The 288,358-nt window shown below is 41.8% G+C and overlaps 7 protein-coding genes and 1 long non-coding RNA gene across 16 annotated transcripts; 5 read left to right on the top strand and 3 right to left on the bottom strand.

The window, feature by feature from the left end:
* Positions 1-90,873: 90,873 nt before the first annotated feature.
* Positions 90,874-202,680, top strand: LOC124006447 (galactosylgalactosylxylosylprotein 3-beta-glucuronosyltransferase 1). 6 transcript variants are annotated; one of them, XR_006833780.1, is made up of 8 exons: positions 90,874-91,368; positions 157,818-158,054; positions 188,086-188,249; positions 193,755-193,897; positions 195,373-195,884; positions 198,735-199,031; positions 201,568-201,758; positions 201,931-202,680. XR_006833780.1 is itself a non-coding variant. In XM_046316464.1 (8 exons), the coding sequence occupies exons 4-7, from the start codon at positions 193,786-193,788 to the stop codon at positions 201,652-201,654; spliced, it is 1,008 nt and encodes a 335-aa protein (XP_046172420.1). In that variant the 5' UTR covers positions 90,874-91,368; positions 157,818-158,054; positions 188,086-188,249; positions 193,755-193,785; the 3' UTR covers positions 201,655-201,674; positions 201,931-202,680. The 6 variants fall into 6 exon arrangements, 5 of the variants coding, with proteins under 5 accessions (XP_046172420.1, XP_046172421.1, XP_046172425.1 ...); XM_046316464.1 differs by having other exon boundaries at positions 201,568-201,674; XM_046316465.1 differs by having other exon boundaries at positions 188,061-188,249; positions 201,568-201,674.
* LOC124006450 lies at positions 189,563-193,373 on the bottom strand. 2 transcript variants are annotated; one of them, XR_006833783.1, is made up of 5 exons: positions 192,763-193,373; positions 191,955-192,096; positions 191,780-191,848; positions 191,448-191,628; positions 189,563-191,086 (listed from the first exon to the last, which is right to left on the bottom strand). It is a non-coding gene; the product is annotated as an uncharacterized LOC124006450 (long non-coding RNA). The 2 variants fall into 2 exon arrangements; XR_006833782.1 differs by having other exon boundaries at positions 191,780-192,096.
* LOC124006446 (piggyBac transposable element-derived protein 4-like) lies at positions 189,750-192,332 on the top strand. The gene is made up of 2 exons (XM_046316463.1): positions 189,750-191,282; positions 191,431-192,332. Exons 1-2 carry the CDS (start codon positions 190,409-190,411, stop codon positions 191,598-191,600), a joined length of 1,044 nt encoding a protein of 347 aa, XP_046172419.1. The 5' UTR covers positions 189,750-190,408; the 3' UTR covers positions 191,601-192,332.
* An 18,089-nt stretch (positions 202,681-220,769) lies between the features above and the next one.
* LOC124006448 (beta-galactosidase-1-like protein 2) lies at positions 220,770-225,587 on the bottom strand. The gene is made up of 7 exons (XM_046316470.1): positions 225,409-225,587; positions 225,269-225,313; positions 225,086-225,181; positions 224,403-224,508; positions 224,080-224,172; positions 223,714-223,795; positions 220,770-222,608 (listed from the first exon to the last, which is right to left on the bottom strand). The coding sequence occupies exons 1-7, from the start codon at positions 225,438-225,440 to the stop codon at positions 222,562-222,564; spliced, it is 501 nt and encodes a 166-aa protein (XP_046172426.1). The 5' UTR covers positions 225,441-225,587; the 3' UTR covers positions 220,770-222,561.
* A 7,067-nt stretch (positions 225,588-232,654) lies between these two features.
* glb1l2 (galactosidase beta 1 like 2) lies at positions 232,655-243,620 on the top strand. Its single transcript, XM_046314568.1, has 19 exons — positions 232,655-232,700; positions 233,779-233,964; positions 234,059-234,127; positions 234,206-234,301; positions 236,518-236,626; positions 236,742-236,834; positions 236,943-237,024; positions 237,181-237,245; positions 237,345-237,429; positions 237,738-237,878; positions 237,962-238,042; positions 238,157-238,263; positions 238,395-238,541; positions 238,646-238,717; positions 239,111-239,189; positions 239,433-239,520; positions 241,342-241,456; positions 241,689-241,805; positions 242,035-243,620. Exons 2-19 carry the CDS (start codon positions 233,801-233,803, stop codon positions 242,143-242,145), a joined length of 1,821 nt encoding a protein of 606 aa, XP_046170524.1. The 5' UTR covers positions 232,655-232,700; positions 233,779-233,800; the 3' UTR covers positions 242,146-243,620.
* Positions 243,621-245,556: 1,936 nt separating this feature from the next.
* ilvbl (ilvB (bacterial acetolactate synthase)-like) lies at positions 245,557-251,051 on the top strand. 2 transcript variants are annotated; one of them, XM_046315394.1, is made up of 15 exons: positions 245,560-245,718; positions 245,980-246,122; positions 246,596-246,797; positions 246,957-247,084; positions 247,300-247,550; positions 247,641-247,740; positions 247,914-248,011; positions 248,100-248,236; positions 248,321-248,455; positions 248,574-248,688; positions 248,854-249,023; positions 249,205-249,275; positions 249,407-249,478; positions 249,571-249,676; positions 249,827-251,051. In XM_046315394.1, exons 2-15 carry the CDS (start codon positions 246,021-246,023, stop codon positions 250,003-250,005), a joined length of 1,866 nt encoding a protein of 621 aa, XP_046171350.1. In that variant the 5' UTR covers positions 245,560-245,718; positions 245,980-246,020; the 3' UTR covers positions 250,006-251,051. The 2 variants fall into 2 exon arrangements, with proteins under 2 accessions (XP_046171351.1, XP_046171350.1); XM_046315395.1 differs by having other exon boundaries at positions 245,557-246,122.
* Positions 251,052-258,982: 7,931 nt separating this feature from the next.
* On the top strand, positions 258,983-271,356 carry LOC124005085 (protein FAM118B-like). Of its 2 annotated transcripts, none has more exons than XM_046314016.1 (8): positions 258,983-259,433; positions 260,634-260,738; positions 260,993-261,245; positions 266,181-266,408; positions 269,617-269,745; positions 269,884-270,181; positions 270,483-270,548; positions 270,654-271,356. In XM_046314016.1, the coding sequence occupies exons 1-8, from the start codon at positions 259,312-259,314 to the stop codon at positions 270,665-270,667; spliced, it is 1,215 nt and encodes a 404-aa protein (XP_046169972.1). In that variant the 5' UTR covers positions 258,983-259,311; the 3' UTR covers positions 270,668-271,356. The 2 variants fall into 2 exon arrangements, with proteins under 2 accessions (XP_046169972.1, XP_046169971.1); XM_046314015.1 differs by having other exon boundaries at positions 258,989-259,433; positions 260,942-261,245.
* Positions 271,357-271,433: 77 nt separating this feature from the next.
* Positions 271,434-286,390, bottom strand: srpra (SRP receptor subunit alpha). Its single transcript, XM_046314014.1, has 14 exons — positions 285,636-286,390; positions 284,264-284,347; positions 283,962-284,125; positions 283,582-283,742; positions 283,084-283,246; positions 282,825-282,981; positions 282,444-282,574; positions 282,199-282,317; positions 281,100-281,186; positions 280,748-280,920; positions 280,284-280,497; positions 279,906-280,069; positions 272,780-272,878; positions 271,434-272,428 (listed from the first exon to the last, which is right to left on the bottom strand). The coding sequence occupies exons 1-14, from the start codon at positions 285,756-285,758 to the stop codon at positions 272,300-272,302; spliced, it is 1,968 nt and encodes a 655-aa protein (XP_046169970.1). The 5' UTR covers positions 285,759-286,390; the 3' UTR covers positions 271,434-272,299.
* Positions 286,391-288,358: the final 1,968 nt, after the last annotated feature.

Below are 288,358 nucleotides of genomic sequence, written 5' to 3'. Positions count from 1 at the left end.
ATTTACAATGACAGCCTCAGAACAGTGGGTTAACTGCCATGTTCAGTGGCAGAACAACAGAACAATACCTTGTCAGCTTGGAGATTTGATCTAGCAACCTTCCAGTTACTAGTCCAAAACCCTAACCACTAGGCTCCAATTATTGGGAGTCCCAGAGGGCGGTGCACAATTGGTCCGGGTTTGGCCGGTGTTGGCCGTCATTGTAAATAACAATTTGTTCTTAATTAACTGACTAGTTAAATAAAAGTCAAATATATTTTTAAAAAAATGGGCATGATGACTGAATTATGCATTTACAAATAGCAAACTAATCAAGACTTCGGAGTGGGCTGAGATTATTCAATATAAAAGCAATAAACCTCTCTCTTAAAGCTTCACTTATACAAAAGTTTTACATGAACCAAAAATGGTTCTCAAGTAGATTAAGAAAAGCTCATCCCTTGTTTAAAAATGGCCTTTTTGCCTTTGTGCAGATTGCTTTGTCTCATTTTGGATTAATTGAAACTGAAACCTTGTTCAAAGTATCTGTCTTTGTCAAACAAGCATTACAGAGAGAGTAACAATTTCATCCCCCTGAAAAGATAGAACAAATATTATGGTTGAACTCAAATGTGCTGGTTGATAACAAAGTATCTGTCTTTGTCAAACAAGCATTACAGAGAGAGTAACAATTTCATCCCCCTGAAAAGATAGAACAAATATTATGGTTGAACTCAAATGTGCTGGTTGATAAAATATCTGTATTTAAAAATATGTTAAATGGTATTTTGTTTTTAAATGATGTTGTAAATTGAAATGGTAATGTCTTTATGGAGCTATCAGAATTGTATGGGAAGGTCTGTTCAATCCAATAGTACAACCAACTGATTACAGCATTACCCCAAAAATAGAGGAAGCAGGTGGCAGAAGGAGGGAGGGAGGGAACTGGTCTGTCTGCCCAATTTAAAGGATCAAAACTGGCAGAGGAACAGAATAGCATAAATAGGAAACTATACCAGTTTCATTTGAGGACCAGGATGTTGACAGCTGTGCCATACAGGTTGCAAAACAGCTGGGAAGAGATTTGTGATGTACCGATTCCATGGCACATGGTGTATGACTTGATATATAAAATGATGCAAGATTCAAGACTGTGCTTTTGAATATTTGAGGCATACAATCATCGCAGCTCTGCAGATTTTGTAGCGAGGTTACAGGATAAATAGACCATTTGATCTGGTATTGTTTCTGGTCTCAGCTTCGGGAATGGCTAAAAAAGCATATAATTAATCTAAAATGTACCCTGGAATTAGCAGTGTTAGGAGACTTGGAGAGACCCGGTCAGTCAATTACTAATATACTAATACTCTTAGTAAAGTATTTATCCTCAAGTCACAATCTGTGGATTCTATTCGATTAGATTCAAATTGTATGTTCATTTAAACATCATAGTTGAAAGATATATGGTGCATAGAAATCCGTAAAGCTTGTCCAGCAAAGATAGGTGGGATGGGCTGAGGGAAACTGAAGTTTGGGATGTGGAACTGGAGACAAGTGGGAGGGGGGGGGGGGAGTTGTTGGGCGGTCATGAATGACGGTCAAAAAGAAAGTCATAATAAACAAAAGTATGTTTGAATGACACTGAGGGGGAACGCTGTTACATCCCATGCCTGTTTGCCTTAGACTGATGCCACGGACATGCATACACACACTCGCACACATGTGCACACACACGGACACACACACAGACGTACAGTATGCACATGTAAATAGTCCCATACATGCACTCAAATGTATACAGTTGGCCTTGCTGTTTTGATTTCTGTTTTTTTTTTTTTGCATTGTTCATTTTGTTGGTTGTTGGTGCTTTGGGTGGGTTGTTTTGGTTGGGTAGGAGGGGGACAGTGGCTTGGGGGCGGGCAGATGGTTGAGGGGCAACTCTTGGGTAACTGTGGGGGGATCGTAGATGGTTGGGAGCTTGGGCCGGTGGCCGATAGGTCGCTGGTTCGGGTCCCCGATTTGACATAGTGGGAGATCTGTCGACGTGCCCTTGGGCTGGGAGCTTGCCCTGGTTGCTCGTGTGGGTGGCTCTGGATGGGAGTGTCTGCTAGATGACTGAATCTAATGTAAATGTTGAGTGACAATCTACCTGCAGTGATGCATGTATTAAAATTCAATCAAATAAAAAAATACTTTGTAACAACGTTTTTCGATACCTGGTTTGCATACCCATTGTTGCTTCAGTTAGAATGTACTGTTAGATATGATAAGGTGAAAAGTCTTTCTTACCTACCCTACCAGCCACCGATGCCATTGTTCTGTGAGCTGATCCATGCCAAAACCAGTTGAGAGCTGTGCGCTCTTGCTGCCTGCAGATGATATTAGACTATGTGAAAATACTCTATATATACAAAGTGGAAAACACTTCACATTTGTGGATTTGACTATTTCGCCACACCCATTGCTGACAAGTGTATAAAATCGAGCACACAGCCATGCAATCTCCATAGACAAACATTGGCAGTAGAATGGCCTTACTGAAGAGTTCATTGACTTTCAATGTGCCACCATCATAGGATGCCACCTTTCCAACAAGTCAGTTCATAAAATTTGATGGATAAGGAATAGCGTTCTGGGGCTGTTTTTTAATGGTTTGTTCCAGTGAAGGAAAATCTTAAAGCTGCAGCATACAAGGGCATTCTAGATGATTCTGTGCTTCCAACTTTGTTGCAACAGCTTGGGGAAGGTCCTTTGCTGTTTCAGCATGAGAATGCCCCCGTGCACAAAGCGAGGTCCATATAGAAATAGTTTTGTCGAGATTGCTGTGGAAGAACTTGACTGGCCTGCACAGAGCCCTGGCCTCAACCTCATCGAATACCTTTGGGATAAATTGGAACGCCCACTGCGAGTCAGGCATAATCGCCCAACATCAGTGCCCGACCTCAGTAATACTCTTGTGGCTGAATGGAAGTCCCCCAGCAGTGTTCCAACATCTAGTTGAAAGCCTTCCCAGAAGAGTGGAGGCTGTTATAACAGCAAAGGGGGGACCAACTCCATGTTAATGCCCATGATATTGGAATGAGATGTTAGAGAAGCAGATGTCCAAATACTTTTGATCATTTAGTGAATTTCGTAGGGTACTTTGTGTACTCGATTGTACTATATAATTTATAAGTTGTATACCTCCGCTAGACTACTTTGATATGCATCAGTGGTGATTAACCTTTCTCTCAACAACATACCGCTGAAAAGGCAGCGTGCAAAATTCAAATATTTTTTTGAAATATGTAACTTTCACAAGTCCAATACAGCAAATGAAAGATAAACATCTGGTTAATCTACCCATCGTGTCCAATTTCAAAAATGCTTTACAGCAAAAGCACCAGATATGATTATGTTAGTCGAAAAAACACAGCCATTTTTCCAGCCAAAAAGTCACAAAAAGTCACAAAAAGCCGAAATATAGATCAAATGAATCACTAACCTTTGATCTTCATCAGATGACACTCATAGGACATCATGTTACACAATACATGTTTTGTTCGATAATGTGCATATTTATATCCTAACCTCTCAGTTTACATTGGCGCGTTACATGCAGAAATGTTTTGTTTCCAAAATATCCGGTGATTTTGCAGAATAAACATTGATAAAAGATAACAGTGTTATTCACAGATTTAAAGAGACTTCTCCTTAAAGCCTCCGCTGTGTCAGATTTTTTTTAAACTTTACGGAAAAAGCATAATCTGTGAACGGCGCTCAGAACCCAAAACAGACAGAGAAATATCCGCCATTTTGGAGTCATAAAAGTTAGAAACAACACCATTAAATATTCACTTACCTTTGATCTTCATCAGCAGGCACTCCCAGGAATCCCATGACGACGACAAATTACTGATTTGTTCCATAAAGTTCCATAAAGTCCGTCATTTATGTCCAAATAGCCACTTGTTGTTAGCGTGTTCAGCCCAGTAATCCATCTTCATGAGGCGCAGGCACTTCATCCAGACAAACTAAAAAAATCCATTACAGTCCTTTAGAAACATGTCAAACCATGTATGGAATCAATCTTTAGGATGTTTTTAACATAAACAATTCCTTTGTCTTCAGAAAAGCACTGGAACGAGAGGTAACTCTGTCGGGAGCATGCGTCATGAGACCAAGGCACTCTGCCAGACCACTGACTCAGAGGTCTCATTCATGAGCCCTTCCTTTATAGTAGAATACCCATTCAAGTTTCTAAAGACGGTTGACATCTAGTGGAAGCTGTAGGAAGTGCAACTTTATCCACATCTCAATGTGAATTCGGTAGGCCAAGCTTTGAAAAACTACAAACCTCAGATGTCCCACCTCCTGGTTGGATTTTTCTCAACGCATATGAGTTCTGTTATACTCGCAGACATCATTCAAACAGTTTTAGAAAGGTCAGTGTTTTCTATCCAATACGAATTATAATATACATATATCAGCATCTGGGACAGAGTAGGAGGCAGTTCACTCTGGGCACGCTATTCATCCAAAAGTGAAAATGCTGCCCCCTATCGCAAAAAGGTTTAAGAAGTGAGTATAAGCAATGCCCATTAAAAAAGTGGGTATATGACATGCGTAAGCTGTGTCACAGGTCAGGTTTTCTTCCTTGAGTGTACTACCTGAGGTTGCCACTGGAGCGCACCCTTTGCTTGGCGAGGTCGAGGAAAACTGCATGGAGGTCCCTTTTCTCCACCTTGGCCATTTGGATCTGGTGCCAGATCATGCTGGAATGTTCCAAGCAGCCAGAGAACCCTGATATTCCTGCCTTCTGTACAGATGTATCGACGTACGCATTCCTTTGCAGGTACTCGGCCATCCTCTGGGCAATGACCCTAAAGAAGATTTTACCCTCGACATTCAGTAAGGAAATTGGGCGGAATTGGCTGATGTTCACTGCATCCTTCTCCTTAGGGATCAGGACCCCGCCTGCCCTACGCCACACTTTGGGTATTATCTTCTTCTGCCAAGCTGTTCTCATAAGCCTCCAGAGGAACCTCAGGATGTCTGGTGCATTCTTATACACTTTGTACGGGACTCCATTTGGCCCCGGGGCTGATTCTGTTCTTGCCCGTCGAACTGTGTTTTCCACCTCTTTCCATGTCGGAGGGCTGGTCTCAATATGATGTTCCGGGGGTTCAATAGGTGGGATATCTGATGGGATAGCCAGATGTTCATGTCGCTTTGAGTCAAAGTTTGTTGTTCTCAGGTGCTCCTCTAGGTCTTTCTTTGTTGTTTTTAGAGCTCCACTTTTTTCCTTTGTGAAGAGACTTAAGGAACTTGAAGGGATCTTTATAGAATCGAGTTCTAGTTTGTTCTTTCTTCCTTCTGCGTTTCCGTAGGTTCTCTGCTCTACGGAGGGATGCCAACCGGGTTTTGATGTCAGCCTGAAGTGCCTCTATGCCCTCCTTTTCCACTTCCGAGGCCTTCTTCCACTGTTTCTTAAGCTGTCGCCTTTCTTGAACGAGGCGCTTGATTTCTTGTTGCCTCCTGGAAACTGGTGGGGTAGGAACCTTTCTCCCGCCTTTTGCCTCTTCCACTCCAAATCTTTCTGTCCCGTACTCATAGATGATGTCCCCCATCCTCTCCAACTTCTTCTCCACTGTGCCTCGAAGTTTCTCGAGGGTCAAGGTAAGGTCAGTATTCACTGTTTCCCACAACTTCTTGTCACTGGCGCCAGGCCACTTCACATACGGTCTGTGCCCTGGTAGTCTCCTCTCGACTGCAGGTCTGGGAGGCTGGGTGAGTTCCACTCCTGTTGTTGGTTCCACCTCAGTTGCTACTCCGGTGCTTGAGTTTACGTCCTCCATGACAGTGGTACTGATGCACTGCAAACTATGGTTTGCGTCCAGTTGCTGTGCTTCATTCGACTGATTTGATCGCTTTCGAAGAAAGTAATCAATGCAAGTTCTCTGTCTCTCTTTACCCAAACACCCCTTCTTCCCCTGGTGGATCTTCAACCCATGGTGTGATGTAACGTTCCTCCAACCACAGACACATACCTGCATCTGTTTGTGGCCCACTGTTGCAGCAGAACTTTTGACAGTTGCTGTGGTGTTCTCTTGTGCTGTGCTCTCATTACTCGTAGTCGTTTCCAGTCCAGTCGTTACCATGTTGTCAGCCGATGAGTCATCTTCCGCCCCCGCTCTCGCAGACTCTAGGGGTATTCTCGTATGTTGACTTTCTGTAGCTAAAGCGGGTGTTTCCAACATACTGCGAAGCATGGGAAACTACAGAAATGGGAAGCTACCCCATGACTGTCCCAGTGGGGTCTATTCCCTCCTGTCAGCCGTCTCTCCGTGCCGCCACAAGGACATTCCCCTGTTGTCAGCTGATCTTTCTCAGCAGTCACTGGACAAGTCCAGATATTCAGATTCCAAGAACACAGGATGAGATGTTACTATCCTTTGTGCAAGCACTTCCAAGAGTTAATGAACAGTGAGCGTGGTGAAATTTGGGGAGCGCATCGTCAGTAGTGCACCAAAATACACCATTTATACGGTACCAGTCAAAAGTTTAGACACATATTCACTTGATTTTTACTACATTTTCTAAATTGTAGAATAATAGTGAAGACATCAACACTCTGAAATAACACATATGCAATCATGTAGTAACCAAAAAAGTGTTTAAAAAATCCACATATTTTATATTTGTGATTCTTCAAAATAGCCATCCTTTGCCTTGATGACAGCTTTGCACACTCGTGCAATTGTGCATTCCCCTGCTGTTTTTTCTGTGGTCTGAATGGGGGCTTCATAGTGATCTCTCTCACTCTCTCACACACACACCATTTGTAGCACCACTCTAGGAAACCTTTCATCCCTTGCATACAATGACTCAATTACAGTCAGACTGGGTAAGTCCACGGCTTTCAACTTAATGAACACGAGCGCCATAGATGTATTTATAGAAAGAAGCTTGTATCTCCTTCAGACTCTTACGGCATTAGCCTGCTCCCACATTGACCATCAGAAATAGCCACACCATATACAAATAAATATGGATTAATTTCATCACTGTCTGAACAGGAGGATACAGAAATAGACTGTTTCTGAGTATTGTATTTATATGCCCATGAACAGACACAACAAATGAAAATAGAGCGCTTTGGGGTGTATTTCTGCCTTACATCGTAAATCTAGGTGGTAAGGCACTGCGTTGTATCATCGTGGTGTATTGACTGTATGATTAATGCAGACTAGTGTTCATTCTGAACAGCACCATTCTACAGCACCATACTACCTCTCAATATGTGTATGCAAATGATCTTCCTTAGCCTCAATCCAAGTCACCCTCCTCCATTTTCAGTGACTTTCAAAGGTCATTCTGCAGTCCTTGGATCTCTGGCTAATCATACATTTATGCTAATGCTGACCCAATGCTCCTACTACTTGTGTGTATGTATTGGCAGGTTTGTGTAACTGATAGACGCGCACACTACATGTTAATGTTTTTAAATGTTTGTAAATTGTACAGTCTTATCTGTAATGTATTTTTCGTTATGTGTCCAACCCCAGTAAGACTAGCTGTCATCATAGACGCCGGCTAATGGGGATCCTAATAAAACATAGAAAAATCATGAAGCTAGCTCTCTTATGAAGGGAATAATTATAGTCTGCTCCCTCAGCTTTAACCGACTGCTGCCAATCAAGGTAAATTGCCAGCGATCTGCCCCTGCAAGTAATTGAACAGTTTTGATTGAATATGCCCATCCCAATTACACTCTACCTCTCAGGCATCTGATCTCTCATTACTTTCTCTTTGCCTCAGAATGTGTTCCTTCATCAGGGGAAGAGAGACATACATGGTGCCTGGATGAAACCCTGGAATTTAATTTTGGAAGTTGTTATTCTCTACTCTTATTTCTTTCAGGATGGTGTGTATGTTTTTCCAACTCAAAACCAAGGCTTTAGGGCCAATCACTTTCATTCCAATTGTGTTGTTTTGTTCTTATGTTGCCGTAATGAGTGCAGCTAGCTACTGAAAATATTTAGACGGGTAATCTCCATGCAGTGTGACTGTCAGTTGTCAGTTGTGAGTGTTAGCATAACTCTGATTTGTTTTTCTCACGTTCCTGTTGTGAAATAATTCAATAAATCAATGATTTTTATGTTAAGATGTAACACTGAGACCAGTGTTAGATCCTGCTTTCTCAGACAGTTTCTTTCTCTCGGTGACTACACACAGCTCACACAGTCTTGCTCCAAAGATGTCACCAAAAAGCACCTCAACAAGGTTGCAGGGGCATTACTTTCTGTAATAGACCCATAGTGAGCAAAGTTAGAGGTTGTCTAGTGGCTTGATAGAGATAGATGGTAGTTCATTATGTGCCTCTTCTCACTAATTACAGGTAGCAGGTTATTCAGATACCCACCACAGATTTCATTCAAATATGATTGATGGCAGTGGATGACACTGTCCCAGTTTTTCGGTTACTACATGATTCCATATGTGTTATTTCATAGTTTTGATGTCTTCACTATTATTCTACAATGTAGAAAATAATTAAAAATAAAGAAAAATCCTGGAATGAGTAGGTGTGTCAACTATTTTCTGGTACTGTATATCCGTTCTCCATTGTTTGTACATGCTGGCTGACTATTAACTGTCACGCCCTGATCTGTTTCACCTGTCCTTGTGCTTGTCTCCACCCCACGCCAGGTGTCGCCCATCTTCCCCATTATCCCCTGTGTATTTAAACCTGCGTTTTCTGTCTGTCTGTTGCCAGTTCATCTAGTTTGTTCAAGCTTACCAGCGTTTTGTCTCAGCTCCTGGTTTTTCCTAGTCTCCCTTTGCCTGTCCTGACCCTGTACGCGCCCACCTGTCTGAGTCTGCCTGCCGTCTTGTAGCTTTGCTTCACCTCTAGATTACCGACCTCTGCCTGACTTGACCCTGAGCCCGCCGCCGTCCTGTACCCTGGCCTCTGCTGCACTTGGGTCTTTCCTTGATTCCTGATAGTAAAAAGCTGTTGAAAAGCTTTGTAGAGACTGACTGTTTTGTAGTTGTTTCCAAAGGTCATGTCAAGCAAATGATGTAACCACAGTTGCAGCATGCAGGGAGATGGCCTGTTGTCTCGGATTTGACTAAAACCATACACTTCATGGAATACAGAACCATCTCACACTGCAGAGTGAATACACATTAGGATTCTCATCCATAACATCGAGCTAAGGGGCAAAGGAAAACTTTGTACTGTGGTGAGTAGTTATCAATCCCTCTACAGATGTAGGATCTTAATTTGATCACTCTGTTGCAGGAGAACTGGACATGTAAAACCTGTAATGTATTTGTGGTCTAAAAAGGCTTCTGAAGTTTAATTTTCACTATGAAATTTCAGATGTGATTTTCCCTTACCACAACTTTATCAACCTCTACAAAAATGTCCATTAATTATAATCCACCTAATTTACCTTTCCTGTTTCAAGATTATTTTCCTGCTGTAGCAAACTGGCTCAAATTAAGATTCTACATCTCTACATTCCTATAGGGTGGTGAGCACAGTGCATTCACTACATGGGTTTAACTCTGCATTAATGCAAAGCTAACTGATTACCTCATGGTAATTCCCATTAATGCACACAAATTGGTGAAAGGACAGCATCACCAGTTTAATTACGCATCGTGTGTAGACAGGAGAGTCCTTCAATATTGATGATAGGCTTAATGGACTGGAACAGGTAAATGGAGAACTTATCTCCTTTCTACCGGACAGGGAATCAAACCTCTGTGGAACTTATTAACTTTTACACATGTACCACTATTAGAGTTGACATGGGCAGTCTATGAATAAAACACACTAACACTATTTATATTGAATGTATCCTGAAACTCTTGGTGTAGGTAAGAGGCAATACTGCCAAAGGCAGAACTGAATCAAATCTACTTTGACATCTGCTGTACACGTTGTTGTTACAATATATCCACCAATAGTACATGTTACAATTTGTATTCATATTGAACAATATTCTAGGTTAATAATGGCCATTTCAATAACAACAAAAAATAGCAAAGAGTTAGACCATGTGAATAAGCCCAGATGCTACCTGTCTGGTGAGAAGTCCAACCTAACCGCTGATGCTAAAAGAGTTAAAAACACGTGAATATGCCCAGATGCTACCTGTCTGGTGAGAAGTCCAACCTAAGCGCTGATGCTAAAAGAGTTAAAAACACGTGAATATGCCCAGATGCTACCTGTCTGGTGAGAAGTCCAACCTAAGCACTGATGCTAAAAGAGTTAAAAACACGTGAATATGCCCAGATGCTACCTGTCTGGTGAGAAGTCCAACCTAACCGCTGATGCTAAAAGAGTTAAAAACACGTGAATATGCCCAGATGCTACCTGTCTGGTGAGAAGTCCAACCTAAGCACTGATGCTAAAAGAGTTAAAAACACGTGAATATGCCCAGATGCTACCTGTCTGGTGAGAAGTCCAACCTAACCGCTGATGCTAAAAGAGTTAAAAACACGTGAATATGCCCAGATGCTACCTGTCTGGTGAGAAGTCCAACCTAAGCACTGATGCTAAAAGAGTAAAAACACGTGAATATGCCCAGATGCTACCTGTCTGGTGAGAAGTCCAACCTAAGCGCTGATGCTAAAAGAGTTAAAAACACGTGAATATGCCCAGATGCTACCTGTCTGGTGAGAAGTCCAACCTAAGCGCTGATGCTAAAAGAGTTAAAAACACGTGAATATGCCCAGATGCTACCTGTCTGGTGAGAAGTCCAACCTAAGCGCTGATGCTAAAAGAGTTAAAAACACGTGAATATGCCCAGATGCTACCTGTCTGGCGAGAAGTCCAACCTATTCTGAAAGCATTTAAACTAGTTTTCGGGCCCTTTGACTTGTGTATGGGGCACCCTGGTGTGGTAGCCAAAAATTCTAAAAAGAAAATACAACTTTCTTTCATAACTACATATTTATGTTTGAGTGTATTTTACATGACACAAATGTCACCTTGGACACTTCTACAGGACAACAAGTAGCCTACAAAATGACAACACATATTGAGTAGAGGCAAAATGTTTCATGACAAAACACCATTAAAACAAAATGCTGGTAAATATATAGATTGTTACATTTGTGTGATCGCAACGGCTCCGTCTGTGCTGTAACACCTGAGCTTTAGATTATTCAGATATCAGAGAATCTGTCAAAGTGGTAATTGGCTAGCTTCTCTGGGGTTGCCATGTTCAGTTCTTTTATCTCACGGTTAATTCAAGGGAGTGATTAAACATTACACAGGAACAAGATATCAGAGTTATTAACCTTATCAAAGCTTGTCAGATTACGTTAGTGAACACAAACACATCTAATTTATACCTTATGAATTAAACACAAGGATCTGAATGCTTTAAGATGATAAATGTACCTGAATCAGGAAGCAACATTTTAAAGATAGTCTTAAAATGTAAAAATGGACTTTACTGGAATAAAAACTAGAGACACATTTCCACAACTTAATGAGATGACCTTGCTCTTAGAAGGTTTGGAGAGTCACAATCACCAACATACTGTTGCTCGCTGCTGCTAATTAAAAATTCCTACCATTTAGCACCACTGTAAGCTCTGTAGATCTTTAGCCTATATAATTAACCCATACAAGTCTAAGGCCTGTCTAAGCCGGGGGCTTGACATGGGGAGTCTATGAATAAAACACACTAACACTATTTATATTGAATGTATCCTGAAACTCTTGGTGTAGGTAAGAGGCAATACTGCCAAAGGCAGAACTGATTCAAATCTACTTTGACAACTGCTGCACACACTGTTATTACAATATATCCACCAATAGTATATTTTACAATTTGTAATCATATTGAACAATATTCTAGGTTAATAATGGCAGTTTCTAAAAAACATACATAAAAGGGTTAGACCTTGTGAATAAACCCAGACGCTACCTGTCAGGTGAGAACTCCAAACTGACGGGTGCCTCACCGAGACCCAACAGTATGATACATTAGCATTGTGTTGCTCCTTAAGTGTTCATTAAACACTGCCTAGAGGCATACGTTAGTACTCATCATTGAGATGACAATAATATTCCTTGATTAAAAAAGGTGATGCAGATTAGTGTGATTCATTAGCAACCTGGGGATATGTCTTTCAGCTCTCATGATAAATTGCCACAGTACAGTAGGAGAGTACACATACACAGAGGATCACTGTGGGGTTGACTGACCCTTATGACAACAAATATCAACCGTGTCAAATTTATCCAAAACTTGTCAGATTACGTTAGTGAACACAAACACATCTAATTAATACCTTCTGAATTAAACACAAGGATTTGAATGCTTTGAAATGAGAAACGTACCTGTATCAGGAAGAAACATTTTAAAGATTGTCTCACGATCTGAAATGTAAAAATGTACTTTACTAGAAACAAACAAACAAATGAGATACACATTTACACACCTGAATGAGATTAGCATTCTCTTAGGTTGAGAGCCACATCACCAACATACAGTACTGTAGCTAACAGCTGCTCATTTAAAATGCCTACCATATAGCGCCACTGTAAGCTCTATAGATCTACAGCCTATATTATTAATAGATAGCTGAACCACCAATGACACACCAGTGGGTCCCATTATGGCAACTGTATCTACTGTGCCAGCTGAGGACACTGACAGAGCCTAATCTCAAATATCTTATTGATTGGAATAAGGTGCCATGGATTTGATTTATGAAGCATTTCAAGCCGCAGTGCCAGAACGTCCGTTGTAGAGGGGAAGTCTGTAATGGCTATGTAAGGTTGAATAACATCATTCAGGGGCGGACTGCCCATCTGGCATTTCGGGCAAATTCCAGATGGGCTGGTCCATTTTCAGCCTAGTGGGCCTGTATAACTTGATCTTTATTTTGTAGCGCAAAATGCTAAATATCTGGCTTTGTTAGTTCAGCACTTTTTTCTACTGTTTTAATCACCAGGTAGGGATCAATACATTAATCACTAATAGTTATTTTTTATTAGTATTGTTTTTGTATGTCCCACGGGGCGGCAGGTAGCCTAGCGGTTAAGAGTGTTAGGCCAGTAACTGAAAGGTTGACTAGGTGAAAAATCGGTCAATGTGCCCTTGAGCAAGGCACTTAACCCTAATTGCTTCTGTAAATCGCTCTGGATAAGAGTGTCTGCTAAATGACTCAAATGTAAATGTAGGTAACCACATACTTAGATTACTTTCTAATTAATACTTGACCGTACAGTACTCAAGATATATCAAACCAATATCTTCCTATGTACACTACCGTTCAAAAGTTTTGGGTCACATAGAAATGTCCTTGTTTTTGAAAGAAAAGCACGTCACTGGAGTGATGATTTCTGATAATGGGCCTCTGTATGCCTATGTAGGTATTCCATTAAAAATCAGCCGTTTCCAGCTACAATAGTCAATTACAACATTAACAATGTCTACACTGTATTTCTGATCAATTTGACATTATTAAAATGGACAAAACATTTGCTTTTCTATCAAAAACAAGAACATTTCTAAGTGACTCTTTTGAACAGTAGTGTACATCTATATATAAACATGGTTAGTACAGAAGCTACATTCACAAAAAAATATCTAAGGTCATAAAGTAGACAGAAACAATCAGTGAGCATTTGGGAGTAAATCTTCCTTGCAAATCACAGGAAGTGACACAGTAATTCAGGAGATTAATGGTTTTAGTAAATGAAGGAGCCATTACTGAAATAACGGATGCCATTTGGCATGGGAAGGACAAACATCTTTAAGTTGAAAGATAATGCTGAGAGGTACTGCCAGCTTTTACTGACATGGTCCTGATGAAGAGCTTTCCAAAAGCTATATATGTTTCACTGCAGGTGCTCCGCGGTTGAGGCACTTAAATTGACAGCTAATCTTTTACACAGTGCTATCTAATAAAGAGACTGTCATAACTGTGGTCATTATTGGTTTCATTGTCAATGATGATAAATTAGCTGAGGCAATTAATGCTGAATTTCAAATGTGTGATAGCCAAGGAAATAATAACTTAACTTTTCTTCCATTCATGGACCACCTTATCAGCTCTGAAATACTCCACAGCTGACCACACTCTTATATTTATCACATCAATCACTTATTTTAAGTATGTGTTTGTGGTGCACAGTGGGAGGAATGTGAATTTACTCAGAGTTAACAATCTGCTTTCCAGGCAGCCACGGGTTGGGAAATGCATGTGTAATACAGATATTTGAAATGTAATTCACATTTTGAAAGATAATGGTTTAGTATAGCCAAATTTATGAGTGATTTACAACACCTTTAGGACAACACCAATTAATGTAAAGTCTTACCAACACTCTGTTCTAAAGTGTTGCATGATGACAGTCCCTGAATTAGGTCCCAGAGTAAATCCATGGGTGTCATATATAGGACTACAACTTAATTTGGTTTGAGGCGAAGGTCAAGACATGGGTCTTAAGAAACATTTCCCGCCAAACTATGCTTCTTAAACTGAGCTAACGTGATTAGCATGAAGTTGTAAGCAACAGTAACATTTCCCAGGACATAGACATATCTGATATTGGCAGAAAGCTTAAATTCTTGTTAATCTAACTGCACTGTCCAATTTACAGTAGCTATTACAGTGAAATAATACCATGCTATTGTTTGAGAAGAGCGCTCAGTTCTGAACTTGAAACTGTATTAATAAACTAATTAGGCACATTTAGGCAGTCTTGATACAACATTTTGAACAGAAATGCAATGGTTCATTGGATCAGTCTAAAATTTTGCACATTCACTGCTGCCATCTACTGGCCAAAATATAAATTGTGCCTAACCTGGAATAATACATTATGGCCTTTCTCTTGCATTATCAAAGCTGATGAAAATAAATGTTTTTTTATTTGTATTATCTTTTACCAGATCTAATGTGTTATATTATTCTTTATTATTTACAACTTTCCACAAACTTCAAAGTGTTTCCTTTCAAATGGTATTAAGAATATGCATATCCTTGCTTCAGGTCCTTATCTGGGGTAAGGGTATGTCAATTTAGGCGAAAATTGAAAAAAAGGTCTGATCCTTAAGAGTTAAGAGTTTTTAAAACTCGCCCGCTTAATCCAGAAGCCAGCTGTAGCAATGTGTCAGAGGAAACATTGTTCAACTGAAGACCCAAGTCATCCTGCAGGCACCCGGCCCGCCACAAGGAGTCGCTAGAGCGCGATGAGTCAAGTAAAGTCCCCTGGATCGAACCTGGCGATGCAGTGCCTAAGAAGGCTGCGCCACTCGGGTGGCCCGACAAACTATTTCTGTATGGACCTTGCTTTGTGTCATAATGAAACAGGAAAGGGCCTTCCCCAAACTGTTGCCACAAAGTTGGAAGCATAGAATCACCTAGAATGTAATTTTATGCTGTAGCGTTAAGATTTCACTGGAACAAGGGGGCCTAGCCTGAACCATGAACAAAAATCTCCAGACCATTATTCCATTTGGGCAGGTAGCGTTCTCCTGACATCTGCCAAACCCAGATTCTTCCATCGGGACTGCCAAATGTTGAAGTGTGATTATCATTCCAGAGAACGCATTTCCACTGTTCCAGAGTACAATGGCGGCGAGCTTTACACCACTCCAGCCGACACTTGGCATTGTACATGGTGATCTTAGGCTTGTGTGCAGCTACTTGTCCATTGAATTCCATTTCATGAAGCTCCCGAAGAAGTTCCCCGTTGCCTCCAGAGGCCGTTTGGAACTCAATAGTGAATGTTGCAACCAAGGGCAGATGCGTTATGTGCTTCATCACTTGCCATTCCCGTTCTGTGAGCACTTACAGTTGACCGAGGCAGTTCTAGCAGGAGAGATATTTTCAGATTTCGTTGCCTTTACAACCTGGAATTAAAATAGATTTGTATCATTTGATTTACACAACATGCCTACCACTTTGAAGATGCAAAGTATTTTTTATTATGAAACAAACAAGAAATAAGACAAACAAACCATATAACTCTTCAACCCCCCAAAGTCAATACTTTGTAGAGCCACCTTTTGCAGCTGCAAGACTCTTGGGGTATGTCTCTATAAGCTTGGCACATCTAGCCACTGGGATTTTTGCCCATTCTTCAAAGCTAAACTGCTCCAGCTCCTTCAAGTTGGATGGGTTCTGCTAGTGTACAGCAATCTTTAAGTCATACCACAGATTCTCAATTGGATTGAGGTCTGGGCTTTGACTAGGCCATTCCAAGATATTTAAATGTTTCCCCCTAAAACACTAAAGTGTTGCTTTACCAGTATGCTAGGGTCATTGCCCTTCTGGATGGTGAACCTCCCTCTGTTGGCAGGTTTGTTGTGGTGCCATATTCTTTCAAGTTTTTAATAATGGATTTAATGGTGCCCTGTGGGATGTTCAATGTTTTGGATATTTTTTTATAATCCAACCCTGATCTGTACTTCTCCACAATTTTGTCCCTGACCTGTTTGGAGAGCTCCTTGGTTTTCATGGTGCCACTTTCTTAGTGGTGTTGTAGACTCTGTGGCCTTTCAGAACAGGTGTATACTGAGATCATGTGACAGATCATGTGACACTTAGATTGCACACAAGTGGACTTTATTTAACTAATTATGTGACTTCTGAAGTTAATTGGTTCACCAGATCTTATTTAGGGGTTTCACGGCAAAGGGGGTGAATACATACAAGTGCGCACCACTTTTTTATTTTATTTTTTAAACAAGTAATTTTTTTCATTTCACTTAACCAATTTTGGCTATTTTGTGTATGTCCATTCGTTGAAAGGATCGGACCAAGGCGTGGTATGCATACATTCTCTTTATTAAAATAATGAACATGGAACCAAATAACAAACTAAACGTGAAGCTATACAATATAGTGCTGACAGGCAACTAACTACACATAGTCAAGATCCCACACCAGAAAGTTGGGGGAAAAAGCACTGCCTAAATATGATCCCCAATCAGTGACAACGATAAACAGCTGTCTCTGATTGGGAACCATATCAGGCCAACATAGACATACAAAACCCTAGACCTACAAAAACCTAGAGTACCCACCCTAGTCACACCCTGACCTAACCAAAATATATAGAAAACAGAGATATCTAAGGTCAGGGTGTGACACCATTACATGAAATCCAAATAAAAATATATTTAAATTACAGGTTGTAATGCAACAACATATGAAAAAATGCCAAGGGGGTTTAATACTTTTGCAAGGCACTGTATAGTGTCTATAAAAGTATATTAAATAATGTAAAAAGTCTATTAAAGGGTACATGCTCATTAAAGCTACAGCTAAAAGGACACTTTTACCATTAACATGTTCAGATAAATACACATCACACCATGAAATATTGCTCTGGGCTGTTAGGGGGCTATTGAGAAGCACTAGACCAATTAAGTCCTGCTTTATGAAAGCTAAATGCTTCAAACCAGCCCAATTATTCCCATTAATAATGCTTTTTACACCTCAAATACAAACTTCTACATACAAACAACAACTTATAGACGCACACAATGACTTCATCTCCTCTGCCCAGACCCGCATGCTCACGCCCCCATCCCTAGTGCCTGCTCACGCCCCCATCCCTAGTGCCTGCTCACGCCCCCATCCCTAGTGCATGCTCACGCCCCATCCCTAGTGCCTGCTCACGCCCCCATCCCTAGTGCATGCTCACGCCCCATCCCTAGTGCCTGGTCACACCCCCATCCCTAGTGCATGCTCACGCCCCCATCCCTAGTGCCTGGTCACGCCCCCATCCCTAGTGCCTGGTCACGCCCCCATCCCTAGTGCCTGGTCACGCCCCCATCCCTAGTGCCTGGTCACGCCCCCATCCCTAGTGCCTGGTCACGCCCCCATCCCTAGTGCCTGGTCACGCCCCCATCCCTAGTGCCTGGTCACGCCCCCCATCACGCCCCCCTAGTGCCTGGTCACGCCCCATCCCTAGTGCCTGGTCACGCCCCCATCCCTAGTGCCTGGTCACGCCCCCATCCCTAGTGCCTGGTCACGCCCCCATCCCTAGTGCCTGGTCACGCCCCCATCCCTAGTGCCTGGTCACGCCCCCATCCCTAGTGCCTGGTCACGCCCCCATCCCTAGTGCCTGTATTATTGTTTGCCACTTTTTCTCCGTCGTCAATATTACAATAATAAATCATAACATTTTTCCATTGTGTAAATAATGGTGGAAAGATTGACTTCCATGTTTTTAGTGTACGTTTTTTCAAGATGTGAAGAAAACCATCCAGCCCATTTGGTATCTCAATACACCCCCATATGCAATGTCTTGAAATATGCAGACAGACGGATTAAAAGCAAGGTTATATTGTAATACTTCTGACAGCCAACTTTCTAGTTCCGCCCATAACTTCCGGACTTCATAGCATTCCCAGAAAGCATGGATTGTTGAGTCATTATCAGTTTTACACTTAAGACATGACTCTACCGTTGTGGCGTAGAACTTGTGAATTTTGTCTCTTGTATAATAAATTCTGTACATTAGTTTATACTGGATTAAGCACACATTTTCGTTAACTGTAATTTCGTTAGTTATGATAGAACTTTCCTTCCAATATTGTCATTTATGATACACACTATATTCAAAGTCTCAATTACGTCTTCTCTATTGTATGTACAGCTATACCATAATAATGGTGTTTACTATTGGAAGACTGAGCTATTGTATGTTTGATATGTCCATATTTTGTCTGATGAAACTACCAAAGGTATAACAAGCTTGTATTTGAAGTTGAAGGAGAGTGAAATGTACATGCTAAAGGCAGGTTCCCTTCTCAGGTGTTAAGAAATAGGACATTGGGCAGACCTGAACAGAATTTATATTCCATTGTGAAGATGTACTATCTCCCATTCAATGTTCTAAAGAATGGGAAACTTTCATTTTAGAAATGTTCTTTATTAGATCATGAATAAGAAAATGTAGCATGAAACAAGGAGTTGGGTGGAGCGACGTGAAAGCATGTGAAGACCGTACACGAGGGTCACATTGTCACGAGGGTCACATTGTCACACGGGACTAGGTGGGTGAGGAAGGAATCAGGCGCAGAGAGTTCCACTGGGAAAAAAAGTGCTCTTTAATGTGGCACAAAATTAGACAAGCCCAACAACACAGGGCGCAGACAGTAAAATAAGACTACCCAAAACACAGGGTGCCAAGTCTAGAAAATACACACCTCTACCTAAACGCACACACGTAACAAAAGACAATCCTGCACAAAACAAGGGCGGGTACATGTACTTTAAATAAGGAAGCTCATTAAGCCATACAACAAGACACAGGTGAAACTAATAAGACGAAACAAACAGACAAACGAAAAAGGGAACGGTGGCGGCTAGTAGGCCGGTGACAACGACCGCCGAGCACCGCCTGAACAGGCAGGGGAGCCACCTTCTAGTAGGCCGGTGACAACGACCGCCGAGCACCGCCTGAACAGGCAGGGGATCCAACTTCAGCGGAAGTCGTGACATAGATATGAAAAATTAGTTGAGATACTACATCCACTGTGTTCTGTTTTATGGAGAGTTCACCTTGAGAGAGAGCCTCTCAGAAATATGAGGGGAGGTTGTAAACTCTGCTTAGACCATTGTTGTGTCTTAATAAATTAAAGGGATCTTGTTGAAGGAGAAGAACACTTCAGACAGTGCAGCGTTATTCTGAATATTTCATCAAGGTCTCTCTGTGCAATAACATGCTATCCTTTTGACAAACTACGTTTCTCATAAAAAAGGAAACACAGAGTTTCCGGGATCTCCGCCCTTTCAGAAGACCCAGGGAATAATGAAAGAGCATTGTTATAGAACCACAGTGTACTCTCCAACTCCACGAGGAGCTCAATCTAGGGCCAATGTAGGTTGCATTGACAGTGAGCATAAATGTTTGTAAAAAAATAAAGTCTCTCCCTAAATTGAATATTGTGTTTGCTGTAGAGAAAATGACCGTAGTTCACTGCTTTGTATCTCCGTCACAACAGAGAGCTTGCCAAAATATAACCTCTAACATTCAAATGATGTAAAATGTGATTCATTGGGCCACAATAAGTTGAAAACGTGCAAAAGTGCAGTATGATCCAAACATACAGTATTATGCCAAATTATTAATAAAGATATACTGGACAAAATAGCAACCATCTGTTAAGATTCCAAGTCGAGGGCATATTCAATTCTTTGAGCCCTGCCACTGCCACTTAGGCCAGTCGTACATGACTCCATCTGCCTCCTGGGACCCACCATTCCCTTCCTCTTGGCCGTGAGTCCTTCACCTTTCCAAACCTCTCCCAGCCCCTCTGTGTCCTTCTGTTCCTCTTTCCCCACCAGAGGCCTCTGCTTCAGTAATGAGATGCATGCCTCAGCCTCGCCCCAAAGCGCTCGCCTTTCATCTCCAACCCCGGAGTCAGGGTTCTGCTCTCCTCCACCAATCATGTGAGGCCAGCGCGGTGCCGTGTCTGAATGTCATGACCTTACTCCCACACACCGTGGAATTGAAACGGAAAAGTCCAGTAGTCTGGTGACCATGAACAGCATTTCCATTTTGTGTTGCAGAGATTAGGATCATTGATGACGCCTGCAAGAAATAAAAAAACAAAGTCACCCCTCACCCAACTTAGCATATAAATGAAAATTATATTGAATCTCCCCACAACTACAGACTTCAATTGAAGTCTGACAGCCCCTGCCACCCAGCATGGCCAGAAATAAACAATGGTCTGTTGTGACAGAATATGATAAATTATCAATCTTTAGACTCAGAATTTCATGCTTGAGAAATATTTGGCCTAATGATCTCCAGAAAGCAACAAACAAACATAATCTGTCCCCTGTAAGCAGGGAACTCCACCCCAAATATAATATTTGGTATTTGTTTCATTTGTCCATTGTTGATATACATAGTATTAAAATGTGTGCATGTCAGCGATCAAGTTTTCAAGTATATAACATTCAAAATACATTTCGGGAGTATATCAACAATGGACTAATGAAACAAATACCACATTTTTGGGTGGACGTTTCCTTTAACATTCCCTGTATTCACCTCTATTTGCAACACTGGCATTATAATGCAGTGCTGATCCCAATCTGGCCTGAGAAGGCCAGAGAATAGAAAAGGGAGTGATCAGTTGCACAGTTACAGAAAGAGAGGATGTCACTTAAAGTGTGTGGAGGAAACTCATCAAAACCTTTCAGTAATGACTCAACAAATGATTATTCTTGTGTTCCAGTGGAATCACTATACCCTGATCCCTCACCCCATGTCAGCCCTATGAAAACATTGTAAGTTACTTCATCCACCACCTGTGGGCACGGATCAGTGGGAAATGTATTGGTGCTTGAATTAAAGTGTTGTAGAGGTCAGCATGGGCCAACTCTTAGACGTGCAGATATTTCACCTGCTCCGGCGTTTATTGCAGAGGGACTGTAGCTAGCTGTACAGGGTACAGGGCCATGCAGCTCGCCTCTGCCACCGAAGGCTATGCCTCAAAAACACTGTCTCCATGGTAACAACACCCAGTTCCACGACAGGCATGAAGGGCATATTAAGAGATTGTGGTTTTGTGTAAAGAAAGAACTCTCACCCTCGGAGAGTGTGTGTGTGTGTCTGTTCGTGCATGTCTGTGTGTGCGTGTGTGTCTGCGTGTGCGTAGATGTGTGTGAGCGTGCGTGCATGTCTGTGTGTGTGCGTGCCTGTGTGTGCGTGCCTGCGTGTGTGCGTGTGTGTGTATGTGTGTGTGGGTGTGTGTTTGTCTGTGTGTGTGTGTGTGTGTGTGTGTGTGTGTGTGTGTGTGTGTGTGTGTGTGTGTGTGTGTGTGTGTGTGTGTGTGTGTGTGTGTGTGTGTGTGTGTGTGTGTGTGTGTGTGTGTGTGTGTGTGTGTGTGTGTGTGTGTGTGTGTGTGTGTGTGTGTGTGTGTGTGTGTCTGTGTGTGCATGCGTGTGTCTGTGTGTGCGAGTGCACATGACTACCTGGGATGTGTGTATGATAAAGGACTAGTCATGACAAAGGCATTCTTGCCGTGCCAAGGCATGAATAGTGATTGACAGTAAAATGTAACCAATCTCTGTAAACCTTTCTTCACACTATTAAAGTGCCATTAACCTAATGATCCCTTCCCTTGAAAGAACTGTGTTTAATGTGTTTCCTTTTTAGAGCAAATGAGTCCAGAATCAGATTATCAATGCATCTTGACAAGGGCTGGATAATTATTCATTTTGATTATGGTGCGGACTCAAATATTTCATTTGCATTTCAGATCGCCTCTCATCAGACTTACAGTAGCTGATTACATTTTCATAGAGGCTCCATCTGCCTAACAGAGCTGCCTGGTGCCTGCATTCATATTGTGGTCATAATCTGGTTGGAAATATTCAAAGCGCTTCCCTTATTTCCTGCCTGCCCCTGGAAAGTGTCAACAACCTGTCTCTGTTGATGGATTTAGGTGCAATGAGACATATTGAATGTATCCCATAATTCAAGAAAACCATGAGTCATGCATCCCTTTCTTGTAACTTTGAGTAAGGAAAACAGACATTTTTCCATTCTTAGTTGAGTTTTAGATCTGAGACTTGTCTTTGTAATACTCTCACACTAAGCATATGATACAAATCTGAAAACGATGGGATTTTAGTTGTTTTGGACAGGTGAGCACATTGGAGGCTGCTGAGGAGAGGACGGCTCATAATAATGGTTGGAATGGAGTGAATGGAATGGTAACAAACACCTGAAAACCATGTTTTTGATACCATTCCATTTACTTCATTCCAGCCATTATTATGAGCCGTCCTCCCCTCGGCAGCCTCCACTGGATGAGCATGTTCAAACAGGTGCGAGAGAGGTCCACTGAAAATGTGAAATAGAGCTATCTTTGTTTTTTGTTTGCTGGGTAGGTTTTAGTGTGAGAAATAAGGTTGGGTATGTGAACCATGTATGTGAACACATGGCTGTTTATTTTCAAATTAGTCATGTCATTCCATAGAGATGTCTCTCTCATCAGTAAAGCTGCTAAATCATGAACCATACCACAAACGTCCTCTCCGGAGGTAACTGTGATATAACACACTCCATTCTCTCTCTGTCATTCTCTCTCTCTCTCTCTCTCTCTCTCTTGCATGCATGCACAGCCTTGTGCACGTCCACGTCCACGCACACGCACACACACTATAACCAGCAGCTGAGCTTGTGAATTTCACATTCTGACAAGACCACGAGAGAAACCAAGAATAGGAATGAATTGCTGAGAGACTTTTCTCCCCTCAGAGGGTTAATTCAGGGCATTAAAAAATAAATTCATTGACTATTGCTGCCCTGGTTAAGACATACATCAAACACAATATGTTAAAAGAGGGGTCTTCTGTAGACAGACACACACTGTCAGTGTCAAAGTTGACTAAAAGGAGGTTGATCTGGAGCTGTAATTACTTCACACTGCTCAGAGACCTCTGGATGCTGGAGACATGAAACACTTAGGGCTTCTCACTCCTCAGGCCTTTCTGTCAATTAAGGATTGCAACAAAGCAATGATTGTTTGAGCTAAATGAGGGGAGAAAAAACTACAAATATACAGTTATCTTGATTTCCTGGAGAACTATTATCATCTATTCAACCTAATAGCTGAGATGTATCACTGAGACACTAGGCAGATAATCATCTGTATCGTTCATATTGTCCCCGTGGCTTATTGTGTCATCCTGATGAACAGCCACAGCTGGGCTATGACTGCCTGTATCAATATCACAAGGTCTAAATAATCAATCATACTTTACACTACTGAGATGGGGTTGGTTCACGGAGCTTTGCTGCAATAACACAACAGTGATGAATCAAATCAAAATCAAATCAAATTGTATTTGTCACGTGCTTTGTAAACAACAGGTAACAGTGAAATGCTGACTTTCCCAACAATGCAGAGAGAAAAATATAGAAAAAATAATAACACAAGGAATATATATTTGCAATGAGTAAAGATAGCTTGGCTATATACAGGGAGTACCAGTATCAAGTCGATGTGCAGGGGTATGTAGGGATACACATTTTGGGGAATATTCAGAGGTGGAAACTTTCCGTGGGAATTAATGAGAACATATGGGAATTAATGGGAATATGTGGGAATTAAAGGACATATATGTAGATGTTTTTGCATTTGAATATATTTACCATATCATATAGAGAAACAAACAAACATTTGATCTCATAAGTAGACATAATTGCAAATGATTAAATCCTTCTAATAGAAATTTAAGAAAATACAGTATTTAGTTATGAATTTAACTTCAATTAAATGAGTTGGCTCTTCACATGGGATGTCACTGAACTACAAAATAAAGGGACTTTTAAATGATTCCCAATGATCCATTGCATCTCCCAAATATGTTTTCAACATGCATCAGTAAAATGATATTCTAGAAACCTAACCTTTGGCTGTCTTCCTCTCAGCTTTCCATGTCTTCTCCCTGGACCTACTCAATATCCTCCACTTAAACATCAGACTCTGAGGCCTCATCTTCACTGTCACTTTCCAATCTTGTTGAGGATGGCTCATTGTCAGGCTCAAATAGCCTCAAATTTGCCCAGATGGCAACCAATTTTCCAACCCTTGTATTGGTCAGCCTGTTACGTGCTTTGGTGTGTGCTCCCAAACAAGGCCAGTTGCGTTCTGAGGTGGCTGATGTTGGTGGGATTTGGAAGATGACGGAGGCAACAGGAGAAGGAGTCTCAGATCCACAATGTCCCTTCCACCAGGTGGTTGATGAGAAATGTTGGCATGACTGCCATATTGCATCTCCATCCCAAAGCCCTTGCTTGGAAGTTTACTTTGCCAGACTGCCAAGAACCTTTCCCTCATCCAGGCCAAGGTGGTGAGACACAGTAGTGATCACACCATAGGCCTTGTTGATCTCTGCACCAGACAGGATAATAATATAATATATGCCATTTAGCAGACGCTTTTATCCAAAGCGACTTACAGTCATGTGTGCATACATTCTACATATGGCTCTTGCAAGCATGCTTGGTGTCCAACATGTATGCTGCAGCGTGTATGAGATTCAGGCAGAAGTCTTCACGCTTTTTTATGTATTTCAGAACTGCAGTATCCTCTGCTTGGAGCAACAGTGAAGTGGGCAGGGCAGTACAGATTTATTCTCTTACATCTGCAAGCAGATTCTGAACATCAGACAAGATGGCATTGTCTCCCTCAATCCGTGCAATGGCTACTGATATAGGTTTCAGGAGTTTCAGGCTGCTTACCACTCTCTCCCAAAATACATCATCCAGGAGGATCCTCTTGATGTGGCTGTCCAAAGTGGCAGACTGTGGTATGGCCATTTCTTGGAGCGACTCCTTCCCATCCAGGAGACTGTCAAACATGATGACAACACCACCCCAATGGGTGTTGCTGGGCAGCTTCAATGTGGCGCTCTTATTCTTCTCACTTTGCTTGGTGAGGTAGATTGCTGCTATAACTTGATGACCTTTCACATATCTAACCATTTCCTTGGCTCTCTTGTAGAGTGTGTCCATTGTTTTCAGTCCCATAATTTTCAGTCCCAGATTCAATGCATGACAGCACAGCCAATGGGTTGATGTGAGGGTAAGACCAAGCAGCCTTCATGTTCGCAGCATTGCACCACCAGTGCAAATACCTTCTGTGATCCAAGGTCATTGACTGCCTTCAGCTTATCTGCAATGTAGAGACTGGTGTGTCTGTTGTCCCTTGTGTCTGTGGTCTTTTAGAATACTGGCTGAGGGGTGGAGATTATGTAGTTAATTTTCCTTGCCCACGAATATTCGACCACACATCTTAGATGATTGCAATACAGTCTGCGTTCTCGATGATTTGCTTGACCTTCACTTGAACTCTGTTGAACTCTGCATCCAGTAAATTATGTCATGTCTGGTTGGAGGGGTGTATGCTGGGCGTAGAACATTCATAAATCTCTTCCAATACACATTGCCTGTGAGCATCAGAGGTGAACCAGTGTCACCCACGGGGTAAGATCTTGCGTGGCGCCCCAGATCGAGGCAGATTATCAGTGGTCTTGTATGTCTTCCATTTCCTAATAATTGCTCCCACAGTTGATTTCTTCAAACCAAGCTGCTTACCTATTGCAGATGCAATCTTCCCAGCCTGGTGCAGGTCTACAATTTCTGGTGTCCTTTGACAGCTCTTTGGTCTTGGCCATAGTGGAGTTTGGAGTGTGACTGTTTGAGGTTGTGGACAGGTGTCTTTTATACTGATAACAAGTTCAAACAGGTGCCATTAATACAGGTAACGAGTGGATGACAGAGGAGCCTATTAAAGAAGAAGTCAGGTCTGTGAGAGCCAGAAATCTTGCTTGTTTGTAGGTGACCAAATACTTATTTTCCACCATAATCTGCAAATAAATTAATAAAAAATCCTACAATGTGATTTTCTGTATTTTTCTTCTCATTTTGTCGGTCATAGTTGAAGTGTACCTATGATGAAAATTACAGGCCTCTCTCATCTTTTTAAGTGGGAGAACTTGCACAATTGGTGGCTGACTAAATACTTTTTTGCTCACTGTATAGCAGTGGAAGCTCATAATTGTTTTTATTGTAAAACATTGATAAAGTTATCCTTTTTATATAAAACTACACTAAATATAATTACGTCACCAAATAACAGATTAAAACAGACTCTTTTGCAAAGAAGGTCTACAGTAGCCTCAACAGCACTCTGTAGTGTATCACCATGGTGTAGCCGGAGGACAGCTAGCTTCCGTCCTCCTCTGGGTACTTTGACTTCCATACAAAACCTAGGAGGATCATGGGTTTCTTCCATAGACTTACAAAGTAATTATGATAACATCCGGAGAATGTCCTCCAGCCTATCAGAGCTCTTGCAGCATTAACTGACATGTTGTCCACCCAATCAAAGGATCAGATAATTAATCTACTACTGAAAGCAGAAGCTACAGCCAGCTAGCACTACGGCGTATAAAATGTGGTGAGTAGTTGACTCAAAGAGAGAAAAAGACAATAGTTGAACAGTTTTGAACAAATACATTTTTTCCAAAATGAAGGAAAATCAAGTGAGAAATAAAGAGAAAGATGAAACACCCTGCTCAAACAGAGGGATGCTATGCTAGCTAGCTGGCTTTGACTTTCCAACACAACACTGGAACTTTTCCAAGTCAAGGTACTTTTTTGGTGTTACTCATTTATTTCCAATTTATTGTAACTGCTTACTGACCTTTACTAACATGCTAGTTCTATTAGCTATGCAGACTATGGCGTTACTTCAGCTAATATAGTGACAACGATGTAAGTTGTTTATAGAGGTTTGGCTTGGAAAGGTTTGGCTTGGAAATTTTTTCACCTACAGCTGATTTGTTGCGCATTGAAGTCCACAAGCGAAGGGAAGAGAAGGAATACAACGTGGCAGTAATGAGAGTGAACTCTGTTTACGTGTGATCAGGCGTGTATTCATTTAGCCGATTCTGTTTAAAAACGTTTCTTAAATGGAAGCAAATGGAACAAAATGGGCATAAACATATCTGAATTTGTCCAATAGAAACTCTTGTTTGCAACTGTTGGACTAATGACTACACCCTATATCACCTAGATGTAGGCAAGAGTGTGCAAGGCAGAATTGATAGTTTGTAGCAACCTCATGATGGGTATAGGGTAAATTTGAGTATCATGTAGTAACCTAAACCTATCGCTGTTACATTGGACTGGGTGAATGGAATATGAATGAGAGTCATCCAATATGCTGTAATAGAAATAAGGCCATGCTCATAAAAAAAATCCTCCTCCCTCATCTGACCACCACTGACATATAGGTAGCGGTAAAGTGACTATGCTACAGGACAGATAATGAACAGCAGCAGCAGCATATGTGATGAGTCCAAAGAGTTGGTGAAAAAAGGTAAACTATTTAGTAGTCTTATGGCTTTGGGATAGAAGCTGTTCAAGGTCCTGTTGGTTCCAGATTTGTTGCATCGGTTCTGCTTGCCATGCGGTAGCAGAGAGAACAGAGTGACTTGGGTGGCTGGAGTCTTTGACAATTTTTAGGGCCTTCCTCTGACACCGTCTGGTATAGATGTCCTGGATGGCAGGGAGCTCAGCCTCAGTGATGTACTAGGCCGTACGCACTACTCTCTATAGCGCCTTGTGGTCGGACGCTAAGCAGTTGCCATACCAAGCGGGGATGCCGCCAGTCAATATGGTTGTAATTCCGATAGTGTCCATAAGATGGCAGCAGTGAATGTGCAAAGTTTCAGACAGATAACATGAACTATGAGTGAACTACAATACTTTTAGTGTGAGGTCCACAGTTACATTTGGGCAAATCTTCAAACATTCGCATTCATTTACATTTTTCTGCAAGAATATCGTCAAATCTGTATACTTGGACTTTGATTTAGCTTTCCAAGTATTAGTAGCTATATTATAAGTTCAACATTTGCAAAACAACCAGTTTTCATAACTTCATAACTCTGAATATTCTTACAATTCTTATCTAAAATGAAAAGACATGCTGTCGTACAAGACTAATAGCTACATTTTATGACATATACATGGTTTACTCCCATAAATCCCAACTGTTTTGGCTATCTAGCTAGCTTTGTTTGACCCCGATTAGTGCTTATTTGACAAAGATACAGTCGTTCAAGGTCATCGGTGTGCCATGAAGGTGTCGCTCTCTGACCAAATATGGTGTCCTATAGGATGCTATATGGACCTTTTTAGGATTTGAAAATTGATTTTATTTAACAAAATGACCTTCATGTTATCTATGGGACCCTAAGGATGATAAGTCAGAGCAAGATTTCCGAAATTAAGTACACATTTCACCTTCAGAGGTGAATTTATCAAACCTATCGTGGTGAAAAAATAATTTTTAGGAGCTCTCCTCAAACAATAGCATGGCATTTCTTCACAGTAACAGCTACTGTAAATTGGACAGTGCAGTTATATTAACAATAATTTAAGCTTTCAGCCGATATAAGACACTTATATGTACCAACATTTGTTGTTTCTCTAAAATCTGCAATCATGACATAAAAGGCACTGCATGATTTACAACTGTCCCGTCGACGGGATGCTGAACCTTAATTAAGGTTATCTGGTAGGTTCGCGTCACTGGGCAGCTCGCAGCTGGGTTTCCCTTTGTAATCTGTGACAGTTTGCAAGCCCTGCCATATCCGACGAGCATCAGAACAGGTGTTGTAGGATTCGATCTTGTTCCTGTATTGATGCTTTGCCTGTTTGACAGCTTGTCGGAGGTCGTAGCGTCCAGATTAGTGTCTTGCTCCTTGAACGCGGCAGATACTGTTCAGCTATCTCAACAGTGGATGTGTGTGAGAGAGAAGACTTGATGTGGACAACCAAGTCTGGAACTGTCCAGCGACGATCTAGCATAGAATCATGATCATGGTCCCAAGAGGAAATGGAATTCATAGGAGGGTGGGGGTAGCACTTTGTTTCCCCCCATGTTTACGTTTGTGAACACTGTGACCCCCAGACCAGTCCTCTGGTGAATAGGCAACTAATGCAGTCTCCCAGCCAGTGATGTGAATATGGACAGAATGAACCAGAGCTGAACACCACGTCCTGTCCTCCATCCATTACACATGAAAGGCGAGAGCCCCATGAGTCTACCAACCAATGTGCTCATGTTCTATTCCCTTTAGAACACCTCACATTGTGCATCTGCAATAGGCCCCGATGATGCTCTATTTCTGAAATACCCTTCATCATATGCAGCCTGGGAATGAAATTAAATTCAAATACTAGAGCAGAATAAGCTCAAGCATAACTTTGGTGGCCGAGACAAGATAAGCAAGGGAATGGTATTAGCTATGCTAGAGTGGTGGATTTAGCTAGACCCAAGATGTATATTACTGTATCTGTTCAGTCTTGGTTTTGCAATTTATGACTGAAGTAAAATACTTTATTGTAAATTCAAATAGTCTGGTAAAACAACAACAACATTTTCCCTTTCGGAAGACATCCCGTGTACCACTCTAGGAAGATCTCAAGACCCCTACAAAGTTACCAACAGATCAATAAGAACTAGAGTAAACACTAAGACAGAGCAGGCTGTGAGAGCTAGAGAACTCCAGAGGGATTATGTGGGACAAGGCATAGGGACAGGCAGGGAGGCTATAGTGCTAGGATAGAGGATAGGTCAAACACCATGGGCTGGTTTACAAGAAAGTGTCTGTTATGGGGGACGTCTTAACTGACCTAAATCTGTGGATTTTGTCATTATCAATCACACACCATTGCCTCACAGCTTCAAGTCATGCTCACCCACCAAAGATAGCTTGCTAAAATAATTGACAACATCTGTCCATCAGTGGCAGTGATCTATGTTGACCTTCAGATGGCCCCACCTCCTAATATTCTCCAGGGTTGATGAGATTTAGACTGTGCTGTCATCAATTATCTCTTATGTTATATATAGAGTATTAGCTGTGCAGGGGCTGTGTATAGTAAGCTTTTGTTTGCAGCAGTGGCATAGAGTACGTAACTTGAAACATATTGTTTATAGGATGTGACATCTAATGTGGCATCTGTCTGTCACGGCTTTGCTGAGAAAGATGATGGATAATGTGGCAGAATTGTGTTAATTAAGTTCACTCAAGCAGAGTGGAGTGCAGACTGGTGGGCGGGGGACGTCTGGGTATTAGCATGCAGTGGGGCAGTGCTACAGACCAGACACTTGCCTGGACTCCAGGATGATACAGCCATTTTGGATAGATACTGACCGGCTCTCTCCTTGACTGAAGCATAAAAAGAGTCTGGTAGTCAAAACTGACTTTGAGTGCTCTGACATTCATGATAGAGAGCCTACATTTTTAATTTTCGGAAAAGATGTACTGTATTTGAAACATAATTTACCAGCTGCTATGTGTTTGGGTTAATGTATCATATTTCCCTTCATGAGTAACGAGTGAGTAAAATAAATATCCTTCGAAATATCCTTCTTTTCTGTCAACATTTCCTGTTTTTGAAAATAATACACTCTAAAAATATATTTCAATGCAAGTTGAGTCAAACGTAATTTGATTCATAATGTCCTTTCAAAATTAAAGTAGCAATTCAGCCCACAACTTCAATCACTTGATGAGGGTCTCTTTTAAAGTGAGTTATTAGAGAGATGGTAAATGGAAACTGCCTGCTCTCTATAACAACTTAGAATGACTCCATTGTTGAAAGGACACCCACAGTCACTCCAATTCATTGTGCTTTCCCTTGAACTGGTCAGGGTTACAATACAGACTGTGTTCATGATTGATCAAAGCATTTCATGTAAGGACAAGAGGTTTCCTCTAGTTGTGTACACTGTATCAGAGCATGCTTTTTTAAATGGCTTTGGATTATCCTTTACCAGTATGTACTGTAGCTATTAGGAAAATAACACACCTAGTGATGTGCATAGTGTGTGTGGATCAGAGTCTATATTAAATAAATACAAACAACATTTGACCGCTATGAAAACTAGTCTCCAATCCAGCTGAAAATGAAAATCTCTTGACAAAACATAACGACATGTTTTGGAAGAAGAGAGGAAAGAGCAGGGTGAAACAGGATAGTGTTGTCACTGGCCCAGCATTGATTTAACATACCCCTCCTGCTGTGTCTCAGAGCTAAGAGCTATTCTCATTTTTTCCTTCTCCTTTCTCTCTTCTTCACCTTTCCTTTGAGATGTTGCCTTTCAGCCTGCCTGCCTGTCAGATTCATCTAGCTCCACAGCACCACACCCGGCTCCTAGGGTATTACACTCCTGCACTACACAGGCCCTGTCAGACACGGATGCTATCCCATCACCACCAAATACCACCCTTTTAACACAATAACAAAATTATATAGGAAGTAGTTTATTCTGCTGTCAGCAACTGAGCTTCAATAGTATGAATGACTTATAAAACCAACAGTTAGTGAAAAAAAAATAAGACATAAATAGCCCAGTATTGCCTGAGTGCCCAATTGTCTTTCCTACTTTTTCTGGTATCAAGAGTCATTATCTTGGCTGGAGAATAACCTGCTATTAAGTAAATATCTTAATTCTTTACCTTTCAGGGACAAAACATATAACAGACACAGAAAAATGATCCAGAATTAAAGGGATGTTGTCAATAACACACATAGCACAATGATCCAGAATTAAAGCAATGTCGTCAATAATACACACCCAGCACCATGATCCAGAATTAAAGGGATGTCGTCAATGACACACACGCAGCCCAATGATCCAGAATTAAAGCGATGTAGTCAATAACACACAGGCAGCACAATGGTCCAGAATTAAGGGGATGTCATCAGTCGTGGGGGTGATGACTAGCAAAATCAATTTCAATGATAGAGCTATAAATGTCATATCCTGCCACACAAACATATCTTCTCTATAACTCATCTCAGGCTCTGGGATTGGCCTGTTTCTGTACATGGCTCTACATGACTTTCACTGCTGTCATGTATGTATCAGAGGAGGCTGGTGGGGGGAGCTATAGGAGGACAGGCTTATTGTAAAGGCTGGAATGGATATAATGGAGAAGTATCAAACTCATTAAACATATGGAAACAACATTTATTCCATTCCAGCCATTCCATTGAGCCCGTCCTCATATAGTTCCTCCCACCAGCCTCCACTGGTATACCTCAGTATAGCACACTCATTTATGCCATATATCATGGACGTGAGTCTCCTTTGTGCCTCTGTATAGCTGTTAAATATCAATGTACAGAATGTAGATGTTTTCACACTGATGAACTTCCATTCCAAGTTCAACAATCTCCTAACTGTTCCTATGAATCAATGACAGCTGGAAATAAATGTCAACATGTCTGCTGAATTGCTGGTTTGAACATATTTCTGCCAAGTTGTGCATGTATGAAAGTTTATAAGGGGATGTTTGTCCCTTCATGTTTGGTATTACTTAGGCTTGCTTGTTTAAAATCTGTACATAAATCTACATTTAGTATAGGTCTGTTAGCATAAGGGTGGTCCTGTGTGGTTCAGTTGGTAGAGCATGGCACTTGCAATGCCAGGTTTTTGGGTTCGATTCCCACGGGGGACAAGTACGAGAAAATATATGATCTCACTACTGTATGTCGATCCGGGTAAGAGCATCTACTAAAATGTATAGACCTAGTTTTAATGAAGGGCGGTGACCTTGGGCTGTAATCTCATCCGGAAACAATCATTGGTAACATAAGTCTGGGGACTGTGAAGGGATATGTGTAGGTAGATCTGACCACACAAACATAGGGAGGGTGGTGCCAAGGAAATGGCCTCAGAAAAAAGCTGAAATCGAATCTGTCCCCCTAATGCACTTCAAGCCACAGTATTAAAAGCATTTAGATGCAATTCAAACTCCATTACCCTACAACTTGTCCTTCCTCCACCTTCTTCACATGCGGAGATAATAAGCATTCAAAAAGCAATGAAATGCTACAAGAACATTTAAATCAGGTGAATGGGCTTGTTTTTCAGTCTATGGTTACTAATATGTATTATTTCTTTCCTTCTGATATAAAAAGGCTTTCGCCAGAGATGTCTGTCTTTTAAACTTCAAAATGCCCATAAGTTGAAATCAAACAAGTACTGCCATGTTCAGGCAAGGGAAGCCTTGTGTGAAATCTAAACCTGGGCTGTACTGTATGTTTGTTTTACACAAAGAGAATGTCACACTGTCACACTGTTCCCAGGCCGTCATTGAAAATAAGAATATGTTCTTAACTGACTTGCCTGGTTAAATAAAGGTTAAAAAAAAAAAAAAAAAAAAAAAACAGTGTAACACCCACTTGAAAACATTGCAGACCTCTTTGCCCTCCGTACCCCCCAGATGTTGAGCCATATGTGCACTATCACCAGAGCATGGATAAAACGTCAGGATTTTACAGCATTAAATGTGTTTTATCTCAGCTTTGCTGTGTTTTCTCTTGCAGTGGGAGATTACCGCTCACATAAGAAACCAACCATCTGTCGGCCGGCCAATAGAATGGGGATGTTTCTCTGTGTCTTTATGGAAAACACAAATACAGTCTGCTCTGTGGGTGACTCACATAAATGCTTAGAAGGACATACTGTATTGATAGCTATTCTAGGAATTCACATCACCAGGACTAGCTGGCTTTGTGCTTCTCGTTGACTATTGAAAGAACATTTTCACCTCATATATCAGTGACTCAACCAATTATATGTTGTGTTGGTAAAATGCTATTTATATAAGTGGAGACTGCTGAGGGGAGGACGGCTCATAATAATGGCTGGAATGGAGTAAATGGAATGGTATCAAACACATGCTCTTCATCTGTTTGATACCATTCCATTCATTCCATTCCAGCCATTATACTCCATTCCAGCCATTATTATGAGCCGTCCTCCCCTCAGCAGCCTCCACTGATGCATATGCTCTTTCATTGAATCACTCGCCACTGCTGTACCATAGGTTGGTATTTTGCAGAGATATAAGTATTGCCTCTAGAAGCCAAATAATTTCAGCAATCCTCAGTCCTCTGCTCATATAAGGACCAAGCTAACACATTTGGTTCTTTGGAAGTTATGGGAATGTACATTTTTGGTTTCCCATTGGTTCTGGGATCGAAGCCATATGTTTTCTGACAGGTAAAGCAGAACACTTTTTGAACATTCTGAGAACAGAAGTGAACTTTCTGCCTGTTCTGGGAACATTCATTTTTAGGTTGCATGGAGGTTCAGAGAAAATGTTACTCTGGTTGCTTAAAAGTGGGGAAAACAAACTACAGTCAATAACACAATAGGGAAAAAACACAATAGAAACATCTATATACAGTGTGTGCAAATGTAATAAGATTAGGATACCTAGACAATAAACAGGCCATAGTGGCAAAATATTTACAATTTAGCATTAACACTGGAGTGATAGATGTGCAGATGATGATGTGCAAGTAGAGATACTGGTGTGCAAAAAGAGTAAAAATAAATAACAATTTGGGGAAAGAGGTAGCTGGGTGGGCCATTTACAGATGGGCTGTGTACAGGTGCAATAATCGGTAAACTGCTCCGACAGTTGATGCTTAAAGTTAGTGTGGGAGATATAAGTTTCCAGCTTCAGTGATTTTTGCAATTCGTTCCAGTCATTGGCCGCAAAGAACTGGAAGGAAAGGCGGCCAAATGAGCAGTTGGCTTTGGGGATGACCTGTGAAATATACTTACTGGAGCGCGTGCTACGGGGGGGGGGGGTGTTGCTATGTTGACCAGTGAGCTGAGATAAGGCAGGGCTTTACCAAGCAGAGACTTGTAAATCACCTGGAGCCAGTGTGTTTGGTGATAAATATGAAGCGAGGGCCAGGCAAAGAGAGCATACAAGTCGCAGTGGTGGATAGTATATGGGGCTTGGTGACAAATCGGATGGCACTGTGATAGATTACATCTAATTTGCTGAGTAGATAGATGGAGGCTATTTTGTAAATTACATTGCCAAAGTCAAGGATCGGTAGGATGGTCAGTTTTACAAGGTTTGTTTAGCAGTATGAGTGAAGGAGGCTTTGTTGCAAAATAGGAAGATAATTCTAGATTAAATTTTGGATTGGAGATCTTAATGTGAGAAGGAGAGTTTAGAGTCTAACCAGACACCTAGGTATTTGTAGTTGTCCACATATTCTAAGAGTAGTGATGCTAGTCGGGCGGGTTTAGTTTTACTAGCATTTAAGAGCAGTTGGAGGCCACGGAAAGAGTGTTGCATGGCATTGAAGCTCGTCCGGAGGTTTGTTAACACAGTGTCCAAAGAAGGGCCAGAAGTATACAGAATGGTGTTGTCTGCGTAGAGGTGGATCAGAGAATCACTAGCAGCAAGAGCGTCATTGTTGATATATACAGAGAAGAGTCAGCCCGAGAATTGAACCCTGTGGGACCCCCATAGAGACCGCCAGAGGTACAAACAACAGGCCCTCCGATTTGACACAATGAACTCTATCTGAGAAGTAGTTGGTGAACCAGGCGAGGCAGTCATTTGAGAAACCAAGGCTGTTGAGTCTGCCGATAAGAATGTGGTGATTGACAGAGTTGAAAGACCTGGCCAGGTCGATGAAGATGACTGCACAGTACTGTCTTTTATCGATGGCAGTTATGATACAGTTTAGGACCTTGAGCGCGGCTGAGGTGCACCAATGACCAGTTCGGAATCCAGATAGCATAGCGGAGAAGGTACGGTGGGATTCGAAATGGTCAGTGATCTGTTTGTTCACTTGGCTTTCGAAGATCTATAACAGTTTGGGTCTAGAGTGTCTCCCCCTTTGAAGAGGGGGATGACCGCGGCAGCTTTCCAATCTTTAGGGATCTCAGATCATACGAAAGAGAGGTTGAACAGGCTAGTAATAGGTGTTGCAACAATTGCTGCAGATCATTTTAGAAAGAGAGGGTATAGATTGTCTAGCCCAGCTGATTTGTAGGGTCCAGATTTTGCAGCTCTTTCAAAATATCAGCTATCTGGATTTGAGTGAATGAGAAGCGAGGGGAGCTTGGGCAAGTTGATGCATGGGGTGCAGAGCTGTTCGCCAGGGTAGGGGTAGCCAGGTGGAAAGCAAGGCCAGCCGTAGAAAAATGCTTCTTGAAATTCTCGATTATCGTGGATTTATCGGTGGTGACGGTGTTTCCTAGTCTCAGTGCAGTGGGCAGCTGAGAGGAGGTTCTTTTATTCTCCATGGACTTTAGAGTGTCCCAAAACTTTTGGGAATTTGTGCTACATGATGCAAATTTCTGTTTCAAAAAGCTAGCCTTTGCTTGCCTAAGTGTCTGCGTTTATTGGTTCCTAACTTCCCTGAAAAATTGCATATTGTGGGGGCTATTCAATGCTAATGCAGTACACCACAGGATGTTTTTGTGCTGGTCGAGGACAGTCAAGTCTGGAGTGAACCAAGGGCTATATCTGTTCTTAGTTTTACACTCTTTGAATGGGGCATGCTTATTTCAGATGGTGAGAAAAGCACTTTTAAAGAACAACCAGGCATCCTCTACTGACGGGATGAGGTCAATATCGTTCCAGCATACCCGGGCCAGATTGATTAAAAAGGCCTGCTCGCTGAAGTGTTTTAGGGAGCGTTTGACAATGATGAGGGGTGGTCGTTTGACCGCGGACCCATTACGGATGCAGGCAATGAGACAGTGATCGCTGAGATCCTGGTTGAAGACAGCAGAGGTGGATTTAGAGGGCAGATTGGTGAGGATGATATCTATGAGGGTGCCCTTGTTTACGGATTCGGGGTTGTACCTGGTAGGTTCCTTGGTAATTTGTGTGAGATTGAGGGCATCTAGCTTAGATTGTAGGACAGACGGGGTGTTAAGCATATCCCAGTTTATGTCACCTAACATTACGAACTCTGAAGATAGATAAGGGCACAACTGGGGGCTGAGGGGATTTTATACCAAGCGGCAATAGTGAAAGACTTAATTTTGGAAAGGTGGGTTTTTAGAAGTAGAAGCTTGAACTGTTTGGGCACAGACCTGGATAGCATGACAGAACTCTGCAGACTATTTCTGCAGTAGATTGCGACACCGCCCCCTTTGGCAGTTCTATCTTGTTGGAAAATGTTGTAGTTGGGGTTAGACATTTCTGAATTTTGGTGGCCTTCCTAAGCCAGGATTCAGACACAGCTAGGACATCAGTGTTGATGGAGTGTGCTAAAGCATTTGAATAAAACAAACTTAGGGAGGAGGATATCGGATGTTAACATACAGTACATAAGGCTTTTACGGTTACAGAAGTCAACAAATGATAGCGCCTTGGGAATAGGTGTGGTACTGGAGTCTACAGGGCCTGGGTTAACATCTCCATCACAAGAGGAACAGAAGAGGAGTAGGATAAGGGTATGGCTAAAGGCTATAAGAACTGGTTGTCTAGAGTGTTGGGAACAGAGAATAAAATGAGCAGATTTCTGGGCATGGTAGAATAGATTCAGAGCATAATGTACAGACTAGGGTATGGTAGGATATGAGTACAGTGGAGATAAACCTAGACGTTGAGTGACGATGAGAGAGGTCTCATGTCTGGTGGGACCAGTTAAGCCAGGTGAGGTCTCCATGTGTGGGGGGGGGGGCGATGACGACAAAAGAGCTATTTAAGGCAAGGTGAGCGGGTCTGAAGGCTCTACAGTGAAATAAAATAATGAGAACTAGCCGAGACAGCAGTAGACAAGGCATTTTGAAATTAGATAGAGGCATAAAGCAGTCACAGATGTTGATCGGGAGAGCTAAGACAACAACGGGTAAATGGCGATGAATGGGCAGAGCGGGTCAGTTATGTACATACTGGACCTGAGTTCGAGGCTGGGGCCGACAGATAAACAAAATGAGCTACCGTGTTATTGAAACAGTCCAAGGGGCATCAGCTGTGTAGCCGAGTGATCATAGGGTCCAAAGAACAGCAATAGGTGAGTCAGGGAGCCGTTCATTGGTCAGTACTACGCTAGGTGAGTGGGAGACACGGCGCTTAGATAGCTATTTGGGCCTAGCTCGTGCCTAGCTCAAGGCTAACTAGTGCTTACTTAACGCTCTGAGAACAGAAATTCTAGCTTATTTTGAGTTTTTTTTAATTACTTTTTCTGAATGTTTCAATTATCATTTTTGTAAAATGCTAGCATATTTTAGGTAACTTTTTTAAAACTCAAGCACAGATAGTACACATGAAAATAAATTTCCTTAGGCATTAATCATGCAATTTCTTTATTTTTTTATGAGACATGGCATCATTGAGATTCAAACCTATAACCTTCTTTTTTCTATCCATGGAATTTGTCCACTGCACCACCAGGATTGAGCTAGCATGTGATGTTTCTTTACACATACAAAGCCGTACATTTGTGTCTATTCAAACAGACCCCATTTCAAAGGAAACAAACACTCGTTAAGATCAGTGGCCGGATTCACAAAATACTCCTTACAAGAAAACGTAAGACGTTTCTTAAGGAAAACAATAAGAAATTCATAAGATTGTTCATAAGTGCAATTCCTCAAAATGTTCTGAGGAATTCAGTTTTCTTCGGAACTGTCTTTCCTAAGCTCTTCTCATGTGTCATTGAAATTAGTGACGTGCTTGAAACCAATAAATAAGACTATGTGACAGGGATGATAGAATTTGGCTCACTATGTTAATGTTTTGATATTTCCATTTTACTGCATGTATTTATCTTTTTTATTTCCCAAGAATAGTTTTTTGTTGTTGGCTCGCGAACCCTTAATGCGCAAAAACAAATGTTATTTTTCACACATTATAACCATCAGACAAGCTATATCAAAAACAAAAAAGGATAACCAAGGAACGCCCAATAAAAACTTCAGCAAACAAGAGCTTGAAGTGCTGTTGGAGGAAATAGCAGCCAGGAAAAGGTTGCTGTGTGTTGGGGAGACTCGATAACTGCGGGGTCACTGCAGAGACCAAAAGGGGAGGATGGACGAGAGTAGCCGAGTCTGTATATACCGTCAGGGGTATGGCAAGAGACAGTGATACTGCCGTAAAAATAGTGGTCTGACATCAAGTCGGCTGCTAAGAAGAAGGGAGCTGAGAGACCACTAATTTGGACTAGCTGGAGGAGAAGGTGTTGTCCATGATAGGAGAGATGGTGGTAGAGGGACTGCACAACCGGTAAGTTAGATAGCTAGCTAACGCGTAACAAAATTATAGCCAACATAGCTAACAACATTAACATTAGCTAAGTTAGCCAAGTTCTTCTTTGAAAATTGACGAGCTAATGCTAGCAATTTAACACTTCTAGAATATTGTAATATATTGTTAATTACTAGCTAGCTAGATAATGCATGTTTAATTTGTTATCTTGCTGTATTCAAATGTCCGGTAGACAAATGTGTCTGTGGCAATGGTGCAAGAAAACGTTTATGTTTACAAAAGTATCCATTCGTCACAAGACAAGGGTTTATCTGTCCTAAAGTTAAAGAAGGCTTTGTAAATCTGTTACCAGGTATGTCCAATTAGTGGGCGTGGCCAACACACCTGAACACACTTAAAGCTGCAATATGCAACTTTTTTGTCGACCAAATCATATAGAAATGTATGTTATAGATTCTAAGTCTAAGAAGCAGTATACATGTTCTATGTGAGCTATTTCTATGCTACCTGTTCATTAGTTTCATTTTGTGTTTGTTTTTTTGTTGAGTGTTCCAACTCCTTTAGTTTTTATTGACCCTTTTTCTCCCCAATTTCTTGGTACTTACATTCTTGTCCCATCGCTGCAAGTCCCGAACGGACTCGGGAGAGGCGAAGGTCAAGAGCCATGCGTCCTCCGAAACACAACCCAGCCAGGCCGCATTGCTTCTTGACACAATGCCCGCTTAACCCAGAAGTCAGCCCGTTCCAATGTGTCGGAGGAAACACTGTGCACCTGGCGACCGTGTCAGCGTATATTGCGCCCATCTCGCCACATGAGTCGCTAGTGCGCGATGGGAAAAGAACAGCCAAACCCTTCCCTAACGCTGGGCCGATTGTACCAGGAACCAGGATCTCTTGTGGCACAGCTACTTAGACCACTGCACCACTCGGGGGACCCGCTCCAACTCCTTTTTACCTTGAATTCAGTGGAGTTTGCTTAGGGGACGACGGCTTATAATAATGTCTGGGATGGAGTAAGTTAAATGGCATCAAACACGTGGAAACCATGTATTTGATTTATTTGATACCGGTCAACATTTCCACTCCAGCCATTACCACAAGCTTGTTCTCCCCAACTAAGGTGCCATCAACCTCCTGTGCTCAAATGAGTCCTTTTGGAAGTTTTCCTTGGTAAGCAACTCTTGTGATTTTTGGCATTGTTGTTGAGCACCCCTCCTTTCCTTTATTTGCTGAAGCGCAAAGGTCCACCTGAACTCTTTCACTTTTGTTTCTTTTACTTTTGGTTTTGTACACCAGCTTCAAACAGCTGAAAATACAATATCTTTGGTTATGGAAAATATATTTCACAGTGGTTGAGATGGTACAATGATTCTCTACACTACACCTGCTTGTTTTGCCACAAACTGAAATTAGGCGACCTATTAGAAATGTAGCAACCAGGAAATGGCAGAGTGATTTCTGCATGGTGCATCCATAACAAGATCGATGCTAGAGTTTTGTTGATGGTGAGAACGGAATGTATATGTGTTTAAATAACATTCTTGGAATATTCTCTGAATGTTACAAAAGTTTATTTTTTATTTTTATGGTAAGTTTTCTTAACATGACTTTAAATAGAACTAGTACTGAATAGAAATAGTACTGAAGTTCCCACAGAACAACGTTGCTTCTTAATGCTCTTGGAAACATTTGAGAACATTCCCAATGTCAAACCAGTTGGGGAACGTTCCTAGAACATTCCCTAAATTAAATGTAACCATGTTTGAACTTTTAGGAAACATTCTGTTAAAGTAATGAAATACCAAGAAATTAACATATTTTTGTCAATTTCCTTAAAAACCTCTCTGGGATATGTGGGATGGTAGCGTCCCACCTCGCCTACAGCCAGTGAAATTGCATGGCGCCAAATTCATAGAAGTAGCTAAAAACAATGCTACGGTGCAGGTCTTTCATTGTAGCTATTTCTTGTCACGCTTCAGCCTCGGTTAATATTTGTTTGTAAGTTTGATTCAAGCATTTTAGCTAATGATGATAATCTTGTTATTGATGGAGTTGCTTACATATCAATGTTCTTTGGATGCATTTACTCACACAAATTGCAATGCCTTTCATGTATGCCGTTAGCTGTATTACTTTGCTTGTGCGTCATGCAAACGAATTGTAAGACATACAATACTGTAGTTTTGTTACTGTTTCTAGTGTAATATGCTTGTTATTCTACATACATGGTTGTACATTATTAGAGTAATGAAAGGAGTTAGCCTATTACCATATGAGTAACAATTAGCAATATGGTTTGGCATCATATGCCAGATGCATGGTACCTTAGCATGTGCTTTGTATTTATGCAACTTCAAATATATAATGTACAGCTACAGTATGTCGGTGTGGATTGAATACTAAAGCATATTCTTTTCTCTATTTTGCAGTTTCACAACAAACGTTTTCAATATATTAATTCAAGAAAAGTCACACCTTGGGAGTTTTATTGAAGACTTAGTTGTTAGCTATCTGTCTAGTTTTGCATGGGAATACAACTCAAGGGCAGAATAGTGAAAAAAACATCATCAATGCGGGCTCAAGCACAAGGATAACTGCACACGGTAGTTATGTTTCTATGTTTATCAGCCAACAAAGCCTCTTATCCTAGGGAAGACCAGCAGTCTACGATGCAACAACCAGGGCCAGGTGTTTAACAGAGAGAGAGATGGAGGAGCCTCTTCAGCACATTGGGACCAAGTCTCAGTCTACAAAATCAAGGTCATCAAAACAGTCAAGCAGATCCTCAACGGCGAGTTCTGCAGACATCAAAGCACGCGCCAAGGCAGTCTCCTATGCTGAGAAGGAAGCTTCTGTGATGAAGCAAAAAGCCGACCTCGAAGCAAGTTTATACGTTCTCCAATTTGAGAGAACAGCTGCTGCTGCGTTGGCTGAAGCTACAGCCCTTGATGAAGCTGTATGATCAGAACGCAGAGAGCTTCGCAAAGAACTAGACACAGGGATACAGCCCTCAAGTCCAGTCCAGCGTACTTGAGTATGTGCAACAACGTGCTAGGCCCTACTTTGCTGATCTTCCATTTGAAGTAGAGAAACAAGAGCTTAGTGTTAACCCAGCTATATGCCACAATCCAGAAAGTGGAAAACAACAGAGCATGAGCAGAGACTCTCCGTTCAAAAGAAATGAACAGCGGCATGGTGGAAATGGAAAACAAGCCCACTTCCAGTCACACACACAAAGCTTCTCTGAGTCACAAGTGTCACCAGACCTCATCAAGTACCTCCTACGCCGTGAGATGGTGAGTTCCGGACGCCTGAAGTTTGATGATCGCCCTGAAAATTATTGGGCATGGAAAGCATCCTTTCTCAATGCGATGAGAGACTTGTGGCTAGGGGCAGAGTCGTCTGAGCAAGCAAAGAGAATTAGATCTGTCCATATTTTCAACGCAACAGCAGGGCTTAACATGGTCTGGCAACGACTTGAAGAGTGCTATGGTACACCCGAAGTGATCGAAAATGCACTATTGAAGTAAATTGATGATTTTCCAAAACTGTCTAACAAAGACAAACACAAACTAAGAGAACTAGGTGACATTCTTCCCGAACCGGAGTGTGCTAAAGTAGAAGGGTACCTTCCAGGACTCGCTTATCTGGACACATCTTGTGGGGTAACCCCTATAGTAGAGAAACTTCCATTCAGTTTCAAGAAAAATGGATAGCACAGGGATCCAAATACAAGGACTATCAGGTAGCATTCCCACCATTCTCGTTCTTCTCGAGATTCAACAGGAACCAGGCGAAAACTAGAAACGACCCCAGTTTCACCCTCTACCCCTCAACTAACCAGGTGTCTATGAAAAGTGAGAAACATGCCAGGTACAGCAGCAAGACACCTGTGACTGTATACAAAACAGATGTGTCATCTGAGCCCTCAGACCACCAAACCCAGTAAGACAAAGGTTGAAAGCCCTGACCATCACTGCCAATACATAACAAGCCTCATCCTCTTAAAAAGTGTTGTGGGTTTAGATAAAAACTAGATGAGCGCAAATCACATCTCAAAAATAATGGCATTTGTTTCCGATGTTGTGGGTCAACTCAGCACAGAGCTAAAGAATGTAGGGGGTCAATCAATATGCCTCGTCAAAGCTTATCCGGCTGGGAAAAGAGAGAAAGCCGTCAAAATGTATGTAGTGCTTGATGATCAGAGTAACAAATCTCTGGCAAAGACAGAGTTTTAAAAATCTGAACAAATTCAACATCAATGACAACTCTGTTCCATACACCATGTGTAACGGCGTTCGTCTGTTGGAAGAGAGTCGGACCAAAATGCGGCGTGGTGGTTACTCATGTTCTTTAATTAAATATTTACGATACATGAAATAACAAATATATACAAAACAACAAACGAAACGTGAAAAACTATACAGCCTATCTTGTGACTACAAACACAGAGACAGGAACAATCACCCACAAAACACACAGTGAAACCTAGGCTACCTAAATATGGTTCCCAATCAGAGACAACGAGAATCACCTGACTCTGATTGAGAACCAGCCTCAGGCAGCCAAGCCTATGCTAGACACCCCTACTCAGCCGCAATCCCAATGCCTACAAAACCCCAATACGAAACACAATAAAATAAACCCATGTCACACCCTGGCCTGACCAAATATATAACGAAAACACAAAATACTAAGACCAAGGCGTGACACCATGAAGACCTGTTCTGGGGTAACAGAGACTTCAGGCAGGAGAGCCATCAACTTCATGGTGGAGTCTATAGATGGACACATGCAGCTCACTCTCCCTACTCTGATAGAGTGTGATATGATGCCAGACGATGGAGATTCTCTCCCCCGACATTGCGTATCATCATCCCCATCTGCAACCAGTTATGGACAAAATTCCAGCTGTGGACCCCATCCTCCTGTTTTTAGGACGAGACATCTTAAGGGTACACAATGTACGAGAGCAAATCAATGGGCCCCACGACACTCCTTATGCACAGCGACTCGACCTCGGGTGGGTCATCGTGGGTGAGGTCTGTCTGGCAACGGTTCACCGACCAGCCAATGTTAACGTGTTCAGGACAAACATACTTCAAAATGGTAGCACATCCTATCTGAGCCCTTGCCCTGACATCATCCAGGTAAAAGAGCGCTACAACAGCGTAGCTCAGAAACACATCTCTCCCTCTACAGTGCACTAGAGAGATCCAAGCACAACTGTGAACACAGACAGCCTGGGATGTTCCGTGTTCGACAAAACACAAGACGATGATAAACCAGCACCATCAGTGGAGGACAAAGCCTTCTTGGACTCCAGTGCTAAGTGTCAATGCGTGTCACTTAATGATGTTCTGCTCAGTGGTCCAGACTTAAACAACCCAGATAGAAACATAACTGAGTACAGGATGAAAGTCCATGTATTTGGGAACAGCACTTCACCAGCCGTAGCCATCTACTGCATGTCTCATGCAGTAGATGGCTACGGCTGGTGAAGTGCAGCGCTACAGGGTGAGAAGGAACATGGGTCAGAACTCAAGCAATATGTAGTGAGGAACTTCTACGTTGATGATGGGCTGACATCAGTAGCTACTACAGAAGAAGCTATCAACATTCTAAGAAAAACACAAGCAATGTTGGCGGAGTCCAACATGAAACTACACAAGATTGCATCCAATAGCAAAACAGTTATGGAAGCCTTCCCTATAGAGGACCGTGCAAAAGACTTAAAAGATCTGGACCTAGGAGTGGATCCTCTCCCCTTTCAACAGAGTCTGGGACTTTCCTGGAACCTGGAAACAGACAGCTTCTCATTCCAGGTGTCCCACAATGAGAAGTATTTTACACGGAGAGGCATCCTGTCCACAGTGAAAAGTCTTTATGACCCCATTGGGTTTGTGGCTCCAATAACAATGCAAGGTAAAGCCTTAATCAGAGAACAGTCTTCTGATCAGAGTGAGTGGGATGCCCCTCTACCCACAGAAAAATAAGAGAAGTGTAAAATGTGGAAGGAATCTTTGATGGAGTGCGAACATATATATATTCAGCGGACCTACATCCCAGTCTCCTCGTCTACCACTCAAAGAGAACGACACATCTTCTCGGATGCCTCTACAGTAGCCATAGGAGCGGTAGCCTACCTGAGAGTTATTGACTCGGAAGGTCAATGCCATGTTGGATTTGTCATGGGGAAATCAAAATTGGCCCCTCCGGCCTACACTATCCCACGCCTAGAACTGTGTGTGGCTTTGCTTAGCTGTTGATATGTATGAACTGATCAGAGACGAAATTGACAAAATTGATGACACTGATGTAAATGCAGCCAAGTTCTACACAGACAGTAAGATAGTTCTCAGTTACATCCACAATGTCACCAAAAGATTCTATGTTGCCAATAGGGTAACTCACATCAGGAAGTCTACCCATCCAGATCAGTGGTGTTATGTAAACAATTACAGCAATCCAGCAGACCATGCAACCAGGCCTATACTTGCTGCACTCCTAACTTCTTGGATATAGGGGGTGCTCTTTTAATTTATGGATAAAAAAAACGTTCCCGTTTCAAACCAGATATTTTGTCATGAAAAGATGCTCGACTATGCATATAATTGACAGCTTTGGAAAGAAAACACTCTGACGTTTCCAAATCTTCAAAATATTATCTGTGAGTGCCACAGGCGAAACCAAGATGAAATTTCAAACAGGAAATGCCCCAGATTTTGAATGGGCTTTGTTCCAATGTCTCCTTATATGGCTGTGAATGCGCAAGGAATGAGCCTACACTTTCTGTTGTTTCCCCAAGGTGTCTGCAGCATTGTGACGTATTTGTAGGCATATCATTGGAAGATTGACCATAAGAGACTACATTTACCAGGTGCTCCGGTTGGTGTCCTCCGTTGCAATTATTGCGTAATCTCCAGCTGCATCTATTTTACCATTTGCGTCAGAGGAGAAACCAAACTGCCACGAATGACTTATCATCGAATAGATATGTGAAAAACACCTTGAGGATTGATTCTAAACAACGTTTGCCATGTTTCTGTCGATATTATAGAGTTAATTTGGAAAAAAGTTTGGCGTTGTAATGACTGAATTTTTGGGGTTTTTTCTTAGCCAAACGTGATGAACAAAACAAAGCGATTTCTCCTACACAAATAATATTTTTGGAAAAACTGAACATTTGCTATCTAACTGAGAGTCTCCTCATTGAAAACATCAGAAGTTCTTCAAAGGTAAATGATTTTATTTTAATGCTTTTCTTGCTTTTGGGAAAATGTTGCCTGCTGAATGCTAGGCTTAATGCTATGCTAGCTATCAATACTCTTACACAAATGCTTGTGTAGCTATGGTTGAAAAGCATATTTTGAAAATCTGAGATGACAGCGTTGTTAACAAAAGGCTAAGCTTGTGAGCCAATATATTTATTTCATTGAATTTGACATTTTCATGAATAGTTAACATTGCGTTATGGTAATGAGCTTGAGGCATAATTACGCTCCCGGATACGGGATTGCTCGACGCAACAGGTTAAAGTAAAGTGGTTAAAGTGGTTCTCAGGTCCACCTTTCCTGACCCAAACAAACTCAAGTGAGCCTGAGAACATACATTTTGACCTTGTAGAGCCTCACGCAGATGCAGAGATTCAACCTGCCTTCGCCACTACGGTTTCTGGAGCTCAACTCGGCTCTCATCACTTTGAGAGGTTCTCAAGCTGGAAAACTCTCAATCGAGCCAAAGCATGACTCATTCATGTTGCCAGATCCTTCCATGAAGGTGCGGACAACACCAGCTGCATAAGTAGGCATGACTGTAATAAACCATGGGGTACAAGTGAGTTGTAACAAGCAAAAATAGAAATCCTTCACTGTGTACAACATGAAGTCTTCAGAGAGGAATTCAAATTCCTTGAAAAAGGAAAAGGGTTCCCAAAATAAAGTACACTCAAAAAGCTAAACCCAGTGATTGATGAAGATGGGTTGCTGAGGGTGGGAGGCCGCTTATCCTCCGCCGACATGTCACAAGACAAAAAACATCCTCTCATCATCCCACGGACACATGTCGCCACTCTGCTGGTTAGACATTATCACGAGCAAGTGGCTCACCAGGGCCGTCATTTTTCAGATGGAGCTATTCGAGCAGCAGGCTTCTGGATTATTGGGATCAAACGTCTGGTCTCTGGTATCAATCACAAGTGTGTCACCTGCCGCAAGGTTAGAGGGAGGTTAGTTGACCAAAAGATGTCTGACTTGCCTGCAGACAGACTCACATCTGAACCACCATTCACCAGCATTGGACTTGATGTTTTTGGACCATGGAATGTCATAACTCGTCACACTAGAGGTGGTAGTGCAGACTCCAAGCACTGGGCGGTGCTCTACTAGAGCAGTCCAGACTCCAGGTGCTGGGCGGTGCTCTTTACATGTCTGTCTACTAGAGCAGTCCATAGAGCTCATCGAATCCATGTCCACATCCAGCTTCATCAACGCGCTGAGGCCGTTTTTTCTCTATCCGTGTTCCAGCTACACTCTGATCGAGTTACAAACTTTATAGGTGCCTGAAGGGAACTGTGTATGGACACAAATTACTCAGAAATGACTAATTACCTCTCAGATAAGGGATGCACTTGGATATTTAATCCTCCACACTCATCTCATATGGGTGGTTCTTGGGAGAGACTCATTGGGGTTGCCAGACGTATCCTTGATGCTATGCTGTTTCAGACGGGCTCCACTTGTCTCACACATGAGGTCTTGAGCACTCTTATGTCTGAAGTTATGGCAATAATCAATGCGAGACCCCTAGTGTCGGTGTCAACCGACCCTGACATGCCTGCCATTCTCACACCCTCAATGTCACTGACACAAAAGACCGGCGCTTCAGCCCCTTCTGGATACTTCAGCATGAACGATCTTCATGGAAAACAGTGGAAGCAAGTCCAGTGTCTCGCTGACACCTTTTGGAAAAGGTAGAGACAGGAGTATCTGACAACAACCATAACTACAATTATTCAAACATACAAGTATTTTACACCATTTTAAAGATAAACTTCTTGTAAATCCAGCCACAGTGTCCGATTTCAAATAGTCTTTACGGCGAAAGCACACCAAATGATTATGTTAGGTCAGCTCCCCGTCACAGAAAGCCATACAGCCATTTTCCAGCCAAGGAGAGGGCTCACAAAAATCAGAAATAGCGATTAAATTAATCACTAACCTTTGAGGATCTTCATCAGATGGCACTCATAGGACTTCATGTTAAACATTAAAATCGATAAAGTTAATCTCTAGGTCCAAAAACCTCATTTGAAATTGGTGTGTAATGATCAGAAATGCATTGTCTCAAACAAACATCCGGTGACAGTGCAGAGAGCCACATCAAATTACAGAAATACTCATAATAAACATTGATAAACATTGATAAAAGATACAAGTGTTATGCAGTTCTCCTTATTGCAATGGCTGTGTCAGTTTTCAAAAAGACTTGACAACGAAAGCACACCTTGTGATTATGTTAGGTCAGCGCTAGTCACAGAAAAACATCCAGCCATTTCCAAAGAAAGAGAGGTGTCAGAAAAGTCAGAAACAGCGTTATAAATATTCACTTACCTTTGGTGATCTTGATCGGAATGCACTCCCAGGAATCATAGTTCCACAATAAATGTTTGTTGTGTGCGATAAAGTCCATAATTTATGTCCAAATACCTCCTTTTTGTTTGCGCGTTTAGCCGAGTAATCCAAATGAATCACTTGTTCAGACTAAATGTTTAAAAAGTTATATTACAGTTCATAGAAACATGTCAAACGATGTATAGAATCAATCTTTAGGATGTTTTTATCATAAATCTTCAATAATGTTCTAACCGGAGAATTCCTTTGTCTTTAGAAATGCAATGGAATGCAGCTACCTCTCACGGGCGTACGTGTGATCAACTCATGGCCTTCTGCCAGACCTCTGGTTGAAACAGCTCTCAATCTCTCCTCCTTCACAGTAGAAGCCTCAAACAAGGTTCTAAAGATTGTTGACATCTAGTGGAAGCCCTGGGAAGTGCAATATGACTTAAATGACTTAAAAAACTACAAACCTCAGATTTCCCACTTCCTAGTTGGATTTTTTCTTGGGTTTTTGCCTGCCATATGAGTTCTGTTATATTCACAGACATCATTCACACAGTTTTAGAAACTTCAGAGTGTTTTCTATCCAAATATACTATTTATATGCATATTATAGCTTTTGTGCCTGAGTAGCAGGCAGTTTACTCTGGGCACCTTTTATCCAAGCTACTCAATACTGCCCCCCAGTCCCAAATAAGTTAAATGTGATGAGAATGTTTCAAAGACAAGCCACTTTCCTGCACACTTCACAGAATGTTGTGGGAAGGTAACCATAGGGCAAAATAACCATAGGACACCACACGCTCTCCAAGCTCTAAGAAATAAACCGTATGGTTCTCAGAACGTTATGTGCTAGCTGGGTACATTGGAGCACAGAAATCACAGCTAAGTGTCAAAGCCAGCTTTTCATCCAATGACGGGTAATGCAATTGTAAGTATAATAATCACCTTACATTACATTCTATGCAGCGCTGCAGCTTCGGATTATTAGGCAGACATGCAGAGATTTTCAACATGCTTTTGAAACCTTGGCTCATGTTTTGCACAGTATTTAGCCTGAGTGACTGAGATTCATATGTTCTGCATGTTGACTTCAATCCTCTCACAGATTCAGTGCACGACTGGATGATCTCACAATAAACGTTCTTTAGAACGTTGTCATCATTGAATGTGCTGGTATCATTGACCTGTCTCAGAAGGAAAATCCTAAGGACTCAGAGTATTTTTTAGACACATGGACCTAACAGTTACCTTCCTCATCCTGACACACAAGAGAACACACCACACTATGCTGTATGTGAACAGATGACCAGCACACTTCATCTCCTCAATGTTAAAATTTCATTCTGCGTTGTCTGCAATCTGCAACTTCTTTCTCAAAGTGGAAAAGTCGATGCCAGTAAGGTAATGTTGATTAAATATTTATCCATTCTGTTAGATCCACTGTCTGGCTCGCCTCCAAAATAAGCAATGCTTGTTAATACAAAAAGGCCCTTGAAATGTCCTCCAATGCAATACACTCAGAGGCATGACATGTCATTCATTTAGTATGCTTGTCAGTTTACTTGGCATGCATTTTATAACTCATGTACTTGTCCCTTTGGAAACATTATTATTTCTGTTCTTTCACAGAGCTATTGTCATAAATCTCATAAGTCTCCTTGGCACAGGACAAGCTTGAACGGAAGTATAAGACGTGGTGAATGCCAGAATGTCAATGTGACTCTAATTTTTTTGTTTCCTCCATTTTGCTGCTTTGAAATTGTGCAAGTATAACATATTATTTGACTGGACATAAATCGACACATGTAGACAAATACTTTCATACTTGTTTTCCCCCCCTAGTCTACTTGTTGATCTTGTCACGGCCGACGTTGTCAACATTAATTGGCGTTACTGGCAACGTTACTGGCCAAGACATTTATTTATTCCCTTTCCACATTCCCTTTGTAGATGAACTTTAAAGTGATGTGTCAGTGCTATTTCTTTGTCCCACATTTTGAGAAATGCATTGTATGTTGGTAGTTTTAAGGATTATACAAATCCTTATAATGTAGGGATTAAACCAATCCAGTTTGAAGCACATTGTTTAATGTCATATGGTAGTGTATTGGGTGGAGCACAGCATATGAATGCTTTTGAAGATTCTCTCAATGATTTTATAAATTCCATCAGGGCCATTCCATATGATCCATGGAAAGAAAGAGAGACAGTATTATAATGTACACAACCCACCATTGTGATATGCATTGGTGAAATAATATAATATAAATTGTATTCATAAGACTAGGTGACAGTCCAGCCCTTTAAGCTCCAACAAAGTGCCATCCTTGGTTTATCAGAAAGGATTGGCTGGGAAAAGTCCTATGGTTCTTTTGCTTTTATGGTAAATCCAAATCTGAAATGAGAGCAGAAAAAATGAGGACACATGTATGGCCAGTGTAACAATTAAGGCGATGACAGATATACACTACTGTTCAAAAATTTGGGGTCACTTAGAAATGTCCTTGTTTTTGAAAGAAATTCATATTTTTTGTCCATTAAAATAACATAAAATTGATCAGAAATACAGTGTAGACATCGTTGATGTTGTAAATGACTATTGTAGGTGGAAACGGCAGATTTTTATTAGATAGGCGTACAGAGGCCCATTATCAGCAACCATCACTCCTGTGTTCCAATGGCACGTTGTGTTAGCTAATCCATGTTGATCATTTTAAAAGGCTAATTGATCATTAGAAAACCCTTTGCAATTGTGTTAACACAGCTGAAAACTGTTCATGCTGATTAAAGAAGCAATAAAACTGGCCTTTAGACTAGTTTAGTATCTGGAGCATCAGCATTTGTGGGTTCGATTACAGGTTCAAAATGTCAAGAAATAAGGCACTTTCTTCTTAAACTCATCAGTCTATCCCAGTTCTGAGAAATGAAGGCTGTTCCATGCGAGAAATTGCCAAGAAAATGAAGATGTCGTACAACACTGTGTACTACTCCCTTCACAGAACAGTGCAAACTAGCCCTAACCAGAATAGAAAGAGGAGTGGGAGGCCCCGGTGCACAACTGAGCAAGAGGACATGTATATTAGAGTGTCTAGTTTGAGAAACAGACGCGTCACAAGTCCTCAACTGGCAGCTTCATGAAATAGTTCCCGCAAAACACCAGTCTCAACGTCAACAGTGAAGAGACGACTCCAGGATACTGGCCTTCCAGGCAGAGTTGCAAAGAAAAAGCCATATCTCAGACTGGCCCATAAAAATAAAAGATTAAGGTGGGCAAAAGAACACAGACACCGGACAGATGAACTCTGCCTAGAAGGCCAGCTTTCCGGAGTCGCTTCTTCACTGTTGAAGTTGAGAGGCTTAATGTTTTATAATGATCAATTAGCCTTTTAAAATGATAAACTTGGATTAGCTAACACAACATGCCAATGTACCAGTGATGGTTGCTGATAATGGGCCTCTGTACGCCTACAGTATATAGATATTCCATTAAAAATCAGTCGTTTCCAGCTACAATGTTAATTTACAACATTAACAATGTCTACACTGTATTTCTGATCAATTCTATGTTATTTTAATGGACAAAAAATCATCTTTTCTTTCAAAAACAAGGACATTTCTAATTGAGCCCAAACTTTTGAACGTTAGTGTACATTATAGAGTGTTTTATTAGATTTACTGTATATTTGTCTGCATATGGTCTGACCAATCAGAATCCACAATTCAAGATTGTTTTGATCACGCGGACTGGGACATAGCCTCAGAATAATATTGACGTATATGCTGATTCGGTAAGTGAGTTTCTATGGAAATTACATTTACATTACATTTACACATTTAAGTCATTTAGCAGACGTTCTTATCCAGAGTGACTTACAAATTGGTGCATTCACCTTATGACATCCAGTGGAACAGTCACTTTACAATAGTGCATCTAAATCTTAAAGGGGGGTGAGAGGGAATACTTATCCTATCCTAGGTATTCCTTAAAGAGGTGGGGTTTCAGGTGTCTCCGGAAGGTGGTGATTGACTCCGCTGTCCTGGCGTCGTGAGGGAGTTTGTTCCACCATTGGGGGCCAGAGCAGCGAACAGTTTTGACTGGGCTGAGCGGGATCTGTACTTCCTCAGTGGTAGGGAGGCGAGCAGGCCAGAGGTGGATGAACGCAGTGCCCTTGTTTGGGTGTAGGGCCTGATCAGAGCCTGGAGGTATTGAGGTGCCGTTCCCCTCACAGCTCCGTAGGCGAGCACCATGGTCTTGTAGCGGATGCGAGCTTCAACTGGAAGCCAGTGGAGAGAACGGAGGAGCGGGGTGACGTGAGAGAACTTGGGAAGGTTGAACACCAGACGGGCTGCGGCGTTCTGGATGAGTTGAAGGGGTTTAATGGCACAGGCAGGGAGCCCAGCCAACAGCGAGTTGCAGTAATCCAGACGGGAGATGACAAGTGCCTGGATTAGGACCTGCGCCGCTTCCTGTGTGAGGCAGGGTCGTACTCTGCGGATGTTGTAGAGCATGAACCTACAGGAACGGGCCACCGCCTTGATGTTGGTTGAGAACGACAGGGTGTTGTCCAGGATCACACCAAGGTTCTTAGCGCTCTGGGAGGAGGACACAATGGAGTTGTCAACCGTGATGGCGAGATCATGGAACGGGCAGTCCTTCCCCGGGAGGAAGAGCAGCTCCGTCTTGCCGAGGTTCAGCTTGAGGTGGTGATCCGTCATCCACACTGATATGTCTGCCAGACATGCAGAGATGCGATTCACCACCTGGTCATCAGAAGGGGGAAAGGAGAAGATTAGTTGTGTGTCTTCTGCATAGCAATGATAGGAGAGACCATGTGAGGTTATGACAGAGCCAAGTGACTTGGTGTATAGCGAGAATAGGAGAGGGCCTAGAACAGAGCCCTGGGGGACACCAGTGGTGAGAGCGCGTGGTGAGGAGACAGATTCTCGCCACGCCACCTGGTAGGAGCGACCTGTCAGGTAGGACGCAATCCAAGCGTGGGCCGCGCCGGAGATGCCCAACTCGGAGAGGGTGGAGAGGAGGATCTGATGGTTCACAGTATCGAAGGCAGCCAATAGATCTAGAAGGATGAGAGCAGAGGAGAGAGAGTTAGCTTTAGCAGTGCGGAGCGCCTCCGTGATACAGAGGAGAGCAGTCTCAGTTGAATGACTAGTCTTGAAACCTGACTGATTTGGATCAAGAAGGTCATTCAGAGAGAGATAGCGGGAGAGCTGGCCAAGGACGGCACGTTCAAGAGTTTTGGAGAGAAAAGAAAGAAGGGATACTGGTCTGTAATTGTTGACATCGGAGGGATCGAGTGTAGGTTTTTTCAGAAGGGGTGCAACTCTCGCTCTCTTGAAGACGGAAGGGACGTAGCCAGCGGTCAGGGAACAGTGCAAACTAGCCCTAACCAGAATAGAAAGAGGAGTGGGAGGCCCCGGTGCACAACTGAGCAAGAGGACATGTATATTAGAGTGTCTAGTTTGAGAAACAGACGCGTCACAAGTCCTCAACTGGCAGCTTCATGAAATAGTTCCCGCAAAACACCAGTCTCAACGTCAACAGTGAAGAGACGACTCCAGGATACTGGCCTTCCAGGCAGAGTTGCAAAGAAAAAGCCATATCTCAGACTGGCCCATAAAAATAAAAGATTAAGGTGGGCAAAAGAACACAGACACCGGACAGATGAACTCTGCCTAGAAGGCCAGCTTTCCGGAGTCGCTTCTTCACTGTTGAAGTTGAGAGGCTTAATGTTTTATAATGATCAATTAGCCTTTTAAAATGATACACTTTGATTAGCTACCACAACATGCCAATGTACCAGTGATGGTTGCTGATAATGGGCCTCTGTACGCCTACAGTATATAGATATTCCATTAAAAATCAGTCGTTTCCAGCTACAATGTTAATTTACAACATTAACAATGTCTACACTGTATTTCTGATCAATACTATGTTATTTTAATGGACAAAAAATCATCTTTTCTTTCAAAAACAAGGACATTTCTAATTGAGCCCAAACTTTTGAACGTTAGTGTACATTATAGAGTGTTTTATTAGATTTACTGTATATTTGTCTGCATATGGTCTGACCAATCAGAATCCACAATTCAAGATTGTTTTGATCACGCGGACTGGGACATAGCCTCAGAATAATATTGACGTATACGCTGATTCGGTAAGTGAGTTTCTATGGAAATTACATTTACATTACATTTACACATTTAAGTCATTTAGCAGACGTTCTTATCCAGAGTGACTTACAAATTGGTGCATTCACCTTATGACATCCAGTGGAACAGTCACTTTACAATAGTGCATCTAAATCTTAAAGGGGGGGTGAGAGGGAATACTTATCCTATCCTAGGTATTCCTTAAAGAGGTGGGGTTTCAGGTGTCTCCGGAAGGTGGTGATTGACTCCGCTGTCCTGGCGTCGTGAGGGAGTTTGTTCCACCATTGGGGGCCAGAGCAGCGAACAGTTTTGACTGGGCTGAGCGGGATCTGTACTTCCTCAGTGGTAGGGAGGCGAGCAGGCCAGAGGTGGATGAACGCAGTGCCCTTGTTTGGGTGTAGGGCCTGATCAGAGCCTGGAGGTATTGAGGTGCCGTTCCCCTCACAGCTCCGTAGGCGAGCACCATGGTCTTGTAGCGGATGCGAGCTTCAACTGGAAGCCAGTGGAGAGAACGGAGGAGCGGGGTGACGTGAGAGAACTTGGGAAGGTTGAACACCAGACGGGCTGCGGCGTTCTGGATGAGTTGAAGGGGTTTAATGGCACAGGCAGGGAGCCCAGCCAACAGCGAGTTGCAGTAATCCAGACGGGAGATGACAAGTGCCTGGATTAGGACCTGCGCCGCTTCCTGTGTGAGGCAGGGTCGTACTCTGCGGATGTTGTAGAGCATGAACCTACAGGAACGGGCACCGCCTTGATGTTGGTTGAGAACGACAGGGTGTTGTCCAGGATCACACCAAGGTTCTTAGCGCTCTGGGAGGAGGACACAATGGAGTTGTCAACCGTGATGGCGAGATCATGGAACGGGCAGTCCTTCCCCGGGAGGAAGAGCAGCTCCGTCTTGCCGAGGTTCAGCTTGAGGTGGTGATCCGTCATCCACACTGATATGTCTGCCAGACATGCAGAGATGCGATTCACCACCTGGTCATCAGAAGGGGGAAAGGAGAAGATTAGTTGTGTGTCGTCTGCATAGCAATGATAGGAGAGACCATGTGAGGTTATGACAGAGCCAAGTGACTTGGTGTATAGCGAGAATAGGAGAGGGCCTAGAACAGAGCCCTGGGGGACACCAGTGGTGAGAGCGCGTGGTGAGGAGACAGATTCTCGCCACGCCACCTGGTAGGAGCGACCTGTCAGGTAGGACGCAATCCAAGCGTGGGCCGCGCCGGAGATGCCCAACTCGGAGAGGGTGGAGAGGAGGATCTGATGGTTCACAGTATCGAAGGCAGCCAATAGATCTAGAAGGATGAGAGCAGAGGAGAGAGAGTTAGCTTTAGCAGTGCGGAGCGCCTCCGTGATACAGAGGAGAGCAGTCTCAGTTGAATGACTAGTCTTGAAACCTGACTGATTTGGATCAAGAAGGTCATTCAGAGAGAGATAGCGGGAGAGCTGGCCAAGGACGGCACGTTCAAGAGTTTTGGAGAGAAAAGAAAGAAGGGATACTGGTCTGTAATTGTTGACATCGGAGGGATCGAGTGTAGGTTTTTTCAGAAGGGGTGCAACTCTCGCTCTCTTGAAGACGGAAGGGACGTAGCCAGCGGTCAGGGAACAGTGCAAACTAGCCCTAACCAGAATAGAAAGAGGAGTGGGAGGCCCCGGTGCACAACTGAGCAAGAGGACATGTATATTAGAGTGTCTAGTTTGAGAAACAGACGCGTCACAAGTCCTCAACTGGCAGCTTCATGAAATAGTTCCCGCAAAACACCAGTCTCAACGTCAACAGTGAAGAGACGACTCCAGGATACTGGCCTTCCAGGCAGAGTTGCAAAGAAAAAGCCATATCTCAGACTGGCCCATAAAAATAAAAGATTAAGGTGGGCAAAAGAACACAGACACCGGACAGATGAACTCTGCCTAGAAGGCCAGCTTTCCGGAGTCGCTTCTTCACTGTTGAAGTTGAGAGGCTTAATGTTTTATAATGATCAATTAGCCTTTTAAAATGATAAACTTGGATTAGCTAACACAACATGCCAATGTACCAGTGATGGTTGCTGATAATGGGCCTCTGTACGCCTACAGTATATAGATATTCCATTAAAAATCAGTCGTTTCCAGCTACAATGTTAATTTACAACATTAACAATGTCTACACTGTATTTCTGATCAATTCTATGTTATTTTAATGGACAAAAAATCATCTTTTCTTTCAAAAACAAGGACATTTCTAATTGAGCCCAAACTTTTGAACGTTAGTGTACATTATAGAGTGTTTTATTAGATTTACTGTATATTTGTCTGCATATGGTCTGACCAATCAGAATCCACAATTCAAGATTGTTTTGATCACGCGGACTGGGACATAGCCTCAGAATAATATTGACGTATACGCTGATTCGGTAAGTGAGTTTCTATGGAAATTACATTTACATTACATTTACACATTTAAGTCATTTAGCAGACGTTCTTATCCAGAGTGACTTACAAATTGGTGCATTCACCTTATGACATCCAGTGGAACAGTCACTTTACAATAGTGCATCTAAATCTTAAAGGGGGGTGAGAGGGAATACTTATCCTATCCTAGGTATTCCTTAAAGAGGTGGGGTTTCAGGTGTCTCCGGAAGGTGGTGATTGACTCCGCTGTCCTGGCGTCGTGAGGGAGTTTGTTCCACCATTGGGGGGCCAGAGCAGCGAACAGTTTTGACTGGGCTGAGCGGGATCTGTACTTCCTCAGTGGTAGGGAGGCGAGCAGGCCAGAGGTGGATGAACGCAGTGCCCTTGTTTGGGTGTAGGGCCTGATCAGAGCCTGGAGGTATTGAGGTGCCGTTCCCCTCACAGCTCCGTAGGCGAGCACCATGGTCTTGTAGCGGATGCGAGCTTCAACTGGAAGCCAGTGGAGAGAACGGAGGAGCGGGGTGACGTGAGAGAACTTGGGAAGGTTGAACACCAGACGGGCTGCGGCGTTCTGGATGAGTTGAAGGGGTTTAATGGCACAGGCAGGGAGCCCAGCCAACAGCGAGTTGCAGTAATCCAGACGGGAGATGACAAGTGCCTGGATTAGGACCTGCGCCGCTTCCTGTGTGAGGCAGGGTCGTACTCTGCGGATGTTGTAGAGCATGAACCTACAGGAACGGGCCACCGCCTTGATGTTGGTTGAGAACGACAGGGTGTTGTCCAGGATCACACCAAGGTTCTTAGCGCTCTGGGAGGAGGACACAATGGAGTTGTCAACCGTGATGGCGAGATCATGGAACGGGCAGTCCTTCCCCGGGAGGAAGAGCAGCTCCGTCTTGCCGAGGTTCAGCTTGAGGTGGTGATCCGTCATCCACACTGATATGTCTGCCAGACATGCAGAGATGCGATTCACCACCTGGTCATCAGAAGGGGGAAAGGAGAAGATTAGTTGTGTGTCGTCTGCATAGCAATGATAGGAGAGACCATGTGAGGTTATGACAGAGCCAAGTGACTTGGTGTATAGCGAGAATAGGAGAGGGCCTAGAACAGAGCCCTGGGGGACACCAGTGGTGAGAGCGCGTGGTGAGGAGACAGATTCTCGCCACGCCACCTGGTAGGAGCGACCTGTCAGGTAGGACGCAATCCAAGCGTGGGCCGCGCCGGAGATGCCCAACTCGGAGAGGGTGGAGAGGAGGATCTGATGGTTCACAGTATCGAAGGCAGCCAATAGATCTAGAAGGATGAGAGCAGAGGAGAGAGAGTTAGCTTTAGCAGTGCGGAGCGCCTCCGTGATACAGAGGAGAGCAGTCTCAGTTGAATGACTAGTCTTGAAACCTGACTGATTTGGATCAAGAAGGTCATTCAGAGAGAGATAGCGGGAGAGCTGGCCAAGGACGGCACGTTCAAGAGTTTTGGAGAGAAAAGAAAGAAGGGATACTGGTCTGTAATTGTTGACATCGGAGGGATCGAGTGTAGGTTTTTTCAGAAGGGGTGCAACTCTCGCTCTCTTGAAGACGGAAGGGACGTAGCCAGCGGTCAGGGATGAGTTGATGAGCGAGGTGAGGTAAGGGAGAAGGTCTCCGGAAATGGTCTGGAGAAGAGGGGAGGGGATAGGGTCAAGCGGGCAGGTTGTTGGGCGGCCGGCCGTCACAAGACGCGAGATTTCATCTGGAGAGAGAGGGGAGAAAGAGGTCAGAGCACAGGGTAGGGCAGTGTGAGCAGAACCAGCGGTGTCGTTTGACTTAGCAAACGAGGATCGGATGTCGTCGACCTTCTTTTCAAAATGGTTGACGAAGTCGTCTGCAGAGAGGGAGGAGGGGGAGGGGGAGGAGGATTCAGGAGGGAGGAGAAGGTGGCAAAGAGCTTCCTAGGGTTAGAGGCAGATGCTTGGAATATAGCGTGGTAGAAAGTGGCTTTAGCAGCAGAGACAGAGGAGGAAAATGTAGAGAGGAGGGAGTGAAAGGATGCCAGGTCCGCAGGGAGGCGAGTTTTCCTCCATTTCCGCTCGGCTGCCCGGAGCCCTGTTCTGTGAGCTCGCAATGAGTCATCGAGCCACGGAGCGGGAGGGGAGGACCGAGCCGGCCTGGAGGATAGGGGACATAGAGAGTCAAAGGATGCAGAGAGGGTGGAGAGGAGGGTTGAGGAGGCAGAATCAGGAGATAGGTTGGAGAAGGTTTGAGCGGAGGGAAGAGATGATAGGATGGAAGAGGAGAGAGTAGCGGGGGAGAGAGAGCGAAGGTTGGGACGGCGTGATACCATCCGAGTAGGGGCAGTGTGGGAGGTGTTGGATGAGAGCGAGAGGGAAAAGGATACAAGGTAGTGGTCGGAGACTTGGAGGGGAGTTGCAATGAGGTTAGTGGAAGTACAGCATCTAGTAAAGATGAGGTCGAGCGTATTGCCTGCCTTGTGAGTAGGGGGGGAGGTGAGAGGGTGAGGTCAAAAGAGGAGAGGAGTGGAAAGAAGGAGGCAGAGAGGAATGAGTCAAAGGTAGACGTGGGGAGGTTAAAGTCGCCCAGAACTGTGAGAGGTGAGCCGTCCTCAGGAAAGGAGCTTATCAAGGCATCAAGCTCATTGATGAACTCTCCGAGGGAACCTGGAGGGCGATAAATGATAAGGATGTTAAGCTTGAAAGGGCTGGTAACTGTGACAGCATGGAATTCAAAGGAGGCGATAGACAGATGGGTAAGGGGAGAAAGAGAGAATGACCACTTGGGAGAGATGAGGATCCCGGTGCCACCACCCCGCTGACCAGAAGCTCTCGGGGTGTGCGAGAACACGTGGGCGGACGAAGAGAGAGCAGTAGGAGTAGCAGTGTTGTCTGTGGTGATCCATGTTTCCGTTAGTGCCAAGAAGTCGAGGGACTGGAGGGAGGCATAGGCTGAGATGAACTCTGCCTTGTTGACCGCAGATCGGCAGTTCCAGAGGCTACCGGAGACCTGGAACTCCACGTGGGTCGTGCACGCTGGGACCACCAGATTAGGGTGGCCGCGGCCACGCGGTGTGGAGCGTTTGTATGGTCTGTGCAGAGAGGAGAGAACAGGGATAAACAGACACATAGTTGACAGGCTACAGAAGAGGCTACGCTAATGCAAAGGAGATTGGAATGACAAGTGGACTACTCGTCTCGAATGTTCAGAAAGTTAAGCTACGTAGCAAGAATCTTATTGACTAAAATGATTAAAATGATACAGTACTGCTGAAGTAGGCTAGCTGGCAGTGGGTGCGTTGTTGACACTACACTAATCAAGTCGTTCCGTTGAGTGTAATAGTTTCTGCAGTGCTGCTATTCGGGGGCTAGCTGGCTAGCTAGTAGTGTTGTTTACGTTACGTTGCGTTAAAAGAACGACAATAGCTGGCGAGCTAACCTAGAAAATCGCTCTAGACTACACAATTATCTTTGATACAAAGACGGCTATGTAGCTAGCTATGTAGCTAGCTACGATCAAACAAATCAAACCGTTGTACTGTAATGAAATTAAATGAAAATGTGATACTACCTGTGAATGCGACCGGGTTGTTGAGTTCTATTCAGTAGACGTTGGCTAGCGTTGGCTAGCTGTTGGCTAGCTAGCAGAGTCTCCTACGTTAAGGACGACAAATAGCTGGCTAGCTAATCTCGGTAAATTAAGATAATCACTCTAAGACTACACACTCTAAACCTAAACAACACAATTATCTTGGAACGAAGATACGAAGACAGCAAAGACAGCTATGTAGCTAGCTAACACTACACTAATCAAGTCGTTCAGTTGAGTGTAATAGTTTTTCCAGTGCAGCTAATCAGTGGACGTTAGCTAGCTGGCTAGTGAAGACTACGTTAGGACGGCGAAATATGATAATTACGCAATTATCTTTGATACAAAGACGGCTATGTAGCTAGCTGAGAAGAAATTGCTAAGATTAGACAAATCAAACCGTTGTGCTATAATGAAATATAATGAAATGTAATGAAATGTAATGAAACAGTTATACTACCTGCGGGAGCGAAGTGCGATGCGACCACTCGCTCCAAACCGGAAGCAGAAAAATGTATGGAAATGTATGGGAGATGTACCTACTGTGACTATTAAAACCTATCCTGACCAGAAACCGTGGATACATGGCGGCATTCGTGAAAAACTGAAAGCACAAACCACTGCATTCAACTATGGAAAGGTGACTGGGAATATGGCCAAATACAAACAGTGTAGATATTCCCTCCACAAGGCAATCAAACAAGTGAAATGTCAGTATAGAGACAAAGTGGAGTTGCAACTCAACGGCTCAGACACGAGATGCATGTGTCAGGGTCTACAGCCAATCACAGACTATAAAAGGAAAACCAGCCATGTCACGGACACCGTCATCTTGCTTCAAGACAAACTTAACACCTTCTTTGCCCGCTTTGAGGATAATACAGTGCCACCTACGCAGCAGATTACCAAGGACTGTGGGCTCTCCTTCGCTGTGCACAGACAGCATCCCTAGCAGCGTCCTCAGAACATCCGCAGACCAGCTGGCTGGTGTGTGTACGGACATATTCAATCTTTCCCTATCCCAGTCTGCTGTCCCCACATGCTTCAACATGGCCACCATTGTTCCTGTACCCAAGAAGGCAAAGATAACTGAACTAAGTGACTATAGACACGTAGCATTCACTTCTGTCATCATGAAGTGATTTGAGAGACTAGTCAAGGATTATATCACCTTCATCTTACCTGTCACCCTAGACCCACTTCAATTTGCTTACCGCCACAACAGGTCCACAGACGATGCAATCGCCATTTCACTGCTCTATCCCATATGGACAAGAGGAATACCTATGTAAGAACGCTGTTCAATGACTATAGCTCAACATTCAACACCATAGCACTTTCCAAGCTCATCATTAAGCTTGAGGCCCTTGGTCTCAACCCCGCCCTGTGCAATCCGGTCCTGGATTTCCTGACGGGCCATCCCCAGGTGGTGGAGGTAGGAAACAACACTTCCACTTCGCTGATCAATGGGGCCCCACAAGGTCTGCATGCTCAGCCCCCTCCTGTACTCCCTGTTAACCCATGACTGTTTGGTCATGCACGCCTCCAACTCAATCATGGAGTTTGCAGACGACACAACAGTAGTGGGCTTGATTACCAACAATGACGAGACAGCCTACAGGGAGGAGGTGAGGGCACTTGGAGTGTGGATTCAGGAAAACAACCTCTCACTCAGCATCAACAAATCAAAATAGATGATCGTGGACTTCAGGAAACAGCAGAGGGAGCACCCCCCTATCCACATCGACGGGACAGCAGTGGAGAAGGTGGAACGTTTTTGTTCCTCGACGTACACAGACAAACTGAAATGGTCCACCCACACAGATAGTGTGGCGCCTCTTCAACCTCAGGAGGCTGAAGAAATTTGGCTTGTCACCTAAAACCTTCACAAACTTTTACAGATGCACAATGGAGAGCATCCTGTCGGGCTGTATCATTGCCTAGTACGCCAACTGTTCCACCCACAACCGCAAGGTTCTCCAGAGGGTGGTGCTGTCTGCACAACGCATCACCGGGGGCAAACTACCTGCCATCCAGGACACCTACAGCACCCGATGTCACAGGAAGGACAGAAATATCATAAAGGACAACAACCACCTGAGCCACTGCCTCTTCACCCCATCAAAACTGGGACCGAGTTTCTATCTCAAGGCCATCAGACTGATCAACAGCCATCTCTAACACAGTGAGGCTGTTGCCTACATACAGACTTGAAATCATTGGCCACTTTAATAAATGGATCACTAGTCACTTTCATAATGCCACTCGAATAATGTTTACATATCTTTCATCACTCATCTCATATGTACAGTATATATTTGTAACGAAGTTCGTCTGTTGTTTGAAGAGAGTCAGACCGAAATGCAGCATGTAGGTTACTCATGACTTTTAATGGAGATAATGCGGTACATGAAATAACTGAAAATACAAAAACAACAAACGAGTGAAACTAATTACAGCCTATCTGGCGACTAACACAGAGACAGGTACAATCACCCACGAAATACAACGTGCACTCAGGCTACCTAAATACGGTTCCCAATCCGAGACAACGAGAATCAGCTGACTCCAATTAGGAATCGCCTCAGGCAGCCAAGCCTAACTAGACACAACCCTAATAATACACACTCCCAATTAATACAAACCCCAATACGAAATACAACATATAAACCCATGTCACACCCTGGCCTACCCAAACATATAACAAAAACACAAGATACAATGACCAAGGCGTGACAATATTGTTTTTTATACCATCTATTGCATCTTGCCTATTCTGCTCTGTCATTGCTCATCCATATATTCATATGTATATATATATGTATATATTCTTATTCCATTCCTTTACTTAGATTTGTGTGTTGGGTAGTTGTGGAATTGTTCGATTACATGTTAGATATTGCTGCACTGTCAGAAATAGAAGCAGAAGCATTTCGCTACACTTGCATTAATATCTGCTAACCATGTGTATGTGACTGTCACGTTCGTCGATGGAAGGAGTAGACCAAGGCACAGTGTATATAGAGTTCCACATGTTTATTCAAATTTAACTCACCAACAAAAACTATAAACGAGACGTAACGACTGGAGTGCTCACAGGCACTACATGAAAACAAGATCCCACAAACTGAAGGTGGAAAAGAATCTGCCTAAGTATGATCCCCAATCAGAGACAACAATAGACAGCTGCCTCTGATTGGGAACCATACCTGGCCAACAAAGAAATAGAAAAACTAGAATTCCCACCCAAATCACACCCCGACCTAACCAAATAGAGAAATAAAAAGGCTCTCTAAGGTCAAGGCATAACAGTGACCAATAAGAGTTTATTTGATTTGAACAATCACTCTCTTAAAATCTGGTAATACTTCTGCGTCTGCTTCTACAAGTGTAACAGTGTTGGTACTTGTTTTTTTATTTAACCTTTATTTCACTTGGCAAGGCAGTTAAAATAACATATTCTTATTGACAATGACGGCCTACCAAAAGGCAAAAGGCCTCCTGTGGGGACGGGGCCTGGGATTTAAAAAATAAATACAATACAAATATATGACAAAACACACATCAATGCAAGAGAGACACAACACTACATAAAGAGAGACCTAAGACAACAACATAACAAGTCAGCAATACATGACAACACAGCATGGTAGCAACACAACATGGTAGCAGCACAAAAACATGGTACAAACATTATTGGGCAAAGTCAACAGCACAAAGGTCAAGAAGGTAGAGACTACATTTACATTACATTTAAGTCATTTAGCAGACGCTCTTATCCAGAGCGACTTACAAATTGGTGCATTCACCTTATGACATCCACAACACATCATTGTTAGTTGACTGCATGCAGTAAGTATCTGGACTTGCTGACTCTTTTGATATTAAGTTCTCTGAATTTACTGAGCAACTTTATAGATCCAGCTTATAAAGTAGGACAAAATTAAAGTAGGTGGTGCTGCGTAACTGATGCAGTCTCTTTGGAAGCTCTGCCTGCCTTTCTATGGTGCTAGGTCCTAGATGCATTGGTTCTACTGTATAGGTAAAGTCCATTTCCTCAATCAGTCTTGAGTGATGAATCCCTTTTTTCAGTTCTATCCTCAAACCACTGATGGAAAGGATAGGGTGAGATCCTTTAGCAATTTAGATGCTGACAGAGGTGTTTCCAAAGTGTATTAGCACTGGAAATGGCCATTCTCCATGGATACAGGATGGGGCAGAGGCAGCTGAGCAGAAAATGAGATGTTTTTTTCCCCAGCAGATGAAGGCCCCTTCACTCATCGCTTTACCCATTACCCAGCCAGAGCAAGGAAGTCAGGGACAGGGCGAAGTGGGCCAGGGTGATCTGCGTCATTCATTTTGAAGAGTGTTTTCTGCCAATGTTAATGGTCAACATGTATAATGTATAACCCGTTGTATACATAGCTGGGTAAATATATACAGTACACTCTTGTAAAAAAGGGTTCCAAAAGGGTTCTTCGACTGTTCCCATAGGAGAAATCTTTATGGTTCCAGGTAGAACCCATTGTGAAACCTTTTTTTAAGAGAGCACATAAATGTTACCATGGTTTTGGAATAGGAAATATATTTTTAAATCAGAAATACGCAATGTGCATCTAACTATAAAATATAACTAGATTGTAACCCGACTCTTTATAATTCGAACTCCCTGGTACTTCGGAGAAGGTGATAATTAGGTGAAAGTCAAATAATTAGGGTTACACACACAAACCTCTTACTGTATGTAAGACTAAATAAGATGATAGCTGATTTTGAATAGCATTGTATTCTCTCCAACAACAATCATGCTGGCTTGTAGGCTCCCATGATCCAGCATCTTGGTCCTGAGAGGACACTCCCAGATCAGGGCCTGTATCTACTGTACAAAGCATCCCAGAGTAGGGATGCTGATCTACGATATGTCAATGTAGTCTTATTCGAAGGCAAAACTGATACTAGATCAGCACTCCTACTGTGAAATGTTTTGTGGATATGGGCCCTGATCTTAGGGGGAACTACATCCTTCAGAACAGACAGGTCTTAGAGAACCTTGTCCTGTGCCCACTCCCCTCTCTGATTTGTCATTTTCTCTCAACAAATCATTTGACCATAGCAACATCAAACCAAAATACAAATAAGAAATGATCTGGTAAAAAACACAGTGATGAAGAAAGGAAGGAACAGGATGTGCTTAGGTGTACAGTTTCATCACTTTGTCTTCTATTGACTGCACCCCAGCCAGACGGATGTTGTGGTAAATAGGCTTATTTTGAAAACCCTATCCCTGTCTTCTCTCTGCCATCATTAGAGCTATACAGTTTTTGGGAGGGATGAAGAGGAGAGAGGAAGCAGCTCCTTTTGAATAATAATAGAGAGATAACAGTGTCTCATTCTGGATTCCCTTTGAGCCATGCTCCTACTGATCTCACTGGCTCTTTGTCTTGCTCATCGTGACTCGGGTGCACACTGTGCTCTGGAGGCTGCAGCAGATCTCACTTTGATTTGCTGTTGAAAAATGTTAGAGGCTCCTTGAGCGATGAAAAAGTCACGTGTTTTTCTGGACTGATAAGAGCCTCGACTGCTTTTCATTCAGATTTCATTATTTGGCGCTGCAGCCTTTGTTTGGTCATCGGTGTTCACGCCAGGGCCTTTATCGTCAGAGGAGGTGTAGCATTACGCAGCATCAGCAAGACAACGCTAACTTAGCTCAATTAGCACTATCTAGATGTGCTTTTGAGATTTCTGAATCTCATTTGCACAGCTGGTTAGATTTTGTGGGGTGCAGAGACACAATGTCTTGAACTTGACTTTTGAAATGTGAATATTTGGAGCCGTTTGAGGAAGAGGGATAGTCGAAATTACATCATCACATGCTTCTCTGCCTGCCATTTCAGATGGATGTATTGAAGTGCTGAATGAAAGAGCTAACGCCTCTGATACATGAGGTCACCGTGTTTCAAAAAATCTGATAAACAACCACCTCTATTGAAAAAGGCCCCCAGAATGCAATTTCAGCAGGAAATTACAGAAGTAATGAGGAGGAGATAGGTTTGTGTTAAAAATGGAAATCAAGTCCGATGGTGCTTCATACTCACAATCTGCTCTCTTTTGGTGTCTTTGAAAAATGCACTCATTATGGCACCAGGTCCTATGGTGCAATTAAAAGACTGTTTTACATTTTAATTAGCTAAATAATCTGCCCCAGATACAATCGGTAGGGCCTGGAGAGAAAAGGCGAGATACTTTGCAGACAGCGTGTCTCCGAGGGCGGTCCACGAACATAAAGTCCCAACAGAGGCGGCCCACAATCTCGCTCTTCTGGAGATGAAGTGGGAAGCACACTGATTGGCTCCCTGATGTATAACACTGTCTACCGAAAACAACCACAACCTCACAAAAAATACCATCCAAAAACCAGGGTGGTCACAATGACCTTTTTCCATGATGGTGTTTCCTGCATGACTACATAATATCTTCACCTGAAGGTGGAGACCTCATCGTGAGGGTGTAAATCTGATTTTGCTCCTGGACCATCAATTGAGACAGAGTTTCAAATCACATTAGAGGAAGGGGAACTGAAGGTAGAATCCCACTGGCCAAAAACTGGTTGAATAACATTGTTTCAACGTTATTTCAACAACAAAAAACATGGAAAACTGATTGGATTTGCAAAAAGTCATCAACATAAGTGCATTTTGTATTTTCTTCACCCAACTTTGAACCTAAATCCATTGATATAGTGACCTTTTTTGTTGATTTCAAATTGCATTCACGTTAGTTGAAAATTCAACCAAATGTAAATCAAAACTAGACTGTGCCCAGTGGGATGTGACTGCACGTCAGTCTAGCTGACATTGACTATCTAGATGGCAGCAGAGAGAACTCATTACACTAATGAAGGAGGGCACGGGTGGAAAGGGGGAGAGAGGTCAGGTCTGACTGAGCTATTTTCAGATCGGGGGAAAGTAAGATATGAGGCCTAGGTTAGCCATATCTGCACATCTGAAAAATGTATGCCTCTTGTCAGTATAGGAAGCAATGCATATAGGAAGCAATGGAAAATATGGCATGTTGTAGGGTTTCCAGAGTGGGTGAAAACACACTTTGGTGATGAAATTTAACTTCCTTATGTTATAAAATACAATTTTTCATGCTCTGAATTGTTCAGAGGGGTCTTTCTCAAAAACAGTGTTTAACAGTATATCCAAAAGGATTTCGGAACCTAATACATGTGATATTGAGCACCCAGCGTTCTCGTCACAACTTTGGAGGATTTTACATGTTGTGGTAGTCGTCTTCAAAGTTGTTCCCGTAGGTCGCAAAAAGCTCAATTATTATGACATGAGCTGAGTAAAATGTAAAAGGCATTGAAAATAAAAAGCTTGCTCCATTGACATTTCACAAAGATACGCTTGTTTTTGTGGGAAATAAATGTGAAAATCTATCATGTTTTAGTTAAGACCCAGATGTAGACAGTGTTGAAGTAACAAAAGTTTATTACTATAACCGGGGCAGGCAAAACGAAAGGTCAAAGGCAGGCAGAGGTCAATAATCCAGATAGGGTGCAAAAGGTCCAGAACGGCAGGCAGTGTCGGGATTAGAGCAGGCAGGGGTCAATAATCCAGTGTGATGTGGCAATGGTCCAGAACGGCAGGCAGTGTCGGGATCAGAGCAGGCAGGGGTCAATAATCCAGTGTGATGTGGCAATGGTCCAGAACGGCAGGCAGGATCAAGGCAGGCAGAATGGTCAAAAACAGGAACAACTAGAATAGACAGGATTGGTTGGTTTCACGAAACAAAACGAACTGGCAACAGACAAACAGGTATATATTTTTAACCTTTATTTAACTAGGCAAGTCAGTTAAGAACAAATTCTTATTTACGATGATGGCCTAGGAACAGTGAGTTAACTGCCTTGTTCGGGGCAGAACAACATATTTTTACCTTGTCAGCTCAGGGATTCAATCTAGCAAGCTTTTGGTTACTGGCCCAACGCTTTAACCACTAGGCTACATGCCACCCCAAAATACACTGGGGATAATGGGAAAAATTGGAGAAACCTGGAGGGGGCTGGAGACAAGCACAAAGACAGGTGAAACAGATCAGGGTGTGACAAAGGTATATACTAAAATGTGAAAAAACTACATGTCAAAATCGATATCTATCTCAACTCTATATTGTTTTTCTGTCCGGCAGATTCAAGAAGAAACATGACGAGTTCAGCGGGAAAGTAATCCAGTCCAGAAGCCTTCATTCTCGCACATCATCCAGCCGAGCTGACGCGATGCAGTGCAATTTTCCTTATTTTTGAACACTTTTTTTTCTCTGCCCTCAATTGATTTAGTCACCCTAATTTTGGCCAACCCAGAAGGGTAAAAACTGCAATAACAGTTGAACGGATTATGATAGAGACATGAGGTTTGGACCATTGGTTTTCTTAGAGGATAATCTGCACCACCCATTGGTCAACATATGCGTTTTTGATTGGACATCCTACTTATTAGTTATTGAAAAGTAGACCCATTCTAGGTACCTATTGCATGTTAGGCCTATTGAAAACAAATATTTGTAGATGTTCAAACAAGTGGAAATTTGGAAACACATTGCTGTTGCATGGGAACTCACTGCAGTTGGTTTTAGATCGGTACCTAATGCATGTAGGAAGCTATTGAAAATCATAATTATTAAAATATATGTTGTAAGATTAGTTAATAATAGACAATCAGCCTAAACCTAGAATAAAGGAAATTATTGGCAGTGGGGGATTTATTGTTGTGAATTGACATATTGATTTGAAGACAAGAATACACAATCATAATTTCATCATAGCCTATAGCAAATATATAATTAATGAGAACTATGTTCTCCGGTGCATAAAAATGTAACCAGCTTAATTGTTTATGGTCACTGCACTCTATACTCCTCTGTTAACTGGTCATCTCTGTATATCCGTCGCAAGACCCACTGGTTGATGCTTATTTATAAAACCCTCTTAGGCCTCACTCCCCCCCTATCTGAGATATCTACTGCAGCCCTCATCCTCCTCATACAACAGCCGTTTTGCCAGTCACATTCTGTTAAAGGTCCCCAAAGCACACATATCCCTGGGTTGCTAATCTTTTCAGTTTGCTTCAGGTAGCGACTGGAACGAGCTGCAACAAACAATAAACACTCAAACTGGACAGTTTTAACTCAATCTCTTCATTCAAAGACTCAGCCATGAACACTCTTACTGACAGTTGTGGCTGCTTTGTGTGATGTATTGTTGCCTCTAACGTCTTGCCCTTTGTGCTGTTGTCTGTGCAAAATAATGGTTGTACCATGTATTGCGCTGCAACCATGTTGTGTTGCTCCCATGCTCTGTTGTCATGTGTTGCTGCCTTGCTATGTTGTTGTCTTAGGTCTATTTTTATGTAGTGTTGTCTCTCTTGTCGTGATATGTGTTGTCACGAAAGCTAGGAGTCGTGGGTATGGAGTCGGACGCAGACAGCAAAGACATATTTATTCAGCTGGGTCTAGCCAACATACAGGCACAATGCCCAATAAACAGTTCATTCCCCCAAAACCAGGGAAAATAACTAACAGCAAAAATATGTATAAGCAAAACAAAAATCTACCACTGACAAAGAGGAATAAGCCCGCACAAAAGCAGGCAGGCCCTTGGAAGTTTAAATAGCCCCGAATTAACAACAAATAAGGTACAGGTGAAAACAATCAAGACAAAACCAACAGAAAAGAAAAAAGGAATCGGTGGCAGCTAGTAGACGGGAGACGACGACCGCCGAGCGCCGCACGAACAGGGAGAGGAGCCACCTTCGGTGGAAGTAGTAACATGTGTTTTGTCCTATATTTATACTTGATTTATTTTTTATTTTTAATCCCCTTCCCCCGCAGAAGGCATTTTGCCTTTTGGTAGGCCGTCATTATAAATAATAATTTGTTCTTAACTGACTTGCCTAGTTAAATATAGGTTAAATAAAATATAAATGGTTGCCTAACTTAGCAACACAAAGGTTCATGACAAACTCAAATGGCCTTCTTTTTGAATTGCTAAGGTAGACTGTGGCAATATGTCTGCACTGTATAGTGAGTTCTGAGACACACTCACAATCACACACACACACACTCATTTGATGCCTTGAACAAAGATAAAGGCTGAGGCCCTGTGGGGTTTAACTGCCAGCACTGGCAAAGGGCTGGGAAATTGCTCACTCGGGGGGAAAATGCCGGTGAGTTTCTTGCTGTCAAGGCGCCCGCTGCTGAGAGAGTTGAGGGAGAGGGGAGGCGGAGGCGGGGGCAGTGAAAACACCCCCTGGGCTGAGAGGGAGGGGATTGGCTAATGGCAATGGTAGGGGACTTGTGATGGGACACTGTCATCTGAGGGACCCCACCACGGGGTGTAGAGACCGTACAGACAGAGAAACCACAGGAACAGGCATAACTACAGGAGACAAGACTGGTCATTATTTTCAAGAATGGACTGCTCTCTGATCCAGAGGACATTCAATGATAATCTCCCTCTATTACCTTGATCAGGCAGAGCTATGTTGTAGTGGACACTGGTGTCATGACTCTCCTGGCTGAGGATACAAGGCCTCAGATCAGCTTGGCAAATGGCTGACGATGACCAGACGCCTCTCAACCCAGAGAAAAGGAAGAGGAAGTGGGGGGGGGGCAGTTTTATGATACCTCACGTCAATTGTAAATGTTATGCAGCAGAGGACCCTCTCTTGCTTTTTGGTATCAAGATTGGAATGCTCTTTGTTACAGAGACATTTTTCCCCAAAAAAACTCTAATGTCCAAAGAGTAAACTTTGGAACAATATTTCTAACATCCGAATGTGGGAAATGGTCGGTGGGGACCAAAATTATAACAATGCCATGTTGCTTTTCACTTTGTGCTGTTATTAAAAACTGTATGAACTGAATACTGTAATTTAGGAAAGAAACCCCCTCTAGCTGTTAAGTTTCCATCCAGTATGTTGTCTATGTGATATGAATGGAACCGTCCTTTTCGACCAGAGTGCTTAAAAGGACTGACTAAGAATTAACATATCATACCAGAAGACCTGAGACTGTGGTCCAAACGTTGAAATGGTTGGAAACTCTGAAACTCTCAACCATAACACTAGATGAGAAGACAACCTCACCTACCAGACCAAAAAGCATGGAGCATTAGCTACATGTGGGAAATGGTTGAAATGTTGAACCAAGAAGATAACCTCACCTACCAGACCAGGATACCGCCAGTCTGCAGCTGAGCGTGTAAAGTGCTTCAAAGTCTGACTAAAGACACGATGTGGGAAGGAGAAAATCCCATCTTAGACAATCATTGGTACGTCTAAGTAGCTGCTCTGATGAAACAGCCCATTGAAGCCAGGACAATTAAGAAGAAGGACATTGTAACCTCTGGTGGACAACCAGAGCCTTACACCAATCGAACCCTTCCCATAGAAGGATTGATTGATTTCAACAGAGATAGACGATGGACAAAGACATCCATATGTAAATACATTCATTACTTCTTATTCCAAAACTGCCGGTAGTTCGTGTGCAAAGTAAATGGTTACTGTGAGCGTAGTTTCCAAATGTACGAAGTGCCTCTTTCCCTTTGTCTCTCTCTCTCATTTTCCCCATTCCCATCTATGATGTAACAAGCTGTAATATCTTGTCAGTCCACTAGGGACTTTTGTCTCATGTAAGTGTGTATGTGTATTATGTGTTGTTATTTACAGTGGCAAGAAAAAGCATGTGAACCCTTTGGAAATACCTGAATTTCTGCATAAATGTATCATGAAATGTAATCTTCATCTAGGTCACAACAATAGACAAACATAGTCTGCTTAAACTAAATTACACAAACAATTATACATTTTCATGTCTTTATTGAACAAACTGTTTCAACATTCACAATGCAGGATGGGAAAAGTATGTGAACCATTGGATTTAATAACTGGTTGACTATCCTTTGGCAGCAATAACCTGAACCAAACGTTTTCTGAAGTTGCGGATCAGACCTGCACAACAGTCAGGAGGAATTGTGTACCATTCCTCTTTACAAATCAATATTCTTGGGATGTCTGGTGTAAACTGCTCTCTTGAGGTCATGCCACAGCATCTCAAATGGGTTGAGGTCAGGACTCTGACTGAGCATATTTTCTTCTGTTGAAGCCATTCTGTTGTTGATTTACTTCTGTGTTTTGGGTCGTTGTCCTGTTGCATCACCCAACTTCTGTTGAGCTTCAATTGGCAGACAGGTAGCCTAACATTCTCCTGAAAAATGTCTTGATAAACTTGGGAATTCATTTTTCCATCAATGATAGCAAGCTGTCCAGGCATTGAGGCAGCAAAGCAGCCCCAAACCATGATGCTCCCTCCACCATACTTTACAGTTGGGAAGAGGTTTTTATGTTGGTGTGCTGTGCATTTTTTCTCCACACATAGTGTTGTGTGTTCCTTCCAAACAACTCAACTGCAGTTTCATCTGTCCACAGAATATTTCCAGGTGTTCTTTTGCAAACTTTGGATAGCCTTCTTCCGTGGTGTCCTCCCATGAACACCATTCTTGTTTAGTGTTTTACGAATCATAGATTCGTCAACAGAGACGTTAGCATGTTCCATAGATTTCTGTAAGTCTTTAGCTGACACTCTAGGTATCTGTGCTCTGGCAGTCATCTTTGCAGGACGGCCACTCTTGGGGAGAGTAGCAACAGTGCTGAACTTTCTCCATTTATAGACAATTTGTCTTACCGTGGACTGATAAACATCAAGGCCTTTAGAGATACTTTTGTAACCCTTCACAGCTTTATACAAGTAAACAATTCTTAATCTTAGGTCTTCGGAGATCTCTTTTGTTCGAGGCATGGTTCACATCAGGCAATGCTTCTTGTGAATAGCAAACTCAAATTTTGTGAGTGATTTTTATAGGGCAAGGCAGCTCTAACCAACATCTCCAGTCTCGTCTCATTGATTGGACTCCAGTTTAGCTGACTTCTGACTCCAATTAGCTTTTGGAGAAGTCATTAGCCTAGGGGTTCACATACTTTTTCCAACCTACACTGTTAATGTTTAAATTTTGTTTTCAATATAGACAACAAAAATACAATAATTGATGTGTTATTAGTTTAAGTTTTTGTCTGTTGTTGTGACTTAGATGAAGATTAGATCAAATTTGATTACCAATTTATGCAGAAATCCAGGTAATTCCAAAGGATTCACATTTTTCTTGCCAATGTAGTTAGTTAGAAAATGAATAATTAAACCAATTTGTGTAGTACTGAATAATCAGCAAAGGTTGGGATTCTTGCAAATCCAGGAAGCTTACAACTGTTCATAATGAGAACTGATATGGTATGAGGTGATTGTTATCGATATACTGTTATAAATTATATCTTATAGAGTTTAATTCGGGAGTTGGTAACTTGTTAAACTTCTTATGGCTGCAGGGGCAGTATTGAGTAGCTTGGATGAGAGGTGCCCAGAGTAAACGGCCTGCTCCTCAGTCCCAGTTGCTAATATATGCATATTATTAGTAGTAGTATTGGATAGAAAACACTCTGAAGTTTCTAAAACTGTTTGAATGATGTCTGTGAGTATAACAGAACACATATGGCATGCAAAAACCTGAGAAGAAATCCAAACAGGAAGTGGGAAATCTGAGGTTGATCGATTTTCCATCCAGCCACTATTGAATACACAGTGGGACATTGGTAATGTTGCACTTTCTAAGGCTTCCACTAGATGTCAACCGTCTTTAGAAACTTGAATGAGGCTTCTACTGTGTTGTGGAGCCGGATGGCAGCTGTTTGACTCAGTGTTCTGGCAGAGACAAAGGTCCTGGTCATGCGCATTTCACATGATAGCGACCTGCGTTCCATTGCTTCTCTGCAGACATAGGAATTCTCCGTTTGGAACGTTATTGAAGATTTACGATAACAACATCCTAAAGATTCATTCTATACTTAGTTTGACAAGTTTCTTCGACCTGTAATATAACTTTTTGAAGTTTTCGTCCGACGTTCAGCTGGACCTGCACGAGCGTTTGGATTTGTGTACTAAACGTGCTAACAAAAGTAGCTACTTGGACATAAATAATGGACATTATCAAACAAATCAAGCATTTATTGTGGAACCAGAATTCCTGGGAGTGCATTCTGATGAAGATCGTCAAAGGTAAGGTAATATTTTCATGTAATTTCTGTTGACTCCAACATGGTGTATACATTTGTTTTCTGAGCGCCGTCTCAGATTATTGCGTGGTTTGCTTTTTCCGAAAAGTTTTTTTGAAATCTGACACAGCGGTTTCATTAACAAGTCCAATAGGGCAAATTAAATATAAACATCTTGTTAATCTACCCATCGTGTTCGATTTCAAAAATGCTTTACAGCTAAAGTACAACATATGCTTCTGTTAGATCACCGCCAAGTCGAAAAAACAGCCATTTTTCCAGCCAAAGATAGGAGTCACAAAAAGCAGAAATATAGATCAAATTAATCACTAACCTTTGATGATCTTCATCAGATGACATTTCATAGGACATCATGTTACACAATACATTTATGTTTTGTGCGATAATATGCATATTTATATCCAAAAATCTCAGTTTACATTGGCACATTACGTGCAGTAATGTTTTGATTCCAAAACATCCAGGGATTTTGGAGAAATACTCATAATAAACATTGATAAAAGATACAAGTGTTATTCACAGAATTAAAGATATATTTCTCCTTAATTCAACCACTGTGTCAGATTTCAAAAAAACTTTTTCGGAAAAAACATAAACTGGGAACGGGCGCTCAGATCCCAGAACAGCCAGAGGAATGTCCGCCATTTTGGAGTCAACAAACTTAGAAACAACACCATAAATATTAACTTACCTTTGATGATCTTCATCAGAAGGCACTCCCAGGATTCCCAGTTCAACAATAAATGACTGATTTGTTCCATAAAGTCAAATCATTCATGTCCAAATAGCCACTTGTTGTTAGCGTGTTCAGCCCAGTAATCCATCTTCATGAGACACAGGCACTTGATCCAGACAAAAACTTGAAAAGTTCCGTTAAAGTCCTTTAGAAACATGTCAAACGATCAATCAATCGTTAGGATGTTTTTAACATAAAACATCAATAATTTTCCAACCGGAGAATTCCTTTGTCTTCAGAAAAAAAGCACTGAAACGCAAGGTAACTCTGTTGGGAGCGTGCGTCATGAGACCAAGTCTCTCTGCCAGACCACTGACTCAAAGAGGTCTCATGAGCACCTCCTTTATAGTAGAATCCTCATTCAAGTTTCTAAAGACGGTTGACATCTAGTGGTAGCCGTAGGAAGTGCAACCTCATCCATATCTCAATGTGTATTCGGTAGGCCAAGCTTTGAAAAACTACAAACCTCAGATGTCCCACTTCCTGGTTGGATTTTTCTCAGGTTTTCGCCAGCCATATGAGTTCTGTTATACTCACACACATCATTCAAACAGTTTTAGAAACTGCAGAGTGTTTTCTATCCAATAATACTAATAATATGCATATATTAGCATCTGGGACAGAGTAGGAGGCAGTTCACTCTGGGCACGCTATTCCTACAAAGTGAAAATGCTGCCCCCTATCCCAAAAAGGATAATTATTAAACAGCTTGGAAAATAGAGAGAGAAGAGAAGAGAGAAGAGAAAAAGAGAGAGTGAGAGAAGAGAGTGAGATCAGGTGTGTGTGTATGTATAAGTCCGTATATGTAAGCGAGCATGTAATTGAGTATGTGTGTGTTCATATACACTTCATAATGTTCAGATATTTTTACAGTTCCCATAATTTATTTTTTCGTTATCTGAAGTCCCTGTAGAATTTAGTACAGCCATGGTGTTATGGGGCTGTCTCAGAATAGTTGTCCATCTATAGTTTGTCCATAATGAGAATGACACGCTTACCCTTCTCCATCTGTTGCCTTTGTACCGGATACAGTCTCTTACGACATTAGTTTATCTCCCTTGTAAATTGGTCATTGAGACCACTTCCCCTGCTTTTGATCAGCTCCTTTTGTTGGTAGTGTTCAAATTTTGCAATGATCGGTCGGAGACCCTTGGTCTTGTCGCTCCGAGCTCCAATTCTGTGTACTCGGTGGAAAGCCACCTTGTTTACAGTCTCTATAGGAAGTTTCAAGGCAGATTGTATGAATTCTCTGATCGAGCCCTCTAGGTTATTGGATTTGTCCTCAGGAATCCCAGAAAAAACATGCTACGACTTTGTATGTCTAGTAGCGACTACTTCAACACCCTGTTTTCCCTGAGTAGACAATCCATGTTGGAATCATGGATTTTTACCTTAGCTGTGAATGCCTTGTTCTCTGCTTGGAGCATGAGATTTTCACTGTGGCTAATCTCCAAACTCCCCCTCAGCCCTGCTATCTCCTCACACAACCTTTCCAGTGTTGCATGTATTCCAGCCAGAGCACTAGCCTCTACTTCAATGGTAAGGAAATCGTTCATGTCTAGATTAATCTGTTTTTCTTTTTTTGTCAGGTTAAAGTTTTTTTGTGAGGTAGTCGGTTCTTTCCATGACGGAGTATGTTGTTCCTCCATAGCATAAAGCTTTTGGTACTCGTCGATTTTTCCCTCAGGATCTCCTAAGTATCCAGGTTGGCTCTTTACTGCACCCAGTTGTTTCAGGAAAAGATAACAATGAGTCTTTCCCACGACAACGACAGGTATCTGTAGTACAGCTTTGGCCTGGTTACCTCTCTCAAAGAGTGCAGTGTATAGTCAGAACATCTGTTGTTTCAGCCACTGCCTGTGAGTACCCCAAGACTCGATCCTAGACCCAACGCTCTTCTCAATTTACATCAACAACATAGCGCAGGCAGTAGGAAGCTCTCTCATCCATTTATAAGTAGATGATACAGTCTTTTACTCAGCTGGCCCCTCCCCGGATTTTGTGTTGAACGCTCTACAACAAAGCTTTCTTAGTGTCCATCAAGCTTTCTCTGCCCTTAACCTTGTTCTGAACACTTATAAAACAAAGGTCATGTGGTTGGGTAAGAAGAATGTCCCTTTGCCCACAGGTGTGATTACTACCTCTGATGGTTTAGAGTTGTGGTAGTCACCTCATACAAGTACTTGCGAGTATTCTCTCAGCTCATATCAAAACTGCAGGCTAGTTAAATCTAGACTTGGTTTCCTCTATCGTAATCGTTCCTCTTTCACCCCAGCTGCCAAACTAACCCTGATGCAAATGACCATCCTACCCATGCTAGATTACGGAGACATACTTTATAGATTGGCAGGTAAGGGTGATCTCGAGCGGCTAGATGTTCTTTACCATTCGGCCATCAGGTTTGCCACCAATGCTCCTTATAGGACACATCACTGCACCCTGTACTTCTCTGTAAACTGGTAATCTCTGTATACCCACTGGTTGATGCTTATTAATTAAACCCTCCTAGGCCTCAAACCCCCCCCCCTATCTGAGCTATCTACTGCAGCCCTCATCCTCCACATACAACACCCATTCTGCCAGTCACATTCTGTTAAAGGTCCCCAAAGCTCGCACATTCCTGGGTCGCTCCTTATTTCAGTTTGCTGCAGCTATCGACTGGAACGAGGTTCAATAAACACTCAAACTGGAAAGTTTTATCTCAATCTCTTCATTTAAAGACTCAATCATGGACACTCTTACTGACATTTGTGGCTGCTTTGTGGGATGTATTGTTGTCTCTACCTTCTTGCCCTTTGTGCTGTTGTTTGTGCCCAATAATGTGTATACCATGTTTTGTGCTGCTACCATGTTGTGCTGTTGTCATTGTTATGTTGCTACCATGTTGTTGTCATGTTGTGTTGATAAGTGTTGCTTCCATAATATATTGTTGTCTTAGGTCTCTCTTTATGTTGTGGTGTGTTATCTCTCTTGTTGTGATGTGTGTTTTGTCCTATGTTTTATTCGATTTTTAAATCCCAGCCCCTGTCCCCGCAGGAGGCCTTTTGGTAGGCCGTCATTGTAAATAAGAATTTGTTCTTAACTGACTTGCCTAGTTAAATAAAGGTTAAATACATTTAAAAAATAAAAATGCATCCAGGAATAAATAACATTTATCAAATTTTTGCTGCATTCTCTTATCACTGATATCTTAGCTGATATTGTTACAAAATGCCACTTCACACACAGACCAAGTACATCTGCTTCTGTTGAAGACATTAACTTTCCAGCGGAAAAGTTGTTTTGTTCAACACCTACAGTATGGTACTGTAAAGCTAAGAGATTCTCAGATGTAACAGAAAATAGTCCCATGATATTTTGCCATGATGCTATGGAAAACTCAAGAAAATAAATGGCACTTCAAACCACCCCCTGAGGCGTCGCTACAACCTGACAATCTGAGCTTTTTTTTATCTTTTCCTGTCAACAAAACCTGATAATAATCATCTGTAGATATCTTGGCAAAGTCAATGCCTCCAAATGAAGAAAAAAATAATGAATGTATTCAAACGGAAGGGAAATAGTCACAGTGATGAGAATGGTTTTCAAATACCTCACTTGGATGTGTATAACAGCCTTTCTTTTCAAAGGAGACAGTACTGTTCATAAAATGAATCTCTGATCGTTTGAGAGGACTAAGGAGACAATCAGTGATTTTACGTCACCTATTTTCTGCATGTCTGAAACCCAGCTTGATCACAGCGAAGAGTCACAAACATCAGACATAGTATACATCAAGCCCTAGCTTTGCAGACAAACTAGTCCTCTGGGGAAGCTAAAATATAGTCATTGAGATGTATATACAGTATCTAATGATGATACTCATTATATGGTTCTAAATTAGGGGTAGAGGGATGATTTAGGCTATCTTGGGAATGCACTGGAACTCATAATACCTTGACAATCAGCTGTACTCACACTAATGTGCAGTCCTTGAATCAACTGCCCTAACCTTTCAGTAATACATATAACTGCTTTTCTCATTACATTTGAGAGATATTATATTATTTCATTTACATTAATCAGAATAATTTTATTGATGGTACAGTAGTGAAAATATATTTAAGTTCTATCTTAAATTATCTTTAGTGCCCAGAGTAAACTGCCTGCTACTCAGGCCCAGAAGCTAATATATGCATATTATTAGTAGATTTGATGAGAACACTCAGAATTTTCTAAAACTGTTTGAATGATGTCTGTGAGTATAACAGAACTCATATGGCAGGCGAAAACCTGAGAAAAAATCCAACCAGGAAGTGGGAAATCTGAGGTTTGTAGTTTTTCAAGTCATTGCCTTTCGAATATACAGTGTAAATGGGGTCATATTGCACTTCCTAAGGCTTCCACTAGATGTCAACAATCTTTAAAACCTTGTTTCAGGCTTCTACTGTGAAGGTGGGGCGAGTAAGAGCTGTTTGAATCAGGTGTCTGGCAGAATGCCTTGAGCTAAGTCATGCGCATGGCCGTGAGAGCGAGCTGCGTTCCTTTTAATTTCTAAAGACAAAGGAATTGTCCGGTTGGAATATTATTGAAGATTTATGATAAAAACATCCTAAAGATTGATTCTATACATTGTTTGACATGTTTATACAAACTGTAATAGAACTGTTTTGAGTTTCCATCTGGACTTTCGTCTGGACTCGCCCGCGCCTTGAATTTTGATCGGTAAACTAAATGCGCTAACAAAAAGGAGGTATTTGGACATAAAGATTAACTTTATCGAACAAAATAAACATTTATTGTGGAACTGGGATTCCTGGGAGTGCATTTTGTTGAAGATCAAAGGTAAGTGACTATTTATAGCGCTATTTCTGACTTTTACTGACTCCACAACGGGTATCTGTATGGCTTGTTTTTGTGGCTTAGCGCTGTACTCCGATTATTGCATGGTGTTCTTTTTCCATAAAGCTTTTTTGAAATCTGACACAGCGGTTGCATTAAGGAGAAGTATACCTTTAATTCCATGCATAACATTATCTTTTATCAAAGTGTATGATGAGTATTTCTGTAAATTGAAGTGGTTCTCTGCAAATTTGCTGGATGTTTTTGAGGCACAACATTACTGAACATAAAGCTCCAATGTAAACTGAGATTTTTGGATATAAGTATGAACTTTTTTTTATTGACCAAAACATACATGTATTGTGTAACATGACGTCCTATGAGTGCCATCTGATGAAGATCATCAAAGGTTAATGATTAATTTTATCTAGATTATTGCTTTTTGTGACTCCTCTCTTTGGCTGGAAAATGGCTGTATGTTTTTCTGTAACTAGGTGTTGACCTAGCATAGTCGTATGGTGTGCTTTTGCTGTAAAGCCTTTTTTGAAATCGGACACGATGGCTAGATTAACAAGAAGTTACGCTTTAATTTGGTGAATTGCACTTGTGAATGTATGAAAGTTAAATATTTAAAAAATATATTTTTGAATTTCGCGCTCTGCCATTTCAGCGGATGTTGTCTAGCCTTAAAGAGGAAGATTGACTGTTATTACAGAAATAATCTTTGATCAAACTCTATACATTCATCAGATTAATAGCGTCATTATCCTCCATGACACTTCCTATAGCAGTTTCTTTTCCATTTCCACACTGCTACATAAAATCAGCCTTAATTTCCCATGGGATATAAGACTCAGTCACTGTAGTCAAACCACCCTAACCATTTCCTAATGGTCAAGCTACCACAAGTACAATGTGCCCCAAACGGGTGACTATGAGCTGTATAATACTGTATGACATAACTGTACTCAAGGTGAAGGCTATCGTAACTTTAATTTCCAGTCTTCCCATAACATTGTTATCAAATGAGGTGAACCCCCCCTCCACACTCTTCTGTCTAATTTAGCCTGCATAAGGCCACTCATTTATTTTATTGAAATGGGCTATTATATCTTCCCCCTTATCAGTCACCTGTAGTACTTGTGGAGGTCACCTGGAAATACATTCACTTTTTCTAATGATAGTGCCCAAGGCCAGGTGGCCAGGAACACGGGAAGGCCAACACTTGGTCAATGTATATGTCATATAGGAGTGTAATTGTATTTAGGACAGCTGTTTTTTAGTCAAGACTAACGTAGTATGTAATTGTTGTACTGTATGTGTGTCTATAGTTTTTTTTAGTGATGTGTTAGTGTATGTAAGTTGTTTTGTCTGAAACGTTGTTCCCCCGGCTGCTATTGGACCAGGTCTCTCTTGGAAAAGAGATGCTGTCTCAATAGGAAAAACCTGTATAAATAAAGGTTAAATAAAAAATAACAACAAAACAATTTAAAGTATTAAAATCGTCACATATAATATTAATAATTAGAATAATTAGAATAATAGATGCATTTTATATAGCACTTTTTGTTACAAATAGAATCTCAAAGTCATTTAAAAACTATTTAACAAAATAAATGTAGGGATCTGGCAGTTCGGGGGCGATGGTCTTCCACTTCAACTTTATTTGATAGGCAGTTCAGAAGGGTAGTATCTTGAGCGGAGGGAGCATTGATGGTGCTGCCAGGCAGGCAGGTAGAAAACATCTGACAGACAGGCCCGGAGCTCTTCCTCGGGACATCATAATCTTTGACTTTCACAGCTCCTCCTTCGTAGGTAGGCTGGCTCGTCCACTACACAGAAGTGTAGCACCCATATAGCCTCATTCATCCCAATACATGTGAGGGTTACAGACATGTTCTCTAGACCAGACCATCAGTTATCGGTTGGACTTCCTCTGGAATACTGTGAATAGTGCTGTATGTACCCCAGCTCCTTTTAGCCCAATCTTAAGCGCTGTGTCCTTTATAGAGCTCAGCCGTATAGTTTTTAAACTATGCAATGACTGGTGTATAGCATACTGGACACAACCCTCCACATTCTCTCTGCATTTGACAAACGCTGATACCATTTTATTAAAATGTCCCTTTGCTTTTCTATTCGCAATAATATACATTATGTTCATCAGCCTGGTCTCATAGACTAGATATCACATAGTAACATAAAAGTTTGGTATGGTTAGATAAATAAGTCAAAAAACGAAAACTGGTTGGTTGGTCAGGTTGGAAGGATAGGCATATAACTGGAATGTCTAGCAACCCAAAGGTTACGTGTTTGAATGTCATCACGGACAACTTTAACATTTCAACTAATTAGCAACTTTGCTACGACTTACAACTTTTTAGCTACTTTACAATTGCTTAGCATGATAGCTAACCCTTCCTCTAAACCCAACCTTAACATTAACCGCTAACTCTTAGCTAACATTGGCCACAAAACAAATTTACATTTGTAACACATCATACATTTAGCAAATTCATAACATATTGTATGAATTGCAATTTGTAACAAATCATCCAAAATTGCAATTAATACATACCATATGAAACATATGATACTAAATGGAGTGTACTGGATTTATCTTTATTATGTTATGTCTACCCCTGAGTCCAGGCTGTGCTCATACACTACCTTAACATTTGAAGACTAACGATTGTGTTAAATAGTAGAACATTTCTGTATTGTCTGAACTCTGACACATTTGACACAACAGCTCAAATCAAATGTTATTGGTCGCATACACATATTTAGCAGATGTTATTGCGGGTGTAGTGAAATGCTTGTGTTCATAGCTCCAGCAGTGCAGTAACATGTAACAATTCACAACAACACACACTGACCTAAAAGTAAAATACATTTTAGGAAGAGCAATGTCAGTCTGAAGTATAAATAAATATAGTCTGAATTATAAATGTATAGACATTATAGACAATATGGATAGTATGGGAATATAATATTTAGTATATCTGTAAAATATGTAGAAAAGAACAGTATACATAAGGCAATAGTTGAATAGGATGGCATTGACTAGAATACAGTATTTACTGTATATATGGAATTAGCAAAACAACATGTAAACATTATTAAAGTGACTAATGTTCCATTATTAAAGTGACCGGTGATTCCATGTCTATATAGATAGGGCAGCAGCCTCTAAGGTGCAGGGTTGAGTAACCGAGTATTAGCCATCTAGTGACAGTGACTAAGTTCAGGGCAGGGTATTGGGTGGAGGCCAGCTAATGATGGCTATTTAAAACTTATTGATACTACCCATTCCGCATGCGGGAGCGTAACGTAGCCTCAAACGAATTAGCATAATGCAGTGGAAATAAATCTTCATAGAAAAAGTTCCTATTCATGAAAATCACAAATGAAATATATTGAGACACAGCTTAGTCTTTTGTTAATCACACTGTCATCTCAGATTTTTTAAATATGCTTTACAGCCAACGCTAGACAAGCATTTGTGTAAGTTTATCATGGCATAATGCTATGGCTAGGCTCTGCTGGAAGCAGGCAACATTTTCACGAAAATAAGAAAAGCAATCAAATTAAATCATTTACCTTTGAAGAACTTCAAATATTTTCACCCAGGAGACTCCCAGTTAGATAGCAAATGTTCCTTTTTTCCAAAAATATTATTTTTGTAGGCTAAATAGCTTCTGTTTGTTCGTCAGGTTTGGCTGAGAAATCGACCGGAAAATGCAGTCACTACAACACCAAACTTTTTTCCAAATTAGCTCCAATAATATCGACAGAAACATGGCAAACGTTGTTTAGGATCAATCCTCAAGGTGTTTTTAACATATATATTCGATAATATATCCGTCGAGACAATTGGTTTCTCATAAGAAGCGATTGGAAAAATGGCTACCTCAGTATTTTACGCAAGACTTTCTGCGGGAGACACCATGTGACCACTTGCTAAATGTGGTCCCTTACGGCTATTCTTCAACAGAAATTAGGAAAAAGACGTCACAATGCTGTAGACACCTTGGGGAATTATATGCATAGTCGAGCATCTTTTCGTGACAAAATATTTTGTTTTAAACGGGAACGTGTTTTATCCAAAAATGAAAATACTGCCCCCTAGTTAGAAATTAACAGTCTGATGGCCTTGAAATAGAGGCTCTTTTTCAGTCTCTCGGGCCCAGCTTTGATGCACCTGTACTCACCTTGCCTTCTGAATGATAGCGAGGTGAACAGGCCGTGGCTCAAGTGGTTGATCTCCTTGATGATCTTTTCGGCCTTCCTGTGGCATCGGGTACTGTAGGTGTCCTGGAGGGAAGGCAGTGTGCCTCAGGTAATGCATTGGGCAGACCTCACCACTCTCTAGAGAGCCCTGCGCTTGAGGGCGGTGCATTTTCCATACCAGGCAGTGATACAGCCCGAGAGGATGCTCTCAATGGTGCATCTGTCAAAGTTTGTGAGGGTCGTAGGGGCCAAGTCTAATTTCTTCTGCTGAAGGCTGTTGCGTATCTGTTGGACATCTTGAACCAAGTGGGGACAGCAGACTGGGATACAGAGAGATTGAATATATCCGTAAACACTCCAGCCAGCTGGTCTGCGCATGATCTGAAGACACGGCTAGGGATGCTGTCTGGACCGTCAGCCTTGCGAGGGTTAACACGCTTAAATGTCTTAATCAGAATGAGAGCCCACAGTCATTGGGAGTGGCCCACTTCATTTGCACTGTGTTATCCTCAAAGTGGGTTGAAGAAGGTGGTTGGCTTGTCCAGGAGCAAGACGTCGATGCTGCGACGTGGCTTGTTAACCCTTTGTAATCCGTGATTATCTGTAGACCCTGCCATATACATCTCGTGTCTGAGCCGTTGAATTGTGACTCCACTTTGTCTCTGTACTGCCGTTTTGCCTGTTTGATTGCCTTACGGCATGCATAACTGCACTGTTTGTATTTGACCATACTCCCAGTCACCTTGCCATGGTTAAATGAGGTGGTATGTGCTTTTAGTTTCAGGAGAGTTCTTTATTCCTGTCTGCGCGATGTACAATCCAGTTGGCTAAATGAATGGGGACAGTCTATCCGGAAAAGGCCATGATTCTATGAAACAGAGTATGATACAATCCCTGATCTCTCTCTGGAAGAAGATCCTCGTCCTGAGCTCGTCTACTTTATTGCCCAGGGACAGAACTATAGCAAGTAATATACTCAGAAGCGGTGGATGGTGTGCACGCCTCCTGGTCGGACTACAAGTCCCCTCCGAATACCTCTTCTCTGAGGGTGCCGTCTTGAAGCAGCATCTGGGATAAGTTCAATTGCCTTGGGGGGTACGAACAAAGGATTCAATTTGACAAGTCGTAATTCTAGTTGGAATGCTGGTGAGTTTCCGCCACTCTGGTATCCAAAAGTTACTTCGGGTGTATGTAATAACACAAAAAGGTTTCTGAGCTAATTATTAATATTATTATTATTAACCTTTATTTAACTAGGCAAGTCAGTTAAGAACAAATTCTTATTTACAACAACGGCTTACCCGGACAAACCCGGATGACGCTGAGCTAATTGTGCGCCACCCTATGGGACTCCCAATCACGGCCGGATGTGATGCAGCCTGGATTCGAACGAGGTACTGCAGTGGTGTCTCTTGCACTGAGATGCAGTGTCTTAGACTACTGCGCCACTCAGGAAATAAAAGGAAATAGGAAATAAAAAATATACTGCAAAGTTGCTTAGGAGCTAGAAGCAGAGATGCCATGTCTGTCCGCACCATCTTACTAGTGGCTCTTTGTGTAGTGAACAAAAATTACTTGGCTATTGTTGTTTGTCACAATGAAGGAAATTATAGTTCCACATTTCATTAAAGAGTGAAACAAACGGTGGTTCAATCGGCGGTTGGAACCGGTTCAGGGAACAGAACCTATAACCGGAAAATAACAACAAGGAATAGAAACGGAATCAGGAACGAAAGTGATCCATACTGTTCCGGAACAGAACTATTATTTTAAAAGCATGCGAACCAGTAAATAACGTTATTTTACATTCCAGGCATTTTTTTGTCCCACAAAAACATGCGACAAAGCACTTATTCTGCCACTCAGAAACTTATTCCAACATCTGCCTGCAAGCTGAAAATATTTGCCAGTGTGTGCGTGTTTAGGCTACCTGCACCTCCCCCTTCGAAGCATAGGCTACTGTACTGACGTTACAAGCTTGATTCAGAAGATAGGGAGAGAGATTTTTAATTAGTTAGGGATGAAGGGATTCACTTTTTCAATGCTAGTTAATGACACTATAGGCTGAGCTATCTCATTTCATGTTGGAGTTATTAACTACAAAAAGGTAAGATGTATTTTTAATTCTGGTGCCTCTACACACACAAGCTTGTTAGCTAGCTAGCTCAAAGGACATTCACAGTTCCTCCATAGAAGTCTCTCCTCCTAGGTATAATTCTGTAGACCTAATTCAGATAATGCATGTCATAACAAGATGCCCAGAGCTTCAAGCCTCCTCCTCAACCCTCTCTGGCTCTCTCCCCACCCGCAACATTTCAGTCACATCTTGCAGCATAGGCTAGTCTGTCCATCACGCATGTAAACAACTAGCTTGCCTGGTCTATCCTCACTGATTGGTGAAGTAATTTAATGAGCTAAATGTAAAAAAGAAACCTGTTGATTTCACAGGTTAAAAAAGGAACTGAAAGGAAAGATATGAACCGGTAAAAACAATTGGGTTTGAACTGGTTCAGAACCTTGTTTTGCTGGTCAGAACAGTGGAACAGAACATTATTTTTTTTATTATTATTGTTTTTTGTGGGGGGGTCTGTTCCGTACTAAACATTTTCTATCTCAGGCAATGAATTCAAAATTAATCTTGTGTATTTAAACCATACACTAAAAATAAAAATTTAATAATCAAAACATATAATCCCTGTAACGATTAAGGTTGCTGGACATTTTGTTAATTCATGCTGCCCAGTCCCTCAGAGCTCGGCGCTCCCGCTCTCTCTTCTGAGGACTCATCGTTCGTAAAATAATTCCAACCCCTGATTTCAATAGATCACCTTTGTAGCCTATTGTAAAGACACATTTTTGTATAGAGGTGTTTGGTATAGTTTTTATAAGACTAAGATAGATGAAGAATAAAACTGATTAAAGTACTACAAAGCATGCCTTCTACGGTAGTTCATTATTTGAGTGCTTATTCTTCAAAGGAAAAAATGTCAGAGCATTAAAAATCAATGGGTCAAAGACGCCGGGACCACTTTCAGAATGTATGTGACACCATATCAGAGCCTTCTCCATCTGTTGCTCCTGCCCTCCTCATGTGAACACCACCCGTATTGCCTGTGGTGCTCCAATGTCTTCATGTCCCTCTCACATTAGGCCAAAAAAACACAACAGATGGCTTGTGGGAACTCACACTCCTCCAAAAAGTGGAAAGCCACCCCCAAAGCAATAATGGGCGCTGAAAGATTTAAGACCCCCGATGAAAAGTCCAGTGAAAAATCCAACAAGTTACCACTCTGCAGAGATGCCTCCAGGGCAAGATTCATTACAATAAATGCCAACCTGCGGATCAGACTCAGATGGAAGTACTAATATATTTACCTCGCACATGACCTTCATATCTACCGAAGCTCAGAGGCACCATGTGTGTAGACATGCCCTGTGAATAAACAACAAGTAGGATCACTGATCCTTTGAATGTTTAAGACAGACAAATCTGGTGTGGAATAATATATGTGATAGTTCAAAAAACAGAGTATGTAGCCATCTCAATTTGAGTCTGATTGGAAACTGCTTCAGATTTTCACATAATACATCAATCTAAATATCTGGGTTTATGTATGTGGCCCCATTATTTCAGTTGGGATAAGAGAGGATAAAAGCTGCTCCAAAGGATCCTCTATTACCTCTCAAACAACAACTGCTTTAAAATGTTGACTGAAAATGAGTCTCTCACATAAAACAGCCCCTTTTTGTTTCATATAATACTTTCCCATTCCTGTGACATCAGTAGATCCCCAAAGCATGCATCTATCAAATACATGTTTCTCCCCCACCATGTGAAACATGGAGTGACTCAAGTCCAAAGCTCTGATGAGATCAAGCCGGAAATACTGCTTGACGCTTCTCGGTGAAATGTATCACACAATCGTTAGTTTATCTGAGCGCTTTCTCTGCTGCTCCTTGGAGCTTACAATCTCTCCAATATCATTGCATTAATGGCGCTTTTTGTGAGGTTATGTTTGCTTCATCCAGGTTGAAATCCCTGTTGTTCTCTCAACCTTGACCATTTTCTATCTCAGGCAATGAATTCAAAATTAATCTTGTGTATTTAAACCATACACTAAAAATAAAAATTTAATAATCAAAACATATAATCCCTGTAACGAATATATCTTCTAGTGACCACCCTTTCAGTAATATTGTGATTGTTGGCTTACCTAAAATAATGTCAGTGACACCTTGGCCCAGACTTTGTTTGATGAGGAGTTACTGTAATCTTAATCTGTAATCACATTCTCTATGATATCCTTCATCCCAGAGCGTCCATTTTCCTGTGCACTATGAGAGCTCTCAAGGATCTGTAGATCTGTGTGAACTGAAGGGTCCTTAGAGGAGGGTTTTAGGGGATACCTGGGGCCATTGTTAGCTCTTGCCGCTATAGGCTGCGTCTCTATGGTCCTGCCCCTACAGGTGCTGACATGTTAGTCTGAGACCCAAACTAACCATGGGCAGGGGCCTCCCTGTGTTGCTCTGGCCTGACAGCAGTATCCTCTCCTGGGCTGGGTGACCTAGTTGAGCTCCTCAGAGAGCCAGGCTGCTCACACTGTTCTGAGGAGGGAGGCCGAGCTGAGGTGGTGGTGCTGGGTTTTAAATCTTCACAACAGACGCTGTCTCAACTCTGAAGCAGACACACACTTCCCTTCTTTTTGGGTCTCTCTGTAAACAAACTGCTTGACATGTTCATGGAAAAATTGTTATGAATGATGACGACAAGGATAATCCTTGACAATTATTGCTATTACCTTAGCTATTTAAATCTGATTTTAGCGTGTACGTACTGACAGCTTGTCATAACGTTTGAGATGAGAGTCTTACAATACACTGCATCCACAATATTTTTCCATCCAATGGTGCCCATGTGCATAGTCGGGTGCTGGCGCCCGTATGTTTGTGTGTGCGCACACGTGTTTGATTGTGCAGTCAGTCGTGTGTATGTATGCTTTATTTGCGACACAATTACAGTTCTTCCAGAAATAATACATAGATTTATGCCAAAATATTGGGTTTGTCAAACATACGCTCTGTTATGCAATAATTCAGAGCATTTCCCTGAAAAAATCTACAGATTTATTGGGGATGGGGAATTCTGAAAGTGAAGTCATACATGTAGCAGGGTGAAAATGGGGTTGGAGGCTTTGTGATAAAACAGCCTCGGTAGTGGTAGGGGGATTTACATACAGTATGGTTAACTGGCTGGATCATTGACAGGGAAACAGTGTGCATAATAAGGATACTCTCATGTAAAAGGTAAAAATAAATTAGAGGAAAAGGAGAAAGCTTCCAGAAAGGAGTGAGGTGAGAATAGATGAGGAATACGCTCAGCTCACCATGTTTCCTTCCTTTCTCTGCCTGCCTCTCACTATCCCCCCTCCCTGTTCCCTCTCTCTCTCTGCTGCAGCCCACCCTGCTCTGAGCCTTAATGGTACATGCCATTAGCGAGACCATCTCTACTAAGGAGGGGGGGGGGTCTCTGCCTCGGCTAAGAGGCTACTTTTGTCCCACATAAACACATTCACAGATGTCTCTACACGCGAAGAGCCATCTCCCCCGTTACGACCGCACAGCACAGTCTGCCTCTAAGACAACCGCTGAGTCGCTGCAACAGAGACAGGGATAGACAGAGTGAGAGGAAGAAAGAGGGAGGGACAGATAGAGAGGGGAGAAGGACGACCACGGAGCAAAACACATCACCGTCTCTCTCTGACATCCCCCCTTGCTTGCGTGTATCTGTGTGTGATCCTGAGCTGAGGAGAGGACAGAAAATTAAGCCGGGGAAATTCTCCCTCTCTCTTTTATTTTCCCTCTTTTCTCCATCCATCATCCAAGGATTGAATACCGGTGTCATCTGCCACAGAGGGATCAAATAAAGGGATGCTTTGAATGTTGTCTCTGTATATGACAAGTCACACAGCGAAGGAGAAAGAGGCAAAACAAGCAGGGACAAAACCAGGATTTTGATAATGAACGGGAGTCCTTCCACAGCATGTGTTAGGAATAGCAGTCCATCACTGAAGCCCACGGTAAATCATATTTATGTCTCTCTCTCTCTCTCTCTCTCTCTCTCTCCATGCTTGATTACACCCTTCAATAGAAATTCAAAGAGGTGCTTGCAGCAGGAGCACAAACAGAGACATAATAATGAAAGATTAAAAATGTTTCATGCTGATAAAGATCCTAACATGAAGGAAGATTGCCATCTTTGTCCTGAGTCCCTCCCTGTATGCATGTAGCTGTAGCAGCATTGTGGAAGTGTTGGAGATTTAAGCCATCCATATTGTATGCAGTAGACTACAGAGCCATGAGGGTCATCTGAAGGAGCAGGGAACCTGATGGTGGCCTGACTGAGTGACTGACTGACATGAGGAATCACTGATAATCATCATGTTCCTTCCTGCTCAAATAACAGGAGACAGCAAGAGCACATGGAGAGCTTTCATCGGCTACCGTCAATCAAACTGACAATTTGACTAAAAAGCTTTGTTTGTTGCTGAGGGTCTTGTTATAGTGTGTCTTTGAATTGGTGATCTAGCATGTCCAATATGAAGTATTATTTTTTTGTTACATGTATTTCCCATTGAGGACTGTGTGCAGTATCACAGTACAGAATGCAATGACACAGTGAGTGTACAAACACATTAAGAGTAAGAATGCACTGCTTGTTTTCTGTACCCTCGACCATCAGGAAACACAGTTTCCCTGGCGACTCAGGGGAACCCTTCACCACCTCTAACAAGAAATAACAAGTGTGTCCAACGAAACCAAAAGGGCTTAGAAAAACAAGGCAAACTTATTGGTTATTTCTGGAGAGAGGGTTGTATTTTGTCATTTTCGATAGGTACGCTACCTTTGCAACTCCTTGGGCTTTGATGCAGTTTCTGTGTTTGTTTCCTTGTCAGACACAGGTGTCGGTGTACTAACACTGTACTACCAGTCGCTTATATACTAACACAGTTGATTATGTACTAACACAGTGGATGTGTAGGGGAGACCAGGGCACAATGTAACACATTTAGGCTTTTTCTTATTTTGAAAATATTATTTGAGGTACTTTAGTTTCATAATATTTTTATCCAAACAACACACATATCTTAGCTACCATAACACACAGAACACAGTCTTCATTGGTAAAAAATAAGGGGTAATTGAAAACTCTCTGATTTAAAACTGATATTTGGATCAAAAATACACTATACAGTATGGACAAAACATATTTTCATTTTATCTGCTAGGGATGTACAGTACCAGTCAAAAGTTTGGATCCACCTTCTCATTCAATTTTTTTTCTTTATTTCACAATTTTATACATTGTAGAATTATAGACATCAAACTATGAAATAACACATATGGAATCATTTAGTAAACAAAAAAGCATAAAACAAATCAAAATATATTTTATATTTGAGATTCTACCCTTTGTCTTGATTTGTCTCTTGGCATTCTCTCAACCAGCTTCATAAGGTTGTCACCTGGTATTCATTTTAATTAACAGGAGTGCCTTGTTAAAAAGTGAATTTGTGGTATTTCTTTCCTTAATGCATTTGAGCCAATCAGTTTTGTTGTGACAAGGTAGGGGTAGTATTCAGAAGATAGTCAATCCGGAAAATGTAAAAAACTTTTATAGTTTCTTCACGTGCAGTCCCAAAAACCATCAACCGCTATGATGAAGCTCTCATGAGGACCCAGAGTAACCTCCGCTGCAGAGGATAAGATCATTAGAGTTACCAGCCTCAGAAATTGCTCCCCAAATAAATTATTCTAAATTATTATAAATTATAGAGTTCAAGTAACAGACACATCTCAACATCAACTGTTCAGAGGAGTATGCATGAATCAGGCCTTTGTGGTCGAATTGCTGTAAAGAAACCACTGCTAAAGGACATCAATAATAAGAAGGTACTTGCTTGGACCAAGAAACACAAGCAATGGACATTAGACTGGTGTAAATCTGTCCTTTGTGAGAGTTTTCTTTTTCAACCGTGTCTTTGTGAGACGCGGAGTAGGTGAACAGATGATTTTTGCCTGTGTGGTTCCCACCATGAAGCATGAAGGAGGAGGTGTGATGGTGTGGGGGTGCTTTTGTTGGTGATTTATTTAGAATTCAAGGCACACTTAACCAGCATGTTTACCATAGTATTCTGCAGCGATACGCCTTCCCATCTGGTTTGTGCTTAGTGGAACTATCATTGGTTTTTCAACAGAACAATTACCCAACACACCTCCAGGCTATGTACAGGCAATTTGACCAAGAAGGAGAGTGATGGAGTGCTGCATCAGATGACCTGTCCTCCACAATCACACAACCTCAACCCAATTGAGATGGTTTGGGTTGGACCGCAGAGTGAAGGCAAAGCAGCCAACAAGTGCTCAGCATGTGTGGGAACTCCTTCAAGGCTGTTGGAAAAGCATTCCAGGTGAAACTGGTTGAGAGAATGCAAAGAGTGTGCAAAGCTGTCATCAAGGCAAAGGATGGCTACTTTGAAGAATCTCAAATATAAAATACATTTGATTTGTTGAACACTTTTGGGGTTACTAAATTATTCCATGTGTGTTATTTCATAGTTTTGAAGTCTTCACTATTATTCTACAATGTATAACATAGTAAAAATAAGAAAACCCCTTGAATGAGAAGGTGTGTTCAAACTTTTGACTGGTGCTGTATATATATTGACCTAAAACAGAGTAGTCAAATTAATATATTTTACGTAAGATACTTTTAGCATTTAAAAGCATGAATATTACTTTTTTTTAAATCTAAGGTAGTATCTTAGTAGTACTGGTAAAATGTATGTAAAGAAGTGACATTTTATATCATTATGTGAATGTGCCTAAATATCATATAAAATATCATAGAATTTAGGTAATGAGTTCATTTTAACAAATGTTACAATGTACAGCCATTACAAGTCTGAGTCTAATCTGATTCTTGTGAGAAAATACAATAATTATTGTCAACGACAATGCCAATCAAAAGACAATTTCTTACTGATAAAAAATGATATATGATTAGATGCATAGGGAATGTTCCACGGGTCAATCATTCTTTTTAAAAGAGAGGCGGCAAGAAAATGTAGAATTCGGCCGGAATGAAACATTTTTGTCAATAAAACAAAAAATGATTGACTCAAAGCTTCCTAGGCAAGTAGATACACTAATCAAGCATTAGCACATTGTGGTTTCTAATTTGAGTTATTTAGTTACTTTGTGCGCCGGTTTCCCCTACAACACATCCAGCACCTCCCAGATCTGTAAAGAGAAAACCATTGTCTAATGTTCTTTCCTACATTCCAGACATAATCAGGACAACGGGCAGCATGTTGAGCCTGTTATACTAATAAGATGATGTTGCCGAAGTTAATGAGATGGACTCGAACTCCTCCCCATTTTCTTTACACTGGCAGCACTAGGATGGTCGGGATCGTCTGGACAGAAGACAAGCAGTAATAATCTTGCTGGGTGCAATAGCTAATTGTATAAATCATTCATTTAGAGTGACAATTGTGCCACAAGGTAGTGTTCTAAAGGTAATAACAAGGCTCCCAGTTCTTTCATAGAAAATACAGCTCGATGTGGCTGCAATTACCCCAGTCAGGGACACTGTCCCAAGTCCATACACGTGTCAAGCTGGATCAGCCAAGTTTCCTTGGAAGCTCTGACTCGTCCTGTCCAAATATGTTGACACCCATCATGAAATCATGCACGCTGGACAAACATGTTTTTGTAGCTCTCATGTTGGCATAAACAAGCCACTGTAAAATTGTATTTTGTCAGTGTTCTTACTCCATACTTGGACATATTATTTACATTTAATCCAAACTACACTACATGACACATTATTTGGTGTCAGCACCTTGCATATCCATGTTGTTTACTGGTATATTCATGTTGTTTCTTGGCATATCCATGTTGTTTACTGGTATATCCATGTTGTTTCCTGGTATATCCATGTTGTTTCCTGGCATATCCATGTTGTTTACTGGTATATTCATGTTGTTTACTGGCATATCCATGTTGTTTACTGGTATATTCATGTTGTTTCTTGGCATATCCATGTTGTTTCCTGGCATATCCATGTTGTTTACTGGTATATCCATGTTGTTTCCTGGTATATCCATGTTGTTTCCTGGCATATCCATGTTGTTTCCTGGCATATGCATGTTGTTTCCTGGCATATCCATGTTATTTCCTGGCATATCCATGTTGTTTCCTGGCATATCCATGTTGTTTACTGGCATATCCATGTTGTTTCCTGGCATATCCATGTTGTTTACTGGCATACCCATGTTATTTCCTGGCATATCCATGTTGTTTCCTGGCATATCCATGTTTTTTACTGGCATATCCATGTTGTTTCCTGGCATATCCATGTTATTTCCTGGCATATCCATGTTGTTTCCTGGTATATTTGTGTTGTTTCCTTGCATATAATGTTGTTTCCTGGTATATCCATGTTGTTTCCTGGCATATCAATGTGTTTTCTGGCATATCATGTTGTTTCCTGGTATATCATGTTGTTTCCTGGCATATCATGCTGTTTCCTGGCATATCCATGTTATTTCCTGGCATATCCATGTTGTTTCCTGGTATATCCATGTTGTTTCCTGGCATATCCATGTTGTTTCCTGGCATATCCATGTTGTTTCCTGGCATATCCATGTTATTTCCTGGCATATCCATGTTGTTTCCTGGCATATCCATGTTGTTTCCTGGCATATCCATGTTGTTTCCTGGCATATCCATGTTATTTCCTGGTATATCCATGTTGTTTCCTGGCATATGCATGTTGTTTACTGGTATATCCATGTTGTTTCCTGGCATATCCATGTTATTTCCTGGCATATCCATGTTGTTTAATGGTATATCCATGTTGTTTTCTGGCAAATCCATGTTGTTTCCTGGCATATCCATGTTGTTTCCTGGCGTATCCATGTTGTTTCCTGGCATATCCATGTTGTTTCTTGGCATATCCATGTTGTTTCCTGGCATACCCATATTGTTTCCAGTCATATCCATGTTGTTTACTGGTATATTCATGTTGTTTCCTGGCATATCCATGTTGTTTCCTGGCATATCCATGTTGTTTACTGGTATATCCATGTTGTTTACTGGCATATCCATGTTGTTTCCTGGCATATCCATGTTGTTTCCTGGCATATCCATGTTGTTTCCTGGCATATTCATGTTGTTTACAGGTATATTCATGTTATTTCCTGGCATATCCATGTTGTTTCCTGGCATATCCATGTTGTTTCCTGGCATATCCATGTTGTTTACTGGCATATCCATGTTGTTTCCTGGCATATCCATGTTGTTTACTGGTATATTCATGTTATTTCCTGGCATATCCATGTTGTTTACTGGCATATCCATGTTGTTTACTCGTATATCCATGTTGTTTCCTGGCATATCCATGTTGTTTCCTGGCGTATCATGTTGTTTCCTGGCATATCCATGTTGTTTCCTGGCATATCCATGTTGTTTACTGGTATATTCATGTTATTTCCTGGCATATCCATGTTATTTCCTGGCATATCCATGTTGTTTACTGGTATATTCATGTTGTTTCCTGGCATATCATGTTGTTTCCTGGCATATCCATGTTGTTTCCTGGCATATCCATGTTGTTTCCTGGCATATCCATGTTGTTTCCTGGCATATCCATGTTATTTCCTGGCATATTCATGTTGTTTCCTGGTATATTTGTGTTGTTTTCTTGCATATAATGTTGTTTCCTGGTATATCCATGTTGTTTCCTGGCATATCAATGTGTTTTCTGGCATATCATGTTGTTTCCTGGTATATCATGTTGTTTCCTGGCATATCATGCTGTTTCCTGGCATATCCATGTTATTTCCTGGCATATCCATGTTGTTTCCTGGTATATCCATGTTGTTTCCTGGCATATCCATGTTGTTTCCTGGCATATCCATGTTGTTTCCTGGCATATCCATGTTGTTTCCTGGCATATCCATGTTGTTTCCTGGCATATCCATGTTATTTCCTGGTATATCCATGTTGTTTCCTGGCATATGCATGTTGTTTACTGGTATATCCATGTTGTTTCCTGGCATATCCATGTTGTTTCCTGGCATATCCATGTTGTTTACTGGCATATCCATGTTGTTTCCTGGCATATCCATGTTATTTCCTGGCATATCCATGTTGTTTAATGGTATATCCATGTTGTTTTCTGGCAAATCCATGTTGTTTCCTGGCATATCCATGTTGTTTACTGGCATATCCATGTTGTTTTCTGGCATATCCATGTTGTTTCTTGGCATATCCATGTTGTTTCCTGGCATACCCATATTGTTTCCAGTCATATCCATGTTGTTTCCTGGCATATCATGTTGTTTAAAAACTTCTTATGGCTAGGGGTTCCGCTAGCGGCACTGCTTAAATGTAGGCCTATAAGCCGAAAGCGTCGAACTCTCGAGGCAAACAGGGTTCTCCAGAAGTGTTTCTGTGGCACCCCTTGACAACATTCCGCTGACAAGGCAGTGTGCGAAATTCAAAAATATTTTTTAGAAATATGTAACTTTCATACATTAACAAGTGCAATACACCAAATGAAAGAAACTTCTTGTTAATCTATCCATCGTTTCCGATTTCAAAAAGGCTTTACAGCGAGTGCACAACATATGATTATGTTAGGTCAGAGCCAAGTCACAAAAACACACACAGCCATTTTCCAGCCAAACAGAGGAGTCATAAAAAGCAGAAATCTAGATAAAATCGATCCCTAACCTTGGATGATCTTTATCAGATGACACTCATACGACTTCATGTTACACAACACGTGTGTTTGTTCGATAAAGTGCATATTTATATCCAAAAATCTCAGTTTACATTGGCGCGTTACGTTCAGTAATGTTTTGCTTCCAAAACATTCGGTGATTTTGCAGAGAGCCACATCAATTTACAAAAATACTCATAATAAACATTGATAAATGATACAAGTGTTCTTCCCAGAATTAAAGATATACTTTTTAAAAAAACTTTATGGAAAAAGCAAACTATGCAATAATCTGAGTACGGCGCTCAGACAACAAATCAAGCCAAACAGAAATAGCATTATAAATATTCACTTACCTTTGATGATCTTCATCAGAATGCACCCAGGAACCCCAGTTCCACAATAAATGTTTGATTTGTTCGATAAAGTTCATCTTTATGTCCAAATACCTCCTTTTTGTTAGTGCATTTAGTAAACTAATCCAAACTCACGATGCGCGAGCAGTCAAAGTCAAAAAGTTCCATTATAGTCCGTCGAAACATGTCAAACGAAGTAACTGGCCGGGACCGGGAGGTCCGTGGGGCGACGCACAATTGTCCTAGCGTCATCCAGGTTAGGGAGGGGTTGGCCGGTAGGGATATCCTTGTCTCATTGCGCACCAGCGACTCCTGTGGCGGGCCGGGCGCAGTGCGCACTAACCAAGGTTGCCAGGTGCACGGTGTTTCCTCCGACACATTGGTGCGGCTGGCTTCCAGGTTGGATGCGTGCTGTGTTAAGAAGCAGTGCGTCTCTGTTTGGTTGTGTATCGGAGGACGCATGACATTCAACCTTTGTCTCTCCCGAGCCCGTACGGGAGTTGTAGCGATAAAACAAGATAGTAGCTACCAAAACAATTGGATACCAAGAAATTGGGGAGAAAACGGGGTAAAAATATATATATATAAAAATAAAAAACATAAATCTTCAATTATGTTCCCACCAAAGAATTATTTTGTCGTCAGAAATGCAATGGAACTCAATTTAACTCTCACGTGAACGCCCGTCACCAGCTCGTGGCACCCTGCCAGACCACTGACTAAAAGAGCCCTCGTTCCCCCCTCCTTCAGAGTAGAAGCATCAAACAAGGTTATAAAGACTGTTGACATCTAGTGGAGGCCTTAGGAAGTACAAGATGACCCCATAGACACTGTGTATTCGATAGACCAAGAGTTGAAAAACTACAATCCTCAGATTTCCCACTTCTAGGTTGGATTTTTCTCAGGTTTTCGCCTGCCATATGAGTTATGTTATACACACAGATATCATTCAAACAGTTTTAGAAAATTCAGAGTGAATTCTATCCAAATATACTAATAATATGCATATATTAGCAACTGGGACTGAGTAGCAGGCAGTTCACTCTGGGCACGCTTTTCATCCAAACGTGAAAATACTGCCCCCTATCCCTAACAGGTTTTAAGGAGTGACCCTGACCTAAATCCTATAGAACATTTGTTGGCATGAACTGAAAAAGCGTGTGTTATCAAGAAGGCATACAATCCTGACTCAGTTACACCAGCTCTGTCAGGAGGAATGGGCCAAACATTACCCAACTTATTGTGGGAATCTTGTGGAAGGCTACCCGAAACGTTTGACCCAAGTTAAGCCATGTTACCACAACTTTGGAAGTATGCTTGGGGTCATTGTCCATTTGGAAGACACATTTGTGACCAAGCTTCAACTTCTGATATTCTGATATATTGAGATTATGCTTCAATATAGCCACATACTTTTCCTGCCTCATGATTCCATCTGTTTTGTGAAGTGCACCAGTCCCTCCTGCAGCAAAGCACCCCCACAACATGATGCTGCCACCGCTGTGCTTCATGGTTGGGATGTTGTTCTTCGGCTTGCAAGCCTACCCCTTTTTCCTCCAAACATAATGATGGTCATTATGGCCAAACAGTTCTATTTGTATTTTATCAGACCAGAGGACATTTCTTCAAAAAGTACGATCTTTGTCCTCATGTGCAGTTGCAAACCGTAGTATTTTTTATGGTGGTTTTGGAGCAGTGGCTTCTTCCTTGCTGACCAGCCTTTCAGGTTATGTCGATATAAGACTCATTTTACTGTGGATATAAATTATTTTGTACCTGTTTCTGCCAGCATCTTCACAAGGTCCTTTGCTGTTGTTCTGGGATTGATTTGCACTTTCGTACCAAAGTATGGTCAGCTCTAGGAGATAGAACGCGTATCCTTCCTGAGCGGTATGACGGCTGCGTGGTCCCATGGTGTTTATACTTTCATACTGTTGTTTGTACCGATGAATGTGGTACCTTCAGGCGATGAACCAGATTTGTGGAGGTCTACAAAAAAAAATCTAGGTCTTGGCTAATTTCTTTTGATTTGCCCATGTCAAGCAAAGAGGCACTGAGTTTGAAGGTAGGCCTTGAAATACATCTACAGGTAAACCTCCAATTGACTCAAATGATGTCAATTAGCCTATCAAAAGCTTCTAAATCCATTACATAATTTTCTGGAATTTTCCAAGCTGTTTAAAGGCTCAGTCACCTTAGTGTATGTAAACTTCTGACCCACTGAAATTGTGATACTGTGAATTATAAGTGAAATAATATGTCTGTAAACAATTGTTGGAAAAATTACTTGTGTCATGCACAAAGTAGATGTCCTAACCAACTTGCCAAAACTATAATTTGTTAACAAGAAACTAGTGGTTGAAATATGAGTTTTAATGACTCCAACCTAAGTGTATGTAAACCTCCGACTTCAACTGTATATATGTCGTTTCCTGGGGTATTCTGTTGTCTCTCACCTGTGTAACAGTGTGCTTATACCATTCTCTCTCCCTCTCTGACTATCTCTGTGTCTGTTTGCTTGTCTGTGTGAGCCTGGACATATTTAGCCCCTGCTTCAGTCCAACTATGTCAGCAAATGGCATCGAGATCTAATTTATTGAGCAGAGCCTGTCATTGGATTATGTGTCATACAGTACCCTTTGGGACCAACAGTACATAGTGTAGAATGCTGATGGTAAGAAATACCCATAAAACGGTCAGCCCTAACTCATGGGTTAACATGTATATCACCGCCAGGCCAGAGTTAGGAGAAAAGACTTCGCCACTGTAGCCAAAACGTTGCAAGATAGTTTTAAAAAGAGATTGTCAGAGTTCTAGAGCTACCGAAAAGTAAGACCAGCATGTGGCTGCTTGTAAAGACCATCTACTTTCAATCTGACTGCACTGATATGAGTCTTCAACCTTGTTCCACTGGGTGCAGTTCACAACTCTTTTGATGCCAGCTCAAAACATGTTGTTTTGCTGTTTGAACGCAGTAGTGGTTTCCGCAGATTCAGGGAACTTTACCATCGTAAGACAAGGTGTGGAAAGGGTACAGGAGCAAGCATAATGTTGCACTCTTCACACACACCTGCACCATTTCTAAGAGAGAAACTCTCCCCTCAGTCTGCATTCATCCTCTTCCAGTCTGGGCAACAATAAAACCAGGGCAGACTTGCCACCAGTGGTATGGCGTCTGCCACCTTCCCATTCAGATTACAGAGCTAGAGGAATTTTGCTGTACAGAAGCCGAGTGTAAAGTGATTCACAGGGGCTCTCCCTTTACCCTGCAAATCTCCATGCAATGAATATTAACCACAGCGATTGTTCCCAGAGTGACGTCAGCGTGGCCAGACCCCTTTGTGCTACATTATTCATTCACTCAGAGCTGCCACCACCAGTTAAATGCCGACCTCAGGGACGGATGGAGCAAGGCACGGAGAGAGGAAGGGAAGGAGGGATTACTTTACTTTACTCTCCACTTCTTATCTGGCCACCACTCTCCACTGGCCTTTTAATAAACAGCTGAAAAGCAAACTTAGAATAAAATGTACTCTGCAAAACAAGCTGTCAGGCCTAGAGCTAGAGGAGGATGTTGTGGCTCCATGGGGCATTGTGCTTGCTGCTTGTGTTTGTCTGCTGGCTGCCCACCAAGAGAAGAGAATCTGTACTCTGCTCTATCGTACCCTTCTATCTCCTCCTCCCCTCTCTCTCCCTCTCTCCCTCTCCCTCTCCCTCTCCCTTTCCCCTTCTCCTACTCCCCTCTCACCCTCTCTCTCTTTCCCCTTCTCTCCCTTCCTATCTCCCTTCTCTCCCTCCCCTCTCTACCTCTCCCCCTCCAGAAAGCCCTTTAACTCCATAGACAGCAGCTGTGCCCCTGCTGTTACTGCTGTTGTTATTGCTCTTGTTATTTCTGCTGTTATTGCTGTTGTTATTGCTGTTGTTACTGCTGTTGTTATTGCTGTTGTTATTGCTGTTGTTACTGCTGTTGTTATTGCTGTTGTTATTGCTGCTGTTATTGCTGTTGTTATTGCTGTTGTTATTGCTGTTGTTACTGCTGCTGTTACTGCTGTTGTTACTGCTGTTGTTATTGCTGTTGTTATTGCTGCTGTTATTGCTGCTGTTATTGCTGCTGTTACTGCTGTTGTTATTGCTGTTGTTATTGCTGTTGTTATTGCTGCTGTTATTGCTGCTGTTATTGCTGTTGTTATTGCTATTGTTATTGCTGCTGTTACTGCTGCTGTTATTGCTGCTGTTATTGCTGCTGTTATTGCTGTTGTTACTGCTGTTGTTATTGCTGCTGTTATTGTTGCTGTTACTGCTGTTGTTATTGCTGTTGTTATTGCTATTGTTATTGCTGTTGTTATTGCTATTGTTATTGCTGTTGTTACTGCTGCTGTTATTGCTGCTGTTATTACTGTTGTTACTGCTGTTGTTATTGCTGCTGTTATTACAGTTGTTACTGCTGTTGTTATTACTGTTGTTATTGCTGCTGTTATTGCTGTTGTAATTGCTGTTGTTATTGCTATTGTTATTGCTGTTGTTATTGCTATTGTTATTGCTGTTGTTATTGCTGCTGTTATTGCTGCTGTTACTGCTGCTGTTATTGCTGTTATTATTGATATTGTTATTGCTGCTGTTACTGCTGCTGTTATTGCTGCTGTTATTACTGTTGTTACTGCTGTTGTTATTGCTGCTGTTATTGCTGCTGTTTTTGCTGCTGTTATTGCTGTTGTTATTGCTATTGTTATTGCTGTTGTTATTGCTATTGTTATTGCTGTTGTTACTGCTGCTGTTATTGCTGTTGTTATTGCTTCTGTTATTGCTGTTGTTATTGCTATTGTTATTGCTGTTACTGATGTTGTTATTGCTGTTTTTATTGCTGCTGTTACTGCTGTTGTTATTGCTGTTGTTATTGCTGTTGTTATTGCTGCTGTTACTGCTTTTCTTACTGCTGTTGTTTTTGCTGCTGTTACTGCTTTTCTTACTGCTGTTGTTATTGCTGCTGTTACTGCTTTTCTTACTGCTGTTGTTATTGCTGTTGTTATTGCTGCTGTTATTGCTGTTGTTATTGCTATTGTTATTGCTGTTGTTACTGCTGTTGTTATTGCTGTTGTTATTGCTGCTGTTATTGCTGCTGTTACTGCTGTTGTTATTGCTGTTGTTATTGCTGTTGTTATTGCTGTTGTTACTGCTGCTGTTATTGCTGTTGTTATTGCTGCTGTTATTGCTGTTGTTATTGCTGTTGTTATTGCTGTTGTGATTGCTGTTGTTATTGCTGCTGTTATTGCTGCTGGGGGGCAGACCAGAGCATTTTCAGCTTGAGTTCCAAATTTGACCCCTCCATGTAGGGCCTGTGTACTGTATCGCATGATCACTCACGCTTCTGTCTCAGGTGTGATTCACCCCCCACTAACGCTGGCCAAGCTCGCTGGATATTGTTTACCACTGCAGCCAATGAGGCTGATCCATTCATACATGTCTCACCTTTTTCTTAATGGATTTTGGCAGCCAGGTATTTTATGCATAAATCTCATTATGCTGATTTTGTGTTCGCACTTGGATCTCCCCTTGGGGCTGTGTTAGCAGAGGAGAGGACGGATAGGGGGTATTAGAGACAGCTGGCAATGTAGTATCAGTCATGTTCACATCTATCAGGCCTGTCTGCATGTCTGTTGGAGATTAGCAGCAGCTCCACATGAGAGGCACATGCAGACACACACAATCACTGACACACGTGTCACACACACACACACACACACACAGAACATTGAGTCAGAGGCATATCACCATCACAAACACATGAGTAATAGCTGAGTAGCTATGGGCAGAGTAATAAAGTGCAGCCCCTGACCCCTGACTCCAGCACCTGCCCCACTGCACCCCTGTCTGTTGCTGTCACACTGTATTCTGCCTACATGGGAGAGGAGAGGATGGCACAGTAGCATGGCTGTGTTTTCTCCTCTATCCACAGCAGTCTACTGCCTAAGTGTTTCTCCAACACTGACATAACAGAAGTGTTTATGTTGCACCCATCTTTCCTTCTTACAGAATGACCTCAACCTATAATTTAGTTTCACAGCTTGTTTCGCAGGCTGTAGAGTGCTCCTCTCAACGGGGAGCTTAGAGAAGAATATAGGCTGCAACGTGCAGGACTAGACTGCTGACAGGGTGACAGTATGGTACAGTAGGTTAGTGTGGAGGCTAGCTGCGAGGATCCCTTAATGTATCGACAAAGACAGCATGTTCTGTTCTATGGTCTTGATGTCGTTGTCCAACATGGGCAGCTTACATTGTCTCTGTCCCATGCCATTGTACAGAAAGCTTTGCATTCTGCGCCGAATTCTAATACGTTTTACAGGCAGATATTGTGTAAAGAAGGAGCACTATGAGTGCCTAGGAGGCTTGTAAGATCATTGACACACATCATGTCATTTTAAAACATCCTTGCTGTGATAACTCAGATTAAACCGTAATAATGTCAACAGCGGACCACAATAAGCCCTGGAATACACACACATCCCTTAATAACACTGGGGACAAAAGCCAAGGGCCATGCTATAAATCCATCAGATTTGACAAAGAATTAGGCGCCATTTTCTGACTAAATGGATGGAGGGAGAAAAAGCCAATGACCTTTCAAGACAATAAAGAGGGAAAACAAATCACACTCTATAATGGCCTCATGCAGAAACCTCCACCCCTATAGAGAGAGAGCCAGAGCCACACAGAAATGCCCCAGTGACAGGATACATACAGACAGTGGTGAACCATGGCTATTGGACCTCTAGACCTTCAATGGGGGAGGGGGGGGGGTCTTTGAACACATTGCACCTAACTAAAATATCAAGAAAGAAAAATAACAGAAACATAGCATCACTAAATGCGCCCAACTGAATCAAACAGGCCTGAGGCTGAGCAACGGTTTGGGCTGCCACTCTCACAGAGCAGCACCCGCACGGATAATGCTACCAGCAACAACAACCACACTCCTTACACAATACCATCATTATCACCAAAAGCAACAACATTTGACACAAATTATGTGAATGTTACAGGCTCCTTAATGCTGAAAGGACAGCGATCGTAGTATGAGAGCTCGATTTTGGAAAACACATAGGGCTGACAAAAAGACAGCAGTCACACACAGCATGATGTTAATGATAAGCAGTCCATTCACTCAGAAATAATAAACCAGTAGGTCCCAGTCATACGGATACAAAAACACAACCATTAGGCTAAGCATTTCCTAATCGAAATGTACAACTATTACTTCCCGTTGCAAACATCTTTTTCCCTTTCAGCAATCAGCACACAAAGTAACCGGTGACCTAAAGTTTAAATGCAACAAGGATTCACACACAAGTTATTTTCAAAGCGATAGCTAATAATAGCAAGTGAGCTGCAATAGAAAACACAGTTCCACTCCAATCAAATAAAATCAAATGTATTTATGTAGCCCTTCGTACATCAGCTGATATCTCAAAGTGTTGTACAGAAACCCAGCCTAAAACCCCAAACAGCAAGCAATGCAGGTGTAGAAGCACGGTGGCTAGGAAAAACTCCAAAGAAAGGCCAAAACCTAGGAAGAAACCAAGAGAGGAACCAGGCTATGTGGGGTGGCCAGTCCTCTTCTGGCTGTGCCGGGTGGAGATTATAACAGAACTGTAATGAACTTCGTCTGTCATTTGAAGAGAGTCAGACCGAAATGCAGCGTGTAGGTTACTCATGACTTTTAATGAAGATAAAGCGGTACATGAAATAACTGAAAATACGAAAACAACAAACGAGTGAAACTAATTACAGCCTATCTGGTGACTAACACAGAGACAGGTACAATCGCCCACGAAATACAACGCGCACTCAGGCTGCCTAAATACGGTTCCCAATCCGAGACAACGAGAATCAGCTGACTCCAATTAGGAATCGCCTCAGGCAGCCAAGCCTAACTAGACACACCCCTACTAATACACACTCCTAATTAATGCAAACCCCAATACGAAATACAACATATAAACCCATGTCACACCCTGGCCTACCCAAACATATAACAAAAACACAAGATACAATGACCAAGGCGTGACAAGAACATAGCCAAGATGTTCAAATGTTCATAAATGACCAGCATGATCCAATAATAATAAGGCAGAACAGTTGAAACTGGAGCAGCAGCACGACCAGGTGGACTGGGGACAGCAAGGAGTCATCATGTCAGGTAGTCCTGAGGCATGGTCCTAGTGCTCAGGTCCTCCGAGCGAGAGAGAGAAAGAAAGAGAGAAAGAGAGAATTATAGAGAGCACACTTAAATTCACACAGGACACTGAATAGGACAGGAGAAGTACTCAAGATATAACAAACTGACCCTAGCCCCCGACACATAAACTACTGCAGCATAAATACTGGAGGCTGAGACAGGAGGGGTCAGGAGACACTATGGCCCCATCCGAGGACACCCCCGGACAGGGCCAAACAGGAAGGATATAACTTTGCCAAAGCACAGCCCCCACACCACTAGAGGGTTATCTTCAACCACCAACTTACCATCCTGAGACAAGGCCGATCTGAGACAAGGCCGACCGGCCACTCAACAGATGATGACAATTTTAAACTTAAAATGAATCTTGAAATGGGTGAAGCTAACAAATTGGAAACAACATCCTCGCTAGCTAGACCGCGGGAAAACTACTGCTCACATTAGTTTTTGTCAAAACGGTCCCACCCATTACAAGTCAAAATGTAATTGGTTGATTCCACTGTCACTCCAAAATTCTGTCTCAATAGATGAGTTAGCTGACAACGCCACATAAACGATGTGCACGCGTCGATGGGGAAGAAGTCCGTGTGCTGATTCTGGATGGTCAGATAGCTCTCAACAATGGCAAGAAGCTGTAATGTGGGAAATACTTGGTGGTTCGTTTCAGCTTCTTGTATCTTGTTATTGATGCCATGTCTTGTTTTGTAGTGTTTTGACTCTTGTCACATCTGTACTAATATGGCTAAAATTCACTAACCAACAACTGTAATGATGTATTTGAGAGACAACAAGTGCTCATTGTGCAAATGTACTTATGTTTTTCAGTAAAGATTTGGGGAGGAAATATAGTTTACATGTTGTCAACAATCATTTAATTCTAAGGCAACCCCTACCTGTTTTTCTACATGATTTGGCACAAATCGGTTTTGTTGCTAAACAACCCACCCGTCTATACAGTTGATGGCAGATGACTTCTATCTACAGTGGCTTCAGAAGGTATTTGACTATTTTCACGTTTTGTTGTTACAGCCTGAATTTAAAATACCAAATTAACCCTTTAAATCAGAATAATAAAATAATAATATGATTAGAATATCATTTAAATATAATTTAAAATATGAAATATTAATTAAAAGGAAATTTATATTTTAAAACTACAGAAATTATTTTGTTAATCCTTAGGCTTTCTCTGAAGGCGTAGAAGGCCCTCATTAGAAGGTCCTCACAGTTGGTTCCCCACTGCATACAGATACCATTGCACTCTCACTTCCACCTGTGTTGCTCAATCCACAGTTTACAGGGTCTCTCCCTGTAAAAAGCTGACAAGGCAGCAGCAGTAATAAACAGGGTTAGTCCATTTCGACATCCATTGACAATTTTTTTTTAGATCTGAGACCAATCAGATTTACTAATCCCCCACAAACACATTACTAAGACCATGACCATTTTCGCCACGGGCCCTGAATGCTAACTCATTTTCTGCTTCAGCGGCTCAATCATCCATGTTACACAGTATGAAACAGGATTGGCACAGGATGCAATCTGACTTTCGCATTTTGCTGGAGTTACTTGAGGTTAATGTAGACAACATCTTTTGCGTTGTTGAATAGCAGTGATACACATGCTGTATTTACAGCAGAGATATATAGTCCATTTGAATTATTGATAAGATAGTGTTTTCTCTCAGTGCAGCGCTGGACTCACAAAGCCAGTATTTGCCATGGCACCACAAAAACCAAACCCACGCATTGATACAGTTGAAGTCAGAAGTTTACATACACTTAGGTTGGGGTCATTAAAACTCGTTTTTCAACCACTCCACACATTTCTTGTTAACAAACTATAGTTTTGGCAATTCGGTTAGGACATATACTTTGTGCATGACACAAGCAAAATTGTATACAGACAGATTATTTAATTTATAATTCACTTTATCACAATTCCAGTAGGTTGGAAGTTTACGTACATTAACTGTTTACATACATTGACTGTTTACATACATTGACTGTGACTTTAAATAGCTTGGAAAATTCCAGAAAATTATGTCATGGCTTTAGAAGCTTCTTATAGGATAATGTACATAATTAGACTCAATTGGAGGTTTACCTGTAGATGTATTTCAAGGCCTACCTTCAAACTGTGCCTCTTTGCTTGACATCATGGGAAAATCAAAAGAAATCAGTCAGACCTCAGAAAAATATTTGTAGACCTCAACAAGTCTGATTCATCCTTGGGAGCAATTTCCAAATGCCTGACGGTACCACGTTCATCTGTACAAACAATAGTACGCAAGTATAAACAACATGGGACCACGCAACCGTCATACCACTCAGGAAGGAGACGCGCTCTGTCTCCTAGAGTTGAACGTACTTTGGTGCGAAAAGTGCAACACGATCCTAGAACAACAGCAAACGACCTTGTGAAGATGCTGGAGGAAACAGGTACAAAGTATCTATATCCACAGTAAAACGAGTCCTATATCGACATAACCTGAAAGGCCACTCAGCAAGGAAGAAGCCACTGCACCAAAACCGCCATAAAAAAACAGAATTTGGATTGCAACTGCACATGGGGAGAAAGACCGTACTTTTTGGAGAAATGTCCTCTGGTCTAATGAAACAAAAATAGAACTGTTTGGCCATAATGACCATCGTTATGTTTGGTGGAAAAAGGGAGAGGCTTGCAAGCTGAAGAACGCCATCCCAACCGTGAAGCACGGGGGTGGAAGCATCATGTTGTGGGGCACTTCACAAAATAAATGGCATCATGAGGCATGACAATTATGTGGATATATTTAAGCATTGAAGCAACATCTCAAGACGTCCATCAGGAAATTAAAGCTCGGTCGCAAATGGGTCTTCCAAATGGACAATAACCCCAAGCATACTTCCAAAGTTGTGGCAAAATGGCTTAAGGACAACAAAGTCAAGGTATTGGAGTGGCCATCACAAAGCCCTGACCTCAATCCTGTACAACATTTTCTGGGCAGAACTGAAAAAGCATGTGCGAGCAAGGAGGCCTACAAACCTGATTCAGTCACACCAGCTCTGTCAGGAGGAATGGGCCAAAATTTACCCAACATATTTTGGAAGTTTGTGGAAGGACACCCGAAACATTTGACCCAAGTTAAAGGCAATGCTACCAAATGCTAATTGAGTGTATGTAAACTTCTGGCCCACTGGGAATGTGATGAAAGAAATAAAAGCTGAAATAAATAATTCTCTCAACTATTATTCTGACATTTCACATTCTTATAATAAAGTGGTGATCCTAACTGACCCAAAACAGGGAATTTTTACTAGGATTAAAAGACAGGAATTGTGAAAAACTCAGTTTAAATGTATTTGGCTAAGGTGTATGCAAACTTCAAACTTCAACTGTACATTGCATAATGTCAATACATGCACTCCCTCGCCTCATAGCAGGAGCTCTGTTTAATCAATCCTAAACTTCCACCTCTCGCTACGCCTGGTTATTGATTCAATTATAGTTTGACGTTTAGTCGCTGTGAAAAGAAAATAATGCTTCTGCGTAAACTCTCCAATTGGTGACACAAAATGTGATTTGGTGTGGAAGAGCAGAGAGGCTTGTGCATCAGCATCAGACCCGGTTCAACCCTGTCAAACAGTGTCATGAGCAGAGAGTGAGAAATGACAGGTCAGAGAACAGCTCTGTTGATGTTGTTGTTCAGATGCATTTTAAGTAGGCCCCAATTACTTTCAACGCTGTGCTGTGCCGGGTCTGATGGCTCACACTGGCTCGTCTCACACCAGCACAGAAACTGAGGACTAAGGCCCCTTCTCCTCACGCAGACCTGTTCGACTAATGCACCATTAAATCTTCAAACCCAACCGGCCTTGTCACTCCAGCTTTGACAAGACCCTATTTAACCAGGCAGGCATTGCTAAATCACCCGCTTGACCTCTCCCAAGCCCAGATCAAAGAGAATCTGGTCATACTGTGGGCGTGATCAAGTCTGTCTGGCTGATGAGGAAACTCCAAAATATTTGTTACATTGAATACATTTCAAAAGTTTCAAGTTTTATTGTCACATGCCAAGTACAGTAAAATGTCTTTCTTGTGAGCGCTTTCCCAACGATGCAGTAATCAATATCACTAGTAAAGATATTAAAAATAATAAAAATAAAATTAGAAATACATTAGAACAAAAGCACACAATAAATAGAAATAAGAAGAAGATGGGAAAGTAAGTAAGTTATATACAGGGTCAGATCCAGGGTCAGTGCCAATACCATACAATGTGCAGGGATACTGGAGTGATAGGGTTAGATAAAGTTTTTAAAAGCATAGAGTCAGACCTGTTGGCGTCCACTGTGCCTTCAGTGTCTCCTCCTCCAGCCTATAATTAACAGCTCTATAGGAGAATTGTGCAGCTAACCTGAACCCACTGGTCCCAGAATCAAATCACTAAGCTCTTCCACTTTTAGGATGTGAGAGAGAATTATCATTTGTAAAACAGTCTAATGTTCACAGTTAAATATGTTCAGAATGAATAATATGTCACACAAATTCCCTGTAATGTGGTATTGTACCATGCCATAATTCTCTTGTGGACTCCCAACAGTTCCAAATCATGTGCTCATGTATGAAACAAAAATGAAAAATAAACTCATTAGCTTGACGTTTCCACTTGGGAGACTATCACTTTGATTACATTGCAACAGGCAATGTAACAGGCAATGTAAATCAAGCACAGCTCAAGAATTTGACATATGTATGGTATTTGATCCAGGCCTGAAAATCACCCCTTTTCACCCTCCCTCTTACAGCTAATCATGAGCTTAAGTTTTCAGTATATATGTCTTCAGTCTAGATGGATACACTGCTACACAGTTTGTCCTGTAGTTGTTTATGCTCTATTTCTCAATGCCCTCACCCTGCCGATGTGTTGCCAGCTCATTATTTTAAGGCCAGTGTGAATATAGTGGAATAATTGGGCCAGAAGGTTAGCATTGACTTGTGCATTCATTGGAGAGGCCCTGGATAGATGTCTGCAGTCCATAGTCATCAATTGGACATCAGGTCCTCCTCTGCCTTGCTAAATCCATTAGGCTGATCTGGAGAAATGGCCTTAAGGACAACTTCACACTGTCCACTGGAAGAGGAAAGGGGGATACCTAGTCAGTTCCAACTGAATGCATTCAATTGAAATGTGTCTTCCGCATTTAACCCAACCCCTCTGAATCAGAGAGGTGCGGGGGGCTGCCTGAATCGGCATCCACGTATTTGGCACCCGGGGAACAATGGGTTAACTGCCTTGCTCAAGGACAGAACACCAGATTTTTATCTTGTCAACTCTGGGATTCGATCGAGCAACCTTTCGGTTACTGGCCCAACGCTCTAACCACTAGGGGGTTTCATTATGGTAAGCGAGTAGCTACATCTGCTGTCGCATTGGCAACACGGGTACTCTGTTCTTCTTTTTGGCTGTTATTTTCAGAAGAAAATACAGGTTGGTTCAGTTGTCTCGTTTGAAAGTATTGTCGAGCATAATGTGAACAGTTTAGCGATGCTTACAGATGTTTACAAGTCATTGATTTACAAGATTTCGCTTGGTCTCATCTCAAACTTGTTCCTCCATGCTTAACGTATCCCACAATGTAATTAGGGAACCATTGCGCTTCCTCCCAAAGGTGCATAAGGAAGAGAGGGATGATTGAAAAAGATTATAGTCATTTTGTACCCAGTAGATGAGGCAGAAAATAACTTCCACTGCTCGGTGTGGTACTTTCTCATTCAGAATGACAGAAACAAAACTGGGTTTCAGAAATGCTCATTGCAAATTACAACCCACAAGCCTTTTGTCCAATATGCTAAAATAACCAAGTGGCATTTACATCCACTACCAACTGAGAGAATATAGGCAGAATTGCAAAGAAAAAGACATATCTCAGAATGACCAATAAAAATTGAAGATTAAGATGGGCAAAAGAACACAGACACTGGACAGAGGAACTGTGCCTAGAAGGCCAGCATTCCAGAGTCACCTCTTCAGTGTTGACGTTGAGACTGGTGTTTTGTGGGTACTATTTAATGAAGCTGCCAGTTGAGGACTTGTGAGGTGTCTGTTTCTCTAACTAGACACTCTAATGTACTTGTCCTCTTGCTCAGTTGGGCACCAGGGGCCACCCACTCCACTTTCTAATCTGGTTAGTGCCAGTTTGCGCTGTTCTGTGAAGGGAGTAGTACACAGCGTTGTATGATCAATTTCTCACATGGAATAGCCTTAATTTCTCATAACAAGAATAGACTGATGAGTTTCAGAAGAAAGTATTTTGTTTCTGGCCATTTTGAGGCTGTAATCAAACCCACAAATGTTGATGCTCCAGATACTCAACTAATCTGAAGGACAGTTTTATTGCTTCTTTAATCAGGACAACAGTTTTCAGCTGTGCTAACATAATTGCAAAAGGGTTATCTAATGATCAATTAGCCTTTTAAAATGATAAACTTAGATTAGCTAACACAATGTGCCATTGGGACACAGGAGTGATGGTTGCTGATAATGGTCCTTTGTACGCCTATGTAGACATTCCACAAAGAAAATCAACCGTTTCCAGCTACAATAGTTATTTACAACTTTATCAATGTCTACACTGTATTTCTGATCAATTTGATGTTATTTTAATGGACCAAAAAAATTGCTTTTCTTTCAAAAACAAGGACATTTCTAAGTGACCCCAAACTTTTGAACAGTAGTGTATCCAATAGCAGCATCGAAACACATAGCTATAAAAGTTGAGTCACTTTCATCATGTAAGTGTTTGATTCAAATCAAGTAATGTCAAATGTGACGGTACTGTATGCATGACTGCACTGGCAAGTGGTTTTTAAACCTTGTTTCTCAAACAGCCTATCCTGCTGACAACTGAGTATTTGTGAGAATATATTGAGTTCAGTCATGAGTAAAATATTCTGACTGTGGTAATTATGAAGGAATAGAAGGCACTAACTATCATTCTGAGGACAGGGTTCACAGTGGAGAATAACTTACAAGGAGGCGATGTATTAACAACATGGCATTAGCTGAAGGAATAAATAGCAAATCTATATTACTGTGTGAGTGAGTGAGCAATGCAAATTTCAAAGTTGGCAGCACTTTTCTTGATTAAATAAATGTGTAGGTGTGTGTTTTAATCTGTTGTGAGTGTCCTTGAAATGAAATTGACTCCCACTCACTCTCAGTCAATGTAAATAATGTCACAAATTAAACTGTCATATTTCAGTCCCCAATCTGAGTCAGATCTGTTTCCTGTGTTTATGAGAAAGACAGAGTAATAGATTGGTTATAACGGATCTATCTGTGAGGTATTTACAATCTAGAATTTCTATTTTTTATTTTATTTTTTATATATAAAGAAAAACATACATAGACAAAAACAATAAACAACTTAAACATTTCCACACATACATTTCCCCAAACATTAATGACATTTCACTTGCTCAGACCCACTTGTTTCCACCATATTCACACCCAATGTTGTTTCTTATACTTGTAAGACTCAACCCCATATGATTTCAAATAGTTGTATGTTTTTTCTGTCTGTAGCCAGATTATTTTCAATGGTTAAGTAATAAAACATGAGCTTTTTCTGTTCTCTTAATGTTGGAGTATCATTTTACTTCCAGTATTTAAGTAATAGCTTCTATAAGTGACAAAAAATATTGTCCAGTCCATTGGGTATCTCACGACACCCCATACGCCATGTCTTTGAATATGCAGATAGACAGATTAAAAGTACATTTACATTGTAAAATCAATGATGCGAGAAATTGAGGTAGAAACGCCTTTATGCACAAATATTGATATTCTAACCATCATAAGTAATGATATGTTGTGTGGTCCTCCCACTACGACTTGGGAAAGCATAGAATTGATTAGGCTACAGGTTAAATAAATGATGAGGGACTTCACAAGGTGGTGAAAGTGCAAGGTGATGAGCTTGAGGCTCCTTTCCAATAAATATAGAGGGTCTTATTCTGGTGATATGATGATTGATTCTTGGCTGCTTGATGAATACAAATAATGTCGCTTTTATCCATAATAATGTAATAATGTAGGTAGCCTACCTGCACTGTACATGCGAGCTGTTGATTAAAGTGCGTGTGCCAGGGCCAGAGTGGACACATTTGCTATATAAAGCAACAGTGTTTGTGACAAAACCATCAGTAGGGTTGAAAATGCAATGGAAACCCATTTAACTTGTATTTTTCATTTGGTACATGGGAATTTAAGGGCAAAAGTTATTTTTATGTGCACTATGTCATCACGCACAGACGTTCTAATATTCGCATGAAAATCTGTCACAAATTGGATGGAAACTTAGCTATTATTAGTTTTATACTTAATACATGCCACTGTGCTGTAGAACTTTCTAATTTTGTCACTTGTATAATCAATTTTGTACATTACTTTATACTGGATTAAGTATACATTTTCATTAACTGTAATGTCATTCATTATGTTCCAAAACTCCCTCCATCTTGTGCCAATATCAGTTATTTTAAAGTCTTGGTTCCATTAGTTTATATTTTGTCAGTTGAATAGGCCTTCTGCAAGGTTTGCCTATCATAAAAATATGTTTTTCTGACTCAAATAGGATTCCCTCAACATTGCTCTTATGTCCAAAAGCTTTCAGTTGAATATGGTGTGATATAAAACCTGCAGGTTGCATATATTTGAAAATGTCTAGATTGGTCAGTCACAATATTACTCTACAAAGTGGCAATATTTCAAGAATAAAGTGCCGATATCTCGCGAATAGAGTCGATTTTGTGAATAAAGTGGCAATATTTTGAAAATAAACTGGCAATATTTAGAGAATAAAGACAACGGAGACTATGCCCCTGTTTTGGGATAACCTACAGTATGCATCCTTCATTCTTCCCATCCTTGAAGACATAGATGGATTATGAAAGTTTATATTATGCTAGGCTACCAACCAAGTCATGTCAGATCATTGATTATTTCTATACAGTGATTATTTATTTATAGCCTATCATCATTTGTCAAATAGGCCTATATTAAGAAAGTGATTATTTCAAGACACTCGTAAAACCCCTGCTTCATTGTTCATTCCTCCCACTGTCGTTGGATAGGCCTATCATTTACTTCCACTTGCCCACTGTTCTGTAACGTACAATTAGCCTACAGGTTAGGGTACTCAATCTAGTGGGCTGCAAAATAACGGTGTTGTAGTGAATTTGGAGAGCAGCTTGACATGGGACACATACACACGCATAGCCCCCGGTCTCCACGATCCCAAGATCATTTGTTTTATTGGGTGTGCTCACGTAACCTACTAGCCTATAGTCGTTAGAAGGATAGTTGCCATAAGGGAGAAATACTACTGTTAGTAAATAGTTGCCATGGTGTTGGCCTTGGCTACGCAGCAGAACGTTGTAGCGAATTCGGAGGGCAGACTGACAGGGACTCAAAACCAGTTCTCTTCGCATTCAGTGACTGTATCAATAACGTTTTTAGTTTTTGCTCTTAATGCACCATTGTGTTTAGAAGAGTGTATGCCTACAGTCTGAAATTGCCAGGGGAAACTTGATGTGTGTGTTCCTGTGCATGCGTGTGCGAGTTATTAGCTCATGAGATTGATCATTTTGACTGCGCAGTGACTCCTGTTTGAACGAGTGTATTAGATTGATGGCCATTTGTTTGTTTGGCCCCCATTTTTTAGCGCCCACACACACACACCTGCATACACACACAGCCAACCCGTCTCTACCTAGTATGTAACCACGGTTCCTCCTCCTGAAATGAATGTGTCACAACCTTTTCCTACTTCTAAAGTATATTTTCACCAGTCATTTCAATGGTGGAGCACAGAGAAACATGGAACCAATGAGACACGCACTTAACCAAAACCCCTACATTAATCTATCTCCAAATAGATATATACCCCCGGACAGGGCCAAACAGGAAGGATATAACCCCACCCACTTTGCCAAATTAATAGCGTTGTTCTTTCTAATTAAATCATTTGCATCCTTATCTTTTAAAATTATAACTGGTTTGGTGTGAATTCGTTTTGTGGGGGCAGTGAGGTGTTTACCAGGTTTATTTGCCATTAAATAGTGTGCTTTGAGTTTAACCTGTAATTTTTGTCTCTCTTCAAGTGTAAAAGATCATATTCCGATACAATCTCATATTTATGACAATCAAACCAAATACTCAAAAGCTGGTGATTTTTTTAACAGTGGACCGATTATTTCTATACAACTATCTGAAACTTCCGAAATGATCCAGTATGTTTGCAGAGGCAGAACATGCACGATGCCTAAGGGGCGAGTATCTCTCATGCTATCCCCAATTTTGCTCTTGCCTTGCACACCCATACATGCACATGATAGAGCTAACTGCACCTCCCAAATCCACATTCATCCACATTCATGGGCAGTAGTGGTTAGGCTTACTGTGACTGTGCTTGATGTCCAACACAAACCCACACACTCTAACCACTCACCTGACCTCTGAACAACCCAGTTGTACTGTAGTTACCCTCCTCTCCTTAGGGCTCCAGCTCACATGAGAAACACATGCTATTTATACTCAGGCAAGACTCTACACTTAGGCATTGATTGGTGTGACACAATATCAACACCTCAGTAATACTTCTTCACGTTTGATTTGTCCGCGAGAGCTTTAGTATGACTTTGCGGCTAGCTGACTGCAGACAGCTGATTGTAGGTTGCCAGAGAGAGGGGAACTGGTCCTGTTGAGGCTTTTCCACTAGTAATGAATAGTGGAAAAGAACACATTAAGAGCCATCAGTAATGCAAATGATGTTTACAAGAGCCGTGAAAAGCTGGCTTTAATTTCTCTCCAGAGAGGTGATTTCTAAACCCTTCGTCATAAAGATGACCATATTAGTCGGCCATGACTCTGTGTGTTCCCTCCATCCCAGTACAAACACAACATCACTTACCATTATTGAAACAGGATCATTCGAATGGAAGCCAAGTTACAGTTAGTAATGTTAGCTGAGGCCATACTTAGGGTAAGTTGGATGAAAGGGATGGTTTGTGGCATTATGCTGCATTTGGTAGGAGAGCTATGTCAGATGACCTTGTGTAATTGATTACATGCTTCCAACTAATGAGATAAACAGAGAGCCAATCAATACTGTAGGCAAGAAAACATGCCAGAGGGGAAGCAGTGGTGTGCGTTGGGGGTATCGACATATCATATTCCAAGGCCAATAAACAAGCTGTGCTTTTTTGGCTAAGTGCAGTGTCCTGCTCTATCACATTGTTGCTTCACCCTTCACTGCAGTCCGGGTCAATAGTGACTCAACACAAGCTATGGGAACTGACATATTGACTGTTGATTAGTTGACTAACCACAGTTAATAGAACACTGCTGATTTGACAGCAACAGTGTGAATACTTTGCGGCAAAAGGCTCACTGTGTAGATGCTGCAGAAGGAGGAGTGCCTTGCCTCTGCTGATGGGTTCAGAAAAGAGTGATAGAGATCATTTCTGCACCTTCCACTGTTGTGCGTTAACTGACAAACTAAATTAGAGCCGTGGTTGTCCCCTGGCCCAGTGGTTATTGAGAGTCGTACTGATGCACCAGCGCTCTGCTTGACCATTTAGAGCTTCCATGCTTCAGTGGGATAACTTTAAGAGGATATGCAGGCCTGGACGCCATGCGTGAGGCCAAGCCCGTCTAAGCTTTTGACTCACTAGTGTTATCGTATGCAGAGAGAGCAAGAGCTGAACCGGGGAGGCTGAGGTATCTGCCACTTTCTCATCCTTACTTACCTGAAAGCAGCAGATATGAAAAAGTAAATTGCCCGGTGCTGGTTGAGAACTGAACTGCAGTCTTCTTCTCCTACTAGAAATGTTTTAAAAGCTCAGTGATAAAAACATCCAGCTCCTCAGATTCAAGCAATGTCCTTTAACTTTCCTTTAAAAAAAAAGTGTTCCTAAAAAAGCTTAAATCTTAAAGTGTGACTTCTTTGGAATTTGGGGCCATTGTAATCAGTGATGACGCTTTCTGGACACTTTAGATAAGACATATGGAAGCAAATAGCAACGGGACTGGGAGACAATTGGAAAGATATTCAAAGAGGCAGTTAGCTTGGGCCGGTGGCCGATAGGTTTCTGGTCCGGCTCCCCGATTTGAATTGGTCGGAGATCTGTTCGACGTGCTCTTGGGGGGGGTGCTTGACTCTGGTTGTTTCTGTGGGTCGCTCTGGATGCGAGTGTCTGCTAGATGACTGAATGTAATCTAAATGTTGAGCGGCTTCACTGCAGGTAAATGGAATATTTTAATTGATTGCTTTATGATTGTGTCACTCAGGCCTTTTATGTGCAGCTAAGGACACAGAGGGTGAGGCATCAGTCGAGAGAGAGAGAGAGAAAATTGGGGAAATACTGTCGTTAAGCTGTAAATTACATGCTAGCTCCTGGATGAATAAGGGGGTTGCAGATATTCTTCTCCAAAGGCCAACAGTATATTTGATTTGTCTCCAATCACTTAAGATGTATCTCTTCCAATGTCAGATCATCAAATTGAGGTTGTTTTCATTTATCCACATAATGAGCACTTCACAGGAAGAGGCCTGTTTTTGTTTCCAGCCTACTTCCTGCATCATCCTGTGAGGCTGACATTTACACGGACTATTTCAGCCTGTTTGTTTCGACTGTCACAACAATTGGCAATTACAATGTATGTGTGTGTGTGTGTATATAAAGCATTCACATGTTCTTAGTACCCATCATTACGGCAGAGACTGGCAAGGTTCAAAAACAAAGCCGGTGATAGAAAGGTATTGGGTTCAAATGGAAAAGGAAAACAAAATGGTAATAGATGAACATGGCCTGTTGCCCATATGCACCAACCACACTGATGTGTTCCAAAGGCTGGCTAATGAATTCATACAGATGTGGAGGAAAACAAGCTTTTCACTCCTCACACAAAAGGGAGAGAAAAAGGAAGAAATCAATACAGTTCCAGCCATTCCAGTATGGCAAATGAAACACATACTGGCTACGATAACGGGTATGAATTTCTGAATGTGCATGTTTTATTCCCAAGGTTTGAATATACTGCAGAAGGGTGATTGATGAGCTAAGGGGAGGGTAAGTGCATTTTCTGCACATTAGGGCTGCCATGCCAGGGTGTTTATTCAACAGTGGAGGGGTGAGAAAAACTGCCCTTGCTTGGGTTTATATTTGGTTGTGATATAGCACCACGGGGTTGTTGACTTAATACAGAAAGATGTCATCTTTGTTTAAAGCATGTACTTTTTGTATACACTAAGTACCGAATCTGTCAATTATACTGAGAGTATATAGTGCTTTCTTGGACACAGCATGCTTTATCAAACCTTCTATGGCTCGCTAGTGGATGTCTTACATTAATTGTTTTCCATGTTGATTCAAAACACAAGAATTCAAAGAAAATACTTTCACTATTTAATTCACGGTCTCCTGCAATTACACTTGTCTGCATGCCTGGTGGTACCTCAGGTTGTATGAGGCTGGCCACTGCAGCAGCTGCTGTTGCATGCCTAGCAGCTATCTGGGGCCTTAGGTGAAGACAGTACAGAGAGAGAGTAGAGAGAGAATGTAGACTGCTGTTTAAAAATTGTGACACTCTCTCTGAATGGCAAACAGACTGCACTAAACAAAGAGAAAGGAACAACATTACAATATTTACTGCAGTGAGGGAGAGGGAGATGGAGAATAGAACAAACCATGATACATTTCACATCATTCCTCATCTGTAAGGCATCTTGGGTGCATCTGGCTGGGAGGAGCGATGGTACGGGATGGTCGTCTGGGAGGAGCGATGGTACGGGGGCAGTATGTGTGTATGGGGGCATGCGAATGCTACTTCACATGGGAGTGAGTCAGTTGTGAGTGGCATTGCCTGTGAATGCAGACTGTGCAGATCATGCATGACTAAGTCTAGGCAGAGGGAGGAACTGAATGGTCGGTGGTGTTGGGGCCGAGCAGAATCTTGGCCGTGGCAAGGCATTGCCGTCTGGCCGTAGATCTCTTCATCCTGTGTCCAGGGTGACCGTCTCTGGGTGGTTGTGTTGTTGTGGGAGAGTAGCAGCACAGGAAAATATAGTTGGGAAACAACATGTTAGCGGTTGATTTTAAACATTGTTTTCCCCAGTATGACTATACAGTACATGACTACAGATATGTATCTATCTATGTATGTCAGGAGACGAGACCGTGTGAAATTGAGGATCCATCACAATATACACTATCACTAGGTTGTTTGCATGGTTTCAGCATGGTATAGGAAACATGCATCTCAATATGCAAATCTGTAGAAGAGAGTTGGTTTAGCAGCCAGATGTCATTTGTTCTGCATCTCCTAGACCACCACGATGCTTTACATGGCAGCAGGTGGTTGTGTCAGTTGGAGAGCTAGTGATTCAGAAACAATAAATGCTGAGGGGGATGCAAACCAGGGTTTGGCTCAATAATAATTAAAGGCAGTCAATTCAGGAAGTGATTTCAATTTTTTTTAAATCTGAAATTTTAAAAGTTGACTTCCCGAATTGACTGCCTTCAATTCGAATTGAGCCCAACCCTGATGTAAACTGGATTATTTCTACCAACCTGATCTTACAGGATACCATACATTTGTCATTGTAAAAATATGATTTGTATTGTTAATCTTATAAATGCACAAAGTGCTCTAGGTACAACAGAACACTGTGAGGCTAAATCCCTTTTCAGACGGGATACATTTTACTGGGGGAGCTCAGGTAGTTGAATTGTGTGCACGAGCACAAATCACCACATCTATCATTTTAGACCCATCCGAATCTGCCATGTCAGCAACATTTACTTGGCAGGAAGGTTATTATCCGAGCCCAAAAATCGTCTTTCTTTTTAACAACGCAGTTAAGCCAAAATCACGGCCCGTTATTCAGAGCGGTGTTCTAGTACGCTCCCATTGGCTAGCTAGCGGTTGTCTCACTCACAGGCAATCAGTGCAGAGACAGTGACCTTCCAAGGTAAGGATGGAATGTCTAATTTAACAATTAGCTGCCTACTGTAATGCAAGCCTATTATTATCATGTTAGGCAACATTTGCCTATGTATTTATTTTCAGAGTTTCAATGAGTTGTAAAAATGTCTCAGCGGACTATGCTGAATTCCCTCAATTGACAGTAACCTAAGTTAAGACTAGACTACTTAATGTTACTAGCTCGGTATTTGAAGTTATTATATTATCATTAGTAATCTGTTAACAGGTAAAAGCATATGCTTATTATTCATAATTTATTAGCTAATCATTCAGTCGTATACTCTAAGCTACAACAATTAATCTGTCTTTGAGCGTTAAGGGATGTTAATGGCTAGTTCGGTCCACGACATTATGCTATTATATTTTTCAATCTGGAAATACAAGGGCAAATGTTATTAGTCAGTGACTGAAATTTTAAGCTACGTGATATTCACTTCCGGACTTGGATACTTGGAGAGTGCTCAAAGCATTGTAGAACACCCCTCTGAATAACGGGGCGTGGTTTTGGCTTAACTGCGTTGGGAAAAAGAAAGATGCACCCAAAAACTTACTGTTTTTTTACCAAACTCCCAGATCTTCTGATAATACGCCAAATCCCCAGGTCCTTTGTCCCATCCCCCACACATGCGGAGACCGCACCTAGCTTAACCGGCGCCTCCAGAGATGCAACCTCTCTCATCATCACTCAATGCCTAGGTTTACCTCCACTGTATCCTTATCCTTGTCTGTACATTATGCCTCTGTACATTATGCTCTGTTCCCAACGCACTAGATGACCAGTTCTTATAGTCTTTAGCCGTACCCTCATCCTACTCCTCCTCTGTTCCTCTGTTGATGCAGAGGTTAACCCAGGCTCTGTGTGTCCCCAGGTGCTCTCATTTGTTGACTTCTGTAACCGTAAAAGCCTTGGGTCCATGCATGTTAACATCAGAAGCCTCCTCCATAAGTTTGCTTTATTCACTGCTTTAGCACACTCTGCCAACCCTGATGTCCTAGCCGTGTTTAAATCCTGGCTTAGGAAGGCCACCAAAAATTCTGAAATTTCCATCCCCAATTACAACATTCACCGTAAAGATAGAACTGCTAAAGGGGGCAGAGTTGCAATCTACTGTAGATATAGCCTGCAGAGTTCTGTCATAGTATCCAGGTCTATGCCCAAACAGTTTGAACAGTTCGAATCCATCTCTCCAGAAGTAAGTCCCTCACTGTTGCCGATTGCTATATACCCCCCTCAGCTCAGGTGTGCGCTGGACACCATATGTGAGTTGATTGCCCCCCATCTATCGTCAGAGTTCATACTGTTGAGTGATATAAGCATATCCCAGTTTAAAACCCCGGCCATCCTACAATCTAAGCTAGATGCCCTCAATCTCACACAAATCATCAAGGAACCTACCAGGTACAACCCTAAATCCGTAAACATGGGCACCCTCATAGATATCATCGTGACCAACTTGCCCTCTAAATACACCTCTGCTGTTTTCAACCAGGATCTCAGCGATCTCTGCCTCATTGCCGAAATCCGTTATGGGTCCACAGTCAAACGACCACCCCTCATCACTGTCAAACGCTCCCTAAAACACTTCAGCGAGCAGGACTTTCTAATCGACCTGACCCGGGTATCCTGCAAGGATATTGACCTCATCCCATCAGTAGAGGATGCCTGGTTGTTCTTTAAAAGGGCCATCCTCACCATCTGAAATAAGCATGCCCCTTTAAATAAATGTAGAACTAAGAACAGATATAGCCCTTGGTTCACTCCAGACATGACTGCCCTTGACCAGCACAAAAACATCCTGTGGCGTACTGCACTAGCATCGAATAGTCCCAGCGATATGCAACTTTTCAGGGAAGTCAGGAACCAATATACACAGTCAGTTAGGAAAGCAAAGGCTAGCTTTTTCAAACATAAATTTGCATCCTGCAGCACTAATTCCAAAAGGTTTTGGGACACTATAAAGTCCATGGAGAATAAGAGCACCTACTCCCAGCTGCCCACTGCAATGAGGCTAGGACGCACTGTCACCACCAATAAATCCACGATAATCGAGAATTTCTTTGAGCATTTCTCTATGGCTGGCCGTATTTTTCACCTGGCTACCCCAACCCCTGCCAACAGCTCTGCACCCCCCGCAGCAACTGGCCCAAGCCCCCCACTTCTCCTTCACCCAAATCCAGACAGCTGATGTTTTGATAGAGCTGCAACATCTGGATCCCTACAAATCAACTGGGCTAGACAATCTGGACCCTCTCTTCCTAAAATGATCTGCCGCCATTGTTGCAACCCCTATTTACTAGTCTGTTCAACCTCTCTTTCATATCGTCTGAGATTCCCAAAGATTGGAAAGCTGCCGCGGTCATCCCCCTCTTCAAAGGGGGAGACACTCTAAACTCAAACTGTTGCAGACCTATATCCTTCCTGGCCTGCCTTTTTAAAGTCTTCAAAGCCAAGTTAACAAACAGATCACCGACCATTTCGAATCCCACCGCACCTTCTCCGCTATGCAATCTGGTTTCCGAGCTGGTCATGGGTGCACCTCAGCCAGGCTCAAGGTCCTAAATGATATCATAAAAGACAGTACTGTGCAGCCGTCTTCATCGACCTGACCAAGGCTTTTGACTCTGTCAATCATTGTATTCTTATCGGCAGACTCAACAGCCATGGTTTATCTAATGACTTATCTAATGGCCTGTTGTCTGGACCTCTGGCAGTCTCTGGGGGTGCCACAGGGTTCAATTCTCAGGCCGACTCTTCTCTGTATACATCAATGATGTCGCTCTTGCTGCTGGCGATTCTTTGATCCATCTGTCACCATTCTGTATACATCTGGCCCTTCTTTGGACACTATGTTAACAAATCTCCAAACGAGCTTCAATGCCATACAACACTCCTTCCGTGGTCTCCCAAGTGCTCTTTAATGCAAGTAAAACGAGACTCATGCTCTTCAACCGATCGCTGCCCGCACCTGCCCGCCCGACTAGCATCACTACTCTGGACAGTTCTCACTTAGAATATGTGGACAACTACAAATACCTAGGTGTCTGGCTAGACTGTAAACTCTCCTTCCAGACTCATAATAAGCATCTCCAATCCAAAATTAAATCTTGATTCAGCTTCCTATTCCACAGCCAAGCCAGCAAATTGCCAAGAAACTGAAGATCTCGTACAATGCTGTGTACTACTCCCTTCACAGAACAGCTCAAACTGGCTAAAACCAGAATAGAAAGAGGAGTGGGAGACCCTGGTGCACAATTCAGCAAGAGGACAAGTACATTAGTGTCTAGTTTGAGAAACCTTATTTTTACCTTATTAAAGTTTCCAAAATAATCCATCGTTGAAACCAAACGATAGTCTCTTGGCTGGAGTCAGGTTTTCCAGACTATGTGAGGCTTGGTGTCAGAAGCACCAATCTGCTTCCTTCAGTCTGGACTGGAAGAAGAAAGGCCTGTTGTGGGTGTTGCTTACAGCCCAGGATAAATTGCTTCTGTAGACCAGTCCTTTCTCCGACACTGCAGTCTGATTTAAGAGTTACATTCCGGATACTCTACTGCCTTGAGGGATGTCTGAAACTTTAACTTTAAAATTACAAAAGAAGAAGGAGCTTCATATTTTTTCAAGCTGAATTTCATGCACAATTCTTTTGAAATTCATACCTTTCACAGAGTGGTTCCACTTCCATAGCTAAAAACTTAACCACTTCATGTGTGTATGAGCGTGTCACTCTCTCTTTGTAGTGCTGGTTGAAATTGCTATATCCATCTCCTTGCTGTGAGGTAGTATTCGTAGACATGTTGTCTCTACGCACATCCAACCTCCCTTTGCGATTGGTCACAGGTGTATGAGAGGCGTTGCTAGGTGGTAAAGGATTAAAGGGGGGAATAGAAGTCAGGATCACCTTTTCTCCCATACAAAGGGTCATGTCACCTTTACACATTTACTCCTAACAGTCAAGCTTTCATGGACTGCCTGTGCCCAGTCTCTCCTGTGGTCCATAAAACACGAGTTGGATCTCAGAGCGTGGAACTGAGTAGAGTGGTAGCATCCCCATCCCAACACACAATGTCTGGCCTCTGATGATTTTATCCCTCTTATGTTGTGGCAAGCAAACATTATCTGCACTTACAGTATAAGCAGATTTGGGACCTAGCAGGATGGACATGAGTATGTACTGTAATGTCAGAAATACAACCACCCACCCAGGGACTTTGGGTGGCTTTACTGCGTTCTGCCTCTTTGTTTGCGTGTCCTTTTAAAATGTGGTGTAATGCGAAATGTTAGAGATACTGCATCCTGCCAGAGTGAATGGGCTAAGGCTAAGCAGTTTAAAGCCATTTAAATATAGAGGAAATAGTTGGCTACCTTTAAAGTGGGGCTTGCACTAAGCTTCACATAAATCTGATAAGTGTTTTGCGCTGAAATAGTAGAAACCAGCCCCAGCATTTGGCAATTACCATGCAATAAGCTTGGCATGAAGTACTCTCATTTGAAATATTCCCAATGCGAGAAGGGAGACAATGTTACATTAGCTGTTTTTGTAACACACTTAACATTAAGTTGCTCTTGTACCTGTGTAACTGAGTGGCACAAGGAGGGTGTTATTAGCAAAGGTTCTGAAACGGATATTCAAATTTGCAAGAAATAATACATTATTAATAATTAGAGCGATAAACACTTGCAGTCAGTAAATATAGCCAACATTCATAATGGCAGTTAATTTGGTACATTCATCCTGAAAAGGAGACCCATGTTTAATTGCATCATTGATCTTATTAGGGAGGGGTTGTTTTTCTATTCCAAACAGATGACTCTTTAGAGTCTGTATACAGACTCATCAGAGTGTTTCTTATACTTTACAGAGCCAACCAGCTTTCATCATTCATCAAGTGTCTTAAAGGTACGATGAGTCACACTGATGTCACTGATGAGTCATTGCTTTACATTTGCCCATCCCAATCTGATTGTTTCTGTCACTCACACTTTACAGGTTACTGTGGATTTCAAAATATGTGAAGCCTCCTAATTTGAGGACCATGTATTTCATTGATCCCTGCAAGCGTGTTGTACATTAGTTGTTAATTATAAACCACAAGAAATATGCAGTGACATGGCCACGTGCAACATAAACAACAAAACCATCAACAGTGTAATTTACCTAGCCAACTAAAGCTAAGACCAGACTGCTACTAGCCGGCTACCACTGTTACTAACCGGCTACCACCCGGTACACCTTAGAGACTGCTGCCCTATGTACATAGTCATGTAACACTGGTCACTTTAATAATGTTTAAATACTGTTTCACCCACTTTGAATGTATATGCATTATTCTAGTCATGGCTCATCCTACAGTATATAACTGCTGCTGTACACACTTGTTCTATTCATATACTGCCAATACACACCATTATACAGTATATAGAATGAGTGTACAAAACATTAGGAACACCTTCCTAATATTGAGTTGACCCCCTTTTTGCCCTCAGAACAGCCTCAATTCATGGAAAGAAAATTAAGAACACATGCTCTTTCCATGACATGGACTGACCAGGTGAATACAGGAATCTATGATCTTTCATTGATATCACTTGTTTAATCCACTTCAATCAGTGTAGATGAAGGGGGGAGACAGGTTAAAGAAGGGATTTTAAGTCTTCAGACAATTGAGACATAGATTGTGTATGTGTGCCATTCAGATGGTGAATAGGCAAGACAAAATATTTAAGTGCCTTTGAACAGTGTGGGTTTTCACGCGGAACAGTTTCCTGTGTGTATCAAGAATGGTCCACCACTCAAAGGACATTTGACATAATATCAAATCAAATTGTATTTGTCATATACCCCGAATACAACAGGTGTAGTAGACCTTACCGTGAAATGCTTACTTACAAGCCCTTAACCAACAATGCAGTTTAAAAAATTAGTTGGGGACAAAATTACTAAATTAACAAGTAAAAATAGTAAAATAAATTAATTTGGACTTGCCATATCAAAAGGTTTTGTATACTTATTGACACTTCAGCTTTTCATCTGTAATTCATTTGTAAACGTTTCCTAAAACATCATTCCACTTTGATATTTCGGGGTATTGTGTGTAGAACAGTAACACAAAATGTAAATGTATTGCATTTTAAATTCAGGCTGTAATACAACAAAATGTGAAAAAAGTCAAGGGGTCTGAATACTTTCTGGACCCTGGAAATTGCTTGTTCTTTTTTTATTATTCCTGTGCTGTTAGAGCTAGAAACACAAGCATTTGAGATAACATCTGCAAATCTAATACACAACCAATAAACCTTTATTTGATTTGACAGACTTGTCAGCAGATCCAGGATAAGGCATGAATTAACCCTGACAATACAAAATAGAAACAAAGATTAAAGCTATTTTTCTCCTCAGATTAACATACATATAGAGGGACCATAGAGGTTTGTGTGTGTGTGTTTTAAATAGCATAAATTACTTTAAAAAGGTATGGTAAGTCCTCATGGTGTCTCCTGAGACTAGCTTTGTGAACCTAAACAAAGCTAACTGAAGCAACCTCTCAAGGATGAGAAAAGCAGCACATGATGTGTGTCCTATAAAACATGAGATCTGCCTGCAGCTCCTCATCCACTGGGTACCAGCCTACATCTTCACCCAGCCTTGCCATATGCAGCCGTAACCATGATCCTGACCTACAACTCTGCTCTCTTTCTGCCTTAAAGGATCAGACCCTTTTTTTCAATTTACACCTAAAATAACATACCCAAATCTAACTGCCTGTAGCTCAGGACCTGAAGCAAGGATATGCGTATTCTTGATACCATTTGAAAGAAAACACTTACATTTGTGGAAATGTGAAATGAATGTAGGAGAATATAACACATTCGACCTGGTAAAAGTTAATACAAAGAAAAAGACATGCATTTTGTTTTTGTACCTTCGTCTTTGAAATGCAATAGAGGCCATAATGTATTATTCCAGTCCAGGCATAATTTAGATGTTTGCCACTAGGTGGCAGCAGTGTATTTGCAACATTTCAGACTGATCCAATGAACCATTGAATTTCTGTTCAAAATTGTTTCAAGACTGCCCAATGAGTTTAATAATTTTTCAAGTTCATAACTGTGCACTCTCCTCAAACAATACCATGGTATTATTTTACTGTAATAGCTACTGTAAATTGGACAGTGCAGTTAGATTAACAAGAATTTAAGTTTTCTGCCAGTATCAGATATGTCTATGTCCTGGGAAATGTTTTGTTACTTACAACCTCATGCTAATCGCATTAGCCTACATTAGCTCAACCATCCTGTGGGGGACCCACCGATCCTGTAGAGGTTTTAAAGCCCAAGGTGAATCGACAGATACAATCTGTCAGCTATAATGCTTCAACTTGCCTACTGGTTCATAGTGATAAAGAGATTCATACACAGGACGGCATGATGTAATTCATATGACCTTGTGTTTAGGGTGGACTATGACCAGCGTTCATCTGTCAGGATGAGTAGAGAGGAGAGAGAGGATACATGTACTTTCTATCACACCTAATTGAACTGCTAGAAAGGCCTGAATAAATAGGAGACAGGAGAGTTCCTGATACTTATGGTCAGCTGTGATGAGGATGGAGAGGCGGACAAATGCACCTTTTGTCTAGGCTCCTCTGAGATTGACCTTTCTCTGCAGGCCAGTGAAAGTTGGTTCCATGTCAAGGCTGACAGACAGGCCCTATTCCACTGTATCATTTGGAAGATGGATGGAGATGCTGTCTCAATTGAGGGGGAAAGGAAATATAATGATCGGTTTAAGGTGTAGCTAAAGTGAGGGTGCATTGACTCCCTGGGAGTTCGGCTTTAATGATATAAAAAAAAGGCTCTCCATTTCTATCCTTTATTTGACAAGTTTGCGTGTGTCTCAAGAAGAACGACGAGCTGGAATAAATTAATGATCCTTTCAATTTTTTCTATGGGATTTTCCTGCTTTGTGTTGATTGCTAAGGATGAATCCAAATCACATTTACAGCTTGTGCAGTAATTCCCTGAATTCCCTGGTGAGACACAGGCACAATTTGAGCTGAGACCGCTGTATGTAGCTCCATCACTCAGGGAGTAAAGCAGAGTTTACACATTTGTCTCCCATGAGGACACAGTATTCTGCTCCGGCTGCATTAGGCTTGCTCAAATGGCTCTGCAGTACAGACAGTGTTCTCCATTTTTAACATGCTTGTGTCTACCACCATCCAGGGAGGGCTTACATGAGAGCAGGTGGTCAGTTCTCATTGTGTCTCCTGAGACTCCAAGACAAAGTCTGTTGTCCCGAATGTCATTGTAGGGTTCAGTACTGTACACCTATCAGCCCTGATGGATCACAGAGTGAAGAGGGAGGCCCCTCTTACATTCATCAAAGCCAGACAAACTGTTCAGGCCTAGTGGCCTCAGTGAAAAATGAGGACCAAGACCGGCTGGAGGATAGCGAATGGGGGAATCCCAGTGTGGCTGAAATGGGCAAACCTTAACACTTGAGCCCCAAACACTCCCTCCCAGTCCCATATTGCTCAGTTCATAAAATGTCCAATATTACCTCTAAATATTTGTCTAGGGAAATTAAATGAATGACAAATTGCTCTGTGCTTTTAGCAGAGTTCAATAAGGTCCAAATTGCCACTTAAATGCCTCGTGAGAGCGAGGCAGATGCATATGCAAGCTGTGGAGATGCGTGTCAACGCAAATTGCGTTACACATTGCAAACCGCAAGGAGGAAGGGAGCAGGGAGAACTGATTTCATTCTAAGCTCCATATAAAGTGGAGATTTCAATAGATGGAAAACATGATTGTTAGAATGTGAATAGATGGTCCCAGAGGGGATGAAAAGACACATTAGACCAGAAGCATCTACAGTGCCTTGCGAAAGTATTCGGCCCCCTTGAACTTTGCGACCTTTTGCCACATTTCAGGCTTCAAACATAAAGATATAAAGCTGTATTTTTTTGTGAAGAATCAACAACAAGTGGGACACAATCATGAAGTGGAATGACATTTATTGGATATTTCAAACTTTAACAAATCAAAAACTGGAAAATTGGGCGTGCAAAATTATTCAGCCCCTTTACTTTCAGTGCAGCAAACTCTCCAGAAGTTCAGTGAGGATCTCTGAATGATCCAATGTTGACCTAAATGACTAATGATAAATACAATCCACCTGTGTGTAATCCAGTCTCCGTATAAATGCACCTGCACTGTGATAGTCTCAGAGGTCCGTTAAAAGCGCAGAGAGCATCATGAAGAACAAGGAACACACCAGGCAGGTCCGAGATACTGTTGTGAAGACGTTTAAAGCCGGATTTGGATACAAAAAGATTTCCCAAGCTTTAAACATCCCAAGGAGCACTGTGCAAGCGATAATATTGAAATGGAAGGAGTATCAGACCACTGAAAATCTACCAAGACCTGGCCGTCCCTCTAAACTTTCAGCTCATACAAGGAGAAGACTGATCAGAGATGCAGCCAAGAGGCCCATGATCACTCTGGATGAACTGCAGAGATCTACAGCTGAGGTGGGAGACTCTGTCCATAGGACAACAATCAGTCGTATATTGCACAAATCTGGCCTTTATGGAAGAGTGGCAAGAAGAAAGCCATTTCTTAAAGATATCCATAAAAAGTGTTGTTTAAAGTTTGCCACGAGCCACCTGGGAAACACACCAAACATGTGGAAGAAGGTGCTCTGGTCAGATGAAACCAAAATTGAACTTTTTGGCAACAATGCAAAACGTTATGTTTGGTAAAAGCAACACAGCTCATAACCCTGAACACACCATCCCCACTGTCAAACATGGTGGTGGCAGCATCATGGTTTGGGCCTGCTTTTCTTCAGCAGGGACAGGGAAGATGGTTAAAATTGATGGGAAGATGGATGGAGCCAAATACAGGACCATTCTGGAAGAAAACCTGAGTCTGCAAAAGACCTGAGACTGGGATGGAGACCAACAAGAAAATGATCCAAAACAAAGCAAAATCTACAATGGAATGGTTCAAAAATAAACATATCCAGGTGTTAGAATGGCCAAGTCAAAGTCCAGACCTGAATCCAATCGAATCTGTGGAAAGATCTGAAAATATCCAATAAACGTCATTCCACTTCATGATTATGTCCCACTTGTTGATTCTTCACAAAAAAAAACAGTTTTATATCTATGTTTGAAGCCTGAAATGTGGCAAAAGGTCGCAAAGTTCAAGGGGGCCGAATACTGCAAGGCACTGTACATCATTTATGTTGGTAAGAAATGAGACATAATCTGAGCCTGCTTTTAGAACCAATGTTTAACCTTCAAGCATTTGTAAAGAATGCTAAATGTATCAACTCAAAGGTATACAGGTAATTCAAATACAGGGGTGGCCTGCCCAGGTCTTACCTAGTGTCCATAGATTCAATACTACGGGTTGTTTGCCCGCAGGCCTCTTCCCTAAACACACCCAAGGAGCGTTCCTCTTCCCACCCTTGGAACAAATTAAACAGAATAATTCTCCAATACTTAGTGAACAGTTTCTATAAATCAAAAACACTAAGTCCTATGGCATACACATACCTCTGCAGGAGCAGCTACAAAATACATTCAACAACTTACACAGGACATACAAAGAAGCTCTCTCCTGACAAAGGAACACTGGCTTTTATCAAGCTGGAGAAGGAGTCTGTACTTGATAAGCCAGCTGTTTCCCCTGACGAGAGGGCGGGCCTGAGATCCAATCAGTGATGTGCCGACCAATCCGCTGCTTGGAATCCAGGAAGCCATCCTGAAATACACACACATACATACAAACCCACAACAACACAGAAACTGGGGAACGTAACAGAGTCCATTCTCAACACTTACTATATGTAACTACCTTATGGAAGGAGCCAGGGAAAAAGAAACAACGAACCCGTTATCATGCATGGCCTCCCTCTCTCCCTTCAGCCATATACTACAAAGGCCCAGGGCCTGGAGACAGAGGTGTAGCACGAGTACACAGCGTAACCAGGACAGCTGGAATGCACCACATCCCTGGAGCTCTTTCCACCACATTACCAGTGAACAGTGTGAATGGACGTTAGGCTCTTTGTCTCACAAGCTAAAAGAGAGAGGCTCTTTCCCACTCAAAGCTCAGCCTGCCTGCCCATGTCTATCCTGAAGCGCCCTTAAACACTGCAGCTACAGTTGAAGTCGGAAGTTTACATACACATTAGCCAAATACATTTAAACTCATTTTTTCACAATTCCTGACATTTAATCCGAATAAAAATGCTCTGTCTTAGGTCAGGTAGGATCACCACTTTATTTTAAGAATGTGAAATGTCAGAATAAAAGTAGAATTATTTATTTCAACTTTTATTTCTTTCATCACATTCCCAGTGGGTCAGAAGTTTACATACACTCAATTAATATTTGTTAGCATTGCCTTTAAATTGTTTAATTTGGGTCAAACATGTTGGGTAGCCTTCCACAAGTTTCCCATAACAAGTTGGGTGGATTTAGATCCATTCCTCCTGACAGAACTGGTGTAACTGAGTCAGGTTTGTTGGCCTCCTTGCTCGCACACGCTTTTTCAATTCTGCCCACAAATGTTCTATAGGATTGAGGTCAGGGCTTTGTGTTGGCCACTCCAATACCTTGACTTTGTGGTCCTTAAGCCATTTTACCACAACTTTGGAAGTATGCTTGGGGTCATTATCCATTTGGAAGACCCATTTGCGACCAAGCTTTAACTTCCTGACTGATGTCTTAAGATGTTGCTTCAATTTCTCTATTTTACTACCTCATGATGCCATCTATTTTGTGAAGTGCACCAGGCCCTCCTGCAGCAAAGCACCCCCACAACATGATTCTGCAACCCCTGTGCTTCATGGTTGGGATGATGTTCTTCGGCTTCCAAGCCTCCCCCTGTCACGCCTTGGTCTTAGTATTTTGTGTTTTCTTTATCTATTTGGTCAGGCCAGGGTGTGACATGGGTTTATTTTGTTGTGTTTCATATTGGGGTTTTATAGGCATTGGGATTGCGGCTGAGTAGGGGTGTCTCGCATAGGCTTGGCTGCCTGAGACGGTTCTCAATCAGAGTCAGGTGATTCTCGTTGTCTCTGATTGGGAACCATATTTAGGTAGCCACGGTTTCACTGTGTGTTTTGTGGGTGATTGTTCCTGTCTCTGTGTTTGTTTTCACTAGATAGGCTGTATAGGTTTTCGCGGTCCGTTTGTTGTTTTGTTAATTAGTTATTTCATGTATTGTTCTATTTTATTAAAGAACATGAGAAAACACCATGCTGCATTTTGGTCTGACTCTCTTTCAACAGACGAACGCCGTTACACCCCCTTTTTCCTCCAAACATAACGATGGCCATTATGGTGAAAACAGTTCTATTTTTGTTTCATCAGATCAGAGGACATTTCTCCAAAAAATACAATATTTTTCCCCATGTGCATTTGCAAATCGTAGTCTGGCTTTTTTTACGGTGGTTTTGGAGCAATGGCTTCTTCCTTGCTGAGTGGCCTTTCCGGTTATGTCGATCTAGGAATTGTTTTACTGTGGATATAGATACTTTTGTACCTGTTTCCTCCAGCATCTTCACAAGGTCCTTTGCTGTTGTTCTGGGATTTATTTGCACGTTTCACAACAAAGTACGTTCAACTCTAGGAGACAGAACATGTCTCCTTCCTGAGTAGTATGATGGCTGCGTGGTCCCATGGTGTTTATACCTGCATTTATATTGCTTGTACCGATGAGCGTGGTACCTTCAGGTGTTTGGAAATTTCTCCCAAGGATGAACCTGACTTTTCTGAGGTCTTGGCTGATTTTATTTAGATTTTCCCATGATATCAAGCGAAGACGCACTGAGTGTAAAGGTAGGCCTTGAAATACATCCACAGGTACACCTCCAATTGACTCAAACAATGTTAATTAGCCTATCAGAAGCTTTTAAAACCATGACATAATTTTCTTGAATTTTACAAGCTGTTTAAAGGCACAGTCAATTTATTGTGTGTAAACTTCTGACCCGATGGAATTGTGATTGTGATCAGTCAAATAATGTCTGTAAATAATTGTTGAAAAAATTATTTGTTTCATGCACAAATTAGATGTCCTAACCGACTTGCCAAACTATAGTTTGTTAACAAGAAATTAGTGGAGTGGTTGAAAAACTAGTTTTAATGTCGCCAACCTTAGTTTATGTAAACTTCCGACTTCAACTGTACATCTGTTGCCCTGTTAAACCAGCCCTTTTTCCCATCTCTTTGGGCATTCAGCTGGATTTACCCCTGTCTCTTTTCACCTTACTTTAAAGATAAGAAAATAAACTGTTTATGTGCAGCCACAGAGGAAGAGGGCTTAGAATAATATGTTTTTTGCCTCAACAAAAATGTGACTGGGCAGATGGCTAAATTCAAACATGACAGGGACATTGCCCTCTTTCTCTTGCCCTCTCTCTCTTTCTCTGTTACAAAATATGGTGAAAGTGAGGCCCTCAGTTGTACTGTGGTTGTGTAAACTGTATTTATCCTGTCACTCCTGGTGTTTGGTATTCCTCCCCATCCTTTCCATTGCTGACAGCACTGGACTCTCTAGTGCTATTTGACAGCTAATTTTCACACCTTATAAATAACTAAATCCATTATATTTTCCTTCTAATCAAGCCCCCAGTGTTCTGTTAACTCATGGTAGGAAGGAAGGAGTTACATGGATGACTGAGGTCAAGTGCTCCCAGTAAAAGATGGATTCTCATGATTTTATTCTCAGTTTTAAAAGGCCAAGGAAGTGTGAAACGTTAATGTTTCTAACTGCCACAGCAATCCTGGGCCGGACCAAATGAGTCCTTCACACATGAAGAGAAACCCCACACACACACACACACACCATGTTAGCTAAATGATTCATTTCTGACTTTCATTCGGTAGCTTAAACCGCCCATGCCGAAATGAAACAGAATCTGTAAAAAAAAAAAATCCCGGACTAATACTTATCACACAAGTGAGTTTCTCTGTTTGGTTTAGCTCTGCGTTTGTTTTATGGAGTCCGATTTGCAAATCTTGTTTGGTTGGATGTTTGCATATGTTATTGATTTTTCCTGAGTCCTCGGGGTAGTGAGGAGAAAATAAATAATCACAGTCGATTTATTGCCTGCAATGCAAGTTCAGCTTTGTTTAGAGAGAAAGCTCACACACACCTTTTAATTACATTTTGTGGCACCCACTCACAGCAAAGCCATCCGATTATGGATTTTATTGGATTTGACTTCAGATCAGCGTAATGCTTAAATTGCTTTGACTTTGGCTTTTAGTTTGACGACACGTTGGACTTTGACATATCAATACAAATAATTCATCTATCACAGTATTGTTTATGAAAAGCATATTTTACCTGAGTGCATTACTGTATGCAAAAGAACCTTCCTGTAATATTTGTTTTATTTTATGAAACCTTACTAACAGAAGACGTCCTCTCCCCGCCTCTCAGGAAACAAATGGCAGAAGTGAATAATAAACTCATTGTAGATCAAGCAGACAAACACATTTGAAAATCAAGCAGACAACCATTGAAATCAAGCAGACAAATACATTGTAAATCAAGCAGACAAACATTGAAATCAAGCAGACAAATACATTCTAAATCAAGCAGACAAACACATTCTACATTGGTTTTACAAGGTATTGTTCATCCTGATAAGACAAGTTTTTTTACATGGACGATACATTGGAGTTAATATATGACAACTACTATAAATAATAGAACATCATGGAACATTTTAGAATCCAGGCCTGGTATTTATAGCGGATTTTGAAAAAGCATTTGATAAAGTAAGACTGGATTTTATTTAGAAATGCCTGGATTTTTTCAATTTGGTGATTCTCTTATAAAATTGGTATAAGTCATCTATAGCAACCCCAGGTGTAAAAGAGTAAATAACGGCTACTTCTCCGAGTTTTGAGTTTTGTCAAGAGGAGTTAAACAAGGGTGTCTGCTGTCACCATATCTATTCGATATGGCCATTGAAATGCTAGCTATTAAAATCAGATCAAAGGTTTCAAAACAAAGGTGTCCATGTATTCCGTTGACTCAAGTTTTATATTAAGTCCACAAGCTAGATCCCTGCAATGTCTCATTGAAGATCTAAATAACTTTTCTACACCTGTGTACAATATTACGTATTGGGATCTTTAAAAAATACAACTTTTACATTACCCTGCAGTTTACTTATAAAATGGGCTGACAGTGAAGTAGACATACTGGTATTCATATCATAAAAGATCTAAATGAGCTCTCCACAGTGAATTTCAATAGAAAACGTATAAAAAATAGACAAGATCCTGCAACCATAATTATTGAAATATTACCCTGATTTCAAAGTATCTCTCTTCCTTAGTCGTATCTCAGTTTACTCACTTACTTATGGCGCTGCCTACTCCTGATGATTCGTTTTTCAAATCATATGAGCTTTATCTGGGACACTAAACCAGACCAGATAAGGTGTGCCTATCTATATAATGAATATGAATTGGGTGGGTAGAGATTATTAAATATAAAAGTCCTAAACCTTTCTCTAAAAGCTTCACATATTCAAAAGTTTTACTCTAAAGTAAATTTCTATGAAAAGCTCATTTATTGTTTAAGAATGTCCTTTTTGCCTTTGTGCAGATCATTTTTTATTAATTTAAAACAATACTTTTTCAAATTATCTCTTTTTTTAACTTGTTGTAACTCCCATCCCGTGAACGGGATCATTGTCATCATCTGACACTAATTAGCATAACGCAACGGACATAAATATTACTAGAAAATATTCCTATTCATGAAAATCACAAGTGAAATATATTGAAACACAGCCTTTTGTTAATCACCCTGTCATCTCAGATTTTGCTTTACAGCCAAAGCAAGACAAGCATTTGTGTACGTTTATCGATAGCCTAGCATAGCATTATGTCCAGCTAGCAGCAGGTAACTTGGTCACGAAAATCAGAAAAGCATTCAAATTAAATCGTTTACCTTTGATGAGCTTCGGATGTTTTCACTCACGAGACTCCCAGTTAGATAGCAAATGTTCCTTTTTTCCAAAAATATTATTTTTGTAGGCGAAATAGCTCCGTTTGTTCTTCACGTCTGGTTGAGAAATCGACCGGAAATTGCGGTCACGACAACGAAAAATATTCCAAATTAGCTCCATAATATCGACAGAAACGTGGCAAACGTTGTTTATAATCAACCCTCAATGTGTTTTTCAAATATCTATTCTATAATATATCCACCGGCACAATTGGTTTTTCAGTAGGAGCGAGAGGAAAAATGGCTACCTCTGTATTTTACGCAAGAATCACTCTGAGAGCCATCAGGTGACCACTTGCACAATGTAGCCACTTACGGGTATTCTTCAACATAAAGGCGTGAAACTACATCACAATGCTGTAGACACCTTGGGGAATACATAGAAAAAGGAATCTGGTTGATAGCCCATTCACTGCTCAATAGGGACGCATCGGAACGCAGGGCATTCAAAACATGAGTCACTTCCGGATTGGATTTTTCTCAGGCTTTCGCCTGCAATATCAGTTCTGTTATACTCACAGAACATATTTGTACAGTTTTGGAAACTTTAGAGTGTTTTCTATCCTAAACTGTCAATTCTATGCATATTCTAGCATCTTGTCCTGACAAAATATCCCGTTTACTTTGGGAATGTTGTTTTTCCAAAAATGAAAACACTGCCCCCTAGTCACAACAGGTTTTAAAGAAGCATTGCAGAGCTGGCTACAGTTTCAATTTCATCCCCAGAAAAGATAGAACAAATATTACAACAGATATTATGGCTGAATTCAAATTTGCTGGTTAATAAAATACCTGTGTTGATGGGAAAGATGTTTGAAAAGAGTATTTTGTTTTTAAATGATATTGTAAATCGCAATGGTAAGTTATGTCTTTCATTGAGTTCAGAATTGTACGGGAAGGTCTGCTCAGTCAAATATTACAACCAATTGATTACAGCATTACCCCAAAAATTGGAAGAAGCAATTGGCAGCAGGAGGAGGTAGGGAACTGGTTTGTCTGCCCAATATAAAGGATCAAAACTGGCAGAGTAATAAAAATACCATAAATAGGAAAGTATACCAGTTTCATTTGAGGACCAGGATGTTGACAGCTGTGCCATACAGATTGTAACATAGTTGGGAAGAGATTTTTGATGTACAGATTCTGTGGTACAGGGTGTATGAGTTGATATATAAAATGATGCAAGATTCAAGACTTTGTGCTTTTTCAGCTAAAATTATTATATATAATTCTTGCCACCAACAAAATGTTGAGTATTTGGGGCATACATTTATCAAAGCTCTGCAGATTTTGTTGTGAGAATGCAGAATCAATAGACCATTCATTTTGGTATTGCCCTCAGGTAGAATGTTTCTGGTCTCAGGTTCAGGAATGGATGGAAATGCATAACATTGAACTAAAATTGACCCTGGAAATCATACTTTTGGGAGATCTGGAGAGACCGGGTCAGTCAATTACTAATATTCTTAGTAAATGTATTAATCTTCAACTTGTAATCTGTGGATTCTGTTCGATTAGATAGATTGAAATTGTGTGTTAAACATCACAGCATAGTTAAAAGATACATAGTATGATGCATAGAAATCTAAAGAGGGTGGCCAGCAGAGATAGGTGGGATGGGCTGAGGGAAGCTGAGGGTTGAGATGTGGAATTGGAGACAAGTGGGAGTGGAGTTGCTTAGCGGAGGATAGAATGACGGTCAAAGATAAAAGTTTAAAAAATAAAAAATAACAAAAAGTATGTTTGAATGACACTGAGGGGCAATGTTGTTACAGCTAATGCCGGTTTGCCTGAGGCTTATTCAGTGCAGTTGTTTGTACATATACACACACTCGCATTCAAATGCACACATGTGCACATACAGTGGTTCATCCTGTAACAGTTGTGTCATATTGCGGCACACCTTGCGGGCTGCCACAGAATTCTATGGCAACTTATTTAATTGTCAGCCAATGTTGCCATTAATGCTAGTTGGTGCTAGTTTGACCACCAGAGGGCATCTTTGTGAAGCATTTGACAGTCTTCAATATTGTCTGTACTAGAGAATTTAAAACCTTTTTTTGTAAGAACATAGTATATGGGATTGATTTTAACAAATGTTGCTTAATTCATTTGATTAATATTATGGTGTTTCTATTCCAAGAAAAAAAATGCAGGGTTTCCGCTGTACAACATGTGCTAAGATTATAACATTTCCACACACTAATTATAGTCTAACCAATACCCAAACGGAAATTCAGTGAAAAAATATCTCATTGATTTATCAAGAACAGTCCCCATGCTTGTGTCAGAGCAGCGCGAAACGGTGCTGAAATAGATGATCACATGCGGGTAGGCTTTTGCTTCAAATACTATTGCTTCCAACTTCGATATGCTTTAAATGTCACAAATAATTGAACACACACAATTCTAATAACTCGAATGCTTTAATATTTAATAATTTAATAAAATTCATATTCATTATATAAATAGGCCCATACACACCTTGATATTGGGGGTGAGCCATGCAGGCGTGTCAAATGGGGAAAGGGGGTGTGCCATGTGGCTGTGCATATTGGGGAAAGGAGGAGCGCCATGCGGCCGTGCCTAATGGCTTAAGCGGGTGCGGCAATCAACCCTGTACACCCTCTCTCCATTATATAACAATATTTTAATAATAAAAATATTGACAATATTGATTTAAATAATTCATTGTTTATTTAGACGAACCACCAATGTGAATGAATATTTACAAAACAATTTACCAAACAAAACACATTACAAAATTGTAACATGTATAATAATTTAACCTTTATTTAACTAGGCAAGTCAGTAAAGATCAGCCCCTTTTTGTCACCTAAAATGACATACCCAAATCTAACTGCCTTTAGCTCAGGCATTGAAGCAAGTATATGCATATTATTTATACCATTTGAAAGGAAACTGATGTAGGAAAATATAACACATTAGATCTGGTAAAAGAAAATACAAAGAAAAAGACAACCATTTATTTTGTACGATCATCTTTGAAATGCAAGAGAAAAGACAAACATTCAGCTAGGAAGCTGGAGGTAATTTAGATGGTGTCCACAAGAGGGCAACAGTGTATGTGCAAAGTTTTACTGAAAACTTCAAGAATGAGCAAGCTTCAAGACATTTAGTATGAAGTCACCCAGGTATCCTTCATGATTTGCCCAAATGTACCCAAGTGGCCTCCAAGTGGCCAAATAGGTAAATTGATACATTTTCAAGAACATAACTATAGAAAACACACAAAATATAACAAATACAAATTTACACACTCCCAGGAATGTCATATTAAGGTGTACATTATTAAAGTGATTATGCATACATGATGAATAGAGAGTAGCAGTAGCATCAATGGAGGGGTTGGCGGGAGGTGGGACACAATGCATATAGCCCAGTTAGCCAATGTGCGGGAGCACTGGTTGGTCGGGCCCATTGAGATAGTATGTACATGGTTAAAGTGATTATGCATATAAGATAAACAGAAAGTAGCAGCAGCGTAAAAGAGGGGTTAGGGGGAGGTACACAATGTAAATAGTGTAGGTAACAATTGGTTACCTGTTCAGAAGTCTTATGGCTTGGGGGTAAAAACTTTTGAGATGCCTTTTGATCCTGGACTTGGCACTCCGGTACCGCTTGCCATGCGGTAGTAGAGAGAACAGTCCATGACTGGGGTGGATGGGGTTTTCGACAATTTTTTGGGCCTTCCTCAGACACCGCCTGGTGTAGAGGTCCTGGATGGTAGGAAACATGGCCCCAGTGATCTACTGAGCCGTACGCACTACACTCTGTAGCGCATTACGGTCAGATGCCGAGCTGTTGCCATACAAGGCAGTGATGCAACCGGTCAGAATGCTCTGGATGTTGCATCTGTAGAACCTTGTTGTAACGGCGTTCGTCTGTTGAAGATAGAGAGTCGGACCGAAATGCAGCGTGTAGGTTACTCATGACTTTAATGAAAGAATCGTGGTACATGAAATAACTTTAACTAAATACAAAAACAACAGAACGGAACGTGAAACTAATTACAGCCTATCTGGTGAATACTACACAAAGACAGGAACAAATACCCACGAAATACAAAGCGAAACTCAGGCTGCCTAAATACGGTTCCCAATCAGAGACAACGATAAGCACCTGACTCTAATTGAGAATCGCCTCAGGCAGCCAAGCCTATACCACACCCCTAATCAGCCGCGATCCCAAATAATACAAACCCCAATACGAAACACAACATATAAACCCATGTCACACCTGGCCTACCCAAACATATAACAAAAACACAAAATACAATGACCAAGGCGTGACACTTGTGAGGATCTCAGGACCCATGCCAAATCTTTTTAGTTTCCTGAGGGGAAATAGGCTTTGTCGTGTCCTCTTCACAACTGTCTTGGTGTGTTTGTTGTTGATATGGACACCAAGGAATTTGAAGCTCTCAACCTACTCCACTACAGCCCCGTCGATGAGAATGGGGACGTGCTCGGTGCTCCTTTTCCTGAGTCTTGGTTACGTTGAGGGATAGGTTGTTATTCTGGCACCACCCGGCCAGGTATCTGACCTCCTCCCTACAGGCTGTCTCGTCGTTGTCGGTGATCAGGCCTACCACTGTTGTGTCATCTGCAAACTTAATGATGGTGTTGGACTCGTGCCTGGCCATGCAGTCGTGGGTGAACAGGGAGTACAGGAGGGGACTAAGCACACACCCCTGGGGAGCTCCAGTGTTGAGGATCAGTGTGGCAGATGTGTTGCCACCTACCCTCACCACCTGGGGGTGACCCGTCAGGAAGTTCAGTATCCAGTTGCAGAGGGAGGTGTTTAGTCCCAGGGTCCTTAGCTTAGTGATGAGCTTTGAGGGTACTATGGTGTTGAACGCTGAGCTGTAGTCAATGAATAGCATTCTCATATAGGTGTTCCTTTTGTCCAGGTGGGAAAGGGCAGTGTGGAGTGCAATCGAGATTGCATCATCTGTGGATCTGTTTGGGTGGTATGCAAATTGGAGTGGGTCTAGGGTTTCTGGGGTAATGGTGTTGATGTGAGCCATTACCAGCCTTTCATAGCACTTCATGGCTACAGACGTGAGTGCTACGGGTCTGTAGTCATTTAGGCAGGATGCCTTTGCGTTCATGGGTACAGGGACTATGGTGGTCTGCTTGAAGCATGTTGGTATTACAGACTCAGTCAGGGACATGTTGAAAATGTCAGTGAAGACACCTGCCAGTTGGTCAGCACATGCCCGGAGCACACGTCCTGGTAATCCATCTGGTCCCGCAGCCTTGTGTATGTCGACCTGTTAAACGTCTTACTCACGTCGGCTATGGAGAGCGTGATCACACAGTCATCCGGAACAGCTGATGCTCTCATGCATGCCTCAGTGTTGCTTGCCTCAATGCGAGCATTGAAGTGATTTAGCTCGTCTGGTAGGCTCGTGTCACTGGGCAGCTCGCGGCTGTGCTTCCCTTTGTAGTCTGTAATAGTTTACAAGCCCTGCCACATCCGACGAGCATCGGAGCCGGTGTCGTATGATTCAATCTTAGCCCTGTATTGCCGCTTTGCCTGTTTGATGGTTCGTCGCAGGTCATAGCGGGATTTCTTGTAATCTTCCGGGTTAAAGTCCCGCACCCTGAAAGCGGCAGCCCTACCCTTTAGGTCTGTGCGCATGTTGCCTGTAATCCATGGCTTCTGGTTGGGGTAAGTACGTACAGTCACTGCGTGGGACGACGTCCTCAATGCACTTATTGATAAAGCCAGTGACTGATGTGGTGTATTCCTCAATATCATCGGAAGAATCCCGGAACATGTTCCAGTCTATGATAGCAAAACAGTCCTGTAGTTTAGCATCTGCTTCATCTGACCATTTTTTTATAGACCGAGTCACGGATGCTTCCTGCTTTAATTTTTGCTTGTAAGCAGGAATCAGGAGGATAGAGTTGTGGTTGGATTTATCAAATGGAGGGCGAGGGAGAGCTTTGTATGCATCTCTGTGTGTGGAGTACATCTAGAATTGTTTTCCCTCTGGTTGCACATTTAACATGTTGATAGAGATTTGGTAGAACTGATTTAAGTTTCCCTGCATTAAAGTCCCCGGCCACTAGGAGCGCCGCTCTGGGTGAATGGTTTCCTCTTTGCTTATTTCCTTGTACAGTTGACTGAGTGCGGTCTTAGTGCCCACATCTGATGGTGGTGGTAAATAAACATCCACAAATAGTATAGCTGAGAAATCTCTAGGCAAGTAGTGTGGCCTGAAATTTATCACAATATACTCTATTTCAGGCGAGCAAAATCTAGAGACTCCTTAGATTTCGTGCACCAACTGTTGTTTACAGATATGCACAGACTGTTCCCCCCCCCCTGGTCTTACCGGAGTGTGCTGTTCTATCTTGCCAGTGCAGCGTGTATCCCACTAGCTGAATATCCATGTCGTCATTCAGCCACGATTCCGTGAAACATGGGATATTACAGTTTTTGATGTCCCGTTGGTAGGATATTCGTGATCGTACCTCATCTAGTTTATTGTCCAATGATTGCATGTTGGCGAGTAATATCGACGGTAACGTCAGCTTCCCTAGTTGCCTTCTGCGGGTCCGGATGAGGCATCCGGCTCTACTTCCTCTGCGTCGCTTCCATTTGCAAATAATTGGGATGTCTGCCCTGTGGGGTGTTAGGAGGATATCGTGTGAGTCCTGCTTGCTGCTGTTGTTGTTGTTGAAAAAATATTAATCTAATCTGAGGTGAGTGATCTCTGTCCTGATATGTAGAAGCTCTTTTCTGCCGTAAGATATGGTTGCAGAAACATTTTGTACAAAATAATTAACAAATATCACAAAAAAAACACATAATAGCACAATTGGTTAGGAGACCGTAAAACGGTGGCCACATCCTCCGGCGCCATTTTTCAGGCAAGTCAGTACAAAAAGTGGTTTGTTGTTGTGCACTCTCCTCAAACAATAGCATGGTATTTTTTCGATGTAAAGATACTGTAAATTGGATAATGCAGTTAGATTAACAAGAATTTAAGATATCTGCCCATATAAGACATTTATATGTACAGATTTTTGTTTGTTTAATCGCATTATGCATATTGACCAACAACTGTCCCATTGATGAGACGCTGATCCATAAGAAGTTTTTAAGAACAAATCCCAGGCAAAACCCAGATGACTTCGGGTCAATTGTGCGTCGCCCTATGGGACTCCCAATCACTGCCGGATGTGATACAGCTTGGATTCAAACCAGGGCCTGTAGTGATGCCTCTTGCACTGAGATGCAACCGCTGTGCCACTCAGGAGCCATGACCAATACGACCAATATATATATTTTTTCAGAACATTAACCATCTGTTTTGTAGCGTTCTGTAGTTTCGGAGATTAGTCTGACCTACAAAGAAATGTGCATCCTGCAGGCCCAGGCATAGATAAAAGCTGGTGAGAGTTTTTGTATCATTATTTTATTAACGAAAGCATAAAGATGATTAAGAAGGCACATTTGCCTCGTGATCCATCCCAGTTGGTATTCTGTGGAACCATCCATTTTTTGGGGTGTGGCCCGTTGTCCAGCCCTTTGTCCACTGATCTGCACGGATGGTTGTCGGCATGGTTGTATGCTCTGCAAAAACACATTCATGTTTTTAGTACACAATTATCGATTTTATGACACAGTATGCCTACACATTGATAGGCTATATACATCTTTTTTAAAGAAAATGCACTGAAACCAAAATAACTTGTGATCCTCTCAGCTCCGGCTCATTTTTAAGTCCTCTGGTGGTTACAGTCCTAACACTGGAATGGGTAGCACAAAAATAAAACAATAAAAAACCTACAACACCTACGGTAGCCCTATAGTATATCTACAAATATGTTTTTCATATCTACATGTAGGTCTCCTGATTTAAACCCGATTGAACTTGTTTGGCATCAACTGAAAACATTCATCCGTAACAATGCAATTCTCCCCCTACCATCCTTCTTGGCAAGAGTTTATTGTCCTGCTAATAGCCCATATTGGTGGATGGATGGCTTATGTTGTATTCTAATGTATTGAACGAATGTATTAATTACAGTCATTTACCATTCTCATTCTCAGACTGAAAACATTGTTTGCAGAGTTCACGATCTCATTTTCAAGTCCTTTAAAAAATAACAATATTTTGGAGATTATTTTGTTTTCAAATAACCGAAAGTGAGCGATTGTAATCTGTCCTGCTAATAGCCCATCCTAGAAATGTTGTTTGCAGAATTCACAGCCTGCTACGCTTGTTTTCTCTCCCTGTTTTAAGAGGGAGAGAAACCAAAAGCCCACCAGCCCGGCCGGCCAAATTCGGACAACGCTGGGCCAAATGTGCGCCACCTCATGTGCCTCCCGATCGCGTCTGGCATGGGTATCGAACCAGCATCTGTAGCAACGCAGTTTGTACTGCGATGCAGTCTTTTAGACTGCTGTGCCACTCGGGAGACCCCATCCACAAAATGCTGATTAATTGACTCGCACAAAGTAACAAAATACTAAAATACTACTTAAACAGAGACATTCAATGACATCAGCAAGATATATGCTGGACCCTATGTCAGAGAGGTGTTTTTGGGACCACATTGTGTCTATTGTCCTGCAAATAGCCTTTGTGAAAAACAAGTGTTTGAAAACATAAACAATATTTTGAAGATTATTGCTTTTTCAAATAACCGAAAGTTATTGGCTGTACCAGAGAATTTAATTTGATTAATATTATGGTGTTTCTATTCCAAGAAAAAGGAAAAACTAAACCCTCAGAGTTTTTGTTAGGAAAATATGGCGCTGTACAACGTGACCTTTATTTAACTAGGCAAATCAGTTAAGAACAAATTCTTATTTACAATGACTGCCTACACCGGCCAAACCTGGATGACACTGGGCCAATTGTGCGCTGCCCTATGGGACTCCCAAATATGGCCAGTTGTGATACAACCAACCTAACTAAGAAATGTATTTGACGATACAATTATCCCCCTACCCTCCTTCTTGGCAAGAGTCTATTGTCCTGCTAATAGCCCATAATGGCGCTGTACAGCATAACCGGTCGGGAGTAAGCTACATTACTACAGTAAAAGAAAAATAATCCTAACATTTCCACACCCTAACTGTAGTCTAACCAACAACCAAATGGAAATTCTGTGAAAACAAAAATAGCATTGATTTATCAAGACCAGTCCCCATGCTTGTCTCAGAGCAGCGCTGTCTTGACATCTGAATGCTGTCTTTCCCCCGTTCCACTTTTCTCTTCCATTAATTTTGAAAGAGTATTTTCCAGTAAGCATAATCAGTGCTCTAACTCTCTCTTGCGCTGGTCTGGAGCAATGAAGTAGTGACACAGGGTATCGTGCTAAACCACAAATTACCTCTAAATCCCGCAGCATAATCTCAAAACTTTTAGTTGAGCAACCACTGTATGTGGACACACACACACATGTAAATAGTGCAATACATGCACTCAAACATATTCAGTTGGCCTTGCTGTTATGATTTTTGTTGTCCTTTGTTTTTTTGCATTGTTGTTTTCTGTTTTCCTTTGTCTTTCCCCTTTGTTAATTTTGTTGGTTGTTGGTGCATGGGGGGTCTTTGGGGTGGGCAATGGAATAATTTGTTGTATTTTTATGGGGGGGGGACTGTGGGAGTGGGGGGTCTTGGAGTGCTGGTGGCCTGGCGGTTGGGAGGTTGGGCCCATGGCTGATAGATCGCTGGTTCGGCTCCCAGTTTGATATCTTGTGGGAGATCTGTCGACGTGCCCTTGAACAGGGCGTTGATGCTGGTTGCTTCTGTGTGTCGCTCTAGATGTGAGTCTGTTAGATGACTACTGTGGTGTAGTTGTTGAGCAGCTTCACTGCATGTATATTGTATGTTTTAAATATTCATAATTTATTTAGATTTTTTTTAACACATTCTACATGAAGCAGACAAACACATTGTAAATCAAGCAGACAAACACATTCTACATCAAACAGACAACACATTGTAAATCAAGCAGACAAACACATTCTACATCAAGCAGAAAAACACATTCTAAATCAAGCAGACAAATACATTTTAAATCAAGCAGACATACACATTCTAAATCAAGCAGACAAGCATGTTTGAAAACAGCAGAGAGATACAGTACAGCACATGATCTCTGCCTTGTATGGCGATGTTCCCGCACCTCTCGCTACCCTTGAGGTTGGGAGCTTGGCAGGCATGAGTGTGTCTTGCAAGAAGGTGTTGCGGTGCAACATTAGGAGGTGTGCACTGCTTACCTGCAGAAAAATACAGAGGTGAAGGAAACCCTGCACACAATATTGACTGTTCTGAGCATAGGGAGGCTGATGGGGCACACAATGGTGAGGAGTGTGTGTGTGTACATGTGTGTGTGTGCTGCAATCCCTAGGTGAGCTGATAAACAAGAGTGCTGGAGGCAACCGTGTCCTCCTGTCAATGTGCGCCAGTGGCGGGAAGGGCATCCATTCTCTAACAGCGTGTGGAGAGTTCTAGCCCACATATCTACTGACATCCCATCACTCATTCCAGGAAGTCCCTCTTTTTTTGCATTGAGCGAATGCAACACATGGTTGAGTGTCATCAGGGAGCTCCAGTGAACATGCCGTCTCCCTGTGACAGGTCAACCTTCAAATAGGGGCCACTCCCAATACGTACAAACAGTGTGAATGACCTGCACTCTCTATATCCTATTAAATACACAAACAGGTGAACATGTACAGTACATTTCACATATTTATTCCTGTGACATTTTGTGCAGTTTAGCTAGGTCAGTCAGATAATCATCTTGTGGTCCCACATCAATGTTCAGTAGGCTAGGCATTGGGCGGCAGGTAGCCTAGCAGTTAGAGCATTTGGCCAGTAACGTAAAGGTCGCTAGTTTGAATCCTCAAGCCGAGAAGGTGAAAAAATCCATTGACGTACCATTAAGCAAGGCACTTAACGCTAATTGGCCGTGACCTGTCTCAGAGGGCATTGGGAAATTTTAAAAACACATTTCAATGAAACAGGACAAATATAAGCACCCACCAAATGATTGTAAAATTATACTCTTTGCAACATCTGTAGTCCATTGCTTCATTAAAAAAATCTGAACTTTCTAAGCAATGGCATTTTTCCTCCATTCGGCAATTAGCCACCATTCTCTCTCAGTGTGTCAGTAATGTGATCTGCTACGTGGGCACGTCTCTCCTTCATTAGGGTCTCTTTCTCTCAAACTGATGGCAATTAGACTGTGGGTCTGCTCAAAGGCAGAAAAGCTCAACCTGCTAGTCTTGTCAGAGGGAGGCTTCTCATGAACAGCTAAACTAAAACATCAGTGCTGTGCTGTAACGTGGAAAGAGAGAGGCAACAAGAAACAGGCACAGATTCATTTCCCCAGGCTCTCCAGGGAGCTGGCACAGGAATAGTCATTTGGAGCCCAAAAGAGAGCTTCTCTACTGGGCCTGAACACTTTGAGCCTGGGTGTCCATGGCATGAGTGCTCAGTCCCAGGCCCTGACAATAACACCCATGTTAATGCTATAAGAAGTGCCTGGAAGGGTGGACAGGAGACGAGGCAGGAGCCTGATTAGGATAGATTGACTTCTGCTGAGAGGCTCCAAGAGATAAACAGAAGAGACAGACATGGGAGAAATAGAGCCTGAGGGACACAGGGAGGACAAGGTCCTAAAGGAATCAGAGTGATATAAACGATCAGATATCATCCACAAGTTCAGTCCATAGACTCTCTGTTGATTCAGCTATCAGCTGAATATTTATCCCCCCACCAGAAAGTGCATTTTAGAATTTCCTCAGTCGATTAATTTGTTATTTGTAGTTCCTGCGTATCAACTGTATCAAATCAAGATTAAGTGTGTGGACTACTCCCGGCGTGACTTTAGTTCCTAGGCCATCTACAGTCATGCCAAGTCAGTACTGTTCCCGGCCGGCAGACTAGTAGTCTGTCGGGGATGACAGGGACCAAGTAGTCATCAGATCCCCAGGAGAACGTGAAGTACTGTGTCTACCAGAACAGCACTGACTGAACTATTCGTAGAAGGCTCTCAGTCAACACTGCTGATGACAGACAGACAAACAGGGGTGAATGCCTTGTCATTCATCTCCGACCTGATTGGGCCTGTCAGGGGAGAGCTGAGCAGTGAGAAAAGTGCATTATGTCCACTCACACAGCACACTCAAGTCTCCCCATCCCAAAAGAGGACGCTGTGTAAATCAAATGGACGTTGTTTTTAACATGAGTCTGAGAGAAGAGTATTACTATATCCTGAAATACGCTGATGTTAGTAGCTTTCAAGTTACTCATCCTTACATAAAGCATCTGTTATATTTAAAGCTGGTGTAGGAGTCTTTTTACTCATATTTTTTAAGCAGCACAGCTTGTCAACTGCTGCTGAGAGGTAACCGCCAACCACGTCTTTATCCCAACACTGGCAGGATGTTCACGGTATGCTAGACCACTGATCCAACACAGTGTTCTTTTTAATGTGTCTCATCTCAGGGAGATTACTTAAGCCTCTGTTTTACGGCAAGTGCAGCTTCTCTTATTTCCCCAAGCCCATCTTATTATCCAGAGTCAGGGTGTGAACCGTGTGATTGCACTCTGTGGCAGAAGGTATATTACCTTTTAAGGCGTCCAGTGGGGTACCTCCGAGAGAGGCAGCATATCATTTCAACTCACGTTGAATTCAATTGCTGGAGCATGTAAAAGGGATTTTCTCATTGTTGTGGTTGACTGTGTCTGGAGCCACAGACGTGCCCGGATTGCCGTTGGTTCACAGCTGTGGAAGGAAACATGTAATATGATACGTGATTAAAGATCACATTGTTGTGGGATGTGTTCACTGGCGTAATGTAATGTGCTAGCTAGACTGTACAGTACATACAAACCACATTATGCACGTGAGAGAAATCATCAGGAAATAATTGACAAGCCCGTACCTCATTAAAAGCCACAGAAATACTTCTCCCAATGTGATTATATAAATATGATAAAACATTAAAAAGGAGCTCCTTGAAGAAAATCAAACATCCAATTGAATAAGGGCTGTAATGATTCTAAAAGGAGAAGAACAGAGTTAAAACCCTCCCTTGACATATTCAGATTGCCAGGGAGTGATGTGGAGGTGTTGATCATTGTGGGTGGGATTGGCTGATGTGAACTTTTCAATAATATAGCTAAAAGTGTACTTTAAGACAACCCAAGTCATAATCCGTATCAGACAGAGACATAACGTGTCTTCAGTTGCTTCAAACTGAGTGTGATTTTGGCCAATGGCCATGCATTTTGCATGACAGCAAGTTATGTTCTGTCGACCACAAACTCTCTCAACACATAGCAGGCCTCTCCTGAACAATGTTTTACTATCTCAAATAATAATTGAATGCTGTGCTGTGAAGGACTAATTAGGGATGATAAAGTGATACATATTTCACAATGCCATCTCCCATTGTTCCCAAAGGTCTATTATTGAAGCCAATAATGGTACCCTCATAAACATTCCCGACTGGCAGGGGACTGGGCCTCCCGAAGCACAGATCATGTCATCATCCCCGGAGCCAGTACATCCAGGGGCCAGTATTTATTTACACCTTAGGGAGGATCTGCAGTAGGATCCTGTCTAATTTACACACCACCTTTGGGCTGTGTTATTCCTGTACAGATCTATTGTTCTGCCTTGGGCTTGGATTTCTATGCGCAGATCGGCAAATCTTTTTACAGAAGAGGAGACGAGGAAGGGAAGCGGTGTGTGTGTGTGCGTACGCGTGTGTAGTGAGAGGAGATTGCTGTAATGCCACAACCTTCTCCTGTCCTCTGTCTTTGGCACAACCTGAGCCCACTCTGAGGAGGACTGGGTGAAAGAGGAGAGCAGGGAAGGGGGGGGTGGTTAGAGCCATGGCCTGACTGCTTGCCAACCTCCTGAAGGGACCGGGTTTGGTGAAGCTAATACCAAGCTCTCCCTGCCTGCCTGCCTGCCTGCCTGCCTTCCTGCCTGCCTCTCTCCCTCCCTGCCTGCCTCACTGCTTGCCTACCTCTCTCCCTGCTATCGCTGTGCCCACAGCCGGGGAGGTTTAATAGCAGCCTCTCTCTAATCTGGGAGTTTTAGAAGATTCCGGCATGGTGAGCGGCAGATAAATTGATTTATTTTCACATATTACTGGTCTTAGGTCTGGACCTAACAACACTGACAAGTGCTGATAAAGTGGAGGAAATATCATCAGACAAACCAAGTTGCTTCCACTGTCCTTTGAGTATGAATATGGGCATCAACATGAATGTGCATGAGAGGCATGCATTGGACTTTTAGTATTCACCTCATCGTTTCTCCCATTCAGAATTCTCCATGATATGATTGTGTATTCTATACAGATGCTGTAATGTGCGGTATATGAGTAACACAGCCCAAGGCATGGTAGGGAAACTAGACATGGGTAGTACATTGTTTTTCTTTTACATAGTGGCCATATATGACGAATGTGCTCGTCCTCTGAATGGGTCTGCCCTCAATCAGATCCTCACTGTTCCAATTATCCAGAGTGTATAAAGTGAGATTATCTCTGCCTGTAAGCAATCACTGGACATCTCAAAACCAAATGGCATTTCATGAGGTGCCAGGGAAAGAGACTCTTCAGAGATTAGAGGCATTGTCCTTTTGGATTTCCACACACGAAAACAGTGCTGTTAGCCTCTGCCTTTCCTATCTGCCATAAGCTAACATGGGGGGGGTCCAGTGATGGTGAAGACAATCAGTTAGAGAGTAAATGGTTGTTGTGGTTAAACCTCTGGCTGAGAAGCATTCCCAATGACAGCGTAAAGATGACGGTGTCACGCCCTGGTCAAAGTATTTTTGTGTTTTTCTTCATGTATTTGGTCAGGCCAGGGTGTGACATGGGTTTTTGTATGTGGTGTGTAGCTTAGTGGGATTATAGCTTAGTGGGGTGTTCTAGGAGAGTCTATGGCTGTCTGAAGTGGTTCTCAATCAGAGGCAGGTGTTTATCGTTGTCTCTGATTGGGAACCATATTTAGGCAGCCATATTCTTTGGTTGTATTGTGGGTGATTGTCCTTAGTGTCTTGATGTCCTTAGTCTGTGTTAGTTTGCATCAGTTAAGGCTGTTTCGGTTTTCACTACGTTTATTGTTTTGTTGAGTTTGTGTTTTGGATTCGTGTTACGTTGTGTGATTAAACATGGATCGCAATATACACGCTGCAGTTTGGTCCGACTCTCCTTCACCACATGAAAACCGTGACAGACTGGGAGAGTTAACATGTCACCATGGCAACCACGGCTGGCCTGGTCGGGGAGCTCACCACAGATTTCTTATTTTCTTCAGTAAATCATTAACAAGGCAAGGAACAAACAGGAGGCTGTTTGTCACAGCCTTAATGAAGACAGGAAACACAGCGTGATCACTCTTTAAACTGTCATGTAGAGCAGAATACGATGTACAAACAATCTTGCATCATACACTTAACATTCCTAAAATGCCATCAGAATTATGACATTAGGTTATAAACCATAGGCATTTCAAGTGAGGTGCTAATGTGATTTAAGTCCTATAATGTACAAGTAACAATTAAAAGCATCCTTAAATGAGATAATTAGAACCTGCTTCCATCCAACTAAATGGTTAATTATGATTTAATCTAATTAGATGGGTCCGTGTGTAGCTTAGGCTCTGAGCAGAGGCAACCCTCAACTTGGGTGATTGTCCAGTGTGTGAGAGGACAGCAATATTGGTGCCTCTCTCCTAACCTCCACAGATAGAAACGGTGGAAGACAAGCTGCCTGGTGCCTACCCTCAGCCATCCTAGGGATCGATCAAGCCACTACCTCCCGCCCTACCACAGAAACCCAACCCCACAGCACCTCCAATTACCACTGAAAGTTGAGATCATTCCATCAGAAGAGCTGTCAGATCCAGACCGCGCCGGCTTTCCCTTACGGGCAGGGGAGAGGAGAAAGAGATGAGGTGGCTAATATTCTAATGAAACCTTTACATTTTGCCAATGCAATAACTTTTCAAAGACTAATGCTGAACTTGGCCCTTTGTGCATTATTAATATCGACCATTTATGAGGGAGTAAAGAAGCATTTACCCAGCATTGGCATGCCTGAATTAATAATAGAGATGGTGCTCAAAGGCGCAATGAATTATCTTTCATTACAAACCCACCAAAATTCACTTGAATGACAGATGTCTTCAGCATGGGCCACCCCTATCATTATCTCAAACATCACTTTACCCCTGCATCAGAGATTCAATAGACGTCAGCCTTTGTTATTCTTCACCGTCGCATTTTGTTACTTGCTGAATAAACTCCTACAATATGCAATCTGGTCCATAGGCTCTCTCCTATGAAAGCCAATGATATTAAGTGTGTCCGTATGCCTTACAAGGCTTGTGTGACTGTTCCATACAGAGCGAGGTTCGATCCGCATGAGCAGCTTTGAGAAGGGCAGGATTATCTGTGTGCACTTTCTGAAGACAGGGGCTGAGGAAATCGTCCACAAACCTCCAGAGACCATGCCCATCAAAGGTTAAAAGTGGTTACCATGGTGATTATGAGAGGAAGTGACTATTTGAGATGGACCTGTGTGCAGGATCACAGTCTTCCGTCCTAGAGTTCTTTGCAGTTGGTGTTCATTTTGCCCAGGGCCAGAAAGCGTTGTCCTCTACACCGCTCCCTGCATCCACATCAGGTAGAGTCTGAATTCAAATGGAGTGGACCCCATGGGCTAATACCAGCTACACTTCCAGACAATGTTTGAAGTCATGGATTTTCTCCAAAATTACAAAAACAAGCTCACAGATCCATGTGAATCAAAATGGTCTTGCAGAAGAAGCCTATTTAGAATGTTCTTGTATCATATAGGGCTATTGAGTCTCATTCATTTTCTGTCATCTGAGTTGGCCACTGATCCAATCAAATTATTTGTCTAAAGCGCCAAATACAACAGTGAAATGCTTACTTACAAGCCCTTAACCAACAATGCAGCTCGAAGAAAAAAACGTGTTTAGTAAAAATTAGATAAGTAAAACATTCAATATAACAGTAACAAATAATTAAAGAGCAGCAGACAAATAACAATAGCGAGGCTATATATAAGGGGTACCGGTACAGAGCCAATGTGCGAGGACACAGGTTAGTTGAGGTAATTGAGGTAATATGTACATGTAGGTAGAGTTAAAGTGACTATGCATAGATAATAAACAGAGATTAGCAGCAGCGTAAAAGAGGGGAAGGGGGGATGGCAATGCAAATAGTCTGGGTAGCCATTTGATAAGCTGTTCAGGAGTCTTGTGGCTTGGGGTAGAATCTGTTAAAAAGTCTTTTGGACATAGATTTGGCGCGTAGATTTGGTACCGCTTGCCGTGCGGTAGCAGAAAGAACAGTCTATGACTAGGGTGGCTGGAGTCTTTGACAATTTTTAGGGCCTTCCTCTGACACCACCTGGTATAGAGGACCTGGATGGCAAGACGCTTGGCCACAGTGATGTACTGGGCCGTACGCACTACCCTCTGTAGTGCCTTGCTGCTGGAGGCCGAGCAGTTGCTATACCATGCAATCAGTCAGGATGCTCTTGATGGAGCAGCTGTCAAAATTTATGAGGATCTGAGGACCAATGCCAAATCTTTTCAGTCTCCTGAGGGGGAATAGGCTTTGTCGTGCCCTCTTCAAGACTGTCTTGGTGTGTTTGGACCATGGTAGTTTGTTGGTGATGTGAACACCAAGGAAGCTCTAAACCTGGTCCACTACAGCTTGGTCAATGAGAATGGGGGCATGCTTGGTCCTCCTTTTCCTGTAGTTCACAATCATCTCCTTTGTCTTGTTTACGTTGAGGGATATGTTGTTGTCCTCGCACCACATGGCCAGGTCTCTGACCTCCTCCCTATAGGCTGTCTCATCATTATCAGTGATCAGGCACCGTTGTGTCATCGGCAAACTTAATGATGGTGTTGGAGTCGTGCCTGTCCATGCAGTCATAAGTGAACAGGAGGGGACTGAGCATGCAGCCCTGAGGAGCCCCCGTATTGAGGAGCAGAGTGGCGGATGTGTTATTACCTACCCTTACCACCTGTGGGTGGCCCGTCAGGAAGTCCAGGATCCAGTTGCAGAGGGAGGTGTTTAGTCCTAGGGTCCTTAACTTAGTGATTAGCTTTGAGGACACTATGGTGTTGAACACTGAGCTGTAGTCAATGAACAGCATTCTCACATAAGTGTTCCTTTTCTCCAGGTGGGATCTGTGGATCTGTTGTGGCGGTATGCAAATTGGAGTGGGTCTAGGGTTTCTGGAATAATGGTGTTGATGTGAGCCATTACCAGCCTTTTAAAACACCTCATGGCTGCAGACGTGCGTGTTACGGGTCAGTAGTCATTTAGGCAGGTTACCTTAGTGTTCTTGTTCACAAGGACTATGGTGGTCTGCTTGAAACATTTTGGTATTACAGACTAAGTCAGGGACAGGTTGAAAATGAAGACATTTGTTAGTTGGTTAGCGCATGCTCGGAGTACACGTCCTGGTAATCCATCTGGCCCTGCGGCCTTGTGAATGTTGACCTTTTTAAAGGTCTTATTCACATCGGCCACGGACAGTGTGATCCCACAGTCGTCCGGAACAGTTGATGCTCTCATGCATGTTTCAGTGTTACTTGCCTCAAAGCGAGCATAGAAGTCATTTAGCTCATATGGTAGGCTTGTGTCAATGGGCAGCCTGTGGCTGTGCTTCCCTTTGTAGTCTGATATCATCAATGTTTGGAATTAGGTTTATATACAAAAAGTTCAGGGGTCACCATGGGTGTCAGTCTTCTTCATCCCCTTCACGAGCAGGCTCTGTTAGCCTATTTACAGTGGTGTCAGAGACACTGGAGGGACAAAAAAGGTGGTCAGCCGAGATGAAGAGGACCATAGTGGAAGTACCACCAACAGGTTGTCACTGTTCACCAAGTTTTGAAAGCTTAGGAAAGCCACAAAGATGACCATCTCCACTGAGTGCTGAGTGCTATGTTAGCAACGTTGTATTTATGAGTATCAGAATTTGAATGAGAAATATTATACGTCAATGAGTAGTAACAGTGTATGTTGTTCTCCTGCCATTGGAGGACCTTGAGTCAAGCTACGTGGTTTGGAATTAGCTAGCTGGGTAAAAACAAATCATATTTTGGTCATGGTTGAGATGATTTGGGTTAATATAAGTAATCTCCCTCTTATTGGATACAGATCAGGATGATAACAACAGCATGTCATTACACAACCTCTGTTGTTTTTCTTGTCAGTAAGCTTTAATTGTGTTGGTTTCAGCCACCCTTATATTTCATATGCGGCATCATTCAGCCTTCCTCTGTGGCAGTGACTGCCATCGGACAAACACAGCAGATATAATATTGTGGATGGCGTAAAATACAGACCAGCCCTCACTAATAATGAAAAGGGATGGGTAGCATCCTTTGCGTGTGAAGAAATTGCAGAGAATCGGCCAGAAGAGCTGCTGGCGTGTTTGTCATGTTTCTTAGAAATGGACATGTTCAAATGTCGCTCCCCAGAGGTGACACTCAGAGGAAAGTGCTATTTATAGATAAGTCTGAATAACTTGTCAGATTTCTGTTTGGACGGCTTGGCTTTTTCTGTGGCTTTGTCCTGTAAACTTGATTCTATTGTCTTGTCCTTGGAGAAACAAACAAATAAATGATTTATCCAATAATAAAGTCATGGAAGTTGGTTGACAATCAGCACTTCCACTTGGAATTAGAACAAAATGTCAAAGCCAATATCCACTTGTGTCCTGAATAACTATACATGTGCGCTGTTCTCTTGCCACACCCACATAACAAACTATTTAAATTCCCCTCATTTCCTGCCTGTGAACTAAAATGTATCTCTACATCATCAGGGCTACAACTCTGAGGAAAACATTCACCCAATGGCAGCTTTGTCGTTCCCGACCCCTGCCCACTGAAGCGCCATCATCCCATCCCAGTCCTTCAATGAAACCCATTGTTTAACAATGAGAAGGGCCATTCTAATACTCCCTGCTCTCCCTTCTTGTTTCTGTAGGAACCTACCCTCACGACGTGACAGTGCACATGGTCTGGATGCCACCAGCCGTCCTGCTATGCTACACAGCTAAATTTCCACTTCAATTCGTCACCAGCCACAGCGCCCATCCCCACCGCTCTCCAAGTGTGTCCAATTAAGGGACGTGTGAAGACTAAGAGGCCAGGGTTACAGACCACATTAGAAAAAAACTGGCGAGATCCTTGCTAGCTGCAGATGGGCAGAACACTGTTGATTGTGAGTATCTTTATTGCTCTTTGTTGACATAAATCTTAATTTCTCACCAGTGGTAAAGCTGCCATTCTGGTCACACACACCAGTAATTTTCCAAAGGAGCAAAAGTACTGTACGTAGGGAATGCACTGTCTCTAGCCAAAACAGACCACAACTATTTAATTCAACACTGAGTTTCCTAGAAAAAAAATGCAATGGAATGAGTTGTATATCAGGAGGCAGCCATTATGGGGCCAGAGGCCTGCTAATAGGTGTGCAGTTTCTTATCCCTCCGTAAACTACGATTTTTGTATCCACACACCGAGCAGAAACGGTCAGGCTCATGCTGCCCTGTGTCGTGTTGCCCTCTGTTTTGTTTCATAGCAGATGAACAAATGCACTGCTGAATTATTTATCAGCATTTTCAGCTGAATTTAAAAGTTATGACAATCACGTCTATATCGGGGATGTGATAAGTGGGAAGATGTAGGTTCGTACAGGGCTACCTCCGCCCCTCCTCCTCTCTGTGCACTATTCCATTTTCACAGGAAGATGTGGGGATGGAGGGATTAGGAAAACGACAGGGGGCGAAATGATCTGACAGATCCACTTATTTCAACTATCTGTGAGCCCCCGGTCCTGATATTATTAGAGCCAGATACCTCCGAGTTGAAGAGGTAGACATTGTCTTGAGAGGAGAAGGAGGTCTGGAAGGAAGATGTTGGTGAATGTCATAGAAAATCAGGAGAAATAAACTTCAGAGGTGGAAGGAGGTGGAGAGGAGTGAGTAAGCTGGCGGATGGAAAATGCCTGTGGGTGCTGCCTGTCGTCTCCTGGGTACGGAGGGAAATATTGTGCTTCTCGACTTAAAAGCCTTGGGCCAGATGAATGCATTCCTCATTCTCCCCCCTGCCTTGCCAGATACAAATAAACAATGCTGAAATAAGTCTGGTCAGCACGCTGTCTACAAAACATACATAAAATAATTTTACTACAGAACCCAAGGAGACAACTACTACTCCTGTTAGGTGAGATCTTAATTGTTAGAAACAAAAGGTACAAAGGAATATTGGATGTATTGTTCCCAGTGCCTAATTGTGCACCCCTAAAAAAAGGTGTCAATACCTTGCCCCTTGATAACCAGCGCACATATGTTGTAAAAGCGTTACATAGTCGCTGCCCATATCATTGCATAATGCAGAAAATACACAAGAGTACAGGGGCCTTGCTTTAACAAAATTAACGACTTTCACTGTAGTGTCCAAAACGTCTTTCAAGCTGTCAGGCATTCCCTTGGCAACAAGAACCTCTCGGTGGATGCTGCATTGTACCCAAGTGGCGTCGGGAGCAACTGCTTCCACTACTGTCTCCCTGTCATGACTTTTGTGCCATCAGTACAGATACCAAGTCCATTTGATGTCACAAAGCTGCCTAGTACTTTCAAAATATCTTCTCCTGTTGTCCTGGTTTGCAGAAGAGGACGTCTTCCTTAATTTAGCCCCCATAAACATAACGGACATATACCAGGAGCTGTGCCAGGCCCGGCACGTCTGTTGACTCATCCAGATGTAACGCATATAATTCACTTTGCTTGTATGCAAACCAGTAATTGTTTCAAAACATCTCCTGCCATGACACTGTCACTGTGTTGTTTGATGAAGGTATTGTCTGTATAGTATTTTTTGGCCTTTTCCCCCAGCATTGTCCCAGCCATACCCACAGCAGCAGGAAGAGTGAAGTCTTCCACAATAGTATGGGTCTGGCCTGTCTTAGCCACTCAGTAGCTCACCATATAAGACGCTTCGAGCCCCTTCTTGTTAATGGTATCTGTTGCTTTTATACATGTCTTACTATTCAAAAGTCATCTTAATTCTCGCTCAAAAAACTCCTGTGGCTGATTTTTCTAATTGGCATGTTTTGTTTCTAAATGTCTGCGCAAGAGTTTCATCGAGTTGTGAGATAGTACTTTTACACATATAACACACTGTGGCTGAAGAAAGGCACCACTCCCAATATAAGTGAACTCCCAGTCAATGTAGTTCTCATCATATTTGCACCTCTTTGATGGTCCAACGTCCCTGTCTGTTGTTTGATGCTTTCCCGGGTAAGTGGGCAGTAGCTCTTCAGCTGAATCAGATGTCAGTGTCCATGCTAGCTGGGATAGCAACAAATGTAGAATTACTGATGCTAGCATTGGATGTGCTCATGGAAGTAGAACAACTTGTGCTGTCGACAGGTGTTTGTGTAGTACTGCTGCTAATAGCAGTACTGCTGGTAGTACTGCTGGTAGTAGCAGTACTACCAGTAGAGCTGGTATGTGTCTCTATGGACGCGGGCCTTACTTTTTTAACCATTCATCCATTTTCAAGCAAACAGAATGAGCATCAGCTACGTTTGGCTACATACGGACCATTAGTGGAATTCCCGTGAGAGAGTAATGGTTAATGTGATTGGATGTTAATTATTTGACTATGCTACCTGTATTTGACATTGTGTTGTTATTTTGCTGAAGACGAGATGGTTTCATTATTTGAGGGCAGTGAAAGGAGGCTACTCCGGAAAATCTAAATGGACTGTTTTGCGTTCCCCCGACGGCATTGCGTAACCCAGTTTGGGAATAGCCGGTTCAGACCAACCAATCTGGTAGTCTCTCGTCAGATTTACAGACCGTGATTGACTGCTGTGAGGGCTAGTTTAGCTCTGCCAATCTGTGGGCCCAGTGAAATGAGACGTTGAAAGAATCCTTCCTGCTACAGACAGATTCAAATGAAGAGAGAGAGAGAGCTGTCACACACACACACCGAGTCCTAGAGCACCGGGAGATCGGGTTGAGCTGAATCAAACTGAGAGGATGTCCTTTCCAGCTTTGCAGAGGACCACAGAGACACATCCGCCCCCACTGTTTTAGAGCAGATACAGAGAGAAGGAGAGTAGAAAAGAGAGGGCTGCAACTTCCTGGAAGCCCAGTCTGCAACCCTTCAGCAACCCTGCTTGTTTATTAACAGCAGAAATACAACATCTGCCCTGCAGATCTGCAGACCCTCGAACCCTGCGATCTCTGCTCCTGTCCCGCTCTGACCAAAGCATGTAGGGGTCAATCCTGTTAAATACGTAATAATGTTTTAAAGAAGGAAAACAAACTAATTGAGTATTGTAATATAACTCAGTGTATTACCTCCACAATGACAAGAATACAGCTGGCTAGCATAGTAATTCCTCACCACTCATATTGTATGTTGGTAGCTGGTTGTTGGAATAAGATGCTGGGTTGCTGCAATGTGCTGGAGATGGATTTTGGAGGGCCACTCATTTCTAATGCTGCTTCTAAGGTCTAAAATATTACATAATATCCCCTTATCACAAATACTGTACATACTAAGATGTTTCCTTAAGTTAGTCCACATCCACCCCAGAAGAATTGCTATCAGATGCAACTGCATTTCCCGTTCTGCTGGAGTGTACAGAGTTTCTCCCTTGGCCTGAATGAGAAACACCCCAAAGACAGAGGTGTTTGTGTACAGTTTCTCCCTTGGCCTGGATGAGAAACACCCCAGAGACAGAGGTTTTTGTGTACAGTTTCTCCCTTGGCCTGGATGAGTAACACCCCAGAGACAGAGGTGTTTGTGTACAGTTTCTCCCTTGGCCTGGATGAGAAACACCCCAGAGACAGAGGTGTTTGTGTACAGTTTCTCCCTTGGCCTGGATGAGAAACACCCCAGAGACAGAGGTGTTTGTGTACAGTTTCTCCCTTGGCCTGAATGAGAAACACCCCAGAGACAGAGGTGTTTGTGTACAGTTTCTCCCTTGGCCTGGATGAGAAACACCCCAGAGACAATTTTTTGTGTACAGTTTCTCCCTTGGCCTGGATGAGAAACACCCCAGAGACAGAGGTTTTTGTGTACAGTTTCTCCCTTGGCCTGGATGAGAAACACCCCAGAGACAGAGGTTTTTGTGTACAGTTTCTCCCTTAATTTTTTATGACATATACCTATTGATTCTTGAAGAAAATCCCTTACAGTATAAATGCCTCATGAGTTTAGTTCAACTGTCGTACCCCATCAGAAACCAAAATATAAGCTTGTTTTACTCCAATGTTTGTAAACTATGTAAACATTTGCAAACACTTTATAGCCTCAAGACATGGATGAAACTATTATTTGTATCTCATGGATGGTCAGTCCTTGCATCCATAGCTCTGTCTATGAATTTGAGAGTGGTTACATTTCTCCAGGCTGATCCCTCAGCATTTTACCAAAACAGAGGCGGGGTGAACGATTTGTTTCAATTAGTACTGGCTTTATAATAGCAGGAATACATGCAATAACACATATCAATGATATGAGAAGTAATGTACTTTAATCATCATTTTAATTAAGAGGGTTTTGCCACCTACACTATAGTCAATACATTATGGTCATTTTCTCGAGTGTCAATTCAAGCTTAGGAGATGGAGACTAAAGCTCCATGTACAAATAACTGAACTAGACATTTGTAAGTGGCTGCTGCCCTTAAAACACTTTAGATTGCTATTTCTTATGGCAAGAGTGCCCCATGGTCTGTCACACATTGCAAATTGGTTTGAAAGGGAAAGGGAACGCACTGATTGGTAGTCACTTTCTTTGGCATTTCTACCAAAAGTTATGTGCTGTTTGTTTATAATGACCCATCCACTCTCTGACTGCACTTAACATTCAGCAAACTGTTTCCAGTAGTTTGAAGGCTAAATTGTGCACTCATGCCATTTTGTAATATACAGTAAATACCCCTACAATACATAGGCATTGATTTATCATCAGTGGCCAAATAACAATTATTACAGTATTATTTAGAACCTGGATAATTCTTTAGTGTGCTGCAGTTCAGATCTTGGGAGTAATCTGATTCATGTGGGGATTGCAGTTACAGTTACAGTACCTTCAGAAAGTATTCATACCCCTTGACTTATTCCACGTTTTGTAGTGGTACAGCCTGAATTCATAGATTTTTTTCAACACCCATCTGCACACAACACCCCATAAGGATAAAGCTAAAACAATGTTAGCAAATTTACTGAAAATGAAATACAGAAATATCTCATTTATGTAAGCATTCACACCCCTGAGTCAATACATGCTAGAATCACCTTTGGCAGTAATTATAGCTGTGAGTATTTCTGGGTAAGTCTCTAAGAGCTTTGCACACCTGGAACACACTTAATATGTTGTGAAAAGTGTTGAAGAAATGTAATGTCATGTGATATTTTAACTTGTATATACAGTAACTGCCATAATGTTGCTGGACCCCAGGAAGAGTAGCTGCTGCCTTGGCAGGAACTAATGGGGATCCTTAATAAATATAAATGCAAATTGTACAATATTATTCTTTAAACAATTATTCAAGCTATGTCAAGTTTTTTACTGAACACAAATATAAATGCAACATGTAAAGTGTTCAATTTTCATGAGCTGAAAAAGATCCCAGAAATGTCTTTGTGCACAAATTTGTTTGCATCCCTGTTAGTGAGGATTTCTCCTTTGCAAAGAAAATCCATCCACCTGACAGATGTATCATATCAAGAAGCTGATTAAACAGAATGATTATTACACAGGTGCACCTTGTGCTGGGGACAATAAAAGGCCACTCTAAAATGTGCAGTTTTGTCACACAACATAATGCCACAGATATCTCAAGTTTTGACGGAGTGTGCAATTGGCATGCTGACTGCAGAAATGTCCACCAGAGCTGTTGCCAGAGAACTGAATGATAATTTCTCTACCAAAAGCCTCCTTCAACATCGTTTTATAGAATTTGTCGGAACGTCCAACCGGCTTCACAACTGCAGACCACGTGTATGGAATCGTGTGGGCGAGCGGTTTGCTGATGTCAACATTGTGAACAGAGTGCCCCATGGTGGCGGTGGGCTTATGGTATTGTCAGGCATAAGTTACAGACAGCGAACACAATTGCATTTTATCAATGGCAATTTGAATGCACAGAGATAACGTGATGAGATCCTGAGTCACATTGTCGTGCCATTCACCCGCCGCCATCACCTCATGTTAAAGCATGATGATGCACGGCCCCGTGTCGCAAGGACCTGAACACAATTTCTGGAAGCTGAATATGTCCCAGTTCTTCCATAGCCTGCACACTCACCCAATGAACATGTTTGGGATGTTCTGGATAGACGTGTACGACAGCTTGTTCCAGTTCCCGCCAATATCCAGCAACTTCACACAGCCATTGAAGAGGAGTGGGACAACATTCCAGAGGCCACTTTTCAACAACCTGATCAACTCTATGCGAAGGAGATGTGTTGAGCTGCATGAGGCAAATGGTGGTCACACCAGATACTGGCTGGTTTTCTGATTCATGCCCCCTACCTTTTTTAAGGTATCTGTGACCAACAGATACATATCTGTATTCCCATTCATGTGAAATCCATTTATTTCAGAAAACTGTAACCAGACCACTCAGGAACATTCAATGTCATCTTGGTGAGCAACTCCAGTGTATATTTGGCCTTGTGTTTTAGGTTATTTTCCTGCTGAAAGGTGAATTTGTCTCCCAGTGTCTGTTGGATAGCAGACGGAACCAGGTTTTCCTCCAGGATTTTGCTTGTGCTCAGCTCTATTCCGTTTTTTTATCCTAAAAAACTCCATGGTCCTTGCCAAGGACAAGCATACCCATAACACGATGCATGTAACGTCATTCTTCGTTTGTAGAAAGAGAGTCGGACCGAAATGCAGCGTGGTGTTTACTCATGACTTTAATGGAAAAAGTGACACATGAAATAACTATACAAAATACAAAACAACAAACGGAACGTGAAACCTAATTACAGCCTATCTGGTGAACCTACACAGAGACAGGAACAATCACCCACGAAATACACAGTGAAACCCAGGCTACCTAAATACGGTTCCCCATCAGAGACAACAAGAATCACCTGACTCTGATTGAGAACCGCCTCAGGCAGCCAAGCCTATACTAGACACACCCCTAATCAACCACAATCCGAATGCCTACAAAAACCCCAATAAGACAATACAATAACCCCATGTCACACCCTGGCCTGAACAAATATTTAAAGAAAACACAAAATACTAAGACCAAGGCGTGACAATGCAGCCACCACCATGCTTGAAAATATGTAGAGTGGTACTCAGTGATGACTTGAATTGCCCCACACATAAATGCTTTTTATTCAGGACATTAAATTAATTTCTTTACCACATATTTTGCAGTTTTACTTTAGTGCCTTATTGCAAACAGGATGCATGTTTTGGAATATTTTTATTTTGTACAGGCTTCCTTTTTTTACTCTATCAATTAGGTTAGTATTGTGGAGTAACTACAATGTTGTTGATCCATCTTCAGTTTTCTCCTATCACAGCCATTAAACTCTGTAACTGTTTTAAAGTCACAATTGGCCTTATGGTGAAATCCCTGAGCGGTTTCCTTTCTCACCGGCAACTGAGTTAGGAAGGAATCAAATAAGGAGTGAACCTGTTCAGTCTAATTCATGTGAGGCGGTGCTGCATGGATGTACCCCAGCACTAGTTGGCAGTATGCTAAAGTACCTGCACACTGTAATCCCTGTAAGATAAGATAACGAGTCCTTTGCTTAGGCGTTGTGCTGTGAGGTGCTGCCTGTGACATCCCACAGACCTGCTGCATGAAGCGACTTAATCTCACTGCAGCAGATCACAGCCTCACAGCCAACCATCAGAAGTCAGAAGGTGGAGGTAGTGGAGACAGCCAGCCAGATCTGAAACACAAAACTCCCAGATTCTCTGCATCTCATAGAGGCCGACCGGGGGAGATGGATGCCCAACTTTTCGGCAGCTGTGCAGGGTGCCCCGCAGCAATACTTCAGTAACAATCCCCGCTAATGCAATCTCATGTCAGCTACTTTATTTTCTGGTTCAACATATGGCCACTGTGTTACGGTTTATGGGGTTCGAAAATAAGGGATTGGCTCTCAGGCCCCAAGTGATTACTAGACTTCTATAACGCAGTGCGGTTGAAAACCAATTAGCACATGGCATGCGTTGCTTCTTTTCTAATTAAAATGTACTGTAACAATGTACTGTGACTGTAATGTACTGTAACTGTTGTAATAAAAAAATAAACTGCGACATTAGTAATGAGTCAGAGTTAGGATGAAGAACTGCAACATTATTAATGAGTCAGAGTTAGGGGGAAGAACTGCAACATTATTAATGACTCAGAGTTAGGATGAAGAACTGCAACATTATTAATGAGTCAGAGTTAGGATGAAGAACTGCAACATTATTAATGAGTCAGAGTTAGGATGAAGAACTGCAACATTATTAATGAGTCAGAGTTAGGATGAAGAACTGCAACATGATTAATGAGTCAGAGTTAGGATGAAGAACTGCAACATTATTAATGACTCAGAGTTAGGATGAAGAACTGCGACATGATTAATGAGTCAGAGATAGGATGAAGAATATGGATTGTAAAGTCAGACTAAGGTACACTACATACACATATGCACTCGAGCAATTTGAGCCGTGGAGATTTCCCTCATAACTCAGGGATCTGTGTATTGTTGAGCCTGGAGAAACCTTGAATCTCCTCTGGCCCTGAGATGTGTAAAATCAATCTGTTCTCTTCAGTTTGAGCCCTGTGAATTGGAGAAGGAATTACAATATATTCTTGAGCGGCAGCAGACCCTTTTCATTCTCAGAGTAAAGGTCTTTACCACAATATGGCAGCCTGCGAGAGAATAGGAGCCATTCCCCTGCCGAATGTGTGCATTCTACTATTGCATTCCCCACCTGACAAGGACAAGCTGGGCAACAGAACATATCCACAGCTGTAATCCTTAAACAGTGCATACTGTCAGTGTCCACATAATCCCCTTAAACATACAGGATTATTATATTATTGTAATTGTGTGAATGATTTGGGCTGACTTGTCTGCAATGAGTTGAGTACAATCAATAAATACCACAGCACAAATCATTACTCTAGTATAATAGGTTAGGGCCATGGGGTTAATAAACATATACTCAGAGTAGATGTATTCATTCATCAAGCTAAAAGAGGCAAGTATCATTTGTGGCAATCCAGGAACAGGATTTACAGGACATTTACAGTGGAAAATGTTCAGTGAATATAACTCTTATTATACTCACCACCCACCCACTCAGACAGATATGTGCATAGACATAGCATGTAGATGGCATCTGATGAAGAAAACAAGTGACTGCATAATAATCACAATGATCACACATTGCCTCTGTGGCATTGGCAATATTTCAGTGGAACATCGGATTCATATCTCAAGCATGGCATACATCAAGTCAGAATCCAAATCGTTGGATTTGTGTCACTTAAACAAACCACGCAGGGGAGGGGGGAAAAGAGCATTTTAATTGCCCAATCAGGAGGCCTTAACGGAGGGAAAAGTACCATGTCTGCAGATATAGGATTGTGTGATTGAATGCAGCGCTGATGGCACCTGATTACAGTTGCCGTGGTCGCATCCATAACCTTCACTAACTTAATTAAAGTGAAATGTTCTACCTCCATCCCCTGGAATTTACGTCTGGAAGTTTTAATTGAATCCATTTCCACTGGTAATTCTGCATCCCCTGGGGTCCTCGTTAGTGCTACTGGGTCCCCTGGGTGCACCATGGTTTAGCCTGCCGGCCAGACAGACTGCATCCTCCCTGCTCCCACAAGCCAGATAAATCTTCTGTAATAGACAGTGTGAAGGAAGGAACAATTGTCCCGCTGTCTTGATTGTGTGATCCTATCGCTATACTCTAGTTTCCAAGGGTCTTTCCAAGGGGATAGGTGTTGGAGACAGAGGGTCCATGGAAACAAAGAGTTGTATTAAGAAATCCTCTCAGATGTATCAGGGCCACCTGGTCGTGAAGGGGAATGTTGCCATGGTTACACTGGTGCATGATTCTTTGTTATCTATAGACTACCAGTTAGTCAAACTATTGAACAATCCCCTGGTTTATCTCTAGTCCTTGTACTGTATGCATCGGATTATCCTAGTCTCACTTACAGACATTCAAATTAGATAGCTATCTCGAGATTTGATGATGGCTGGCAAAACTAGATTATCCTGACTTGGAAATAGCCTCTGAGTTTGTTGGAATTGCCAGAGGAGGGCATGCGATCAAAGTCAACGGTGAGCTCTCTGCAAAGGCATCTTCCAACCGAGTCAGTGACAGTATACTGTTCTGTAGCATCAGCAGATGCTCGAAATTCTGTCAACACTGTTCTGCATGTGTCATTTTTCTGTCCCCCCCCCAGCGCTTTGGAATGTGACTCTGTGTATTAGATTGCACCCCTGATGTACAAGGACAGCAGAGGTAAAAGGGCTGACAAAAATATGCCAACCAGTCGGAAATTTGAGAGGGCAAAAACAGTGGAGTAAAGAGAGATGAGCGTTGAAATGTCAGAGGCCCCTCGTTAAGAAGTGACTTTAAATTGAAGTCAAGTCATTTTCAGTTAGGCCTCTGGATTGACTAAACAAATAGGACTTATTAATTAACACTTACATCCAGTGTGACACTTATTTGGCATTTCACCAAGCGTTCTCAAAATGCTTTTCCATTGCTTCTCAAAATGTTAAAATGCCAGTCTGTGCAGAGTACACTTTGAAGTTTCTGAGCAAATGCCTCAACTCTATACTCTCTAAACGGTCTATGACAACGTCACTAAAACGATGTGCACGTTTCAATGGGCCAGAAGGCTGTGTGTTGTTGTGATTTTGGATGGCCAGATCAGAAGCTGTCATGTGGGGAATCGCAGGTGGCTTGTTTGAGCTAGTTTTATCTTGTTCTTGACAACATGTCTTGTTTTGAGGTATTTTGACTGACGTCACATCGATGCTAATATGGCAAAAAAATTGCTTGCTAGCTAACCAACAACTGTAACAATGTATTTGAGAGTCAAGCGCTCATTGTGTAAATGTATATCTGTTGTCAATTAAAATCGAAGATGAAATATAGTTTACAAACCCTGTCAGTTTTGCCCCATAGTTAGGCACACGTCGGTTTTGTTGCTAAACAACCAACCTGTCTATTAATTGCTGAGACTGTGTCAGTTACGCTGGATGAATTGGCTACAGTAGGTTTACCTGAAAGAAACCATTAAAACTTTAAATATATATATATAAAGAAAAATCTCTCTTTATCCTGCAGTGCTATAAGGAGAGGCTAGGCATTTCTTTATACAAAAATGGTTTATATAAAGGTCACTTAGTATGGTCAAGTGACATTTGTGACATTTTGCAAAAGAGACCTTTGTCTCAATGGGACTCCCTGCTTAAATAAATAAATAAATAAATATGATGGTTTTTGTTGTGTGCAATGACATGTTTCTTTACTGAACAAAATAGATGGTGGCCTTGCTTTGACTGTAATGTTCACTACTGAGTAGCTTGATAGGCCATGCCCATGCCCCCCATCATTCTGCTTTGACTGTAATGTTCACTACTGAGTAGCTTGATAGGCCATGCCCATGCCCCCCATCATTCTGCTTTGACTGTAATGTTTACTACTGAGTAGCTTGATAGGCCATGCCCATGCCTCCCATCATTCTGCTTTGACTGTAATGTTCACTACTGAGTAGCTTGATAGGCCATGCCCATGCCCCCCATCATTCTGCTTTGACTGTAATGTTCACTACTGAGTAGCTTGATAGGCCATGCCCATGCCCCCCATCATTCTGCTTTGACTATTCTGTGTTGAAAGAGATCCATTCATTTATACTAGCTTTTCATTTAGACTAAAATCAGCAGCTAGACGTGTAAATACAACACACAACTCTAGATCCAGAGTAGCCAATCCAGTGGGTGTTATGAAGGTCAACATGTATTCCTGCAGGCTGCATTACCAAATGGAATCACTCTCATATAGTAAGAAAAAGTGTGCAGGAAACAACTGAGCTCTCTCTCTAATTAGCAAAGGCAATCAATAAAATTTCACCATAAAATTGTTTACTTCAGGGGCTGCCTTTGAGTGACAGGTTCAAATTTGAGTGAGAGGTTATAAGCTAATGACAGCATGTCATACCAACAGTCTCACAAATTATGTAACTAAGAAAACAACAGGGACGTACAGAAATGGTGCCCATGTAGACTGGTAAATGATGTGTATGGTGACACACTAATGCAAGTCTACATTGAAATCAATGTCCATTTAAAGCTTATCCCCCTTATAATGGTCGCCATCGATGTAGTTGATATTCAGATTCTGAGCAACATTCATAATGTTGTCCAGGCATTTACAATAGCTGCTTAGTGCTATTTGATGTTAATGTTAGATTACCCTGCACTTAAGGTATTACAGTCATTAAATAAACACCATCAATGTGAGTGTTACTATTTAACAAAGGTTGTTATTAACACAGCCGCAGCTATCAGTTTTAGTCTGTTCTGGTATTATTCTCTCTCTTTATCATTCCTCTACCAATTATTTTCAAAGCCCAACAAAAATCATGTGCTGGCTGCCTCAGCCTTGGATGAAATCCCCCTGGTTTAATTAGTGATGATCAGATTCATAATTATACATTTTTCCCCTCCACACAGGCATATACAGTAATTGGGGACTTTGGCTCTTGAGAACGCTTTATGTGAACAATCCATTGTCTCTCCCTCATCAGGGAAACCTAGAGTAGAGCTAGCACTAGCTACCACCAGGCCATGTTGTGGTGTCTGAGAGGAGAGGACAGTGGGGAATGTTGGCCTAAACTCCCACTCAGTGTACTAACTTTAATGAACTCGTGAATCTATCTAGGAGGCTCTTGGTGCTAACCCTTGGTCCATGTTTATGAGTGGGCCTGGTCTATGGATAGATTCATCATAAATCTGGGTTCCACACTGAACACTGGGACCTTACTATATTTACTTCAAAATGGTTAATGATTATGGCAATGAACTGAACAAGTGTACAATCTACCGTTCTTCACCAAAAGGTCCGATTCTGATACCCATTACATTTTAAAATGTTCTGTAATCTAATTTAGTATAATGCTGGTAGCTCATGAAACGTTTATTTGAGATTCATCTCACATTTTGTAGATGTCATGGAACAAATTATTGCTAAACAAGCTTTTCAGCGTGTCCAATGCCTGTGGTGTAGAATAGCCATGGATCAGCAGCATACAGCTAGACACGGCGAAATAAGAGCTTGAAAATGCAATACTGTTATTTTAGGACTGAGAATCAGCATTTTAAAAATGAGCTGGTATGCAATGTAACGTATGGTGTATTACTGTATCAGACAACTCAAATAAGTGCACAATAAAAAATAAAAGAAGGATGAAATGAATACAGTGTTATGTGAATAAAGCCTATGGATCTTTTTGTGAAAAGATTATGCTTGGTTGCACGTCACTGTTCATGCTGCATTATGGTGCTCTGTGAGGACAACGATGGCAACCAGTATCCCCCATAGAATGTACATGTTCTTTCTGTCCTACGATCTCCAACAAGAGACAGAAGACTTAACCTTTTACTTGTTTTGCTAATCATATTAGGAACGGCCACACATGGGCCCCTTAAGCAATAAGGCCCGAGAGGGTGTGGTATATTGGCCAAACACAGTTGAAGTCGGAAGTTTACATACATTTAGGTTGGAGTCATTAAAACTAGTTTTTCAACCACTCCACACATTTCTTGTTAACAAACTATAGTTTTTGGCAAGTCGGTTAGGACATCTACTTTGTTGGAAAAAATACTTGTGTCAGGCACAATTGTTTACAGAGAGATTATTTCACTTATAATTCACTGTATCACAATTCCAGTGGATCAGAAGTTCACATACACTACGTTGACTGTGCCTTTAACTTCTCTAGGGTAGGGGGCAGCATTCGGAATTTTGGATGAAAAGCGTGCCCAAATTAAACTGCCTGCTACTCAGGCCCAGAAGATAGGATATGCATATAGAAAACAATCTAAAGTTTCCAATTGCTCTGCAATTTCACTGGATGCTAGCGTCCCACATACCCTATTAAACAGCTTGGAAAATTCCAGAAAATGATGTCATGCCTTCAGAAGCAGAAGTCACATCATTTGAGTCAATTGCAGGTGTACCTGTGGATGTATTTCAAGGCCTACCTACAAACCCAGTGCCTCTTTGCTTGACATCATGGAAAATCAAAAGAAAAGACCTCAGAAAAAATGGTGGACCTCCACATGTCTGGTTCATCCTTGGGAGCAATTTCCAAACGCCTGAAGGTAACACGTTCATCTGTACAAACAATAGTACACAAGTATAAACACCATGGGACCACGCAGCCATCATACCGCTCAAGAAGGAGACGCATTCTGACTCCTAGAGATGAACGTACTTTGGTGCGAAAAGTGCAAATAAATCCCAGAACAACAGAAAATGACCTTGTGAAGATGCTGGAGGAAACAGGTACAAAAGTATCTATATCCACAGTAAAACATGTCCTAAATCGACATAACCTGAAAGGCCGCTCAGCGAGGAAGAAGCCACTGCTCCAAAACCGCCATAAAAAAGCCTGACTACGGTTTGCAACTGCACATAGGGACAAAGATCGTACTTTTTGGTTTCATCAGTCCCCTGGTCTGATGAAACAAAAATATAACTGTTTGGCCATAATGACCATCGTTATGTTTGGAGGAAAAAGAAGGATGCTTGCAAGCCGAAGAACACCATCCCAACCGTGAAGCACGGGGATGGCAGCATCATGTTGTGGGGGTGCTTTGCTGCAGGAGGGACTGGTGCACTTCACAAAATAGATGGCATCATGAGGCATGAAAATTATGTGGATGTATTCGCTCCGCGGGTAGTATAACTTTTTCATTACATTTCATGACATTTCATTATAGTACATTATAGTACAACGGTTTGATTTGTCTAATCTTAGCAATTTCTTCTTAGCTAGCTACATAGCCGTCTTTGTATCAAAGATAATTGCGTAATTATCGTATTTCGTCGTCCTAACGTAGTCCTAACGTAGTCTTCACTGCTCTGCCCAGCAGCTAGCCAGCTAGCCAGCTAGCAAACATCCACCGATTAGCAGCACTGTAGAAACTATTACACTCAACTGAACGACTTGATTAGTGTAGTGTTAGCTAGCTACATAGCTGTCTTTGCTGTCTTCGTATCCAAGATAATTGTGTAGTTTAGAGTGTGTTGTCTTAGAGTGATTATCTTAATTTACCGAGGTTAGCTAGCCAGCTATTTGTCGTCCTTAACGTAGGTGACTCTGCTAGCTAGCCAACAGCTAGCCAACGTCTTCTGAATAGAACTCAACAACCCGGTCGCATTCACAGGTAGTATCACATTTTCATTTAATTTCATTACAGTACAACGGTTTGATTTGTTTGATCGTAGCTAGCTACATAGCCGTCTTTGTATCAAAGATAATTGTGTAGTCTAGAGCGATTTTCTAGGTTAGCTAGCCAGCTATTGTCGTTCTCTTAACGCAACGTAACGTAAACAACACTGCTAGCTAGCCAGCTAGCCCCCGAATAGCAGCACTGAAGAAACTATTACACTCAACGGAACGACTTGATTAGTGTAGTGTCAACAACACAGCCACTGCTAGCTAGCCTAGAAAGTCAACAACGCAGCCACTGCCAGCTAGCCTACTTCAGCAGTACTGTATCATTTTAATCATTTTAGTCAATAAGATTCTTGCTACGTAAGCTTAACTTTCTGAACATTCGAGACGTGTAGTCCACTTGTCATTCCAATCTCCTTTGCATTAGCGTAGCCTCTTCTGTAGCCTGTCAACTATGTGTCTGTCTATCCCTGTTCTCTCCTCTCTGCACAGACCATACAAACGCTCCACACCGCGTGGCCGCCCTAATCTGGTGGTCCCTGCGCGCACGACCCACGTGGAGTTCCAGGTCTCCGGTAGCCTCTGGAACTGCCGATCTGCGGCCAACAAGGCAGAGTTCATCTCAGCCTACGCCTCCCTCCAGTCCCTCGACTTCTTGGCACTGACGGAAACATGGATCACCACAGACAACACTGCTACTCCTACTGCTCTCTCTTTGTCCGCCCACGTGTTCTCGCACACCCCGAGAGCTTCTGGTCAGCGGGGTGGTGGCACCGGGATCCTCATCTCTCCCAAGTGGTCATTCTCTCTTTCTCCCCTTACCCATCTGTCTATCGCCTCCTTTGAATTCCATGCTGTCATAGTTACCAGCCCTTTCAAGCTTAACATCCTTATCATTTATCGCCCTCCAGGTTCCCTCGGAGAGTTCATCAATGAGCTTGATGCCTTGATAAGCTCCTTTCCTGAGGACGGCTCACCTCTCACAGTTCTGGGCGACTTTAACCTCCCCACGTCTACCTTTGACTCATTCCTCTCTGCCTCCTTCTTTCCACTCATTTACATTTACATTTACATTTAAGTCATTTAGCAGACGCTCTTATCGAGAGCGACTTACACTCCTCTCCTCTTTTGACCTCACCCTCTCACCCTCCCCCCCTACTCACAAGGCAGGCAATACGCTCGACCTCATCTTTACTAGATGCTGTTCTTCCACTAACCTCATTGCAACTCCCCTCCAAGTCTCCGACCACTACCTTGTATCCTTTTCCCTCTCGCTCTCATCCAACACCTCCCACACTGCCCCTACTCGGATGGTATCATGCCGTCCCAACCTTCGCTCTCTCTCCCCCGCTACTCTCTACTCTTCCATCCTATCATCTCTTCCCTCTGCTCAAACCTTCTCCAACCTATCTCCTGATTCTGCCTCCTCAACCCTCCTCTCCTCCCTTTCTGCATCCTTTGACTCTCTATGTCCCCTATCCTCCAGGCCGGCTCGGTCCTCCCCTCCCGCTCCGTGGCTCGACGACTCATTGCGAGCTCACAGAACAGGGCTCCGGGCAGCCGAGCGGAAATGGAGGAAAACTCGCCTCCCTGCGGACCTGGCATCCTTTCACTCCCTCCTCTCTACATTTTCCTCCTCTGTCTCTGCTGCTAAAGCCACTTTCTACCACTCTAAATTCCAAGCATCCGCCTCTAACCCTAGGAAGCTCTTTGCCACCTTCTACTCCCTCCTGAATCCTCCTCCCCCTTCCCCCCCCCCCTCCTCCCTCTCTGCAGATGACTTCGTCAACCATTTTGAAAAGAAGGTCGACAACATCCGATCCTCGTTTGCTAAGTCAAACGACACCGCTGGTTCTGCTCACACTGCCCTACCCTGTGCTCTGACCTCTTTCTCCCCCTCTCTCTCCAGATGAAATCTCGCGTCTTGTGAAGGCCGGCCGCCCAACAACCTGCCCGCTTGACCCTATCCCCTTCTCTCTTCTCCAGACCATTTCCGGAGACCTTCTCCCTTACCTCACCTCGCTCATCAACTCATCCCTGACTGCTGGCTACGTCCCTTCCGTCTTCAAGAGAGCGAGAGTTGCACCCCTTCTGAAAAAACCTACACTCGATCCCTCCGATGTCAACAACTACAGACCAGTATCCCTTCTTTCTTTTCTCTCCAAAACTCTTGAACGTGCCGTCCTTGGCCAGCTCTCCCGCTATCTCTCTCTGAATGACCTTCTTGATCCAAATCAGTCAGGTTTCAAGACTAGTCATTCAACTGAGACTGCTCTTCTCTGCATCACGGAGGCGCTCTGCACTGCTAAAGCTAACTCTCTCTCCTCTGCTCTCATCCTTCTAGACCTATCGGCTGCCTTCGATACTGTGAACCATCAGATCCTCCTCTCCACCCTCTCCGAGTTGGGCATCTCCGGCGCGACCCACGCTTGGATTGCGTCCTACCTGACAGGTCGCTCCTACCAGGTGGCGTGGTGAGAATCTGTCTCCTCACCACGCGCTCTCACCACTGGTGTCCCCCAGGGCTCTGTTCTAGGCCCTCTCCCATTCTCGCTATACACCAAGTCACTTGGCTCTGTCATAACCTCACATGGTCTCTCCTATCATTGCTATGCAGACGACACACAATTAATCTTCTCCTTTCCCCTTCTGATGACCAGGTGGCGAATCGCATCTCTGCATGTCTGGCAGACATATCAGTGTGGATGACGGATCACCACCTCAAGCTGAACCTCGGCAAGACGGAGCTGCTCTTCCTTCCGGGGAAGGACTGCCCGTTCCATGATCTCGCCATCACGGTTGACAACTCCATTGTGTCCTCCTCCCAGAGCGCTAAGAACCTTGGCGTGATCCTGGACAACACCCTGTCGTTCTCAACTAACATCAAGGCGGTGGCCCGTTCCTGTAGGTTCATGCTCTACAACATCCGCAGAGTACGACCCTGCCTCACACATGAAGCGGCGCAGGTCCTAATCCAGGCACTTGTCATCTCCCGTCTGGATTACTGCAACTCGCTGTTGGCTGGGCTCCCTGCCTGTGCCATTAAACCCCTACAACTCATCCAGAACGCCGCAGCCCGTCTGGTGTTCAACCTTCCCAAGTTCTCTCACGTCACCCCGCTCCTCCGCTCTCTCCACTGGCTTCCAGTTGAAGCTCGCATCCGCTACAAGACCATGGTGCTTGCCTACGGAGCTGTGAGGGGAATGGCACCTCAGTACCTCCAGGCTCTGATCAGGCCCTACACCCAAACAAGGGCACTGCGTTCATCCACCTCTGGCCTGCTCGCCTCCCTACCACTGAGGAAGTACAGTTCCCGCTCAGCCCAGTCAAAACTGTTCGCTGCTCTGGCCCCCCCAATGGTGGAACAAACTCCCTCACGACGCCAGGACAGCGGAGTCAATCACCACCTTCCGGAGACACCTGAAACCCCACCTCTTTAAGGAATACCTAGGATAGGATAAGTAATCCTTCTCACCCCCCCCCCTTTAAGATTTAGATGCACTATTGTAAAGTGACTGTTCCACTGGATGTCATAAGGTGAATGCACCAATTTGTAAGTCGCTCTGGATAAGAGCGTCTGCCAAATGACTTAAATGTAATGTAAATGTATTGAAGCAACATCTCAAGACATCAGTCAGGAAGTTAAAGCTTGCTCACAAATGGGTCTTCCAATGACCCCAAGCATATCAATCACAAAGCCTTGACCTTAATCCTATAGAAAATGTGTGGGCAGAACTGAAAAAGCGTGTACAAGCAAGGAGGCCTAGAAACCTGACTCAGTTACACCAGCTCTGTCAGGAGGAATGGGCCAAAATTCACCCAACTTATTGTGGGAAGCATGTGGAAGGCTACCCGAAACGTTTGACCCAAGTTAAACAATTTAAAGGCCATGCTACCAAATACTAATTGAGTGCATGTAAACTTCTGACCCACTGGGAATGTGATGAAAGAAATAAAAGCTGAAATAAATCATTCTCTCTACTATTATTCTGGCATTTCACATTCTTAAAATAAAGTGGTAATCCTAACTGACCTAAAACAGGGAATTTTTAGTAGGATTAACCTCTCTGGCCAACATCCAGTGAGATTGCAGAGCGCCAAATTCAAATACAGAAATACTCATTATAAATATTTTACATAGGTTTAAAGATGAACTACTTGTGAATCCAACCATGGTGTCAGATTTCAAAAATGCCTTACGGCGAAAGCATACCTTACAATTATTTGAGAACATAGCCCAGCAGACAAATCATTACAAACAGTAACCAGCCAAGTAGAATAGTTACACAAGTCAGAAATAGAGATAAAATTAATCACTTACCTTTAATGATCTTCATATGTTTGCACTCAGAGGACACTCATTTATTCAATAAATGTTCCTTTAGTTCAATAAAGTCTCTCTTTATATCTGAAAAACTCTGTTTTGTTCGCGCGTTTTCTTCAGTAATCCACAGGCTCAAATGTAATCACAACAGGCAGACAAAAAAAATCAAAATTGCGTCCGTAAAGTTCATAGAAACATGTCAAACGATGTTTATATTCAATCCTCAGGTTGTTTTTAGCCTAAACAATCGATAATATTTCAACCGGACAATAATGTCATCACTATAAAAGGTAAACAAGAAAGGAACTCTCTCTGGTCGCGTGCATGAAAAAGCTATGTGAAACGGCAGCGTCCACTCATTCAGACTGCTCTGACTCCCTCATTTTATAGAATACAAGCCTGAAACCATTTCTAAAGACTGTTGATATCTAGCGGAAGGCATAGGAACTGCAATTTGAGTCCTAAGTCAATGGATACTGTAATGGCCTTGAATAGAAGAAAAAAAAGAAAAAAAAGTCCTTCTTGAATGGATTTTTCTCAGGTTTTCAGCTGCCAAATCAGTTCTGTTATACTCACATACATTATTTTTAACAGTTTTTGAAACTTTAGAGTGTCTTCTATCCAAATCTACTAATTATATGCATATCAGAGTAGAAGGCAGTTTAATTTGGGCATGCTTTTCATCCAAAAATCCAAATGCTGCCCCCTACCCTAGAGAAGTTAAATGACAGTAATTGTGAAAAACTGAGTTTAAATGTATTTGCTTAAGGTGTATGTAAACTTCCAACTTTAACTGTACCACAAATCCCCGAGGGGCCTAATTGTTATTATAAACTGTACCAATGTAATTAGAGGAGTAAAAATAAATGTTTTGACGTACCCCTGATATACGGGTCTGATATACCACGGTTGTCAGCCATCTGCATTCAGGGCTTGAACCTCCAAGTTTATAACATGAGACATGTGATGACCTGATCTTTACCCTTTGCACAAGGTTTCGGTTTTAGTCCCCATGGTCCTATGGGACGGCTGTGTTCTTCCTACCCCAGGTGTGAGTGCCTAATCTCAGGTTCAGCCAAAAGAAGTCCCTGGCTGAGCTGTTGCAAATAAATTTGAGAGGAAAGTGGTAGACCGGCTAGCCTCGGCCTGTGGTTATCAGCAGAGAGAAAACCTGCCTTGGAATGGGCACCTAAATCTTTCATCAATGCTGAGGAAGCTGGCCATCAATCAAGTGCAAAGCGCGCTGAAAATGGCTTACTTAACTTTTCTTGAAAATTAAACAGCCATTCTCATCTAAATCAAATGGGAAAGTATACTCCCAGTCGCTCTTTGGAATGATTAAGTTATTATGCAGCATTAAAGTGGACAGTGCGCTGGTCTCGCGTTAAGCAAAGCGAAGAGTGTAAATCTACATGGGCTGACTTAACAATAGGTGGAAATGAGGCGGTCTTGCATCCCCCCATCCATTAGGCACATTTAGAGATGGATTATCTTTGATTACATGTCAACTTGCCCATATTCCAGGCAGCATAAGCCTACTATAGGGAAATTATCATTCTTATAATGAATTGAAAATTCTTTCTGTATAATGCCTATATTGGGGGGAGAAGTATTTTGTCACTTTGTCTTGGTAATATGAAATTCAGAGCATCAGCACAACATCTGCCCAGACCTGGTTGGAAAAAAGTCCTGTTTGAATCTGTCACTCTCTGTGAATCATAACCATTGGACCAATATGCTGTGGCATTTTACTCTGCTCCAAGGGTACTCTATAGGCCTAAGTTGTTTTCTTCCATTTACCTTCATGGCTTCTGGAGATAGGGAAGAATATAAACACAATGGAGGCATCTGAGATGTACAGTTGAAGTCGGAAGTTTACATACACTTAGGTTGGAGTCATTAAAACTTGTTTTTCAACCACTCCACAAATGTCTTGTTAACAAACTATAGTTTTGGCAAGTCGGTTAGGACATCTACTTTGTGCATGACACAAGTCATTTTTCCAACAATTAATTACAGACAGATTATTTCACTGTATCACAATTCCAGTGGGTCTGAAGTTTACATACACTAAGTTGACTGTGCCTTTAAACAACTTGGAAAATTCCAGAAATTATGTCATGACTTTAGAAGCTTCTGATTGGCTAATTGACATCATTTGAGTCAATTGGAGGGTGTACCTGTGGATGTATTTCAAGGCCTACCTTCACACATTGTGCAGCCGTATTCATCGACCTGGCCAAGGCTTTCGACTCTGTCAATCACCACATTCTAATCGGCAGACTGAACAGCCTTGGTTTCTCAAATGACTGCCTTGCCTGGTTCACCAACTACCTCTCAGACAGAGTTCAGTGTGTCGAATCAGAGGGCCTGTTGTCCGGACTTCTGGCAGTCTCTATGGGGGTGCCACAGGGTTCAATTCTCGGCCGACTCTCTTCTCTGTATACATCAATGATGTCGCTCTTGCTGCTGGTGATTCTCTGATCCACCTCTACGCAGACGACACCATTCTGTATGCTACCAAATACTAATTGAGTGTATATAAACGTCTGACCCACTGGGAATGTGATGAAAGAAATAAATGCTGAAATAAATCATTCTCTCTAAAATTATTCTGACATTTCACATTTTTAAAATAAAGTGGTGATTCTAATTTACCTAAAACAGGGATTTTTTTTACTAGGATTGAATTTCAGGAATTGTGAAAAACTGAGTTTAAATGTATTTGGCTAAGGTGTATGTAAACTTACGACTTCAACTGTATGTACAGTAAACAGAAGGTAAATAGAACTTGGTGTGCTTCTGTTCCTTATATTTACTGTAGCTCATTATGTTACAGTATTTCTTTGTATGAAGTGCCTAGATGAAGTTATAACACAAACCCTCGTGCTAGTACTGTATGTGCACCCACATGAGCACATTAATGGACACACACACACACAGGGAAAACTATGCTCGTTCTTGAATTATGGAACCTATTATTTACAGGAGTTTCATATGTTAATCTATGTTTCATACAGCCCATCTTGGTTTTCTATAGCTGTATTAATTCTGTCTTCTTCTCTGAATCCAATACAAGCACAATAGAGAACACAATGAAAAGTAGACTGTAGAAACCACTCAGACAGGCTGTCCATTCTTGGTCATTTCTAAAGCAATTAAGGCCATGTGAATCAATACTTCACAAATCCAGAATTAACATTTAATGACACCTGCAGGCGAAGTACTTTTTTGGTCTGTGACAGGAACATCGATAATGACCTGTTGCAGCCCCTCTATTAGAAAGTCCCTAAGACGTCATTGAAAACTGTTCCAAATCCTGGCCATTTGGTAGGAGACCAATACATTAATAAGTAGGAGTGAATGATTGGACAGACAAGGACATAATAATACTCCCTCTGTGGCTCTCCAACTGACTAGAGACTACATCAAAATGATGCCCTGGTGAAGTGACTTGGAAAATATGGTATTATTATTCGTATTCCAGAAATACAAAATGGGAGCCAATGGGATGGGAGCAGATGGGGGCCAACGGGAAAAGTCTGAGGAAGGCTCGATCACTTTAGTAACCCTCCAATAGGCAACAGGAGTCTACAGTAACTCTCCAAAAGGCAACAGGAGTGTCTGCCATAATGGCTTCATCTACCCTGTCCTTGCAGATACGTAAGAATTAGTCATTGAGGGAGGGGAGGGAAGGGTGCTGTTCCATTTAGGATATAAATCAAATCAAAGTTCACTGGTCATGTAATGTTTGTTATTAGCTCCTACCAATGCAGTAAAATGTCAAACAGGTCCGCAATAATCAATAAAAACAACAAAAAAAACAGAAAGATCAACAAGAAATGTTGAAACAGATCTAATTATCAACCCAAATAATACTGTAACAGTAATCCAAATGCAATCTATAAGTACGTACACGGGATTAATCTACACAAGATATACTAGGAATGATATGTACGCAGTAGATATATTAGAGTAAGCTATGTCAAGAATCCAGTATATAAATAAATATGTAGTGTGTATAAACAGTGTAACTAAAATGCAATGAACAGTAGTAGAAATATTAGAATGAGCTATGTTGAGAGCACACTACATAATAACACAGTACAAAACGGATAGAATTGTATGAAATTTGCTTCCGGGCCTAAATCCAAAATATAAATAATATTCATGTTGAGATTGATTTGTATAGACAGTATGGACAGTATGTGAATAGAAAAGGTGTGTATAGCAGTAGTTACATAGGATGAGCCATGATGAGAATACAGTATATACTGTACATTCAAAGTGGGTAAAACAGCATGTAAAAAATGTGATTGACCAGTGGTGTACATGACTATGTACATAGAGCAGCGGTCTCCAAGGTGTAGGGTTTTAGTCAGCTAGTGACAGTGTCTGAGGTCCAGGGCAGGGAACTGGGCGGAGGCCCACTAGTGATGACTGTTTAACAGTCCGATGCCAGTGGCATGTATTCATGGATGCAAAGGAAAGCCTGGCTTCCCCCAAGAAATTTGCAAAAAAAAATACAAAATCAAATATATATTTCGTCTCGCTTTCATCATTTTACTACAATTCTTAAGAGGCTGAATGTATCTCACAGGAAAAAGCATCCGAGCGAGCGAAACAACGCCCCTACAAAATTAGCCAATCAGTGTTGAGCTAAACTGAGCAAGCTCAACTGTGAATGGTACTGGCGCACACAAAAAAAAGTGAGTTTTGATTTGGCTTCACTCCTATCAAATCCCATTGAAAGCGTACGTCATTGACAGAAAAACTTGAGTTGTTGCATCTGGTTGTTGTTGTTGTCCTCTGGTGGCTAGCCAGCCAGCTAGCCAAAATTGTCCCTTTCCTAAATTAGCCATGGATGGAGATAGGTATTTGGACTTGTGGTTTTATGTAAATCTCCATACCTGCCAATGATTATAACGGCGATTCTTATCCAACCATTAATTCATACATTGTTGTGCCCCTGGCCTGAGAGAATGGAAGTTCAATATGTGGCTAGATGTAGAGCCAGAAGGCTAATGTTAACTAGCTAACTTTGCCCATGAATGGAAGTTAGGCTAGCGAGCAAGCATTTTAGCCAGGTATCCTAGGACAACAAAAAAATAAAAGCGTGTACTGTATGACAGAGTGATAGACCATTTTGTCAACAAAAAAAGAGAGGAGGATGGCATTGCTGTTTCTCAACAACTATGTTGAGTTCAGATGTTTTTCTACTTGCACGAATGTGCACACACACGCACAGAAATCAGAACCATCCATGGACAGCCACAACATATTTAGCTTACGTTGATCGGACTAAAACGTTTTTGGTATCTTTTAGTTATCACTGTATACGACTAAATAGAGGTAATTTGATGATGGTGAAATGTGCTGGAATAGTGGAGGCGGCTCCTGTTTTCTTTACGACTTGTGGTAACTCTCTGTGGTTCTAAATCAATAGTTGCTCATTTGTCCGAAACATAATGTCCGAAACATAACCTTGCTTGACCATGTTGTAGGTCATGTAACTGTCTGTTACTGTACATGCAATATGCTTTGTGGACTTCACTGGACATGGGTTGATATTCGGTTTTGTGATTAAACAAAAGGTGTGGTTGAATTTATTCTGCCACTGTGTCTTCTCATTGTCTCGGCCTTTGGGCTTATCTATCACGGTCAAAAGGCATATGAATTAACAGGTTATAGAGCAAACAATGCAATTATCACAACACATAGGTTCAGGGCAGTGTACTGACCAGAGGCCGGCTAGTGGTGATTGTTGATTGATAACAGTCTTGTGGTATATTGTGACATCCATGTCTCCGGTCTATATGAGAGTGTAAAAGGGGTGAGAGATGAGAACGATATGTAAGACTACTATTTAGTCTACCTGGTATTAAGCTGGGACTACCATTTAGTCTTCCTGGTATTGAGCTCAGAAATTGGCATTGAGAGACATGCTGAGATTAGACTCCAGAGTTGTCACGTTTCTCATATCAACAGATGGGAATTTGGGAATGTGCTGACATGATTTTTCTAAAGATTTCTTGATGATTAAGACCATAGCTTCATCATATTCAATTAAGATTTATAACATAAGACTGTAGAGAGAAGATGAAGGCTGACAAGGACGCATCTGTTTTCTAGTTGTCTTTGAAAAAGAAAAAATGGAGTGAAATGTTGACAACTTGTTGTGTTGCACAATGTCCAGATTCTGTTCATCTTATTCTGGTCCATCACAATGTGTTGAGCTGTGGATAGGGAAGGTGTTCTTGCAGCTCTCCCATTGAGAAACATATACCCTGCATCACTGTGTTTTGTGAGCATGGATTCAGTGACAATAGCAGCAAGCATGGATCTTTTTTTTCTTCTTCAATACATTGAAGTATTATCCATCAGTTCCACTTTTAGTCAGTCCATTCAAAATAGTGTTCATGATTATCATCCTTCCATCTGATTGGTCTGAATTCTCAGAAGACATTCTTCAATTTGAGGATTGTTTATAAACCCCCTACCAAGAATACACACACCCCTACCAAGCATATACACACACCCTACCAAGAACATACACCCCCTACCAAGCATATACACACCCTACCATATACACTCCCTATCAAGCATATACACACTAGAGGTCGACCGATTAATCGGAATGGCCGATTAATTAGGGCCGATTACATAACAATCGGAAATCTGTATTTTTGGAAGCCGATTTGCCAATAAAAAAATATATATATATTATACCTTTATTTAACTAGGCAAGTAAGTTAAGAACACATTCTTATTTTCAATGACGGCCTAGGAATGGTGGGTTAACTGCCTCGTTCAGGGGCAGAACGACAGATTTTCACCTTGTCAGCTCGGTGGATCCAATCTTGCAACCTTACAGTTAACTTGTCCTACGCAATAACAACCTGCCTCTCTCTCGTTGCACTCTACAAGGAGACTGCCTGTTACGCGAATGCAGTAAGCCAAGGTAAGTTGCTAGCTAGCATTAAACTTATCTTATAAAAAACAATCAATCATAATCACTAGTTTTGATTTTTTTAACCTTTATTTAACTAGGCAAGTCAGTTAAGAACAAATTCTTATTTTCAATGATGGCCTAGGAACAGTGGCTTAACTGCCTGTTCAGGGGCAGAACGGCTACACATGGTTGATGATATTACTAGATATTATCTAGCGTATCCTGCGTTGCATATAATCTGACTAAGCATACAAGTATCTAAGTATCTGACTGAGCTGTGGTAGGCAGAAGCAGGCGTGTAAACAGTCATTCAAACAGCACTTTCGTGCGTTTTGCCAGCAGCTCTTCGTTGTGCGTGAAGCATTGTGCTGTTTATGACTTCAAGCCTATCAACTCCAGAGATGAGGCTGTTGTAACTGAAGTGAAATGGTTAGCTAGTTAGCGCGTGCTAATAGAGTTTCAAACGTAACTCGCTCTGAGCCTTCTAGTGGTTGTTCCCCTTGCTCTGCATGGGTAACGCTGCTTCGATGGTGGCTGTTGTTGTTGTGTTGCTGGTTCGAGCCCAGGGAGGAGCGAGGAGAGGGACGGAAGCAATACTGTTACACTGTTAATACTAAAGTGCCTATAAGAACATCCAATAGTCAAAGGTTAATGAAATACAAATGGTATAGAGGGAAATAGTCCTATAATTCCTATAATAACTACAACCGAAAACTTCTTACCTGGGAATATTGAAGACTCATGTTAAAAGGAACCACCAGCTTTCATATGTTCTCATGTTTTGAGCAAGGAACGTAAACGTTAGCTTTCTTACATGGCACATATTGCACTTTTCTAACACTTTGTTTTTGCATTATTTAAACCAAATTGAACATGTTTCATTATTTACTTGAGGCTAAATTGATTGTATTGATGTATTATATTAAGTTAAATTAAGTATTCATTCAGTATTGTTGTAATTGTCATTATTACAAATAAAATAAAATAGAAATTGGCCGATTAATCGGTATCGGCCTTTTTGGTCCTCCAATAATCTGTATCAGTATCAGCATTGAAAAATCATAATCGGTCGACCTCTAATACACACCCTACAAAGAAAATACACACCCTACCACATACACTCCCTACCATTAACACTCCCTACCAAGCATTTACACCCCCTACCATAAACAACCTGTTATTTGCATTAACACCCTACCAAGCATATACACCCCTTACAATATACACACCCTACGAAGCATATACACCCCTACCAAGCATATAGACCCACTACCAAGCATGTAGACACCCAACCAAGAAAATACACTCCCTACCATATACACACCCTACCAAGCATATACACCCCCTACCATATACACATTCTACCAAGCATATACACACCCTACCATATACACACCCTACCAAGACAATACACTCCCTATCAAGCATATACACTCCCTATCAAGCATATACACAACCTACCATATACACACCCTACCAAGAAAATACACTCCCTACCATATACACAACCCCTACCATATACACCTTCTACCAAGCATATACACACCCTACCATATACAATCCCTACCATTAACACTCCCTACCAAGCATTTACACCCCCTACCATAAACAACCTGTTATTTGCATTAACACCCTACCATATACACCTTACAATATACACACCAAGCAAGCATATAGACCCACTACCAAGCATGTAGACACCCAACCAAGAAAATACACTCCCTACCATATACACACCCTACCCTACCCCCTTATACACACACCTACACACCCCCTACCCTCAAGACATATACTCCTTCTACCAAGCATATACACAACCCCTACCCTCAAGAAAATACATATTCACCCCCTACCATATACACACCCTACCAAGCATATACATTCCCTACCATACACACTATACTCCTTCTACCACACCTTCTACCAAGCAAGCATACACTCCCTATCAAGCCCCTTCTACCATATACACACCCTACCAAGCATATACATTCCCTACCATACACACTCTCTACCAAGCATATACACACACCCTACCAAGCATATACACCCCCTACCAAGCATATACACCGCCTACCAAGTGTAACGGATGTGAAACGCTAGCTTAGTTAGCTTAGTTATCGGTGACGTCACTTGCTCTGAGGCCTTGAAGTAGTGGTTCCCCTTGCTCTGCAAGGGCTGCGGCGTTTGTGGAGCGATGGGTAACGATGCTTCGAGGGTGACTGTTGTTGATGTGTGCAGAGGGTCCCTGGTTTGCGCCCGGGTATGGGCGAGGGGACGGTCTAAAGTTATACTGTTACACAAGCATATACACCCCCTACCAAGCATATACACTCCCTACCAAGCATTTACAAACCCTTCCAAACATATATACACTCGCTATCAAGCATATACACTGCCTACCAAGCATTTACACTCCCTACCAAGGACACTCCCTACCATATACACTCCCTATCAAGCATATACACTCCCTACCAAGCATATACACACCCGACCATATACTCACCCTATCAAGCATATACACTCCCTACCAAGCAAATACCCTCCCTACCAAATTACCAGGTCAGAGGCAATTTGCATTCATACGATGCCTTAATAAGACTGGGCCCCTGCTGTTCTCTCTAAAAATAAAATAAACATCTTTGCAGTTCATTTGATCTTCCATCACAAACGTCTAAAAATATACACCCAGTCGCATCTGCAGCCGACCAATATTTGAGCTGCAGCCTACACAGACAACCTGGCTCAGTTTAGCGTTCCATGGCATTCATTAATTCATTTGTCATTCATTAATTCCCATGATTTTGGATGAGAGAGGATGCTAATTGTTTCATAACATCACCATCTCCATCCACAGCACCAGACTCTTATCAAGTGACAAGGCTGTATGCGTTTCTCCCAGTCTCCACATCTTAGGGAGAAATGGAAATAACCTGTCACTGCCACATATACCTCCTGTAAACAGGACCCTCTGGGCACAGACATCAGTTCAATGTTTAGTTTTGATTTACATTTGATTGAGTTGTCAAATACCCTAAATTCAACATGAAATCAAAAAAAAAATGTCACCATGTCATTGGATTTAGGTTAAAATGCCCTTTTGTTGATGACTTTTTACAAATCCAATACGTTTTCCATGTTGACTCAATGTCATCACATCGATTTTTTGGGGGGTTGAAATGACATGGAAACAACGTTCATTCAACCAATTTTTGCCAAGTGGAGAATGACGTTGATGGGAGTTCTGTACTATAGTCCTCTGCTGTGCCTGCTCTTGAACAGTAGTTCTGTGATGGTTGAGACAGGGATATTACATTGTGGATGCACATGCAGCTGAGGTAGATTGATTGGCAACCTTGTCAGTACAGTTATTGATGCCTAGAGTTGGTCTGAATGGCATCCTAATGTGACTGATGTCATGTCTTCCTATAACGTGACTGACGGATGACGTCATGCGGTGACTAAGCCCTGGCCAGTTGTCTTCCATCCAGGTCTTAGGGTGGTGTTTCCTGGCTGTATGAGGAGGAGGCATGGCTTGCTGAGATGTCGTGGACGATCACATCACTCTGCTCGACGTGCTGCTGCTGTGCGGGCCTGGCTCCTCCAGCTGCACCACTGCATCACTGATGGTGCCATGATCCAGCTCTAACTGTGGGTGAGGAATCATAGTCATTTACCATAATCATCAACATGTTCAGCACAATACATTACAGCCATTGTTGTTATATGGCCATAGGTCTGTTCATGACAGGCTTTAATGAAAGCAAAATACCAGTCTCACCGCATAGATTCCTTCCACAGCACAAACACATTAATCCATCAGACTAATCAAACTGATATTCCAAGGCAATGAAATGTGTATATGCAAAAACTGTTTAATTATTTGTTCCAGATAGTGCCTGTCTGTATACCACAGGAGTCGGGTGACACCTTAATTGGGGAGGATGGGCTCCTGGTAATTGCTGGAGCAGCAGAATTAGTGGAACGGTATCAAATACATCAAACACATGGTTTCCATACAGTTTTAGATACTCAGGCAGCTCAATGGCAATTTCCACTGAGGACTTTCCTGTCTACTCTCCACTGAGGCAGGAGAAAACTGCCCTTTCACACGGGTGTGATCGTAGCTTCAGAACGATCACACCCGTGTGAAAGGGCAGTTTTCTCCTGCCTCAGTGGAGAGTAGACAGGAAAGTCCTCAGTGGAAATTGCCATTGAGCTGCCTGAGTATCTAAAACTGTATGGAAACCATGTGTTTGATACCGTTCCACTAATTCTGCTGCTCCAGCAATTACCAGGAGCCCATCCTCCCCAATTAAGGTGCCACCCGACTCCTGTACCACGTGATTAGAACGCTCGTTTAAAACGGCCAGTTTCGAATGACTCAACAATCAGCGTTTGAGCTGGCCACACTTTTTTCAGAAACTATTTAAACGAACACAGTCCTTTCAAAGTTATGTCCAGAATGTCATCCTAACCGGAAAAATGTAGGCTACATTTGTCCTAGCGCTAGCTGAGGAAATATTGACCCAACACAAGCAGTCATATTTTCTAACTCTCGGCTGACATAAACTACAATATGAATTAGCTAATAGCAATTACTATGTATAATTACTCACATCACAGGTGAGCTCAACATTGATCGAAATAACTAGGTAAAAAAATTTTTTATAGAAATCGAAAGTAATCCGACGATTAGTTTCACGGCGCAGCCATGCATTTTTTCCTCACAGAAACCGAAGATAATAAGAGAACACGGGATGAGTTTGGTCTGTTTATAGTATGCATGTTGAAGGGGTGTGTCATCTACCGTGGTTCACATCCCACCATTAATTTCCGGAAGTCCTCAAAAAATGTGTGAACTCTCACCTCATTTTGTTATAACATCTTTGGTCAAACAGACGTGAAACCCAGAATGCATTGTATGTCAACAAACATGGCTACACAGCTGGAATTAGCTTAGCTCATCATAATCAGTACAACCTTCAAAAAATTATTTTACACACATAATATGTGCCCATTACAATCTGTGTAAGAATCGGAATGCATGATTTGTCACCTAGAATTGAAAACATGTGAATAAAACCGTAAATACACAAATAATTGCCACACAACATTTTCTGAGTGATTTATTGATACAAGTGGTGCGTTCCGGCAGTCAACCACGTAACCTCTCACTCTGCGTCATTCAGTGTTGTTTATGTATGTAGCTAGTGAGCTAAGCTGTAGCATTAGCAATGTCTTTCAAAAGGAGACATCTCACAAATGTGGTAATTCTGGAGATTTTTTACAATTCTGACAATGAGTCTGAGTATGAAAGTCAGGAATCAGATTCTGACAGTGACAGTGAGGAGCTGCCCCCCAACCTTGTAGCCATTGAGAACCCTGAATCTGAATTTCCCTTGTCAACTGACGAAGTACCAGGTCCCTTTGAAGATGCTAGTGGTGATGGAGGCGGACCAACAGTGGATGAAGTACAGGAGTTCTGTGGTACCTGGAAGGCCACCAGTCATTTCACCCCTCCTGGACCTGCTGTTTGCTTTGACGAGTCCCAGTCTGGAGTGCAACGCCCCTTGCCATTTCCAACTGAGGCAGAGTGCTTCAAGTTGTTTCTGACAGAGGAGCTGGTGGGAAACATAGTAGAAGAGACCAATCGCTATGCCTTGGAGCTACAGGAGATGAGAGCCAGGAGTGAGGGGGAAACTCGCTAAAAGGGTGACAACCACAATTAGTGAAATGTATACCTTCCTGGTGACAGTTCTCCTCATGGGATAGTAAAGAAGAACTCTAAGAGAATACTGGAGCACAGATCCTATGTTTGCAACTCCCTTCTTTGCCACCCTCTTTTCCCAAGACCGCTTCCTAGTTCTGTTGCGATGCCTGCATTTCATCAACAATGCTACTGCCATCCTAAGTGACCCGTTATACAAAATAAGAAATGTTCTTATCAGCCTGACATCAGCATTTGGTCAGGTCTTTGTGCCATACAAGGACCTATGCATTGATGAGTCCCTGATGTTATGGAAAGGTAGGCTGGCATTCCGTCAATATATTCCCTCCAAAAGGCACAGGTTTGGAGTCAAGTTCCTTGTCATGTGCGACGTGAAGAGAGGATTTGTCCAGGATATTATAGTTTACACAGGGTCCACCACTGACATAAAACATTATGAGGGGCTTGGGGTGTCCGGGTCCGTGGTGATGACCATGCTGGCTCCTCATCTTGGCAAGGGACACACTTTGCATGTGGACAATTGGTACAGCAGTCCCACACTCTTCCAGCATCTGCTCTCCAACAGCACAGGGGCCTGTGGCACAGTCGTGTCGAACAGGAAGGGGATGCCGGCATTCGGATGCAGGAAGATGCAGAGAGGGGAGGTGGAGTTCCAGGAGAACGGTCAACAGCTGGCAGTAAAGTGGCATGACAAACGAGACGTCCATGTCCTCTCCACTGTCCATACAGCAACCATGTCGGCAACAGGGAAGGTGGACCACCTGACGGGAGAGAGAAAGATCGAACCAGATTGTGTGCTTGATTATAACCTCAAAATGGGGGCTGTGGATAAGGCAGACATGATAAACAGCTTTGTGGAATGCACACGGAAAACGACCAAGTGGTATAAGAAGATATTTTTCCATCTGATCGACACTGCTGTCCTCAACGGCAGCGTAGTTCACCGCCAACTAACAGGTGAGATGATTACTGAACAAGGTATTTTTGTAATTGGATGTACAGTTCACATACAAATCCATTATGCAATTATAGTGACAATATCTCACCCACCTACTCACTGCCTCATCATCCTCTAACTTTCCTCATCCTCCCCACTCCCTCATAGGTAAAGTAATTACCTACCAAAAATACAGAGAGAACCTCATGAGAGCTGCTGGAGGAGCACCACACCCCTTGGCGCCCATCCACTGGGGGTCGTCCTGCTGTAGACAATCCCCTACGCCTCACTGCACGGCATTTTCCCTGCAATGTCCCTCAAACTGCTGCTCAAGGTAGTCGCACACGGAGGCACTGCAAAGTCTGCCTGTCTGGCGCCAGGAGAAGTAAGCAGAGGAAGATGACAAAATACATGTGTTTAGCTTGTAATACACCTCTATGTATTTCACCATGCTTTGAGGAGTATCACATGCTCAGGCATTATTGAGCACATCTGCAGCAATAAGTGACTGACTGACCTGACAGGTGACCAGCCATGATACTATGCCTTTAGAGATGGGGGTGGAAATGCAGTTGTTGTTCAGTCACTGCATGGATATTAAATATGGGTTATGCATATTCTGTTTTTTGTCCTCTAGTAAAACAAGTTGTTGAACCAACTACCAATACTGCAATAAAATAGATGACTATTACATATTGGCATATGTGTTTTCTTGCTGTGTTTTCATCCAGTACAACTGTTAAGGAGTGTACGTTAGCATACAAAAGCTGTCATTCTTCAGCTCCAAAGATGTCCAGCTCCAGTTATGATATTGGAAAATAATGTTTGTGGTTTCTGAAAGTACAAAATAAATACGAATTATTCATTAGAATACAATATAAGGATATAGCAATAAAACAATACTACAAAGAAGTAACATAATAAACACTGCTATAAAAAATAGTTTATTGCATTGACAAAATCACAGATTTTAGTTATAACAGTAAGAAACTAACTTTTGAGTTCCACATGGGGGGCAAGGCAGGGCAGAATAGACCAAATAAACAAACCATGGTCATATTTTTATTTATTTAACTAGGTAAGTCATTTAAGAACAAATTATTATTTACAATGATGGCCTACACCGGCCAAAATCGGACAACGCTGGGCCAATTGTGCGCTGCACAGCCAGTTGTGATACAGCCTGGATTTGAACCAGGGTGTCTGTAGTGACGCCTCTAGCACCGAGATGCAGTGCCATAGACCACTGCGCCACTTGGGAGTCATACGTCCAGGGTAGCTTCAAAATACAACACAATAGTTCTCTGACGCAACTAGCATTGTTTTACAGAGCTAATAGAATAATGTAAGCACGATTGACTATGACAACATAATGGTTATAAAATGTCTAACGTTACCTCACGTGTCCGCGGTTATAAGAAATATATTATGATCCATACATACAGTGAGCTACAGCAGAAACGGCATACGGAAACGATTATAACGTAATAAGGCACTTACTTTGATAGAAACGCTGCCTGGATTTGAACCGCGTCTGTAGTGAAGCCTCTTGCACTGATGTGCTGTGCCTTTGACCGCTGCACCACTTGGGAGTCATAAGGCCACATAGCTTCAAAATACAACACAAGATAATAGTTCTCTAACGCAATTAGCATTGTTTTACAGAGCTAATAGACGAATGTAGCTACATAAGCACGATTGACTATAACACCATAAAGGTTATGAAATGAGTAACGTTTCCTCACGTGTCCGCGGTTATAAAGAATATAGACAAATATATTATGCTCCATACATACAGTACGCTACAATATAAATGTGGAATGGAAAATGTGAACACGTGTGCAGATCCTGTTCTGACGGGAGATGAGCAAATGTTTGCAAATGTGAACTGCACAAACAATTGGGAAGTGCTTGGGGAATTTTGTCCGTGTCAGAAATGTCCCAACAATGTAATTGTCCGCAAAAGTAAAAATGACTATTTTTATGTGAATGAATGAGGAGGCGGAACACACCTAAATACAAACTGTTTTTAGAAAATAAAAATAATAATTTGAAATTGAAGTTGAAACAGCCTATAAATATAAACAGGCTGCGCGTGGGTAAAATGTACTGTTTACGTTTAAATCACATTCTGGAATGGAGAGAACATTCTAACATCACGTGCATTTAAAAAAACTCACGCTGGGGCGACCGTTAGAAATATTTGGAACTCACGCATGAAAGGGTCTTCTTGACCCATTTCTTTATCAGAGGAAGGCTTTTATGGGGCTTATGTCTTTTGCATGACAAGATTTGTATCAATTGAGTATTTCTACGCCTGGAAGATAAACAGAATTGATGTGGTATTTTGTTGCTGTGCTAAAAGACTGTCCCCTTCCTCATGGTAAAATAAGTTAGTGGTTCTCTCAGCCAAGCCACCACATCTTGTAGAGTGGATCATTTAGCTAGCGGCCCTTGTTGACATGTTTGTCGTTCCTCCTCTCTCCCGGCAGGTAATGACGAGACATAAAACCAATCCTGGAGATGCCGAAGAGAAGAGACATTCTTGCCATCGTGTTGATAGTGTTACCGTGGACTCTGCTCATCACCGTTTGGCACCAAAGTGCAATCGCTCCGCTGCTCGCCATCCGCAAGGGTACATACTCAATCTTCCACTTTCTCATATGTCCTCTGTTGCATTCAATAGCCAATGTATACAATCCAGTTCAATCACATGCCCAGTCACAGAACATAATGGTACAGTACATACAGTACAACACATGCCTTCCGCAGGGTCTGTTACAGATCCCTATGTGGTGGTGTGCATCATCAGATTGTAATATAGGTCAATTGTCAGTTAAGGCTATCCAAAATTAACTTCTTGGTAAGTGTCCTTTGATTCGCACAGTCCCATCCGCAGCTTGTGCTTGGAGTAAAGCTAATTTACACGCAGCATATGGTCTTCAGCAGTCATTCAGCTAATATATTTAGCAGTTAAACTGTAGAAGACTTTTCAAATCAAAAGGAGACTAGATTCATTTCAAATGCCCTTTAATCAGCATCTGAAATAGTAATAATCATAATAATCACTGCTCCCTAAAAGCTCCCAGTCAGGCTTTATAGAATCTCCCGAGTTGGTGTTTATGTGGCTCCCACATACTGTTCACAAGCCTGAGACGTGACCTTAATAAACCAACAGTCTGATATGTCAAGTACAGTACTCTTGTCTAGTGAACAGAACCATATTAATAGGCCCAATGCATCTTGTTTGTTTTTATCTCAATATCACATCACTGTGATTGTTTTCAAATAAAATGGTCAAAAATAGCAATCAAGAATTTTGCTAGGACTGTCTGGGAGTGGTCTGAGTGAGGGGCCTAATTATTCCAACCTCAGTGTGGAAATATACATAAAACACAGAAAAATATTTTTTTTGACTTCACTGGGTCTTTAAGGTGACCGTAAATCAATAGCGTTCTTTGCCTCCTTCCATTTGGCATCAAGGTGAAATGTAAGATGTAAAATAGGCAGGTCTCCACAAATCAACTGGAGCCTTTCCTTTGTTTTGTGTTAAGAGTAGCAGGGGTTTGCCAGAATGCTTTTTGTCAGCCACCACAGAACATCTGGCCCTCAGGAGATTGTGTGAATCTGCTGTGTGATGTAGAAATATCATGTTTCTGTCTGAGGTGAGAACCTCCTCTCTAACTGAGCACTGATAAAGACTGCCGTGAACTATGGAACAATGTGGAGAAATGAGAAATGAACTACCTTAATGATCCAATAATGATATTAGATCCATCATAGAGGGCTATGGGGGCCACATAATCATAGCTCCACTACTGGAATAGACCCTGTCCCTGCCATGGCTGTTCCAGCTGAATGAGTAGGGGCAGCCAGGGGAGCCGCTGCCCTAACTAAACTGTAGCCATGTTGTCCGCTCACTTCACGCTGCCTGCTTTCACTCTTTGCTGCCTGTCACCACCTAGTAAAAGAGATCTTTATCATACCAGAGAGGCTTGCAGTACATCGGCACTGACTCTCAGGTACTTGCCTCTTGGATTGTGCCACTTGAGATTATTCAGTGGGAAACCCCTCCCCCGCGGCCTTATATGTCTTCCTGTTCCCCTGCAGATGATGGAGCCGACGGAGGACGGAGGGACGTGGGCCAGGCCAGCGACTCTAAGGAGTACTGCTCCTCTGATAAGGACATAGTTGAGGTGGTGAGGACGGAGTACGTGTACACACGGCCGCCACCATGGTCCGACGTGCTGCCCACCATCCACATCATCACCCCAACCTACAGCCGCCCGGTCCAGAAGGCAGAGCTGACGCGGCTGGCCAACACCTTCCTCCACGTGGCCAACCTGCACTGGATCCTGGTGGAGGACTCTCAGAGAAGGACCCCGCTGGTCACACGCATGCTCAGGGAAACGGGCCTCAACTACACCCACCTGAACGTGGAGACTCCCAGGAACTATAAGCTGCGTGGGGACACGCGGGACCCCAGGATACCCCGGGGCACCATGCAGAGGAACCTGGCGCTGCGCTGGCTCAGAGAGACCTTCAATTCCAACAGCAGCCAGGCGGGCATTGTCTACTTCGCTGATGACGACAACACCTATAGCCTGGAGCTATTTGAGGAGGTCAGTCCAGGCCTGGGGCTCAGTGGCATCTCATTGCCACGTCTGGTCCACTATATTCCCTTTAGTAACACTGAACACAATGGTAGTGGGGAGTTTACAGCAAATAATTTAAGAATTCATCACATTTATTTTAATTTGGAACAATTTTTGCACATTGAATGATGGCTGAAGTATTTTGATTCCCATTACCAACAACAGTGGTCCAAGGATAAGTTTGAACTTGGTAATGAGTGCCTCAGGTCATCCATTTTGACTCAGGACACATTGGCTTGGCTTGAATGGATGCTGTTGGGCCCTGGGGCATTAGCCTCAGGTCTTGTTAGTGTGAATGGGGCAGGTTGTAAATGATGCGCTCTGTATCGATGGACCTGTCATTGCCTGATTTCCAGGGAAAGGTAGAGTGCTCTCCCTCTCCCTAGTAGCCCTCCATCACTTACACCCAGCACCAGCACTCTTTATAGGGGAGAGTAACGACCTATAGGGCTGAGCTTGAGCTAGCTGCCTTTGGGCTGACCGATAGAGAGAGTCAGTGAGAAACCACTCAGACTCAACTGACAGAGCAGTAAATATCGAACCATTCTCATAGACCTGCTATCAGGTGTAAGTCATGGAGGGGATGGCTTTGGAGACAAGGCAGAAAACAGCTACATGTGAAGGGGTTTAAAGTAGACATCCATCCAAGCGATTGCATGTTGTTATGATCTGGACATGAATTAACCTGACTGGAAAGATGCCAGCTTGTTCAGCTTGACCTGACATTTGAAATATGAAACATTTTACAAATTAAATCATTCATTGTCATGAACTCTTGCCCAGACTTGGCAGTAATTCAATATGGAAACAGGGGTTACAAATACAACAGCTGAATAAAATACGTACAGCAAGGAACTGTAATGGCCAACCTAGCCTTCTGGTATTGCACCATTACATAACATTAAGCAGATGCTCTTACCCAGAGCAAACCAGACCATGGGGAAACATTCCATGTTGAGAGACATGGGCAGAGACTCTGCTGTAAATTGTGAAAATTAAAATAGCTCATGAAATATGCATCTGCCATAGTTAAACTAAATCACTGTAAAGGGGTGCATTAATTATTAAGCTTTCATAAAAAAATGCTTATGTTGCCTTTCCAAAGCCACAAGGAATACTTACCGGCAGCGCCTGCGTTTTATCATATCTAGCCTTCTCTTTCAGCATCCACATTCAACATTGTGAACCAGATCACTTAGAATAGAATATATCACCTAAATTGAATAGTTTTTTTAGATCATAAAATAAGTATTTGATATTTATTGATATATGATATTTCTTCTGGTTTAGGCATCATTGGGTGTACTGATGATAATGGGGCACCGTTTAGGAGTTGAATTAAGCCATCAATTCCATGTATTAAAGACAGATAATCAACCTATAGCAGTATAATTACCCGCAAGCAGTATCAGCCTATTTCTGATGACAACTCACTTTAGAGCTTCTGTGAACCAGTACAGATCCTCATCTCGTCACCCTCGCCTGTGCTCCAGATTGATTAATACACCTCGACGTCTACCGTCTCTCTTTAAAGTTTTGGATTAGTTTCCTTTGTTGTGCTCAGACTTCAAGAACATAGGCAAGCTGTCTCTGTGGGCCTCCCCATCACTCGCATCGCCCCAGTAAAGGAAAGAGTTTACACACACAAAGACAGAGAGAAAGAGAGAGAGACAAGAGGAAACTTAGCAGAAACACTTCAAATCCACAAAAATGGGGTAGCACTTTGTGGCATTTCCATCAGCTCAGCTCTAAACTGAGGAGAGACTGGGTGCCATTTTAGCGCTGATTCCCATTAGTGGCAGCCTTGGAAACATTAATTTTCACATTGTAGCATGGAGGGAGAGAGGCAACGCCCCTGATGATGCCTGAGACAGTTTCATTCAAGAACCAAACCCTTGAGGAAAAACAGATATTTCACTCATAGGAAAGATGCATGATCTAAACTAGTGATAAAGGTCAGTTTTCTAATGATCAGAAATCACACATGACCCTTGAGAGAAGGTGATGTCATCCCTAACACACAATTAAGTGAAATATTATCTGGGTGGCTAGCCTGGCCGAGTCCTGTTCTTGGTGGCCCAGATGTGTTTCCAAACTTCACACAGACACGTCTCCTCTCTGATCCGCTGGACTGATGGGTTATCATCAGATAAGGCTAGAATACTGGGACACACACAGGGAGAGACCTGTTTCCACAGTGTTGTCCCACCCACCACATACCTCCTCTCTCCACTACACACCTCATTTAAAAAGCACTTCTACAACAGAACACCAGCACCACTATTATTTCTACTGCATTGAGTGTGGATACATTACTCTACAGTTCACCCCTCATTAGAAAACTTCCTTTCATGACTCTCTCGCTGCCAGTGGTGCAGAAACACAGTTGACAAAGAATGGGCTGCCGGGAGATCGTTTGATGCTAGAAGATTAAAGGACAAACCTGAGCCTCTGAGGAATGGAAGAGGCTCGGCTCCTTTCAAGCATCTCCTCAACCAACCTGCTCTTCTACTCCCATCCACTCTGTATAATGGCCCTGGTCCTCAAACCCACTTAGCTCTGTCCATGTTTACTCTTCTTAGGGTGGGTCCATCACGGTGGCCCTGCAAGGCTCCTGTGATACATGCAACATACACATTGTACATTTTAGCTTCTCTGACTCTATTTCTATCATTGTTTGCAATGAAAACTATAATGACTGTATTTTGCTTTGTTGGCACATCTCATATAGACACTGATACACTGATCCTGTTAATTAAAAATACAAACAGCGCAAGGATGCTTAACTTTCTCTGTCCTCTCTTCTTCTCCATCCAGATGAGGTCAACAAGGAAGGTATCTGTATGGCCCGTGGCCTTCGTTGGTGGTTTGCGCTACGAGTCGCCCAAGGTCAACGCAGCGGGCAAGGTGTACGGCTGGAAGACTGTATTCGACCCTCACCGGCCCTTTGCCATCGACATGGCAGGCTTCGCCATCAACCTGCGGCTCATCCTCTTCAAGCCCCAGGCCTACTTCAAGCTGCGGGGAGTGAAGGGAGGCTACCAGGAGAGCAGCCTGCTCCGAGAGCTGGTCACACTCAATGACCTGGAGCCCAAAGCTGCTAATTGCACTAAGGTAAAGCACAGCAGATGGAGAAAAATAGATGCTTTCTTTTTACATGTTATACTCTGTAATTTTACACCAGAATATCCTCATTTTATCTATTGGTATTTTATATAATGTCAGGCAAATGAGAAATCCATACTCTGATGATCCTCTGGTGGATCTTGCAGTGGCAAGTTTACTCTCTCCAAAATAACTTTATATATAACCAGGTGCTAAAAACGTCAGCGGATCCATTAGGTCACTGGCAGGCTCCCCACACATAGTGGGTGTGATTGTAAAAGGCTTCAGGGCACAGTGTGGTGTTTCATACCCACTTCATCTCCGGCCTGGCTGTTTCCCGTCTGGCCCTGGCCCCAGACCCAGCCGCTAAGCCTCTCCCTGGGCAGAGAGGAGTCGGACAGGAGCCTTAGCTCACCACCACTCACACTCACAGGATGGGATATTCAGCCTGATTATATTCAGGACTCCTGGAGGGCAGTAGATGAAAAGGGGGGGTGGAGCGGGTGGCATCCTAGCATGCATTCAGCCCAGATGAGCACAGGGAGAGGGATGGGGGATGAGCCGTGCTCCGGCACCTCTCCTCCTTATAATCTACCTCTTCAGACGCCAGTGTGACTATTAACCTCATCTACACCTGGGTAAAGGGAGAGTTAGTTGGCTTCTGGTGGAGGCAGCTCAAACACACCTCATGCATAATTTGTTACTGAAGTGGAGGAGATGAAAGGCAGGGCTACTCAGAGACTGAGGGGAAGAAAATGAGCTCTATACGTCGATTCTTTTCCACCATCAATCTCCTGGATGTGTGTCCATTTTTCAGGGCCAATTCATCCCACTCCAAAGGCTTGATTGGGGCTATAGTTACCGGTACGTGACATACCCAAAATAACTGAGCTGCATCACTTACAAACAGCCAAAATGGGTGCACTCTCTATTCACTGTCATATAATGTTGAGCCGACACGCCGGAGTACATTCTTACAGATAGGTTTCCTATTGTACCATCTGTACTGCTCTTGTTGCTATATATGGGAGTAGAAGAATATCACCGCAGCCCTTGCGAAGAGGAGAGAGGTGTCGTGTCTTTGGCTATGCCAGATTAATTGATAAGACATGCTATTCTATAAAATAATTTCTCTGTAATTAATATCACCTGATTGAGCTAATCATGTAAATGTAATTAACTGGAGAGTCGGGCACCACAAAATAATATTTATAGAGCTGTTATCTTCCGAATAAACTCTTAAAGACCTAGCAATATTTTACATCAATAGCAGTCAATATCAATCATCATCTTACTTCAGTCTCATAATCTGAAAGTTGTAAATTCTTGGTTATCTGCAAGAACCCTGGCTAACAAGTTGAATCAGCAATACAAAATTGGGTTTAATGATTTATTTACTAAATACCTAACTAATCACACAGAATTCACATACACACAATTAATCATAACTAGATTACAAATTACGTCATAAAGGAAAACGTCCCTAGCGGGCGAAACAGATATGATAGCTTGTTACACAAAGGAAACGGGGCTGGGTTGAGTGAAAGAGTGGGAGACTGAGGAACAAAGGGAAAAAGCTGTGCTATCGTAAATACAGTATCTTATGCATTCTAAATTACCGCCCATTTGAAAAAGGAAAATGCAATAAATATTTACTCTGAGCTGCGCTTCAGTAGGTTGGTGGTAGATGGAAGGCCGTATTGCCAAACCGAGTCCTATGAAGAATGTCTCTGGTTGTCAATTGGATACGTTGTAGTAACGTCGTTGGGTGATAGATGGAATACTCTGTCTGTTCCTTCCTAACCCTTGTTGCATCTGCTGTTGCTAACTCAACGGCTAGGAGGTATCACTTCTGTAGTGAATAAGAGTTCAAAGTTCATGCCATTTGCAACCAAAGCTCATGCTGATATTGGCTTCGTTCTGTAGTTATTATCTGAACCATTCTGACATAGGCCCGTCGTCCCCGCATCTTCTGAACAGGAAGTTCTATTGTCGTCAAGGGCTTATATAGAAAGGAAGAAAAGGGGTGTGTTTCATAGTTTACAACCTCTGTCTCTTCACGTGGGCAGGCCACTGAGTGAGCAGCCCTAACTTATGAAAACCCACATCTCACATTTTAGAAGCTAAAATCACATTTCATCCCATCACAAGTAATTTAATATTCAAACATTTAAATTGAACAACAATTCCATGTGAATCCGATAACTCTGATGTGTAGACTTTCCACTGTAGAGTTTGTCATTTTATCATTGATGAGAATGTTTCAGATGACAACCGAACTGACATCATATTCATTAAGTACCACTGCATATGTTCAATTGTACGGATTACCAGAATATAGTTAATTTCCCCCCACCTACTGATGTTCCCATAATCTCTATGTTAACCAAGGGTTTTTGAATGGGATCAGGAGAGAGGAGGAGTGAATGGGATCGGGAGAGAGGAGGAGTGAATGGGATCAGGAGAGAGGATGAGTGAATGGGTGTGTGTTCGATCGAGAGAGTGTTGCCTGATGCTGATTCTTTTCTCTGATATTTCTCTACAGATTCTCGTTTGGCACACTAGGACAGAAAAACCTGTCCTTGTAAATGAGGGGAAAAAAGGATTTACAGACCCCAACGTCGAGATTTGACGTTGTCTCCCCGGGCAATGGTAAAGAGAGAAATTATTCAAATGAGGTCACATCTCAGACTTATTTTACTTTTGGAAAATTTTACTCTGGCGAACAGGAAAATGGTAAGCGTCCCAATGATAAGCACATTTCGGGATATTGTTTCACACCCACATTTTTGGGCTAAGAAGGTCACCAATAACTGTAAGCGTTATTACATCCAATTGATCTGTACTGCAAATTGACTTAATTATGAATGTGTGTAATTTCTCAGTGAGTCCCTACTATCTGTTCCAGGTGGTTGTCTAATATGGACCCTGAGAAGAAAAAGAGGCCATCTCCCAGTGCAAACAGTGTTCATGTCTTAATCATCTCAGAAAAGACTGCCTCGGGAGCAAAATCCTAATCCCCTTGACTGAAACTAAACACTTTTAATATTGAGATTAAAACAGTACAAATGTATCATATTAAAGCACAGATTAGTTCAAGATGGCAATATTTATCAGGTTAATTGTTGCTAGCAGCACCAACATCAAGCAGACGGTGAGAGCTGAGTCATTAAGGATCAACGGGAGATGCTCTCGGAACCTGCATGGTACCATACTGCGTCTGTAGTGTCCTAACACGAGACAGCACAACACAAACATTGCAGGGAGAGAGGGAGTTAAGCAGCCAATGAGATGGAACATTACTGGCCTGAACAGGCTAATGAGATATCCATTGTCTTGCCCTCTATAGACGTGGATCTACAGGGCAGGGGATGAGATCTTGAGATCTTAGTAGGGTCTGTAAGAGACTGGAGGATCTGATTGAACACTGAGCCCCTGGACACCTTTAATAGACATGTACTGAAATGTCCTCCACGTCTTCAGACCGAACAATAATGGAGAATCCGAGCAAGTCATCTCTCAGAAAATCAATTCTACTTTCAGCAAACACTGAAATTTCAAAAGGGAAGGAATGTCCTTTTTGTATAACTAAAACTGTCTGCTTTTATTTAATTTGTTTGTTTTTGGTGTTTAAATACATTTTCTTGCTAGTTCAATACTATTGACTTGACTCTTGCCTCCATTTTGAAAGCTAAAGATGTGGCACCATCCATTTTCAGTGTCATTCTCAGACATGTAATTCAGTGTGTACTGAAGCTATTCACTTGAAATAACTGACATCAAGATGGGCTCCTAATGCCTGGGAGGCACACAATATTACAGGTCAACGTCCCAAAACTGAATTTAACACTTAAAAGCACCAGTGACTGTGTTCCTAAGTGGCAACACGTGTACATACTAATTTAACACAGGAACAATTAGAGGACTCATAGTAAGGTCCTCTTAGATCAAATGTAACAACTGTATTTATATAAATGTAAAAATCAAAACTAAGAATTGACTTAGGCATTGCCAATAACACCTCACTGTATGACAACTGGCATAGCACATGTTCTCCTGTTTTTCCATCACATGACATGGACAGTATAATGACACATCACCAAGTTGGGTTAAACCTAACGTAACCATTACCCAGCGATGAGCACTTTGGCAGATGGCCATATAGTATGCTGGTTTATAAAACCACAGTAGCTAACTAATAGAGTAGGACAAAATAAAGCAATTGACATTATCCAAGCTAAAGGCACTGACAGTGCAAGTCGAGATATACAGTAAAATCTGCATAAGTATCCAGGTTCACAGTGCGTATTGCCTACGTAAGTTAGATATTTGTGCTACATCTATAAGCCCAGTGCAGTGTAGAAATGTTGCTGAATACTTAACCTCCGTTTGATCAGAGGTAGACAGAATCATTCTAAAATGTTTCCAAGAAACATCCGTCATTCATTAATGGATCTATGAACTGTAGGCGAGTAAGAAGGCAAATTAAACATAAAAAAAACATGAAAACTAGAAGAAGATCCTCAGCTTTGGACAACTACTAGCAAGATACCCCATGCTAGAACCCCGGTCTGCAACACCATTCTATCCATGAATTCTCAATCCTAGTTTCTTGCCCTGACAAAACTGTACCATATACGGGTTGAAGTTAGGTTTGTGACAATTCTTGGCAATAGCAGGCAAAACTTAATGACAAGCACAATTTAATTGGTGTCATGCTCAGCTACACCTTCAGCTACAGTATTAAGATTTCATGTCCGTTTCAATTTCTTCATTGATCCTTATGTAGGGGAAAACACTAATGGCAAACTATGAAAAAGGAATATGAATGAACAGGATAGTTACGGCCTATTAACTTATCCAAAGTAGTATGAGATCAGATACGCTTTCCCATCAGGTACTGTGCCCCCATCGGATATGGCTCCCCACAAAAATATGCTCCCCCATCAGGTCAGGTGGACATACTAACATGGAATTTTTGATCATTTCTATTCAATAGTATTGTTTCATTGAGGAAGTCAAACCGAATGTTTTGAGATCAAACAATGTGTGTGGCTGTTAAACGTTCATGTTGACCTCATCTTTAGACTTTGGATTGCACAGCAGTACCATGAAGATCATTAGGAAATAATCAATGTCTTCTGATCTGTTTCCATTCTCCAAAATGTCAAGTGAAGTCTGTCTATTTATGTGAAAATCTAAATTAATATATTTATTTATGTATTTATTTGAAGTATGAATGTCCTCTTGTCAAATTGAATTATAATTGAACATTTCTTTGTTCATGTTTGCCCCCACCCTCTTTTCTCATCGCTGCCTCTCAGTCACTGAGGTTCAGAAACCACACACAGACAAGCCCGTGGGCAACACCAAACAACTGAGACACAACATTTCATTATTTACCATTAATTCTGTATTTCTCTGACTTCAATTGCCATCAACAGTCTTCATTTTCAATTAACTTTCTTAGAATTGATTGTGTTCATTCATGTTCATGTGATTTTAGGAAAAATGTTTGGGCCTGTCTAGAGAGCCCAGCAGAGATGAACCTAGAAAACACTAAGACATGAGTTATACATAATGAAAGTGCAATTTCAACTCTTGGATATTTAATGGAGCTTGCGCCTACACTGTTGTAATCACATAAATCATCATAAGTTAGCTGTAGTACTCTGACGGTACAAAACTCAAACTTCTCCTTCCATTTCTGGCTTTCTCACACTCTCACAGTTCGATCAAAGAGCAATACTGTTCTGACCATCAGAAACGGCTTTAATGTAATGGAACAGCCTTATCCAGTGTTTTAGCTTCGTAGTGGTACATACATAATGTAACAAAGGTGATGGCTCATACTAGGCCCTAAATGCTTTCTTAGGGCAAATCACTATTTCCTCCCCTTCCTTTACCTACTTTGATCCACAGTCATCTTCCATCCTTGTGTGAATCACTTCTTCTGCATGTAACTCTAAAGGTTGTTCATTTCTCCTCAAGACTCCATCTCAGAGATACCTAATGGCATTTATCAAGAAAAATAAACAACTGAAAAGTGAAGTACTTGACAAATGTCTTTGTATTTGAGAGTATCCACTGCACTGATGGTTCAGTTTAATTCACCATCACACGTCACTGGTTAATCTCAAAAGAACAATCTGTGTATTTGTTTTAATTGTCCATTCAAAGAAATACAATGTCAACTAGATGTGTCCTTGAATCCGGACAAACACCTATACATTCAAATACCTGAAATCTCTAAATTAGTATCTCTGACACAATTCTCACAATACACATATGGAATGGTAATGCACAAACAACAAGTACAAAACAGATATTGCAGTACAGATACTGCAGTGGCCCATCATATATAATGAAGGCACAGTTACATTGTCAAGCTCTAGTATGATGCTTTATTAGTCTGGATCATTCAGAGGGTGGGGCTTCCCGACAGGAAATAAATGCCATGTGCAGTGATGTGCACCGATTCTGAGTAGCTATCTAGCTAGGTCCCTGAAGGCAGGCAGAGTGTGAAAATGTGAGAGGATGGAAGTCCTAACCATACCTTCATTCCAGTAGGCCATCCTCACTATACGTCAACAGTCATTCCAAGGTCAGGCTTTCTGGCGAATTGGATTTTACCATCCACTTCTTGCTCCTCAAACACAATGACCTGAGATCAACAAAAGGCTTTGAATCACAGCAGAGGTCAATACAGCCGAGGCGTGGAACCAACACGTTCAGAGGGAAGAGAAGTCGCCTGAGGACTATTCCCACGAAGCACTGCCAAGTTCAATATCATCAAACCCACAGGGTGGCCCAGCCACTGCAGCTGTACATCAACATTTGTGATGTTCCTAACAAGAGGCATCTGAGTGAACTCCTGTGTAGGGTGATTTTCCAGGGAACTAGTTAGACAGAAAGGCAGTAACAGTTACGGCATCAATATCTGATTATTTCCTCAGTTAAGCCAAGGTCCAGGGAGGTAGAGGGTTTTCTGGGGACCGATGGACCAGTGGCGTCAAAGATTCTGCCCGTTGGTTAAGACCACTCCTTTACTCCAGCCCTATGAATGGAATTCACTAATCAGTGACTAACATAGAACATGGTTCTATTTGTAACACTTGATGAACTGCAAGTCCCACCTCTCCCATCTCCTCATTGGTTTTTAGGAGCATATACCCACGTGCCATCTCCTCATTGGTTTTTAGGAGCATGATTGAAAGATTAACTGAGGTCCACATTCTAATCCAGCTGGTTCTGGTAATGCACCTTCAAATTGTTTGTCAACCGCCATATAAAGTCTACAGAAGAAGAAGAAGCCTGAAGGAGGAGAGATTACTAGCAACGAACTCGGTTTACCCTTGTATCTGTGGAATAATTGTCGGAGTAGAGGACCCTGTGCATTTCAGGTATAATAACATCCCAATGTTTATATACCAGGGTATAAATTAGCAAAACAGCCAACTAAATTGCCAATGTTTAATGCTTTTCAACCTGTCCCCAAATACATATAGTTGGTTCAGAGTTTGTTTTGATATTTCAACCTGCGTGTGGGTGAACAAAATTAGCACGTGCGTGAGCGGTCTGGTCAGCATGTCAGAGTTTAGCATTTCTCTAGGACCTTCTTTCATCACTATGTTGGTCTGATGTGTGATATGACTACTACACTAGCTATCAATAAACCAGATAGTTCTACTATACTACACATCAATAAAAAGTATGGACAGGTGGGACTCTCTTTCATAAGCACAGAGCCTGTTGGGCTGCTTCACACACAGGCAGTCTTATGAAGGTGTCTCTGGGATGGCCGTCCACATACAGCATACCCTGGAAGAACCCTGGGAAGGAAGGCTTCTGGGGGACTGAGTTCCACTGGCTTGCTGCACTCAGTCTGAAACATAGGAGGAGATCACACTATTATAAAACAGGAAATCACTGACTAATATGATTCCTCGTCATATTTATTAATGTAACGAGATCATTTGTGAGAGTGTACAATGGCATGACTTCAGTCGTGGAAAAATAAATGTTTTTATTCCACTTCTGATCTTTAGATGTAGTGTTGTTCTTAGTGGGCAAGCATTTTCAAGACAGCGTTAATTTCGCAGCTGAGTATAATGGGTTTTTAACATGGTAGTGGGAAACCACATGAAAAATCTGTTATTTCTGCAATCTGGCATTGTAATTCTACGCTCAGCGAGAACCAAGAAGATAATCAACAGAATCCGAGCTAGGCAGGAGCAATGACAGACTCAGAACAAATATACATGGGGACGGAAATTGAAAGATGTTCATGATCAGTACAAACCTATTTACAAAGCCAGGCTTCATATCTAGACTATGAATGATAAAGTCTCGTAGCGGGGTATTGGTCAACTCAATGTCTCTGACAAGACCTGAAAAATAAGCCAAGGCGGTCTTTGATATTCTACATTGTGGTTAATTAGCTGCTATTGAGCACCTATTCTGAAAGGATTTACCAATATATGTGTCTAGTTATACAACCACAAGGCTATCACTGACCCAGAAACAGTAGGTAAAACTATCGAATTATCTTTACGCTGTTCATCTAGGAGTTTACCACAGTTCGCTCTCCCAGAGTTCTCCACAAGTAAACTCAATGTCCTCTTCAATGGAAAGTACATAAAAGATGTGGAAACAATTGGACGTACTATCTACAGTCCACAATGCAAAGTAGACTAACTAGAGACAATAGAGGAAACGTGGCTTTCAGTTGAACTGAAGATAATAATTGATCAAGTCCAATCTGCTTCTGTGCGATAGGGTAAGCAGCGTGGACTTGTTTTCCAATAACAGGCAGGTGCAAAGTTAGTGATTGAGATTCCTCTTTGTTAGAACAACATTTGTCTGAGAACTTTCTGTTGGCTTAATCCTGGCACCTTAGTAACAACCGCATTTATCAGCATCACCAGAAGCTTTCCCCTCTATCATGTGGTGTTGAATATAAACTAGCCAATTTAGAAAGCAGCTCAGCAGCACACCTATAGACTGAATAGAATATTATATATTAGAATGTGTTATTGTCACATACACCGGAAAGCTGCAGGAAATGTGTTGTTTTACAGAGACAGCCATAGTAGTACGGTGCCCCTTGAGCAAATTAGGGATAAGTGCCTTCCTCAAAGGCACATCAGATTTTTCACGTTGTCAGCTCAGGTATTCGAAGCCAGCGACCTTTCGGTTACTGGCCCAATACTATAACCGCTAGGCTACCTGTCGCCCGAAACACACTATCACTACACCTTCCCGTCTAGGCAGTGCAAACTCCAGAATCTTATAGTCCAGAACTCCAACAAATAGTTAGTCCACAAACACCTAGAAGACAAGACAAGTTTATTAGTAGAAATAATTTACTGACAGTGTGTGCATCATAGGGTACTTGACATTTTCTAATATCCTGACATAATTACATGATGTAATAATATCATGTAGCGGTGCCTGTCTGTACTCACCAGGGCTCCGTCTCGAACATTGTTCCTGGAGTTCAGAAGGTCTACACTGCTGATGGTGGTCTCATTTAAAGTGTAGTCATAGGAGTTCTCCATGTTGACTGGTTTCTGACTTCAAGGGTTACAGCAGGACAAAACAACAACAACATTCTTTCTAATTTGACATGATTATACATTACATGATACAGTGACTTCAGAAAGCATTCATACCCCTTGACTTATTCCACATTTTGTTGTCTTACATGCTGAATTCAAAATGGATTTTCTTACCCATCTACACACAAATACCCCATAATGACAAAGTGAAAACATAATTTTTGGAAATTGTTGCAAATTTAATTGAAATATCTCATAAGTATTCACACCCCTTTGCTATGACACTCCAAATTGAGCTCCGGTGCATCCAATTTCCTACAAGTTGATTGGATTCCACCTGTGGCCAATTCAATTGTTTGGACATGATTTAGAAAGAAACACACCTGTCTATATAAGATACCATGAATTCCAAAGAACTGTCCGTAGCTCTCTGATCTACGTGATGAGGCATATATCTGGGGAAGGGTATAAAACCATTTCTAGAGTGTTGAAAGTTTCTAAGAGCACAGTGGTGTCCATCATTGGGAAATTGAAAAATATGGAACTACCCAGACTCTGCCTAGAGCTGGCCGTCTGACCAAACTGAGCAACCGAGCAAGAAGGACCTTGGTCAGGGAGGTGACCAAGAACCCAATGAACACTGACAGAACTACAGAGTTCCTTGGCTGAGATGGAAGAACCTGCCAGAAGGACAACAGTCTCCACAGCACTTAAAACATCTGGGCTTTATGGGAGAGTGGCCAGACGGAAGCCCCTCCTGAGAAAAAGGCACATGACAGCAAGCCTGGAGTTTGCAAATAGGCACGTGAAATACTCAGAGCATAAGGCAAAAGATTATATGGTCTGATGAGACAAAAATGTTACTCTTTGGCCTGAATGCAAAGCGCTATGTGTGGAGAAAACTAGGTACAGCTCATCACCCATCTAACACCATCCCTACCGTGAAGCACCGTGGTGGCAGCATCATTCTATGGGGATGCTTTTCAGCGGCAGGGACTGGGAGACTGGTAAGGGCAGAGGGAACAATGAATGGAGCCAAACACAGGCACATCCTTGATGAGAACCTGTTTCAGGGTGTAAAAAAACTTAAACTGGGGCAAAGATTTACATTTCAACAGGACAATAACCCCAAGCATACAGCTAAAGCAACGCTGGAATGACTTCAGAACAAGAATGTGAAAGCCCTTGAGTGGCCCAGCCAAAGCCCAGACTTGAATCCTATTGAAAATCTGTGGAAAGACTAAAAGATTGCTGTTCACAACACTCCCGATCGCACTTAACAGAGCTTGAGAAACTCTGCAAGGAAGAATGGGAGAAAATCCCCAAATCCAGATGTGCACAAAGCTGATACTAACATACCAAAGACGATTCAAAGCTGTAATCGCCATCAAAACTGCTTCTACAAAGTACTGACTCAGGTTTTTTCCCCCACCTTTATTTAACCAGGTAGGCCAACTGCGACCTGGCCAAGATAAAGCAAAGCAGTGCGACAAAAACAACACAGAGTTACACATGGGAATGTGTAACTCATCTGAATACTGAATACTTAACATTTCTAAAAACAATATTCTCACCCATCTACACACAATAACTCATTATGGGTTATTGTGTGTAGATGGGTGAGAAAAACTATATATTTAAATCAATTTTGAATTCAGGCTGTAACACAACAAAATGTGGAATAAGTCAAGGGCTATGAATACTTTCTGAAGGCACTGTATATTTAATATAAAGGTCAAGCTCTATTTTTAGACAGCCAATTACCATAAATCTGAAATACATTTTTTTCTACAAGTGTGTCTGGATCTAGATGTTGTGAAAATAATTGTCTCAGAAGGGAGCAAATTACAGCAGCGGCTAGTGAATAATTAATGGTCTAAGCAAGTACCAGACGTGCTGCTGCATCTGCCCACAAAATAAAAAATGAAGAGAGCATGTAAGGAGGTCTAGGGATACAGTATACAACCAATTATAGTGATACAGTATACAACCAAGTATAGTGATACAGTATACAACCAATTCTAGGGATACAGTATACAACCAATTCTAGGGATACAGTATACAACCAATTCTAGCGGCTCACCTTCTCAGTAAACTACAGGCTCTCCCACAGTGACAGATGCTGCTGAATCATGACAGGCTCATACACTCTCCTGGCCTGGAGAGAGGAAACCTCAGGAAGCTTCTCACCTGAGCAGGGGCGCCGCCAGGGATTTTGGGCCCCTTGAAAAGATATCACATTGGGCCCCACCACAACAGGCCACACCAACCATGCATAATTGCTGTAACCACACACCTCCAGAACCCAATGGACCCATTCAAAGCTTTAAATAACTCTACCTTTGCAGGCTTGCAACTCTCTTGTAGTCCAATATTTACTGTATGATATTTACTGACAGTGAGCTGTGAAAATATAACACTGTGCAGACATGCATGCAACATTCTGCATACAGTGGAATTCACTATTTGATACAAGACTGATTGATGAATTTTCTTAAATTGAAAATTCTCCAAACATTAATGAATAACTTGAAATAAATATAACTTAAATATACTTTAAACTCCTCAATTAAAATAAATTAACATTAATCATCTATAGAATGATATAACAAACCAAATAAAATCAGCAGCAGATTTTTGAACTAAGTATACATACCAACTAGAAAATAAGCAGCTGTAAAAGTGGAAAACGAAATGGAAATGAAAAGGACTGATGGTGGCGCTAGAGGAAAGGTCAAGTGATCACCAAATCAATAGGTTTCTTCCACAAGGGGTATTGATTGTGCACAACCATTTATATGGCAATCGAGCCATTACATTGAGATCTATCTTGTTCTCAGTCTTGTTCTCAGCCTGTAGGCATCATGTGTGTAGTGATACAATACCCATAGCCATGCCATTTAACAGTTATCACTGGTCCTTGCTCAGCCTTACTCACCAAGAGCCCAGTGCCAATCCTTCTTGCTAGCAAAGTCACTGATCAAGACTTTGAAGTCCAGCTTTCTAGCTAAATAACTTTCAATGGACAGCATGGCAAGACTGCAAAGCCTGTCCTGGGACATAGTGGACCTAAAATAGTTTCAGTTTAAGCTTACTGAAAGCTCTCTCACCACCAGTCACAGGCAGTGTGCAAAATATACGTAAAGCAATGCACACTTTTCCAAAAATGCTTTGCATCTTACAAATTGCATTCAGGAGACCAAGAGGGGACAAGTTAGGGGGGAAAGTGGCAGCATATACAGTGTTCAGGTGTCTTACTTCATTATGAAACTCAGGTGTAAGGTCTCTGGAATAATTAATGATCAGTGGTTGGCACACAGAAGGGACTTTATCCTCACTAATCTCCCCAACTTTCAGAACAGAAAATACCTCAACAATTTTTGAAGTGGTGTGGAACCTAGTGCCCAAGTCACTTATGTTGTCTATAGCAGTAAAAAACACTGTTCTGAAAAAACGTTGCTGCACTGTCCTGAGCGGTCTCCTCTTGAGAGGTCTCATCATGGAATCTCTTCCTTTTCCTCTGGCGGCTGTGTTCCTTGCTAAATTGAGGTGGAACATCCATTTGCGTAGCAATCAGTGTTGCCTCAGACAGGAGAGACTCCCATCCATCTCTAAGAGCCTGCATCTCTTCCTTTAAGGCTCTGATATTGGATGTCTCTGTGTCTCAAGTGAGATTTTTCCTGACTGAATAATCACATTCCTGTCCTCAACGCATTGCAGTACCTGCAATTATGCAAACTGACATGTCATTCAACACAATGCTGCTCACCTCCTTCAGTTGGGAGTAGGGCTGGTTCAGGGGTATGTGGATGGGGAGACAGGGCTGGTTCAGGGGTATGGGGATGGGGAGACAGGGCTGGTTCAGGGGTATGGGGATGGGGAGACAGGGCTGGTTCAGGGGGTTTGGGGATGGGGAGACAGGGCTGGTTCAGGGTTATGGGGATGGGGAGACAGGGCTGGTTCAGGGGGTTATGGGGATGGGGAGACAGGGCTGGTTCAGGGGTTTGGGGATGGGGAGACAGGGCTGGTTCAGGGGATGGGGAGACAGGGCTGGTTCAGGGGGGGATGGGGGAGACAGGGCTGGAAACAGGGCTGGTTCAGGGGTATGGGGATGGGGAGACAGGGCTGGTTCATGGGGAAACAGGGCTGGGGGTATGGGGATAGGGAGACAGGGCTGGTTCAGGGGTATGGGGATGGGGATGGGGAGACAGGGCTGGTTCAGGGGTATGGGGATGGGGAGACACTGCTGGTTCAGGGTTATGTGGATGGGGATGGGGAGACAGGGCTGGTTCAGGGGTATGGGGATGGGGAGACAGGGCTGGTTCGGGGGTATGGGGATAGGGAGACAGGGCTGGTTCAGGGGTATGGGGATGGGGAGGCAGGGCTGGTTCAGGGGTTTGGGGATGGGGAGACAGGGCTGGTTCAGGGGTATGGGGATGGGGAGACAGGGCTGGTTTAGGGGTTTGGGGATGGGGATGGGGAGACAGGGCTGGTTCAGGGGTATGGGGATGGGGAGACAGGGCTGGTTCAGGGGTATGGGGATAGGGAGACAGGGCTGGTTCAGGGGTATGGGGATGGGGAGACACTGCTGGTTCAGGGGTATGGGGATGGGGAGACACTGCTGGTTCAGGGTTATGGGGATGGGGAGACAGGGCTGGTTCAGGGGTATGGGGATGGGGAGACAGGGCTGGTTCAGAGGTATGGGGATGGGGAGACAGGGCTGGTGAGGCTGAAGCTGCATCTGTTGGCACCCGGTAGGGGCAGGGACAATTGATTTAGTTTGAATAGCTTGCTAAAAGTTTGCCTGCATTGATTAAATGTCAGCTGAAAACACATTTTTTTGTGAAGATATTCAGTAACTAACGTTCAGGCGCAAAAGTAGCCTATTTCACTATGGACCAATACAGAGGCTCTCTTGATGTAAAATAAAATATTAAATATTATATTAATTATAATAGGTTAACAATTTAATATTGTTCTAATCATTTTGTAGGGCCCTTGTCAGTCACAGTCCCTTAGAATCGCAATTTACCCCTGTTATATCAAGCAAGCTAGCACTCAGAAGGGAGGGGTGGAAATAATTTAGACGTGTCCTTAAAACATGAAAAAAGTGCTAATTTTAGGCACCGCTGGTAGGGATATTTACGATCAACCTAAAGCAGATTTTAGTGGTAATGCAGATGGTTATGGCATGAATTGACAGTGGAACGCAGCCTGTGACGCACACTGCCTTTATGCGCATGGAACAAGAGTAGTCGAATGTGCTTATGGTGCCTGTATACTTCGTACAGTATTTAGAAACATAAAAACGAATGCTTTTTGGCTATTTAATTTAATTTCGGTAAAAACCAAGCATAGCTTCCCCTCTTCTCAGTTAAGGCTTTTGCCCCCCTGCCCAATGCAATCGCGAAGTTGTCAACTTTCGATAAAGGGTTTGGCTCCTGAGACCACTTGGAAAAAATCTTAATCACAAAAGCATTATTAAAATATAAAGTTTGAGAGGAGTAAAACACTGAGCTGCCATTCCCTTTTTGTCTATGCATTATAGACAGGACCACATTATTTTAGCCATGTAGGTCCCGTTATGGATATGCGTAAAACCCCCTCCACGTAGGCTACTTTTCATGCCCATCGGGAAACGAGATATGAGAACGTCAGGTAAATACCGGTGAAACTCCTATTTAGAACTTATCTGTAACATGTAACAATTGTTTGATTTCCGTTTCATACAGTAAGCACAAAACCCAAACCCTGTCTTAGGACTACTATAACTGCTGGTTCAACAGCAATGAGTGTCTTTTTATCCTGCTGATTTTATGATATTAATTCATTTTACATGTATTTATTTATTGTTGTTAAAATAAAAAAGATTCTTTGTAATAAAATGTTACGAAAAACAAACAAACAATCTTATTAGAATGATTCACCTTCCTGGTTGTATGGTTACAGCGTCCGTAGCGCGCATGCTATGCAACTTCTGGAGATGTGTGAACGCGATGTGATCTGTAAAATGGTAAATAATAAGCCTATTTGGAGGCAGTTTAACGGTGAGTGGACATTCCTGCTTTCTCTTTATATTGGATCTTTATCCAGCTCATGTGTAAAGTTTGGATGTGCGTAAAACTCTCCATAGTCTGCGTTGTTTTAATATTATATGCCCACAGGGAGACATTATGTTGCCTTTAAGTGTATCTATTGATAACAACTTGTTGTTTTGTTTTGGAATTTGATTCAAATTATTTTTTCTCTTTTTAGGCCTATTCAATAATTAAATTAATCTTGCTTATTGACAATGTTTGGTATGTCCATGCTCAGACAAAATGCAATGTACAGTAGGTCTAGTCTCTATATCAGTGTAAATGCTACTGAAGCCATGCAATTACTTAGAACAATGTGGACTGCGAATGGGTTCAAGTTAACGTATTTAGTAAAGATAGGTCTACATTTGGTTATTTCGTTTCTGTAAGCCGTTAACAAACTATAACGGACTAACATTGGAATTGATTCCAAGGTAATACATAACATACCGTAGATATGCAACCACATATTTCGCCATGTTTAGCACGTTCTGATTGGCCAGTAATGGGCAAAAGCCTCAACACACACACAACTTATTTAATCATCAAAACTCAGCCCATTCGCGCCAACGCCAGCAACTGCGCCAATAATAGTAATAGTGAAAATATAAAAAATACCACTGAACCTATAGCGCTACCGCCTGCCCTTAGATTTATCATTGCGTTAGGTTTGTTAAAATAGAGCCCCTAACTGTTAGCTATATATTGAAAATGAACTGGACTGAGCGGTTGCTAGGTAACAATATAAATGATCAGTTACAAGACAATTACATCAATTTATTTTTGTCACAACATAATCATTTCATATGATAATTTTGACCTCTGCATAAAAGTGGTATGTGACAAATGACAACTCTAGATCAATACAGAAGTGGAAAACATCTGTGACTCAGGAAATAACCCTTGCTTTTAAGATCATTTCTGGGAAAGCATCTGAGCTTGACAGCAGCTGGTAGTACATCACACAATCATACCCATCCTCCCTTTTCCAACTGTTTGAGGTGATTGTTTGTTGCTTTCTAAGAGATGTCCTCCAGCACTCTTTAAGGTGTTGAAGAACTGAGAAACCTGAAGCCACTCGGGGTTCCTGCTGGAACGTGCTCCCCTCCCAATATGTTCAAAAGTGGATAATGGGTGGCAGAAATCACCTAGCCCTGAAATGGCATTCTGTGTTTACAGGCAGAGTATTTTTATGGAGCAAATTGTAGTTTCACACTCTTGCTGTTGTTTGATATTGTGTGAGCTGCCTGACAAAGTTATCTTCAGCTGCAGTTATATAAACTTGAAATGTTCATGTTATTGGATTCTACAGTGGATTGGTATTTTGGGAAAATTTATTAAGATTTAGCTCAATTTAAAGAATGTTGTGCAATTTAGACTTCCTGCCACATGCATAATCAAATCGTATTACCTTGGCTTTTAACCACTGCTCTGTCAAATATTAAAGAAGTCTCAAGGTATTGCTCACCTGAGGTAGTGTACCATATGATAAGCTGTAGACCACACTATCTACCAAGAGAGTTCTCATCTATACTTTAATGCAGGCAAACTTAAATAAGTTTTACCAAATTTTTACTAGCATGTCAATATGCAACCAGAGAAAAAAATGAAACTAGACCACCTTTACTCCATACACAGAGATGCATACAAAGCTCTCCCCCGCTCTCCATTTGGCAAATCTGACCATAATTCTAGCCTCCTAATTCCTGCTTAAAAGCAAAAACTAATAGCAGGAAGTACCAGTGACTCCCTCAATATGGAAGTGGTCAGATGACGCGGATGTTACACTACAGGACTGTTTTGCTAGCACAGACTGGAATATGTTCCGGGATTCGTCCAATGGCATTGAGGAGTATACCACCTCAGTTATCTGCTTCATCAATAAATGCATGGACGACGTCGTCCCCACACTGACCGTACGTACATATCCCAACCAGAAGCCATGGAATACATGCATCGAGCTAAAGGCTAGAGATGAAAGCGGGACACTAATCCGGATGCTTATAAGAAATCCCACTATGCCCTCAGACGAACCATCAAACAAGCAAAGCTTCAATACAGGATTAAGATTGAATCCTACTACACAGGCGCTGACGCTCGTCGGATGTGGCAGGGCTTGAAAACTATTACGGACTACAAAGGGAGACCCAGACGCGAGCTGCCCAGTGACGCGAGCCTACCATATGAGCTAAATGCCTTTTATGCTCGCTTCAAGGCAAGCAACACTGAAGCATGCACGAGAGCACCAGCTGTTCTGGATGACTGTATGATAGCGCTCTCTATAGCCGATGTGAGCACGACCTTTAAACAGGTCAACATTCACAAAGCAGATGGATTACCAGGACGTGTACTCAAAGCATGCCCTGACCAACTGGCAAGTGTCTTCACTGACATTTTCAACCTCTCCCTGACCAAGTCTAATACCTACATGTTTCAAGCAGACCACCATAGTCCCTGTGCCCAAGGAAGTGAAGGTAACCTGCCTAAATGATTACCGCCCCGTAGCACTCATGTCGGTAGCCATTAAGTGCTTTGAAATGCTGGTCATGGCGCACATCAACAGCATCCTCCCGGATGTCCTAGACTCACTTCAATTCAAATACCGCCCCAACAGATCCACAGATGACGCAATCTCACGCCACACTGCCCTTTCCCACCTGGACATGAGTGCTAGAATGAGTGTGAGAATGCTGTTCAGTGACTACAGCTCAGCGTTCAAAACCATAGTGCCCACGAAGATCATCACTAAGCTAAGGACCCTGGGACTAAACACCTCCCTCTGCAACTTGATCCTGGACTTCCTGACAGGCTTCCCCCAGGTGGTAAGGGTAGGAAACAACACGTCTGCCATGCTGATCCTCAATACTGGGGCCCCTCAGGGGTGTATACTCAGTCCCCTCCTGTACTCCCTGTTCATCCATGACTATGTGGCCAAACACGACTTCAATACTATCATTAAGTTTGCAAAGACAACAGTGGTAGGCCTGATCACCGACAACAATGAGACAACCCATAGGGAGGAGGTCAGAGCCCTGGCAGTGTGGTGCCAGGACAACAACCTCTCCCTCAATGTGAGCAAGACAAAGGAGCTGATCGTGGACTACAGGAAAAGGCGGGCCGAACATACCCACAATAACTTCAACGGGGCTGTAGTGGAGCAGGTAGAGAGTTAAGTTTCTTGGTGTCCACATCATCAAACTATCATGGTCCCAAACACACCAAGACACTTGTGAAGAAGGCACGACAACATCTATTCCCCAGTCACCCAAGTCATAGACTGTTTTCTCTGCTACCGTACGGCAAGCGGTACCAGAGCGCCAAGTCTAGGACCAAAAGGCTCCTAAATTGCTTCTACCCCCAAGCCATACGACTGCTGAACAATTAATCAAATGGCAACCGGACTTTTACATTGACCCCACCCCCCTCCATTTGTTTTGTACACTGCTGCTCCTCGCTGTTTATTATCTATGCATAGCCACTTCACCTGTACCCCCGCACACTGACTTGGTACCGGTAACCCCTGTATATAGCCTCGTTATTGTTATATTATTGTGTTACTTTTTTTTTTTTTTTTTACTTTAGTTTATTTGGTAAACATTTTTTTAACTCTTCTTGAACTGCAGTGTTGGTTAAGGGCTTGTAAGTAAGCATTTCATGGTAAGGTCTACGCTTGTTGTATTCGGCGCATGTGACAAATAAAGTTTGATTTTCTCCGACTGTTGTCCTTTTTGAAGAACAAGACTATTTAATGTTGTTATTAAACCAAGTGTTAGATATTCAATTGAAAGTATTTTCCTTCTATTCATGGACAATTATTATAGACAATGTTTTAGTCTGTGACCACAGGTTACGCATTCCTCACAAAACACATATGAGATGAGAGCCAAACAATAGCAGATATCAAGTAGGTTCTGAATACAGAATTAGGTGTACTTGTACATCCAGGTCCCTGATGCTATAGAAACAGGACATAGGCTCCTGCCCGCAAAAGCCATGGCTCGTGCAAGGCTACTTACGTACACAGGGTATGCATGACTCATGAGCTGAGAGCCAAACAGCAGATATCAAGTAGGATCTAAATACAGTATTAGGTAATGTATATGTGGTGCTGAATATAACATAGACACTCTCCTACGCTTTAGTGCTTGCTCTCATCCAGGCCAATGCTCATTGTTCTACATACTTCACAACGTAAGGATGAAACGCGCTAAGATAGCCCTGAAGATCTTAGTTTACCGGGAGCCTAGGCTGGATATGTGTAAAATTGTTCTGACTGTATGTTTGATGGGTGGGAGATGTTCCTAAACCGTTAATCTGATGCCCCCTCCTATTCTTACTGTACTATAGTCATGGAGGGGGGGGGGGGGTCCACCATACCCAGCAACAATCTCACACATACTCATCTCTGATTGGGCAAGACAGACTCAATGTTCCCCATAGGGCCTTACTAACTGACTTTGGAGAACGATACAAGGAAGAGCCCCTCACGGCGACAATCACTGTGGTAGTGGCTCAATACATTCCTCAGAAGAGTGTACTTGGTGGTGTAATCCCCTGCCTCAGATAAAGGAGCATCGTAATCTGAAAAGATAATGCCACTATCAGAACAGCAAGAGGCACGAGGAGCGAGAGGCGGGGATACCTCCTCCCGTGTCCGATGAGTTTCTCTCTGCTCCTATCAAACATCTCAAGCCAGCAGGAGACATATTTTGTGGTTATCTTGACAGATGCGGCTGCAGGAGTTTGGATAGAGGCAAGAGGCAGTCGAGGAAATAAAATGTAAATAGAGACTACTGTTAAACTTGAAGGTCAAAGAGCAGGTGCCAATGTTACTAATGTTTGACATCAACGGCATTCTCCTCTGAGGAGCAAGGTCATTACAGTGTCAACAGTTGCAAAGAGGATATAAAACCCATCATGCCGTCTTTCATTTACATTTCCCATGCATTTAATTAGCTGATGAATTAATTATGCAGTGAGTGTTAAAATGCAGCCTGAGGTCAAGCACGGTGGAGGAGTGACAGCACCATCTACTGGCCTTTACTAACAGTAAGGTGACAGTATATTACTGTAATCCTGCTTGTAACATTGTCGTTGCTTTTTTTGCCCATAGATATTGTTGTTGTTTTTTTGTCACTCAAATATCACTTGAATGCACATACTTTACTAAATGTATAGAATTTCAATAATATTTCAGTTAAAAACTGATAAATGTTCTTTACACCCCATGACAAAATGTGTAGAATTTCAGGAAATAAACTCAAAACCCCCACCCCCGAGTGAAAACGTTTGGGAAATGGCTGGTGTAAAGTCCTTATCAGAGTTATGTTTCAATAAAGCGAAATAACAAGATCAACTATGCGAACACATTGATTATAAAACAAGTGGACAGCAAGTAATATAAAGATGCAAATAGAATGTACCATAGCTTGTTACCATTGACTTATGCATGGGTGTGGCAATTGCAAAGGCCCCATTCATGAAGCCAAAATTTGTTCCTCTATGGAACATGTAGAGATTGATTGATGCATCCTGTTTCAGGATTTCCGTCACAATAGCAACCATGTCTGCCAAACAGAGGGTAACAAATGAGAACTCACTACTGGTGGGTATAGAGACAGAGTAAGAGCTGTATAATATCCATTGCTATAAACTCTACCTCTATATACAAGAACTGTGGCAGGTAGCCCAATGTAAAACAAAAAGTATGATAACATTTGACAAGCAACCGACCTCGTTCCAAGCATCCTATTGCCCATATTTTTATTTAACCTTTATTTAACCAGGTAGGCAAGTTGAGAACAAGTTTGCGACCTGGCCAAGATAAAGCAAAGCAGTTCGACACATACAACAACACAGAGTTACACATGGAGTAAAACAAACATACAGTCAATAATACAGTTGAAAAGTAAGTATATTTACAATGTGAGCAAATGAGGTGAGATAAGAGAGGTAAAGGCAACAAAAAAAGGCCATGGTGGCGAAGTAAATACAATATAACAAGTAAAACACTGGAATGGTAGATTTGCAGTGGAAGAATGTGTAAGGTAGAGATAGAAATAATGGGGTGCAAAGGAACAAAATAAATAAATAAATACAGTTGGGGGAGAGGTAGTTGTTTGGGCTAAATTATAGATGGGCTATGTACAGGTGCAGTAATGTGTGAGCTGCTCTAACAGCTGGTGCTTAAAGCTAGTGAGGGAGATAAGTGTTCAGTTCAATTGCAACATGGATTAAAACCCTGCCACACCTTATTACATTTAACTATAACTCATTGTAAGGGACCACCAGATCCCCATTCAAAATCACCTCCTTTACCATACTGATTAGCTACACATATTGCATAGAACAGTGGTTCCCAACTGTGGGGTGTGTTTTTTCAAGGAACTCAGTCCGTCTTTAAACTTACTCTTGAAAGTCATTAATAGAAATCACAAGGTGCAAATTCGAAATTGGGTAGTTCATCAGCAGTTTATTTTGTCCTGTTAGTCATTGCATACCTTAGAGAACTATTTATAATTTGTCAGAAATGTCCAGATCAACTAGCCCAAGAAGCTAATGTTTTTTGTTGTTGCTTTTTTTGCCCATAGATATTGTTGTAATTGTTTTTGTCACTCAAATATCACTTGAATGCACATACTTTACTAAATGTATAGAATTTCAATAATATTTCAGTTAAAAACTGATAAATGTTCTTTACACCCCATGACAAAATGTGTAGAATTTCAGGAAATAAACTCAAAACCCCCACCCCCGAGTGAAAAAGTTTGGGAACCCCTGTCATAGGACATAATGACGTGTTTAATTAGACATTCAAATTGAGCTGACTTTACTGATTTAAATCAAGGACAGCGGGATAATGAATAACAAGCATGGAGTGACAGAGCACGACTTGATTAGCATCCTGCGTGTGCGAGATAGACATGGATGCTGATGGCAATGAAAGGAGGACAAAACCAGGCCTGAGGACCAGAGTTATCAGTGGCTGTTGTTCAACATAAGGACAGTCTGGAGAATCTTCATGACATTAATACACATCTACAACTGTGTGCCAAGCTGTGTGACAACTGTCAAGTATTTACTGCAGTGATGCATTGTCTAATGAGAGGATCTTGAAAATTAAGCTTTTTTTTAAGGATTCACCATCATGTAATGTGTAATATATGGCCACAGTATCTCAAAGCTAGCAGTGGCTACAGTGTTATGTGATTGGTGTGTGTGTGTGTGTGTATTAAATGGTTAGTCAGTGGCCCTTTCACATACTGTACTGTTCCCTTCTGAGAGGGGCTGAGTCACTCTTATCTAACAAGCTGCACACATGTACAGTGCATGTAGGTTAACAATAGGGGCTTTGCAGTTTCTATTTATTTTTAAGGTTCTAGACCAGGGGTGTCCAACCCTGTTCCTAGAGAGCTACCTTCCTGTATGTCTTCGCTCCAACCCCAGTTGTAACTAACCTGGTTCAGATTATCAACCAACTAATTATTAGAATCAGGTGTGCTAGATTAGGGTTGGAGTGAAAACTACAGGACGGTAGCTCACCGGGAACAGGGTTGGAGAGCCCTGTAGACACTGAAGGCCAGTACAAAAGCATAACACAGTATAAGACAGTATACAAAAGACAGCTTGGTTCAGCTGAAATTGACTACGTGCATCTGAATCTAATTTTAGGGGGAATAAAGACCAACTCTGGTTTATGATGCTTGGCTTGGAAACAAGCACACATGGAAAGCATATTAATCTCTGACAGAAATATACCACAAAGGAGAACTGACCATATGCTAAGCACCATGTGACCAATCTATTGAGTGTGACTCATGCGGTGTGGCAAAGAGATCCTACTGCTTGAGGAAATATGACTTACCCTCAGCAGCAAAAACATGGTGAAGGTCACCCCAGAGGTCAAACCACCCAGACCAATACTCCATCACCATCTTGAACTTCTGAGGCTAGAAGAATGGGAAGGGGAATGTTCAACAGAGAAGTACAAATCAACTAAATATATATTACTCCTTGTAGACACAGTATTTACTCCTTGAACATCAGGGCCCAGTTTTTTATTTTTATTATCTGATTGGATTTTGGCAATCGGATAGGATTAAATGCATAGCTATTTCTATGCATGTAATCCTTTCCGATTGCTGATCAGATAACTTCTGAAAAATTGTGCCCAGACTATAGGCATCCCAAGACTGTGATTCAAAGCAATTTATTACACAGATTAAGACTAAATAGCTAATATCCTCTGTTTTATCTACAGGTGTCAGATGAAACTGAATAACTGATCAATTACAAAACTGGAGCTGGATAAATCTAATGATAAATATCAGTAGATGATCGTCTGAACACAAGTCAATACATTCGCTCACTTGAATTGCATCAAGATACTTGAATCCCTCGGGGCTCAATTCGACGTCTATTCCACGTTGGTTGAATGTCATTTCATTGAAATTATCAATGTGGAATAGAGTTCGAATTAACGTCTGTGCCCAGTGGGATACTGTCATGCTGTATTTTATTTGTGTATTTTATGCAATTACTTTATGTCCTCTACGTTGAGTCTACCAGTGTGTGCCCAGTGGGATGCTACAGTGACTTCCATGCTCAGGAAACAGCTTTGCATTTTAACAGTTCCTATTTTTGCCTTGTTTTCTCCCGAGTTTAATCTGTATCTAGGTAAACAGCACATTCCCTCATCTCATCGATCTCCTTTGTGTTTAGGCTTCAAGTGGAAAGGGAACTAATCAAGGAGCAGTTCTAATGAAGCTTAACATTAGCGGCCTGACACACACACACACACACACACACACACACACACACACACACACACACACACACACACACACACACACACACACACACACACACACACACACACACACACACACACACACACACACACACACACACACACACATCTGTCCTTGGCACAGACAGAGGCCTTGTGCTATGGGAGAATAACAACTACAGTTCAGGCAGAGACTGCAGTGTCAGATGGGCCAGAGGCTCTACTTTTGTGCAGCTGTCTGTCTGTTTGTCCAGTCAGTATAATACCTCCATTCACTCCCCCGTGCTTCAGCCTATCCTGGTTATCTGAGGTCAGGAGCAGCTCCTCGATCCCACTGGACAATAGTATCTAGAACAAGGATCTCATTTCAATCATGCTCATATTTCCAAGTAGATATCCTACTATTGCAAATGCAAATAGTTGTAGTGAAATCAAGATAAAGTGATGAACAGAGTGTGTGTGTGTGTGTGTGTGTGTGTGTGTGTGTGTGTGTGTGTGTGTGTGTGTGTGTGTGTGTGTGTGTGTGTGTGTGTGTGTGTGTGTGTGTGTGTGTGTGTGTGTGTGTGTGTGTGTGTGTGTGTGTGTGTGTGTGTGTGTGTGTGTAATAAAGCAGATGCACTGCACTGTCTTACCTCTTTTATGTATGGCATGTATTCAACATCTTTTGCATAAGAGCCATACTCGTTCTCAACTTGAACTGCTATAATTGGGCCCCCCTTGGAGAACTGAAAGTTTAAAATAATAAATCAAATAAGAGGAGAGCTTTCAAATGACTCCTGAATAAGTTAAGCATATATTTTCAAAGCCTTTGGGATTGATAAAACACCAAGCTTCACATTTTAAGAATATTTTTGTATTTTGATAGCCATAATCAACAACCACCACAAATTAACAGGAAAAATGGAAACCCTAGTGTAATTAATAGAAGAGTAGTGAGAAAGTGAGAAAAGATTACCTGATATGGTGCAACTCTTGGAATGAGTTGATCAAAGGAGTCAACTGCTTCTGTGAAATCTGGGTAGGTTGTTCTCAACTTCATGTCTGGATCACACAGCAACCAACTAGGAAGAAAGCAATACTTAACTCTAATGTTATCAACAATGTATGCAGTTACATTTAAATACAGGTTGCACTGATGGCATTCATGCATAATGACTGCATTGATTGTTAATGTGCTTCATAACCGTGTGAGTTTAATAGATTTCCAAATATCTATAATCGGGTTAACCTAGTGGTACATACTGGGATATTTCTGGATCAATTACCCTTCCTCAATCAATTTTAGATGATGATCAGAGTCAGTCAAATGACTCTCATTGAAGGGGGAAGCTCAGGAAATAACTGTTTTCATTCTCTCTGTGTGTGAGAAATATTGTTTTTTCCCTTTAGATCTATAATTCTATTTATCCACACTACTAAGGAATGTGGGACTGTAACTATTTTACAGAGACCTGACTGTAAACACCAATCTAGCTGATTGAATAACTGACTAGTCAATGAGGGAAATAACACCACACTGGAAAAGAGCATCACAAAAATTGATGAGGAAAAATTGATGAGATGTCGTATAGGGGGACCTATCCAACAGGGAGTTGAAACCAAACTGGGCTAAAATGTTAAAATCTGGGAACATCTAACCTGGCCATCCCTCCTAAGTCCCACTCAGCACAGATGTAGGGTCCTGCCCGCAGAATAAACCAGAGCCCCAACTCTGCTGCTAGGCTGATGTACGCCCTTGAGAGACACAGAGAAAAGCAGAGAGACAAAGCTCAACAGCTTTATCAAACATTTACCACAAAATCATATAAACGTCTTCCTTACTTTAAAACCACTCTCTTTTGCTCATGAAGGTTCCATGGCACATATCTGAAAGATAAAGCAGTCATTCTCAGTATCTCTCCATAGTTGAGCAGCAGTGAGTGGTGGTATAAGAGAACATGAGGTGTTCTGTGTGTCCCTACGTGGTGAGAGTGTTGACCCCACAGGCCCTCATCTTCAGCAGCCGGTCCTCCCAGTAGGCTCTGGGGACGCGAAGTAGTGGATAGAGCCCCCCATGATGTGAAAGGGCTCTCCCTCCAGAGTGAACTGAAAGGAGTTGGCCCTCAGACCCTCTTTCTGGCTCATTCTCCTCACCTCTGGGTGTTGGCTGGAAGAGACAGACAAACTTCTGGTCAAACCAGAAAGTTAGACTAGATAGGAGTCATAAGAACTAGACAATAGCAATCTAAGGTGAGTAAGTAAGTATTTATAATTCTTGTGACAAGCATACAAGACACACCCAACAAATTTAGATAAATCAACAAAGCTTTCAGCATAAGCTACATACATGCTACTCCTCGTCTTACAAGAATGGAAATCTATATTTGAATATGAGTGAGAAGTACATAGTCAATTGTTCACACTGTTGCACTGTGGAATGAGTGCTGAACTGAGCCATAACAAATGGCAACACACAAGCTACGTGTTTGTCTACACAAAGGTTCATGTCCATGGTAGGTGGGTCAGGTGAAAGTTCATGATGGGGTAAATGAAAGATATGGAATGGCTTTGTATTAACTAGACTATCAAAAGTATTGATTGTATATCATTTCTCACATTTGTAGTCCTACCTCTTCTATGTAATAATATTTAACAATCTGATAATATTTTGCCATTATGAAAGGTCTTTAATAGCATTACCTATAATAGATTGTCTTTAAATAACCAGATTTTAAAGGGTCCGTTTGGGATACTGGTTGCCTATTGATGCATTTGCAGGTACATGAAAACACGAGGAAAAACAAACAAATAGGACAAAATTGTGTACATACTCTCGAGACCTGTCCATAAAGTCTTGTCACAGACAAAACAATGAGACAGCTATTTCACCGGATGAAGAAATGTGAAGCATCCGCTTGGCGGTTCCACCCACTTGAGAGGAAGCCCATTAGCCGGCAGTAGAAGCTGGAACGAGATGGCTTTTGTCCGACATTCTGCACATTTTCTCATCGATTAAAAAAATGTCTGTTCTCAAAACTATAATATTTTACGAACAGAGTCGAGTAATTTTTTTAGACTCTACCCCTTGCCAAAGTTTTTTTTAAAAATGCGTTGTTGTATACGCGCACTTCGCAGAGTAGACGTTCCCTAACGGAAATATGCAAATATAGGTTATAAGGCACCAATAGGGTCTCGCTAGCTCGTGCTTGGCTCTGCCCACTATGACTCCCTTGTTTCCATTTTAAACGACAGGCTGTGGTTTATCTTGATTTAGTTCCAATAATTTTTGGCCTTACCGTGTGAATTAAAATATATCAGAGAATGGCATACCGCTGTCGTGTGAGAGACAGCCTGACGACCATGGACACATTAAAAATGGTTTACGAATAACGTTACAGCGTTGCAACAGCTGGTTTGACAGCCCACGCCTTCAAAGACCACACCGGAAGAACAGGAATAATACTATACAGGCGATTCACTCGAGGGGAAAATACAGGTGAGAGCTATAGAACTTAATAAATTAAAATATACATTTTTACCCGAATTTACACACAGCTCCAAACCTAATGCAAGTGGAAAGTCTGACTGTTAGTTCTGACAAAATTCACAGTGTTTCTCATTAGTCTATCATAATTCGACTTTCAGCAGGCTTTAGTTTACATTGTCCGTGTTAGGCGTAACATATTGCTCGCTTTCAATAGGCACTATGAAACGGATAGTTGCAATATATTGTATCACGTTTTGTCCTTACATCAAAATCAGTAAAAAGACAGGGTCAGGCGAACTTGCAATACAGGAATCTTACCATTTGGTGTTATAGCCTACTGTTTACACTAGATTGTAATGGGGAAAACTTTTTATCCATGTAACCAGGGTTGCCAGGTCAAGCTCAAATTTCAAGCCCAATGATCACTCAAAACCCGACAAAAGGCCTGAAACTATTCGGATTGTATATCTAAGCAAGAGAAGAATTGCATATTAAACAAACCCTTTTCCCATAACGATATCGAGTCAATTAAGGAATATCATAGTAACGACGTTAGAAGCATAATTCGTTTTTCCTAAAATGTTTTTAATTATTGCAAGCTATGAGGTAAAGGAATTTGAATATGTGTCAAGAGAAAATATAATTTGCCTCGCCAGATCATTTTCCATCAATGGATGTGGCCAATATACCACGGCTTATGTATCTCGCAATGCGGAGTGCCTGCATGCAGCCGTTAGCCCTGGTATATTGGCCATATACCACAACCCCCTGGGGTGCCGTATTGCTATAATATACATGGTTGCCAATGTAATTACAACTGTAAAAAGTAATTTGTCATACCAGTGGTATATGTCCTGATATACCACGGCTTTCAGGGCTCGAAACAGGTTTATAATTGTAAATTAATCCTCTTTGCGCATGCACATAACTGTAGATACATCCGACAGGAGAGTTTGAGTGATGAAAGTTGGACAGATAATCTCTGAGCAAGAAACACTTGGACAAACATAAAATAACAACATTTAAGCTGTTTTTGGCAATTGTTATTTTATTATATGCCAGATGTTAAGACTACAAACCGTTATAAATGGCCCATTTGCGAGATTAACTTGTCATTTCAATAGTCATAGGCTGCAGACTAAAATCTAGGTTTATGAATGTTATTCAATTTTGCCATGGTTTGCTTTGATAAAGACAGGTACCCTATAGCCCCTGATAGGTCTACATCTAATTTCAGACAGTCTACAGTAAACTGAATGATATATCAGCTTGCTTAGTTCATATTAACAGACTAATTTATTCAACATGAATAGCAAGGCAATTTTGAGGTAAGAAGTCAATGGGGGAAATAACACCACAGTGGAAAGTGGGTTGAGTTTTCTTCTTGTTGTTGTTAGAGACCAATTCATCCGGTTCACGGCACCAAGTTTTAATTTCACCATTATTTAACCAGGCAGGCCAGTTGAGAACAAGATCTCATTTACAACTGCGACCTGGAGTATTAGTGTTGATGTTATTCTTCGATAACACGGGCCGCAAAGCAAATCAGGGGGGAGAAAAATATATTTATTTAAAGATAACAAATCATGGTTGTTATGTTGGGAAGTAGCTGGTCATTCTTCCCTGTCCTCAGTGTTTCTCTCCACTGAACAAAGAGACAGGATTTAGTTTTAAACCCCCAACCCTAGCCTGTGGTTGACCATTTCCTGCAATAAAATTGTCCAAATGGCCAGATTACAAGTATTCCATTTCAGGATCAATGTATAAACAATTTGAACTAATGAGAACTTGACATATGTAGCTATGAGTCCGGGCTGAAACCCCTATACAGATTCTAAACAGATGTTGAACTGAAAAACAACTATTTCCATTGATCATTAATTCCCTCTTGACCTTTTAATCCTCTGCGTTGTATATTGATCTTTGAATGTTCTTACACATCCAACAAGTTTGTAAAGTCATAAGCTTGATGTAGTCATTGCGTGCTAAGAATATGGGACCAAATACTAAACTTTTGACTACTTTAATTCACATAAGTTAATTTGTCCCAATAATTTGGGTCCCCTAAAATGGGGGTACTATGTACAAAAAGTGTTGTAATTTCTAAACGGTTCACCCGATATGGATGAAAATACAAGTCAGTCTGCACTTTAACCTCCGTCATTGTATTGAATCCAAAGTGTTGGAGTACAGAGCTGTGTCACTGTCCCAATACTTTTTGGAGCTCACTTTAAAATTGATTGGTATTCCTATGGAATTGTAGAAGTTGTAGTCCTCTGTTTTATGAAAACAGTTAATAGGATAACATTGCATATATTTTGGTCAGCTCACATCCATGACTACTCACATGTATATATACATTTGACATGTTTGAAGATATTGCAATTATTGATCATAACATCTTCAGAAATAAGCAATTCTGACAGCTTTTTGGGCACATTCTTAATTCTGGGAATTTAATGTTAATATACCACTACCAATAAAAAGTTGAGACACCTACTCAAACCACGTTTTTTGGGGTTATTTGTACTATTTTCTACATTGTAGAATAATAGTGAAGACATTTAAAAATGAAATAACACATCAAATATATTTCATATTTGAGATTCTTCAAAGTAGCCACTCTTTGCCTTGATGACAGCTTTGCACACTCTTGGCATTCTTTCAACCAGCTTCATGAGGTAGTCACCTGGAATCCATTTCAATTAACAGGTGTGCCTTGTTAAAAGTTCATTTGTGGAATTTCTTTCCTTAACGTGTTTGAGTTGGGTTGGGTTGTGACAAGGTAGGGGTGGTATACATTAGATAGCCTTATTTGGTAAAATGCCAAGTCCATATTATGGCAAGAACAGTTCAAATTAGCAGAGAAATGACAGTCCATTACTTTAAGACATGAAGGTCAGTCAATCCGGAACATTTGAAGAACTTTCAAAGTTTCTTCAAGTGCTGTCGCAAAAAACCATCAAGCGCGATGATGAAACTGGCTCTCATGAGGACCGCCACAGGAAAGGAAGAGGACAAGTTCATTAAAGTTACCAGACTCAGGAATTGCAGCCCCAAAAAATGCTTCAGAGTTCAACAGACACTTCAACATCAGCTGTTCAGAGGAGCCTGTGTGAATCAGGCCTTCGTGGTTGAATTGCTACAAATAAACCACTACTAAAGAACACCAATAATAATAAGCATGGAGGAGAAGGTGTGGGGGTGCTTTGCTGATGACACTCTGTGATTTATTTAGAATTCAAGGCACGCTTAACCAGCATGGCTACCACAAGATTCTGCAGCGATACGCCATCCCATCTGTTTTGCGCTTAGTGGGACTATCATTTATTTTTCAACAGGACAATGACCCAAAACACACATCCAGGCTGAGTAAGGGCTATTTGACCAAGGAGAGTGATGGAGTGCTGCATCAGCTGACCTGGCCTCCACAATCATCTGACCTCAATCCAATTGAGATGGTTTGGGATGAGTTTGACCGCAGAGTGAAGGAAAAGCAGCCAACAAATGCTCAGCACATGTGGGAACTCCTTTAAGGACTGTTGAAAAAGCATTCCAGGTGAAGCTGATTGAGAGAATGCCAAGAGTGTACAAAGCTGTCATCAAGGCAATGGGTAGCTACTTTGAAGAATCTCAAATATATTTTGATTTAACAACTTTTTGGTTACTAGATGATTCAATATGTGTTATTTCATAGTTGATGTCTTCACTATTATTCTAAAATGTAGAAAATAGTACAAATAAAATAAGACCTTTGAATGAGTAAGTGTGTCAACTTGTCACTGGTACTGTATATTAGGCACATTTGGTTGTGTATTCCACATCACTATGAACATTTTTAGATATTATTGGGCATATTACAATTAGGCCTGTATTTCATACATGCAGGTATAGTCATGCGAAATCAATTAAATAATACCCCTTTGAGTTGTTTGGCAGCCATATTGTGAAAAAGCTCCTGTGGGCTTAATGCATGAATCTTGTGATGGCCCTGTATCTGCAAAAAAAAAAAAAAAAAAAATCCTGTTCTAGCTGTGTGTGTGCGCAATTTGGAGATTCTATCACCAAAATTACAATCCAAAAACATAGCCACTACGTGTAATTATATGGCTAAGCTTACACCATTTTTAATGTCAGTGGCACAATATGGGCTATTTTTTTAACAATAGTGATAGGTGGTGCTTTCAAAGTTGGTTATATATTATAATTTGAATGGTAATATCATGGCCTTTAAGAATCACTTGTCAAACAAAGTTTAAAATGTATCAGGGTTTCCTTTTTAAAGCAATTTATACAGGTAATTCTGATTTGTACCCGAGAGGTCAAAGGTAAACATTCTGTTGGCCTGAACATTCCAAACATGTGTCTGATTGATAACGGAATCTTATTTATTTTATTTCACCTTTTATTTAACCAGGTAGGCAAGTTGAGAACAAGTTCTCATTTACAATTGCGACCTGGCCAAGATAAAGCAAAGCAGTTCGACACATAGAACAACACAGAGTTATACATGGAATAAACAAAACATAGTCAATAATACAGTGGAAAAAGTCTATATATAGTGTATGCAAATCAGGTAGGATAAGGGAGGTGAGGCAATAAATAGGCCATGTTGGTGAAGTAATTATAATATAGCAATTAAACACTGGAATGGTAGATGTGCAGAAGATGAATGTGCAAGTAGAGATTAGAGCTCCTCCCTGGGCTCGAACCAGCCACCACATCGAAGCAGCGTTACCCATGCAGAGCAAAGGAAGCAACCACCCCAAGGCTCAGAGCGAGGGCCGTTTGAAACGCTATTAGGGGGCGCTAACTAGTCAGCCATTTCACTTCGGTCACACCAGCCTCATCTCGGGAGTTGATAGGTTTGAAGTCATAAACAGCACAATGCTTGACGCACAAAAAGGAGCTGCTGGCAAAAGGCACGAAAGTGCTGTTTGAATGAATGTTTACGTGCCTGCTTCTGCCTACCACCGCTCAGTCAGATACTTAGATGCTTGTATGCTCAGTCAGATTATATGCAACACAGGACACGATAGATAATATCTAGTAATATCATCAACCATGTGTAGTTAACTATGATTATGATTTAATGTTTTTTATGAGAAGTTTAATGCTAGCTAGCAACTTACCTTTGCTTACTGCATTTGCGTAACAGGCAGTCTCCTTGTGGAGTGCAACGAGAGAGCGGCAGGTCGTTATTGCATTGGACTAGTTAACTGTAAGGTTGCAAGACTGGATCCCCCGAGCTGACAAGGTGAAAATCTGTCTTTCTGCCCCTGAACAAGGCAGTTAACCCACCGTTCCTAGGCCGTCATTGAAAATAACAATGTGTTCTAAACTGACTTGCCTTGTTAAATAAAAGGTGCCTCGTTAAAAAAAAGATGTGTGTATATATATATCACCAGCAGTAAGAGCTACGTCATTGTATACAGAGAAGAGAGTCGGCCTGAGAATTGAACCCTGTGGCACCCCCATAGAGACTGCCAGAAGTCCGGACAACAGGCCCTCCGATTTGACACACTGAACATGGGGCCGTGCATTATCATGCTGAAACATGAAGTGATGACGGCACACATTCTAAAATGCAATTGTGTTCTTTGTCCGTAGCTTATGCATGCCCATACCATAACCCCACTGCCACCACGGGGCACTCTGTTCACAATGTTGCCATCAGCAAACCATTGGCCCACACAACGCCATACAGTCTTCCATCTGCCCGGTACAGTGAAACTAGGTTTCGTCCGTGAAGAGCACACTTCTCCACCGTGCCGGTGGCCATCGAAGGTGAGGACGACGAGCATACAGATGAGCTTCCCTGAGAGAGTTTCTAACAGTTTGCAGAAATTATTTGGTTGAGCAAACCTACAGTTTCATCAACTGTTGGGGTGGCTGGTCTCAGACGATCCTGCAGGTGAAGAAGCCTAATGTGGAAGTCCTGTGCTGGCGTGGTTACATGTGGTCTGCGGTTGTGAGGCTTGGTTGGACGCACTGCCAAATACCCTAAAGCGATGTTGGAGACTGCTCATGGTAGAGAAATTAACATTAAATTTTCTGTCAACCACTCTGGTTTCTGCAGTCAGCATGCCAATTTCACTATCCCTCAACTTGAAACATCTGTGGCGTTGTCTTATTTGACAAACTGCTCATTTTAGAATGTCCTTTTATTGTTCCCAGCACAAGGTGCACCTGTGTAATGATCATGCCTTTTATGAGCTTCTTGATATGCCACACCTGTCAGGAGGATAGATTATCTTGGCAAAGGATAAAATCTCACTTAACAGGGATGTAAACAAATGTGTGCACAATACTTTAGAGAAATTCGCTTTTTGTGCATGTGGAACATTTCTGGGATCTTTTTATTTCAGCTCATAAAATATGGGACCAACAATTTACATTATGCGTTTATATTTATGTTCAGTATACAACACTTCAACACTAAAATAACAGCAGTGTTTTGAAACAACAATGGTTTCCCTTGTTCAAAGCATTCTAGGCCTTTCTTCATTGTTCTCCATTCGTTGAAGCCGTCTGCGTGAGCTCTGCTTCAGTAGATGGGTATAAGCCATTCTGAACATTATTTCAGCTTTAGACTTTGTGAAAATCAATGTAGAAGGTAAGATTCTTAATTTTGACATTAGCTGAGATTGGTCAATCTACATAAGGATATTTTATTATGTGTTGAATTGACTGTCTTAGAATAACAGCTATCGATTCTGGTCATAATATATTCTATCATCATACAGTATCTTACAAGTTGTATGCATTTATTAGTCCCTACACAGTTGCTCTAATTATTGTCTTAAGTGTGATTATTCATAACATTCATAAGAGATCCAGACAGTGGTTTGTCTGTTTCTTCCAGCCTGCAGCCAGAGGTGAGGAGAATGAGCCAGAAAGAGGGTCTGAGGGCCAACTCCTTTCAGTTCACTCTGGAGGGAGAGCCCTTTCGCATCCTGGGGGGCTCTATCCACTACTTCCGCGTCCCCAGAGCCTACTGGGAGGACCGGCTGCTGAAGATGAGGGCCTGTGGGGTCAACACTCTCACCACGTAGGGACACACAGAACACCTCATGTTCTCTTATACCACCACTCACTGCTGCTCTACTATGGAGAGATACTGAGAATGACTGCTTATTTTCCAGGTATGTGCCATGGAACCTTCATGAGCCAGAGAGAGGGGTTTTCAACTTCCAGGACCAGTTGGATTTAAAGTAAGGAAGACTTTTGTGATGAATATGTTTGATAGAGCTGTTGAGCTTTGACTCTCTGTTTTTCTCTGTGTTTCTCAGGGCATACATCAGCCTAGCAGCAGAGTTGGGGCTCTGGGTGATTCTGCGGCCAGGACCCTACATCTGTGCTGAGTGGGACTTAGGAGGGCTCCCCAGGTTGTTTCCATTACTTTAAGCCTTTAACTTTGTAGCAGGGATCGAATCAAACTTTATTTGTCACATGCGCCGAATACAACAAGTGTAGACCTTACCGTGAAATGCTTACTTACAAGCCCTTAACCACCAGTGCAGTTCAAGAAGAGTTAAGAAAATATTTACCAAATAAACTAAAGTAAAAAATATATATATAAAAAATTGAGGCTATAATACATGGGGTACCGGTACCGAGTCAATGTACGGGGGTACAGGTTAGTCGAGGTCATTTGTACATGTTAATGTTAATCCAAGTCCTGCAGTGCCTAGCTCCACTCCCACTCCCCAGGTGCTCTCATTTGTTGACTTCTGTAACTGTAAAAGACTTGGTTTCATGCATGTTAACATTAGAAGCATACTCCCTAAGTTTGTTTTACTCACGGCTTTAGCACACTCTGCCAACCCGGATGCCTTAGCCGTGTCTGAATACTGGCTTAGGAAAACCACCAAAAACCCTGAAATCTCCATAGTTAGCTATAACATTTTCCACCAAGATAGAACTGCTAAAGGGGGCGGTGTTGTAATATACTGCAAAGATAGCTTGCAGAGTTCTGTATTACTATCCAAGTCTGTACCCAAACAATTCGAGCTTCTACTTCTAAAAATTCAGCTTTCCAGAAACGAGTCTCACTGTTGCCGCTTGCTATAGACCTCCCTCTGCCCCCAGCTGTGACCTCGATAGCATATGTGAATTGATTGCCCCCCACCTATCTTCTGCGCTTGTGCTACTAGGTGACCGAAACTGGGACATGCTTAACACCTCGGCCATCCTACAATCCAAGCTTGATGCCCTCAATCTCACACAAATGATCAATGAACCTACCAGGTACAACTCCAAATCCGTAAACACGGGCACCCTCATAGATGTCATCCTAACTAACTCGCCCTCCAAATACACCTCTGCTGTTTGCCTGCATCCGTAATGGGTCTGTGACCAAATGACCACCCCCCATCACTGTTAAACGCTCCCTAAAACACTTCTGCGAGCAGGCCTTTCTAATCGACCTGGTCGGTTATCCTGGAATGACATTGACCTCATCCCGTCAGTAGATGCCTGGCTATAATTTAAAAGTGCCTTGCTCACCATCTTAAATAAGCATGCCCCATTCAAAAAATGTAGAACTAGGAATAGATATAGTCCTTGGTTCACTCCAGACCTGTCTGCCCTTGACCACCACAAAAACATCCTGTGGCTTTCTTCATTAGCATCGAATAGCCCCCGTGATATGAAACTTTTCAGGGAGGTTGGGAACAAATATACACAGGCAGTTAGGAAAGCTAAGGCACCTGCTCGCCCGTCCAGCATCACTACTCGGCTCTGACTGAGAATACGTGGACAACTACAAATACCTAGGTGTCTGGTTAGACTGTAAACTCTCCTTCCAGTCTCACATTAAGCATCTCCAATCCAAAATTAAATCTCGCAACAAAGCATCCTTCACTCATGCTTTCAAACATACCCTCGTAAAACTGACCATCCTACCGATCCTCAACTTTGGTGATGTCATCTAAAAAATAGCCTCCAACACTCGACTCAACAAACTGGATGCAGTCTATCACAGTGCCATCCTTTTTGTCACCAAAGCCCCATACACTACCCACCATTGCGACCTGTACGCTCTCGTTGGTTGGCCCTCGCTTCATACTCGTCGCCAAACCCACTGGCTACAGGTTATCTACAAGATAACTAAAGCCCCGCCTTATCTCAGCTCACTGGTCATCATAGCAGCACGCGCTCCAGCAGGTATATCTCACTGGTCACCCCCAAAGCCAAGAAGGACATTTCTTGACCCCAAACTTTTGAACGTGTGTGTGTACATTTTGGGTGAGGTTTTTTCTCTCGACTGAGTAGCATCGTTTCACTGCCAAAAATTAAATTAAACCATCTCGTGTTCAGCGAAATAACAATACAATGTCAAATACAGGTAGCCTAGTCAAATAATTAACATCCAATCACATTAACTGTTACCCTCTCCCGAGAAACCTTCACTCATGCACAGACATTTAGAAACAAAACATGACAACATACATACGGTCACTGTGGGGACGACGTTGTTGACGCACTTATTGATGAAGCCGATGACTGAGGTGGTATACTCCTCAAATGCCATTGGATGAATCCCGGAACACAAACCAATATGTTGAATGAGACATCCTTAAAACAGTTATTTTCTTTTAAGCTGGCTGTTACGTGACAAAAACATGAAGTTGAGGACAACCTACCCTGGCTTCACAGAAGCAGTGAACTCTTTCTTTGACAAACTCATCCCAATAATTAAGCCTCTACAAGTACGTAAATTAGTTTCCTTATTATCCAAGTTCTTAAGTCCTGATATCTGTTAGAGCGGTTCGCAGGGGTGTTAGAGAGCGAGCTGTCAATACATGTTGTCCTCCTGTTTTATAGTTTAAAGAGGGAGGCCCCATCATTGCAGTTCAAGTGGAGAATGAGTATGGCTCATATGCAAAGGATGAACACTACATGCCTTTTATAAAGGAGGTACTGTGAGACTGTACTGTTTCTCACCATCTGCATCATACTGTATGCCCAGTATAAACTTTTGCAGTGACCTATAAATGTATAGTGAAACTGTATTCTCATTGGCAGGCTCTACTATCCAGAGGAACCAATGAACTCCTGCTGACATCAGACAACCGGGAGGGGCTCAAATGTGGAGGAGTGGATGGAGGTAGTGGTTTTCTATTGCTAGATCTTGATATTTGGTAATGTGCTACAATGTATATCTTTGTGCTATTTCACTTGCTTTCAATAGAGTAATGATGCTGCTAGAAAATATCCTTCTTTAGTCTACATTGTTCATCACTTGAACCCCTCCTCTCTTAAGTTCTCAAGACGGTAAACCTTCAAAGACTGGCCTACGGAACAATACAATATTTAGCGTACATGCAGGTATATAGTGCCAATGATTCTCTATTTTCTTCTATTTTGTCTTGCATCTGAGAAAACATAGTGGTCCAAAGATGAAGTGTGACTTTTCCCTTACTGTAGCCCCAGAAACCTCTGCTTGTAATGGAGTACTGGTCTGGGTGGTTTGATGTCTGGAGTGAATCTCACCATGTGTTTCCAGCAGAGGGTAAGTTTCATTACAAACTAGGTTAAGATCATGTCATATATCCCCTAGTTATAGCAACTCTTAAAGTTCATCCACCTTTTACACATTGTCATTTAGCAGACACTCTTGCCCAGAGCAACTTACACTAGTGAGCGCATATATCATATTTTGTTTGTATTGGTCCCCCTTGGGAATTGAACTCACAACCCTGGCATTGTAAGTGCCATGCTCTACCAACTTAGCCACACAGGATCATTCATTCATCAGTCTAAGGACTGTATGATTGCCCACCGTCTATCATTGATTCTGTCTGTCTACTTTTCTGGTAGACATGTTGGCTGTGGTGTCACAGATACTGGAGTCAGGTGTATCCATCAACCTCTATATGTTCCATGGTGGAACCAGCTTTGGCTTCATGAATGGAGCTGTGGCGAACCTTGGCACCTACAAACCTCAGGTCGGCAGCTATGGTAGGTTTTATATATCCTATCAAATGTAATATTACTTGCAAAAAAAAAGTTGTCATCTGAATATTTTTTATTTTATTTTTTAGATTATGATGCACCGCTATCCGAGGCTGGAGATTACACCACCAAGTATCAGCTCTTGAGGAATTTATTCAGCCAGTTTCACAGTAAGCTTTCTCTTTCAAACATTCACGTAAAATACCGTTTAAGTTTTGGAAAACAGGCACCATATGCAATTTGAGAAAAAATGTCTAACTGGCACATGTATCTGTGTGTCTCAGGTGAGAAGCTTCCTGAGGTTCCCTCTCTCCAGGCCAGGAGAGTGTATGAGCCTGTCATCATTCAGCAGCATCTGTCACTGTGGGAGAGCCTGCAGTTTACTGAGAAGGTGAGCTAAGGGTCAAGTAGCATGCTGTCAGCTGAGACTGGCAATACTCTATCTCTTCAAGGGTTGATGTTGATTCCATAATGTTCTTAATTTAATTGAATGCACTACATTGACAATGTTTCATCATCAAGCCCTTTAAGTCAGAGGAGCCTGTCAACATGGAGAACCTTCCTGTCAACAGTAATAATGGTCAGTCCTATGGCTACACTCTATATGAGACCACTATCAGCAGGGGAGGCCTTCTGAACTCCAAGAAAAATGTTAAAGACAGAGCCCTGGTGAGTACAGACACACAGCTACATGGCATGAATGTACTATACTATATGGTACACACCGTATGACAATACATAATTTGTACTAATAAAGTTGGCTTGTCTTCTAGGTGTTTGTGGACAGACACTTTGTTGGTGTCCTGGACTATAAATCGGTAGAGTTTGCACTGCCTGATGGGAAGGTATGGTGATACTGTGTGTTTAGATTCAGTCTACAGGTGTGCTGCTGAGCTGCTTTGTAAACTGGCTAGTTTATATTCAACACCATGATAGAGGTGATAGCTGCTGGTGATGCTGATCAATGAGTTTGTTACTAAGGTGACAGGATTATGCAAACAAAGTTTTCAGACAAATGTTGTTCTAACAAAGAGGAATCGTAATCACTAACTTTGCACCTGCCTGTTATTGGAAAACAAGTCCATGCTGTCCTATAGCAGAGCGGAAGATTGGATCAATTACTCTCTGCAGTCCAACTGAAAGCCACATGTTCTTCTATTGTCTTTGGGTACTGTGCATTGTTGACTGTAGTGCATCAATTAGTGGTTTCCACATGTTTTATGTATTTTCCATTGAAGGGAGAGCGAACATTGAGTTTACTTGTGGAGAACTGTGGAAGAGTGAATTATGGGAAAGCCCTAGATGATCAGCGTAAAGGTATGGTATTCTTAGTTACTACCACTTTAACAATCAGAATTCCATGGCAGAAAGCGTACATTAAAGGCACTGTAGACCTTCAGGTTTAATCCTTCATTGCTGTGACAACTGTACATAGTCGTTAAAGTGGATAGACCTAAATGCTCAACAAATAGTGACCGTATCAATGAGGTCTTGGAATAATTGCATTGTTACTCGCCCATGCAGCTCTTAATCTTTCGTTGCATTATCACCCTGTTCTAGGTCTGGTGGGAGATATTGTATTGAACCACGTGCCTCTGAAGGACTTTAAAATCTACTGTTTGGATATGAAGCCAAACTTCCTAAAGAGGTTTGTCCTGATCATTTCATTTATACAACAATAAGGTCCATTCTGGCTCTTACAGTTTATAATTTAAGTGATAATGCCTGAGAAGCCAGTGTCTGGAAGATATATTGTCACGGGTGTTGTTAGGCCCGAGACAAAGTCGAAAGCCGGCAGCACACCTATAGCCTGAATTGAAACACACCAGCTTCGAGGGCATTATTACTTTTATACAACGGGTTATCAACATATTCAAATAATGATTGACATATTTTCATGAACTTTATTTTGATTAATTATTCATACTATTTCATCCTTCAACGGGATATCGTCCTGACACAAATCTAGGGTTGCTACCCAAGCCGGCTAGTCGTTCGTTCTATCGGTTTGGTTGCCAGAGGCGCAACCCAGTCGTTAAGTCATTTTTGTTCTGTATCTATGGACATGACCCAGTCATTCTTTTCTAAATGTTCTATTGCTGTACTGGCTGGCAACATTCTTATGCCTTGCTTTCTAGCTAGCAAACTATGACTAATTTACAGTCTTGTCAAACAGTGCAGCCAGAATAACAACAAAGTAGCTGCATTTGCATTTGTTTAAGTGGCTTTATTTGGATACATTCACATCCAATTTGTAAGTCGCTCTGGATAAGAGCGTCTGCTAAATGACTTAAATGTAAATGTAAGAAGGAGCTAATGATGCTCGATTTCACCTGGCATAGAAAATGTGCTCTCTCATCAGGACACTGATGTTCAGAGAGTTAGCTAACAACACAGCTAACACAATCACTTCAAACTGAAGCTGGAAAGAAAACAAACTAGCTGTGTTTCATTTAGTTTTACCTGTTTTTTTTATTGACATTTCTTTGTATATGTCCATAAAAATTATGCTGATTCATGATTTCGACTGGCTCAGAAAAGCTGCCTGCCCGTCTGTCTCATTCAAACTTCTGATCCCTACACGTTAATTACTGAGACAGCTGGAGATCGAATTTCAATATTAAAACAATGTTGCAAATGTCAGAGATTCAGACTGCAGGTTTTATACAAATCTCCGCTATTGAAAACCAATTGCTCGTCTAAAAGAAATGGGAGATAATGTCTAGATGCTTTTTACAGTGGGGATTAAGATTATAAATTGTCTGGCTGGTCTGAGACAGTGGATTGTATAGTGAGATGGAACAGAGTAAATATACATTTCACCATCAGAGCTTTCATGGTGGTAACTTGTGGAAAAGACACCGACTGGAATGCGGTTTTAACCAATCAGCGTCAAGGATTAGACCCAACCGTTGTATAACTGTTGTCATTGTAAATTTAACTGGCATGCCTAGTTAAATAAAGGTAAAATAAATCAAAAATGACCATGCGGTAAATTAGTTAATAGATCGATAAGAGAGTACAAAACCTCTCTGCCAATAACAGCGAATATCAGTTTTCCCCTCCCCACTCAGACCACTCTCAAACAGTCCAAGCAAAATTATTGCTTGAGAAATTGCCCTTTGCTAAGAAGCTATTTAAAAAATTTAATTTAATTTAATTGAAAACAAGACTTCATATTGAGAGAAAAAATGTCTGCATTTGACCATTAAAGTTTATATGATTTGTATTGTAATGCTAGTCAGTGATTTCCTGTGTTATAATAGGGTGCTCTCATAGCCTGGTTCCTCTAGGTTTCTTCCTAGGTTTTGGCCTTTCTAGGGAGTTTTTCCTAGCCAACGTGCTTCAACACCTGCATTGCTTGCTGTTTGGGGCTTTAGGCTGGGTTTCTGTACAGCACTTTGAGATATCACATGATGTATGAAGGGCTATATAAATAAATTTGATTTGATCTCCTCCCATGTTTCAGACTGAGTGCAGCAAGCCAGTGGAACTCAGTCCCCCAGAAGCCTTCCTTCCCAGGGTTCTTCCAGGGTATGCTGTATGTGGACGGCCATCCCAGAGACACCTTCATCAGACTGCCTGTGTGTAAAGCAGCCCAACAGGCTCTGTGGTTATGATAGAGATCACCACCTGTCCATACTGTGTCCCTCCCTGCTGGTTTATTCGTATAGTATGGTAGACCTATCTCTGGTTTATTGGTTTATATTATAGTAGGCCCATCCCTCATCAGACACACATACTGATGAAAGAAGTTCCCAGAGAAACTCTAAACTCTGATTGTCAAGTCACTGATTACAGTGTTTCCATCCACAGGGCTGGAGTAAAGGAGTGGTCTTTATCAACGGGCAGAATCTTGGACGCCACTGGTCCATCGGTCCCCAGAAAACCCTCTACCTCCCTGGACCTTGGCTCAAAAGTGGAAGTAATCAGGTAGAACTGAAAAAAGCTCCTTTAATTTCTAATAGATATAGGGTTCTAGGCTTCTGATGTGTTTTCAGAAGTTCTCATGTTTACACTACCATGTATTCTTATAAAGTGTGTATCAGACTTTATTTGTACAGTTTATCCTCAAATCAAGACACGTACTGATACATAAACAGGCTTGAATGGTTTGTTTAATGAATGGTTTGTTTAATGGATCCTTTTTTCATTATTTTAGATCATTGTGTTCGAGGAACAGAAAGCTGATGACAAATTAGTATTTGTTGAAAATCCTGATCATGGAAAAACAATTGATGTATACAAATATCCATTTTGTGTTCTGCTTTGAAATTATAAATATTTTAAATAAATTGACACAGCAATTTCTTATAACATAGTAATAACACGGTAATACAAAGCTATGATTACCTTAACACATTGTATGTAATGTTGTTTTTGTGTTATGGGATGGGTCTACCACTGAATGTGATGATAGACATGTATTTTTATGTAGTCTAGAGCACAGTCATAAGGCAAGTTACATACACTACCGTTCATATGTTTTTGGGGTCACTTAGAAATGTCTGTTTTTGAAGGGAGTAGTACACAACATTGTACAAGATCTTCAGTTTCTTGACAATTTCTTGCATGGAATAGCCTTCATTTTTCAGAACAAGAATATACTGACCAGTTCCAGAAGTAAATATTTTGTTTCTGGCCATTTTGAGCCTGTATTTGAACCCACAAATGCTGATTCTCCAGATGGCCAGTTTTATTGCTTCTTTAATCAGAACAACCGTTTTCAGCTGTGCTAACATAATTACAAAATTATTTTCTAATGCTCAATTAACCTTTCAAAATCTTAAACTTGGATTAGCTAACACAACATGTCATTGGAACACAGGAGTGATGGTTGCTGATAATGGGCCTCTGTATGCCTATGTAGGTATTCCATTACAAATCGTCTGTTTCCAGCTACAAGTGTCATTTACAATATTATCAATGTCTACACTGTATTTCTGATCAGTTTGATGTTATTTTAATAGACAAAAGCTATTTTTTTCTTTCAAAAACAAGTAAATTTCAAAGTGACACCAAATTTATGAACAGTAGTGTACATGCATTAAAAGACAAGACTTTGAGTGGTGGAATGTAGACTATTACAACAAAGAAAGGTGAGATGGAAGAGATAAAGGACAACTAAGTTCAAAGGTAAAATGCAGATGTGTAAAACATTCAAGTTCAGTACCTTACTCTAGTTGTCTGGATAGGCAGTGTTATTGTCCATCTAAAATGAAATATAGATGAAAAAACAAACTCCTTGATTTCACATTTACAGTATTTGTCTTGCGTACTGTTAGGCATACTTTTGCTGTTAGGTTGACTAAAAAGGTATTTCATTGTATTTAGATGAACACAATATAGTTTGCAGCGCATCTTATGCTCATCTTGAATGGTAAAGCTCAGGTTATTAGTGCGTAAACATTAGCCTACAATCTTTTTTTAACTGGTCATTTTATTTGATCATAAATTCTTTGTTCTTCTCTGTAATAACTTTATAATAATCTGGCACGCCCCTTTGTGTATTTTATTTTATTTGATGAATGCTTGTATATCATTGATTTTAAATCTTTCTTATTACAGATTATCCTTTATATTGACCTCTGTTTATCATCTAACCCGATTTTTGCCTATTCACTTTTACCCTTACCTACATGTACACAGTGGCAACACGTCATTCAGGGCAGGTTAGGCTTGCCTGTTTTGCATGTTATTTTGGCATTAGTACATGTCTCACATCAGTTTGCAAACAATGTAACAAAAAATGTATATAATTTGAGTTAATAAAGCCACAAACACACATGGTTCCTTTTTGGTTTTCTTGAGCAAGGCAGCTCCAAAATGCAGGCGTTTCAGCCTAGCTCAGTGTTTTCTGTGGTGGTGGGGCAAGCCAGCAGAAAATACGGAGCGGTGCGCTGTGATTGGCTCAGTGTTCTGTCACTCATGGGGACACTATGTCACCGCCAAGTCTAAAGGTAGACCTCGAAAGGCTCAAGGTCATTGGCCACATAAAATGACATCAAATCACGTAATATGTACAGTAGCTTTGATTGGACTGATGTCAACATACTTTCAAAATCTTAGCTAGCAGTCATCATCATTAATCAACTCGACAATCTACTGGCAAATCCTTTTCAATCCTTGTCATATTAAGAGAAATCATAAATGTATCTGTGCTCATCGACCATTGGGCATTAACATTACAACAAGTTGGAAATCGCAAATTCCACAATGAGTGGTTTGGAAGGAAGGTGAGTTCAAAAATGTCTAGTAAACTGCTGCATAAATTATGTAATATGCCAGGGAGATATGTATACTGTAGCTAGGAAAGTAATACTAAGTGTATGTTGTGTAGTAAGCTGTTAGTAGCCCATGTGCAGAACCCTAATAATTTGGTCCCTTTTCCCTTCTTAATTTCACCTACTGTTCTGATTTGGTGGTGCACATGCAGCCTTTTGCCTGTTTGAGAGAAATGTAATCATTGAATATTGTAAGAGCCTTCATTGTCTGCTAATATGCCCCCGTTATTTATCCTATGGTTCTGACTTGGTGTACAGGGAGAATACTAAGAGCAGCCCATGTTCTGAATTCTGTCGCTGTACATTTCAAAAGTGCTGAACAAAAGTTATATTGACAATGTCCATCCTAGCTCGCTCATGAATGTCTTAATCGAAATAACAGATTGCCTCTTATCCACTCGTCGTTCCCTTAAGCCATAGTTTGTACATCTCAATTGTCAGTAGAAACCACATTTGTTTAAACAATTCAGCCATATCAGTTATGTTTTTTTTAAAGGCAGTAAATTAGGCTGAATTAACTGTAGGCTCAATGTAGGCCCAACAGTATGTGTTGTGCAGTTCATGTATTGTTTAGTGTTGTGTAGTAGCTTTTCTGACATGCATAATTTTTTATTTTAAATTGCCCCACCAATATTTACATGTTAAAATTGCCACTGTGTGTACATATTACCTCGTGCCCCCTGCACATTGACTCGGTACTGGTACTCCTTGTATATAGTCTTGTTATTTTGTATTACTATTTACTTTTGACTTTTTGTGCAAATGTTTCTTACTTTTAACTCTGTGTTGTCGGTATGGCTATATCGTAAAAATTCATGAAAACGAACATTTTTGAGGGGGGTTTAAAATCACATATTAACAAGATAAATTGTAGAAATTGGCGAGGTTTATGACTTTGTGGTTGTGGTAACTAGTGATGATGTAAAGTTGCCGGGATGTCAAGTGTCCTACTCGATTCGGCAAAGGTAAGAATATCTGGATTAACTATATAATTTTAGCTAAATGTAGCAATGCATAAATTGGCAAAATGTATTTAAAGGGACAATTATGTGAACTGTCTTGTGCATGTTTTAAAATGACACAACCTGTTATCAAAGGTGTCAGCTAGAGATGATGTGCAGGAGCTTGCAGGGATTTGTAGTTTTTGCATGATGTCTACTTTGAAGCTAATTAGCATTTTCGAATGCGAGTAAATAGAGACAAATATATTGATAAAGGACACCTTGTCGGCGAGAGATTTACATGGTTATGGTTATCAAAGCGTCACGCCAGGGTAAGCCTACACGAAACGCAGCACTTATTTGAAGTGTTTCTAAATTCCTCTATGGGGAAAACGAATGGAACCATTTTGCTGTTTGACCGCTAGGTTTTGTGGGTATTATGGTACCTGTTGGGCTTTATGAACCCCCATACAAAAACTGACTTGGTGAGCGAAAAAAAACGGGGGGCAAAACACCTGCTGGAGAAGGCAGATTTTGGGCCCAATTATCTGTCACACTTCGCCTCTTCCTCTCTGTTTTTATTCACGATCCCAGTAGTTGCGGAACACTGCGTTGTTGACGGTGAATATCCATTTTGCGACATTTGCGTCAACAGTGAGCAATAGCAATCATCGGTCATTTGAAGTTGAAATACGGTGGTTAGTTGCATTGCACAAGCGGGTGGAGTATGGTTTTCCACGCGTTTCTTGTACAGTAGGCTAGTAAATGATGCATTTGAAATGCCTGTCTATAAATTGCAAGGTTACTAGGATGTGCATTGGATGAACAGCAGCCTAAACCTATTCGATCAGGATAAAATATTAGTTACTGCTTTTATTTTAGGTCTTGCTTTCGTATTTTTGACACATTGCCGTCGGTTGGAAATGGAGATTGCCACCGCACTGGGGTGTTTTGTTGGTTTCGCCTTCGGAGGACTAGTATTTGTAGCGTATAAACTTGGTTTACTGTATCAGTTGTTTCATAAGGTAAGTCCCTTCGGTGTAAACAATATTACATTCTAACTTGGCTTCAGCCTGCTCACTTGCTGTCTCAACTCTGAAACTCGACAACCTGACATTCTTAGAAGCAAAACAGCTTGCTCTTACTGTACCTTACTACAATGTCTGTATTTTTTTTCAGCTAGTCTTAGTAGGTGAAAGGTAACCCTGCTGCATGTGAGAACTTTTAACTGCCTTGTGGCTAACACAAAGGTCATGACGACAGTGCAGGTTCTTCAGAAGTCATACATTGGCCACATAAGGTGCATTAGGCCTACAAGGACAATATGCAGTTCATTGATAATTACAAGATACTATAGTGATAAATGCATAACCAATAGGCATTTCTAGTTTATGACAGCACTTTTCAGTTAATTAAATCAAATATTCACAGTCCATGACCCTGATTTTGAAGTCTGCCTGTTCAGTTATTTGCCTGAGTCCTCTACTTCTTCCCCCAGACTGAGACCCAGAGCCCTCGCCATGGTGGGGAGAGTGTGGCAGAGGTTCTGCGTGCCCATGGGGTTAAGTTTGTCTTCACCCTGGTGGGGGGGCACATCTCGCCCATCTTGGTGGCCTGCGAGAAGCTGGGCATCCGCATCGTGGACACCAGGCACGAGGCTACTGCAGTCTTTGCAGCTGACGCAGTAGCCAGGCTCTCCGGTAAATAAGTAACATGCCTAATATCGCAGACACTGACAACTGTAATGTAAGGTATTTATCTGAACTGTCCGGAACTGGTTTAACTTGCTTAGTGCACTATGGTCTACTCATTTATTCATACAGTAACATTGACACTGTCAGTGATTCTCCCTCCAACAGGCACTGTAGGTGTAGCTGCAGTGACTGCTGGCCCAGGCCTGACTAACACAGTCACAGCAGTGAAGAACGCTCAGATGGCCGAGTCTCCACTGCTTCTCTTGGGGGGAGCTGCTGCAACACTACTTCAGGTGAGAGTCTGAGGGCTTTTACTGGTGTAGCTGCATGGGGGTACCCTAGTCCTAACGTTAACACTAAGGCTAAGGTCATGATGCACCAGCAAGTTCTACACAACAAATGACCATAATCCTGCATTGTTGAGTTGTGACTGGGTGAGCACACTCTCGTATGATTTCCCCCTATCCATTGTGGAGGTTTGACCTCTTGGTGAACTTTTGCTGTGCAGGGTAGAGGAGCGCTGCAGGACATTGACCAGATGTCCCTGTTCAAGCCGCTGTGTAAGTTCTGCGCCTCAGTGAGGAGTGTGAAAGACATCGCCATCACTGTGAGGAAGGCCCTGGCCATCGCCCAGTCTGGAACTCCAGGCCCTGTGTTCATAGAGTTCCCCATCGACACACTCTACCCCTTCCACCTGGTGTCCAAAGAGTTCGGAGTGAAAAACCCTCCCAAGGGAATAATGGGAAAAGTTGTCACTTGGTAAGTAATCAGCAGAATTGTGCTCGACCATGCTTTCACACATCCCTAGTGATTTGTGGAAGTAAGATGCTATATATTTTCTTCCATAAGGTACCTCCACAATCACCTAAAGAACTTGTTTGCTGGGGCCTGGGAAACCAGAGACGTGTCCCCTCTCCCTGTACACATCCCTCAGGCCACAGACAATCAGGCAAGACTAACTCTAGCCCTCAGTCGTTCTCTAACAACTGTGAGAGAGGTTTTGATTTGATTTGATAAAGGCTTGATAGTTCATTCTGTAACCAGTTACAGTTTTCCAATAGACACGAAGGCATGTTTTTTTATGTATCCCTTGTGGCTCAACATCTATTGATCTGTCATCAGGTACAAAAGTGTATAGAGCTGGTGAGCAGAGCCAAGAAGCCTGTTATCCTACTGGGGAGCCAGGCAACACTACCTCCAACACCTACAGACGACATCAGGTATTTCAACAACCACATTTATATTACACAAGACATCAGCAGACTTCTGGTCCATTCAATGCCCATTCATATAGTTGTCCTGTAACAGGGCGGCCCTGGAGTCCCTAGGTATCCCCTGCTTCCTGGGTGGAATGTCCCGTGGCATGCTGGGTAGGAACAGTCCCTTGCACATCAGACAGAACAGGAGTGATGCCCTGAAGGAAGCAGACCTTGTGCTGCTAGCAGGTGAGACAAACTGCCACCTGTAAGTTTTGTCTTCATACAGTTTTTGTCTTTGTGGCAGTCTCACAATGGTGGTATGTGTTCCAGGAACTGTATGTGACTTCCGATTAAGCTACGGCAGAGTGCTAAACAGACGCAGCAGGATCATTGCTGTCAACAGAGACAAGACTCAACTTCTGAAGAACTCTGACATGTTTTGGAAGCCCACTGTGGCCATTCAGGGTTGGAACTGATGACTGAATTGCCCAATCAGAAGTCTTATTTGCTTTCACAAAATGCTGCCACTTCCTCTTTGGGCTATTTGGTCTTGTGGAGACTCACAATTCTGTCTGTCTTTTAGGAGATGCAGGCTCCTTCCTACTCCGCCTCTCCAAAGGCCTCAAGGGCCACACATGTCCAGAAGATTGGCCACAGTATCTCAAAGCAGGAGATGTCACCAAAGAGAAGGCTAATCGGTACACTTGTGGAATTCATTCAGCGAGTTGGGCAGAAAGCCCATACCTAACCAATGACCTCCATGCAAATGACTATAGTTAGTACATCCAGTGCACCAACCAGACAGTACAGGCTGTGTTATTTCCCTGTGAAAGTGTGTTTTGTTCGGTGTGTTTTTCGTGCAGGAGGAAGGCTGATGAGAAGACGGACCGCCACCTGAACCCCCTGAGTGTCCTGCACCGCGTGGATGAGCTGATGGCTGACGACAGCATCATAGTGGCGGATGGGGGTGACTTTGTGGGCAGTGCTGCTTACATCATGAGACCAAGGGGCCCACTCCGCTGGCTGGATCCAGGTCAGGATCCTCAGTGGACAGTGTGGAGTTTATTTTTATAAAATGTGTTATAATGTGGTCATTTGAGTAAGAGAGGTATTAACATGTACAATAAAAAAAGTAGGACTTGTTTATTGAATGTGAACCCTGGATGTTCCTGATATCTTAATGGATGATTACCTAATGTTTGTCATTCTAACAGGAGCATTTGGAACCCTTGGTGTTGGAGGAGGGTTTGCTCTGGGAGCCAAGCTGTGTCGACCTGAGTCAGAGGTACAGTAGAATACCAAGCATCCTTTATCCATCACTGTTTTATACGGGTTTAGGTTTTTCGTTTTTTTTTCATGCTTTGAAACACCATCTATGGTTTTGGTTGAGTTTAGCTGACTACGTTTCTCATTAAGGTGTGGATCATCTATGGTGATGGATCCCTGGGATACAGTGTTGCAGAATTTGACACCTTTACCAGACACAAGGTACAGTAATAACCAATTCACTATTCAGACCAATTTATCAACAACTAATCATGCATTCAGACCAGTTAATCTGCTTTCTCCCTCTCTCCCAGACGCCAGTAATTGCTCTGGTGGGGAACGATGCCTGTTGGAGCCAGATCGCCAGGGAGCAGGTTCCCATCCTGGGCAGCAATGTGGCCTGTGGCCTGGCCTTCACAGGTCTTTGTTGCCTACTGTACCCTCATTGCCACCATATTGGGGATCTCTTGTGCCCATACTCACACATGCAATGTCTCTGTTGGCCTATATCATCTCTTTGGATGTCATGTCACACATCCAATTCACTGTCTCTGTTCTCCCCTTTCCTAGATTACCACATAGTTGCCGACGGTTATGGAGGCAAAGGCACCCTCATTGGTCGCGAAGACGAGGACAAGCTGGACGGCATCATAAAAGAGGCTCAGAAGGAGACCAGACAGGGAAGAGCCACACTTCTCAATGTTCTCATAGGGAAGACCAACTTCAGAGAGGGCTCCATCTCTGTGTAGAGTAGCTCAGACAGACTGCAACCCCTGGGGTCCCTGTCTGGACCTGTGGGTCCTAAAACCTTCCCACCTTGCCTAGAAACACAAATATGTTCACATGCTGTGGAACAGTACAACTGCTGTATTTTTTTCTGGTGAAAGGAAAACAATTCAGGAACTCAATCTTCTCAACCTTTATCAGCCTTTCAAACAGCTGTGAAGATGAGTTTTGATCATGGACCTTTTGGTTCTTTTTGCTGGAGAGAAACAAACTTGACATGTATGCTTTGGAAAATGAACTACGGCTGGCTTTGCTGCTGTTATTATGTAGTAGGCCAGTATCCTTGCTGTATACACTTAACTAATACCTGTGCATTGACTTCAGATTGCCTATTGATCTACTGAACTCTACTTTGAAGCTGGCTATTTATTTTGAAAAACCAAATAAAGTGAATTTTGGAATGGCACATCCTTAAGAGATATTTAGGGAAATTAATCATACACTAACCTACAAGTCTCTGCAGGATCTGTAGGGTTAACAAGATAATACAATTGTAATCATTTAATTTAAATGGTATATAATTGATGATTGTATGGCTTTGATTATTGAACGTGCTGTAAGACTCCACTAATACATCAATCAACAGAATGGATGCACAAATACAAGACGCCCTATGAAAGAGGAAGGAATTTAAACTTAAGATGTTATTTTACCATTTGGGTATTGATCATTATCTTAAATAAATGATCAAATCTGACTTATTACACTGCTCATACTATTACACTGCTCATACTATTACACTGCTCATACTATTTCAGGTTGACTTATTTTAAGGAATTCTGCATTATCCTGATTGTGCAAATTGAAGTCCACCTTAAATTTGAGTGTTTTGAGAATATTTGAATATTTTTCTGTTTTGCTTTGAATGTACTATTCATAATGTTTTTGTCGTTGTAAGGAGAGGGATTGGTAGACACCTGACCTGAATCTGGGTCTGAGAATCTCTTGCACTAGCATATGGTATTTGATTATATAAAATGTCATCTTCTACATAAACACTGTGATACTAGTATGCCTCCTTTGTTTTTCAATGTTGACACAATGCATTTAGTCATCAGTTCTGGAATCCGAACACTGGGTTTATAGGAACAGTTATTTTTGTCGTTGCAATAGAGAATAATTTAAATGTAGTGTTTTTTTTCCCCCTCTACTGAGTGGTGCCTTTGTGACACCAACTACACTGGTTGTCTAATTCTGAGATCCTGACCATTGTATGACACTATCCACTCCACTGTCCTCCTGATCCTCTATCATTTACCTTTTATCAACTCCGATGTCAAGATTGTGTTGGCTGTAGGCAGAGCTACTGTACATACAGATCTCTATATGTCTCTGGCTATATATATTATATTCTCTTCTTATTTTACCATACTACCAAGTCTTGTTCAATGTTCTACTGTATTAATGTTCTTTGACTGTTTTGGATAATAGGATATTATGGTTTGCTTTTAGGTTAAATGTTCAAAGTCTACAAGTGTTACAATCAGTGTATTACATAATACAATTTGGATCATCACACCATAACCATTTACTTTGGTCTTATTGGTCGAAACAAGTTGAGTAATTATATCTGCTTCATATATGAATGATTGTTATTTGGCCAACAGTGGTCTTCTCTTAACTCCTTTTCTTTTCCAGCTGTATGTTCTCCTCTGCACCTGTAGACCTCTTATTATTCTCTACTATTCCAGGGAGAGTTGCCTCCTATCAACCTTTCTATGGTGAGCAGTGCCCCTGTCGATTCTCTGGAGCACATACAGAGCTAGAGCTAACATCTGGGCTTGCAACGTCTTTTTCATGTGTTCTGGGTTGGTCCTACTTTCCTATTTCCTCAAGCAGTACGAATGGAATTAACTGATTTCATGCAGATTTCTTTGATATTTTTGTCCTGTTTTTACAACAGTAACCTGTCTTAGTAACCTTTGGCCTGCTCCTTGTGGGTGCAATTCTCATAATTACCAGCAGATGGTGCACTCACCATTTTTGGTGTGTAAGCCACACTTATGCTATTATTGGTATCCCTAAAGTAGGCTAAATAACCAGTGGTGTAAAGTACTTAAGTAAAAATACTTGAAAGTACTACTTAAGTAGATTTTTTTGGGGGTGTCTGTACTTTAATATTGATATTTTACTTCACTACATTCCTAAAGAAAACGATGTACTTTTTACTCCATACATTTTCCCTGACTACCAAAAGTACTTGTTACATTTTGAATGCTTAACATAACAGGACAATTGTCCAATTCAAGCACTCATCAAGAGACCATCTCTGATCATCCCCACAGCCCCTGATCCGATCTCACTTTTACTTGAGTCATTTTCTAATAAGGTATCTTTACTTTTACTCAAGTATGACAATTGGGAACTTTTTCCACCACTGTAACTAACAACACCAATCACCATTTACATACACTTTCTTGATTAACAAGGATGTTCATCTGTTTAATTAATCTGTGTCCATACCACCATGACAATATCTAGCTGCCCCTGTCCCTGGCCCAGACTTGAGCTTCTATGTTTTCTTATGAGAAAACAATAATTACACATTATACAATGTTATCTACTAGAGAAAGAGTCAATTAAATAGCACCTATTTCAATATTTATTGTGAGTATGCCCTTTTGTTTTTTCCCCCAATAAATATACACCTGTCCTTTGGTAGTGGTGTCCTTTTCACCACCAAGGGCAAATTCCTCATGAATAGTTTTTTCAAGAAAATGTTCATTTAGTTACCATGGAAACTTATTGTGACACTAACACTATATGCTGTCTTAAATACTAGCCAAAGCATGCTAAGCAGTCTGTCTTCTCCCCCCAAAAACTGTAGAAGTGTCATTTCCATCACAAATATATATTATTATAGTTTTTACATTTAAAAAAAACTTTAGGCTTACTTAATCATGTTTTAAAGAAAATGTTCCAACTTGAAAACTTAAGTAGTATTTTTCCTTGTTTATAGAAGTTGCCACATAAAGCAGCACCGAGGTCACAGACATAGAAACAAAAAAAAATTATCCTATATTATACCAGGAACATCTGCAAAAAGACAGGAAGAGGTACTGGAAGGAAAACGAGAAGGGAAATCTATCTCTGAGCTTACAAAGTCAGAACAAAGAAGAGAATGCAAAGGAAATGGAGCAAACTGAATAGAAAACAGACTTGAAAGAGAACAGTTGCAATGGAGATTTACCAGTCAAGCAACACACCACCTCAGTCACCAGATGACTTCCAGCCAGAACATGAGGCCAACATCTTCATTGTCTGCAACAGGAATGAGAAGTTGAATAAATGCTGGAAGAAAAAAGGTTGGAAGAGTTCGCTCAAAAACATAGAGATCTTTGCATGACAAATGTCAAACTTGATAAAGCTTTACGGAAAGCTGAGGAGTACAATGGACTTAGATATCGGCCATATATCCTGCCTATAGTTTACTAAGGTGCACCCAACTCTTAGTCTGGGGGTCTCAGATTTCAAAGTTCAATAGCAATATTATAAACATGAATCCACAGAAAACACAAACCAATTCACAAATATTGACATAAACCACTATGAGATGGGATCAAATGTGAGTGACTGTGCCTATCAATAAACACTGTATGGTGTTTAAGTGTAGCATGTGTTTATAACAATACCACTGCAATGTATGATGCAATTATGTCTTGCAAGAAATATCCTACCACACCGTAATATGGCAGTGCAAATTCAGTGTTCTCCAAGGAAAATAAATCTTGGAACTGAATCCATAATTAAAAAATAACCAAATCCCCGCGTCAATCTTTCCCTCAATCCCTTCACAGCACGTTTGTATAGGTAAGTGAGTGTTAATGTCCAGTTCTCTCGTTTTTATTTCAGTTTTATACAACTTCTCAACGATTTGAAACTACATTTTCCTTCCATGGAATGACGTTGTTCACGTTACGTTCTGGCTCTTTTGTTTTGCATGTTGGCGCCAACTGGTGTAGAACGAGAGGTTAGGAGAGGGACTAAGAGAATATTGAGTTTTGATTGGCTCAAAATCAACTGCTCCACAATGGCCTGGTCAAAGCTGCAAAAAGAGAATTGGGATTTTCAGCAAAATCAATGAGGGCAAATGATAACAGGCCAACAAGTCTTCAATACTCCAGGAAAAAGCAGCGGAACAGAATTAGCACAGCCACAGAAGAGAAAATCACTAGATTCTATGAATGTGACAACAACAGTGGAAATGGACACACTAACTAACAAGAAGAAAAATAAGCAGAAGCGCTTCCTAAATGGCACAATTCAGAACATTTATCAGAAGTTTAAGAGGGAATATTCACAGATTAAAATGTCATACTATGAAATCTGCAAGAGATGTCCCTTTTGGGTTGTCAAGCCAACAGTCCAGGATAGGGACACATGCCTCTGCAAAACACACACCAACCTCCAGTTCATGCCAGACAAACTACAGTATCACAAAGTGATCAGCTGCAGCAACATTGAAAACCTTATTTAGTCTTTGTGCGGACCTGAAGAAGGACCTTGTGAGGACCTGAAGAAAGAGTGTATGTACAGAGAGTGTTCCCTTTGCCAAGCAAAATAGTTTTAACGTCTGACTTTGATGCTGGTGAGCAGACATGGTGGTTTGAGTGGAAAAACAAAGCTGAAGAGCGATAGAAGAAAAACAAAGAGGTAAACATAGAGAAGTTCACTGTACATTTGACAGTAAAAGGAAATGTGTGTGACACACTGCAGATTTTACTGGAGGACTTCTCCAAAGGATTGAAAGAGAAGTTGGGGAAACAATTGTACAATATTCAACACCAATACTCCAAACTGAGAGAATTAAAAGAGAATATGCGGAAAGAGATCATCATGCATATTGACTTTACAGAGAATTACCTTGGTGATTCTGACAAGCAGGTGACCCCTCCACACCTGTGTTGGATATACCACAAATAAGACAGTTTCACTCTGATCACTGAGCTCTTCTATGCGGATGACCCTCTGCAATCTAGGCCCATCTGCTTGAGTTCTGCCCATCAGCTACTTTTTCAATCTTGCTTTGTCTTATATTAATTAAATGTTTAACAATGTATTATGAAGTCAAGATCAATGATATTATGAAGCCAATGTCAATGAAAGAATGATGAAAAAAAACTTTGGAGTACTTTAAATTAAATTATGGGCAGAAAAACAAATTCAACTCCATCTTTCATTGAATCAGATGGCTTATTCATCACAAAACCATTTGATGTTGCCAATTATTTTAATGATTACTTCATTGGCAAAGTGGGCAAACTTAGGCTGAAAATGCCAACAACGAACAGTGAGCCATCATATTCATGCATAGAAAAACAATTAATGAAAGAAAAGCATTGCACGTTTAAATTTTGTACAATTAGGGTGGGAGAGATGGGAATATTATTGTTATCAATCAATTATAACAAACCTGGCATTGACAACTTAGATGGAAAGCTACCGAGGATGGTAGCTTACTCTATAGCCACTCTGTCATATCTTTAATCTGAGCCTAGAGGAAAGTATTTGTCTTCAGGCCTGGAGGGAAGCCAAAGTAATTCCACTACCCAAGAGCGGTAAAGCGGCCTTTACTGGTTCTAACAGCAGACCTATCAGCTTGCTGCCAGCTCTTAGCAAACTGTTGGAAAAAAGTGTGTTTGACCAAATACAATGCTATTTCTCCGTAAACAAATTAACAACAGACTTTGAGCATGCTTATAGAGAAGGGCACTCAACATGTACTGCACTGACACAAGTGACTGATGATTGGTTGACAGAAATTGATAATAAGAAGATTGCGGGAGCTGTACTGTTAGATTTCAGTGCAGACTTTGATGTTATTGACCATAACCTGTTGTTGAAAAAACATAAACTACCGTTCAAAGGTTTGGGTCACTTAGAAAAGTCCTTGTTTAGTGAAAGAAAAGCATTTTTTTGTACATTAAAATAACATCAAATTGATCAGAAATACAGTGTAGAGATTTTTAATGTCGTAAATGACTATTGTAGCTGGAAACGACTGATTTTTAATGGAATATCTACATAGGCGTACAGAGGCCCATTATCAGCAACCATCACTCCTGTAATCCAATAGCACGTTGTGTTAGCTAAATCCAAGTTTATCATTTTAAAAGGCTAATTGATAATGAGAAAACCCTTTTGCAATTATGTTCGCAAAGCTGAAAACTGTTGCTCTGATTAAAGAAGCAATAAAACTGGTCTTCTTTAGACTAGTTGAGTATCTGGAGCATCAGCATTTGTGGGTTCGATTACAGGCTCAAAATGGCCAGAAACAAAGAACTTTCTTCTGAAACTCGTCAGTCTATTCTTGTTCTGAGAAATTAAGGCTATTCCATGCGAGAAATTGCCAAGAAACTGAAGATCTTGTACAAGGCTGTGCACTACTCCCTTCACAGAACAGCGCAAACTGGCTCTAACCAGAATAGAAAGAGGAGTGGGAGGCCCCGGTGCACAACTGAGAAAGAGGACAAGTACATTAGAGTGTCTAGTTTGAGAAACAGATGCCTCATAAGTCCTCAACTGGCAGCTTCATTAAATAGTACCCGCAAAACACCAGTCTCAAAGTCAACAGTCAAGCGGTGACTCTGGGATGCTGGCCTTCTAGGCAGAGTTGCAAAGAAAAAGCCATATCCCAGACTGAGCCAATAAAAGATTAAGATGGGCAATAGAACACAGACAATGGACAGACAAACTCTGCCTAGAAGCCAGAGTCACCTCTTCACCAATGACGTTGAGACTGGTGTTTTGCGGGTACTATTTAATGAAGCTGCCAGTTGAGGACTTGATGAATAAATGGTTTCAGCTGTTACAAAGGCAAGTTTAAACATTTAGGCATCGTGTTGAATTATACATTTTAGGAAAAACAAAAAAAATAACTTATAGAATGTACAAATATATAAGAAATGTCTTATAAATTAATTGTATGATATTTTATATTCAACTAAAATGGACCCTGGGTACCCTGTTTTATGCATTACATGAATGGTATGCCTAATCATCATCACAAAGAGCCATCATCAATGTTGTTTTTGTGCAACTACTTCAATAATCCTCTTGTTTACCAGGATCTTAAGCACCTACTTTTTAAGTGTAATTTTATGTCTGTCTCAGTCATAAACATTAGTCCCACATAAATGTATCAACGATTTATGTAATATATGGAAGGGAATAGAGCTGGAGACGTACTGTGGTAAGGGCTAAAAGGCTATTGAAGTCAAAACATAAAATGATTCCCATGCATTTTCACAGGACAAGAGGGTTGATGATTTTGAACTCATCCCTGAAACCCAGCTGATGGTCGGTCTGTTGGTGTTTATCATGCTGGTTCCAGCTCCAGCCAGGTGTGCTCTCAGGATGACTGATAGGATAGGCAGGCACCAGATAACAGATATGGGAAACTGTAGGCTACATGCTGTTAGCCTCTGCCACAGGTTTTCACCAACAACATGAGAGAAGCCTGGAGCTGAGGCTACCACGCTATTTGATAACACACGTCTCCAGAATGGGAACATTTGAAACCACTCTTGTCATCCTCATACACAGTAATACTGAGCCTCCTTTATTTACATCATACATTTTCTGTGCCCTTTCTCAGGCTGTGGTTATGAGCCATTGAGAGAGCTGAAACCTCTTCCATTAGAGAAAAATGCATTTGCTCTCTTATGGACTCTGTCCAAATGAATTACTCCAAGAATACTACTGTGCAACATAGGTCAGTCTCCTAGTTTCAGAATGGTGTGAGTACAAAATCTCAGCAACATGCATGCCTCTGTTTCCAGGGTGGTGGTAGTAAACTTAGGTTTGTTTAATATAACAGATGCACACAATTGCAGGTCCGGGGAACAGTTTATGGTGGGCAACAAAACTTCTTAACAGTATTGTGAGTAAATCGCATGGTCTCCCTCTCTAATTGACTACCAGTGACACGGAGTAGCATTATATCTAAAATCTTACAAGCTCTCAGCAATCAATGCAACACCATATGGTCATAGGTCATGGGCGGGGACTGTGCTGCAACTCTGAGATAAGTAATTTGTCATTTGCATACTGTGTGTGAAAGTGATAGGTCTCAATTTTTGGAATTAGGCAACTGGTCTAGCTCTAAAATAGATAGGCCTTGTCCAAGCACATTCAACAGTGTCTTATGTAACTGCATTAGATATTAAGAAACCCCCCCTCACCTTGTATCATCACCCATTTGCCATCTAAGCCAAATTGAACCATCAGGTTATCTTCTTCCAGACAGCCTTTTTTTGGAACTCTGTATCCAGAGAATTTCACTCAGGGATGGGCAACTGACGAAATTGTCTTTGGAAGAATTTCCAAAAACAAACAAAAAATCACTCATATTTTTGTTGAGAGTAAAATAGTAGAATACACAAGGCAATATTGAAATTTGGTTGTGCTGCATCAGCAATTTATCTATTGTTATGTCAATCACTGACAGTCAAAAAGTTAACCCTTTCAGTTTTAACATTTTTTAGATTGGTAAATTAGTCTAGCCAGTTATCTACACTTGTAGTAATCATGGTTTAATTACCAACCTGGGCCCCATTGATTTTGTTAGACATTCTCACTCAGATATACACTATGGCCAAATGTGTAGAATTGCAGGAAATTTTCAACATTTTCTCTCCACCCAATGGCAAAATGAGTAGATTTGCATAAATGTAGCTATAAAATCGATAAATATTCTCTCTACCCCATGACTAAATGGGTAGAATTGCAGCAAACTTGGTTTGAAACGGCAACATTTTTCCCACACCCGGTGGCGAAATGAGTAGAATTTCAGGAAATGAACTATAAAACATTTCACTTATGTCGCTCAAAAGGCTAGAGCCGGCTCCTGAATGTGTGGGTACGCAAACCGGTGAGCCACTGCCGCCGCTCTTGATGAGTTCAGTTTTTGTGTGACCCCCACCCTCATCAAAGTTGCCCATCCCTGATCTAGCTAATATCACATGGGCTGATCGTAAGTGGGGAGGTGGGGGTAAAACATTGTTTACCCCTTTCCAGAATGTAGAGAGCCAGTGGGATTTACAGTAGCGCGCTGAGCACATCCCAATTGCCTTGTCCAACTCCGTCACAACACACACAGTCAGACCTCCAGCTGCATATGAGTCGACAGGTTGTGTACACAGAGGAAGTCGACTGAGAACATTTTATAGCTAAATAGATTTGCTAAGAATAACATCTAGTAGACAAAGGCACGCAGACTTCGCCATGTCAAGTACAACAATCTCAAATACCGGCTTTTAAAGCAGGATATGTCCGTAGTAGACTGTACTGGATTTTTAACTCGCAGTTGCAAGTCAGCTGACGTTAACGGCTCGTCTGCTAGCACGTTGAATATTTCCACTGACCAAAAAAGCAACTTGGAGATATCCGGGTAAGTGTAAAAACTTGTGTGAATTTAACTAGCCAATGTGTCATATTTCACCGGTTTAGTCCAACTTTAACGTCATTCTAGCTAGTCTGTACAGTACATTGAGCTTTTGCCAACTGGTTAGCTAACGTCAGTCAATTCTTCCTGACTGCGTTCTTCCCGTCCTTAGTAAGTAGCTAGCCAATTTAACTAGCTAAAGTCAGCTAGCCAGTAACGTTATAGCCAAAGTATACAGTGTATGAACACGTCACCAAAAAATGTTTTTTCTTGGAGTGAAGTTTTTATGTCTCCAGGAGGAAAGTATCGTTCTTATTGAGCCCCAAGACTACTATTATTGTAATAAAGATACAATAAATTGGCCTCAAGTCAGACTTTAGCAGTAATACAATATGAAGATAATTTAGCTAATAGATTACGCCGAGATTTTTCACTTTCAAATTCTTTTTTTATTTTTTTATGATTATTTACAACCACGGCCTCACTCGGGTGACGCTGAGTCGCCACTCTATGGGACTCCCAATCACGGTCGGTTGTGATACAGCCTGGAATCAAACCAGGGTCTGTAGTGACTTCTCTAGCACTGAGATGCAGTCAGTGCCTTAGAACGCTGTGCCACTCCTTAGCCCAAAATGCAGCCACATCAAACAAAAAACAGATTTCAAAGTTTAACAAACCATAGAACTGAGCACAAATTGAGGACTACTTTTAACACTTTTTACAAATACACATTTACAGGAAGAACTGTGCAGATACTAAGTCTGGTAACAGAATTTAACCGAGGGAGATTTTACCGCTTTGTTACCAAATTTAGCATCTGCACAGTTTTTCCAGTAAGTGTTTCCAGTAAGTGTCATTGTTCATAGAGTTGTATGGTTTGTTAAACTTTGAAATCAATAGTTTTTGTTTGGCATACATTTTAAAGTGTGAAATCTAATTCTGTTACTGTGGAATTGCCCTTAGTTCTGCATCTCAGTACTTTGTATGTAAGGTTAGCACCATGGATGTTCCACTATATAAAGCTAGTTGGTGTAAGGTGAATCTGATGCCCTGCCTTTGGTAGTAATGGGGACAGTGGCACACTGTCCTGTAAAGGTGCTGTTCTATGTATGATACAATAAACTGAGATCATGACTCTGTGGTTACTCCAGATTGCATTTCACTTAAGTTATTGTATGTATATTAATTCTCATGGTTGTCTTACAGGAGCCGAATGGCCTCTGTTGTGGCCTCTGTTGTGACTGTGAAAACCGAGAAGCGGCCTGCCCCTGCTGACCCTCAGGATGTTGACTCCAACACCAAAAAACCCAGGTAACAAAAATTGATATGAGTAGCCTACATTTAGTACTCAGTTCCTGTTTATGTGCCAAAACATTATTGGTATGTCACTGGTCAGGAGCTTTTTCTCTTAGTTCCTGTTCCTAAACCCATTCTTTATCTTTCAGCCTAGGTTTGAGTTCAAACAGCAGCCAAGTAAACTTGCCATGATTTGTTTAACCTTCATGTTGTCTAAGGATTTGGGCACCATCAATGGAACCATCACTCAATCTCTGCCTGCCCCAAAGGAAACTGCTGCCCAGCCTGAAGACCAAGCGGGCCTCCGAGCTGGTTCTAGTTATTGGTACAGGGGTGAGTTCAGCTGTGGCCCCTCAGGTCCCTGCATTGCGCTCCTGGAAGGGTTTGATCCAGGCCTTGTTGGACGCGGCCAACGACTTTGACCTCCTAGAGGAAGAGGAGAGTCGGCGTTTTCAGAAGAGCCTGAAGGACGACAAGAACCTAGTCCACGTGGCTCATGACCTCATCCAGAAGCTCTCTCCGGTAAGGCTTCACTTCCCCCACTCCTTTGCACATACAGACAGCCAGACGTGGACAGGACACTGCCAATACACTGTCTCCAGCTGGTTGAGACACACCAGTGTTGTTCATTGTAAACCTTCCTGTATTGGGATTTGTAATCCCAGTGGGAATGACAGTGGCAAGGAGTCAGCATAATTATATCTAAATTCGAAAACATTTGATTCAGGTTTTCAAACCTGTGTTCTTTGTAAAAGGTGATGCCCTTGCCCTAACCAAAGTACAGCACTGATAGATGACAACAACACTTCATCGTTCATTGCGTTGTTTTCAAAGCCACTGACAAGTTGGCTCAACCAGTTCTGACACTTTTAAGGCCTGTTATTTGATTCGCTAGATGGAGAAATCCCCCCAGTGAATAACGTCTCATTGATTTCTCAATAAGTCAACGAACCAGTGGACCGTGACTAAATGATGGAGAAATTCAAGGGGAAAACATTTAGGGATTTCCGTACCAGCCCATATCCCCGTCATACCAGGTTGGCTCAAACCATAATGGATTGATGAGGTCTTAATACCATCTGCCTTCAGTGTTAGTCATGTCTCATCGCACCTTTCACATTGCTTAAACATGCTTTGTTTCAGCAGCCTGCCTGTTGCCACAAAGGGAACAAACAGCCCATTGTGGGTTTATCCATAGTTTTTATTCTGGTTCACAATCATGCAGGCCCGTTGCTGTTGGCTATGGATTTGGGTGGCTTTAACATTTTAATGGGAGTGCTGCTGCCTACTAAAAAAATATGTTTTGTAATCATGGGAGTAATGTGAATCCGGGAACACCAGCCCCGGCCAAGGTTTCCATTCAGCCTCAGAATAACAGAGCGCCCCACCAGACTAAATAGCTCACAAGAGGAGACATGATTATCAGGTGATTACACAGCCATGGACCCTGTGGCAAATATTTTTCTGTTCTTACTTAGCAAGCAGTGGTTCTCCACAGGCCTGTCTGTACATGTTCAGCATCTTATCAGTATGGGGTAAGCAACTTTAGCTGAACATAATTCACTGTATCACAATTCCAGTGGGTCAGAGGTTTATATACACTAAGTTGACTGTGACTTTAAAAAGAATGGAAAATTCCAGAAAATTATTTCATGGCTTTAGAAGCTTCTGATAGACTAATTGACATAATTTGAGTCAATTGGAGGTGTACTTGTGGATGTATTTCAAGGCCTACCTTCAAACTCAGTGCCTCTGCTTGACATCATGGGAAAATCAAAAGAAATCAGCCAAGACCTCAGAAAAAAATTGTAGACCTCCACAAGTCTGGTTCATCCTTGGGAGCAATTTCCAAATGCCTGAAGGTACCATGTCCATCTGTACAAACAATAGTACGCAACTATACCACCATGGGACAACTCAGCCATCATACCGCTCAGGAAGGAGACTTGTTCTGTCTCCTATCTCCAATCCCAGAACAGCAGCAAAGGACCTTGTGAAGATGCTGGAGGAAACAGGTAGAAAAGTATCTATATCCACAGTAAAACAAGTCCTGTATCGACATAACCTGAAATGCCGCAAGGAAGAAGCCACTGCTCCAAAACCGCCATTAAATAGCCAGACTACGCAAATGCACATGGGGACAAAGATCATACTGTTTGGAGAAATGTCCTCTGGTCTGATTAAACAAAATTAGAACTATTTGGCCATAATGACCATTGTTATGTTTGGAGGAAAAAGGGGGAGACTTGCAAGCCGAAGAACACAATCCCAACCGTGAAGCACGGGGGTGGCAGCATCATGATGTGGAGGGGCTTTGCTGCAGGAGGGACTGGTGCACTTCACAAAATAGATGGCATCATGAGGCAGGAAAATTATGTGGATATATTGAAGCAACATCTCAAGACATCAGTCAGGAAGTTAAACCTTGGTCGCAAATGGGTCTTCCAAATGGACAATGACCCCAAGCATACATCCAAAGTTGTGGCCCTGACCTCAATCCTATAGAAAATTTGTGGGCAGAACTGAAAAAGTGTGCGTGAGCAAGGAGGCCTAGAAACCTGACTCTGTTACACCAACTCTGTTAAGAGGAATGGGCCAAAATTCATCCAACTTATTGTGGCAAGCTTGAGGAAGGCTACCCAAAACGTTTGACCCAAGTTAAACAATTTAAAGGCAATGCTACCAAATACACTTAATTAGTATGTACAATTCTGACCCTCTGGGAATGTGATGAAAGAAACAAAAGCTGAAATAAATCATTCTCTACTATTTTTCTGACATTTCACATTCTTAAAATAAAGTGAGATCCTAACTAGAGGTCAACCGATTATGATTTTTCAACACCGACACCAATTATTGGAGGACCAAAAAATTATTATTGGAGGACCGATACCGATTAATCGGACTGTTATTTATTTGTAATAATGACAATTACAACAATACTGAATGAACACTTATTTTAACTTAATATAATACATCAATAAAGTCAATTTAGCCTCAAGTAAATAATGAAACATGTTCAATTTGGTTTAAATAATGCCAAAACAAAGTGTTAGAGAAGAAAGTAAAAGTGCAATATGTGCTTATGTAAGAAAGCTAACGTTTCAGTTCCTTGCTCAGAACATGAGAACATATGAAAGCTGGTGGTTCCTTTTTAACATGAGTCTTCAGTATTCCCAGGTAAGAAGTTTTAGGTTGTAGTTATTATAGGAATTATAGGACTATTTCCCTCTATACCATTTGTATTTCATTAACCTTTGACTATTAGATGTTCTTATAGGCACTTTAGTATTGCCGGTGTAACAGTATAGCTTCCGTCCCTCTCCTCGCTCCTCCCTGGGATTGAACCAGCAACACAACGACAACAGCCACCTTTGAAGCAGCGTTACCCATGCAGAGCAAGGGAAACAACCACCCCAAGGCTCAGAGCGAGTGACGTTTGAAATGCTATTAGCGCATGCTAACTAGCTAGACATTTCACTTCGGTTACACCAGCCTCATCTCGGGAGTTGATAGGCTTGAAGTCATAAACAGCGCAATGCTTGACGCACAACGAGGAGCTGCTGGCAAAACGCAGCATGTTTGAATGAATGTTTACGCTCCTGCTTCTACCTACCAACGCTACCAACGCTCAGTCAGATACTTAGATACTTGTATGCTTAGTCAGATTATATGCAACGCAGGACACGCTAGATAATATCTAGTAATATCATCAACCATGTGTAGTTAACTAGTGATTATGATTGATTGTTTTTTATAAGATTAATGCTAACTAGCAACTTACCTTGGCTTACTGCATTCGTGTAACAGGCAGTCTCCTTGTGGAGTGCAACGAGAGAGAGGCAGGTCGTTATTGCTTTGGACTAGTTAACTGTAAGGTTGCAAGATTGAAACCCCCGAGCTGACAAGGTGAAAATCAGTCGTTCTGCCCCTGAACGAGGCAGTTAACCCACCGTTCCTAGGCAGTCATTGAAAATAAGAATGTGTTCTTAACTCACTTGCCTAGTTAAATAAAGGTATTACATTTTTTTATCAGCAAATCTGCTTCCAAAAATACCCAATTCCCATTGTTATAACTTGAAATCGGCCCCAATTAATCGGCCATTCCGATTAATCGGTCGACCTCTAATCCTAACTGACCTAAAACAAGGATTCTTTACTATGATTCAATGTCAGTAATTGTGAAACTGACTTTAAATGTAGTTGGCTAAGGTGTATGTAAACTTCCGACTTCAACTGTAGATCTATGGCGCTTGCTATATAAAGTAGCCTGAGTCTCAAATTTTGTAGAATTTAACATGCTGAATTTAAAGAAAACATTTTGAAAAGAGGACTCTCTTAGCTTGAGGACTCTTGTAGAGTGTAGAAGGAGAGATTTGTCATTGCTTCACCTTTTTTAGTCTTTGGTCACATTGTTGCCCAACGAAACAACATCGATTCAACCAGTGGGTGCTTGTTCACAGAACCGCTGAAGAGAACCAAGGCTTCCGCAAGGAGGAGTGTCCCGCGTCTCAAGAAGTGATCAAATACAGAGTGGGACACAGCAGTTTAACCCAATGGTATTGGTGCGGCAATGAGGGCAATCCAAACAATGTAAATAACTGGATTAGGACTGTGTTTTGGCACATAATGTCGGTTAATGAGCCTAATCTGAAGGTTAGACTCAGAATGTTTGTGACCTAAATCCTTTCATGCTGTCGTTGAATGACCTAGGCAAAATACTCTAGGAAATTACATTACAATTTTCCCTGTTTAGGACTAGATTGGTTGAAAACAACTTAACTTTAGGGTCGAATCCTAGGCTATATCAATCTCAAAATCAGGATTGGACCATGGTACTACTTTGCCTTATTTGGTTGTTACATAAATCCTGAAACACAAGGAGAATCCGTTCAGTGCAGAAGTCAACAGCAGGGTGGGTGGATAGCTAGATGCTTGCCCTTGGTGATGATGACTTCCTTCCTGTGGAAAGGGATCCTGTTGTTAGTTAATTAGCCCACTAGATCTCTAATCTCTAGACAGTCCAGCAGTAAGCCGGGCAGCTGGCTGTGCTAAGCTCACCTCGACAGTGCTATTCATAGCGGGCCAGCACTTCTCCTATGTTTTCCTACAGCCATTGCCAGGTAGTGTGAGCATTTTGCGTAGCTCTCGGTAATGAGATTTATCCATTACAGACAGCCATAATCTCATGGCTACTCAAACATCCTGCCCACCAACTCTTTGCTCCATAGCCATGTTTACCGTTTATAGCAACTGTTTACATGCCACATCTAATGATGGAAAAACATTTTCACCTTTCATTTACATGACTACCACAACCAGTCATAAATGCTTTATTATACCTTTTAAAAAACGTCTCCCTCCTAGTAGTTAAGTACCAGCAGTATAATCTGGTCCCAGAAATGCAATACACACCCACTAACCCCTAGTCATTGTGTTCCTGCCCTATCATTGCAGAGAACAGGCAACGTGCGGTCCACCTTCTTCAAGGACTGCCTGTACGAGGTTTTTGACGATCTGGAGTGTAAGATGGAGAATGCGGGGAAGCACCTTCTCCGCTCCGTACTGCAGCTGATGGAGAGTGGAGCGCTGGTCCTCACCACCAACTTTGACAACCTGCTGGAAATTTATGCAGCCCACCAGGGATCGAAGCTGGAGTCTCTGGACCTCACAGATGAGAAGAAGGTAACAACAGATCCTTTTCCCCTTTGGAAAGATATCTGTAGTCATGGCCTTGTGTGCTCTTTAGGACCAAATGATAAATTGTGTGCATAACTGACTTTCATTGAAATAACACATCATGGATTGATGCCAATTGGGAATTTGCATAAACATTTTTGTTCCAGTATGTCATGTGTGCAGATCTAGTCTGTTTCTAAAGCTACACTGGCACACCACTTCGCTATGATGCAATTGGGGTTGTTATCATTTAGAGAAAATCCCTAACTGAATAAGTTTAATTTTTGGACAAAATTAAAATCACAGTGGTGCTAACAGGTGCCGATCCTCATCATAAGGGGAACATTTTTAACATTTAACAAATACCTAACACAACATTGCTGTAACGTTAGTAAGAGATATGCATCTTTCAAATAATTTGCCACATATATAAAGCGCTCCGCACATCATCGTCATTAACAGTTGGGAAAATGGCAGAGAGTGAGACAGGGAAGCGATAGCAGTGAAGTCCTGTATTGCAATACTTTGACAAGTTCAATAAGAATGTGGTGAAATGCAAACTTTACACGTTGGAATTGAGCTACAGTGGCAGTACAGGTGCAATGCTTAACCATCTGAAAGGGAGGCACCGTGAGACACTGTTGCTGGCCTGGATGGAGAAATTGTACAATGATTGCTCTGCAAGTACAAAGCGTGAGCTCTCAAACACCCCATAAGTGGCATTAACAACAGATTGTTGGATGAACATGCTGTCATGCATCACTGCGACGAGCCATCTCATTGATGAGAAGTGGGACATGAAGTCCCATGTACTGACTACTGAAAACATGGAGGTGAAGCATGAGAACCACATTTTTTTATTAACTACCATTGTTGCTGAGTGGGTTGGGGACAGCAGTAAGGTAAACCCCGTCCAGTAGCCAATGGAACTGCATTGTCCCCTAGCGATCATACGTTCAAACATACAGCTGAAGTCGGAAGTTTACATACACCTTAGCCAAATACATTTAAACCCAGTTTTTCACAATTCCTGACATTTAATCTGTGTAAAAAATCCCTGTTTAAGGTCAGTTAGGATCACCACTTTATTTTAAGAATGTGAAATGTCAGAATAATAGTAGAGAATGAGTTATTTCAGCTTTTATTTCTTTCACATTCCCAGTGGGTCAGAAGTTTACATGCACTCAATTATTATTCGGTAGCATTGCCTTTAAATTGTTTAACTTGGGTCAAATGTTTTTGGTAGCCTTCCTCAAGCTTCCCACAATAAGTTGGGTGAATTTTGGCCCATTCCTCCTGACAGAGCTGGTGTAACTGAGTCAGGTTTATAGGCCTCCTTCATCACACTTTTTCAGTTCTGTTCTATAGGATTGAGGTCAGAGCTGTGTGATGGGCACTCCAATACCTTGACTTTGTTGTCCTTAAGCCATTTTGCCACAACTTTGGAAGTATGCTTGGGGTTATTGTCCATTTGGAAGACCCATTTGCAACCAAGCTTTAACTTCCTGACTGATGTCTTGAGATGTTTCAATATATCCACATAATTTTCAATCCTCATGATGCCATCTATTTTGTGAAGTGCACCAGTTCCTCCTGCAGCAAAGCCCCTCCACAACATGATGCTGCCACCCCGTGCTTCACGGTTGGGATTGTGTTCTTCGGCTTGCAAGCCTCCCCCTTTTTCCTCCAAACATAACAATGGTCATTATGGCCAAACAGTTCTAATTTTGTTTCATCAGACCAGAGGACATTTCTCCAAAAAGTACGATCTTTGTCCCCATGTGCAGTTGCAAAGCGTAGTCTGGCTATTTTATGGTGGTTTTGGAGCAGTGGCTTCTTCCTTGCTGAGTGGCCTTTCAGGTTATGTCGATATAGGACTCGTTTTACTGTGGATATTAATAGTTTTGTTCCGGTTTCTTCCAGCATCTTCACAAGGTCTTTTGCTGCTGTTCTGGGATTGATTTTCACTTTTCGCACCTAAGTACGTTCATCTCTAGGAGACAAAGCGTCTCCTTCTGAGCGGTATGACGGATGCGTGGTCCCATGGTGTTTGTACAGATGAACGTGGTACCTTCACGCATTTGGAAATTGCTCCCAAGGATGAACCAAACTTGTGGAGGTCTACAGTTTTTTTTAAATCTGTGGTCTTGGCTGATTTCTTTTCATTTTTCTTACGTTGTTAAGAAGAGGCACTGAGTTTGAAGGTAGGCCTTGAAATACATCCACAGGTACATCTCCAACCGGTTCAAATGATGTTAAGTAGCCTATCGGAAGCTTCTAAAGCCATGACATTTTCTGGAATTTTCCATTCTTTTTAAAGGCACAGTCAACTTAGTGTATCTAAACTTCACCTTTATTTACCAGTTAGGCTAGTTGAGAACAAGTTCTCATTTACAACTGCGACCTGGCCAAGATAAAGCGGTGCGACACAAACAACAACACAGTTACACATGGAATAGACAAACATAGTCAATAATACAATATAAAAAGTCTATATACAGTGTGTGCAAATGAGGTAAGGCACTAAATAGGCCATAGTGGCAGTATAGCAATTAAACACTGGAGTGACAGATGTGCATTAGATGAGTGTGCAGGTAGATTGACTCAAATGATTAGGGACCCCTGTTCGGGGAAGTTGTCTATGAACCACAGGTCATGACAGTTTAACTATACTATGTTGTTTATGCTCACAACACAGGGAATACTCTTACACATAAAACATGTTTTAATGTGTATTAAAGGCAAATTCAAGGGAAGGTATTTAATTCAAAGCCCAACATATGTATTCTAATATTGTTGCCCTTCTAATATGGTGTCCTTACACCAGAGAAAATGATCAATGTATTGACCTGTGAAAGTACAGTATTTTGTCTCTGACAGAAGTAGGATGTTGTTAGTATATATTGAGGTCACATTTTCAAACATCCTCCAACCGTTGTCAACATTTATGGATTAATAAATGTCAGAAATAGGAACTAACCTGACAAATATATTTCTCCTTTAAGCAGAACTTAAACACTATTCCTACTCTCACCTTAGCAGGGACACAACATGGATTGTTATTTATGTAGAAGCATTAAAATGAGTCTGTATTTATCAGAAGCCTGTGATAATGCCCTTCAGGTGTGGTATTTATGCACTGTTAGTTGTGTTACTCTATACCCAGTGAGAACAGGTATTGGTGCTATGGACTGTGAAATATGTGTATGTGCAGGTCCTGGAGTGGGCTCAGGGGAAGAGAAGTCTGAGCGTTTTGCACATTCACGGTGTTTACACGAATCCCAGTGGCATTGTACTGCACCCTGCTGGCTACCAGAATGTACTGAGGAACACTGAAGTCATGGTGAGCATTGAGGCAGGCAGCCTTTAAATGATACCCTGGAAATGTTTTAGCAGTTGCTGATGTTTAAAAAAGGTTAAATTTAAGTAAAGTAAATTCTGTCAGTGTCTTAATGAAAACGGAATTATCTTGGTTCAACAGAGAGAGATCCAGAAACTGTATGAGACCAAGTCGTTTGTGTTCCTGGGCTGCGGGCGCACGGTGGACGACACCACCTTCCAGGCTCTGTTCCTGGAGGCGGTCAAACACAAGTCGGACCTGGAGCACTTCATGCTGGTGCGGCGCGAGGACGTTGGAGAGTTCAAGAAGCTGCGGGACAACATGCTGGACAAGGGCATCAAGGTCATTTCCTACGGCAATGAGTATTCTGACCTGCCCGAGTACTTTGAGCGGCTGGCCAATGAGATCTGCAACCGCGACGCTGTCATTAATGGCTGGGGTAAGGAAGCCCCTCTGGTACAATTTATAGGAAGGGAAGAGCCTTTTCACATAACTTACCAGTTTCAGTGAAATTACTCACTCTCACTGCATGTTTAGTAATCATACAGTATCCACTTCCTACAATAGATCACTTATTTGGTGATATGTAAGTGTAAATCAAAACAATTATTTATTTAGTGCTTGGATCTCCTCTTACGGTGATGCTACTGAGGAATTCTATTTTAGTGAGCCACGTTGCACATTTGTGTTTAAACATGAATACCTCCTTTGTTTGCCCTCACTATTTGTGATTTTCATAGGATCTCCCTCTCAAGAAGAACAGGAAACCCAGAATGGCTTTCATTCACAGAAGTGCCTCCTTCAAGGTTAGGATTGTGTACAGGCTTACCTGTAATGCATGGCAGTCCATGGTAATATACAGCTGTTGGTTCTCCTGGTCTTTTACCTGTTCACCTTCTCTTTCTGCCCAGACTATTCTTCTTGACAGGCACAAAACAGGTGGGAGTATCAGTCCTTTTCATTCACCGTTCCTTCATAGAGTTCAGTCTACTACTCAGGTCTGGTTTCATTGGATCTACTACAACTCCTCCAGGCAAATATGGGCCAGAAGAGACCATGTTACTGCTCTGTAGTCACCCGCTGATTTTGTTTATTTTTTTCTGTACCGGTTGTCATGACAAAGGGAAAGATCCAGCCAAGGAGCTAACAGGAAAGCAGCTGTCCACCCTGGCAATTTAATGTAAATGTAGGCCTAATGGATATAGATGTGTGAAGTAGGGATGACATAATGTCAGGTCCCTGATCTGGTTTCTCGCATATCATCATTTGGAAATGAATCCTGTCCTGAATGGATGGCTGGAGTCAGTCCAGTGGACCTAGATGTGAGTTTCTGAAGAGAAGCAGGCAAAATGTAGCCAATATATGGCGTAAGGGCTGTTCCGATGCAGCCTTTTGCCGTGGTATATTGGCCATATACCACAAACCCCTGAGGTGCCTTATTGCTGTTAGAAGCTACTTACCAACATAATTAGACAGTCTGATATGTCAATCAGCATTCAGGGTTCACTCCACCCAGCTTCTTTTTATGCCTTTTGTATTGTTAATACTGCAGGTTGAGAAATGTCGGTATTTAAGTGCTATTTAAAAAATAAAAATAAACACTTTGGTATCATACACCCAACTCTTCCTTTTCCATTGTGATCCAGACCACACTATCAGCATTTGTTCCAAGGTTGGAATTGTAAGACGTATGTTGTTCCATGCCATCATAGCAGCTTTATTTAGAAATGTTTACATTCAACTGACAAATCTATACAACTCTTGATTCTCATTGCACTACTGCAAATTAAAAGGGACTGGAAAAATGTAAGACTTGTATTTGTTTTCAAAATGACAAAGGGGAAGAAATTGAAAAAGCTAAAGTCAAGGCCTAGTGCTCCAGTTGTAGACCCTGGAGGACAACCCCAAAAAATGTCTTAAGTTATTTTTTTCAACTCGACCACAAACTGAAGGATCATTCAAGTCTAATTGCAGAGGAAGAAGGGAGCATCGGGATGGGGGTTATAGCAGTCCATCCAGAGAGCTAGAAACAGAAGGTAGTTACTGGGTTGTGGTGGTGATGCTTCAGGGAAACGGATAGGATAGGCACTATGGTCACTAAGCTTTCCTCGGGAACGGGGCGGCTGCTGAAACGTGTCGCATCCAGCAAGCCTTCATAACTGACATGTTCTCGTTGAAGTGAAGGGGGAAAACAGACACCAAATGCCAGGAAGTGAATTTGACAATGAGTAACCTGTGAGTGAGGACAAATAAATATTCTCTATTTGATCAGATAAAAAGTCAGGAAATGTGTCTCGAACTTTAAAGCAAAATTGAGGTACTTTTGAATTTGGCCCAACCGTTTACAGCAAGAGACGCACGCTTACTTAAAAGTCAACACCCACCACCCCTTTCCCAGATGGAGTTGGGAGGAAGCTTGTGTGTTTTGCATTTGGTGCTATGTGGAGGATTAGGATGTGAGCCACAGGACAGGGTTAGCAGGACCGGACATCTCAAAGCGCTGTGTTTAGTTGGCTTTGTCACGATAGTGATGAACACGGATGCAGGCAGCAGCCACTCAGGCCTTCATGAGGGCGCCCACAACAGCACGGGCGTTGAGGCTCCGCAGGTCATTGTAGGTCTGCCCTGTGCCCACAAACACAATGGGCTGGCCTGTGATGTAGGTCATTGAGATGGCAGCGCCAACCTGAGGGGAGGAGTGACATCAGCTTTGCAACCAAAAACCATGCAGACTTCTGTTCTGACAATCCGATAAGGATGTCAAACAGCATTTCAAAAGCTTGGACTTCCTATCAATAAAAAACATTGTTTACAGGGACTTCTGTTAACCCATAAGAATCTAAGCTGGGGGGGGAGCGGGGTTCTACTAAACTATATGGAATTATTTTATTATGGTTATACCAAGGATAATTTAGCCAATTGATTTAGTTATGAAAAATATATTTTTGGCTTTACTATTAGCCCATAAAAACAGTCCCCCAAAAATACAAAAAAATAAGCTTGTTCTGAAGTGTCTGTAGTCAAATGACATACGAACCTTGTCATCAATGGTGTCAAACTTGGTGAGAACGATCCCGTCGATGAGACGAGGCTTATCAGACATGGAGTGATCAGCCAGCGCCTGGTTAAATTTCACCTGCAAGTATAGTATCACACTCATTATACAGTGTAGAGTGCAACATAAAACAGCTATGCAAATAAACAAAATAGAGAATCTATATATATTTTAAAGGCGGCAGGTAGCCTAGCAGTCAAACGGACTGGACAAGTAACCGAAAGATCGCAGGTTCGAATCCCGGAGCAGACTAGGTGGAAAAAGCTGCCGATGTGCCCTTGGTCAAGGCACTTCTCCGATAAGTTGCACTGGATAAGTGTCTGCCAAATGACTTAAATGTGCCCTCTGCACGACAAGTTAAAATACAATTTACAGAGCATTCGGTAAGTATTCAGACCCCCCCCGACCTTTTCCATATTTTGTTACGTTACAGCCTTACACAAATAGATTAAATAGCTTTTTCTCCCTCACTAATGTACACAATACCCCATATTGACAAAGCAAACCAGTTTATAAATCTTGGCAAAAAAAAGTAATATCACATTTACACAAGTATTTAGACCCTTTACTTTGTTGAAGTATCTTTGGCAGCAATTACAGCCTTGAATATGACGCTACAAGCTTGGCACACCAGTATTTGGGAAGTTTCTCCAATTCTCTGCAGATCCTTTCAAGCTCTCTTAGGATGGATGGGGAGCAACGCTGCACAGCTATTTTCAGGTCTTTCCAGAGAGGCCGGGCTCTGGCTGGGACATTCAAGACCTGTCCCGAAGCCACTTCTGCGTAGTCTTGTCTGTGTGCTTAAGGTCGTTGTCCTGTTGGAAGATAAACCATCACCCCAGTTGGAGGTACTCCCATCTCCACAGAGGAAATCTGGAGCTCTGTCAGAGTGACCATCGGGTTCTTGGTTATCTCCCTGACCAAGGCCCTTCTCCCCCAATTGCTAAGTTTGGCCGGGCGGCCAACTCTAGGAAGAGTCTTGGTGGTTCCAAACTTCTTCCATTTAAGAATGATGGTGACCACTGTGTTCTTGGGGACCTTCAATGCTGCAGAAATGTTTAGGTACCCTTCCCCAGATCTGTGCCTCGATAGAATTCCTTTGACCTCATGGCTCAGTTTCAAATCATATCACATTTTATTGGTCACATACACATGGTTAGCAGATGTTAATGTGAGTGTAGCGAAATGCTTGTGCTTCTGGTTCTGACAATGCAGTAATCTAACACTTCCCCAACTACCTAATACACACATCTAAAATGGGGAGAATGAGAATATGTACATATACGGATGAGCGATGTCTGAGCGGCATAGGCAAGGTGCAATAGATGGTATAAAAGAGTGTAAACATTATTTAGAGTGGCATTGTTTAAAGTGACTAGTGATCCATTTGTTAAAGTGGCCAGTGACTGGGTCTCCATGTAGGCAGCAGCCTCTCGGAGTTAGTGATTGCTATTCAGCAGTCTGATGGCCTTTAGATAGACAGCTTTGATGCACCTGTACTGACCTCGCGTTCTGGATGTTAGCGGTGTGAAGAGGTAGTGGCTCTGGTGGTTTTCTTTCATTATCTTTTTTGCCTTCCTGTGACATCGGGTGTTATAGGTGTCATGGAGGGCAGGTAGTTTGCATCCGGTGTTGCGTTGTGCAGACCGCACCATCCTCTGGAGAGCCATACGGTTGAGGGCGAAGCAGTTGCCGCACCAGGCTGTGATACAGCCCGACAGGATGCTCTCGATTGTGGATCTGTAAAAGTTAGTCAGGGTTTTGGGTGACAAGCCACATTTCTTCAGCCTCCTGAGGTTGTCTGTGTGGGTGGACCATTTCAGGTTGATGTGTACGCCAAGGACCTTAACTTCCCACCTTCTCCACTACTTTCCCGTTGATGTGCTGTTTCCTGAAGTCCACGATACTCCTTTGTTTTGTTGAGTGAGAGGTTGTTTTCCTGACACCACACTCCGAGTGCCCTCACCTTTTACTGTACCCGTAGGCTGTCTTGTCGTTGTTGGTAATCAAGCCCACTACTGTTGTGTCGTCTGCAAACTTGATGATTTAGTTGGAGGCGTGCGTGGCCACACAGTCGTGGGTGAACAGGGAGTACAGGAGGGGGCTGAGCACGCACAGTTGAGGGTCAGCGAGGTGAGGATGTTTCCAATCTTCACCACCTGGGGGCGGCCCGTCAGAAAGTCCAGGACCCAATTGCACAGGGCAGGGTTGAGGCCCAGGGCCTCCAGCTTGATGATAAGCTTGGAGGGTACTATGGTGGTAAACGCTGAGCTGTAGTCAATGAACAGCATTCTTACATACAGTTGAAAGTTTGTATACACTTAGGTTGGAGTCAGTAAAATGTTTTCAACTACTCCACAAATTTCATGTTAACAAACTATAGTTTTGGCAAGTCGGTTAGGACATCAACTTTGTGCACGACAAGTCATTTTTTCAACAATTGTTTACAGACAGATATCACTTATTCACTGTATCACAATTCAAGTGGGTCAGAAGTTTACATACACTAAGGTGACTGTGCCTTTAAACAGCTTGTAAAATTCCAGAAAATGATGTCATGGCTTTAGAAGCTTCTGATAGGCTAATTGACATCATTTGAGGTGTACCTGTGGATGTATTTCAAGGCCTACCTTCAAACTCAGTGCCTCTTTGCTTGACATCATAGGAAAATCCAAAGAAATCAGCCAAGACCTCAGAAAAAAATGTGTAGACCTCCACAGGGCTGGTTCATCCTTGGGAGCAATTTCCAAATTCCCGAAGGTACCATGTTCATCTGTACAAACAATAGTACGCAACTATAAACACCATGGGACCATGTCGCCATCATACCGCTCAGGAAGGAGACACGTTCTGTCTCCTAGACATGAACATACTTTGGTGCAAAAAAGTGCAAATCAATCCCAGAACAACAGCAAAGGACCATGTGAAGATGCTGGAGGAAACGGGTACAAAAGTATCTATATCCACAGTAAAACTAGCCCTATATCGACAACCTGAAAGGCCACTCAGCAAGGAAGAAGCTACTGCTCCAAAACCGCCATAAAATAGCCAGACTACGCTTTGCAACTGCACAAGGGGACAAAGATCGTACTTTTTGGAGAAATGTTCTCTGGTCTGATGAAACAAAAATAGAACTGTTTGGCCATAATGACCATCGTTATGTTTGGAGGAAAAAGGGGGATGCTTGCAAGCTGAAGAACACCATCCCAACCGTGAAGCACGGGGGTGGCAGAATCATGTTGTGGGGGTGCTTCGCTGCAGGACGGATTGGTGCACTTCATAAAAAAGTTGCATATTGAGGAATGAAAATGATGGGGATATATTGAAGCAACAGCAACACATCAGTCAGGAGGTTAAAGCTTGATCGCAAATGGGTCTTCCAAAAGGACAATGACACCATACTTCCAAAGTTGTGGCAAAATGGCTTAAGGACAACAAAGTCAAGGTATTGGAGTGGCCATCACAAAGCCCTGACCTCAATCCCATAGATAATGTGTGGGCAGAACTGAAAAAGCATGTGTGAGCAAGGAGGCCTTACAAACCTGACTCGGGTAAACCAGCTCTGTCAGGAGGAATGGGCCAAAATTCACCCAACTTATTGTGGGAAGCTTGTGGAAGGCTACCCGAAACGTTTTGACCCAAGTTAAACAATTTAAAGGCAATGCTACCAAATACACTCAATTATTATGTAAACTTCTACCAAATACTAATTGAGTGTATGTAAACTTCTGACCCACTGGGATTGTGATGAAAGAAATAAAAGCTGAAATAACTCATTCTCTACTATTATTCTGACATTTCACATTCTTAAAATGAAGTGGTGATCCTAACTGACCTAAGACAGGGAATTTTTACTAGGATTAAATGTCAGGAATTGTGAAAAACTGAGTTAAAATGTACTTGGCTAAGGTGTTTGTAAACTTCTGACTTCAACTGTAGGTATTCCTCTTGTCCAGATGGGATAGGGCAGTGTGCAATGTGAAGGCATCGTCTGTGCTCCTATTAGGACGATATTCAAACTGAAGCGGGTCTAGGGTGGCCGGTAAGGTGGAGGTGATATGATCCTTGACTAGTCTCTCAAAGCACTTCATGATGACAGAAGTGAATGTTATGAGGCGGTAGTCATTTGGTTCAGTTATCTTTGCCTTCTTGGGTACAGCAACAATGGTGGCCTTATAAATTCACTCACAGAGTCAGCGTATAGGTCAATGTTATTCTCCGAGGCTGACTGGAACATATCCCAGTCCTCGTGATCAAAACTATCTTGAAGTGTGGATTCCGATTGGTCAGACCAGCGTTGAAAGGTTCTTGTCACTGGTACATCCTGTTTGAGTTTCTGCCTATAAGACGGTAGGAGCAAGATGGTGTCGTGGTTGGATTTTCCGAAGGGAGGGCTTTGTGTGCATTGCGGAAGGTAGAGTAGCAGTGGTCGAGTTTATTACCCACAGCGTGTAGTGCAATCAATATAATATACTAGACTTTAAGTAGCCCTTTTCTCAAATTTGCTTTGTTAAAATCCCCACCTACAATAAATGCAGCCTCAGGATATATGGTTTCCAGTTTACATAGAGTCCAGTGAAGTTCCTTGAGGGCCATCTTGGAGTCTGCTTGAGGGGGAATGTACACAGCTGTGACTAACTGATGAGAATTCTTGTCAGTTATAGTTTGTGGGGAATTCTAGGTCGGGTGAGCAGAAGGACTTGAGTTCCTGTATGTTGTTATGATGATTACACCATGAGTCGTTAAATCATGAAGCATACACCCCCGCCCTTACTCTTCCCAGAGAGGTGTTTAATCTCTGTTGGCGCGATGCATGGAGAAGCCCGGTGGCTGAACCGATTCCAAAAACATATCCAGAGAGAGCCATGTTTCTGTGAAACAGAGAATGTTACAACCTCGGTCTCTCTGGAAGGCAACCCTGGCTCAAATTTTTCGTCTATCTTGTTGTCAAGAGACTGGACAATGGCGAGTAGTATACTCGGGAGGGGTGGGCGATGTGCACGTCTACGGAGCCGGCTTCTGGGATTAGATCCATTGTCCAGGGTGGTGGTCCAAACAGAGGTTCCACTTAGGGAAAGTCGTATTCCTGGTCGTAATGTTGACGTCGCTCTTATATCCAATAGTTCTTTCCGGCTGTATGGAATAAGACTTAAGATTTCAGAAATAATACATTAAAAAATTTAAATTCTGCATAGTTTCCTCTGTCAGCGCCATCTTGAGAATTTTGCACTGTCAACTGTGGGACCTTATATAGACAGGTATAGGTCTTTCCAAATCATGTCCAATCAATTGAATTTACCACAGGTGGACTCCAATCAAGTTGTAGAAACACCTCAATGATGATCAATGGAAACAGGATGCACCTGAGCTCAATTTTGAGTCTCATAACATAGGGTCTGAATACTTATGTAAATAAGGTATTTTACTTGTAATAAATTCGCTAACATTTCTAAAAACCTGCTTTATGGAAAAAGGGTTGTAGTAAATACAGCTAAAGCTCATGGATTTTTCTACCATTAATCTTTGGGCGGGCTGCCTATGCGTTTTCTTCGGGTCGCTTAACTCCAAACGGTGTAAAAAAAAAGAAGATTTTGGATGCAGAAACGCTTTCAGTGTAAACTTAAACGACAAAAAAAAGAAAGTATGGGGAAAGATAATGGACCTATGTATATTATTTTATAATATAATCTTTGAGAGGTAACAATAGTCAAAATAAAAGCTAGACAGTCAGGGAGAATTGACAACTCCAAAAACAATTAATTTAGCATGATTACATTTGTTATTGTTTTTGCAAAAGAACACAGAATTAGCCATGGCAAAATGCATAGAATTTCAAGAAACTAGCTTTAAAAGAGCAAAGTTCTCTCAGCTGAATGCAGGAAATTGTCTTAAATGTAAAAAAAAAAATGTTTCTACACCGCCAAGATGGCGGCCCCATTTTCAACCAGAAAAAACCCTGAAGCTATAGCATAATCCAAAATAAACTCAGAGTATCTAAAACGCATCCGGAATTCTTTGACAGTTGGTCTGTTTTTTACCTTCTAGGGATCAGAGTTTCAGAGGCATATTAAAAAGTAGGATGTTATATGACAGTGGTCACAAACCTTAGAGTCAGATCACTTTCTGAATCAAAATGCACGCCGAGATCTAACGCTCTGATTTTTTTTATTAACATGACTTTAAAAAATGTAAGCTTACGCAACATTAACCAATTAAAAACAGTACTGTAGCAATGAGGTTTGTGCAGTAAGCTATAGGCCCAAAACATTATCACCGCATACTGAATTTGCTTGAATTTACCTGCCAATGCATTGTTGTGGTTTGGGACATTTTTAAACATTTCCAAAATTTGAGGTATTGTGAGGCACAGCTGAGTGAGCATACATTTAAATAATTTCATTTTTATTTTACTGGGCTGATGGTGCCTGCATCTGATGGTCAGTCTCAGAGGGAGAGAGCAGCAGACTGAGGGTCCGTCTCTTGATATCCCTCCACTCTCCCTTTCCTCCACTGACCAAAAAAGGAGTCGCACCGCATTATTTCTGCCTCATGCACAAATTCATGTTCTTACTCCTATGAACAGAGAAAGTGAAATATTCCTTGATATGAAAAAAGACCCAAACCGCTAATAATAATAACGCAAGCCTATAGATACACTTTCCTACTCATTCATTACTGCTGCACTGCTTGTAGTAGCGCTGAGTAGAAATAGAAAGAATGTACATTTTATGGCTTATAAAAGTGTTGAATACAAAGTGTTGACAGCTCTGAGTAAGAACTTAAACTCACTAATAAAAACAGCAGCTCTTTGCTGTATTTGTTGACAGTCTCTCTGGTCTTGGTTTTAAACATTTTGAAATCTCACAGTATCAATTTTGCTGTAGCTTTCTTTTATGCCTGCTACATTACTGCAGACTCGGTTATCTGAGCAATCTGATTGGCCAGCGGTAGCATAGTGCACTTGGCAGAACCTACCACCAACAGCCGAGACTAATAAAAAAATAGGAACAAGGCTTTATCGTTGGGTTTTTTACATAAATGTTTGGCAATCGACTAGAAATGCCTTGGAGATCGACCGATTGGTGACCACTGTTGTATAAGGACTTACCAGCTGGTCCACAGCCTCGTTGCCCACTAGAGCTTCCCCCACGAACAGCACCAGGTCAGGCATGTTGACAGCTATCAGCTTGGCCAGAGCAGTCATCAGGGGGGTGTTGTCCTGCATCCGCCCAGCAGTGTCCACCAGCACCACATCAAAGGCCTGGTTACGGGCTGGACAGAGAGACAACAAAGGATTTCTTCACTTGGTTGAATGAACGTCTGACTTGGTCCATATACTCAGTTAATATGCGAGACAATAAGAAGCATTCGTGAACCCCTCCTACAGATCACCATACATTTATTTGAGGACAGTCAGAGCTATGGCATACTATGGGGCTAGGATGACCTAGTCTATGAATGGCAAGCTGGGGAATGGTATGGTTACCATAGGCAATAGCCTCCATGGCGATGCCAGCGGCGTCCTTCCCGTAGCCCTTCTCATAAAGCTGCACTATGGGCCGTCCCCCGTGGTCCTGAGGGGGGTGCAGGGAGTTAAGGCGGCGCTGGTGGGTACGCAGCTGCTCCACGGCCCCCGCACGGAATGTGTCACAGGCTGCTATCAGCACGGTGAAACCATTCTCGATTAGCCAGAAAGAGATCTGCACACAGACAGAGGATGTAGGGTTTCAGCAAATAAAAAACAATTTCCCTGCTGGTTTTTCTGTGGTCTGAATGGGGGCTTCCAAGGTATTCGGTGGCCTATGTATCTAGACAGCCTGGAAAGGTCCAACCAGGACCTGGTTTGGTTAAATGGATACAACCCAGGTTTGAAATACCCAACAATACCAATGTTTTCAATATGACGGATTAAAAAAATAATAATAATACTGACACTATGGTGGATCTCACCTTGGCCAGGTTGGTGGACTTTCCGACCCCGTTGACCCCACAGAAGGTGATGACGAAGGGCCTGCGCTGGCTACGAGCCTCCAGGACATCTCTCAGGATGTCCACACGCCGCTTAGGCTGCAGGATCTGGACCAGGGAGTCCTGCAGGGCCCCCTTTACAGTTGAGGCCACAGCTATTACAAGAGAGGGGGGCTTTATCAGAGCAAGAGGGGTACTCTGAACTGTTGTGCAGCATCTTCATCTCTTTGGGGGTGTGGAGTCTATCTAGTTCACTTAAATCTCTCCACAGGTGAACTCATTATATTGTGGACTTATTCTACTCAGTGGCTATGTGGAAGACAGTTGTACTCACTGGTGAAGGTGCCCATGACTTTGCCCTCCAGTTTCTTGGCTACAGAGTCACAGAGTTGGGAGGCAATTTCGGCTGCTACATTCTTAGCTGAAAAAATAAATTAAAATTAAAATAGATTAGAAAATTCTATGAATACAAGTCAAATGTGAGGCTTTTCCCCTCAGGTGACCTAGGACATGTACAAATCTATGTTGAACAGTGAATTACACTCCCGTACATATTTATTTTGACAGTGAAGCTAAAACTGTTGTGTCTCTACTCCAGCATTTTGGATTTCAGATTAAATGTTTCATATATGCGGACAGTACAGAATGTCACCTTGTATTTGAGGGGATTTTCATACGTATCCGTTTTACTGTTTAGACATTAAAGTACTTTATGTATCTAGTCCCCTCCATTTGAAGTGCATGTGGATGCTACCATGATTACGGATAATCTTTCATTAATAATGAGTGAGGAAGTTAGATGCACAAAGATCATACACCCATGGCATACTTACCTCTCACCATTACCAATAACAAGGGAGGCTACATTTTGTTTTTTGGGGGGGTATGATATTTATGCCTCTAACTTCCTCAATCATTATTCTCAATTAATTCAGGATTATCCAGATTAATGTAGAAGTGTTCAGGAACATATATTCTTATTTACAATAAGAGACTCCAAAGACAATTACATTATGTACCACTAATTTCTATTGGGCACATCAATCTGAAACACAATCAATACAAATTTCAAATATTTACAACATTGTAGAGTCACAAGATTGATGTAGCCATTGCATGAAAGGAATATGGGACCAATACTAAACGTTTGACCACCCCACAAGTTAATTTGTCCAAATACTTACAACCTTCAAATGGAAGGGACTAGATACATAGGGCTTTCATTTCTAAAAAGTTAAAACAGATATGAAATACCCTCAAATAAAAAGGTGACATTCTGTATGGTCACCTCATATGAAACACTTGATCTCAAATCCAAAATGCTGGAGTATAGAGCAAAATAAAAAGTTTTAGCTTCACTGTCCAAATAAATATTAAGGGGAGTGTATGTGTTAAGAAACTGATACAGTAGTGGGGAACAGAGGAGTCCATACCGATGAGGTGGTCCCTCATCTTGTCCAGAACTGGCTCCATGTCCTCCTGGCTCAGACTCTTAGAACCCACCAGGCCCTTCAGCATCCCAAACATCCCTCCAAAAGCACCCTTTTTGGGGCTGAGGAACATTTTAAAAAGGACACTTAGACAGGAGCAACAGGGCACAACATCACATTCATATCATCTTCCATTCCTCAGCCATGCTTCCTATTATCTGACACATTAAATAATCAAAGGGTCTCACATTTTCTTGCTAATGTCAGCAACTACCACCCTCTCCACAGAATCTTCTTCCTCCTCCTCCTCATCATCTCCCTCGCTGGACTCGTAATCCACGGCGAGCAAGTCACCCTTCATCGAGCTCAGCTGCATCCCCTGGACAACAAGACAAGACTTTATTAAGATATGCAATTCCTATAAACTAAGCACTTCTACACCACATGGGCCTTATTTATCAAGGTACCAACAGAGCATCCCTGAGGCTATTAGCTCTAGTCTGGTTAAACCAGACAGACCGCTGCGCTCACCATTATTTCACTGCATTTAAATAATGTGAGCGCAGCATTTAGTCTGGTACAACCAGGCTATATTAGCTCTGCTGCTCTCAAACCCAACAGGCACATACCGGGTCAGCTTGAGCATCCAAGCCTTGGTCTCCAGCAGCATGGGCTCCATTGCCATTGCTCTGGCTATAGTCCAGTTCTTTGGTGCTGCTGCCACCCAAGGTCCACACCCGCTTCTCTTTCCCCTTGGGTTTCTCCTTCGCAGGCTTGGGGGACTTACTGGAAGGCAAGAGACAATGTGACTTCCAGTACTGAAGCAACTGTCAGCAACATTCCAAATTAGAACTTTAACCACATTGGGTCCCTCCCAACCCCACTCACCTGGGCTTCTCCACAGGTGCCCCCATGCGCTTGCGGATAAACTCCTCTCTCTTCTTCTGAATGATCTCCTCCTGGGTCAAACCTTGGTTACCGTTCTCTTCTGTCTTCTGGGCACTGGCTGGAGCCTTAGCTTTTTCCCCTTTCACAGGCTCAGCAGCAGGAGCTAGGGGGGAAAATATCAGAAACTAACCCCATCCACACAAAACATTATCAATGTCCCCATCACAGGAGGTTGGTGGCACCTTAATTGGGGAGAATGGGCTCGTGGTAATGGCTAGAGCGGAATAGTATCAAATACATGATTTCTATGTGTCTGATGCCATTCCAGTTGCTCCATTTCAGAAAAGTATTATGAGCCGTCCTCCCCTCAGCAGCCTTGTCTGGTCCCCATGAAATTAAAACATGAAGAAAAATGGACCGGTTTCAAACAGAAATAGTGTAACCATGACAAAGTGCTTGTATTCCAACACCTTCATAATAATCATGTCAAACCCTTACCCTCTTTTTTGGCATTCTTATTCTTCTTGCCACCCTGTTCCTTGCCCTTATCCCCTCCCTTCGTCTCGATCATGGACTTCACAGTTTTCTGGGATTTCAGGGAAGCATTGAAGCTTCTCATGGAGGTGGGACCTCGAGCTTTGCTGCTCTCCTCCGCCTCACTAGAGCACAACAGGACAGTAACATTTGAGTCAAAGCACTTAGCATTTAACTTGAACTATAGTGAAATTCTATTTTGTACAAGTAGCCTTCAGGTCCTTGTAGACCTGTGAGTTGGCAACTCAACAGCTGGTTGTGTGTGTGAGATTCAGCAAATTAGTTTGAAAACAGAATCTTCTCTTTATGCACCAGTATCAGCCCTAAGATATGACACTGCTTACCGAAGAAGCATTTTGAAGTCATCCTCAAACGCAAAATGGCTGTTCAACAGCGCAAGGGACCCCTTTTGCTCCAGCTCGTTCTTATAGCGATCCCTGAAGTGGAGCTGTACGTCATCTATGAACTTGTCAACATACGTCAGCGTCAGGATTTTTTGAAAACCCACCTACACAAAAAAGAGAAGCATGGTCAGTTTGGAGTCCATGGACTGCATGAGAAGAAAACACTTCTGTATGTTAGTATGGTATGTTCCTTCAGGAAATAGTAAATGTTATAATACACTGCAGTTCTCCGTGAAACTTACCACAAAAACCAGCTCAAACTCATTATCGAGTTTGTACTTAAGACTCAAGGCATCATGAGAATAGGAATTGTTGCCACTGCGTTCCTGAAACAAAATAAGAGAACCATTAACATTAATACTGTATCACTGATCAGAGGTTATCACTGAAATGAAAACATTTCTCTTGAACACATGTTCTACACTGAACAAAAATAAACATGTAAAGTGTTGGTCCGATGTTTCATGAGCTTAAATAAAATATCCCAGAAATGTTCCATATGAACAAAAACCTTATTTCTCTAAAATGTTTGGCAAAATGTGTTTACATCCCTGTTAGTGAGCATTTATCCATTTCCAAGATAATTCATCCACCTGACAGGTTTGGCATATCAAGAAGCTAATTAAACAGTTTGATCATTACACAGGTGCACCTTATGCTGGGGACAATAAAAGGCCACTTTAAAAATGTGCAGTTGTGCCACACAAGACAATACCATAGATGTTTCAAATTTTGAGGGAGCATACAATTGGCATGTTAACTGCAGGAATGCCCACCAGAGCTGTTGCCAGAGAACTGAATGTTAATTTCTCTACCATAAACCACCTCTGTCATTTTACAGAATTTGGCAGTACTTCCAACCAGCCTCACAACCGCAGACCACCTGTGGGCAACCGGTTTGTTGATGTCAACGTTGTGAACAAAGTGCTCTATGATGGCTGGCGGTGGGGTTATGGTATGGGCTGGCTTAAACTACGAACACAATTGCATTTGATCAATGGTAAATTGAATGCACAGAGATACCATGACGAGATCCTGATGTTTTCTGATCCAGACCACCTACCTTACCCCTTTTTTATGTATATGTATTCCTAGTCACATGAAATCCATAGATTAGGGCCTAATGAATTTATTTAAATGTACTTATTTCCTTATATGAATTAACTCAGTAAAATATTGGAAATAGTTGCGTTTATATTTTCGTTACGTATAAATACTTGATATCTAGCTAGCAACGTGGTAATAGTCTTGCATTTTGTGATAATCCCACTAGGCTGTGATATTGTGATGTGGCTGGCAAAATAACAACCTGTGCGCGTGTAACCCCAGTTCCCAAATCCCCCATGTCTGTATTACGCAAGCATATACTAGCTAGCGCAATCGTAGCATTACCAAGCTAACAAGTGCGCTAGCTTTACCAATATATACATCCTATTTAGTTTAGACAAAGAAAAATGTACATGATAGGTGTATCTACGAAAGCTACGTAGCTAAATTAGCAAACCAGTTTGTTGATGAAGTGGCGACGCTCTGGCGCATGCTGAAAAACAACCATACACACCGCTAGGCTGCACAGAAACATGACAGCTGTCACTTGATTTAAGTATTTCTCACCTGAAGGATCACGGAGCGGATCAGCGCGTTGACAGGCCCGGTGAAGGACTCTGTAACACCGGTTCCCTGAAAACACCACAACACTATGCCCCCCTTACTAAAGATGGTGAAGAAATCCAGCATCTTGACACCACGTACACGAAATAATATACCAACGTAAAGAAAACAAACAAAAACGTTAAACGGAAGGGGGGAAAACGCTATAAATAACTGATCGGAAGAATATTTTAAGTGGCTTCGCCTCCAGAAGGAAATCTAATCAGATATACAGTATCTGATGAAAAATTTCCTCCCAAGTCAAGCTACCTCCACCAACACTGTTTTAGACACGTCAGTTGCAAGACCAGGAAATGACGTTTTCTTCCGGAGATTTCTGATTCTTCTTCTTTGGAGTTCAACGGCGGTTGGCATCCAATATGCCTCATTACCGCCACAAACTGGACTATAATATAAAATCATACTTTGTGATACAAAACGGGGAAAGAAAAAACAAATGTAAAACTACAAAAAAAACACCCTTCCAAACTGTGGTGGCAGAATTTGTGTTGACCTGTTGAAACGTCTCAAGGGATATGTTCTGTGTTGGACTGTGATGTAATGCCTTTCATAGACTCCTGGTATGTATGCACCCTAACACAAGGCTATTATGTTCTGTAACTGTTGCTTGTACAAAATAACTGTTGTGTAAACAATTTTATTGTGTTATCACTTCCCACTATATAAAGAACATGCAGCCATTCTCAAGTTCTTCCCTGTGAAATCAGAGGTTGATCTCCCCTACAGCTGCTTGTATAAAGGTTTTCTATTATACCATTAAGTAGTCTCTGCCTTCATCTTTGGATCTAATTTTCAACAACATTTGGTGCCGTGATCCAGATGAGAACAACCTGAATTTCTGATCCGTTCTGCCCGGCTTGGAAAAATGTAAGATACCTTATTTAAACATCTCTGTGAGGGACTGTCTGTTTTCCAGCCGAGCCTTAATGGTGTAAGATCTTGTCCTCCTCATCAACAAAATGTTGGGGTTCAATTTGGCAGAACAATTTTTCTATAATAATGAATCTCGCCGGTTAACAGTGATCAATGGCAGCACAGGTGTGTATCTAATAGGGATTGGTTTTCCTACAATCAGTTGAAAATAAGGTTGGGTCAGTCTATAAATAGGTATACATTTCACTACACTTGCAGGTGAATACGGTTGGATCAGTGACAAAATACTGTTGGATAAGTATATAATTTAGGATGGGTCAGTATATAAATAGGGATTGGATTCCCTACAATCAAATACATAATTACAGTGGGGCAAAAAAGTATTTATTCAGCCACCAATTGTGCAAGTTCTCCCACTTAAAAAGATGAGAGGCCTGTAATTTGTCATAGGTACACTTCAACTATGACAGACAAAATGAGAAGGAAAAAAATCCAGAAAATCACATTGTAGGATTTTTAATAAATGTATTTGCAAATTATGGTGGAAAATAAGTACTTGGTCAATAACAAAAGTTTAACTCAATACTTTGTTATATACCTTTTGTGGGCAATGACAGAGGTCAAATGTTTTCTGTAAGTCTTCACAAGGTTTTCACCCACTGTTGCTGGTATTTTGGCCCATTCCTCCATGCAGATCTCCTCTAGAGCATTGATGTTGCTAGGCAACACAGACTTTCAACTCCCTCCAAAGATTATCTATGGGGTTGAGATCTGGAAACTGGCTAGGCCATTCCAGGACCTTGAAATGCTTCTTAGGAAGCCACTCTTTCGTTGCCTGGGCAGTGTGTTTGGGATCATTGTCATGCTGAAAGACCCAGCCACGTTTCATCTTCAATGCCCTTGCTGATGGTAGGCTTTGTTACTTTGGTCCCAGCTCTCTGCAGGTCATTCACTAGGTCCCTCCGTGTGGTTCTAGGATTTTTGCTCACCGTTCTTGTGATCATTTTGACCCCACGGGGTAAGATCTTGCGTGGAGACCCAGATCGAAGGAAATTATCAGTGGTCTTGTATGTCTTCCATTTCATAATAATTGCTCCCACAGTTGATTTCTTCAAACCAAGCTGCTTACCTATTGCAGATTCAGTCTCCCCAGCCTGGTGCAGGTCTACAATTTTGTTTCTGGTGTCCTTTGGTCTTGGCCATAGTGGAGTTTGGAGTGTGACTATTTGAGGTTGTGGACAGGTGTCTTTTATACTGATAACAAGTTCAAACAGGTGCCATTAATATAGGTAACGAGTGGAGAACGGAGGAGCTCTTAAACAAGAAGTTACCAGAAATCTTGCTTGTTTGTAGGTGACCAAATACTTATTTTCCACCATAATTTGCAAATAAATTCATTAAAAATCCTACAATGTGATTTTCTGAAATTCTTTCCCTCATTTTGTCTGTCATAGTTGAAGTATACCTATGATGAACATTACAGGCCTCTCTCATCTTTTTAGGTGGGAGAACTTGCACAATTGGTGGCTGACTGAATACTTTTTTGCCCCTCTGTAAATACAACCACTATATATATATATATATATATTACTGATTTCCACATGAGAGGAAGTGAACTAAAGGATTGAGCATGTTTAATGAGGTTGGTAAATGTAAATCAAATCAAATGTTATTTGTCACATACACATGGTTAGCAGATGTTAATGCGAGTGTAGCGAAATGCTTGTGCTTCTTGTACCGACCATGCAGTAATATCTAAGTAATCTAACCTAACAATTTCACAACAACCTTAT

Source organism: Oncorhynchus gorbuscha, linkage group LG19, assembly GCF_021184085.1.
Source record: "Oncorhynchus gorbuscha isolate QuinsamMale2020 ecotype Even-year linkage group LG19, OgorEven_v1.0, whole genome shotgun sequence".
Lineage (NCBI taxonomy): Eukaryota > Metazoa > Chordata > Actinopteri > Salmoniformes > Salmonidae > Oncorhynchus > Oncorhynchus gorbuscha.
The sequence above is the reverse complement of the archived record's forward strand: the minus strand, read 5'-3'. Positions and strand labels throughout refer to the sequence as shown.

What these genes read in the sequence shown, in the direction of transcription:
- LOC124006446 (XM_046316463.1), top strand. Translation starts at nt 190,409, where the DNA reads ATGTTTGCAACTCCCTTCTTTGCCACCCTCTTTTCCCAAGACCGCTTC. An exon ending in AGTTCACCGCCAACTAACAG is followed by an intron (nt 191,283 to 191,430) that starts GTGAGATGATTA and finishes ACTCCCTCATAG; the next exon opens with GTAAAGTAATTACCTACCAA.
- srpra (XM_046314014.1), bottom strand. Translation starts at nt 285,758, where the DNA reads ATGCTGGATTTCTTCACCATCTTTAGTAAGGGGGGCATAGTGTTGTGG. An exon ending in AGTCATGGGCACCTTCACCA is followed by an intron (nt 280,921 to 281,099) that starts GTGAGTACAACT and finishes CTCTTGTAATAG; the next exon opens with CTGTGGCCTCAACTGTAAAG. An exon ending in CATGGAGGCTATTGCCTATG is followed by an intron (nt 280,070 to 280,283) that starts GTAACCATACCA and finishes CTCTCTGTCCAG; the next exon opens with CCCGTAACCAGGCCTTTGAT.
- glb1l2 (XM_046314568.1), top strand. Translation starts at nt 233,801, where the DNA reads ATGAGCCAGAAAGAGGGTCTGAGGGCCAACTCCTTTCAGTTCACTCTG. An exon ending in ACCTCAGGTCGGCAGCTATG is followed by an intron (nt 237,879 to 237,961) that starts GTAGGTTTTATA and finishes TTTATTTTTTAG; the next exon opens with ATTATGATGCACCGCTATCC. An exon ending in GCCTGCAGTTTACTGAGAAG is followed by an intron (nt 238,264 to 238,394) that starts GTGAGCTAAGGG and finishes TTCATCATCAAG; the next exon opens with CCCTTTAAGTCAGAGGAGCC.
- LOC124005085 (XM_046314015.1), top strand. Translation starts at nt 259,312, where the DNA reads ATGTCCGTAGTAGACTGTACTGGATTTTTAACTCGCAGTTGCAAGTCA. An exon ending in AGCAACTTGGAGATATCCGG is followed by an intron (nt 259,434 to 260,633) that starts GTAAGTGTAAAA and finishes GTTGTCTTACAG; the next exon opens with GAGCCGAATGGCCTCTGTTG. An exon ending in TCATCCAGAAGCTCTCTCCG is followed by an intron (nt 261,246 to 266,180) that starts GTAAGGCTTCAC and finishes CTATCATTGCAG; the next exon opens with AGAACAGGCAACGTGCGGTC.
- LOC124006447 (XM_046316469.1), top strand. Translation starts at nt 193,786, where the DNA reads ATGCCGAAGAGAAGAGACATTCTTGCCATCGTGTTGATAGTGTTACCG. An exon ending in GCCTGGAGCTATTTGAGGAG is followed by an intron (nt 195,885 to 198,734) that starts GTCAGTCCAGGC and finishes TTCTCCATCCAG; the next exon opens with ATGAGGTCAACAAGGAAGGT. An exon ending in AAGCTGCTAATTGCACTAAG is followed by an intron (nt 199,032 to 201,567) that starts GTAAAGCACAGC and finishes ATTTCTCTACAG; the next exon opens with ATTCTCGTTTGGCACACTAG.
- LOC124006448 (XM_046316470.1), bottom strand. Translation starts at nt 225,440, where the DNA reads ATGAGGGCCTGTGGGGTCAACACTCTCACCAC. An exon ending in CAAGAGTTGCACCATATCAG is followed by an intron (nt 224,173 to 224,402) that starts GTAATCTTTTCT and finishes TTAAACTTTCAG; the next exon opens with TTCTCCAAGGGGGGCCCAAT. An exon ending in ACATGCCATACATAAAAGAG is followed by an intron (nt 223,796 to 224,079) that starts GTAAGACAGTGC and finishes TCCTTGTTCTAG; the next exon opens with ATACTATTGTCCAGTGGGAT.
- ilvbl (XM_046315395.1), top strand. Translation starts at nt 245,919, where the DNA reads ATGAACAGCAGCCTAAACCTATTCGATCAGGATAAAATATTAGTTACT. An exon ending in ACCAAAGAGAAGGCTAATCG is followed by an intron (nt 248,689 to 248,853) that starts GTACACTTGTGG and finishes TTTTTCGTGCAG; the next exon opens with GAGGAAGGCTGATGAGAAGA. An exon ending in ACTCCGCTGGCTGGATCCAG is followed by an intron (nt 249,024 to 249,204) that starts GTCAGGATCCTC and finishes TCATTCTAACAG; the next exon opens with GAGCATTTGGAACCCTTGGT.